The 288,358-nt window shown below is 40.4% G+C and overlaps 4 protein-coding genes across 6 annotated transcripts; 2 read left to right on the top strand and 2 right to left on the bottom strand.

The window, feature by feature from the left end:
• The first annotated feature begins 4,058 nt into the window (after window positions 1–4,058).
• CHKA (choline kinase alpha) lies at window positions 4,059–33,622 on the top strand. Its single transcript, XM_083350040.1, has 12 exons — window positions 4,059–4,560; window positions 10,051–10,162; window positions 19,689–19,742; window positions 22,742–22,855; window positions 23,243–23,376; window positions 24,115–24,219; window positions 25,956–26,014; window positions 27,238–27,325; window positions 29,350–29,458; window positions 30,476–30,582; window positions 31,910–31,991; window positions 32,488–33,622. Exons 1-12 carry the CDS (start codon window positions 4,205–4,207, stop codon window positions 32,545–32,547), a joined length of 1,380 nt encoding a protein of 459 aa, XP_083206166.1. The 5' UTR covers window positions 4,059–4,204; the 3' UTR covers window positions 32,548–33,622.
• A 29,964-nt stretch (window positions 33,623–63,586) lies between these two features.
• Window positions 63,587–91,901, bottom strand: LOC310647051 (ribonuclease inhibitor-like). The gene is made up of 10 exons (XM_083373991.1): window positions 91,690–91,901; window positions 76,774–76,873; window positions 76,056–76,226; window positions 71,474–71,641; window positions 69,822–69,992; window positions 68,594–68,764; window positions 67,443–67,613; window positions 66,450–66,620; window positions 64,704–64,874; window positions 63,587–64,149 (listed from the first exon to the last, which is right to left on the bottom strand). The coding sequence occupies exons 1-10, from the start codon at window positions 91,799–91,801 to the stop codon at window positions 64,062–64,064; spliced, it is 1,494 nt and encodes a 497-aa protein (XP_083230117.1). The 5' UTR covers window positions 91,802–91,901; the 3' UTR covers window positions 63,587–64,061.
• A 10,713-nt stretch (window positions 91,902–102,614) lies between these two features.
• On the top strand, window positions 102,615–201,203 carry LOC310632473 (uncharacterized protein). Its single transcript, XM_083349693.1, has 15 exons — window positions 102,615–102,773; window positions 162,398–162,615; window positions 163,789–163,862; window positions 165,019–165,104; window positions 166,165–166,204; window positions 175,851–175,931; window positions 178,509–178,616; window positions 186,056–186,165; window positions 186,957–187,005; window positions 188,890–189,010; window positions 189,701–189,795; window positions 192,682–192,747; window positions 193,263–193,362; window positions 195,415–195,567; window positions 198,076–201,203. Exons 3-15 carry the CDS (start codon window positions 163,797–163,799, stop codon window positions 199,674–199,676), a joined length of 2,676 nt encoding a protein of 891 aa, XP_083205819.1. The 5' UTR covers window positions 102,615–102,773; window positions 162,398–162,615; window positions 163,789–163,796; the 3' UTR covers window positions 199,677–201,203.
• Window positions 143,401–279,659, bottom strand: HRAS (HRas proto-oncogene, GTPase). 3 transcript variants are annotated; one of them, XM_083373960.1, is made up of 6 exons: window positions 279,222–279,659; window positions 242,903–243,064; window positions 227,234–227,412; window positions 218,414–218,573; window positions 216,965–217,089; window positions 143,401–143,473 (listed from the first exon to the last, which is right to left on the bottom strand). In XM_083373960.1, exons 2-5 carry the CDS (start codon window positions 243,011–243,013, stop codon window positions 216,970–216,972), a joined length of 570 nt encoding a protein of 189 aa, XP_083230086.1. In that variant the 5' UTR covers window positions 243,014–243,064; window positions 279,222–279,659; the 3' UTR covers window positions 143,401–143,473; window positions 216,965–216,969. The 3 variants fall into 3 exon arrangements, with proteins under 3 accessions (XP_083230086.1, XP_083230085.1, XP_083230084.1); XM_083373959.1 differs by lacking the exon at window positions 143,401–143,473 and adding an exon at window positions 179,979–180,101; XM_083373958.1 differs by lacking the exon at window positions 143,401–143,473 and adding an exon at window positions 209,118–211,677.
• Between the last annotated feature and the right edge of the window lie 8,699 nt (window positions 279,660–288,358).

The raw sequence follows: 288,358 nt of genomic DNA, 5'->3' as shown, positions 1-288,358 counted from the left end.
GGAAGATGCTGCTGATTTAAGAAATCCAGAAATCCAATACTTTAGTATTCCTAAAGTAGCAGCAACTGTTTTCCAGGCCCATGTGGAAGCCTGGAAAAAAAAGTCAGTCTGCAGAGATGTGTTGTCTGCAAAGACCAAAGCAGTTTGTTCAAATCATTTTTCAAAGTGTGTACAGCCTTAATGTGTTTATACGTCATAGGAGCAATCAGGAGCAATGAGAGCCAAGACACATTCAAGAAACAGCAGCTGCAGATGACTTTCTTTTGAGATTTTTGGAACATTTCAATTGCTGAATGTTTTTTTCTTCTCTTTCTTGGATGTTAGAAAGGATAAAAGAAAGTAAAAGTTAAGCAGAAAGACACAAGTGGTCATTTGACAGGTTACAGGAAGTTAAATGTTTAGTTACTTGAGCTTACCCAGTCAGAGAAATGACTATTTTTTTTCTCAGCTTCCAGCTTCCACTTTCTTCTCTAAAAAGGCTGCCTGCATCCTCTCCTGTAACCTTACAAGTAAGTGAGATGGAGACTTAGCTTTTTTCATCTCATCAGTGCCAGCCAGCTCAGCCTCTTCCATTCCTGAGTGGGGTCTATAAGTACATTAGGCAAAGCAAATTAAAAGAAAAGTGAGTTGAAGGGAAGAGAGATGGAGTGGGAACTCTTATTCTGCTAAAAGCATATTTAATATTACTTCAGCTGAAATCTCCATATTCTTCATTACTTTTAACAAGCATATGGTATGGTAATGCATATCTTGGAAATATTTTGCTCACCAGTAATAAAAAAGAATAGCTATCTTCTAATTTGTTTCATAGATCTACAAGGGGTCTATTTTGAATATGGATTTATTTGGAGCATTTTTAACTGGGACAGTATGACGCAAACAACAGTGGGATTTATGCACCCCTCAAAACAATCTTTATGATTGAGACACTGTCTCTTTCAAGATATACCAGTATTTTCTGGTCAGATAATTAATATGGGATTATTGTAGCAGGTCTTATTGTGTTTCAGTTCCATCACACAGTGGATGATGATAAGGATTTGCCAAATAATAGAATGGCTATTCCCAGTATCATATTTGTTCTATCTGAACACATTTATTCACCCGCTGTCTTCAATCTAATCTACTGGACTTTTATTGCAATTTCTGTTATCTTTAAGTATTTTTTTAATCACATAATCAATCCATGTCTTTTCCATTTTAGTATTATTCAACTGTTTTGCAATGGGTATCTTTAAAACTGGGGAACCAGTTTTGTGACTTTTTTTATTTGGATAACTGTAGGGAAGGAACTGTAAATAGGAAATGTGTGCTGCTGGTTAATGTTTTTTTATAACTAATTTGTAATGCTTGCGTATGTAACTAAGTAATTGTGGACATATGCATACATTTACTAGACTTTTTAAAGAGAATTAAAAGCACTTCAAACTTTCCCATAATTACAATACTATATTTTGTGGTTTCTTTCCCCATAATAAATAATAATTTACACATGATTTTTTTCTCACAACTGCTAGACTATGCATTGGTGCATTGTCATTCATCCCATTATAGAATATTGTATAACAGGGATGTCAAACTGGCGGCCCATGGGCTGGATGTGTCACACGCAAGCCATGCCCACCCCGGCTCCAAAAAAAATCGTGATATGTCACGTGATGTGATCGAGTTTGACACCCATGTTGTATAACCTGCTGTGAAAAAATGCCACTTAAAAGCATGGAATAACAAGATGTAAAAGAACAAACAAGGCACAAAAAACAAGAAATAGAAGCGGCATTGTGTTGCTTTTCTAATTATTCCAATTAATTTTAGGCCATTCCTAGATGAAATCAAGGGGGGGGGACTTCAGATGACATCACAATTTAGCTTGAACTGGAGTGCAGAAGTGACACCATTCAAGATACAAAGATTATTTTGGAAATTATGTCTTTGAAGATTGTTCCTTATGTAAAGGAAACTAGTATTGGGCAATGCTCCTTTCTTACTGTCTTGGAGAAATGAGACACAGTTATCATGTGATTATGAGGTCAATCATCCACATCTACAAATTGCCCAATATTGAAGGGAAAAAAAATAAAGTGGCATTTGTGGGATAGGTTTCCAATACTGAGTCTTTCCCAACTTAACTGATGCCTAAACATGCCCTAAAAACGTCTTCTCCCATATTCCCACTTGATGTTATTCATCTCACCCCTATCCATGAGCTAAACAGGCTTAAGTCGACTTTTGTTGTATCAATCTTTTCCTCCTTAATCTGACAAGGGCAACCTCAAGAAGCATAAAACCTGTCAGCTTTCATCATCCATCAACCTGGAGGAAAGTCAAGCTATTGCTAACGACTAGGTACACCGGCAACGCGAGTTGGATAGGAGACGATCAATTTCAAGCAGGAATTGTTTTCTGCCCACTTGAAGACGGGCTGTTGTTGTTAGTTGCGAAGTCGTGTCCGACCCATCGCGACCCTATGGACAATGTTCCTCCAGGCTTTCCTGTCCTCTGCCATCTTCTGGAGTCCATTTAAGCTCACGCCTACTGCTTCAGTGACTCCATCCAGCCACCTCATTCTCTGTCGTCCCCTTCTTCTCTTGCCCTCAATCTTTCCCAGCATTAGGCTCTTCTCCAGTGAGTCCTTCCTTCTCATTAGGTGGCCAAAGTATTTGAGTTTTAGCTTCAGGATCTGGCCTTCTAAACAGCAGTCAGGGTTGATCTCCTCTAGGACTGACCGGTTTGATCGCCTTGCAGTCCAAGGGACTCGCAGGAGTCTTCTCCAGCACCAGAGTTCACGAAGACGGGCTAGCAGCACTTAAATCCGACCGTTGTGAATGCCTCCCCTTTGCTCTACAGAAACAAGCCCCCCCCCCAAAAAAAAACGGAGCGCAAAGTAAACCTACAGTAAAGAACATATACACAACTGCAGAGATGTACTTCAGCTTTACGCTCCGGTGTGTTTTGTTTTTTGTTTTTTTTCCTGCGCTTTTCCCGCACTACCATGGGCTCAGTTCCTTTCCATTCGATGAGTTGTAACTTTCCGCTTTTTAAATCGCAAAGAGGGTGGCAACCGCCTTGCCTCTCCTCCCCCTTCCTTCTCTGGAGCAGAGCACGCCGCGTACCGTAGTACTTCAACCCGGGGTCCTTGGCCGGGTGATGCGGACTGCGCTTGGCTCCCGAGCAGAGGGACTTCCCGCCCATCGCCTCGAAAGGAAGGCGACGAGGGCCGCCCCGGGCCCCCGACATGCCCTGCCGCATGGCGCAGAGTCCAGTGCGGCAAATTCCCCTTTCTTTCCCGTCGCCAGGGGAGGAAGGGAACGAGGGCGACCTTGCCAGCCTCGTTCGGTTTCCACCGCACAGCGCCGGTTTCCAGCAGGGCGACTTCTTTCCCCCTTCCCCTCCCCTCGCACCATCTCCGGGTAGCTCTCGGCCCCCCATTTTGCGTCCCCCTTCCCCGCTATCTGAAGCAGCACTCCGCGTGCCCGCCAGGCAGAAAAGAGGTTAAAAGAATGGAGACGAGAAGAAAATGGAGGCAACCTTCCAAACGCGGTGGGGGCTGGGGGAAGGGATTCACAAGCGGTGGAGCGGGTGCGAGGAGCGATGGGGCTTGGGAGACACCGATGAAACACGGAGGAGCGGGAGAAGCCAGAGTTACTACGGGGGGGGAAATGAGGGGATGTGGGAAGGAAAGCAGACGGGCGAAGTACGAAGTCGCTCAGTCCCCCCGCCCGCCCGCCCGCTCGCTCGCTGTGGCGCAGGCGGAATAGCAAAAGTACCTCCATCACCTCCCCCGCCCTCCCCTCCCTCTACATTCTCTACGTTTGTGTCTTTGGGATACGCGTAAGCTTTTAGCCCCCTCGGATAACCAGAGCAACCAGGCAGGCAGCCAATGGCCTTTCCGCGCCGCTTCTTCCCTCCGGACCAATCAGGGAGCGCGGCGACCGCAACCTTGCGGTCGGATCGGGCCTGCAGCCAATCAAACGCAGACAAAGAGGCAGGGAGGGTGAGGTGAGGTGGGGCGGGGCGGGGCGGGGTGGGGGCTAGCTTTTAGATGAGGCGATCTCGTGCGGGGAGCGCCTATAAAGTAGCTGGAGGCCGTCTCTCTCTCGCGCGCGCTTGAGTCTTTCTGCGGGGGGCGATTCCCGGCTGGACGGTCGGAGCGTGCGCGAGTTCCGGTGTTTTTTTTTCCCCGCTCTTCGTCCGTGCGGTCGTCATGAAGACCAAGTTCTGTAACGGCGGCGAGGCCGACCCTTCCCCGCTGGGTTTCCTGCTGGGATGCGCCCCGGGCCCGGGCTTACCCGCCCTCACTCAGTCGTCCCCCTCGCCGGCGCCTTCTTCTAACACCGATGCCGAAGTGAAGGAACTGGGGCTCCGGGGCCACCAGCAGCAGCAGCAGCCGCAGCAGCCGCCGCCTCTCGTTCTGCCGCCCACCCTTCTTCCATCCCCGCCGGCGGAGGAGCAGCAGCCCGATGCCCGCACCCGGCGCAAGGCGTATCTGTGGTGCCGGGAGTTCTTGCGGGGGGCGTGGCGGGGGCTGCGGGAGGACCAGCTGCGCATCGCGCCCATCAGGTTAGCATCTCGCTAGTTATCCGGGCCGCTTAACCGCCGTTGGTGAGAAGCTCGGCTCTTTCGCCGGGGCGGTAGTCTCTGGGCATGGCATCTCTCTATGACCTTCCTCGCACGTCTGGAGTGCGTTACCTTAGACACGGCTTGTGGGGTCGGCTAGCCCAGAGAAAGAAAGAGAGAGAGAGAGAGATCTTTTAAACCAGGGGTCTTCAAACTTGGCCCTTTTATGACTTGTGGACTTCAACTCCCAGAATTCGTCAGCCAGCAAAGCTGGCTGAGGAATTCTGGGAGTTGAAGTCCACAAGTCATAAAAGGGCCAAGTTTGAAGACCCCTGGTTTTTAAACGTTAAAAACAACGGTGGTGGTGATGGATTTTTTTTCATTCAGCAAAACTGAGGGAAATGGGGGTGGTGGAGCTGTTTAGTTTGGTCTACCTCAGGGGTCGGCAACCTCGGCTCTTTTATGACTCGTGGACTTCAACTCCCAGAATTCCTGAGCCAGCTATGCTGGCTCAGGAATTCTGGGAGTTGAAGTCCACGAGTCATAAAAGAGCCGAGGTTGCCGACCCCTGGTCTACCTTGTATCTTTTGTGCAAATGGGGGAAATAACCAGAGGGCGTCAAAGCATTATTGCTTCTTCCACAAAAGGCATTCAAGATCTCCGAAGGCCATCAAGCCCCCCGTCCTTTCGTACTCTTCCCCAAATAGGAAGAATTTGGGGTGAGTTTTTGGCGGTTATTGGGCCAGAAAACATCATCCTGGAAATGGTTGAATTCAAAAGAGCCAGTTTGGGGGGAGCGGGGGGGGGGACGACGACAGGGAAGTCTGGGAATGACCGCTTTTGGAGATCCCTTCAGCGGGATGCACAATTTTGCACAAAAATTTAATCCTAAGTTTGTAAAGTATAGCTTCTTTGTCAAGCTTTGTTACATGATTTTCACATTGTCTCAAAGCAATTATGAGTCACTTGTGGATACTGTTACACCTAAAACAATCTTGGTTTAATGCTGAAGCCAAGTTAATTTATTTGCTTGTAAAAATGCCAGACCATACTGGTAGAATGGATAATTATGGACAAACCATCTTCAAGCAGTATTTTTTATTCTGAGTTGCAAGATAATTTAAATTAAGATATCACATTAATTCATAAAGTTTTCTTAAGAGTAGTTATTAGATTTAGCCCATGTCTGATCTCTAGATCAGGTGTCAAACTGCTGGCCCATAGGCCGGATGCATCATAGCATAGCGAAACCGTGCCCACCACATTGCCGGCAATGGCAAAAAAGTTGCGATACATCACAACACGTCACATGATTAACTAATACTGGAGAGAATTTGTGATACATGGAAGATAATCATAAGCTTTTTTTGAGCATATACATTTGCAATAACTTTGACACATTGCAATGCTTTTTTCTGTCTAGTAAATATACGATTACCTCAAATATTTAAAATGTATGACTTTTTGATCATCGGTATATTGCATGCTATGAAAAAATGATTTTTATTCTGAAACCCTGCATAGGCTGGTATGAGAAAAACTTTGACTTCAGATGCTTAACAATCTTTTATTAATTAGCCTTCAAGAGGTTTGGTTTTGTTCAGTGCTTACTTTTAACAATCACTATTAGCAACTGTCTCAAGTATGTGTAGCATAAAATGTTTTAGATATAAATTCATAGTTTATCTTTTAAAGTTTGGGTCATATGGGGTAATTTCTGGACAGTGAAGACTTAAATTGCTTCTGTCCTTTTTAAAATAAAACTGCTTAACATTATGAGTCATTTCTTCATTGCAAGTTCCTATAAAATGTTAGGTGCCTTTCTCTGACTCATAATCCCAGCAGTAACTGCTTTGCATGTAGTGCGAGGAAAGTAAAGATTAGGAAGCTGTTTAATTTGATGTATTGCTTATTAAAATTATGTGTGTTTTCAGAATTATGTGAAAAGTGTAGCTTTTTTAGTATAAGTTAGGTTTGTGTACAAGAGAGAAGTATTGAACTTTGGTCTAATTTCTTTTTTGTTTTAGTGGAAACTTTGTTAGAGCAGCCTTCCCCAACAGAAAAGAGTTGAGTGGAAATTTGGTGAAAAAAGTGTTTATTCTGATAACACATCTTTTTTTCTAATAAAAGCAGATAAGTTTTTTTCCTAGCATAGCTAGAAGAGTTTGTTTTTAGGCTCTCAAATCCAGCCCCTCATTATAGAAAAGCAAACTAACGCATATATGACAGATAGTTGCCCCGCTGGGTACTCTTGACAACTGCTTTGTTGCACTTAAATTTATGTAGTTCCTACTGGAATTTAAGAGGCCTGCTTCTTTAATGCACAGAGAATACATAACACTGCATTTTTGAAATGTTCGATGACAGAATATTTTTATGTAATTAGTATATTCGTTCTTGCAGTCGTGGATGTTGTCTAGGATAGGGAATTAAACCACAGTTTAGAGTTATGCAATGGAGTTCTGCTGTTAGCAGCCTTTATAATACTTGATCTTTGAAAAAGTACTATCTTTTAAAGAGTGAAGCAAAATATAGAAATATCAAATGAGTGGGTGAAGTGATCATTTTATACCTTTACATACTTGAGACTAGTGATAGCACTCAGTGACTAATTTTAATATTTAAATAATAGGATTGCATAAAGTCATCAGTGGTACAATCTGTATGCTGTCAAAGATACTGTAGTTGTTTCATTTGGCAGGTGGAGAAGTGGCTAGAACAAAACTGTCTAAGCCAGGGCTTTTCAACCTTTTCACCCATTGTACCACTTTTAGGATATGGCAATATCCTAAAGTACCACCAGTCACCTAGCAAGTACCACCAGTCACCTAGCAAGGTGTCAAAAACGTGATGACCAAAAAAAAAGGGTGGGGGAAGTGATGAAGTACAGGTAATCCTTGACTTACAACAGTTCGCTTAGTGAGTGTTTGAAGTTACAATGGCAGTGAGAAAAGTGTCCTCCAAGCCACAGCTGAGCAAGACACCTGCCTGCCCGCCAGGCGGTGCTCTTCTTCCTGTCCGAGGTTTTCATTGTTGTGAGGATTTCTGTTGAGGATTGGCAACAGGGGTGGGGTGGGGGGTGTTTGATTTTTATTTCCCTCATCTGCTGGGTGGTTGCAGAAGGTTTTGGTCACTTCACATGACCCTGGGACACTGTGACCGTCATAAATATGAATCAGTTGCCAAGCATCTGAATGTAAATCACAAGACCCTGGAGATGCTGCAACATTCCAGCTGATCTGTGCTTCTTCTGGGCTCAGCAGAAGCGCCGGGATCAGCGCCGAGCTCCAGCTGGAGCCTGGCACTGATCCTGGCGCTTCCACTGAGCCCTGACAGCCCTGCAGCTCCAGCCATCTCTCGCTCAGGCTTGTGCAGTGCTGCCATTCCCCTCTCCCGCTACCACTTTTCTAGGATGGTCGCGTACCACCTGCCAGGTGCCTATGTACCACAGGTGGTACCCGTACTACTGGTTGAAAAGCCCTGTTCTAAGCCATAGAAAACTGCAACTAAGAGCAACAATAGAGTATCCAATTCAATGTGAAACCAATTGTTTAATGTTCTATCCCAGCCTACTTGAGTCCAAGAAAGCGGCAAGAACCGCAAGAAAAAACCAACCCCTTTTATTCTCACAGACCTGAGTCAATGTCCAAGGGAAAGAAACAGAGTCTATAGAAACTCAGTCCTCAACACAAACAGTTACCTTCGGCAACCAGCACCTCCCACACCTTCCGTTTTATAATTCAGCCTAATGCCTTTTCCTTTGCCTTTGGAGCCGCCCCATTGCATTCCTCTGTCCTACTCGCTTCTCTTTCCTGCTCATTCATGCATCCATGATTTGTCCCAACTGTTCTTCATCACTGTCCAACTCAGGCTCCCAGCACAGCTGTGTCTCAGCCTGCACATGAGTAGAGGGGCCAGGCTCCCGATCTGACTGTAAGTCTTGGAGCTCCTCAGAGCCTTCCTCTGACTAATGTCACTCCAGGCCCCTCCTCCTCATCTGATTCCTCAGACTCAGCTGCTGGATCCACTGACTGGCAAGGAATCACAACAAATTTTCTTTACATATGTGCATTACAGTCAGGGCTTTTCCTATTTCACTCTTATTGGAGAAAGCCAACGGTTTTTGATATTCCAGCTAGCTGCTTTCCCTTTCTTCCTTAGAAAACCAAAAACAGAGCTGTAGGTCCTAGCTTCTGCAGTATCTGAAGTTGCAAAAGAAAAGCATTCTATTGTACAAAGAAACTCAAAGAAAGGCTGCTAACTTCTGCTTTTCAGGAAAAGAGAACAATCTTTGGAATGCTACCTGCAAAAGCTGTCTTCTGTCATGAAAGTCTTAAAAGAACAAAAAGTGCTACTTTGGAGCAAACAGATGTTATTGATAATAGTGCTACTAAGTTGGGTGTGGGATAATTGGGGGGAGGAGAAATCTATTTGATGGCTTTTTTTATGTGGCAAAGTTTGTTCTCAGGAACCAAGCAGGGCCAGAATCGAGTGGACAAAGCCAGATACCAGGCTGTGTTTCCTCCAAATGATCATAAAATCTATCAAGGTGAAATGAAAAAATGAATAGTGGAATTTTTCCTGTGTGTCATATGCTAAATTTGAATCATCACAACTTATAACTACAACAGGCAGGCTCCATTATGGTCGTAACTTGAGAACTACCTGTACTAAGAAAAATTGTGAACTTGTTCAGTTCTTTAATTGTAAAATCTATTTTTAATAGTCTATACAACAGAATGCATTATTATGCTAAAGCTATTATGCTGTTATTAATGTCTTTCTAACATGTAAGTTTAAATAATAACAGCACCACAGTAACTATATAAGTAAATGTATATGTTCATATAAAACTGTTTAAATTTACTTACTAAATGAGGCCAATTATTTTATTTAATATTCTGAAAAGATGCCACAAGCATAATCACAAAATGGTTGTTTGGGGTATGACTAAGTATAAGTATCCGTCATGGAGATAAACTTAGTAACAAAATGGGAATTCTCTGTTTTGTGTGTGTCTAGGTGTATGTGTGTGTGTCTGCACTGATCCATGTATATACAAAACAAAAAAAAACCAGGAAGAGACAAATTGAATACAAGCAAGAAATATGACTTGGAGTTCCAAATAGAGGCCACTAATTATTTCTGCTCCAAAAGGCCTTCATGCAGAAAGCTAAATAAATGATATTAAGGGTAAAGCAACATGTTCATGAATCTAGACCAGACATGTCAAACTCCCAACGTCATGTGATGTCGCGCAACGTATCAGAGCCTTTTTGCCATTGCCGGCAATGGGGTGGGCACGGCTTCCGGATGATAAGTCCGGCCCACGGGCCGGCAGTTCGACACCCCTGATCTAAACACAGCAAATTTGGATTTGAATGCAAAGTATGAATCTGTTCTTCACACTTGTGTTCAATTTCATACAGTCCAAATCTTACTTGCACACTGACACTCTCCTGTGATAAATAAAAAATTAATTTCTTTTTGTAGAGGAGGCCTCAGCAACATGCTGTTCCAGTGCTCATTGCCTGACACTATAGAGACTGTTGCAGATGAACCACGCACTGTTCTTCTTCGTTTATATGGGGCAATTCTGCAAATGGTAAGTATTGATAGAACAATGGGGGGAATGATCTCATATTGTATATGTGAATAATATACATTTCAGCTGTTCCACCTATGTTGGTTTATTTAATGCATAAAAATATATGGTTTTTAATGTAAATCTCAAGTGTGTTTGAAATACAAAATATCTATTAGGTTTTGTCAACAATGCACATAGAGCTCTTGTCTTAAACACTTCTTACTATTGGATCATCGTTATGCATGTTTGAATTGAGAAACAGCTTTGGTTATAACTTTGTTCATTCCCTGGCTCTGAACTGAATCATTAGCCTTGAGTAATAGTGACTTACACATCTTTTTCAAAAACGGCTCTCCCAGGAAACCCATACCAAGCCTTTATTGTTGCTTAAGCAACATTACATTTGATATAAGTTTCTCTTTTTCCATGTTTCTACTTTCAGGTGTTAATATTAATAATTCCTTTTAATATTATGTCCATATTATAGTGATATGGATTAGTCTAGAAATAATAAAAGGAAGCAGATTCTGTATAATGCACAGGAGATGGCCTCCCCATTCTGTTCATGGATATTTGCTTGTCAGCCACTCAGTATGCTTTCAGGCATTGGCCAAAAGATAATAAAATAAAAATACAACTATATTTCTCATGCTAAGAATTTAGTGTCAGCTAAAAGTAATTAAAATGTAAAAGTCTAACATACAATCAAACATGCAAATAGGTTCAATATATAAATATGTTAATGAACATATTAAAGAGATTAAATTTAGATTTAAACACTTAATATCGGATAATTTTAAAAAAATGCCTGGCACTGAAAAGGTAATAGGGTTATTGCTAGTCTCCCCCTCCACCCTCCCTGGAAATGCTGTTAGTCATTTCTGCATTACCTCAGGTGATTATGGCATCAGGAAAAGATTCTGAAGATTAAATACAACAGCAGGTGTTATACTAGGCACTTGGACTAGGCACTTTTAACTGGAGGTAGGAATGGACAGAAGCTAGTGCAATTATTTATGAACAACACATTTAGTAGCCAAACAGCTAGAAGTTGAATTGGCTGCAGTTTCCAGGTAGTTTTCATAGATGATCCTCTCTAGTGTAATTGGTTTTGGGTCAGGATTTGGGTGGCCTGATTCAAATCCACCCCCACTTATGAAAGTTCACGGGGAGATTTTGGGATAGTTGTTCTCTGTAACTCCCATGTCTCACAGTCTTGCTTTTGGAGAAGAATTGAAGAAGGGAGATCTATTTACATCACTTTGACCTTCTAGAGAAAATATAGGATATAAGTTTAACAAATTATATATAGTACATGCAGTACAGGTAGTCCTCGAATTATGACCACAATTGAGCCCAAAATTCCTGTTGTTAAATGAGACAGTTAAGTGAGTTTTGCCTCATTTTACAACCTTTTTTGCCATAGTTATTAAGCAAATGATTGCAGTTGTTAAGTGAATCATGCAGTCATTAAGCAAATTTGGCTTGCCCCATTGACTTTGCTTGTCAAAAGCTGGCTGGGAAAGTTACAAAAGTTTATCATATGACCCTGGGAGAGTGCAACTGTCATAAATATATGCCAGCTGCCAAACGACCAAATTTGGATCACATAACTGGGGATACGGCATTGGTCGTAAGTGTGAAAAACTGTCATAAGTCAGTTTTTCAATGCTGTTTTAACGTTGATGGTCGTTATACAAATAGTTGTTAAGTCAAAGGCTACCTATAATTGATCCCAGCAATTATAGAAATATGAATAGCAGTGACTTAATTTATCTATATGGAGTTTAGATTCCAGTTCTTTACAGCCCAAATAAGAATTCAGTTCATTAAGGCTCCTGCATAGAGCCAAGTGGAACTGGAGTACCCTGAGATTGCTAAGCTCTGCTTAATGTCCAACAAAATCAGAATGTAGAGTTGACACTTAGTTCTTAAGGCTCCATATTGAACCCATGAAATTCCATCTTATGTAGACTCTGCACCAATGAGTCCTGCTACATTTTTGTGTAAAGGTTGTGCTATATCACAGAATTTACACAAGAAAGATATCTGATTATTTATTTAACGTAAATCCCAATAAAGCCAGGGAATTTGTTCCCAAGTTGTGCTTTTAAATGAGATGCCTGGAATTGATCCAGTGGGAAAAAGAGATGCAGAAATGTCACAAATAACTATCTCCTGTCATTGAAGTATTTATTACTAGTTTTAATATTTCTGATATCATGAAATTAGGTTTAAAATTGGCCTGAAACAATTGTTAATTATTTATTTGTAGACATTGTTGCAATCCTAAATTTCCTTTGTTTAGCTAACAGGAAAATCTATGATTAACATTATTCATAATTGAGTATGATTGCTGTTTTAACTCTCTAAACATATGCTTATTCATAGTCTAGAATGGTCAGCAAGACAATAATAATGCCTAAAATACCTAAGCCTTTTGGATAGGTTTACAGATTAGATAATCTGATATTGATTGAAATAAAGGTTCTTATAATGTATCATCCCAAGACTCTAAATATGTATTCCATCACAACACTGTTCTGTAGTGACAGAAGATATAGAAATTATGTTTAAAACTTAATAAATTATTTTGATCTGGTTCTTAAAAGAGTACTCATGATAGTATTAATTTTTTTATAACTAGAATACTCCTGAATTCCAAATATATTGAAATTCAATACTAAATGCCACTTGAGTGTATGTGAGAGTAATCCTGAGAATAATTTATTATAACTTTGTTTTAAAACTTGGATTATGTACTGCAAGCTAAAATGTAACAAGCGTTGAAATTTTGCAAGGCAATAACCAAAGAAAAGAATTAGATCTTTGCTGTTGCTGATTTATTGCTGTGACCTAAAATACTGGTGCTAGAACTACAATTCAAAATAACTGTTAAGTATTTTACATTAACTTACAAATTAATTTATAGTGGTACTATTATTCAGTGTATAAGATTACATTTTTAAAAAAGTTGTCTGCAGAGTAAATAGAAATTAGTGCGTGGTTGTGATATGCTCATTTTCATTTGAAAATATAGTGGAGTTTTTAGAATTTTAATATGTACTAGCATGCATTTTGACAAATACTGCAATTCTAGTGCTCTGAATATTTAGTGTTACAGAATCATAAATTGGATTGGATTGTGGTTACGCTTCCCCTGAAAAAACTATTTTTATAATATATTTTCTGCCTTTTTATGAAGAAAATAATTCAGAACCTTTGGACTTTTCTTCAGTCCTAGTTTGGCTGCTCATTTGAGTATTAACATCCTAATTTTTTTTCACTTGGTATTTAAGCTTTTTGCAGATATCTAACTTCCTTTATTTCCATAGTGGCAGTGAAATGACTGTTTTTGTTGGTGCAGTTCACTAAGGTTTAAGTAAGCAGAGACAGTCCTAAGGTAAAACTTTCAGATTATATTGAGGGTCTCAGTATAAACATTTGTCTCTTTCTAAACTATTTTTAATGCATAAGCAAACTGATTTTCTTTCCAGTATCACACTTTGATCTCAAAACTCAATAAAGTATTAAGGAAAAATAAAATTGAAGCAGATGGTAGTCTTACAGTGAATATTCACAACTTTTTCATTTATACACTTACCGTAATTGTAATTTTTATGGATAAAGACTGCAGAGTTAAGAACGGCATGTTGTATTTAATTTAAATGGATATTTTTTTTAGTTAGAAGTAAAGTTTATATTGCAGCAGCATTCAAAAAAACAATTCCCATTTTCAGATTCTTATCTTTTCTCAGGACCAAACTTTTAACTCTTCAGCTCTTTTATTCCAAATTTCAAAAGTGCTAATTGGAGGATACCTTACCAGTCCTTCATATTCCAACTGAAATAACATTTGTTTGAAAATTTGCCCTGCTGTTTACTTCCCAACATAATAGTCCAGTTTGCTTATCATAAATACTGGAAGACACAAATGTCAGTGCATACAAACTGTTCAATTATATTGCTTTAATTTGGCTACAAGAAAATATAGAAAAGACTTGGGGTATTCCTCAGCCAACTTTTATTTTGTGCCACTGTGCTATATAATATCAGGCTAGGCAGTAAGTTGTAAAAATTGTGAGCTTGTCTGAGAGTAATAGAACAATATTATTTGTTAGTGTATACATCTGAAAGGCAGTTATTAAAGCAATTGAAATAAATACAATAACTGTTTACTACTGCAAAAATGTACAAATTGCAGTATTGTGTATTATTTACTTGTGGCAAAAATCCCATTTTAGCCAAATAAAGGGAAGACTGGGAGGGAAAATGGCTTATGCCTCATTTCTAGCAGCCAGATAGATATTAGAATTCTGTTGTTATTACCACCCTGTTTCACTTTTGAATAAAATAGAAAGCATTTAAGACTACTTAAATGTTCACTAAGCATATATAGATTGACTGCAATTGCTTGGTATTGCCTATCTACCTCTTATTTTTTATTTGTTTGTAACTCAGTAAATATGTGGAATTCTGTAAGTGTAATGCTCCTTTACTGTTGAGATTTTTGCTTTGAAAACCTGGTGCCAAGGAATAACTACAAATGCCCATTTATTGGCATATAGAATTCCTGATATGGGGACACATGTTGGGTGGCGATAAGGGTCGTCTGAGGGTAATGTACCATTTTAGTTGTATGTGCATGTGTTCTCTGCTGCAGGCTTGTCCATGCGATCGTGCCTAGAGCACTCTGGTTTCCAGGTGACAGACACGATTTACGGTATAGTATGAGATCTCTGAAGTTGGAGCATTCTCTGCTGGTTTCATTTCCTTTGGGCTCAGAGTATGAGGCTATGATGAAAAATATTACTTTCCATAGATATTTTTGTAATAACTTTACACTTAAATGGAAATTGTAAATGGATTCCACCATTCCATCTTTCTGCTCCCTTAAAAGAATGGTAACTTTATCAGAAGTAAAAAGGATTAGGGATGTTGTTGGATTTAAAAGGACCCATATTATTCATAAGTCCCAACATTACAAGTTCCCCATATGCGGTTTACATCAAGACCACAGAATAGGGTGTTAATTGTGAGGTATAAAAATTCACTTTAGATATTCAATGCAAGTCTATCCATATCCTGTGAAGTTTCTCTGGGTGCTCTACAACAAGTCTCCAACCTTGGTAACTTGAAGTCTTGCGAACTTCAACACCCAGAGTTTCTCAGCCGGCCATGCTCGCTAGGGAATTCTGGGTAGTTGAAATCCACAAGTCTTAAAGTTGCCAAGGTTGGAGACCCCTGCTTTACAAAATAAATATGCTGATCAATAAATAAATGGGTATTTTAATACCTTCCATCTGATTTCTTAATGAACACAAAATGTTATTTTTGATATAGGAGTGAGCAGTTTCTCTCTACATATGCTTGTGATTTGAGAGATTGGTGTGGGTTCTCTCAACAAAATGGCTGCCATGAAGGATATGATGCCATATAATACTTATTTACCAGTAAGTGATAGCTCCCAGACATCTCTCTACAAAGTTTTCTATCCCAGTTTTTTACAGAGACAAATGGTTGAATTTCTGAGGAAGTCACAAGATTACAGATGATCTTTATATTCATTTTCTAAAAAGAGTTTGATTTTATAGTAATTAAACATTACAATTAAAAAGATAAAAACTAATACAAACTAGAAAAAGAAAAAATAGAGTGCAGAAAATAAAAAATAAAGAACTAAGAATATACTTTAAAAAAGAAAAATGTATAAAGAAATGACTTTATCCTTCTCTTAAAATATAACAAATGATCTCTTCTTCCAGCATCTCCTCTCCTATCTATAAACAATTCCTTAAAGCTTCATCTCAGCAAGAATCTATTTAAGGATTACCAGAGGTGACAGTATACCAATTTGATCAAATAAATTTATATTCTTTCCTTTTATTTTTAACAATCTCGATCTTTAATACCTTTAAACAATATCCTAAAACTTGATTTGTTTCATTTTTTTTCTTTCTTTTCATAAAGTTCTTTAAAGTTTAATGTATCTCTTTTGTAAATCCAATATGGGAAATCTCCCAAATCCAGATCACTTTTTTGGTTTGGTGTTTGTGTATCTCCCTTTACATATTAAGATATCAGCGGCTTTCATTTGTATGTCCAATATAGTGTCTTTTTCCATATCATTCGTCTTTATCATTTTTAAATGCACTTTCAGATCAGTCTTAGTGAACTTGTTCCTATTCCATAACATCTTTCGTCTATAATGGCAAACACTCTTAAAATTAACCTCTGTGTCCATTGTTCCCAAACATTCTTCAGTATATCCAGTGTTAACGTATTTTGCTCCATTCTGTATTAGTAAATCAAATTTAAATGTTCTTCTTTAATTGTAAACTTTAGTACCTTCTGGTTTCCTTTAGTTTCCACCTGTCAAAATCCACTCCTGTCTTTTTTTTAAGAATTCAAAAGAATAGCATTTTCCTGTGGAAAGGATTCTTATAATTAATTTCAAAATCTTGACCCTTGGTTTGTAACTTTCCAAAATCAGAGTTCTAATCACCCTTTTGCTGTTTATTCCAAAAGTTTTTTAAGTCCTTAAATTTGTATTTAAAGTTTATTTTGCTAATGATTGAAGGAAAGTCACCTGATGCTATAAACGTTGTCAAACCAAAGGTTCCTAATACAAGCAATCATCAGTTTACAATCATTCATTTAGTGACAATGGAATTCAGAGTCACGATGGAATTGAAAGAAGTGACATATAACTGGTACTCACACTTAAAATCATCCCAGCATCCCCACAATCACATGACCAACATTCAGTTGCTTGGCAATTGGCATATTTACAAAGGTTGCCACATTCATATTCAATGCGGTCACCATTTGCATCCTTTCCCAGATGGCCTCTAACAAGCAAAGTCAATGGAGGAAGCTGGATTTGCTTAATGACATGTGATTCACTTAACTGCAGTGACTTGCTTAACTGTGGTGGCAAAAAAGTCATAAAATTGGGCACGATTCACTTAAATTTTGTTTCCTATTGTGGTTGTAAGTCAAGGAGTACCTGTAGCTATATGGTAGTTAGCAAACAATTTTCAAAAGTGATAAAAAAGTATGAGAAATATTCATTTTTGCAAGTTCACCTGCAAATTGGTTGACTTCATGAAAATCTTTAAGCAGCTCAGATTCCCAAGCAGAAAGCATGAATTCTTAAATATATGGTTACACTAAATAAGTAATTACAAATTTCTGGCCTTTGCACTAGTACATCAGACCATTGGAAGCATCTCTCTACAGTCCCTTTCAGTTTGTTTGTTTTTTTTCAGTTTGTTTGTTTTGTACAGTAATTTTTAAAAAAATTCTTGGAAGTTGAGAAAATAGGCTTGTTTTATGCACACAACATGTAAACTGCAATGTTGGTCTGAATATTTTTGTTTCAGGAATTTCTGAAGCAAATTTTCAAAAAATCAATTTTATATTAACGCAAGCTATCAGTGTAATATAGGCATATGAGTGCTGTAACGTAAAGTGATATAGGACTATTCAGCTTAATGATTTTTCACTGTTTTCAAATATACTAAGAAGTAATTTGAAACACCTTAATTCTAGATTAAATTTTTAGAAACAAATCCCATTGATTTTAGAATTCCTGTATTAAGCATTATTTGTAGCTCACAGATTACAAGACTACTGTACAATTCTCTTTCAGTGAAAACTTGGGTATTATATTCCTTCCCCATTTTTCTTTAAATCAAAAAATTAAATTATTTGAAAGTACCAGCCAGTTTCCATATTTGCATCATACAGGTATAGGTAATCTTTGATTTACAACCATTTGTTTAGAGACAAATGTTACAATGACACCGAAAAAGTGCCTTATGACCAGTCCTCATATTTATGACTGTCGCAGCTTCCCCATGGTCCCATGATTAAAATTCAGGTACTTAGCAACTGGAGTATATTTACAACAGTTGCAGCATCCCAGGGTTATGTGATCTTCATTTGCTACCTTCCCAGCTGATTTCTGACAACCAAAGTCAATAGGGGACCAGATTCGCATGATTCATATAATAATTACGTTGATTTGCTTAACAATCATGGCAAAATAGGTTGTAAAATCAAACACAATTCACTTAGCAATCACCTTGCCTAATAATAATAAATAAATAATAATAATAAATTCTGGTCACAATTGTCGAAGACTACCTGTAAGTTAAAATAAACACCTGTTAAAATTCTGGGAAAAGCCTCTCTAATCCAGTTTGCTTCTGATGGATTGTACTATCAAAAAGGAGCAATAAGCCAGAAATACTTCTGGTTAATATATAACTTTGATTGTTATTCAACAGGTTAGACAGTCAGTGATTGTCAGTTAGTGGCAGTGACATAATATTTGCATAACATTTCTATTTAATATGCAGCTCTTAAGATTGCCCTTGTGAATATTCACAAAAATCTCTGCTTTGATTAAATATAATTTTACAGATAAATGTATGAGTATCTGCTAATATAGTGTTTTAATGGAAATACTTCATTGTAGACAAAAGTTTTCATATTGAAGCAATTGGAACAATTTTGTAGCACAACCCTTGAATTAGTTATTCATTTGTTACTTGGTAGAAGTATGATTAAAAACTATGCTCAGTTCCATTATCACCTTTAAATAATTTTAGTGAAAGGCTTTCTGTAGCAGCCTTTAAATGTAGTTTGCTTTTAAACATATGTGTTATTAGAAGTACAACATTGGAAATTACATTAAAATGCCATATATGATGTATTCAATGGAACTGGGAAATGGAACAGGCCTATGTGTTTCATAGCTTTGAAAGCCTTAATGGATTACAAAGCTTTCTTTTCTGCTGGAATTTAAAACTAGCTACAATGAAAGCATGTGCCATTGAGCCAGACGTTAATACAAAAGCTGAAACCTTGGAATGTGTTTAGATCTAGATGTTAAGAAACACCCTGCTGCCCCACCAAGTCTGAAATTCCTTGATCTTTACTTTGATTTGCTTAAATTGCCTTGAAACATAACTGGTGATCGTCTTTAAAATGTATTAAAATATTGTTACTTTACAGCGTAAAAGACATCTGTCAACAAATGGTTACTGTGAGTGCCTTCTCTACCTATACAAATAGATAATGCTTCCGCTAAATTTTGTATCTAGTAGTAGCTCCTATAATAATTGGTTTGTACTGTGTTGCTCTATTTATATATGTGTAGTAAACCTGGTTGATGCTAAACCCTCATTTATATTCCAAAATCAAGATATTCTTGCGTACCCGAATATTTGGTAGACAAGGAGATGACTACATCACATATATAATGGTCATGTCTGTCTGTTACCTAAGGCAGACTTACACAGTGGAGTTAGTGGAGTTCAATGGCACATCCTTTTTGAATAATTTGAAGTGGTACCTCATGTAAATAGGAGAGGAGTTCCATCAAAATCTCTGATATTTTGTAAGATAATTGTTGAATATATATTCTAAATATAGCAGGCTTTCCTGGCTCTCCTCATTGTGGTGGCTACAGATTAACTTGATTCATATTAGTCTTCAGTGTCTCATTGGAAATGTTGGCTTTTCTCATTCATAGAGGTCCTGTAATAAAGGAGGATCTGGACAGGCTCAAAAGGAGAATGATTTACAAGTAAGTACTGTACTGTCTTTGCTGAATTTCCATATCTGATTAGTACAGTACATGCAGTGTAATTGCTATATGCCTGTCTTTTATCCCTGTCTCCACAACTGTTTGAATATGCCTTCTCTGTTGGAGGTGGGGACATCTTAAAAAAGTACTTTTCTAAAATAACTTCCTTTGGCGCAGGCTCTTTTGTGGTATGCTTTTCTTCAATTGTTTGTCACAAAATCTGCTTTCAATTGACCCCAATTTTTTTTCCCTTAAACCAAAAGGTGTTTGTCAGTTTGAGACATGAGGGAAGTGGTAATTCCCAAATCCCAATTCCTTGTCTTTACTACTAGCAACAGGAGCTAGGGCAGAAAAGATGTTTTGGAGAAAAGAAGAAACTGTTGGGAAAGATTCTGACATATGACAGGAGTAATATGTCCCAGAATTAAGATTGATAATATATTCATATCAGTTTGCCTCCAATCAGATGAAGCATATAATGCAGTGTATACAGAATATGTAAAGTCATATGTATTAGACTGGGATTTTAACTGCACACGTTAAATGACTTTTATTTGGAGAAAAGTGCAGGGGAAGAGAACTGTAACCTTGAAGCGTATTTCAAAAGTAACACCAGCCGGCTGTAGTCAATAAAAACCAGCTGTAGCAGTTATAGGGAAAACTACAGATGCTCATGTAAGCAAGTATATTGAGCCAAAATGCCTTCAGGCACTCTCAGGGCTTCCTTATCCAGCAGTATTAAGAAAACTTTGACTCATGAAGCATTTAGTAGCAAAAACAAGAGATGTGACAGTTCCAATCTAGTACTAAGCCCTTGTTTGCATCCTATCAAGTATGAAAATAGAAGAGATCATCACCACCTCATCAAGATAGTGTTTTCACCAAATTCACGAGAAGCCTTAATTATGTAGAAGTATACAACTCGTGTGCTAAAAGGAAATATTTAATTTATTTGTACAATATATACAATTGCCTATCTCACAACATGACTGTAAAAACGAAAGCATACTTTGCAAAATAAACATTCAAATAATGATCCAAAATAGTCTTCACAACATAACACATGACTGAGGATTTAAAACGTTCCACTTTCAATCAATAAAGACAATGGGACAGATACACCTACAGCATTGTTTTAACTCTCTGGCCCAAATGTCTGAAGGATTATACGGGTTTTGAATGTCTCATGTAAAGACAAGATGGCTGGAGGTAACTTTGATCAACAGAGGGACATTGTTCCATAGGGCAAGTGCTACAACAGCAAAAACACAACTTCCAAGTTTTTTGATAGAGGGGAACCTGTTAGTTCTTGGTGGGCAAGCTAATCCTCAGTTAACATTAATTGGAACTCGAATGTCGCCAAGTGACAGTCTAATACATATAAAAGTCAATGTCATATGACCACTTCACTTAGTGACAGCAATCCTGGCGGTCTGTATTGCTGTTGTTAACCAAACCCCACATGTCCTTTCGTGAGAAACCACCCAGCTTGGTTTCTCCCAATCCAAGTCTTGTTAAGTTAAGGGATTACCTTCTCTTGAACTTTCCCCACCAGCCTATCTCCTCAGAGTCCAGTGATGGCTTTCTGAAGACAGTGTGGATAACTGGCTCTTTTAAAGCAGATGACATACATACCCCAGCATTAACCACTGAAGCCTGCCATATCTCACTTTCCAGGAGGAGCAGCAAGGAGGGCCATAGATATAAAATACAGATGTCTGAACTCAAAAGTTCTGCGGATCCTGTCTGGTTAATCAGGACTAGCGGGACTTCCTAGATAGTTTTCCTTAAAATACATTGCATTTATCTTTAGTTGGCAGGTAAGCTTACATGTCAAAAGGTGAATCCTGTGACAATTCTACTGAAAATTTAAGACAAACTTTGTAACTATTCACTACATCAACAGCAGTTAACTGTATAAAACAATTGTTTTAGCATATATTAGCAAATCCATTTATTTCAATGAAAGGATCCATAGTTTTAAAGAATCAGAACATTTTCAGTACTGTTTTCATGTCTGTTTTATCTGATCTTGTTTCATTTGAAATACTGTTCTGTTTTCTTTCTTCAGTTTCACAAAATTAGTGGTAGTGGTTTTGGCTTCTGAGATTCTTTTCTAAATAATCAGCTTGTTTTCCTGCATTGTCCGATGTGCATGTGAATGGATTAGCTTGAATACCTGCTTGTGTTCACTGGTACCTCCATTCTGAGAAGTACAACTAAGCATCAGCCTAAAGCATTATCTGAAGAATATGTCTGAGCAGAATTGTAAACCTTCACGAAAGGTTTCATGTAGAAATACCTTGAATGCATTGTGTTTGGACCATATAAGTTACTATGTCTTTCTGGAGAGGAGCTAATTGGCATAGCCTATATTAAGGCTCCAGATAAACTTGTTTGGTTGAATAAATCCAGCAGTAGTGATAATTTCTAATAAACGTGAACTAAAATGGAAAGAATAACCTTGAAATCTCTGTTTGAATTAGGCCAATAACTTTAAAGTTAAATATTAACACAGTTCATCCAGCTAAAGGTGTGCTTTAATCTCTTTCAAATAAGCCTGTGAGTAAATCATTAGTAGTTAGCCTTAGTTTTTAAAATATGTGATTAATCATTGTTAAGATAAAAACAATTAACTAAAAAGGAGTGTATGTTACTGAAGTATTTAACTAATTACAATTAGATTTGAGAGCTAAAATATAAGTGAACATTTTCGCATGCCTCCTCAAATTAGCCAAACATAAAGGATATATTTAAGGCTTTGATTTTTAGCATTACTGGAAATACCAGCAAAAAAGATAGTATTATTGTATATGTATAATGAGCAATATTAAGTACGATTGTTTTAAGGTTTTTATTATTCAAGAGGTTGAGTGTATGTATTCCTAAGAATTCACATAAGGTAGCCCTTAAATTTTGAGGTTTTGATTTACATTAATTTACATTGATTATTTACATTGATTATATTTGTACAGCTTTAGTTTTCTTTCCTTTCGTAGGGTGCAGAAGCTGTTGTTCTGGAGAGTGTTATGTTTGCCATTCTTGCAGAGAGAGCTCTTGGACCAAAACTTTATGGAATCTTCCCACAAGGCCGTCTGGAGGAATTCATTCCTGTATGTACCAGATATAAGCTGTGTGGTGGTAGCTGAAACTGAATTTGTCAGTCTAGCACAAATAAAGATGAAAGTTATATATTTGCCAAGACATAGTGATAGGTTTGCTTTATTATTAGATTGGGCAGTATGTAGACAATGTAAACTGGATCTCGGGTTTTCTGTATTCATTTTTGACCACATTTCAGTTAGTGAAATACATGATGGGGTATTCTACCTCATAATAGCAGAACAGACAACATCACTGTTAGAGTAAATTACGGCACTGAAAAATAAAAATACGTTAGGTCCTCATTTGAGTTCCCTTATTTGTACATTTGTAATTCATCTGGTGGATTCTTTATTTCTCATCATTTATGTCCTTTTTGCTATATATATATATTTCAGAGCAGAAAGTTGGATACCGAGGAACTAAGTGTGCCAGATATATCAGCAGAAATAGCTGAAAAAATGGCTAAATTTCATGGAATGAAAATGCCATTTAATAAAGAACCTAAGTGGCTCTTTGGAACCATGGAGAAGTAAGCAATAGAAATGTTGTCTTTTTATTTTAATATGACAGTTCAGCATCTTAAAAGTAGAACTACTCAACCTACAGAGTAATTAAGCTAGATACAGGAAGGATATGCAGAATGGTTTGGCGTGGAACAGCTGGTTTCAGGTGGTCCAGTACCAGAATTGAAAATATGTCTAGATCCAGACAAAACAGCACTGTTTTGGTTCAGGTATGGATAAAAAAAAACAGTTGTTCTGTGAAGGAAGGTTTGTAGGGATTGTATGGGTAGAAAAAAGCCAAGGTCATTGGCAGTGGATGAGGGAGGGAGGGAGGGAGAAGGCAGGATTGCAAGATAAGGCATGGGTGCAAGCCTAGTGGTGAAGGAGAAGAAAGGCCAGGAGGATATGCCACACTGGGAAATGGTAGGCGCTGAGAGGATTGGGGAGAGCACGCAATCCAGTGGGATATATCATTGAGACCGGTCAAAAAAATGGGGAAGGAAAGTGGCCAGAGGTCAAAACTCTGAATAACAAAATTATTTCTACTGGTTGATCAGAGCAGGTTGATAGAACATGTGAGACACAGTGCGTTTGCTGTAGGTTGGAAATGAATAGCATTTTCCATTTTATGAGAAAGTTTTATCTAATATGAAATGTCTTAAAAATGTTTCTCTAGTTATATTTTTCTTTCAGAATATGATTGTGGGCAAAGGGTTGTACATGTTTCCCTAGAATACTAACTATACAATAAAATCTTCATACAGGTACTTGAACCAAGTCATGAGAATCAAGTTTACCAGAGAGTCACGTGTGAGAAAACTGAACAAGATTCTCAGCTACAACTTGCCTCAAGAAATGAAAAACTTAAGGTATTATTCTAATACTTAAGAGTTTACATTAGTTTCTTAATTTTGTTGTGTAATTGATTTTTAATTACTGTAATGTAAATGGTAAAGCTTTTGTGACTTTAATGTTGTCTCCATGTTTGGTAAATCTGTATCTAGTTGCCTAAGAATATAGTTGCGTTGTAGCTATTTGTACCAATGTTTTCTCATTGTCTAGACACTGCATCTCACAATGGAATGTTTTCTTTTCATTTGTTCTAGAGGCAGGGCTAGACGATTACAATAGTCTTCCCTGTGGGAAGAGATCATTCCAACATAGAATCTGGTCCTGCCTTGCTCTGAAGTATAAGTGTGCTTGTTGGTTCCTTAAGGGGCTTCTTCAGGCTCAGCTAAACACCTATTTTTCTTTTTTATTTTTATTTATTTATTTTTATTTATTTTTATTCCATTTATATCCCGCCCTTCTCCGAAGACTCAGGGCGGCTTACAAGCTTATGTTACTGTGCCTCAAGCAAATGTGATTGTGAGGAAATAGACTGTTGAATTCAGGAGTTGATTAAAAGGTGCTGGAGCAGGCATAGGTATCTCCTTAATTCAGATGTATATTTTCCTTTTGTCACGTGGCTATCTGTTAAAAGGGGCAGCTGGCTTAAGGTGATACTGATGAATGGAGCATGGACACCTGCTCCAAAGAACAGCAATCGCCAGCATCCTAACTTTCTCAAGAGTGCTTCCTTTGAGCTCTCTTTGGCTCATCACTCTAAAACTGGAGATAGGGCTATCTTCTCCCATGGAAAGCACAATCAGAATCTTCTAAGCCAGGGGTGTCAAACTGCCGGCCCGTGGGCTGGATGCATCATGCCGAAACCGCACCCACTTCATTGCTGGCAATGGAAAAAAAGTCACGATACATTGCGACATACCACATGACGTTGTGAGTTTGACACCCCTGTTCTAAGCCTGCCTCTGAAACAGGAAGAGGGAGATACCTTATATTGTAGAATGCCCTATCTGAGCTGTAGAGAAAGGACTTCCACTGCATATCCAGTGTGCTTCTTCAGTGATATTTCCCCTTAATATGGAGAGGCCAAGCAAGTGTCTATGGCAGTCTATTAAAATAAATTGAAAGTAAATTCTCTCCTCCTCATTGCACATTGACATGACATGAAATGTCAGCAAACGTCAATCAGCTGTGAATGTAAACTCTTACCAACCTCGTTCACTAAATGGTGCATCTATAAATAATATTTCAACATACCTCTTTTACTTGTTCTAATTAGAAGAAACCATTGTGCTAGTTGTGCATAATGTAGCTATTAGACCATAAAGCACGAGGGAGGGAGTTGGCTTGCAGGGAGCAGAGCTAGGATCATGTTCACAGCTAAATTATGGCAAGTGTCCTAAGATTTTCTCAGAATATTTGTTTAAATGTTGGTTTGAAGAAAGGGAGGAAATAATTGACCCTCCAAGACTTCCAAATGGCTCTCATTGCCTCACATGTACTGTGTCATCATGGGAAGAGGGAGATTAAAGCCAGCAGGTGTTTAAGAATGCAGTAGGTCAAGCTGTTGTTTCCTACTTTGAGGAAACACAAAGTAGGAAGGAAATACTTTCATTCAAAAACAGTTTTCTTGAATAGGTTTGTATAGGAGAAGACATATTTGGTAAAAATATATTCAAGAGATGAGATGTAAAAAGTAGTTTGTCTTCCTGTAATTATGTCCTTAATTTTAAACAATGGTTTGTATTTTTTCCCTTAGATCCTTGCTTGAAAGTACTCCATCTCCAGTTGTGTTTTGTCATAATGACTGCCAAGAAGGTACAACAACATTGTCTTTGCATTTTTTTACAGTTGTAGTTGTCTTAATAACTTAATAACAGTTTATAACAAAGCAAATGTTGATATCTAAACAATTGATTAAATTTATGTTTATGTTTATGTTTATTGGACTTATATGCCACCCTTCTCCCGTAGGACTCAGGGCGGTTCACAAGGAATTTAAAATAACAATACAAATTACAAAAGTTAAGAACAATTAAAATAATTACATTTAGTCCTTGAATAAAATAAAACCCCTATTAAACTCGAATTAAAACCCAATTAAAATTACAGTTAAAATTCTCAGTCCTAGCTGGAAAGCTCAAAGAGCCAGGTCTTCAGGTCCCAACGGAATGAACGGAATTTAGCTCATGTTCTATTTGGTGAACATGGAAGTAAATGCAAATAAATGTTCTTGCAGTATTGCACCACAGGATTAGGAGAAGATTAAACTCTGGTCTATTTGTAGCTAGTTCCAAAGACAGAATTACATTCTTAGAATGAAAAGTTTAAAAGTTAAGGAAGTATAGCAACAGGATTTGGTGTGTGAAAATAGCTTGGACTTCATTTTGATTATAGTCATTAAGATTGCAGCATTGCCTTACTCCAGCAATGCCCTAATATATGCCTTCTTTCTGCCATCATTTAAATAACACACATGCTATTTACTAATGGCACTCCTACTCTTGAGATGGACTCCAGAGTTGAGTGCCCCTGCCCAAAATATTTGCACAAGTCTTCTTTGCTTCAGAACAGATCTCTCAGATGCAACCTTCCATGAAAAGATACAAAACTATATCCTCACCCAAGCTGTAGCAGTTAAGGGTGGGTAGAGAAAATGGGGAAATTGTGGTGAGCACAAAATGGCAGTGAAGAATTAAGAATGGCTTTGGTGGTATCTCTTTTCTGCCATTTAGTGCTGTGTAGATTTTTATAGCCAGTGTAAAGGAACCCTGCCCAAAGTTGAAAGTGTAGGCTGGGAGGGTCCTAGTGGCCAAAAGCGGTTGCCTCCCCTGCCTTTATGTGTTTTCCACCATAGCCATGTACACATTCTATATACGTATATTTTGCTAATGGAACGTTTGTACTTCTAATGTTAAAAGAATCATAATTCAGCTGTTATGTAAGCTATGGACCCATTTCCAATGTAATGATCTGAAGTTTCCTCAGAAAGCTTGCACAAATCATTTTATACCTCTTGCTTCTCTTCTTCATATCCCCAGGAAATATCTTGCTTCTGGATGGCAGAGAAGATTCTGAAAAACAAAAGCTGATGCTTATTGACTTTGAATACAGCAGTTACAATTATAGGTAAATAAATGTTGGAGCTCTCCTTGAATAAATAAAAATACAAGCTTAACAAATGCCAGATTAGTTGCGTGAAATACTTTTTGCATACATAGTCCATTTGCAGTTAATTCATCAGGATTACCAGTGTTTGCCTAAAAAAAAGTTAGTAATAATACAGTATCTGAAAATAAGGTGTTTTGCAAAAAAAAAAAATGGAGTAATGAATTTATACTAAAACTAGCTTAATAAAATGTACATATAAAGTCCATCTGTTCAAAATGGTAGTAACAAATTTTTAAGATAAAGCTGCTTTATAAGATAATAATAGCATCTCTTTTTGTTGTTCTTTCTCAATAATTATTTAGCTTGCGTATTAGTGATGGTATTTCATGGTCAAATTGATACCCAAAGTAAGAGTTTGCAAATATATTTGCACTGTTTTAGAGAATAAGGTATATTCTCTGAGATTTATAGGACGTTAAATTAATTGATTATTATGTCAGTTTTGTTGTCTGAATAGTCTGATCATGTGGATTTTTGCTCTCAAATTAAGTTTTTTCCCCAATGACTAAATGACATATATATGTATGAATATGTATCTGAGTTGGGAATTAGAGTTCTAGGATAGTTCTGATCATGGAACAATCTGACTTCCTAGGGTGGCAGCTCCATTTTGCTGAGTCTTCAGTTACTTGATATTATAGCATCTAAGTATTGCTGGGTCCTTATGTCATTTAGTTGTTGGGGAAAAAAATTAAAATCAAGATAGGAATAATTTAATCTTCAGGCAGAAAGATTTATATAAGTGTTTTTTCTGGTTAAAAATGCAAGTCTTGGCAAGGACTAGTCTTAAAACATGTATACTTTTGAAAATTGAATAACGGAACATGATAAGCATCTGCCAGTCTGAATAGATATATTAGAATAGAAAGTTGATTTTATTTAATAGACTGAATTAGTTTTAACATCATTTATGAACTTTGTTAGCCTTTAATGACAAGATTTCAACCCCGCTGGCTGGTGAGGTCAATATGATAGTGGACTATACGGCCAATTGAGCTTAAGTTCCTCAGAGCTGCTAAATTTACCCCCAAGGAAGAATAACTTGGAATTTAAGGCAATCTCCCTAAAAGAAGAGCGGATGGTAAAAACAGGTGGGGAAATCAAGTACAGTCTATTCTCAGCTCAACTCAGTCCGAAGGATTCTCATCCCCACCCCAATAAATTTCTGTATATGTTCTAATATACCTGTGAGAAGCACATTCAGAAAAGGAGACCAAAAATACTAACTTTAATTGGATTAGCATCTTATTTTATAGACCATTCTAACCAGTATCTCATTTTTTTAAAAAAAAACTGATTATTTTTTTCATTTACTAATAATTTTCTCTTGCATGAACCACTGCCAGAAGCCAAAGACTCAAGTGCCCTCTCACAAATTTAATTTAATTTAATTTAATTTATTAATATTTCTATACCGCCCTTCTCCCGAAGGGCGGTATAGAAATTCCCCTCTCGCCTTCCAGCACAGGGGCAGTAGTAAATTAAAACATGCATGGAGATGGAGAGAGAAAGAAAGGAGTAGCTGGCAAGGGGGAACAAAGAGAGGAAGAAAATGTATATGGTAGACGAAGAAAGGAGCAATGCTAGTTAGGCAAGGAAGGAAAGGAAAAAAGAGAAGCCCTGTTAAAGAGCTATCAAAAGGGTTTAAAAGATCCAGGCTAGTGTTCGAAAGAATAGACAATGTTTGTAAGAGTTGCCATTCCCGCCTATTTCTAAAGCATCTTCCCAACTTTCTCAACCAATATAAGAGGATGCCCTCACCCCATCAAATAATTTCAGAGAGAAAGTTCACCTGGTCGCACTAGTTTACATTGTTTCGTGATGTCACGAAGCATGCTATCGTATCCCCACAGAATAGAATACTGACAGGGCAGAAGTTAAGTTTCGTCCAGCACATCTCTTTTTATAGTCCCCAAACGCCTAAGAATATAACTTTTGGAGCCGAATGTATTTCTTACATATTCATAATGTTTTCACTCTAGAGGGTTTGATATTGCTAATCACTTCTGTGAATGGATGTACGACTACGTGCATGAAAAATATCCATTCTTCAAAGCGAGCTTCATGAACTATCCCACAAAGAAGCAGCAGGTAAGCAATAAAAAGAACTGCCTTGAGTTATAAAGTCCTTTACTTTCAGATTGAACCTCATTTCTAAATTGTATGTTGCAACTTGAATTTCTTAATCACATACCAATGGAGAACTATTGTCCTCCACAAATTACTGAACTAAAATTCTCAGAATCCTTCACTATTGGTTATATTGGCTGTAGAATGATAGCTCAAGTATCATCTAGGAAGACTACAGATTCCCCAATTCTGTGGTAACAGTCTGTAATGGGTGACCTCTGTATTTCATCCTATGATCCTAGTAGTAAAGTTTTCTTAATGGAAATGCAGTTCCCTCCCTTCCATCCAGGACATAGCACATAAGCGTTGCTTGAGCAAGATTGTCTGGGGCACTACACATCCTCTTCACAACCTGTTTTCCTTGTTACCCTCTGGGAGGAGGCTTTTTGGTATCTAAAGCAGAACATCCAGATTCAGCCACAGCTTTGTTCCATACAGTATTAACCTTGTGAACTCTCAAGCTTCCTCCTTCTGTTGTGTATTCAAGATGGACAGTGATTAATATTTATATGTTACTTATATGTAAGATTGTAGGTCTATACATATGTCGTATATTAGTATGTTTTAAGTGTGTTACATATGTGTACACTGAGAAGAAGCAACTAAATTTCATTTTTAATGTGTGCCATTGTGCCCACAGGAAAAAATGACAATAAAGGTTATCTGTCTATCTAATAATGGAGTATACCTGGAATACATTTTCAAAATTCATTTAATTAGTGAGAAATACTAGTTGTTAAAGTTCATTAATATATTGGAGGTGGGCACAGTTTTCCCATCTCTAATAATTGTGTAGACAAATATTGAATGAACTGAAATACAAATATTAGTTCTAGTATGAATTTGAAAATGAATACAGTTGTTCTGTTTTTTTAAAAGTGCTTTGAATTACACTGAAGTTCTAATAAATTATGCTAACTTGGTATGCTGATATTAAGCGAGTCCATGGCTATTCTGACATCACTTTTGTGCCTTTAGCTCCATTTCATCACCAGTTATCTAACTGCATCTCAAAGTGGATTTGAAAATCTGAGCCATGAAGATAAATCCAAAATAGAAGAAGATATGTTGGTTGAAGTGAACAGGTAAACTCTTAATTCCAAATCATATGTAATCGTGTTCATAAATCTTGGCTCCCGTTTAATATGTAGAGTCTACTGTACATGCATTCCTAAACTAGATATTCCTCAGTGTTTAATGTCAATTTAAACTAGTACATTTTTTTACTTACATATAAGACAGCATGCAGACTATTTAGTTGTGATTATTTTTCTAAGCGGGTTAATTTCATTTGCTCTGAGAACATCTGGTTTGATCAGGAAGCATAGAAACATGACAGAGAAGGCATCCACAGGTAAAGACACACTTAATACTTACTAGCTGAGGATATGTGATCTGGTTCCTTGGATATCTCCTTGATGCTGATCAAGGTGCCTCCTCTATTTTTTAAAGGATTACTCTGATTGAAAACTAAATGGAAAGTTAATGAGCTTCAAAGCAAGATCCCATCCTCCAGTATTATTTTTATTTGCAAGAGTATCTTTGTTCTCTACCTAGGCTTGATAGGCTTTCTTGGAAAATAAAAAAATATAGCATGAAACATCAGTTTAATGTTTTCTTTGAAACTCTGCTTGATTACTTTGGGCCAGTCACCCTCTCTCAGCCCAGGGTGGTTTTTGTGGGGAAAATAGGAGGAAGAAGTTGTGTTTGATAAGTTTGCCACTTTATTTGTAAAATAATAAACATGGAAATAATCTTAATGTTTCTTTTGGGATTTGATTAACACGGGTATTTGGAAGGGTATAAAAGTAGGAAAACAGAATTTTTATCTGCTTTGTTATCTTATACTTGATGATTTTAATTTTTTACAATGTTTTTATGCTTTAAGCCACCCAGAGTTGTTTGACACAAGAGGGGCAGCAAATATATTTCTAAATAAATTTATAGATAGATAGACAGTCAGTCAGTCTCAGATGAATTATATGGGTGCTGGTTGCTGATAACACCCAATTTTCTAAATTCCATTATATAAATTTAGAGACCACATAAAATAGCCTTTCAAATTATTAAGAGTCCAGGATATCTGAGAGTTATCTTCTCTCTAAAGCTGTCCATGCCGTAAGGCCTGTTGGAGACAAAACTTTTTTTTTTGCTTTTCAGAACATGAACAGCCTGTTTCTGTTATGCATTTTAGGTCAGAGAGAATAACATGTAGCCCTCCAGGTATTTTTTTGGGGGGGGGGGGCTTCCACCATCCCACATCATGTATCATGCTGGGAGAGTTGATGAGTTCAGCTGGAGGACATGTATTGTTCTTAATCCCTTTCATTCTAGTCAAGAGAAGCAAGGGTGGTTCTGTGTTTGATCCCAAAACATACTCTGACCGTATTCAATTATGTTTTCCTTTGGCAGGTTTGCCCTTGCATCTCATTTCTTCTGGGGTCTGTGGTCCATTATACAGGCAAAAATATCATCTATTGAGTTTGGATACATGGTATGCCTTTTAAAAAGACTCACATTTTTAAGCATCTGTTCTTGTGCCCGTGTAAGAATTTTGCAGAACGTCTAAGCCTCTTCAGCATAACCAATGATGAGGAATACTAGGAATTAGTTTTATAACATCTGAAGAGTCCAGGCTCCCTACCTGTTTCAGACTGATCTGAATTGCTCTTAGCTTGTCCTCGTGACTTATTTTCAAAATCTAGTTTATACTTACGCTGAGCACATAAATTCAATTATAAATCCAGGTCGCAGCAAGGGTCAATAAAGAGGAATTAATATCTGAAAAAGTATTTCATTCCCATCCTAAGCGATGCTAAATGATTTCTTAGCATCACTTGGAATGCTCACACTTATTTGTAAAAGAGAACCAAGTGCCGTCATAAAAATAGCTCTACATGAAATTCTAGGATAATGCTTGTTTCCTGCAATTGGAACACATTGCAAGAGCTTCACTCTTTTCAACTGTAGTATTTTTTTTTCCTACTTAGGAATATGCACTCTCTAGATTTGATGCCTACTTTGAGCAGAAGAGGAAACTCAAAGTGTGAAGGCTGAAGACTGGACAATCAGTTACTGTACTGTATAAGGAAGGCAGCTGGGCAGAAATTCCACTGTGCTTAGGCTACTGTAGTTGTAATGAAGGTTTTGCAAATTCCAACTACTCGGATGCAATGCTGAAGACTGCACAAAATGGCTGTTTACTTTTTTACAGTTTCATAAGTCTCTGGAATGCAAATTGATAGCTGATGGATAATATAACAGTGCAATATCAAATGTTTTAAATCTAGAAGGTATTATGAGGGAAACCTTGAGTGTTAATGTGAACCATCTCTTCTTTCAAAAGCAAGAAGTGTTAACTGTGGGTATCTTATTTTTTTAACTAACATTGACAATGCATTATATAAGCTACCAGTTAAGGGGGAAGTTCCAATTCTCTCTCTTTTTTTTTTTTTTTTGTTAAATGATTACACCGAATTTTTGCTGAAACCTATTTGAGCAAAGATCATTGTTGTGTGACAGGTGTATGTCAAGCAGTTCAGAAAAAAAAAACACTAATCCATACTGGGCTAAAAGAACTCAAAAGAGCTTCTGCAACCCGCCTTCTCTTTTCATGCAGTAGCTTTCATTTTCTGTATATTGGAGAACAAGGCAATATAGATACGTCACAAACTGGAGCATGCAAATCTTGCTATTTCCTGTTAGCTTATTTCAGTTTCAATCCAGGATGTTCAGTAACAGTCATGCTGTATTGCATTGTTCTTCTCTAAGAAGTTCCCCAGGCTGACAGAAATGGGATGAGTGCCTTGAATTCCTCTAGCAGCTGCTTCTTGCTAAAAGGAGAAAAGTAGGAGCAAACAAAAAAACAGGGAGGAGCTGAGGAACACTTGAGCAGTGGTGGCAGGCTGGTGCCTTGTTGGGGGCACGCTGGGTCCTTGTTTAAAACCCTGCCACCTTTCCAACGGTTAAGTGGATGTTTCTTGTGCAAAGAGTACATTGAACTATGTATGTGAAATCTCCAATAAGTGTACGTTTTGTGAGGGCATCTAGAAAATGTATCTCCTAACTATTATTTGATGTGCTTTCTGCTTAACTTGTATTGGACAAATAAACTTTTTAAAGTCTTTTTGTTGTAATATTTGATTATTACTTCGTCAGTTTCCAAGTCTTGAGTTCTACTTTCCCTGTCCTGTAGCAATGTGCTTAATTTATATGAGCATCTTCAATGAGATAGAAAGAATGCCAGTATGCATGTGATGTTAACACACAAATGCCATGAACATATTTGCAGTTCCTTACAGATAACCACAGCTTGTCTGAGTGTCACCTTGTGCTAAGCAAGTTTGTTTAGTATGGATTGACATAATGTGGGTTGACAGCAGTGGTGGGATTCAGTGGGTTTGCACCAGTTCAGCAGAACCGGTGGCTGATTTTTTTGTTGCCCAGGCCCAGAATGGACTTCCTTAGGGAACACCTGCTGCCGGCGTCAACTTCCCTTTGCCCTGTGCGTTCCCACAGAGAGGGACTCCTCAGGGTGCCACCGGTCAGAGAATGTAGATTGGTGGCCCCCAGGGGGAGATCTTTCTCTGGGTGCCCCGGAGCTATGGAACCAGTTACCGGTTGAGCTCCGGACGGCGCCCGATCTTCGCTCCTTTCGCCGCGATCTGAAAACATACCTGTTCGAACAAGCCGGCCTGGCCTGAGGGGGGAATTGGTGGGGTTTTTTATTATCTTTTTATTGGGTTTTTATTAATGTACCAACTGTTTTTATGGGCATGTATTTAATTACTTTTTAATTTTTGTAACTTTGTGTTTTATTCTTGCCCTGTACACCGCCCTGAGTCCTTCGGGAGAACGGCAGTATAGAAATATTAATAAATTAAATTAAATTAAATTAAAACCGGTGGCTGATTTTTTTGTTGCCCAGGCCCAGAATGGACTTCCGGAAGTGGCATCCACACAGAGAACTGGTTGTTCACATATTTGAATCCCACCACTGCTTGATAGTGATATATAAATCCAACATTGTGGTTTATAAAATAGAATATATAGCTTAGTGACCTTGTTCAGGAAACCAGGATTAATTATTGTTTAGAACTTGAAGCAAACTTCTATAATTGCTATCTTTCTTCATCCATTTCTCTAGGAGTAATAACTTTTTTGGGGGGAGGTTTGCCTTTCAGTGCAATAAGGCTCTATAATTGGTCATAGATACAGGTATTTCTTAATAGTAAAAAAAGCAAAAGGGATCATCATTCAGTGAAATAAATTGTGGATGAAGGATTTAACTCAAAATTAAATCCAGAAATATGCTGCATTTTGAAAAGCTTGGATACTGCATATACGGAAGATGGTCAGTTGCTACCTTGTTACCTTCGACATGATTCCCAGCTTCTGCAGTTTTGCATAATTATGGCCAGTTTTCAAAAAATGGTCTTTTTCTGAATTAAATGTTCAAAGAATTGGACTTGACAGTACTATACAGCATGAACATTGCTGCAGTGGAATCTACCTGAGCCATTTCCTCTACCATCTGTACACACTCTTGTACTGAAAGTCAAAAGTGCCCTCCATAAATTTTTCCAGAGCCATCATCAAAATTGCAATGCCACAAAGGTGGAGGGAGGCAGGGAGGGCCTAGGGGTTCCACTCTTAAAAATGATCATCAAGTTCCCCTGGGGATAACCTCCCCTTTGCAGAAAGCTATGGGTTTAATGGAGGGCTTGGGAATCAAGAGTTTCAAGAAATAAACTCTTCAGCACAGAGTAAGGATTTGAGGACTGGGATATTTGTCTTTAAACTGTTTTAGGCTTACTCTCCATTGTTTGCTTTGTACTTCAAAAGGGCCAGAAGCTGAATTCTGACAATGCAATTTCAGGAGGCTCTGAAAAATCACACAAAAGCTGCTATTTTCTATTTATTCTTGAATTTTGCCATTCCTTTGTTGGTAGCCATTTTGTACATTTTGGACTGAATCACTTCAAACTACAAATACTGCCATTTTACTCCTTATAGTGAAAGCACTTTGGATATCTGATTGGCATATTAGAGAAAGAATAGTTGAAGTGGAAGAATCTGAATTACTGCCAGTTCAGTTTATTTTCCTATTCAATAATTCAGCTTTGACTAACGAGACCAATGTCCAAGAAATTACGGAGATGGTGCCAAACAGGCTGTTAATAACAGTAGTATGCATCAGTTTTAAATACAGAACAAACGCATGCTTTGAGATTTTAGAACGAGTTAAATTGGCTTATTTGGAGAAATTATGTCTGTAAAGCTCTTGAAACTTCTTTTGATATGAAAAAAGGCAAATCAATGAAATTATGGTGAGGAAGAGAAAATTATTCCACAGAAGCAATGTGAGGTTTTAAAAGTGAAAACCCTGTTATGACCTCCAAGCCCAGAGTCCAAAATTATTCAGCTGCACGCAATTTTCTTCAGCTTAATGCATATAATGTAATGTGTTGGGTGCAATTCCTTTTCTCTTTACGGGGCTAACCTAGCAAAGGTCTGCTCACGAAATTTCCAGTGGAAGAGAAGAGGTGAATCTTTCTTCCCACTTTCCTTTGCAGTTCCCCAGTCTCTCCCCACCCCTACTTCCTGGAGAGAGGTCAACATTTTCCAAACAGATTTTCTAAATCCTTAAAGGGAAAGAAGAGAAGCAAAGTAATCACCCCTTTCTTTAGTTTTGTCAGTGGAAAAAATCTGATGGATGAAAAGCATCTGATACCAACAAAAATATTTCTGGCTGGGAAGCTTGCATAGAATCAGATTCGATGACTTTTAAGGCACACACCTGCTGGTTTCAGACAGAGAACAAAACATAGAAGTCGGGAATGAAAAATCAGCAGGTCAGCAAGTCGAGAGCTTAAGAGTGCAAGACAAATGAGAGGGTGAGGGAAGAGAGAGAGCCGTAGAGAAAGTGCTGGAAAGGTGGTGTGAGAGAGACAGGGAAGCAAGTGGAAAATAAGAGGAAGAAAGCAGAAGAAATGAGCGAGCAATAGAAGGGAAGGACGTGATCAAAAGTGAACTGGAGAGCTTTTGTTCTCCCACAGTGGGGAAACACCATCCACCTCAAGGATAAGCCCCGGACATAGCTCTTTCAAAACTCGTCTCAGCTCCAGCACCATTCCATTTTAACCATTTGTCTGCTTTAGCTTTAATAAAGGCAGGTTTAAAGGATGGATGGCCTGCTGACTCCCCAGTCATTTTGCAGCTACTGCCGAACACCTACTAAGAGCAAACCATGTTCATCTTTTTCCTGACAACCAGAAGTAAACCAATTGTGTTTTATCGTGTGTTCCAATGGGTAGCGCGCTATGACCAGCCTTATTACCAAGTAATAATTAACTATTGGGACTGAACATGTCTTGCTGGCATCTTTTAGTGCTACCTCAAGTTTGGCGGAGCCAAGATGGTGGAGAGGCAGCAAAGGCTGTAAAGAGCTCCTCCAAAAGTAAAGGTTTTATTTTATTTTACTTTATTTTTATTTTAACTTTTTAACCTCTTTTAATATTGTATTTTAACCTACCTCTTTTAAACCTTTTAAATCAATTTTTAACCCATTTCAACCTTTTAAACCATAGTTTTAAACTTATTTTTAAACCTGTTTTAACAAACCTGAATGGGGAAAAGAAGGAAGAGACAGCAGTCTGCAGCAGAAAGTATATCCAAGCCTTTGAAGCAGCAGAAAATGGAGGATTATATTGCAAACAGACAGTCTGCTCCAGTAAGTAACTCATTCCCAGGCACCTTGTCAGATAAATTTAGTTTATGTGACTCATTGGAAGGGGACTTACAAACTGAACTGGAGAGCAGACAGCGTGTGGAGTTGTCCTCCTCCCTCTTGGAGAATGGCTCCCCTCCTTGGAATCTGGCAACAGCCTCTTTTACACAGGAGGGAGATGTAGCAAATCTGAAGGGGGAAAATGTGACAGACTTCCTCTCTAGACAATGTTTGCTTACAGCTCAAACTGTAAACTCAATATATAATCTCTTGTCAATTGTCATGGATAAGGTTGATTGTCTGAAAGAGTCTTTTGCAGAGTTTGTTAGGAGCCACCCAAATACTGTGGAAGGACTTGGGAGGATAACCATGGACAGACATGGGATGGCTAACTCAGAAGGTGAAAGTAGAGAAGGACCTTGTTCTCCTCCCAAAAATTTGAACACCTACAGAGAAAACACTCAATCAGGCAAAGGTCTAAGAGATGACCGATATAACTACAGTCTGCAAACTAACCAGGTTACTTTGCAAATTTATGACGAGAGTAAATAGAGGGCGTTGGAGCAATAGAAAAGCTACTAGGCTGTCCCTGAGCCAGCTGCTCCGCTGTGAATTCACTCTGATAGATCTACTACATGTAGAGTGGCTGCCAGCAAGAACACAATGTATGAGAATTCTCCTATCATTCAAGCAGCCCACAATTCCCTCCATGCTCTTCAGAATGAAGCCCTTTCTGAGCTTTTTCTCTATATTTCCAATAAGGGTCTTTTGCTCAGAAAAAGTGTGCCCACTCCTGAAACAGCGTCACCAAGAGGGAACTGTCGCTTTAAATCTAGGCTGCAACAGCCCTCACACTACTAAGCCTGAGGCTGCTGCAACTGAACTGACCCTGAGAAAGCAAAGAAGCAATATACGAACTGTGTTACCCACAGCTGCAGGAACTGCTGAGGATGTGCCAGAGGAAATGTTGATTGACCTATTCAGTGCATTGCCAGAACCTGAGCAAGTTAACATCATTCAAAGATTGGACGACCTAAAAGAGGCACTGACAACAACCCAATCTACAACAAAGCCTCTATTTAATTTGGCTCTAAATTAAATTTGCACTAAACACGCAACCTTGTGACAAGATATTTAATCAACAATCTGCCTTTACCTCAACAGTAAAAAAAGGTGTTGTCACACAGGCTGAGAGTGGAGTAACTGCACTGACTGACCCAGCCTCTGAGAAACAACTGAAAGACAAAGGGCTTCATCACACAGTGCCCCCTAAGCTGACAAACACTAAGGATATAATCCAGCTTCCATCCTCATCTGATTTAGAAGTTCCCACAACATCTCTCCACAAGATGATCCCTCAGCCATGCCCCTCCAAAAATGGACATAAATCTACATTTATAGACTTAAGCCAGAGTACCTGCTCTTTGGGAAAAAAATCATTCTTGGAGCAAGAGCAGAGGCACACTGGCAACCGAGATATAGAGGAGCAACAACAAGTTCTGCAACCCACGAGGAGAAATATCGAACCTCACAACAACTGTGTTTATATGGGAAGCTTAGATGATATTGACCCAGCTCCATTGTCAAGTTGACATCTGGCATTTCCACCATCTAGCCAATCAACCAAGTCAGACCACGTTGCTTCTGAGAACCCCATACAGTTGATGACCTGGAACATAGCTGGCTGGAAAAGGATGGTTGATAGTGGACTAATGTGCTTTCTTTCTAGATTTGACGTAATAGCCTTTCAAGAAACCTGGCTAACCGAAGTGGATGAACCAGTACAATTGCCAGGCTTTCAGGGATGGGCCTCCCCAGCCCTAAAAACAAAGAACAAAGGGAGACCCTCTGGTGGGCTATGCATTCTTATAAAGGAAGAGTTGCAATGGCAGGGAGAGAAATTATATAACGAAGATAAGTATCCGTACTTTCTAGCTGTCAAATTTGAATATGACCAGTTTGAGTTAATATTGGTAAATGTGTACATTCCTCCAAGCACATCCCAGCACTATAATTTTGAATATTGGATGGGCTTGGAAGTTATCTTAGAAGTCCATAGTGGTATTATTACTATTGATAACTGCTTTGTTTTGAACCATCTAATTGCCAAATATGCCTATAAGAGGAGACCCCTGTTTGCTGCTTTTATAGACCTTACAGCAGCATTTGATATGGTAAATAGAGACGTACTATGGAGTAAATTGACATCTCTTAAAATAGAACCCAGACTTCTGGCTTTGATTAACGCCCTTTACACAAGTACCTGTTTGAGGGTGCGGTATGGGGTTAATGGGGCCCTGACTAACAGGATTCACACAAATAAAGGGATAAGGCAAGGGTGTATCCTGGCCCCATTATTATTTAATTTATACATCAGTGATTTGCCAGGGTTAATGAAGGATACCATGGTACACATGCCGATGATCCTAAATACTTACTATAACAGCTTGCTTTATGCTGATGATATGATTTTATTATCATACTCACAAGTAGGCTATTAAGAAGATTCAGCTCTTATTGCCAGGATAACTCCCTAATTATTAGCAAATCCAAATCGAAAATAATGGTGTTTGGAAGAAACCATCAGAGACATAAGTGGCAATTAGACAGTGAACCAATTGAACAGGTTAATACCTTTGTATATTTGGGAGTAACTTTTTCCAAGACTGGATCTTGGGCCTGCCATCATCAACGAAGTACATTTAGAGCAAAAGCCCGTTTGAATTTATTGCTCAAACTAAAGAACCATAGTTACCCAGGGTCCCTAGCTCCACTACTCAAAGTTTATAAGGCTAAGGTTACGACAATGCTCTTGTATGGAGCAGAAATTTGGGGTCTTTATTCAACCACAGCTTTAGAATGAACACAGTCCCAGCATCTGAGATGCATTTTGGGTGTAGATCCAAGAACATCTGCTGCAGCAGTTAGAGCTGAATTGGGAATTCATACAATTCAGGCATTATCTAAAATTAGAGCTTATAACTACTGGTGCAAAGTTAATGAAATGGAGACTGATAGACTCCCCAAATTATGCCTACTAGAGCAAATAAAACTGCAATCACAAATCTCCTGGATCACCAAACTAACAAATTTTGTAAGAAGCTGTGGCCTTCCTGTTTCTTGCGTAACAGGAGAACAATCTAAAAAAAGAGTTGCCCAAAGAATTAAGGATATAGAAGCACAAACTGATATAGCTATCCTTAGTAAGGTGGGTAACTTGAAATGGCTGAGTAAATACAAATGTACTTTTCAAGTGGACAGTTATTTGAAGTTACAACTCCCAAAACATCTTAGGGAGATATTTACGAGAGCGAGATTCGAACAGCTTGATACAATGGTCAGATATGGGAGATTTCATGCTATACCGTACAATGAGCGTCTCTGCATTTGCGGAGCGGCAGAGGTAGAGGACCTGGCTCACATCCTATTTGACTGTTGTTTGTATAAGAGGGTGAGACACAGGTATCTTGGTCTATATACCAAACGAATGACCCATTGGGATCCCCATATCAAAATAACTTACCTTATGTCCGGCCAGAACTTGAAAATAACATCCAACGTAGCACAGTATTTGAACAAAATGATCCAGTTAAGATCTGCATATGTGGGACTGATTGGGGTAGATTGTAAGGGCGACTCCGAAATATAATGTTTCCATATTTTATCTATATTTTAAATTTGCATTTTATTACTATTTTAACTTAAATTGTATTTTAATTCCATTTTAAATTGTATTTTATCAAATTCCATTTCGGATTGCTTTTATCTAGTTTTGGTGACGGTTTGTTGCTGGAACTTTGTACTTTGATATGGCCCAAGGGCTAATCAATAAAGTTGTTGTTGTAGTGCTACCTCATTGCCTAGAGGAAATCACATTCAACCGACTGAATGTGCCCTAAATCTTCCTGAATCAGAAAGAAACCATTTTCAGGTTCAGCACTTACAGAAATTGTCTTCTACTACAAGTTGATGAAGATAAGATATGAAGATGATACCACTCTAATGGCAGAAAGTGAAGAGGAACTAAAGATCATAACCTCTATAATTTCAGTCTGTTTCCCACACTGAAACTGCCATTTTTTACAGGGGAAAATTCAATTATTTGGGCGCTATAGCCTTATATATTTTATCCAAGAGGAACCTAAAATAGCCATGGGGGAGATAATCTGATTATCAGAAAGTGTAAATGTAAGGGGGAAAAACTCCATTTAAATGCTTTGTAATTCAATTTCATGTCTATTTTAAAGATAAGATTAATGTGTCCTCACACCAGATTAATTATGACTGGGTCTGTGGTTCCTCCCTTCTGAGCATTTAAGGTATCTATACATGTTGTCTTTATAAACCTATTTAGTATACTCAGTGTGGTACAAGTTCCTTGTTCAAATCCATTCTTCACCAGGTAGTCCATTTTGTAGCTAAATGCTCCCAGAATCCCATTTTATAGGCATTGAATTCAACTTTTAGAGCTGAAATATCTGTTGATTAATGCATGAAGAAACATTGATGGTCTCCTGTTAATTTCAGCAAGAATAAATTCTTTGCTGAGCTTAGTGTTCGTAGGAGTCTATTATTTGACTGATGTTAACTTTTAACTGCAGTGGGAAGATAGTCGCTCAGTACAGTATTCAATCTGGCTTTGCAGGGAACATAAAATAACTTGAATTAGACAAACAAGCAATCTTTGTGTTTACAGAGTCCATTTTCTAAACTGCTGAATTAGGTTTTGGAGTAGCAAGCACAATGGCCTTTATCACTGACTGCTACCCAAATTCCTCTTTTGAAGGATATTTCAGGCCTTCACCTTTTCTGCCCCTTTCTTTTACCAGTTAAAGCTGTTGGTTATTAGAATTTGCATTTTTAAAATCCCTACCAACCTTCATTCTTGCTTCTTTCCCCATAATGTACATAGATTTGCATTTCACCTATCACAGGAAAGAAACCACACACTTCTCTTTTATGTCTGAGGTCTGTTATCTAAACTCAGTAGCCATGCTTCAGAGCAAAGAAATAGCCCTGGAAGATGCTGAAATTACCTATAAAGTAATAAAGATGAAAAATGAATGAATGAATGAACGAATGTATATATGTATGAATGAATGAATGAACAGACAAATCAATCATCATTTGGACTGGAGCCAGACATTGAATAGCGAAAAAGAAAAGAAAACAAGACTGTCCTATTGAATGATAGCATAAATGTAGCGATAACTATCAGGGTAAATGCACCATAGCATTTGTCATGTATGAATAGAACCACACGGGGATGGCAACTTCAATTTCTCCTTCACTTTAGGCTGGAAGAGGAGAAGGAAGAAAGGCACATCCGAATCAGCGTCTGGGTTACATTTCATTATAAATATAAAATGCATTTTAAAATAAAATATACAGTGAACTCCACTCTGAATAACTAACACTTAAAGCCTCTACAGACTGCGACACCCATTTTAAACCAGAAAATATGGCTGGTAGCCAGCCAAGCTATTTTTCCCACCAGCTCTAATGAACCTGATGTAACTGGATTTCTGTACATTTCATTTCTCTTCTAAAGCTGGAGGCCAGATATCCCCCTTCCCACTCTTCAGCTTGGAAATCTTGCCTATTTATGTATTCTGAAAGAATAAATGATAAAGCCAGAAAATTGAAGGGGGAGGGGGTTGCATGGGGAGCAGCTCTTGGCAGTTAAGCTAAAGTTCTTCACTGCCACAATGCCCATATTTTGTCAATAGGCTCAGTGACAGTGCAGCCTGGCTCGGGGGCTGTAGCACGTTACCAGCCGTATTCTTTAAAATGCCATCCAATTCCACTTGTATTGCTGTCACAGCAAAGTTTCAGGATGGAATGACACAAGGACCATGGGAATTAGTAGAAAGAGGAATGGATCAGAATGCAGGAGGTGTGATTAAACATAATATGTAAAGTAGGTACATATGCGTCCATTCACACACTTATACACAGCATGTAACTATTTCTTGTCTCTCCCTGCTACTTCCGATCAGAGATCTGAGCTGTAGCTTGCCCAGCAAATCAGACAAATCTTATTCTGGTATTTTTTCAGTCCCTTCCATTTTTTGGAGACAGCAAGCTGTGGCGCAATGCAGGCCAAAGGAGCAGGAAACCAGAATCTGTAATAAAAGCAGGCTGACAATTTTGACTGCACCCTCTCTGCACACGGATTGTTTCCCTTCTCCCTAATGCTGTCAATCAAATCTCAGCAATTCCTGCAAACCTATTGCAATAAAGGAGATGTTAACAATAGGAACTCACATATGTCCTGCACACTTTACACCAAGATTCGGGGTCAGCTATTTTTGTGAAATTTGCCCTCACTGAGCTAGTAAGGAGCTCAAAATGAAGACATGGAATCTTGACATGAAGCCTAATTTAGACAGTGAAGAAGCACCTCTTACTTGGCATTTAGAACTGCAGATTGACAGCTGCTCCCCAGACAATTTGCATCTGTCTCTCTTAAGCAAGATCTTCCTGAACAGAGCTACTTACATGTAGCCAAAGGGGGTCACACCACTCCTCCCTCTTTAGGGAAGAAGCTTTTGTTCTCTTGAAACTGTTTTGGGGAGGAAAGAGACAGCCAAGAAGATGGCTACTGTGGCTATGAAAGATTGTTTTTTTGGCTCTGATTAAAAGTCTATGAAAAGCTAGGAAGCAAAAATGTGATCTGAGTTTCAGGTATCAGGTTATGCTAGGAATTTTACCGTACGGAGGGCAATTCTCCAGGGATGGCTGCTATAGAAAAGAAGTGCAATCAAAATACTTTCAACTCAAGTCAGAATCTATAAACTTAAGAGCACTGAGTTCATGCTGGCTTTCAACAGAGTGATAAGCAGGACAGTGAGAACACCTATGCCTCCTCATGTTTAAAGTCTAGGTCCCATCCGCACCTTCACTTTGGTCACAAGGATGTGTAAGTCACAATGACTTGGGGCAGAACGGCAAAGCAAGGCAAGAGATCAGAAGCGGCAGGCTATGGAAAGCTTACGTTCCCACAGAAGCTGAAAAGAGTGGCCAAACACAAGCTATAAATACTGCACTGAGTAAATTTCATAAAGTTTGCCAGGCTCCTTGGAGAGATTGTTGTCAGGTTCTTCTACTCCATCATTCAAAACAGGCTACAAAACAACTCTGTTTCTGATATCAAAATCCCTATTCTGTTAGGAATAACTAAAAGTGAAAACACCTTGAAATTAACCTTGAAAGGAGACTTGACTGAGCAGAAGCAATAATGGAAAAGAGTCAGTGTGGATGTAAGTTCTGTAACTAGCTAATTTGACAGGACCGGTGTGCTGTACTATAGTGATGCAGGCATTGAGACACCTGAGTTTAGTACTGTCACTCTCTCTCAGCCTTAGGAAAAGGACATTGCCAAATTCCTTCCAAAAATCCAGTCTGTACAAACTATACCTGTCTGTATAGTCACTAGAAATCAGAATCGATTTTAAAAAGTGTAACAACAATCTGCTGCTGGAGTCAGTTTTGGTATAATATGTGACATTGAATATCTTCCTCATCATCCCTGGTAGAAAAGAAATTGTCAATGCTGCAAACATTGACATGTTTTTGCACTGACAATATAAGAGACAGCCTGTTGCTTTAATTGCTTCATTTGGGGGGGAGGAAATCTACCCAAATGTTGTGAGAAGATTGGAAAAGCCCGCATACAGAATGGGAAGTGAAACCTCATATGTAAAACTAATTGGATAATGTGATTTATGACATGTAGATAAGGGCAGGGATTGTGTGTGTGTTATGATGGGTTTGGGGGGAGGAGATTTAAGATTCTGGCATCCCTCCATGAGTGCCGATGTTTCGTTTCATTATTAAGCCTTTTCATATAAACAATGCTTGCATTTTGTTTGAACTGTCTCATTTATCGGAACCATGACAGAAATCATGACATGTGCTGAAGCTATAGAAAAGTCCACCCCTATGAACAGGAGTGGACTATTCAGTAAGGCCAGCTGATAAAGGATGATCAACCCATTCTCTGCTATAGAGGTCATTCAAAAGTACCTCATTCCTACCTCATGGGTTTGCAATCATATGATTATATTTTCACTCATGTCACTGAGTCACTGAGTCATTGACAGCTGACTGAAATACCAGATGAAGCGTCTGGGGAACAACTACATCTCAGGTATGTGTGAATCAGCTAGAAAAGATGTCTGCTGTGAAAACTTGCTTCATAGTTTTTTCTTTTCATGCTTTCAACAGAACCAAGAACTCAGAGAATGTGCATTACGTATACCCCTCTGGATATGACACGGGCCAGAAGAGATGTTTCTCTCACTGGATGTTCTTCCTCATTTAAGGGCATGAAACTAAACTATACCTTCTCTATATCTTCTTATGTTCGACAAGTTACCTGCAGTGTCTTTTCCACTGCTTCAAGACCTGGAATGTCCATAGGATACAGTTGAATAAAGGTGGTGCTTCAATCACACTGTCATGGCTGCCATCTTGACTTTCTTGGTCACACCCTTTGAACATCTCTGTCCAAGTTATACAAATCAGGGTTAGATTTTTTTCTGTTGCTGTCTTTAATGGGACTTCCAGCAGAACTGGAGGTCTGCAAGAATAACAACCCAAACAGGCAAATGTAATTGACTAGTAACACACAATCTCAGGCAAACATTAATAATAATAATAATCTAATACACTATACTGATATACTCTGAGGATCACTTATTCCCATGCAGGCTGCTTACACACCCTGTAAGCGGCAGCTTTTAAGCAACCTTAGTGGCCATTTCAAAATAAAGTTCAGCAACATCAGATCTGCTTGTACTTGGATAAATGGAAGACTATCAGCAGATCCTAGGGCTGCAGGCTAAAGAACAGGAAAGCATAAGGCAGCAAGGATGAATCACTTCTGTCATTTGTTTTCTAAGAAACCATCAGGAGCCAAGCTTGACTCAAGGATGTCATTATCTTGTCAATATTCTAAATATCCTACTATCCATTGTGTCGACTTATGCTGTAACAGAATTCCTTAACCTGCTTTTATACTTGCCTCAAAAACAACCTCACCATAAAATTTCAAACAATGTGGTGGGAGCAATTCAGGACACAGAGTACAATATTCTTTAACAAAGAGGCCATAGTTTCTCTGCACATCACCCCATTGGAGATACCACCTCCTGTCCTCCCCCCCATGCTCCCCATGTAGAAATGGTATTAACTGCTTTGATAGATCCAGATGTCTTCTCACAATGACTTAACTTACAGACACCAGGATGCTGGTGAGCGAAATCTGAAGAATTATAGAAGAGGCTATAAAAATTCCTTTCAAAAAGTATCCGGAAACATTCTTCCATAAAAAAAACACAGGAACTAATGGGAGATACTGATTTACCGAAAGAGGTGGGAAAAAACAATTCTGCTAATAGTAAATGGGATATTGTAATGGAACTATAGCTACTTGTATGTCCTTATATATTGCACATTGGACTGTATTAGTTTGACTTCTTTGCATACCTAGTGCAGGACATCCATTTTTGGCTGATAAGGTACTTGTAAGCTGTCTCATACATAATCTGTGTCTGCCTAAGCTGTCTCATACATAATCTGTATCTGCCTAGACCAGGGGTCCTCAACCTTGCCAACTTTAAGACTTGTGGCTGAGGAATTCTAGGAGTTGAAGTCCACAAGTCTTAAAGTTGCCAAGGTTGAGGATCCCTGGCCTATATCTTCCCTTTCCTTCCCACTTTCCCTCAAATCACCCCAGATTAAATCCTGTATCTGTCTAGCTGCTGCACTGCATCTGATGAAGTAACCTGTAGCTCACAAGAATGTATTATTTTTAATAGAACTTGTTAGTCTGAAAAGTGCTACTAGACTTCTTTAGCTATCATAGATGAACATGATTCTCCTTCTACTATGTCTACAAAGTCAGTTAAATCATTATTATTTACTTACGTGATCTCTGGAATAATGAACTGAAATGTCCTAGTAAATCAGTACAAGGATTTTTTTTAAAAAAATCACTTTCCTATTATGGGTTGATATAACAAATGCATTGCTTTAAATACATTGGACAAGTGGGAAAGTATTTAATGATTGGTTGTATAGGTTATCCTCGACGTACGACCACAACTGAGCCCAACTAATCACATGACCCTGGGAAAAAATGGTCATCAGTGCTGTTGTAACTTTGAATGGTCACTAAATGAACTGTTGTAAGTCAAGGATTACGTATAATTGGTTGTAATTCCCTTGATGCTGGTGATTCAACTTGGGTCTTGTTAACTAATTAATGGATTAATGTCATATTAACATTAATTTCTATGGTTTTGTTTTACAACATGTCTGTCAGTTCCTGAAATTTTTTCCTATGCACAGGGCTGCTGGTTTTCTACCTTGTTCTCAGCAAGCTTTAAAATTCTAACATTCTAGACTTCTGGTTTGCCATTGCGGATGCCACGGATGCTGGAAGATGAGCTCCGTATTCCATGTTCAGTTTCACTCTGCTGGGGGACCCTGGAAAGGGTCAAAAGTCACCTTGTAGGGGCAACAAGCAAGGAGAGGGCAGCAGCCCTTCCGCTCGATCCAGGGCAGCTCTCCAAACCAGTGGAGGAAAGACCGGTCATAGTAATATGGCCCGTCACTAGGCTGCAGACAACTGAAGTCAAACTCACCACCAAGCACTTAGAAAGCAACGCAGATGAAACTGGGTGAGATCCAATCTTCTCTTTACCCTAAGTACTTGCCTGAAGTATCTTTCCTCCTGTGAGGAGAGAGGGAAGGGAATTTCTATCCCACCCTCTAAGAATACCGGTGACTGACTAACCAGGGGAATTAAAGTACTAAAAGAACAACTTTAATCTAATTGGATTTATATGTTCCTGAAACTTGGGGACCAAAAATTTTCCTATTTTTTTTTATTGAAAAGTTTTTCAATACATTTTACCTTTAACAATCCCTCCCCCCACCCAACCCTTCCTAGCCCTCCCTAACCCTCCCCCCTCCCTTTCCCCCCCTCCCCAACTTCCCAGAGCTAAATACAAGGTATAAAGGTAAAAACAATCATTAAACAACCATATGTTAACAACAATAAACTATTAAGTCTATCGCACTCTAGCTCATATAAAATGACTACAAGCAATACTAACATCACCTCAAAACTTATACAAATGCTAAATGAAACTTTTAGTCCCATATTTGTTCTGGATGTAATCAATCCACTTTTTCCACTCCATAATATAACGTTGTTGCGAATGGTCTTTCAAATAAGCTGAAATCTTTGCCATTTCTGCCAAGTCAGAAACTTTTAGAGTCCATTCTTCTATAGTCGGCAGTTCCTCCTTCTTCCAATATTGCCCTACTAAAAGTCTTGCTGCCGTAATTAAGTTTAACATCAACTTAGTGTCCACAACAGTAGTATCCGTAATTATGCCCAATAAAAACAATTGCGGACAAAACTTTATCCTTTGCTTGAATATCTTCTGCATATTCCACCAGATTTTAATCCAAAAAGCTTTAACCTTTTTACAGGTCCACCATATATGAAAATACATTGCATCTTCGCCACCACATCTCCAACATTTAGGTTGATAGTTCGGATACATACTTGCAAGCTTTTTAGGATCTAAATGCCACCTATAAAACATTTTATAAAAGTTCTCTCTTAAATTTTGAGCTTGCGTAAATTTTACGTTCCTCACCCAGATCTTTTCCCAAGTGTCCATTGTAATAACTTCTTGAATATTCTGAGCCCACTTTATCATACAATCTTTAACAAGTTCTGTTTCTGAGTCAATTTCTATCAATGCAAGATATATCCGTTTGATATGTGCTGGACCCTGATTTCTAATTTGCTTTACCAAATTTTCATCAGTTATTGAAAAGCCAATTTTCTGGTCTTCTTTCCACCTGGCCCGTAATTGACCATATTGGAACCACGTTTGGACAATCTTCTCTTCTCATAAAAAATTGTACGGCTTCAAACACCATACGTTCCTCTCCAAACTTAAGATTTCCTTGTATGTAGTCACATCATGTTTGAACCCAACATTTATGTTTCCTATTGCGTGTTTCGGTATTGCCCATAAAGGTATCTTGTAGTTTAGCTTATATCTGTACTTTTTCCAAACTCTCAGCAATGCCTGTCTTAAAATGTGTACCTTAAACACATTATCTACCTTCTTATCATACAATAAATATGCATGCCAGCCAAATAACAAGTCGTGGCCTTCAAGATTTAATAATCTCCCTTGTGTTAAATTAATCCAGTCACTTACCGCTGACAACGCAGCAGCTTCATAATATAATTTAAAGTTGGGCATTTTAAGACCACCTCTTTCACGTGTGTCCTGCATAATCTTAAATTTAACTCGTGGCCTTTTCCCTGCCCATACAAATTTATTGATACCCTTTTGCCATTCCTCCAAATTTGAATCTTTTTTAAGAATAGGTATCATTTGAAATAAGAATAGAAATTTAGGCAAAACATTCATTTTCACTGCTGCAATTCTTCCCAATAAAGACAATTGTAATTTTTTCCAACTTTCCAATTCTTTTTGAATTTCCCCCCATAATTTTTCATAATTATTTTTATATAACTTTGCATTTGAGGGTGACAAGTACCCCCCCAAATATTTAACCCTTTTAACAATCTCAAATCCAGTTAACCCTTCTAAAAGGGCCTTTTGCGATACTGTCATATTTTTGGCCAATATTTTAGTTTTTTGTACATTAACCTTAAATCCAGAAACCTTCCCATATTGCATTATCTCCATCAGTTTCACAACAGAATTTTTTGGCTGGGTCACCATGACAACCAGATCGTCTGCAAACGCCCTCAGTCTATAATCCTGATCTCTAATTTGAATTCCCTTAATTTTTTCCGAATTCCGTATTTTAATCAATAATATCTCCAATGTTAAAATAAATAATAAAGGTGATAACGGACACCCTTGTCTTGTGCCCTTTTCAATATTACATACTTCAGTCAAACTATTATTTACTATTATACGGGCTGTTTGTTTCTGATATAGTTCCCTAATTGGTTGTAAGAATTTATCCCCAAAATTCATTTTATCTAATACTTTCATCAAAAATTGCCAATCCAATTGATCAAAGGCTTTTTCAGCGTCTAGAAAAATCAGCACCGCAGGGATCTGGTTGTTCCTTTCCAAAAATTCCAACAAGTCTACAATATGCCTCACATTATTTTTCATTTGTCTACCACTAATGAACCCAGTTTGGTCCCCATGAGTTATCTGTTGCAAAACCCTCATCAATCTGTTAGCTAAAACCTTAGCAAATATCTTGTAGTCCGTGTTCAAAAGTGATATTGGTCTGTAATTTCTTACTTGAGTAACATCCTGATCTTCCTTCGGAATCAGAGAAATAAAAGCAGTTCTCCAAGACGGAGGCACCCTTCCTCCCCTTTGAATTGTCTGAAACAATTCCCTTAATGGCTTTATCATCTCCAATTGTAGGTTTTTGTAATACACCGCAGTCAGTCCATCCGTGCCTGGCGCTTTATCCACCTTCAATTGTTTAATTGCTAAAAGAATTTCTTCTTCTGTTATCAATTGATTAATCTCTTCCTTTTGTTCTTGTGTAAGAACCGGGATGTTGGCATTCCTCAAATATACATCAATATCTGCTTCATTAATCTTATCTTTAGCATATAATTTAGAATAAAAGTCCACAAAAGCTTCCTTAATAAGATCCTGTTGATACACAACCTTACCCTTACGTTCTATTTTATCTATGTTAGAAGCCCTTTGCTTCTTCCTTAACCTGTAAGCTAACCATCTGCCTGGTTTATTGGCATTGCAAAAAGTATTATGCCTAGCAAACCGTAAGTTAGTTGCCACCTGATCCGCCATCAACTTGTCAAACTGTCCTCTTAACAAATTAATAACCTCTTTGATCTTCACCTCCGATGGATTCAAAATTAGGGCCTTTTCTTTTTCCCTAATTTCATTCTCTAATTCTTTCCTCCTAAATTCCAAGTTACGTCTATATTTGTTGTTCATATATATTAACACCCCTCTCATATAAGCTTTGCTAGCATCCCAAACCATGTCCATAGAAGTACCCTTGTTCATGTTAGTTTCAAAAAAGTCCTTCATCTGTTTTTTACATTCTTCCACGTTTCCCTGATTTCTAAACAAGTTCTCATTTAAGCGCCAAGAGCGCCTATCTCTATTATCCTTGTCAATCTCTAACCAGACTGGACTATGATCAGACATAGTTCTTGGACAAATCTTTATCTTCTTGGTCCTGAAAAAAAATCATTAGTCGTTAATATAAAATCAATCCTGGAAAAAGATTGATGTCTATCAGAAAAAAAAGTATAATCCTTTTCTTGTAAATGTCTTTCTCTCCAAATGTCTCGCAACTCCAAATCATCCTTCATCTCGAAAAAAGATTTAGGCAATCTAGCGTGGCTTGGAGTATGCCTAAAAGAACCACACTTGTCCAGCTGTACATCCAGGACACCGTTCCAATCCCCCATAAAAATAAAAGATTTATAATCCAACTGAGTAATCTTACTGTGTAATAAACTATAAAAATCAGCTTGTTGTTGATTAGGAGCATACAGTCCAACCAAAAGCGTTTTTTTGCCTTCTAACAACAAATCTATTATAACATATCTTCCTTGTTTATCTGCTTCTATTAACTCCGCTGTCATAGTATTTTTGACATAAATAACCACTCCATTCTTCTTATTCATTGCAGAAGCAATAAATTGTGTACCCAATCTAGAGTTCAATAGGTACTTTTGATCCATAACCCTAATATGTGTTTCTTGCAAGCAAATAACATCAGTCTTAAATTGTTTTAAGTATTGAAAAACTTTCTTTCTCTTCTGTGGTGAGTTTAAGCCATTGACATTCCAGGTTAGAAACTTAGTCGCCATCCTTAGCAATCCAAAGCTTCTGGAGCACGTCTGCCATGACTCCCTTAACTTCCTTAGGCCGCGCCCCTCCCACAGCTTCGCTATAGGTACGCTTTGAAGATTCCATAACATTCTGTTGATCCTGCTCTTGCTCTTGTCTCGCTCATCTCAAGGCAGCATGCATCATCCTCTGATCTCTGGCATCTTCCAATGAAGCTGTAATTTGATCCACTCCAGTAGCTTTCTCATCTGCCTGCATTATTCCTTCAACATCTTGAGGCTTTCCCTCGCCATTCTTCTTTGTAGATTCCAAAAGTGGTAAAGAGGTTGCTTTTAAAACATTGCTGTAAAAATCACGTGCCTGCATCACTGTGAGCAAACGGTGTCTCGTGCCTTCATGCATCACCACCATGCCCACTGGTATCTCCCATCTAAACTTGATATCACGTTTCTTAAGTTCCTGTGCCAGAAAAGCAAAATCTTTCCTTCTCCTTAAAATTCTTGGAGGAATCTCTTTTAAAACCAAAACTTCTTGCTCAGCGACCACAAGCTTAGTATCATAAGAAACTTGGATAACTTCATTCCTGATTGCTCTCTTTGTGAAGTAAACCACCACATCTCTAGGTAGCTTCCTTTGCCTTGCAATCCATGAATTCACACGAAAGATTTTGTCTATATTTCCCTCAATTTCAGCTGCTGACTTTCCCAGTACCCCTTCCAAAGCTTCAGAGACTATCTGCTTTAAATCTTCTTTAGGATTCTCTTTTAAGCCTCTGATTCTGATAGCAAACTCCATCTGGTGGTACTGGACCAGAGTCAAATCACCATCCATTTTGTCCACCACATTTTCAGTGTCTAACACTTTTGCTTCTAATCTGGAATTATTTTGGCTAAGATTTTCCATTTTTCCGTCCAAGCATTCAATACATAAAGCCATACCTTGAAGTGCAGGCAAGATGTCTGCCCTCATTGCTTTAAACTTCTCCTCCAGCTTTTCCATCTTTTCATCTATAATATCGGCTATTTGTTGTGAATGCTTTTCCAAAGCATCCTGTAGGTCTTTAACCGTCAGTGCCGGAGCAAGTGCAGGAGGCAGTAAGGCTTGCAGCGAGGACTGTTGCACCGGAGAAGCCCCCGCACTCCTGAGAACTTTGGAAGATTTAGCCACCATCTTCCCCCACTTTCACTTGCTACGCACTTTCACTTTCAAAGTCCATAAAATCCGTTGAACTAGAGAACAAAAATCCACTTTCACCTTGATCTCCTGTATCACTTCTGCCTGCATCTTCACACTCCAAAGTCCTTTCTGCTGGCAGGGGTGGTTGCTAACGCTTGGTTCTGCTCCCAAAGGCATGGAGCAGAAGCGCTGCGCAGCCCGGAGCAAACCCAGGCTTCGGGGGGGCTTGATCCTTCAGCCGCCCAAACTAAAAGCTCAGGCAGCCCCGGAGAGCTCAACCCCTACCTGGGGCCTCACCCCCTCCTCTTCTCCCAAGGAGGGGGCTTCCAAACCGCCAAAACAGCTGATCGGCGCTGTTTTCGGCGGTTCTACGAAGCTGCGGAGCGGACAGCCCAGAGATGGCTGTCTTCAGCGTCACATCGCCACCGGAAGTCAAAATTTTCCTATTTTTATTGGAGACTTTTTCTTTTATGTACAAAAAATAAATAAAATTGGGAAAAGGATTATAAAAATTTTGGACTTAAAAAATCTTAAATGGCATCGGTGATATCTTGTGGTGACATTTGGTATTACAACTTGTTATTTCCTAACAGAGACTTGGCTCAAAGCCCAGACCTTAGATAAGACTCTTCTGACCTTGGCACCACCTGTGAGAAACTCAGCTGTAAGAGAACAGCTGGGCGGCATAATTGGCCTACTTGAACTATGAATGTAAACCTCTACAGACTTTCAGAGTTATATGTGGGGAATTGCCTTCCTATATCTTTATTTGAGGAATATTGGTTACTATATGAGATGATGAAATACCTTAGACTATAAAATCTTGCTTGACAAATGATTTCTACTATAAAGATATTTATAAACATGTGAAAGAGATGGATGAAGACCAGGAAAAGATCCTTTCTGTGTTGAAAGCAATACATGAAACCATTCTTTCAGCTTGTGATAAAATAAGACCTAACATAAAAGATCAAGACTCTATCTTAGTTGCACAAACCCAAACTTTAACTACAACCAAAGAACTAACAATGCAGAAGAAAACAGAAGAAGTAGAACAATCAAATATTGAGACAGAGGACTCAACTTACCAACAAATACAGTTAATGGAAAATCCAGAAAAGGGAGTGACAACACTGAAAATGGAAAAGACTTTCTATATAAATCAGAAGAAATTTGAGAAAGAACAGATTGAATGGAAGATAAACATATCAGGGCAATCATTGGGAATTGGAATAATAGGGAGACAACTTAATGAATATAAATGGGCTAGTCCTACCAAAAAATGTCAATTAAATGGTCTCCATTATTTCAAATAACATATATAATAATAGAGGTAGATCTATTTGATCTAAAAGCATTGATATGGAAGCCTAGTTGGCAAAGAAAGAAAGCCAGAATAAGGCTGAAGAAAATTGGGGTTTTGATTTATTAGAGGGGAATTCATATTATTAATTAGAGGGTTAAAGGGAGAAGTTGAAATAAGGGGAAATTTGGTCATTAGATTTAAAATATTTGGAAATTAGTTGAAAATAAGGATTTTATCTGTTTAATATTTAAAAATTAGACTATATATATAAGGGAAATCTTAGTTACCTAAAGCCTGAAAATTATAAATATTAAAGGTTAAATTGTACTATTGATGGGAAACTAAAAATTGGGGAAAAATTAACAACAGGATATGGATTATGAAGATTGAATGTAAAAAATAATTAAGATACGTATAAGCTAACATTTATTGATAAATGTAATAATGATGTTTTTACTGAGTTGATATAATGAGAACTGTATTAGTTAAATACGAGACAGTAAATGTTAAGGGAAAAAAGAGAGGAAATATTTGATATTGTAACTTGAGATTTCTACTAAAGATTTTGTTATCGAACTAGCCACTACATTCCTTTTTAAATACTTAAATGTAAAATTGGAAAATTAATAAAATATTATTTTTAAAAAAGAATTCTAACATTCTTGTCATGTTTCCTTTTGTGCATTTTTCTTTAGTGATGTCGGTTGGCACAAAATACTATTGCTTTTGTTTCCTGTCTCGACACTCTGCATAACTCAGAAGGCTTACTGGTGGCTCTGCTTCCCAATCTGAAAATATGCCAGATATTTCTTCATGAGGATTTCACACAAGATTTAATTGAAATCTGATAAGGCTGAGAAACTGTTGGCTGCTACAAAGATTGTTGACAGTGAAAGGCAGACATGCTGTACATATATGCAGCCACACATCTTTCCCCAACCTTGGAAGTAAATAAGATAAATGCAAATGCACCACACTCCATCTATAAGCAAGTATGGTCTAGTGCAGGGGTCAGCAACCTGAAACAGTGAAAGAGCCACTCGGAACCGGTTCCCTCACAAAAGGAAAAACTGGGAGCCACAAAAAATGTGTGTGCATGTGCGTACATGCATGCATGCACAGAACAGGGTTTGACTGAAGAGTGGAGCTAAGGCGAGATATGCACCTACCCTGCATATTTGAATTGATTGGTTGAACTTTTTTAGTCCCACTTTTTTTTGGACTGCACATGGCAGAGGACTGGGAGCCGCATGCGGCTCCGGAGCCGCGGGTTGCAGACCTGTGGTGAATGGTTAAGGATGAATGGTTAGGGGAACTAAGTAAGTCTAGCCCAGCAAAGAAAAGATTAGGGGTTGCATAATAGCTGTCTTCTAGTACTTGAAGGCCAATCAGAGAGATGAGGGGGTTGATTTATTTTTCAAAACACGTGCTGGTGATGACCTATAAAGCCCTAAATGGCTTGGGTCCGGACTATCTAAGGGAACACCTGCTGCATCAACTTCCCATCGTCCTGTGCGCTCCCATAGGGAGGGCCTCCTTAGGGTGCCACCGGTCAGGGAATGCCGGCGGGTGATCCCCAGAGGGAGGGCATTCTCTGTGGGCGCGCCTGCCCTTTGGAATGATTTACCTGTGGAACTCCGGACTGCCCCCAACCTGCACTCGTTTCGCCGGGACCTGAAAACCTGGCTTTTCGATCTATCTGGCCTGGACTGAGGGGGTTTTTAGTTTTAAGTTTTAACATTGTTTTATTGTTGGGCTATTATTAATTTAATTCTTTTTAATTCTATTTGTATCTTAATTTATATTGTCTTTTAAATATTGCCCTGTAAACCGCCCTGAGTCCTTCGGGAATAGGGTGGTATAGAAACCTAAATAAATAAGAAGCAATGGTGGAGGAGCTAAGGAGAAATTTCCTGACATTGAGAGCAATTAACCAATGGAACAGCTTGCCTTCCAAAACTGTGGGTGCTCCCTCACTGGAGGTTTTCAAGAAAAGATTAGACACTTATTTATCCTGGATGATATAAGGATTCTTGTCTTGGACAGGGAATTGGATTAGGAGACCTATGGGGGTGCAGCCGTATGATTCTATGAAATGATAAGTTTCCCGCAGAGACCTGCATACCCCTGTTGACCTACAATGCAAGCTGGGTGACTTGGGAGAGCTGTCATGGAACAAAAATGATGGATTTCAAGCAAAGACTTGCCTTTTAAGGCCTTCTGCTGGACAAAAAAAAGAGGAGTGGTGCCTGGCCATGACGACCTTGGAACTTTCCATCCCCTGTTCAACTTAATGAGAGCATCATATTCTACATACAGAATGTGAAGAGATCATAATCAGTAATTCTTACTGACTGAAGTCCCAAATGCCAGTATCTTCATCCTTAATGGCTGAAATAACTGGGAGTGGATTATAGCTGACACTTTATAATGCATTCTATTTACTTTTGTCCCTGTTGGAACATGGTATTTTTAGAAATAAACAACTGGCTGTCGTCTGCAAATAAAACCAATTTATGTTCAGCTGAATTATGTCCTACCCCATAGTTCTTCCAAGGCAGGAACCTACCTTAATTCTCCATCAGATGGAGCTATGGTTCCATTGGCAGCTAAAAATCAGAACTGTGAGTGTCTATTGTAAAATTAGAGTCCCTGGACTTGTCCATGGCGTTCACTTGGCAACAATATAAAAGTGGCCTGACACTTTTTGAACAGATATTTTTTTTCTATTTGCCAGTTAGTTTAGACCTACACCCTTAATCTCTTGGTCATCACAAAGAAGAGGGAGTCCAGCTGTTCTCCAAAGCACCAGAGGGCAGGACAAGAAGCAATGGATGGAAACTAATCAAGGAGAGAAGCAACCTAGAACTGAGGAGAAATTTCCTGACAGAACAATTAATCAGTGGAACAACCTGCCTTCAGAAGTTGTGGGTACCACAATACTGGAAGATTTTAAGAAGAGATTGGACAATCATTTGTCTGAACTGGTATAGGGCTTCCTGCCTGAGCAGGGGGTTGGACCAGAACAGGGGTCAGCAACCTGAAAAATTGAAAGAGCCACTCGGAACCAGTTCCCTCACAAAAGGAAAAACTGGGAGCCGCAAAAAAATGTGTGCGCATGCACGTACATGCACACATGCACAGAACAGGGTTTGACTGAAGAGTGGAGCCAAGGCGAAATATGCACCTACCCTGCATATTTTTTTTATCCCATTTATATCCCGCCCTTCTCCGAAGACTCAGGTCGGCTTACAATCTAAGCACAAATCAAATGTGCTTAGCAATAGCCTTCATTCTATGCATATGCCTGCTTATTAGGGCTTTCGCCCCCCCCCTAAGTGGCATTATTACAAAGTCAGCTTATTGCCCCCAACAATCTGGGTCCTCATTTTACCTACCTCGGAAGGATGGAAGGCTGAGTCAACCTTGAGCCTGGTGGGATGCGAACCTGCAATAATTGCAGGCAGCTGGTGTTACTTAAGGAGTCATTAGCCCATTGCTCCACCAAGGCTCTATTTGAATAGATTGGTTGAAATTTTTTAGTCCCACTTTTTTTTTGGACTGCACATGGCAGAGGACTGGGAGCTGCAGGAGATGGCTGAAAGAGCCGCATGCAGCTCCGGAGCCGTGGGTTGCAGACCTGTGGACTAGAAGACCTCCAAAGTCCCTTCCAGTTCTATTCTATTCTATTCTATTCTATTCTATTCTATTCTATTCTATTCTATTCTATTCTATTCTATTCTATTCTATTCTATTCTATTCTATTCTATTCTATTCTATTCTATTCTATTCTATTCTTATCCAACTACTAACTGGGTCCAACCCTGATAGATTCTTTGATCTAGAATCAGTCAAGGTTGACTAGATCTACCACTAACACAATATTTCATCTTTCTTTTTAAAAGAAAACAAGAAGATGCAGTTGTCCATATAAACAATTGCATCCACAATATTATGTAAAGCTTGTTTTGGGGGACTCATACTGCTTTTTAAAAAAGGGTCTGCAAGTGGCCACTCAAAAAGCAGTTCAGAAAAATGAGAACTCAATTTGTGTTTTAAAGAAGTGTCGTTATTCTGTCTTATTGGTAAATCCTTGAAATATAATTCCTAAAGTAAGGGGCAAGTTGTTCTCCAAACTCTTTCTCTGAAATGTACCTTTCCAAAGCTTGCTGAGTTTTCCACATAGCAGGTCAAAATGTTGAGTGCCATCACTTCTCATTGCTTTGGTAATAGATTTGGCCTATCTCTGTCAAAGTCATATTTCTTACTCTCTACCTCCAGACCAAGAATCAACCACACAGGAAGACCAAGGCTTTTTTTATTGAGAGAGTATCTAATAACAGAATCTTGCATTGTGCTGTACCTTCTCTCATTCTTAAACCTATATGTATTAGAGAACTTCTGTCTAAGCTACTTATACATACTTTCTGCTTACTTTTGTCAGCACTTCAAGGAGACCAGACTAGGAAAACAAAATTATACAGGCCAACTTTATATTATAAAAATATTTCACCAAAATCTTGCAAATTTAACGTGCCCTCCTCCTTATTTTTGTGAGAACCAGGGAGGGTCTTGAGACCTCTTCAAGTTTCTTTTATTTGAGTGTTGTATTTGTTGCAGCTTTTCCTTCTGTTCCTCAGGATCATTTTTTGGCCCATGGCAGTTTTGGATTTAAGTCATGTTTTTTCTCCACATCATTTTGATAATGGTTCTGGCTTATTTTAGCCAGGGTCATCTTCCTTACGCTGTACAAGAGGGCAGACACAACTCATGCAGCTTTATCTTCTTTGTATAGTGACCCCTAGGCTGATACTTTTGAAGAAATATTGGATCTGCATCTCTTTGGCAGTCAAAGAATTAGTTGTGTGCTTGTCAGTTTTTCTTCTCCACTTCCTGCTTACAACTTCCTTCTTAGACAAATTCCCCTTTCCCCATTCCGTAAGAGTTCCTCTCTGCATGAGACCCCCTTACCTGTTCTTTTCAGAGGATCAGGTTATCACCCACAAATTCAGGTAGAATTTAGATAAGTGTATGAGAGGGTAACCAATGGTCTTTATCTTCTCTAATCTGTCACAGATTGAAAAAGAAGCCTTGGTCAAACATGGAGAGTTGTGGGGTGGGGGTAGCGCCTTAAAAGTGGTGCTGGGGACCATCCTGGTAACTCCTTTGGGGTAAATGCAATTCCCACCAATTAGCCATACTGATGAACATCCTGTTCATTCTCAGTATATTGACCCTCATAAAGCTCATCAATACCAGCCAAAAAACTAAGGTTTTTTTTTAGAGGACCTTGTTTATCTGATCAGCTCAGCTGAAGCATGCAATGCACAACCAGGGCAATTGAGAAGGAAGCAGCTTACTAACAGTTATAGCATGCTGAAAATTTGATCTAGAAAACAAACCCTAAACCTAATTTGAATTTTTTAACCCTCATTTTAAAAACAAGCAAACAACCTACCCCGTTGCACTCTGAGATAGCAGTGATAGCATTATCAAAATAGATGAGATATATTTAATAGGGGAAAAAATGAAACATCTCTGCTGTATTTCCTATCAGATTCAGCTACATAATCCCCAGCTAGACCATTTGAAATGTGCTGAAATTGCAATATATCTGAGGCTACTGGCTAGAAGAGAAGGTTGATTCAGCCATTGTTATCATTGTCCTTTCATTTAAGAGGAAGGAGCTCAGGTATCTTTATTCTGAATATGTTGCATTACCCCAGATTCTCATAGCTTGCCTACACAGATGTCAGAGGCATTGCCTAAAATACTTAAGCCTCATATGGTGAAGGATGTGTGAGTTGGTGAAATTAATGTCAAACACAGGGTTTTTACAAGTGCAGTAAAATATGTCCATTATTGTCAATTAAATCTCAAGGGACCGTATGCAAATAAAAGTGGAGAGCTGGTCTGTTAGAAATTGCTCATATACACACATTCCTCTTGGAAATCTTGACAAGTACCAAGCACCTCAACATGCAGTCAAGCTTTCATTGCTTACCCAGTCAGATTCACCCTTCCACATTTTAATTCTGTTAACTTTTTAGAACATTGCTGGAAAAATCAGCCTTTGGCATTTTTTGATTTAAAAAAAAGCAGCACAAAACTTGTAGCAAATTAAGGATTGGCATACTGCAGCAGAAAAACAAGCTCTGCCTCATAATAACAGACTAGGTTTCATTTATGGAAGTGGAAAAACGTACAATCTTTTACCGCCATTTCCTAGAGCAAAATGTAGGACAGGGCTTTTCAACCAGTGGTACGGGTACCACCTGTGGTACATTGGCATCTGGCAGGTGGTACGGGACCATCCTAGAAAAGTGGTAGCGGGGGAGGGGAATGAGCTGAACCCGTGGCAGCACCGCACAAGCCTGAGCAGGAGATGGCTGGAGCTGCAGAACTGTCAGGGCTCAGCAGAAGCGCCAGGATCAGCGCCAGGCTCCAGCTGGAGCTCAGTGCTGATCCCGGTGCTTCTGCTGAGCCCAGAAGAAGTGCAGATCAGCTGTAATGTTGCAGCATCTCCAGAATCTTGTGATTTACATTCAGATGCTTGGCAACTGATTCATATTTATGACGGTCAATGTCCCAGGGTCACGTGAAGTGACCAAAACCTGCTGCAACCACCCAGATGGGGGGGAATAAAAACCAAATACACCCCCCGCCCCCACTGCCAATCCTCAACAGAAATGCTCACAACAATGAAAACCTTGGACAGGAGGAAGAGCGCCACCGGGCGGGCAGGCAGGTGTCTTGCTCGATTGTGGCTTGGGGGGGCACCTTTTTCAGTGCCATTGTAACTTCAAACAGTCACTAAGCGAACTGTTGTAAGTCGAGGACTACCTGTACTTCATCACTTTTTTCCTTTTTGGGGGGGGGTCAAGTTTTTGACACCTTGCTAGGTGACTGGTGGTACTCGGATGTTGCCATATCCTAAAAGTGGTATAATGGGTGAAAAGCCCTGATGTAGGAGACCAGTTTTCACACCTTCCTCTACAGCTCAGAGTCAAGATTTCGAGCAATTAACTACCATGATCTTATTAAGAATTTTTTTCCTTGCTGTTCTTATGTAGCCCCTCAACCTTTGCTACTTGAAAAACACAGAATAGCTAATGTCCAACTACGGTAGTATACTCTGACACAGGCCTGTTCACCCCAACAAACCAGCACAATTAATCTCTACTTTTGGGATGGGAAAAGCTGACTGGAGCTGCTCCGGTACTGCCTGGAGATAAGCCAGTTACTGTCTCCCCAAAGAAGGAAATTGACTAAGAAACAGACTTCTTCAACCTGCTCCTCTCCAGAAAGATTGGACTACAACTTCCATCGTTCCTGGGAATGCCCAGGCATGGGTGAGATATGCAGAACGTTTAATGTAGAAAAATGACTGCAATTGAACATTTAATATATAAATTGAGCTGTTCCTTTGGGGGAGATGAGTCGTGAATGATGACACACATTTAGAAGTGTCACTGGGGCTCTGATGTAGCCCTACTTGCATTTTACTTTCTATGGGCTGATAGCAGAAGCTTCTTTCAACTTCCTCCTGGCAAGCTAAAGGGAAACCTTTATGGCAGGGTTGGGGAACCCTGGCTCTTTCGTGACTTGTGGACTTCAACTCCCAGAAATGAAATAGCCAAGGTTCCCCACCCCTGCTTTAGGGTAACAAGAGTAGCAAGAGTAACAAGGGTAGAGCTAAGGAAAAAAAGTACTTCATAAGGATGGTTTAGTTACAGGGAAAAAACATGCTGACATGGCAGCTTGTTTTCTTCTTGGTTTTAACTACTTTGGAAACTTCTGGAAACATCACACAAAAAATATTCTGCAGATGGAGAAATTTGATGGAAATGAAAAAAATTGTCCAAGGACTAAATTGAAAATATGCTTCGATCGCCCCCTTCCCATCTTTCTCGTTTAAAACAACTTAGTGATTAAGAATCCTTGGCACATCCACCTGTTGATTGTCCTAATGGAGTACTACAGTTCTAGCCTTTTCCTGGACACTGAAAATATTGTAATAGCTGGCTCTAAGAACTGCAAGCAGAGGACAGTAATTTTGAACCTTGATCAAGTTTGTATGGTATGAATACAGAGATATTTTCACACCTCTGGTGGGTTGTTTGAAGTGGACTTAGTAAGATCACTCATGGATGCCTGGATTTAATTATACCGGTGACTGTTTCCATACTGAATCTACAAGTGTCAGGACAATTTGGTAAAAATCAAGATTAGTAAAGATGACTGTCTTAAGTGAAGTAAAGCAGGCAGTTTGTTACACACCCCTAAAATAATATCCCAGATCACATATCTCAGGGTCGTAACAATCTGGATTTGTGTTTTGACAAGGTAGATGTAAGCCTGCAAAAGCTTCAGGATAAAACCTGCTTGTTCTGTTTCTAGTCTTTATCAGACAAACAGCTCAAGTTTGTTCCACCAAATGTTTCTGAATTATCTTTGAAGTCCATTCCCTACAATCTTCTGCAGGCCATCAAGCCTGGATGACAGCAGGTAAATACTGAAGTGGTAACCACTACTGAAGATAGGTAACCACAATACAGGGTTATTGCTTAAATTGTTTCAACAATAATTCAAAAGCTACTGAAACAAAAAATGTTATTAAATGGTACCAATAAGTATGAATAGTATATCAAACATAATAAATTTTAGGAAGGCATACTGAGGTTTAGTAAAGATGAGTTATCTAGTGGACCAGAATACCATATTCAACTAAGAACAGAAATGCATCCAGCACATTGCCCATCACTTAAACTCTCTATTTTCTCAGAAAGGATATTCAATGCAGGTAATTAACATGTTTCACCAGATAGGTGTGCATTATGGTTAATTAAAATTAGGCAGGGAAAAAAACAGCAAAGCATTAGCATTATACAGGCTTTTAAAAATTAGTGTAGTAACATAAACAGAATTTGTATTGAGCCATGAATATATAAAAGGAAATTAATGTAAATGTTTTGTGTCTCTTTGAACAAAAGACAAAATCCTAAATGTATCTTTGCAAACAAACTTTATTTTTTAATAAAGCTACATAGACTGAGATAAGATCGCTTATACTTTCAACAAAAAATTTGAAATAACTGCAATTAACACTTTGTTAGCTATAAGTGAGCAGTGTTTTCAATTAATATTATCTAAACAATTTTATTTCCTACCCTGAGAAAAATTAACACAATCTACATTATTGCTTTATGACAGTGGGCAAGAGATTTATTTTACTTTGTTCTACTCTTCTTTTCCCTTATTTTCCAAATGGTAAAAGCCCACCAACATGGTTTACAAATATATTTTAATTTGATGTAGACCTAAAAGCTTTCTTCAGAACTACCTCATTTCATCATATTCCTAACATGGAATTTTTTGGGTACATCACATCATGTCCATAATTCTGGAATTAAAAAAAATCATTGGGCTAGTAAAACAAAAATCAACAGGAGACAAGAAATGGTCCCAGCAAAGCTGCCCCATTCAAGTAACCACTTGAAAGTCAGCCTTCAGCCCGTCCAGAGCCTTCACCTCCTTGTTTGCTTTAGAAGTCCAAAAAGTGTCATACAAGCTGCAAAAAAAGAATTTAATTCAGATTACTAATACTATAGATTACAGATGAGAATTCAGTACTAGAACTACACTAGAAATATCAGACAAGCATAAAATCACTCAGAGTTGATAATACAATAAAGCACATAAAATCTCATTTCCACAGGTGAAGCTACTTCTCACAGAGGGAGATGTTCTGGCTACCCCAAAAGGCAGGCATTCAACTAAAGCTCTTTCTAACATTAAGATTCCATCAACCAGAACCATGTTTCTAAAGATATACATTTCAGGCAAATTGCTTTGAAGGAACATCAGGAGCATTTGATTAATCCTGAATGACTTTGAGCAAGACTACTCAAGAAAAACATGCCCAACTCAGTCAATCGATTAATTGCTCAACGAAGTGCTTCTGAAATATTTAAAATGGCAATTGATCATCCTGGAAACAATTACAGACCAAATGCAAATATAACAAAGATATTTGGAGGAGAGCAGTTTAAGAAGCTCTGTCAAAGCTACGGTATACATACCCCCTTTTTCATCAATCTTACATGCCAACCAAGAGATACTTACATTAGATATTTCAGGTTACAGTTTGGATTTTTCACCGCTTCACACAACTTTAATACACCTTCATCCCCTATATGGCTGTAGCTCACATCCAGTTCTCGGAGACAGGGTTTCTCAACTATAACTTTGGCAAGTGCATCACAGCAAACTGCTGTAAGACCTGACTGCCCCAGGCTAAGAAGAAATCAGAATAATACTGAATAACATTTGCAAGAGAACAGGATCAATGAAAAAATAAACCAAACCCTTCAATTTGTACAAATCCTTAGAAACTGCCCTAACTATATAGCTATAGCCTATAGCTATCTATAGCCTCTATTTGCAAAAAGTAGACCTGCTGTGCAATAGCCACTGTTCCAACCTTCAAAAATGTTTCACTGATTTCAGGGAACAGTAAGCTTTTAGCTTTTTAAGGATACTTCCAGAGGTTTTATGTAACTAGGAGGAAAAATGAAGATCTCAACAGACTTGTTCACAAAAATTCACTGCAATGTGATTGTTCAAAATAAGTATTTAGCCTCTTCCAATGAAAGCCAGTCTTGTTAAATAAAGCCAGTTACTCTGCTATCCTACATTCATTGAGCTTCAGAGAAGCTCCACTTAACATGGGTATCTATAGGACGGTGCTGACACAGAATCAAAACCCTGCTAGCAGATCCCATACAGGTAGTCCTTGACCTACGACCGCAATTGAGCCCAAAGTTTCTGTTGCTAAATGAGACATTTGTTAAGTGAATTTTGCCCTGTTTTACGATCTGTATTGCCACAGTTGTTAAGTGAATCTGGCTTCCCCATTGACTTTTGTCAGAAGATTGCAAAAAGTGATCACATGACACACACACACACCGGGATATTGCAACTGTCATAAATATGAGTCAGTTGCCAAGCGTCTGAATTTTGACCACCTAACCATGGAGATGCTGAAATGTTCGTAAGCGTGAAAAAAAATCCATAAGTCATTTTTTTCAGTGCTGGTATAACTTTGAACAGGCACTAAGAGTGAACTGTTGACTACCTGTAATGTATTAGTTATTCTTCAATAAACCACTGGGGGAGAGGGAGAGGAGGGCTGGAAAAGAGGTAACATACTTCAATATTGTGGCCATTACCCTTAAATAAAATTCAGTCAGCACAAAATCGATGAAACCATTTTATTTCTCCAAGGGTTTGTTGCATATATCGCTTTTGCTTTGGCAAACACATCTGTGATTGGCACACCTATCTTTAGAAACAATCTCTACCCTATATTTGCATAAAGAAGGTTAAATAAAAGCTTTTTTTTAATGGCATCCAGGTTGGCTGATAAGCCCTCTTTACACTAAAAGAATCCTAATACTTTAGTGTAAGCCAACTTCAGTGTAAGCTAATCCTAATACTTTAGTGTAAGCCAAGATGGCTCCTGGACTAATACACCCAAAGGCTATTCATGTCGCTGTTCTAGGTGAAGAAGGCCACCCTCAGAAGCTGGGTGGATGGAAAATATTCACTGCAAACTCCAGGCAAAGAAAAAAAGGTAGGACAGTGTTTTTCACACTTGGCAATTTTAAGATGTGTAGACTTCAGAATTCCCTACTCAGCCTGTTGTCTCGGAAATTTTGAGAGCTGAAGTCCATGCAACTTGAAATTGCCAAGTTTGAAAAACAGGGTTAGAAGAATCCCACATAAAGCTGTATACAGAAAGCACAACAACACAAACGCACTTCAGAAAAGAATAAATTAAGGATAAGAGATGTTTACACTGTCACTCACCAGAGGGATTCAAGGTTGCAGTTTGGACTCCTCACACCTTCACAGATTTCAATCACTCCTTCATCTCCAATGGAGTTGCCTCCCAGCTGCAGCTCTTTTAGGACACCGTTCACGCTCAAAGCAGAGCTAATACTCTTGCAGCAAGCTGAAGTCAAGCCACAATCTCTTAACCTGTAGCAGGCAAATAAGAGCGTCTTTTACAACATTGGGGCTTTGCAATGCAACAAGCCTTTCCTGGATTTTGTTTGCTTTCTCTTCTGTCAAATTATTATTAGCAGCTAGTTTTGTTCTGGCCTAACAACATGCTGAAGACTCAGCAACTCTAGCTGTATTTACCCGCGCGATTCTCTCACTGCTTCAGCAGAACCTTCTTTCATATCTATTTGGCCTCGGGCTTCAGTGGTAAAAATCGCAAGTTACAGAAAGGCATAAAAAGCAAAAACGGGCTCAGAAAATGAAGATTTATTTATTTTATTTATTTTAATTCCATTTATATCCCGCCCTTCTCCGAAGACTCAGGGCGGCTTACAAGCTTAGCAGTAGCCTTCATTCTATGTATATGCCTGCTTATTAGGGTTTTCACACACACCCCAAGCGGCATTATTACAAAGTCAGCTTATTGCCCCCAACAATCTGGGTCCTCATTTTACCTAACTCGGAAGGATGGAAGGCTGAGTCAACCTTGAGCCTGGTGGGACTCGAACCTGCACTAATTGCAGGCAGCTGGTGTTACTTAAGGAGGCATTAGCCCACTGCTCCACCAAGGCTCCTCCACCAGAGAGGAGTACTCCTCCACCAGAGAGGAGTAAAGAACTTCCAGCTCACAGCAAGGATCTATTTGTTGGGGATGAGTTACCTTACAGATTTCTTGGAATCAGAAGCTAGGCAGGAATATCATTTAAGCAATTCCTTGAAGCTACATTGCCCTTCTATTCTAGACATATCCTATTAAACAGCACTGCTGATTGCAGCAAGAAGAAAACGCGCACTAACCAGAGAGACTGGAGTTTTGTTTTTGGATCCTTCAGCCCTTGACATAAAAGCTCTACTCCTTCATCTTCCACAGGATTTCCGAGTAGGCTCATCTCCTTCAGTGTTTCTTTGGTGCCAATGATGTTGGCCAGTTCCTTACAACCAGCAGCAGAGATATTGCATTCCCACAACCTGAAATAATCACCAGATCATTGCCTTTAGCTTTTCACCAACAGTAAGATGGGAGACCCATGGATCCCTCTTCAAATCACGTATACCATTCGAAACATTCATTTACATCTTCATAAACCCATATTTAAACTACATCCCCTTCACTTGTAGTAAGTAGCAATACATAAAAAATATTGAAAAAAATGTATGACACAGAAAAGTCCCCCTTGGCTAATGAAAACAGATAAAGACCAAGTCTATTTCAAAACATACCTGAGCCTGGAAGACTGGTCTTACCCTCCCCCGTCCCTTGTCTTTAATGTAAATGGGAACCCCACTTGATGGAAGCCATTTAGTGGTAGCATCTCTGACATTACTCCAGAATCAGAGATTATCCATTTCTGATTATTACAGGATTGGCTATTACTAGGCTAGATGGCCATTTATAGAAAAACATGGATGAAAACTGGGCTTTGTGACTCATTTATTGTAAATGTTTTGTTTCTTTAGAAATATATTTTACAAACATAAGGAATTATTGTAGAAACTGCACACAGAGTTCCATCCCCCTCTGTAATGGGGAATACCAAACAGGGAATACCAAAAACGCCTACTTACACAACTTAAGATTGTATACACTTTAAATTTCATGAATTATGCTCACTTGCACAGGGAGAGAAAAAATATGCTGCCAAGACTTATGATAGTAAGCTATAATCTCTGAAAATGTATATTGTAATATATATTTAAAATATTAAAGAGTATATAGGTGTAGTTTTAAATATTAAAAAGGCAGTATACATTAACACCATCTTCCAACTTGAAATAAATAAGAGACATTACTAAGCAGATCGCCATTCTGGACTTGGCTGTAACAATCTAGTTATCCCCTGGTACCTTACAAACCATTATGAAAGCCTGATTGACTTATAGTATGTTACCAAAGGACATTTGATACAAGTTAAGATTCTAAAACTGCCAATGTTTAGGGAGCCACTTACCATAGTTTCTCTAATTTGCTATCTGGATTTTGGACACCTTGGCAGAGGATAGCTAGTCCTGCATCACCAATATTGTTCTCTCCTATGCATAATTCTCTCAAGGATGGGCTACTGCTAAGGTAAGTACTGAGGTCGTCACAACTAGCACGAGTGATGTCACAGGTCTCTAATCTGCAAATAAACAAAAAGCAATTTCAAAGCTGCACTGGATTTCACCAGAAAACTGACAATAGAATTTTGTTATTTCAGCAACTCTGCCTACAATAATCACAGTGTTAGAGATGGGCATCTTGCAGCTACAGAACACATGACTTTGAATTTATAAGGATATGCATATAAAGAAAATAAAGTTGTTCTGAGATTGGAAGAGAACAGCCACAATTGTGGTAATTCACACATTTTGATACGATGGGAAGTCTAAACAAGTCCCTGCTTTGTGCTTCATCATAGGGACACAAAGAAGGGTGATTAATCAGTTTAATGCTATCTACATACAATTTACAAAACTAACAGATTTTAAAACACATCACGCTTTAAAACACATACATACACATACACACACGTGGACACAGAGTAGACAAAGAAATTAAGTATTTTTCTGCAACCAGTCAGCAAAAGGCACAGTCCCGCAAAATTGCAAGAATGAAGTCATTTTAACACAACCTACAAATAACCTAACAACAGGGAAAATATATTTCAGACTATTATTGAGATTTCTTCATAATGTATATGCGCAATACATACAAGTTGTAGTTTATAATAAGATAAAGTGCAACAGCTTAGCAACAGGGATTATCTGTGACTATACAATCATGGTTTGCATTTGACAACTTGCTGTTGATTTGGCTAGTGGACTTTTCAAATCTTCAGTGTTTGGTGAATTACACATAACAATAATGACTAAAACTCCTTTTGTCTTGAGTTTGGATAAAACTCTGAAATATAATGTATTTATTTGTAAAATTTATTGACTGCCCTTCTTACTTGAGAGTAATTCTAATTGTTTTGTTATTGGCCGTACATCTTACCTTAAGGTAATAGTTTTATTTTGAACTCAGAACAACTGAAATAGCTAATCCAAGTTCAAACTGTTTTGAAGGTTCAGCCTGGTACAATCCATCTTGGGTGGATTTACCTTTTAAGGCAGACCCCCACCTCTTTAGAACATTCTCAAGTTGTGACATACCCCAAAAGAGAGAACTCCAAACGAAAATGAATTGTATCTTACTGTAGGGATTGCAAGTTAGAAGCGCCCTTCACCAAGGCTTGGCAGAGGTTTTTCACTGCATCATCTCCTAGCCTGTTATTACTCAGGTTGAGCATTTGCAGGGATGATTTGACACACAGTACAGAGCAGAGCGCGTCTATGTTTTCCTTTGTGAGGTCACAGAATTGTAATCTGTAAGAGATACGAGGGAGTTGACTTCCAAAAGATAATAGTAGACATATATTACAGGTTTGGGGAAGTGCAGAGGATGTACTGTATACATATTACAACCCATAGCAGAACTTTTCAACCCAATTTTGTTTAGCTTTCGTATTTCATTTATTTAACCCACCTCTAGGCTGCCTCCATCATAACACCAACTCTAAGCAGCCAATAAAATATAAATAAGATTAAAGCAAGAAAGCAAGTGCTGTCTATATCCAGTTTACAAGCAAGCAAATAACAATAGGAGTGCCAAAACCCAAGGCAGGAAAATTAATGAAACCAGCTACATACCATAAAACAGAGTTCAACAACTGGAGTCAAAAACCACCCTGCCAAGGATTTGCAGAAAACTCAGGTCACTGAGCCTTTCTGAAAACACAGCAGGATTGGGACCATGTGCATTTTGGGGGAATGTGATTCCAGAAAGCAGAAATGGCACAGAGTACACAGGTCTCTAATATCCCAACAAGATAGCCCTGCTTCGCTAATGGAAATCTGGAGCACGCCGATTCTGCCAGGTCTTATGGAATGGTCAGAAACAACCAGAGGATGTTACGCAGGTATCCAGGCCCCAAGCCATGAAGCCTGATAACCAGCACTCATAACCCATACGGAGTGGAGGGGCTATGGGATCAAACCACAGTTTGCTTGCACTGCTACACTATATTCTTCCTGTAGTTTCCAAGTGGTCTTCACAGACCCACTTAAAGGTTGCAATTGCCAAAATGAAACTAAGTCATAACAACTACAAGATGTGTTAAGGCCTCTCTTCAGGAAAGGGCACAACTGGCACACCAGATATTCTGTATGAAGACCACCCCAATCATAAACGTTTCTTGCTCATCAAGCAAGAATTAAAAGAGTCCAGAAGCTCCCCCTGCCATTATTACAAACAAATCTATATGCAGATCTACGATCCCATCAATAAATAAAATTGGGAAATCCCTGAGATTTCCAAGACAGAAAACTTACTGTAACAGGCCGAAACCAGGGCCACTAAAAAGTCAATGACTTGATACCTAAAACGAGTACAGAGAGTTACAAGGGAGAATCAATGAAAGATGCCAAGTCCTCCTTCCCTGAGACTCATGCAACCTCCAGCTTAGTCTGGGTGAAATATGATGACTTTGGATCCTTCACTTGATATAACTTCAATCTTAATACCTTAACTTCTGTACCTTAACCACTGACTATACCAGGGGTAGGCAACCTTGGCTCTTTTATGACTCGTGGACTTCAACTCCCAGAATTCCTGAGCCAGCCATGCTGGCCAAGGTTACCAAGGTTACCTACCCTTGGACTATACCATACTGTCTCCTAATTTTTGCCGGTTTATCCAATTCTGTGTAGGTGGTCCATACAAGATGGATGAAAAAGACGCTTTGTAACATGAGAAACCTCTAAATAAAACATGTTTGCTGTCTTATATGTACTGAAGGACAACTTACTGTAGTGATTCTAGTTGGCAGTTTGAATCCACAAGTCCTTGGCATAAAGCTTTTCCACCTGATGTGCCCAAACTGTTATCTCCCAGGTGTAGTTCTGTCAGAGATGATTTGCTAACTACAGAACGAAGCTTCTCACAGCAAGCTGTAGTTAAGTTGCAGTTTCGTAACCTGGAATAATAAAAACTGTGTAAATTACATTAATACTTGAGAGTAGAAGTGGATAGCAAGTATCATCTCACTGAATCCTGTGGTTATGCTGGCTGGAACATGACAAACAAATCTTATGCACCATCGCAAAAAGGGCAAACAGCTGTGTTGCATACAGGAACTGTAGTGTTAAATTTTTGGTATTTAGTAACAAAGCTGGAAACCCCTTTTTGCACCCCCGAGAGATTCCATTGCCAATAACTGTTGATTTTGCCAACCTGACATTCTTTAATTAGGTTGGACCTCTATTTTCAGAATTTGTACATTCTGGTTCAAAACTAAATAAGCCATAATCTAAAGCAGTTGGAAATCTCAGCCGGGGTGGGGCTTGCAGGGGGTTGGAGGAAAGGGAAGAAAGATCAGTATCTGTACAAAAAACTAAGTCAGCCACTGGAAAAAGGCAACTTCTTTTCTTTCAGGAGAAACATCCACGTTTCTGCAGTCCTTAGTCCCAAAAGCTGAAGACATTACCTCCAAGTCCCATTTTTTTCCAGTTAGCCTGTGCCTCTCCCCACAGCCCACATGGTGTGGCAAGGCTTCTGTGGCTCCTGAGGGGCCCCCAGCAGGCATGCAGGTGCCTCAGCTAAGCAGCCTACCTGACCCACTCAGCAGGGAGTAAAAGGATTCCTGGCGCCCATCTTTAGCACCCTGCAGCTGTCCTACGTGTGGCTGCGCACAGCCAACTTGAGGGCTTTTCTTGGAAGGGGCCAAATTGGCTGGTCCTCTTCCAAAGTGTGGTTGACCCTTGTCTATGAGTGGTCTCTCCCCAGCACCCTCCAGAAACCCGCCTCACTCCCAGCTCTGCAGTGCCCCCACCATTGCCTCCCATTTCACATTTGGATCAGGGTCCCACTCTGATGCCCTGTGCCATCCTTGTCATCCAAAGCTTTTCCCATTCCTCTCCCATTCTGGATCCAGCCTCAGGGAACAGGTGCAATATGCATGGGTAGTCCATCTTTCCTCCCTCACCCCCAAAGGAAGTCTCTGGCAGACTCGGGGAGGAAGCTGTAAAGCGGACAGGATGGGGGAGGGGGGGACTGGGACCAGCTTGGGAAAGTCAGAGAATGGGAAGGGCAAATCTGGTAGCAGGAAAGCCTCCCTACCAACAGATTCCCCAGGGAAGCAGCCCACCTGCCTCAGGCGTCCCACTTTCTCCACAGATCCGCTTGAGTGGGGGCCAGAGCCATTTTGAGGGGCGGGTCGAAGTGGCCACTGTAGTGTATATTATCAACAGTATTACAAGCTCTATGACCATAAAACCAATAACTGCCATGTAAAGGCAGAGCTTCAGATACATGTAACAAGCAGCAGTTTTTTTAAGTGGTATATTGGCATGCTGTTCCTTTCTGGACCAACTCTACCTATGTAGTTGCTAAGAGTCAACACTGACCAGGTGGCATAGAACCAATTGACACTATACTAGTTTTCATTTGTCAGCTGAATTAATGTATATAATCACTTCCAACAGTTACACATTTTACCTATTTGTGTCAAGGTGAATCTAAATAACAGCCCTCATTCTTTCCAATTAAATACCAATATAATGCTCTCCTTGCCATATGAAATCAATGCTCTTTAAGAGATGTGAGAATTGAAAATTCCATATTCTTCTTTTAGAAGAACACAATTCAACACAAAAGAACTTGAGTTCTATGATTTATTATATTTATTTATTCAATTTATTATGTGGGATTGTTGTGGAAACAAATGAAGTATTCCCAGGGAAAAGGAGTATAAAGTGATTGTCCTATCAACCCAATCTGAAAAATCATTTGAATGTAGTTGACTGTAAATCACCTATACTGGCTGTTTTCAGAAAGGTAGTCCTTACTTAACATCCACTCGTTCGGCGACCATTGCTGAATGGATTTGAAAGAGTCTTTGAAGTTTCAGCCTTTGTGGGTCCCCCGCAGTCATATGAACCAAATTCAGACCCACCTGCATTTATAGCTGCCTTTTGCCACCTGCCAGCTGCCCACACCATCCAGCCCTACCTGCTGCCACACCTGCGTCCTGCATCAGCCGGTGCCACTGGGAACTCTCTCACATTGTCCTAGGTCTCCATTTGTGTGCCTGCCAGGACTTTTGTCACTTGTTTTTGTCCACGTGTGTTGGCACAAAATAAGGTTCTGGCCAGGACATGAATGGAGATCCAGGCAGCCTTAGAGCAAAAGAAGGGAGTGCAAAGAAGGCTCTGGACACTACAGTAGTGGCACACAGTGTGGCAGGATGATGGAGGTAAGGGAAGCTGGTAGGCAGGTAGTCAAACAGGCAGAGATGGGGGGGAAGAGGCTATTGGGGGGTTGATGAGGAGGTAGAGTAGGCAGTCTCTTACCTTTCTGTCACTCAGGGCTGGGAGGAACCAAACTGGGAATGTCCTGGATGGTGGGGGAGGTCCTTGGCTAAGGGCCAGTGGGATTCAGTTAATGGCAGCAACACGGAGTGCCCGACTGCCGTCACTAAGTGATAGTGTCACATCACATTGCAGGTATCCTAGACCTACGACCACAATTTAGCCCCAAAATTATGTTAAGTGAGACACTTTTTAAGTGAGTTTTGCCTGTTTTGCCACAGTTGTTAAGTGAATCATTGCAGTTCAAGTTAGTAACACAGTTATTAAGGGAATCTGGCTTCTTCATTGACTTTGCTTGTCACAAGGTCGCCAAAGGGGATCACATGACCCCAAGACACAGCAACTGTAATAAATATGAATCAGTTGCCGGGCATCCAAATTTTGATTATGTGACTATGGGGACGCTGCAACAGTCGTAAGTGTGGAAAATTATCGTAGGTCACTTCTTTCAATGCTGTTCTAACTTTGAATGGTCACTAAATGAACTTAAGTCGAGGACTACTGTACACTTTATGACTGCATCACATAGCATCAGAAATTCCAGTCCCAATTGTTATTCTAACTGGGTGTCATAAATAGTTATGACAGGAGTAGATTATTAATCAGAAATTTCTAATGAATCTAAAGAATTGTAGGAGAAGCCACCTGAAAGTCATAAACTCAAACAAGTTAACTATATACAAATAAGAAAAGCAGAAGTTGCTGGCTAACTGAAACCCCAAGTAGAGGGAATATAGAAATAACTATAGGAGCCGAGCTTTGTTAACAGAAAATTAGATGGTGATTGATAAGACATGCACAAAGGGACTTCCTGGAACATGGCAGGGAATAGTGGTTTTAGGCAGCCCGGATTAGTTTATCAGGGGTGTTGAGTGCGATAGGGGAGGGGGGAATCTGCTTCGGGGGTAGGATATAAAAATGTGTCAAACAGCTTTTTAAGGTGTGGCTGGACTCCTACGTGTGTTTCAGCTCACCAAGACTTTACAAATGCTTTTTAAATAAAACTTGTTGCTGGAATTCCAATTTAGTTTGGTTTTTTGGGGAGCCATGTTCCAAACAGTTAGAACAATTAATCAGTGGAACAACCTGCCGCCAGAAGTTGTGAATGCTCTTACACAGGAAGTTTTTAAGAAGAGACTGGACAACCATTTGTCTGATGTGGTATAGGGTTTCCTGCCTGACCAGGGGGTTGGACTAGAAGACCTCCAGGATCCCTTTCAACTCTATTATTATTATATTATATTATTATTATTATTATTATTATTATTATTATTATTATTATTTATTAATTATTAATTAGTAGTAGTAGTCGTAGTAGTATTAAATACCATAGTTGGCCAATAATGGCCAAGGATAAATATTGAGAATGTATGCCTGGGAGAAATACTAGGCTACTTGTATAGACAAATTTGGAAGAGACTAACATGGAAGGCAATAACTCTTTTTAAGGTGTGGCTGGACTCCTACGTGTGTTTCAGCTCACCAAGACTTTACAAATGCTTTTTAAATAAAACTTGTTGCTGGAATTCCAATTTAGTTTGGTTTTTTGGGGAGCCATGTTCCAAACAGTTAGAACAATTAATCAGTGGAACAACCTGCCGCCAGAAGTTGTGAATGCTCTTACACAGGAAGTTTTTAAGAAGAGACTGGACAACCATTTGTCTGATGTGGTATAGGGTTTCCTGCCTGACCAGGGGGTTGGACTAGAAGACCTCCAGGATCCCTTTCAACTCTATTATTATTATATTATATTATTATTATTATTATTATTATTATTATTATTATTATTATTATTATTATTTATTAATTATTAATTAGTAGTAGTAGTCGTAGTAGTATTAAATACCATAGTTGGCCAATAATGGCCAAGGATAAATATTGAGAATGTATGCCTGGGAGAAATACTAGGCTACTTGTATAGACAAATTTGGAAGAGACTAACATGGAAGGCAATAACTCCATAAAGGTTTCCATTTGTGGAAAGTATAATCTAAAGCCACTATGAATTGTAGGAATATTTACCAGAGTTTTTGAAGTTTGCAATTGGGATTTAACAATCCTTTGCATAGAGCATCTACACCAGCATCTCCCAGTTCATTGTTGCTTAGATTCAGTTCAACTAGTTCTTGGTTGGTGGTAAGAAGAACAGAAAGATCTTCACAATGGCTAATTCCCAGACCGCAGTCATCCAGTCTAAAATTTAGAGGAAAAATGGATTTAGACATTAGCTCTAATTTAGTCAGATGACTTATTTACAGCACCCTCATAGAATAAGCTTATTAGTACACTTTTAAAATGCTTGAATAAAACCTAACAGATGCACTGTAGCATGCATTCCCCCCCCCCGGCGCGCACACCCCCCACAAAACAATATTAAGTGCTTTCAGTACAATTTCCCATTATAGTGAGCAAGATGGCTAAAGAGGATCTATGAGCAAATGCATCTGGAAAATACATAAACTGGAGAGAGAAAGTGATATATGCAGTGTTTTTCAATGCTGGGAGTTGAAGTCCACACCTTTAAAACTTCCAAGAATGAGAAACATGAGTATCTAGGAAAGCAAAACATTTAAAGGGGAAAGTGAGGGGGGGAAAAATACCATCCTTCATGTGAGTGACATTTCAGAAGAATTTTTGTGCTAATCCATTCTTAATTTTTCCCCAATTCAAATCACGAATGGAAATGCCTTCAAACAATGCCTTCAAAAAGCCCTCCAATTCACTAAATGTTGTAACTTACCTAACTGTTTTGTGCTGCTTCATGGATGCAACAAGTTCTTTCCATTTTGATGAATCAAATTCTTGGCACTGCAAGTCAAGGTCCATGTCTGAGGTTTTAACTATACAGATGAGAAAAAGACAATTTATCATCAGGCTAAAAAAAAACCCCTACTTGAATGCATGACTGGATGCAAACTAGTGCAGTTACATTTTTGGTATTTCGCAATTACAGCGCCATCCTAGCCACTTCCAAGACAAAATTTCTTCATAAACACCTACCTTTCTCAAGAACTAAATACCTCTGTCTGAAGTAATTTGGAACTTTAAAAAGACTCTTCTGAACAGGAACTGCTGCAATAATTTTGCTGCCCACGTAGACAAATTATGAAATGTTACAACCAGAGGCAGCATAGTTTACAAGAAAGAAGGAACTATAATCCAGGGGCAAAGCACATGCTTTGCTTACCAAAAGTCATGAGGTATAATTCCTGGCACTTTTAAGTAGAGCTCAAGAATATTATTGGGAAACTCCTGGAAAATTGTTGAGTAAGCTCTGAGAAAAGCGACTACCTTTTGGCTCATTTCTATGGTTTTCGGAGGGTTTGGGGATAATTAAAAGGCAATATTTCACCATAACCTTCAGCATTCCTAAAAAGACTACCCCCCCTTACTTTAGTGATTTCTTGTCTAGATGATCATTTTCCTTAGTAGATCCAAGAAATTTTCCCACCTCTATCTAGACTAACAGGACTTAATGAACTGATATTAAGCTTCTTATATTCCTATGCGGTATTTTGGCTCTAAACCAACAGTGCCCAGGCCTCTAATATTATTCACAATCTCTCCAAGAGTTACAATTGCAATCAAGTAAATTTCCATTTCTGTAGGAATACAGGTATGAGTTACTATATAGATCCTGTGAACTCTAGTCACTCAGTTCGTAATATTTTTCCTTAACACATTTGTTGTTGTTGTTGTTGTTGTTGTTGTTGTTGTTGTTATTATTATTATTATTATTATTATTATTATTATTATTATTAATTTTATTTGTATACCGCCCTTCTCCCGGAGGACTCAGGGCGGTGAACAGGGCAATACATATTAAAAAACAAGATACAAAAATTAAAAACGATTAAACAAATGCCCATGAATAAGTTAAAACACATTAAAAATAGATTAAAACAGATTAATACAACCCAACCCCATCCCATCAGGCCAGGCCAGCTTGTTCAAAAAGGTAGGTTTTGAGATCGTGCCGGAAGAAGCGGAGGTCAGGCGCCATCCGGAGCTCGACCGGAAGATGGTTCCATAAATCCGGCGCGCGGCGCGCCCACAGAGAACGCCCTCCCCCTGGGGGCCACCAGTCGACATTCTTTGACCGCACCCTGAGGAGGCCCTCTCTGTGGGAGCGTACTGGGCGGAGGGAAGTTGACGCCGGCCGCAGGTGCTCCCCAAGGTATTCCGGACCCATGCCATGTAGGGCTTTGTAGGTCATTACCAACACCTTGGTTTATTATAAATAAACCTTGGCATAAACTTAGTTTATGTAAAGGTAAAGGTACCCCCGCACATGCGTTGTAGTCGTTTCCAACTCTAGGGGCCGGTGCTCATCTCCATTTCAAAGCCGAAGAGCCAGCGCTTGTCTGAGGACGTCTCCGTGGTCATGTGGCCGGCATGACTAGACGCCAAAGACGCACGGAGCGCTGTTACCTTCCCACCGTAGTGGTCCCTATTTTTCTACTTGCATTTTTACGTGCTTTCGAACTGCTAGGTTGGCAGAAGCTGGGACGAGGAACAGGCGCTCACTCTGTTACGCGGCACTCAGGATTCAACCCGCCAAACTGCCAACCTTCTGATTGACAAGCTCAGCATTCTAACCCACTGAGCCACCGCGTCCCTAAAACTTATAGTTATTCCAAAGATTGGATAACCTTCCAGAAAATATGTTATTGATCAGTTCTAGTAAACTCATCCTAAATATCCATCTCAATTACCAATCCATTCTATAATCTTGCCACATAGGAGTGATGTTCTAATAATGAATTCACCATAATTATAACTGCTGAAGGGATGGGGAGCTTTATACCAGGTCTTTTCAACCAGTGGTACAGGTACCACCTGTGGTACATTGGCACCTGGCAGGTGGTATGCGACCATCCTAGAAAAGTGGTAGCGGGGGAGGGGAATGAGCTGAACCGATGGCAGCACTGCACAAGCCTGAGCGAGAGATGGCTGGAGCTGCAGGGCTGTCAGGGCTCAGCGAAAGCGCCAGGATCAGTGTTTCTTCGGGGCTCAGTGGAAGCGCCAGGATCAGCGCCAGCTCAGCACTGATCCTGGCGCTTCTGCTGAGCCCAGAAGCGCCAATCAGCTGGAATGTTGCAGTATCTCCAGGCTTGGTAACTGATTCATATTTATGACGGTCACAGTGTCCCAGGGTCAAGTGAAGTGACCAAAACCTGCTGCAACCACCCAGCAGATGGGGGGAATAAAAACCAAATCCCCACCCCACCCCCGCTGCCTATCCTCAACAGAAATGCTCACAATAATGAAAACCTCGGACAGGAGGAAGAGCGCCACCGGGTGGGCAGGCAGGTGTCTTGCTCGGCTGTGGCTTGGGGGGCATTTTTTTCAGTGGCACTGTAACTTCTAACAGTCACTAAGTGAACTGTTGTAAGTAGAGAACAACCTGTACTTCATCACTTTTTTCCTTCTTTTTTTTTGGTCATCAAGTTTTTGACCCCTTGCTAGGCGACTGGTGGTACTCGGATGTTGCCATATCCTAAAAGTGGTACAATGGGTGAAAAGGTCAAAAAGCCCTGCTTTAAACAGTCTGCAAATTAGTCTGGTCATTCTGAATACCGTACATAGAAAGACTGTCAATCCCACTCACTTTCGATTTCTAAGCTTCAAATTCTCAACACAACCCAAAGCTATTTTGGAATATTTTTCCAGCTGTCAAAATATGATACATGAAACCCGACAGCCTTCAGGCAGACAGATCTGTACAGAGGAAACTCTTATACTCTCTGTTCTGTGTGTGTTGGGGGCTTGGGAACAGGAGTTCTCCATAGTATTGTTTCAGTGGTACTCACTCCCGCTTTTCCTGGAAGATAAAGCTGTGCTTGGTGTCAATTCCTACGTACTTTTTATTCTTACTTTTGTTTTATTCCATTGAGTTGCACCTACTGACTGAGCATTTGTGCTCAGTGTCTTTATCTCTTCTGGACTACTAAGCAAATGGAACCCTCAGAGCTTTTGAATCAGCCTTGCAATCTCACCAGGAGCTATAGAAAAAAAAAAGCTCCCCAAGACTTCTATGAAAGGAATCTGCCAACCACTACCTTAAATCTTAGACAAGGTGGAAGGATAGTCTGCGTTTGATCCAATTTGCTTTGACCATACCATCACTGACACGTAATGTCCATGCCTGGCTGAAAATTGCTCCATATTGCCAGCTTAAAGCAAAGATGTGGGAGTCTTAGATAAAGGTAGTCTGTTATTGCTCTATATGTAATCACTGAGATTTAGCTATTTATCTATGGAATGACAACATACTCTTAAGAATGGACAATTCAACTGTGCAACTCAAATCCTCCCATTATTCTTTTCTTTTTTTCTTTTGTTCCAAATACTATATAGTAGTTTTGCCAATCACTTTCAGATATGCAAGCCGTTATCAAATCCTGAAGGAAGACAGCATGGTTCAGAAATCGCCTTTCATTATGGGTAAAGACTTATTTCATAATATCAAGTAATTCTTGGGAAAATGTATTCTATTTGGGACTCTCTCAGCAGGAAGCAGCCAGATGGATCTTGCTTAGACTTTGAAAATAAGCAGGGTTAGGCTTGGCTAGTTTTTTAAAATTATTTTTATAAATAACTCAAGGCAGTGAACATACCTGATTTCCCTTTCTCCTATTTTCCCCACAATAATAGCCTGGTGAGGTGAATTGGGCTGAGAGAGATTGATTTGCCCAAAGTCACCCAACTTGCTTTCATGCCTTAGGCCTGATTAAAAATCTCATCTCCCAGTTTCCACCTGGTGCCTTAACCACTATACCAAACTGGAAGTCCTCCAACTGGGTAATTTAAAAAAGATATTCCAAAAGAAAGCAATTTCAATCCACCTCCACATTGCTTCTAATAAAATTATGAGGCATAATATCCATTGTCCAAGAGGTTCAGTTCGGTGAAAAGGAAACTTTACTATCACCACTGTCTGTGGCTGCTCAATGGTTAGTCCAAATAAGCCTTTATGAATGCTGCTATGTCGATAATTAAGAGAATATAACTTCCAATTATGTGGGCCTCTGCTTTTCACTATAATACTCCTGCTGATAATATCAAACCATAACCTTTATCATCCCACAGCTTTTTCAACTCAATGTTTAGGTATGTTTAGATTGCCTGGAAATTGTTACCTTGTTATCTGTAATTCTGTGGCAGGTTCAAAAGGACTGAATTCTACTCTCTTTGCCTCATTATAGTTTCCTTTTGGTTCTTTTATTAAATTATCAGTACGAAGCTGACATCCAATAAAGCGCGGTGCCAGCCTTTAGCCTCATACTTTTATAAGAATGCTCCTAAACCTTCATAATTCTCACAGATGTTCTTAGAAAATAAAAATGAAGTTGCCACACAGTACTGTTTGGAAGCGCGTCTATCCAGAGGAAAAAATGACACAAAAATAAGCAAAAGTTGCAGTAGTACAGAATATCCCTGGGGTCTCAAGGCCCTGACAAGCCACAAACTTATCTGTCTGCTGTATTAATTAATTTAATAGATCATACACATCTTCACACTCTGAAGAGATAAATATCTGGTGTGGCCTCTGGCCCACAGAGATTGTCCAAGCGTGGTATAGGCAAAGCAAGCGTAACAAGTTACCAGCCATCAGTCAAAAGAAATTGTCAGTTGAGATAGCTATCGATCTGCTTTGTCATATATTGTATAGTGTATAATCAAAGAGCTCCTTAAAAACTGATCCAGTCATTTCTTGCATATTTAGCATGAAGAGTTTAAAGAATTGATAAGCCTATTGTTATAGCATATTAATGTTCCAGACATGGTTATTTATGACAATATAATCACACCTAAAGTTTAAAGTGAAAACTCTGGATCACAGCTTGTACGTTTCAAAAACTACCCTGCTTTTCCTTTCCTTTCCCTTTTCTTGCCAAAGGCATATGTACCACCAAAAAGCAAATTAGCCGTGTGGATATTCACACTTAAAAGTGCTGCATGGTTCAAAAATTTGGATAAATTGCTTCAGCCCAGATATTGGCATATTATTTCTCTCACTATTCATAAAGGGGCCCCGTTATTTTCTTTTCAGGTTCCTGATTGGGCCATACAATGTTGCTGCTTTAAAAGTCATATCAACAAGCTAATTCCTTCAAGCAGCACTAACATCAGTTTTCAGACTTGCACACAAACTGGAAAAACTTTTGATTGCTTTAATGAACACTATAGAGAACAATGCATTGTGCAAGGTAAGAAGTGCTTCTTCCAATTTATTTTGAAGTGCACACATTTCCCCAATCTAGATAGAAAGTGAGCAGCATTTATTTTGCAACTGGTCCTGACAATGGAGTGTCAAGCAGCATTTGAGAGGCTAAAGAGACTTTTTTCTGCTGAACCTGTCCTAAAACACCCAGATCCCGACAAACCTTTTGTAATACAGGCAGATGTGAGTGATGTAGCGGTAGGAGCTGTATTATTACAAGAAAATGATGGGGGGACGTTGCAACCATGCGCATACACATCCAGAAAACTCACAGAAACAGAACAATGTTGGCCAATATGGGAAAAAGAAGCATTCTTGTTGAGGTGGGCATTACTAACATGGCACCAATTTTTAGAAGGAAATAAAATACCTTTACAAGTCTGGACAGATCACAGAAATTTGGAAGCACTAAAAACGCCCAGGAAACTCACTCCTAAGCAAGCACGCTGGTCCCAACATTTCCACCGATTCAACTTTACGCTCAAACACTTACCGGGGAAAAATTTTTTCCTGGCAGACGCATTATCCTGCTTGCCCCAATATAACAGCACAAGGACTACTGTCTTTAAACCACTTGTGCCTGAACAACAACTGGCAGTTCCAGTCACCACCAGGGCACAAGAAAAAATGAAGCCGAAGGTGGATGGCCAAACTGGAATAGAATTCCGGAAAGCTTTGGAAAGCGATGAATGGTTCCAGAAAAATAGACATGTGTGCACAATTAAAGATGGACTGCCTTGGGTGGGGGAGAAGCTATATATACCTGCCACCCAGAGAATCAATTTCATGCAACTGTGCCATGATACAAAATCAGCAGGACATTTTGGGTTTGTAAAAACCTTACATTTAACTAAAAGGCAATTTTGGTGGCCATCCATGAAAAAAGACATAGAAAGCTATGTGGGCAGCTGTCAAACTTGCGCAATGGCTAAGAGGCTGCAAGGGAAACCACCAGGACTGCTACAACCGGTGGCGAACCCCTCAGCTCCATGGAAAGAAATAGCTATGGACTTTATTGTAGAACTACCAGAAAGTAATGGAAACACCGTAGTCTGGACTGTCACAGATCTGTTCTCTAAGCAAGTACACTTCATACCTTGCCAAAAAATCCCGACTGCAAAAGCATTAGCGAAACTTTTCATACAGCATATTTACAGATTGCACGGGGCACCACAACACATCATATCTGATAGAGGGGTGCAATTTACGTCAGCATTTGGGAAAGAATTTTTATCTCTTTTAGGAACCACCCAAGGACTGTCATCTAGTCATCATCCTCAGTCGGACGGATCGGCTGAATGATTGAACTCAGTACTTGAACAATATTTAAGATGCTTTTTTAATTTCCAGCAGTCGAATTGGACGGACTTACTGCCGCAGAAGTAGCATATAATAATGCAGTCCACTCTAGCACAGGTTACACTCCTTTTCAAGTAGCTACGGGTCAGAGCTTTAACTCAATACCAGAACTAACCCCAAAGGAACCGGTCATTCCCGAGCTGAAGGAATGGATTGCTCAATTACAAAACACCTGGCCAATAGTTCGGGAAGCATTACAAGCAGTTAGAAAAGCATACAAGACACAGGCAGACAAAAAAAGAACCGATCCCGCACCTTTCAGAGTAGGAGAGATGGTTTATTTATCCACAAAATACCTCAAATCACTCCAACCCTGTAAGAAACTAGGTCCAAAATATATTGGCCCTTTTCCAATTAAAAGGATCATAAACCCAGTGACAGTCGAATTAGAACTACCCAAAACCCTTAGACGGATACACCCAACCTTTCACTGCAGTCTAATAAAGAGAGAACAATCACCCCTACGAACAAGAACCCCACAACCACCACCACCAATCATGGTGGAGGGAGAACATTTTGAGGTGAAAGAAATCTTGGATTCCAGAAAACACCACGGAAAGATCCAATATTTAGTGGCATGGAAACACCTCCCTTCCTCGGAAAATGAGTGGGTTAATAAACACCACGTTAGAGCACCAAAGTTGCTCAAGAGATTTCATACAGAATATCCAAACAAACCAGGTTAACATTTATATATTTTTTTCTCTTTTCTTCTTCCCGCAGATGGACCTATCCTTCTTTTGAAAGGAGAGCAGATTGTCAGAATCCATTGATATCACATTCATAAATGTATGGTTAAAATATTGTGCCTACCAGGATTCTGCCATACTGGTAGAAAGCGGGGGGGGGGGGGGATTGTTTATTCAGTCTATCTGTAGCTGCTTTCAAAGAACCTTTGATCTGGGGGAACAAAGGGGGAAGGAAGTGATCTGTCTGTTGGGGCTGTAGGAAGAAGGCAATCAACAAAGGAGTCCTATCTTCCCAGGAAGGGCCTGACAACCAAATTGATGGGATCCTAACCAAATGGAGTTTTGAGGAGAGTGGGTTGAACCAGGAATGCTTATATAGATTTGAAATGTAACTCAAGACCAGATCCTGTCTCATATCTCCACAACCAATCTTATCCTTAGTATTTTTTTTCCTTTTGGACAACTCGGCTCCAAGAGTCCTTATTTCCTAAGATGTGAGTTGGGGTGGGTCCTGACAGCAACTTCAGTTAAATGTTCCTTTTAAGCTGGAGGGGAGCAAAAGGCAACAAGGAGGAAGGATTCTCCAGTGAATCCTTCCTTCTCATTAGGTGGCCAAAGTATTTGAGTTTTAGCTTCAGGATCTGGCCTTCTAAAGAACAGTCAGGGTTGATCTCCTCTAGGACTGACCGGTTTGATCGCCTTGCAGTCCAAGGGACTCGCAGGAGTCTTCTCCAGCACCATAGTTCAAAGGCTTCAATTCTTTGGCGCTCAGCCTTTCTTATGGTCCAGCTTTCACTGCCATACATTGCAACTGGGAAGACCATAGCCTTGACTATATACACTTTTGTTGACAGGGTGATGTCTCTGCTTTTTAGTGTGCTGTCTAGATTTGACATGGCTTTCCTCCCGAGGAGCAAGCATCTTTTAATTTCTTGGCTACAGTCCCCATCTGCAGTGATCTTGGAGCCCAGGAAAATAAAATCTGTCACTACCTACATTTCTTCCCCATCTATTTGCCAGGAATTGAGAGGGCCGGATGCCATGATCTTGGTTTTCTTAATGTTTAGTTTCAACCCAAGTTTTGCACTCTCCTTCTTCACTCGCGCAACAAGAGGCTCTTTAGTTCCTCTTCACTTTCTGCCATTAGAGTGGTATCATCTGCAAGTTATACATAGCAACATCTTATAAATATAACTAACCCCATATTATAAATTAAAGAACAGGAGGGAGATTAAATGAAACATCTTTACTTGTAGCCTTAAGAAGGGAACTGTTTAGCAGAGGACGCTTTTCCTCCAGCACCCCCTAAATCTAAAGATATCGTGGCTTCCAGTCACTGGATTCTGGCACACCACACGTGCTAGGTAGGGTTCGGGAAGGTAAAAGAGCCTTGTTGGAGCAGTGGGCTAATGCCTCCTTAAGTAACACCAGCTGCCTGCAATTAGTACAGGTTCGCATCACACCAGGCTCAAGGTTGACTCAGCCTTCCATCCTTCCGAGGTAGGTAAAATGAGGACCCAGATTGTTGGGGGCAATTAAGCTGACTTTGTAATAATGCCGCTTGTGTGTGTGTGTGTGAAAGCCCTAATAAGTAGGCATATACATAGAATGAAGGCTACTGCTAAGCTTGTAAGCCGCCCTGAGTCTTCGGAGAAGGGCGGGATATAAATGGAATTTAAAAAATAAAATAAAACTCATTTGGAAGTAAAGGCTGCTGTATTTGCCTTCACAGGTAGAGGAATGAAAGAGGTGTGTCTAATCTGGAATGGGGCCGGGCTCCTAAAACGACAAGAGAAACTTTACATATAGCAGGTAACTATAACGAGACACCACTTGAGGTCTTCTTCAACCGAAAGTATTTCAAGCTACTATTCAGGACGAAGCTCTGAGTCACCGTTAAACCATTCGCTTTCTTCCTCGGGGCTTCGTTGCGGGGATACATATAACCCGACTCACACGGCCGTCTTCTTGGAAGGGAGCAGAGTTACTTCATTGAAAATGCACTTTTTTTCCCCCAAGGGAACGGAAAGGGCGTGAGCCCCATTCACAGACAGCGAACACCATCACGGAACAGCTTGCAAAAATGGTGGCTTAAACATGACCGTGGCAGTAATTTGGGACCGGGAAGGAAAGCCAAAAAAAAAATGAAGGGATTTTCTTACTATGCTGCCCAACGAACGCAACGTTTGGGTCCGCGGTTGGCTTTCGACCCCTTTTTTTGCTTCTTCCCCACCACCACCCCACCCCGAATCCAAATTACCTACTTCGCGGGGATACGTAACCCGACTAACGCGGACGTCATCGCCATTACGCCACCCCACCCCAACCGCACCTCGTTAAAGCAGTAGGAACACGCAAAGCGGGCATCTTACCGGACAGTCGAAGGAGGAAAAAACAACTCGACGGGTCGCCCGCCTTGCAAATACCAGCTGCCCCCACCTTCTTAGGGTAAATATCTTCTTCGCTTCGGCCACGCCCTCTTCTCTCGCGGCCAATTGGAAGCGAGGGAAGCTGACTGTCGTCATTGCTCCGTCCCCCCACCCTGTCAATCAAGGCGTATCCCCTGGCGTTCAGGCTTGCTCACCATCCCCATGAAGCCCTAGCGCAGGGGTAGGCAACCTCGGCTCTTTTATGACTCATGGACTTCAACTCCCAGAATTCCTGAGTCAGCGTAGCTGACTCAGGAATTCTGGGAGTTGAAGTCCATGAGTCATAAAAGAGCCGAGGTTGCCTACCCCTGCCCTAGCGAATTTTCCACTGATTGCGAGGTCGACGAGTTCCTACGGGAGGTTGGCGACGCTGTTTTCGCCGCCGAGGCGGAGGATAAGGTTGTTTTCTTCGAGATTCACGCAAGCGTTGTATTTTTTTTCTCACCTCAAAGGGGAGCAAAAGCCGTTTTTGCAAAGTTTCGAAACTCCCCTTTCCCAGCGAGCCCCTCCCTGTTTTGTGGAAAGCCTGCGGGAATGGTAAAAGGCAGGCTACGATCAAGACATAAGTAAAGTTCAATTGTGAAAATAGGCATTGTGCAAAAAAACATACAAAAGAAAATAAAAATTATATATTTCAGTTTGGAGGAGATGGATAAATTATATTCAGAACAAATATGGGACTAAAAAGTTCCATTTAGCTTATGAGTAGATTTTAGTGGGATATTGTTATTGGTACTTTGTTTGTAGTTATGTTAAAGGGGAGTTAAAGCACATTATGAATTTGGTTAATTGTATATTATGCATAATTTTTATTTAGAATATGATTATTGTAACTATAATCCTGTATTTAGCTCGGGGAAGTGGGGGGGGGGAAGTGGGTGGGTTTGGGGTGGGAGGGATTTGGGGATATATTGTAAAATTTTGTTTTTTGTAAAACTCTTTAATTAAAAAAAACAAAAGAAAATAAAAATCAATAAAGGGTTTATCAGAAATTCTAATGTCAAAAGCCAAGTATCTTCGCAATCTAATAAATCTGAACATGGCTTCTCCTTCATCAGTAAGACATGGATAAATTACTAGTTCCAAATAAACTCCGAGAGCAATTGTATCATTTTAAATGAGCCATCACAGGTTAAGGTTAAATCTGGCAGTTTTCAAGTAGATGGAATTTGATAAGGAAGACAGGGATGAATAACCACTGACGTTACCAGAAGATGGCAATTTAGTCTTATATTACATAAGACTAAATTGCCATCTTCTGGTAACGTCAGTGGTTATTCATCCCTGTCTTCCTTATCAAATTCCATCTACTTGAAAACTGCCAGATTTAACCTTTTGCACCAGTTTTTTTTTCCAAGCACTGCAAATACTTGCTTCTCCTCAGGGTAGTGTTTTCCAGATGTGCAGGACACAAAATGGATTGTCCAAATGACAATCCCATAGGGCTAGACAGCACATGGCAATGGAGGGCTGTGCAAGTAGTCCTCAACTTACAACCAGAACTTGTGTGCCAGAATTTCTGGTGCTAAGCAAGGTGGTTGTTAAGTGAGCCATGCCTGATTTTTCTTCCTTTTTGGCTATGGTTGTGTGGGAAGTCAGCCCTCCCACCACCACAGAGAAGAAAATATTAAAAAGGGCAGAAAAATATATTTCCTCAAAGGATCTTGAAGAGGCAGGAAAGCATGCCCGGTTTTTCTTGATAGCCCCAGATCTACCTCCTCCAAGCAGAAACCAGCTCTGTACAAATGCAGATGTAAATCCAGGAAGGTTGCAGGCCCCCAGATGGGAGATAAGAAGACAAAGACACCTCAAATCTACCTACCCCAGCCCCAGGGAAGCAGGACATGACCTTTGGACATAATAGGATTAACCCATCACCATCAGAATACTAGAAAGGCACACTCAGACTCAGTTGAAAACTTCATGACACAGGAAATAGCCACAAACAGGAACAGGAAGCAGCTCCAAACAAAAGGCTCCAGAGGGTATAAAAACCCACTCCCTCCATGTGCTCAGTCATTTTTTTCCCCTGCCATCTTCCTGTCTGGTTCTCCTCTCCAATAAACTACAACCTTCTTCCCAAAGCAGTTACCATGTTTATTCCCAGCTTGGATGGAATCACGATGAAGACTTGCAGTGGTTGAGTCTTAAATCCCCCATTGACTGCTTGTCAAAAGCTGCTTGAGAAAGTCACAAATGGAGATCACAGGATCCTGGGATGCTACAATTGTCATAAATATATGCTGGCTGCCAAATGCCCAAGTTTTAAACATGTGGCCATGGGGATGCTCTGGCAGTTGGTTGTTAAGTAAGTCTGTAAGTCAAGGACTACCTGTATTCAGTTTCTAAAATGTGTTTTTTTTTTAGAAATACCCAGTTGTTGAACAGGTTTGTGTCCAACAATTGATCCTATCTTCTGCTCTTTGTTTTTTTCCTACAGCCTGCATGTTGTGTTCCTCTACTTCCAGTAACCTGAGCACATTTAAGAATCATCATTAAGCTGTAGTGTATGCATTGAAAATGACTATGAAATTCTACACCTTCCTCTTCTGGTAACCATTTTTGTGTTTTTACCTTCACAGTGGTTGGGACTGCACGCGGCAGAAGTTATAAATTCAAACAAGCGAAACCAAAACTCAAGGGGAACTCATCAAATTTGCAGATCACATCAAACTGGCAGGAGTACCAACACTCTAGAAGACAAACTCAGGTTCCAAAAGGATCCTGACCAACTTGAACAATGGGCCGTATCCAACAAAATGAGTTTCAATGTGGAGAAAAGCAAAGACTTACATTTAGGCAGGAAAAACCAAAGGCACAAATATAGACTGTATGAGACCTGGCTTAAAAACAGCAACTGTGAGAGGGATCTTGGAGTCCTGGCGGATGATCACATGACTATGAGCCAGCAGTGTGCAGCAGCAACCAAAAATGCTAATACAGTCCTGGGTTGTATAAACAGAGGCATAGAATCTAGATCACACGAAGTACTATTACCGCCTTATAAATCCTTAGTAAGACCACACTTGGAATACTGCAGCCAATTTTTCTCACCATACCACAAAAATGACGTTGAGAGTATGGAAAAAATTCAGAAGAGAGCAACTAAGATGATCAGGGGCCTGGAGACTAAAACATACGAAGAACGGCTACGGGACTTGGGTTTGGCTAGCCTAAAGAAAACAAATAGGGGAGACATGATAGCAGTGTTCCAGTATCTGAGGGACTGCCACAAGGAAGAAGGGGCCAGGTTGTTCACCAAAGCACCAGATGGAAGGATGAGAAATAATGATTGGAAACTGATCAAAGAGAGAAACTTCCTGACAGTGAAGACTATCAACCAGTGGAACAGCTTACCCCCAGAAACTGTGGGCGCTCCATACTGGAGATTTTTAAGAAGAGACTAGACATTCACCTATTTGAAATGGTATAGGTTCTCCTGCTTGAGCAGGGGGCTGGACTAGAAGACCTCCAAGGTTCTATTCTATTCTATTCTATTCTATTCTATTCTATTCTATTCTATTCTATTCTATTCTATTCTATTCTATTCTATTCTATTCTATTCTATTCTCTACTGAGGAAATGGTGCTCCTATAAAGTCTTGGGAAACCTAAACAAGCTGGCCTAGAAGATAACAAGTAGAAGCTACTTGAAGGTAGACAAGAAGGAATTCAAATTTTGCACTCCCGTAGTGGTAAGAACTATAGTAGGAAGAAAGGTTACCGTGGAGAATGATGCTGTAAGGCAGGGGTGTCAAACTTGCAACATCATGTAATGTGTTGCAACTTTTTCTCCATTGCCAGCAATGGGGTGGGTGCGGTTTCGGCATGATGCATCCAACCCGTGGAACTTACAGCCTATTTGCATCAGCACAAAGCCTGCTCCTCTATTCCTATTTGAAATGTTCCACAGAAATAGGAGGGTGTGATTAAAATGCTAATAAACTTACTTTAAATGTATAGTAATGATACCAAGAAGAGCTTCTTCTTAACTATTGCATGGATAGTTATAATATTGCAGTACTCAAAAAATAAAACCCTTCAGAGTTCAATGGATTTTCTCCCAGGTGAATAATAAAATACTGCAACTGAAATGAATGTAACGAGTATTTCACATCATGAAACAAAAAGGGACAATCCATATTTAGGACATTTTGCAAGTCATTGTGAATAAAACTCAACCTCTGTCGGTCATGCTAGAAGTTCAGTCTACTATAATGGGAAAGCACCATGCTGTGGAAATTTGAGGAAGACCTAGGACAGGGGTAGGCAACCTCGGCTCTTTTATGACTCGTGGACTTCAACTCCCAGAATTCCTGAGCCAGCATGGCTCAACTTGGAAACTCTCCCCTTTCCCCTCAAGCATGGCTGGCTCAGGAATTCTGGGAGTTTGAAGTCCACGAGTCATAAAAGAGCCAAGGTTGCCTAGGCTAGGCAGACCTTTGACCTGATTTAGTACATTATTTCCAAGAAACAAAGAAGATTGGGAATGAATGGTATTCAATATTTTTTTTTCCTCAGCTTTGGGACAACTGATTTCGCAAACCACCCTGGATATTTCGTTGAAGGACAGCGTGCAAATCCGAAGAAGGGAGAGTTCTGTTTCGGTTGGCTTTTGCTCTAAAGCGGCATGTAGTAAGCCGCAAATCAGAGCATCTGCTCGCTCAGCAACTCATCAGTCGCCTCCGAGATCAACCAAGCCCCGACCCTGCGATGGCCGCTGGAATGTGGGCGCCCGCCCTTGTCTTCTGGCTCCAGACCAGGGGTCTTCAAACTCGGCCCTTTTATGACTCATGGACTTCAACTCCCAGAATTCCTCAGCCAGGCATGCTGGCTGAGGAATTCTGGGAGTTGAAGTCCATGAGTCATAAAAGGGCCGAGTTTGAAGACTCCTGCTCCAGACTCACCACGCCTTTTCTTGTTCTCCTGGCAGAGAGAAAGTCTCCCACTTACATCCGTCGGGAAAACCCCAGGCACCAAGGCCGCGCCCGGTAGCGAGAGGAAACGCCCGGGCTCCACGCGGCAGAACTAAGCACCTCCGCAACTTCCCCCAAAGAGCGATCATTATCCTTCCAGCAGCCTCGACTTCCTTTTTCTTTCTTTTTCTTCCAATACCCCTTTTCTTTGCAAAAGGCCGGCTCGGTTTACTGCGGCGCGAGGCGCTTTCTCCGCAGTCGATCGGCGGACCGCATTTGCCCAAGCCGGGAGCCCGATTTGCCAGGCCTTACTCGTTGCGCGTGGATTTCTTGGAAAAGGAAGCTGGCAATGAACGTCAGGCGACAACTTCCTACTGTCTGGTTTCCGTGCAACCGGCGGTGTTAAAAGACTCGAAATGCTCTACGGCAGGGATCTTCAAACTTGGCCCTTTTGTGACTTGTGGACTTCAACTCCCAGAATTCCTCAGCCAGCCATGCTGGCTGAGGAATTCTGGGAGTTGAAGTCCACAAGTCACAAAAGGGCCAAGTTTGAAGACCCCTGCCTCTACGGGGCTGCCAAATGGAAAGGAAAAACCTCACTAAACTCGGAACGCGCCGGGCCCCGCTAATTTAAGCTCTATTTATTGAAAGGGGGGAGGGGGGGTGTCTGACGAAATTTGGAGATGGGTTCTTTTTTGTTATTATTATTAATTGCAGAATTTAGTCGAGACGCAAATGCGGGATTGGCGATTGCATCGGAAAAGGGGGAGCTACGGCATTTCAGGAGGGGAGAGATTAAAGTTTTATATACGGTAGAACATGCCTCGGATTCCTTTCGCTGATGTTCACCGTGCATCAAATGAGCCGCGGTTCGTCGCCCTCTGATAGGGTGGTAATACTTCTTCCCTGACGGAAGTTAGAAAGGTGACGGCGCTAAAGCTGCACAATTCATTGAATCTGATACGGAACGCGACAGACCTTTAATTTTTTTTCTTTCAGTTTTTCTCCCACCGCCTCCGCGAATGCCACTCAAACGCCCCTAAGCAGGCCTGAACATATGTTTAAAAAGAGGTCGGGGTGGGGCGTCTGCCACGGAGGCAGCTAAGCGATCCCATTCTACCCACTGTCCGTTTCGTAACAGGTCTGATTGGCTTTAAAGCAACCATACAAGATGTGATCGGCTTTTACGGCTATGCTGAAAATTATCGAGAGACCTTGGCTTGTTTGCATCTGGAGTTTGGCTTGTCAGGCCCAAATGAGACTGCCTAGTAGTCTAACCATATTTGTTCTTTCTTTGTTTTTGTCAAAAGACCACGTTCACAATTGCAGGAAGCCAGGAAAATCTTGTGGTGCTGGCTTGTCAAAGTTACCCTTGCATGTCACAAGAGTAGTTGATAGTATGACAAATATTGTTAAACGGTTAAATCAATTGAAGTATGAAGTATTTCTGTAACAGCGCACCTGATTTGTCTGTGTTCATACAGACCAAACTGCTTGATTGAACAGTGAATATAACGAGTGCATTCCCCAATTAAAAATTGCATAATATGTTTCACTGCAAAGAATACTTACCTATAAAACAGATAGTTAGCTTAGCTATATTTATATTGCTATAATATTTGCAATTATCATATTGTTCTATTCTGTTTAAGAGCACTAAAGACAATAAAGAGTAACCAAAACATTTTGCCTTTAAGTTTTTATATACTGTATGTTTATCACTAATAAATTGTTTAAGTGACATATGTACTCTTGAGATTTACATTAAACTTCGTATACAGAGGAAAGAGTTCTGAATGTATTGTGGCAAAGCCTTCTTGCCTTGATTTTATAACATACTGCAAGAAACCTCACTAAAATATAGATAAAGGAGGAAATATAAATGATTAAAAAAAGGAAACAAAAATCACTATATAGGTTTTGTATAAATATAAAACAAAATAATTGCTTTGTAGAAAGGAGAGTTTGAACATTTAACAAGGGGAGACTAGGGCTACAAAGGCAACAGTGTTAAAGTAGCTTTATTTAAGAGTTAAGAGCTCCATCTTTTCCGTCTTAGAGGTGAGAGCTCTAGGCGGTATCTCTCTCCCCGGCTGTATATCTCAGGCTGCTCCCCGGTTCTGACCGTTGTGAGAGAACGGGGATTGTCCCGGGGTTACCCTGCTCTAGTGGCAGAAGAGCTGGGTTTGCAGTCTGGATACTCCCCTTCCATTTTTAAGATCCTCCCTTTTTATTTATTCGATCTGGGTCTGTTTTTGCTGTATTACCCAATTTTACCATGGCTTTGAGGTACTCCAGCACGGTTTTACTCGCTCTCAGAGGTGCCCCCCCATCCTGGGAGCGACCCGCCTTACCTTTTAATTTACCTCTTGATGACAGGTCCGACTGTTGGGACCCTGAGAGATGGCCGGGCAGAAACAGGGGCCTAACAAGAGGCTCCTGATTACTTTTTTAGCTAAATTCTTTGTAGGGTTAGGGAGGGGGGAGGGTTGTGGTTGGTTGGAGAGGGGGGGCACTCTGCCAACTGCTGTTCAGACCAGGCCTAGTAGAGATCGCGTTGAGAGGGAGCCGGGGTCGGTCATCTCTGGAGCTCTGGAGCGGGTCGTGGGAATGCCAATTCCCACGACGATAGGGAATGGCTGCAGGTGTAAGATCAGAGGGCCGTATCGACCTCCGGGAGGGCCTCTCCGCTATCTGCAAGCGGTGAGGCGCTCCGACCCTCTGCCTTCGACCCAAGGCTCTGGGAGCGGGGATGCGCAGCCACCTGAGCTCCGACTGGTGTACCTAAATGCCAGGTCCGTTGCTAATAAGGCTCCCCTCGTCCGGGATTTAGTCGAGGGTGAGCAAGCGGACCTGGCTTGCATTACGGAAACCTGGTTGGGCCCAGAGGGTGGTATCCCCCTGGTGGATCTCTGCCCACCAGGTTTCCGGGTGCTACACCGGCCTCGGACTCAGGGTAGGGGTGGGGGAGTGGCTGTAGTTATGAGGGAGACCTTATGTCCGCAGGAGGCCACCGTTCCTCAGATAGTCGGGTGTGAATCTCTCTTATTGAGGTTTGGTCCTAGGGCGCAGTTGGGCTTGCTGCTCGCGTACCTTTCGCCTAGTCGCGTAGCAGCAGCCCTGCCTGAGCTTCTCGATATCCTCTCAGGGCTGGTGATTGAGTTTCCTAAACTAATGGTTTTGGGAGACTTCAATCTACCATCCCTGGGAGGAGTATCTGAGTTAGCTCGGGAGTTCATGGCTTCCATGACGGCCATGGACCTGACGCAGGTAATTCATGGACCAACCCATGAGGGAGGCCACACCCTTGACTTGGTTTTCTTATCTGGTCGGTGGTTAGATGATCTTGGTGGGGGCTCCCCAATTGTTATGCCCCTGTCATGGACCGATCATCATCTCCTGCGGCTGGTCTTCCGTTTTGCCACTCCCCACCGTGGGGTTGTTGAGCCAACTAGATGGTTCCGCCCCAGGCGCTTAATGGACCCTGAGAGGTTTCAGGCAGCGCTGGGGGCCCCACCTGCCTCCCCAGCTCACAGCTCGGCGGATGCCTTAGTGGAAGCCTGGGAAAGGACGGCCACGGAGGCACTTGACCGAGTTGTACCCTTGCGGCCCCTGACCCGGCGCAGATCCCAATGGGCTCCATGGTTTTCCGCGGAGCTCCGGGAGATGAAGCGTCGGAGACGGGGCCTAGAGAGCGTCTGGAGGTCCACCCGATCTGAATCCGACCGATTGCGACTAAGAACCCATATTAGGTCTTATCTCGCTGCGATGAGGGTAGCGAGATCTAACTATTTCGCTGCCCTCATCGCGTCCACAGATAATCGCCCGGCCGCCCTGTTTAGGGTGACCCGCTCCCTCCTCAACCAGGAGGTTAGTGGGGATCCCTTGCAGGGGCGTGCCGAGGAATTTAGTCAACATCTGTCGGACAAAATCGCTCAGATTCGGACCGGTTTGGACTCCGACTGGACAGTATCGGACGATCAGGACACGAGTGATCTTGTCGATGTCATCTGGGAGGAGTTCGATCCTGTGACTCCGGAGGAAGTGGACAGGATCATGGGGAGGCTGAGCTCCACCACATGTTTATTGGACCCGTGCCCTTCCTGGCTGGTTTATGCAGCCCGGGAGGGGACACGAGGCTGGTTCCAGGCGGTTATAGCTGCTTCTTTGAGTGAGGGCAGTTTTCCCGCCGCCTTGAAGGAGGCGGTGGTGAGACCTCTCCTCAAGAAGCCTACCTTGGATCCGGCTGTTTTGAATAACTTTCGTCCGGTCTCCAACCTTCGCTTCCTTGCGAAGGTTGTTGAGAGTGTGGTGGCGCACCAGCTCCCTCTGGTCCTGGATGAAGCGGATTATCTAGACCCGTACCAATCGGGCTTCAGGCCTGGGTACAGCACGGAGACGGCATTGGTCGCGCTGGTGAATGATCTCTGGAGGGCTCGGGACAGAGGATACTCCTCTGTTCTAGTCCTATTAGACCTCTCAGTGGCATTCGATACCATCGACCATGGTATCTTGCTGCGGCGTCTCAGGGGATTGGGAGTGGGAGGCACGGTTCTTCAGTGGTTCTCCTCCTATCTCCTGGGACGTTCGCAGTCGGTGTTGACGGGGGGGCAGAGGTCGACCGCGAGGCCTCTCGCTTGTGGAGTCCCTCAGGGGTAGGTCCTCTCGCCCCTTCTGTTCAACATCTACATGAAACCGCTGGGTGAGATCATTCGTGGTTTTGGAGTTGGGTATCATCAGTATGCTGATGATACCCAACTTTTCATTTCAACCCCAAACCACCCCAGTGATGCCCTCGACGTGATGTCCCGGTGCCTGGAGGCGGTCCGGGTCTGGATGGGGAGGAACAGGCTTCGTCTCAACCCCGACAAGACGGAGTGGCTGTGCGTACCGGCATCCCGGGATATTCAGGATATCCCACCCCTCATTATGGGGGGTGAGTCATTACCTCCTGTAGATAGGGCTCGCAACTTGGGAGTCCTCCTAGATTCACAGCTCTCTTTAGAAGACCATATTGTAGCTGTAACTAGGGGGGCGTTCGCCCAGGTTCGCCTGGTGCGCCAGTTGCGGCCCTATCTAGACCGGGATGCCTTGTGCACGGTCACTCATGCGCTCGTGACCTCTCGTCTTGATTACTGCAACGCTCTCTACATGGGGCTACCCTTGAAGACCACTCGGAGGCTCCAGCTGGCACAGAATGCAGCCGCGAGAGTTGTGTCGGGGGTCTCCCGGTACTCCCGTGTTACACCTTTGCTCTGCGAGCTGCATTGGTTGCCAGTTGTCTTCCGGGTGAGGTTCAAGGTGTTGGTAATGACCTACAAAGCCCTCCATGGCATGGGTCCAGAATACCCTGGGGAGCACCTGCAGCCGGCGTCAACTTCCCTCCGCCCAGTACGCTCCCACAGAGAGGGCCTCCTCAGGGTGCCGCCGGTCAAAGAATGCCGACTGGTGGCCCCCAGGGGGAGAGCGTTCTCTGTGGGTGCACCGGACTTATGGAACCATCTTCCGGTAGAGCTCCGGATGGCGCCCGACCTCCGCTCCTTCCGGCGCGACCTTAAAACCCATCTCTTTAAGGAAGCGGGCCTGGCCTGATGGGACAGGGTGGGTTTGTTATTATGACTTTAATTTTAAATTTGTACTATGGGCATTGTTTAATCATGTTTTAATAATTTTAACTTTTGAATTTGTCTTTTACGTATTGCCCTGTTAACCGCCCTGAGTCTCTTGAGAGAAGGGCGGTATATAAATTAAATAAATAAATAAATAAATTTATTAAATCTGATATACTGTTAATTCTGAAATAAACTTCCTCCTATTATCTCTTTAAATAACTATTCTCTTTCTCATTCCAGGATTATTACATGTTCATACTAACATATCTGTGTCTATCTGTGCATGCTGGCTAGGGAGTTTGGTGAGTCGAAAGCCACATATCTTAAAGTTGCCAACATTCAGAAACACTGCAATAGTTATCAAAGACTACATGGAAATGTTTTGTAATTGGAAGAAAAATGGAAGTTAAACACACAGTTTATTTCATGCCTGTTCTATTAACTGCCCCATATAATTACTGCAAAGTATTAGAACATAGTTCTGTAGTTGCAACTTGCTGAGTATAGTTTGAAACTTGCCAGTGGCATGTTTGACTTTATAATTCAGCTAAGGCCATGCTTTATTCACAGTGAAAGAGAAACACATATTCTTGTCAATAAATAATCCATGTCTGATTCCTAGAATAGCAATGATAATCTCAGTTCAAATGAGTGGCACTTCATTCTAGCATATCCAAAGATTACCCTGTATTATGGTTAGTACATTGCAAAATGCTACTGCAGAACCAGGGATCATGTTTTGAATAGTTGTGGATGCATTAAAACACTTTTGAGGGTGGTCTCTTGAGTTGTGGCTGTACTTTGGACTCAAAAACTGCTGAGAAAAGCTTGTCAGAATGTTTCTTATCTTCTACATAATATTTACATAAGATAAACACTGAAAACGAACATAATGTCATAAATTGGAATTCTTTGTTCTAGGGCTCTTCAATCTTTTAAAAAATAGATAAAATAAAAAGTTGCATTGTACTAAAATGTAAGCAAGTTAGAGGTTTCAGGCATTTAAGGTGCAGATTTTTAAAACTCACTCGAAATAAAACTTAGTGTGGCTAGTTCTTGCCAAAGTACTAAAATATGGTTTGTTTTAAAAAATTTGATATTCAGTAAAGATATTGGATAACTGGAGGTTAATTCAATAAGTTGGAGGGTTGCATTAATAATTAATTTTAGGGCTCCCAGGCAACCTTTCTTGCTGGGATTAGGTAATGGCATAAGTGTATTGTGTAGGAATCATAACCTAATGATGTCTGTCTGTCTGTCTGTCTGTCTGTCTGTCTGTCTATCTATCTATCTATCTATCTATCTATCTATCTATCTATCTATCTATCTATCTGTAGGTCTTGGCGTATTCGGGTCTTTTCCCGTGTAAGATCTTACACGGGAAAAGACCCGAATACGCCAAGACCTACATACCTGTACCTGTGAAAAATTCCCATGTAGGATTGAGGGTGTCTTGGCGACGTTTCGACGAGGTCCCACTCGTCATCTTCAGGCTGGTGTCTTCAGTTTCGTGCTTGTGCGAGCGAAAACACACACACACACACACACACACACACACACACACACACATATACATACCGTATATATATATATATATATATATATATATATATATATATATATATGTAAGCATTTGGTCAAGGAATTTCTGCAATTATACCAAATGTGAATCTTAAATGTACACGCTCTACATTTACCTCCAGTGTTACAAGCCTGATGGATAATGGCAATGCTGAAAAGCAAAGAAAGTGAATTATATCTATGACTCTGTGAGGTTTGGCTCTGGTCTACAGTTTGTAGGAAGATAATTTAAGATTAGATTCCACAGGGCTAAGCTGTGTCAAGGAAACTGCTGTGCTAAACACTTTCAAATCACACATTTTTGTGAGCTAGCTAAAATGAAAAACAGAGCAGAGAAGTAGGCAGATATTTTATTAGGGGTAGGGCTCAGGATGTTATTATACTGAGGTTTGTTAAACTTGCTGGAATAGTAGGAAAACAATGTGTAGAAGGAAGTTCAGGACTATTGAACTGGTTAGAAGTTTATTACTGTGACAGGACTAGTATATGTCACTAGGAAACTCATCATTCTAACAATGTTGGAGAAAGATCCATCATTTTGACAAGTCTTCTTACTGTCTGATTTGTCTTCTCTGTTCACTCCCCATTCTCACTCCACAGCAATACTTATAACCAAAGTATGAGTGTGAACATGTTCCGGAATTCTCAGTATATAAAAGAACATACATTGATAGTGTATAATAAAACAGGCAAGAAAATGTACTCCTTTTGCCTTGATTTCCATACTATTTGTTGCAGGAAGAAATAGAAAATGACTTTTTTTGTTGTTTGGTTTTGCACTTTTTTTATAGTGCATTAGGGTATTATCCATATAAAAAATGCAGTTCTGTAACTATTTGTTCTTTTTTTAATTTGATACCATTTTTCTCCAGGCATTTTGAGCTCTTCACTTACCTTTAGATAGCAATTCTGAGACTGTATTTTTATTCTTTCTATGTAAGGTAGGATAAAGGATTTTCTGTGCTTTAAAAAAGTAATATACACAACTGAAAACTATAAATATTAACCCAATCAAAAGTAGAGTGAAATGTTAGAGCCAAGTTACAGAAGTCAAGCAAAATATGCAAAGAGAGAGAGAGTGAGAGAGCTTGGTTTTCACAAATCACTTAAATGATGGCAAACATTTTAGAGACCGAGTGCTCAAACTGCAACCCAAAACTCATTTATCGCCAGGTGCCAGGTGGCCGTGGCCCACTGGGTGGGCAAGGCTGTGGTGGTCATGGCAGATTGGGTGGGTGTGGCCAAGGTGGGCGTGGTCACCTCAATGTTGCTCGTGGAGAGGGATGCCTGTGGGTGGTGGGCAGGGATGGAGGAGATCCAGGCAGTCTCTGGCAGGTGGGGCGGTAGGCAGGAGGCTCGTCCTTCAGGGTGAGGCGAGGCAAGGTGGGGGTGCCATTGCCATGGGGAAAGGCAAGGGCCGGGGTGGCTGCTGCCTGACACCATCGGCCCCCTCATACAGAGGCCAGCGAGCGCATGGGGGCCAACGGTGTCCATCAGCAGCCATACCCTGCCGGCCCCTCGACTGGCACACTCTGGGGCTCCTCAGCCTGCCGCCAGCAGTTCAATGAAGCTGCCTCTGAGCTGGATGGCTGGTGGACAGCTGAGGAGGCAATGCAGTTGGTTGTGCCCAGGAAAAGGAGAGCATGTGAAGCAGGGGGAACGGGGGGGGGGGAGGGAAATCAGCTGTGCCAGGATGCATCCGCCCACATGGGACCTTGGCGAGTTAGCAGGCGGCTGCTTGAAGAAGGATGGTTGCCATCTCTGGGGCATGGTGAGTGTGCCCACAGAGAGGGCTCTTGAGTGCTGCCTCTGGCATGCGTGCCATAGGTTCGCCACCACTGGCCTATTATTTACATGAGAGGTGGGAAGACTTTTTGGTGATGCAAAAGACTTAGGACTAAAAACAATTCTGCCCTTGGGAATATCTTTTGGATATTCCCCCCACCGCCACATCTTAATTTTAACATTAGAATGTGGGGGGAGAAGAGTTATGTTGCCACTCCCACAGATACATTGGAAATCAGAAATCCTTACAATCCTTCCTCTGATAATATTATAAATTCTCCCTACCTTCCGCCTCTCCCCTGCCTATATTATTGCATGCTTAGGGGCTACATATCCATGAAGTATAACTTCAGATTGAATGTGCCAGGAAAAACTGTGATTACGGCCTCTTTGCATGGATAAACTTATTTGCTTCGCTCCTACAAAACATTCCCTGGCATTCCCCCACCCACCCACAGTGTCCTTGGAGATCCAGCATTTGCTTGAACAATGCAGCAGAGTGACATCTTTGTGTTTCATTACGAGAGAGATTTGTCTGCCTGTTTGCTTTGTGCCGCCTCCTTGATTTCCACAAGGTCTGACTGCTGCACGTCCTACAAACCAAGGTGGTGAAGGAGTTTTGCTGTGTACTTGTGCACCCACCCATCTTTCCTAAAACAATTTTATGCTACCCACTAGGGGACAGCCTATGCACATCTGAGCAACAAGGGGCTTGAGATATAACATAACCAACCTCTGTTAAACGAGAAATAATTATTTTACAAAGTAAAAAGCAACGTTGGACTTCGGACTATTGGGAGTTGGACAATACTATTTTTTATTCTTGAATGCAACACATGTTTCTCCATCCCACCAGGCTCAAGGTTGACTCAGCCTTCCATCCTTCCGAGGTAGGTAAAATGAGGACCCAGATTGTTGGGGGCAATAAGCTGACTTTGTAATAATGCCGCTTGGGGTGTGTGTGAAAGCCCTAATAAGCAGGCATATACATAGAATGAAGGCTACTGCTAAGCTTGTAAGCCGCCCTGAGTCTTCGGAGAAGGGCAGGATATAAATGGAATTAAAATAAATAAAAAAATAAATAAATAATTCATCTTATTATCTAGACACAATAATAATAGTTTATAGGATGATTATATTCTTGCTGTTAAAAACAGTCAATTTAGGGTTCGTTATAATTTCAGTAGAACTGATTAGCTAAAATGTTAAAGAGGAAAATATTTTTGTCTTCTTATGCAATATTTTTCATTTTCACGTTACATGTTCTGTGTCAGTCTGAATGCAATACTTGCTTAGTGGTTTATTAAACACAACATTTTTCTATTGAAATGTCGAGGATCCCATCTGGTGAAACAATAATTAATGCACATGAAAGGAGTTCAGTAATAAGTTACAAGAACTTGCGTTTTATTGTGAAGGATTAAGACAAATCAGAATACTAGTTCTCTAAACCCACAGGTATTATGAGGATTATCACAGATTTTTCATGAACATTTCTTTCCAGCAAATGAATATGACTTGTGAGATTTAGGATCGTTTAAAATATTGGATCGAATAACAACTAATATCGATAAAAAGGGGAGGAAAAAAAGCTTTGGAGAATGCGGGCATCGATCCCGCTACCTCTCGCATGCTAAGCGAGCGCTCTACCATTTGAGCTAATTCCCCTTCCTTACTTTCGCCCTTTTTTCCTTAAGCCCTTTATAGCCATGCAAAAGAACTGATCCAATCTATTAGTAATATTTACTCGATCTGTTCCCGAGTTCAGCAAATTGTCCCAAATTTCGTTTCCTCACTATAAAACCAGCAGGCAAAGGAGGGAAGAAGGACCGGGAACGCAGACTCGCCAGAAAGCGGGATGGGGGAAACTACACTTCCCATGACCCTTCATAGCGCATGCGTCGCGCGGTCTTGCCGAGCGCGCCTCCGGGAGGAGAAAGTCGAAGCGCCGCGGACGACGGCGGCGGCGGCGGCGGCGGCGGGTTTGCTCCTGATTCGGGCTCGCTTTGCATTGGGCGAGGCGGCGACGGTTGGCGCCGTTGCTCCTCTCCTTCTGGCTCCTGGCGGCGGAGGATGAAGAGCGGGGAAGAGGAGGAGGAAGACAGGGCAGCCGGAGCAGCGCGGACCCCTCGCTCGGTTTGAGGTGAGCTCGAGGAAGGAGGGAGAGCCGGCGCCGGTGGTGGGTCGGTGCGGCGACGGGAAGAGACCGGAGGTGGCCTCCGTCCCCGTCGGAGAGGCTCGGGGAGAAGCGTTGGTGCCGCTCCGGAGGGGCTCGGGAAGAAGCTGCCGGCGGAGGGGGAGACGGCAGCTCCGCAGCTGCGGTCCCCGCCGGGATGGAGGTGCTTGGCCGCGCGCGCGCACACACACAGACACACACACACACACACACACACACACACAGGCACGCGGAGAGAGCGAGAGAAGCCCGGACGGGGTGACCCGTTTCTTGGGTGGCGCGTGTGAAAAGGGAGCAGGGAATGGGGACCGGCAGGCGGGCGGGCGGGCTGCTCTGGGCCGCTCGGAAGAGTTGGAAGGCTCCGTGTTACGGTGAAGGGCGTGTGGCTTCGAGCCTTTATCTAGGCGGAATTGGGGACCGTGTCTAGGAGAGGGGCTGGAAGGTCTCTCTCTCTCTCTGTCTGTCTGCATGTGTGTGTGTGTGTGTTTTTGTGTGTGTGTGTGTGTGTGTGTGTGTGTGTGTGTTCAGCTGTAGGAGGATGGAATTCGTTTGCTGTGGGTAGCAGCTTGGTCGGGGAAGGGGGGTGTGCTGTGCCATTGTGTGTGCACGGGGAGCAGCGGGCTTTGGAAGCCTTTGGAGGATTCTGGGCAGGTCCCGTTTGGTTTTGGGCTGGGAAGACGGGGAAGTGGAGAAAGGAAATAAGTAGGAATGGTAGGTAACCCGGTGGAGATGAATATTCAAGCCTAGCCTGGGGACACCGGATGTATGAGACAGAGAGACACGCAGAGAGAAACAGAGAGAGAGAGAGAGAGAGAGAGAGAGAGAGGGAGGGAGGGAGAGAGGGAGAGAGAGAGAGAGAATGAAAGAATGAATGCTGTGGAGTGTTGCATTTCTGATATCTTCATGAAGCTCAACTTGAGGAACTTTTATGAGCACAATAGTTAAGCTTGTGCTGTGGATATCTTTAGAAAAGAGAACTCTTCCTGGAGGTGTGGGAACCACTAGAACAACAAGCATCATAACCTGCTGGTGTTAATCCTTGAAAGAAAACACGATTCTGAGAGTAACAGGATTTTTTTGAATATAAGAGGAAGAGAAGAAAGGGAATGATGTATGTTCTTTCTAGCACCCCTGGAAATTAGCATCAACATCCATGATTTGGACAAAGCCACTTGACAAACATGTGAGGACTGCTGTTTGTCATCTTTTTACAGAGACCAGGAATAGCACTAAGCAGGGCTTTTTTTGTCACAGAACGCCTAGAACAGAGTAGCCTAGAACGGAGTTCCGGCACCTTTTTTGGATGGAACCTTGTAGGGTAGGCAAGGCGGGTTGTAGGACATGTGTGAGTTCCGGCACCTTTTTCTTTTACAAAAAAAGTACTGGCACTAAGTAATCTAAACCTCCTGTTATGAAATGGGCTTGGTCCAGGTGTTTGTCTCTGTGCCAGAAAAAACCCTTGTCAGTATGAACACATACATTCACACAGTGGAAACTTTAAAACAGCTCATTGTCTGTTCTCATGCTTAGTGGGGTTTTTTAGTTCTTCCTCTGACTAATAGTAGGGTTTGAGTTTGGTTGAATTACAAGTGATTACTTGAACTTCCTATGTAACTGAACTTGCATGATGCAATTACTTTTATTTTGTAGTAGGAGCAGTAGTATAGAAAAGATAAGCAAAAACTATTGGGCTATCGTTTATTTTTTCACAAAGAGAGCAATTTACACTGTTCTAAAACAATTTCAGTTTTATAGAGAGGATGGGCTAAATTAATATACTCAAAACTAAAAACTTTCACATGTTAGCAAACGTCTGTATATTGAGACTAAGTCACATTCTTTTTATTGCATCTTTGGTCTGATTCATGTGTTACCAAATCATGGGAATCTAATAAGCAATATAGTTGTGATGGAATTATGAATTTCGATCTAAGAGTTGTGTGAATGAAATACTGAAATACATTAAATAGTATTTAGGGAATGTTGGGCATCTTTTCAGTGCTTCTTGGTTTTCTCATCTATTAGTATCGGATGTTTGAGGTACATTGGGTTAGAAACCAGATAAGGACCATTGGAATTGTACTTTATTGTTATAGGGTAAAGCAGTGTATTGTAATCTTGAAAGTCTGACCATGTTTCTTTCCTCCTCCTCCTTAACCAAAGAAAGTGAAGTCAAGTCAAGATCTTTTTTCATGTCCTTCTCTCTTTCAGGGCTAAGTCAGTGTAGCCATCCTTGCATTCCTTGTTCAAGTTATCTCCTCTACAATTAAGAAATGTTGACGAAGGTTAAATTCTGTTGAAGGTGTAGGATAAATATTATTAGCTACATTTTACCAAATTGATATATTTTTGAGGTGATCTTTAGATCAAGAGCTGTATGCATAATTTTATACACTATAGGTGTGCATAGTGTAATGTAATGATCAATATGTTGACTAGGACTCAGGAGCTCTGGCTCCCTTAGTCCTAGCAACACTTTGAACGACTTTGGGCCAGTTATTATAGGCTAATTATTATAACCCCAACTTTGTAGAAATATCTTGAATACTTTTTGTGTACAGTCTATTTCATATTGAAATTATTATTTATATGATAGTCAGGATATTTTACACATATAAACTAATCATGGAATTGTTAAACCAGCTATTCATATTTTGTAGAAAGATGTAGTGTGTGGCAGTTGAAATTGCAGTGATTCTTAACACTACTAAGTTTGAATTTTTATAAGCAAGAAAACAGACATGATGTAAGAGAAAAGCAACTAAGATGATCAAAGGCCTGGAGACTAAATCATATGAAGAACGGTTGCAGGATTTGGGTTTGGCTAGTGAGTCTAAAGAAAAGAAGAAACAGGGGTGACATGATAGAAGTATTCCAGTATATGAGGGGCTGCCACAAAGAAGAGGGGGTCAAATTATTCTCCAAAGCACCAGAGGGCAAGACAAGAAACAATGGTTGGAAACTGATCAAAGAGAGAAGCAACCTGGAATTAAGGAGAAACTTCCTAACACTGAGGACAATTAACCAGTGGAACAGCTTGCCTTCAGAAATCATGGGTGCTCAATCACTGGAGGTATTTAAGAAGAGACTGTACAGTCACTTGTTTGAGATGGTATAGGTTCTCCTGCTTGAGTAGGGGGCTGGACTAGAAGACCTTCAAGGTCCCATCCAGCTTCTGTTCCTATTCCCATTCCATTCTATTCATTTATTCTATTCTAAACATTCCAATTAGACCACTGGATTTTTCTCTTTTTAGTCAAGCTACTAAATTTTACATACTGTATATGCAAAGAAGAGTATAGTCTTGATTTTCCTTTGAAGCTTCAATATCAAGTAGTTGTGATGGGACATCATTTTTATACTAAGTTACTTTTGTGAGTAAATGAGGGCACACAAAGTAAAAATTGTTAGTTTATTCAGAATAAAAGATTGCAATACTAGGAAGCAAAGCATATGAAATAGAAGCAGTGAAATTCCTTTCCGAATCAGACTCGCTAGTGAAAAGTAGCCATCTCTCAATATCAGAAGTTATTTTATTAGCAGGTATTGTGTTACTGAATTTATATTATTGGTGAAAGTTTTTTATTATTATTATAACCGCTCCTCACCTTTGTTTTTTATTTCTGGCTTTAACTGTTTTGCCTGAGGAAGAATTTTTAGAAACCCAGAAGTTTGCTACTATCGTATTATAAAATGCTGGTTGGCCTAAAAGTGGTATTGTTTCTGTGGATTTTAAATAACCTTTGGGTAAACTTTTTTTATTGTTTTTGAAAAATAGGAGATATCACTTACGAATTCTTTTATGCTGACTTTAGTACAGTAATGTGTCGAATGAAATTAATAGTGATGTTGAAATTATAACCTCTTTGCAGTTTTACATGCATGAAACATGATTTTGTTGCCCTTCCCAAATGCATCAGATTTGTTTCTTTATATTTCAGGATTTAAACCAACTCTTAAGATCTTCCAAAGATATTATGTAAGTTTCTTTCTCTGTAATTAGACCAAATGAATCTTGTTTCTATTCCATTACTAGAATACATTCTCTTTATTCTGTAAATATAAACATTTTCTCACATTTCCAGAAAGCAAAAACATATATTATTATTGTAGTTTTACTGTTGCATATATCTATTAATTTTAGGAAAACTGATAAAATATGTTTTCCAATGACTAGTGGCCAGCGCAATGGTAAAATCACTTCAAATCTAAAATGATTAAATCTAATTAGATTTAAAAATAATTATATATGATTCTATCTGCAAGGCATTGCAGGTGTAGGCAGACTCTGGATAGAGAATTCTATTACATTTTTTACTAACGTCTGCAATGAAACAAGTGCCAAAAAATAGTTCAGTATGATAGGAGGAGAAGAACAACAGAGAAGTTAGTCTTGGAATTTGTGATCAGTAACTACATCAAGCTCAAAAGTCCTTTCTCATAAAAATTCAGTCTGGTATTCCCTTGAATGCTCTTCCTCAGCAAACTATTTTTAGTAAAGATAAAATTTTATTTTCTACTGTTGGTATAGCTTTCTGATTCGCCATTGTTTATCATCCTTCTGTCCATCCTATCGTGTAGTTACTAAATTGGATGGGGAGATAATTTTTCATGGGAACTGTGAACTCCTAAAAGTCTGCTCATGGGCATATTTGTTTTGTTTTCTTTATTCCTAATTTATTTAACAACTTGCGTTAGAAGAATAAGAAACAAGTGAATGAATATAATGGGAAGATTGGCAATGTTCTATCAGATACCAATATGAAGTCCTAAATTAAACACCCAAAAGTGCCTACTAGTTCTGTTTGAGCAACACGAAAATACTTCCAGAGTGAAGTTCGGCTCAGATTCAAATGGAGATTATTATTATTGCCTTTTTATGTTCTGATGTTAAACAAATTGCTTAAACCCCTTTTCAGCAAGTAGAATCTGTATAAGTTCAACTTTTAGTATAGGTATTAGCTGTAAAAAGAAGCTGGCATTACATCTATTACTAAAAGCGATTTAAGAATTAATAGTTGTCAATTTAGCAGTGTGAAAATTGAGTATTTCTAAATTCCAAGGTATAGGAAGTATATAACTATTGGCTAATGTTTATTTTGTGTTAAGGAAGATAGCTTAAATAGAGTGTAGGTTATCTTTTCCATTAAGCTATGATTTGTTTTAACTATGTTTTGAAAAAACACATAGTGGCCTATTGCATTAATAATGGTAAACTATGCTTACTTTTCACAATAGTTGGATTCATACATCACTTTGAATTAAAATATGATGTAATACAATAGAAGATCTCATTGAATTGATATTTTCTTTAAACCACGTGCCTTTGATTTATTGTGCTGGTAAGGAGATCAGATGCTTTACATTATTTTACTGTCTGAAATATATAAGTTGTAATCCCATGCAATACATTTCATTACAACGGGAAGGTGGCAATGATGTGCTTAAGTTTTGGTTGAATTAATAATTATATTTTTTTCTTTGAATTCATCCATAAGAAACAAGAAACAGAGTCACATACAGTTATAAACGCTTCATTGCAACAGTATTACTGTTTCAGTAGTAATTAGTAATTATTTGTCACAATTGATGATTTTTTAGGAAGAAAGGATGACTAAGATATAAATCATTGGCTCACTGCTAGAAATAAGAGCAGAAAGGAAGGCTTTTACTCTTGAATGATACACTGAAAATCTTTCTTCTAGGCCTTTAGAACCATTAATATTACACCTTGATTCAAAGCAAATACCTGAATATGTGTGTTTGTGTCTGTATGAAATCACAGTACCACCCTCTGTTGAACAGTTATCCCCTTTAGCACATACAGGCTTCCCTTGTCTTAGAGTTTTCTTGGCTTCATACCAGGAAAAATGTCTATGAGGCATGTAGGATCCATTCAAGAGGCCCAGATGAAATTTTTCTCTACATGATATTTGTATATGGAATATTAAAGCATGTAATCTTCTTTAAGAGTTCTGTACAGTAAATTCAGGCCAATTTTATTGGGTCCTTTTCTGATATTTCTATGATTATTTATTTATTACTGAATCTGCCCTTATATAACTTTCTGTATTTTTAATTTTTTTGCTCCTTTTAGTGCTTTTTTAATATATATTTTTCCCATGGAAAATTCCTGACTCCCAAACCACCTCATCTACCCTTTTGTTTTTGTAATTAATATTGTGAAGCTATTCTTTAGAACGTTGCAGAGAAACAGAACAATTAGGATTTTTGAGATAGATTTATGTCAGTCATTGAACTAATGATCCACTTAGCTCTGTGTTTTGGCCACTGAAACACTTTCAGATGGTCTAAGAGATGGCAGAGTTGAATAATTAGCTGATGAGTTGAAGTTGCTAAATGTTGCTAGTTCTAGGTAAAACATAACCTTGTTAAGATGATAACATAAAAATTTTATTCCATAAATTTGGATTTATAGGATTTCAGGTTTAATATAAATGTGTAAAACCCAGTTCTTCAGTTGTACCAGGTAAATATTGTATGCAGTCTATTCAGAGGTTTGCTGGTAAAGTGAAGAAATGCAGATATTAATAATTCCATTACAAGTGATTTACGCTCAAATATAGAAATTCTAGTGAATTTAATTGAGATTGCCAGGAGATTAAAGTTTATCTACATTGACTGTCTTATGGGTCTGTGACTATTTGCATTTGTCTCACTGATCTACAGTTATACATATTCAAAACAAACTCATTTTCTTATATTATTATCAGAATCTAATTTGATACATGTTTGAATGAAACTCTAAAACTAGTTAGCAGGACAATATGTAGATGACTTAATATTCTCTTTCTTTAGAGGATAACTATTGTCTCTGATCAGTTAAGAATACCCTCTTAATATACTTAGTCACTAAGAGAGACTAATATGATTTTCTTCTTACAGTGGATTTTAAAGTAATAGCCTGTATTTCTTCAGGAAGCTTGAATATTTAATGTGCTTGTGGTAGCCATGAGTGGGTTTGATGTTCAGTTTTATGTGATTTTATGTTGGGTGGGCACAGTAGATGCAGCAGTATTTTTAATTTCCTATTGTTTTCAGACCTGTAATTAAATTGATTTTTTTCGCTTTCTTGGAAATTTGTAGAAATAAAAACAGTACTAATAGACATTTTCAAGATATTATTATAAAACAGGATTTGGATGCTATCCCCAAGCTCTTATTTATTGCAGACTATGAAGTGATTGGAGACTAAAAATTGTCGTTTTGACTGTATAAATCCTTAGATCAAATTTCAAAGGTCATGAATTATGGATTGCCAAACTATGATGGTATGTATAGAATGGAAAAAGTGATGAACATATAGTATACTCTTCATTCAGTCCTACATGCCTGGCTTAGAGTAGTGTCAATTCATTTGAGATACTGATATGATCCCTTTAGATTAGTATTTAAAGTGTGACCACTTAAAAATTATTGATTCATGCAAAGATTCATTAGATACAGTAAATTTCATGTTTTCTGTTTCATATTATAGCAGTACTAGAAAGTAGAAAATATGATAATTGAAAGTATTGTGGATGTTTTTAACTTCTCTTGTTAAACATATTAAATGTAGTTAATTCCCTGTATTCTTGTTTAAAAATACATTGCATCCTATCTGAGATATTTTCCCCCCAAAGAACTCTTTCTGCTGAATCTTTAAAATGAAAATGACAGTGTAAAACAATTAAACCAATAAATCCTACAATATTAGCAAGGGCACTTAGGCACTCTTAATTTTCCTAGAATTGTGGATGGAGGCCAAGTCTTCCAGATTAAGTTTTAGAGATTAATTTTGGAGAACTCTGCATGAAGCTGGATAGAAAATGTTACTGGCTTACTTTTAATAATTTGCAATTGCTTTGTTTCCCTCTCACCTCCATTCAAAAACACATAGAGGAGGTATATAAGCTGTATGTGCTTTTGAATGGGGATGATGATAGATTGATGTTAGATTATTTTTATGACATATTCCACTAAAATTAGAGAAGTGCTGTGTATTTGGCAGCAGAAATTATTAACATAAATTGATAAATTTATGAATTTTCTAAGTGATTCATCTGCTGAAACTGGAAGAAGTTGTCCAAAGAATCAAAATTGCTTCTTTTGTTATAGATTGCAAATATTTGGGCCCACATAATCAAAAAAGGCAAATATCTGAGGTGATTAATATTATGTTAAAGTAATGCTTTGATCATTTTTACAGGAAACATTGATAAAGTATATTAAATCGCGGTGATGCATTATTTAGAATGCAGTATTGCAGGCTAACTCTGTCCACTGCCAGGAGTTCAATCCTGACTGGCTCAAGGTTGATTCAGCCTTTCATCATTTTGAGGTCAGTAAAATGAAGATCCAGATTGTTGACGGCAATATACTGACTCTATGAATCACTTAGAGCAGGGGTCCCCAACCCTCGGTCCTGGACCAGTACTGGGCCGCAGCATGCCAACAACTGGTCCACACAAACAAGCAAAGCCCCATCCATGAGATGCAGGCAGCACACAAAACCACGCACCTTCTGGTCTGTGGAAAAACCTCCCTCCATGGAACCAGTCTCTGGTGCCCAAAAGGTTGGGGACCTCTGACTTAGAGAGTGCTATAAAGCACTGTGAAGCGGTATATAAGTCTAAGTACTATTGCTATCATTCATTGATTGATTGATTTCAGTTGTATGGGTGCCCATCCCATCTAAGCCAATTTTTCCAAGTGTAAGTAATTAATTCCTATTCTCTTTACACCAGGGGTGTCAAACTGCCGGCCCGCGGGCTGGATACATCATGCCGAAATTGCGCCCACCCCATTGCCAGCAATGGCAAAAAAGTTGTCATATGTCGTGATACGTCAAATAACATTGCGAATTTGACACCCCTGCTTTATACTGACAAGTGAAACCTGTTCTGACAGTTAACAACACTGAATATAAAAAGACCAAATGTCTCCAATTCTCAGTATATGTGTAATTTATGATCATACTCTCTAATATAATGTATGTTTATTTGAAAGGACATAACTTAAGATTTTAATACATTAGAGCAGGGGTCGGCAACCCAAAAAAGGAAAAGAGCCACTGGGAACCGGTTCCATCACACACACAAAAAAGTGGGAGCCGCATGTGTGTGTCCATGCACGCGCATGCGCAAAAAAGTCTTGCGCATGCGCAAAACGGTTTTTTTTTTCTTGCGCATGCGCAGACGCCCGTGGTTGCCACCTTCCTGTGTGTGTGATGGAACCGGTTCCCAGTGGCAGCAGCGCCGCCGCCTTCGGCAGCCTGTAAACGTGCCGCCGCAGCTCTCCCAAAGAGAGGAGGGCGGCGGCCTGCAAACGGGCCGCAGCGGCTTTCCTCCTCTTTGGGGGAGCTGCCGCGGCACGTTTGCAGGCTGCCGAAGGCGGCAGCTCTGCAGGCGGGCCGTGGCAGCTGTTGCGGCCTATGGGCGCGACATTCGGCAGGGCCCCTCTTCGCAGCACGGCACGAGGCCCTCACCCCCCACAGACGCGCCCTCCTCGCCACGGGAGCCACCCCCGCCATCCTCACACACCACTAGCGCAGGCCCACCTCGTCTTAGGGGCCTGCCCTCCACATGCCGGCTGCATCCTCCGATCGCCCGACGCCACCAGGGAGACTGCCCGGTGTTGAGCTCGACACGCCCAACACCCGGTGAGGCCGCGGAGGGACTCACCGGGCCCCGTGACCAGCTGCCGGCGTCTGTATGCAGCCCCCACGTTACTGCGGCCTTCCAGCGAGCCGGGCAGCGGCCCCTGCTAGATCCATCGTGTGGAGGCCGATACTCGAACAAAACCCGTCAAAGCAGCAGCCCGGGCCTGCTCGAGGAAGGGAGCATCAGACCTGAAGGCGCGTCAAGTGGCTGGAAGCGAGCGTTAACTCTGCGCCCTGCCACTTGAGCAAAAGACGCCGGCATCCTGTGGGGGGTGAGGGTGGGGAAGATAAGCTACGCCAAAAAGAAAAGAAAAGGAAAAAAAACAACGACGAATACCCACGACTAAGCAACATTCGTCTATCGGAGCTCTCCTTTCTTCGCTTCTTTCCCAATCACTGCACCTCAGCTCTAAAGCAATAGATACTGAGACTCAACCTCTCCTGAAAGGCCCTTTTATTTATTTTACAGGGGCTTTCCCAGGCTTGCTCCCCTTTCCATCGCAGACCGCGACTTGAGTCACTCTCCTCTCCCGTAGGAAACTCACTCTGCATATGCACCGAAAAATTAACGTGCAAGTTTCCGGAATAGACCCCCGGCATGCCGTGAGCCCCGTAAGACTCAGCTCAAGGCGCGCACCTCCTTCTCCTTCCCCGCCTACCATTCATTCGCCACTCAGGGCGTGTGTCGGTTTGAGAAAGGCGTGCGCACATACACGGAGCCTCGCGGGCCGGCCTGAGCAAGCTCAGTGGTGCGCACGTTAGTCGCCGGGTGGTTGAAAGGAGAAGTCTTAGCGTTATCCCGCTAAGCCTAAAATCCTCAAATGTTATCTTTTTCGGGCTTTCCAACATACCGAGGGGTACTTATATCAAGCACTCTGCTTCGTAGAGATTGCCCCAGGTTTTTTTTTTAAAAAATACTTAAGTCAAGGTCATGTCAAGCCGCACAGGTTTCTGTCTTAAGTCAGACGGTGGTGGGGAAGAAGGAAAAATCGCCACAAAAGGCACGATTTTAGATCGCCGCAGAATTTTGACGACGAAATAAATGACTTTCCAAAGAAGCCTGGCAGGAGGACATGAAATATTAGGGCAACGTCTACCTTTGCTATGGATAACTTCAGGGACGAAACAAGCGGGGCCGCTGCCCGTTCGCGCGGAGGTACGGAGACCTGCCGACGTTTGGGGAAGTTTGGGGAGGTGCGCGCGCACCTCCCCAAACCTCCCCAAACGGCAGGTTTGGGGAGGTGCGTGCGCACCTCTCTGAATGGGTAGCGGCCCCGCTTGTTGCGAAAGCTGCCGCGGCCCGTCTGCAAAGCTGCCGCTTTCGGCAGCTTTGCAGACGGGCCGCGGCAGCTTTCGCAACAAGCGGGGCCGCTGCCCGTTCCCACGGAGGTATGGAGACCTGCCGAGGTTTGGGGAGGTGCGCGCGCACCTCCCCAAACGTCGGCAGGTCTCCGGACGGCGGCGGCTTGGGAGAGGTGCGCGCGCACTCTCCAAACCGCCGCCATCCCGTTTGCACAGCTGCCGTGAACGCGGCAGGTCTCCGGACGAGACGGCGGTGGCTTGGAGAGGTGCGCGTGCACCTCCGCCCTTCGGAAAGGTGCGCACGCACCTCTCGGAATGGGCGGTGCCACTCGGTGCCGTTCGAAGAGGTGCACGCGCACCGGGCGGCTGGGAGCCGCAGGAGGCGGCTCAAAGAGCCGCATGCGGCTCCGGAGCCGCGGGTTGCCGACCCGTGCATTAGAGCTTCAAGTAATCTAAAAACTGATGTATGTAAAGGTAGTCTTTAGAGCAAAAGAGACATACTGAACTGAATACTTAAAGGAAAATTAATATTTTAGAAACTTTGCTGGGCCCTTGATAAAATAAATGATATTCTTTTGTATTTGCTAAAACATATTTTCAGAAAAGTAATGCATTATTTCAGTGACTTATTTAGAGTAACTCTGGCTCTCATTTTTCAACTGCTGGTTAGAAATGTAGATTCTAATTTCTCTTGGGGGTTTTTTCCCTTTGTTTTTTGGGTCAATGAATGGCAACTCTTGCTAGCTGGAAATTTGCTCTCATGAGCTGTCTGATGTCAGCATAATTACTTCCTTGTTAAAGTCCAATTATTTCAGTAAGTATGGGCTTTCTGCCCTACTGTATTAGCCACTTGAAAAGACTGGCATGCTGAAGCACACATTGTAAGATCAGATTTTATCTTTAGGGTCAGGCTAAATTAACTTCACAGTGTGGTGATATCCAAACATGCAGATAAGGAAGTTATCCTTTTTGTTGTATAATATCAACAGACTACAGAATGTCCAAATAGGACTAGATGATTTTATTTGGGGGATGGGGCAATTTCATTGTAAGCATTCTTTGTCAAAATTGTCTGTTGATATACTTTTATGTCTACAACATGTAAATATTAGCATACCAGTTTATAAACTTAAATCATACTTCCCTCTTTGCACATCTTTTTTTCCACAGCTCAAAAACTGCAGGCCATATAATCTCCCCTCACAGAAGAACTTTAATACTGTATTGCTTTGTTTGGCTACTTGTTCTGTCTCTTTTCAGTTTTAACATCTCTATTTTTAAGCTGATGACTTATGCACACTATTCTGATGAAAATGTATAACATATTGTATAAAGTCATTCTGAAACCACAGTTTTATTTTTACGTCATTTCCTAAGCTTCCCACACACAAAATTTGCCTTCTGTATAAAAGGTCTCTATAATTTCATAGTTATCCTTTAGTTTTTTTCCTATGCTCCAAGATCCTTATCCTAGTTGGAAAATATTTTGACAAACCGTATTGGCAAATATGTTTGTCTCAGTCTGCATTGCTTCACATTTGCTTACACTGGGCTACATGGTTTAGAAGACTTATTTTGGACTTTTTCACAATCTCTTTTAAAAACAACTTTAAATAAATGTGTATTGCCAACAACCTTCACCATTTTCTTATTTACCCATAATTCAGACCATTTATAAAATTAAAAATTGCTTAAGTTCAATAGTGATTTTGTAAGGCTTCACTGACTTGTACCAGCTTCAAGAATTACTTTAAAAATGCTTTAGATCTCACGAATACACAGTATTACACTGATATTCTTAAAGCAACTACAGGTTGTCCTTGACTTACAATAGTTTATTTAGTGACTGTTGGAAGTTATGTCACTAAAAAAGGGACTTATGACCGTTTTTCACACTTACGACCATTGCTGCATCTCCACGTTTATGTGATCAAAATTCCAATGCTTAACTCATATTTATGACAGTTGTAGTATTCTGGGGTCATGTGATCATCTTTTGTGTCCTTCTGACAAGCAAACCCAATGGGGAAACCAGATTCCACTTAACACCTGAGTTACTAACTTAACAACTGCAGTGATTCATTTAACTGTAGCAAGAAAGGTTGTAGAATGGCACAAAGCTCACTTAACAACAGAAATTTTGGGCTCAATCGTGGTTGTAAGTCAAGGACTATCTGTAGTATCTTATTCAGACTTCTATTACAGTCAGAAAAAATGTTGCCACTGCAGTAAGAATCACATTAACTTTCAAGAGTGGAATCTTAATGTAGTAGCAGCTTTTTTCAAGCTCATGTGGAACCCTGAAAAAAAGAAGTGTGCTTTAATGTAGAACAAAGAGATACTGGGGTTTCACAAGTGCTTTTTCTTAAGAAATTTAAGTTTCCTTTGCATAGATCATAAATATTCATTTCTTAGATAAGTTAGCCTCATAAGTGCTATTCAGGAGATAAATACCTTTATCTAATAAATGGATTGTATGAAATAGATATTCCATTCATGTAGTTAAAACTTGACTTTTGAACACTCATTTTATTTTATTTTTTAAAATCCTACCTTTACTATTGGCTTAACTTAAGATGGTGAACATAGCTAATACTCTTTCCTTCTCCGATCTTCCCTACATTAAAAGATCTGTGAGGTGTTTGGGCTGAGGGAGACTGGCCCAAAGTCATCCAGCTGGTTTCATGTCTAAGATGGGACTAGAGCTGGCGTGTTTTATGGGTTCCGATGTTAAGAATACAGTTATATATACTGTACTACTATGACACGTGTGAATGTCCATTGGAACACAGGCAGTGCTTTGCTGGATTAAACCCTTGTCACATCTATCTGAACAATCTGTTCTCACAGTGGCCAACTGACTGTACAAGGAAGTCCCTTTGTAGCCTACCAGCAATGGCCTTCTGAGGCAGTTATTGCCATTAATTTGATTCCCATAATTCCCATGTATGAGTCTAATCCTTTTTTGAACCACAAACTGATAGAAACGTAAGCCTGCTTTTCACTGAATGTTGTAAGAAGAAGCCACCCTGAAACAAATATATTTTAATGAGTTCCTCATTCCGAATCAAACTATTTTTATTCTGTCAAGTTGATCAGGACCTTGGAGGAAATGCATGATGTCATCTGTGCTGAACACATATTAATGCCACTTTATTTCTGGACTCGATACAAAGTGTTGTGCATTACCTTCAAAGCCCAGATCACCTTTGTGAAATCCCTTGTGATTCTCTTCCCCCCTCCACTTATTAAGTTTATCCAAGGTGATGTGCTACCTATTACCATGAGATTGCACCACGCCCAATTGAGGCTGAGCCTTCTGTGTAGATACCCAAGTTACATTTCTTAATGAATTAAGGAATCAAATATTTTGGTTGGCTTTTTAAAAGCTTTAACAAATATCTGTTTGCAGTAGGGTTTTAATTATTGAAGTTTTTACCATTCTTGGTTTGTAACTTGTTTTTGTGCTTTTTTTTGTAAACTACCAGGAAACAGTTGTCATTAGTATTAAAAATAACTTTTTGTGTGTTCAGATCCCTGCTTAATAGAGTTTGCTGCTTCTAGAATCCATGATGAATAGATGTCCAGTGTCTATTTGGATACCTTCAGCCAGATAGCTTATTAGATCCTCTGCTGAAAAGTTTATGCTGCTACCATAATTAAATGCTATTGAATTCATTGGAATTCAGTTCTGAGTAAACATCTAGAAGATTTCACTGTTAATATTAAGTATAACAATGTACAAATCCAGAGCACTACAAAACAGGATATCTAGTCTAATTAGGTTATTCTGAAATCTGATCATATCTGAATAGATCATATGTGATTGATCTATTATATACAGAATGTGAGATCTGTGCTTTATTAGTGCAAAACTCACATAGGTATACATATCAAAATATGGATGTACTCCTATTTTTGAATATATTACTCTCCAGTAGGGGACACACACACACACACACACACACACACCACACACACACCTTCTATAATTTGAATATATAATAGATAGTGTATATATAGAAATTTGCTGTTGAATTTTGTATGCATACATTTTTGCAGGTGTTCATATGTTTAAAGATGCCCTTTTTTATTTAGTAAGCAGTTTTTCCAATCCTCCAATAATTGTGTGTCATCATTTGAAACACTGAAGTCTGTCAAGAAATGTTCCCTAATATGCATTTTGCTTGATTTTTTGCTTTCTATCTACGAACATCTGTGGTTTTGAGTTTCTGAACAGGATGTTGCAACTGAACTGATGCAGCATCAGGTGAAGCTTGAAACTGCCCACAAACAGAACAAGCTTTTATAGACAAAGCATGCCAATCAGTGGTGGGATTCAGCCGGTTTGCACCACTTCAGCAGAACCGGTAGCTATTTTTTTGTTGCCCAGGCCCAGAATGGACTTCTGGAAGCGGCATCCACACAGAGAATCAGTTGTTCACATATTTGAATCCCACCACTGATGCCAATTGAGTACAGCTTAATGTCAGGGGACTAAACAGGTATCAAAGTTGCTGTATCGGCTGGTAGTAGGAAATTAGCAAGCGACTAAAATTTCCTTCCTTGTTGATTACTGAAAATCCAAAAATTATCCTAGGTTCTCTGAAGCTGAAAGCAAAATCATCAGGAAAGCCATGACTTTGGAGCGCTGCTCATACCGGCATAAATGTTGTTAGTCTTTTGAAGACCCCACTCGAGTCTTTGTAGAATCTTAGGGACCCAAAGCACAAAGTTTGAAAAATCCTAACATAGATAATTCCTGATAGAGTTCTTATTGGTGTAACTCTCTAAGTATCAATCAAAAAAAAAATCCTTCCGGGAATCTGTGAACAATGTAAAGATTGGCACAACTTCTGCTTCCCAGCAACTTTTAATTAAATGTTGTATGCTTGCTATAAAATTGTATTTATTTTTCTATAATATATACAGCTTGTATAGGTGGAAGAATAAACTCAGATCTTTCAAGATGTATTTACCAAAAGGTCAATACCACTAATTTTATTGTACATCAGAAGTTCTAAGAAGATCTCAGCAACAATAAGCCCAATGTCGAGTGCCAAAATTATGAGAGCAGGTATGAAAGAGGAGAGAGATAAAACGTTAAATGTGGGAATCATAGAGCTCTCATACAGGGAACTGTGTTCTTCCATTGTATTGTTTTCTAAACCTAATGGTGAGATGTTTTACTGTTATTAAATAAATAAATAAATAAAATAGCAAAATTTTGACAGCTACCCTACGCCTCGTAGCTGAGAGAGATGAATTGTTAGATCAGATAAGTGGAGCCAAATATACATTGACATTAGATCTCCCAAAAAGGTATTGGCGTAATGTCTTAGACAAGGAATCAAAGCCTTTGGAACACCGTACAACTGGTAAATATTAGGATTCTGTGTCAAGAATGGAGAGGTAAAATTAGATTGAAAGAAAATATTTGATCCAGGTCCTGATGGCCATTCTCATGCCACCCCATTTCCCTGCTGCAAGCTCTCCAGAGGAGAGAAGTTTTATTTTTTATTTTATTTTAATTCCATTTATATCCCGCCCTTCTCCGAAGACTCAGGGCAGCTTACAAGCTTAGCAGTAGCCTTCATTCTATGTATATGCCTGCTTATTAGGGCTTTCATACACCCCCCAAGCGGCATTATTACAAAGTCAGCTTAATTGCCCCCAACAATCTGGGTCCTCATTTTACCTACCTCGGAAGGATGGAAGGCTGAGTCAACCTTGAGCCTGGTGGGATGCGAACCTGCACTAATTGCAGGCAGCTGGTGTTACTTAAGGAGGCATTAGCCCACTGCTCCACCAAGTTGGTGCGGAACATTCTTTTGGGTGGTCATGTGGGTGACTTGACTTTTTTTTTAACCTAATCAATTACAGACTCTGCTGGCTAGCCCTTCTGAGTTGCCAATCAGGTGGAGTGGACTCCTCCCCACCTTGGTGGCCCTCTGCCCTCCTGGAATGCTTGGGCCCTCTTTTGAGTGTCCTAGCAGCCCCACACGCTTTAGCGTGGGGTGCAGCTATCCGTCTAAATAGGTGTGTGTGATGGTGCTGCCAAGTGAATGTATGCAGTATGTCATAAACTAATCCTTTCCTGCCTTCCTTCCTTCCTTCTCTTAATTTCTAGGTTAGAGTTGCAGACAAGTTTGCTCATATTGGCAAAAGTTCACAAGTTTGAAAGTTTGTAAATTGAGTAATGTCTGAAACATCAAAATAGGTAACATCAAAAAGAATTAAAAGGCAGTCCCAATCCCTCAGGGCTATAGGGATAATAAAATGTAGAATGTAGAGATTCAGATTCATAAATTAAATAAGACAGTAGTAGTTTTGTAAAAATTATAGTAAATAGAAAAAGTCTAGCTTAAGATAGGCAGTAAGAAAATGAAAAATATAAGAACAGAGTTAGTATTAAGGTTGACAGTAAGAAGTAGGGTAATTGGAAACACTTTTGCATAGCAAAAAAACCTTTAGTGGACCAAAATAACAAGTCTTTATACAGGTAACAAATCTTCAAAGTTTTGATGGATTCCCCAAAAGCTACCTATGACCCAATTTCAAACTTACGATAGCTGCAAACACACAACCTGCAGTCGCATGGTCACATTTGGGGTATTTGCAACTGACTCACCTTTATGGCCATTTGCAGTGTCCTGCAATCCTGTGATTGTGATTTTTGATGGTTTTTGATGGTTTCCTGCATTTACTTTTGGTTTTCAACAGAAAACGCCCATTGGATAAAATGGAAAAGTATTCCTTAGGAATGGCTTCAGCTTGAAAAAAGTTGCAATGTGCCGCCGCTCCCCCTACAAGTTTGTCATTAGATCTGTTCAGATATGACAACTATCACATAATGTCTAACTTGTCATTCTTGTGAAAAGCCGCTAAGAGGCTAATATGAAGGCAGCTTTATAAAAAGTGGGTTTTCTGGATCAATATTAGGATTAGGACTTGGTCAAGCTTGCACTAGTGGATTACTTCTGTTCAGGGCTTCGATGGCCGTAGCAGCCCTTTCCTAGTTCTTCTGGACCTTTGGGTTGCATTCAGTAAGATTGATCAAAATATATTAATTGCAATGACTGGAGATGGAGGCATTGTGTTATAGTGGTTCCTTTGTTTTATTAGTAGATGATTTCATTCAGTGATTAGGAGGTAGAGAGGGTGGCTCAGTGATCACTTATTACGTGTGGACGCATAGATTTCAGTCCTCCCTCATGTTATTTAACATCTGTATGAAATGGTTGGGATCGTGCATCAGTTGAAGATGAGGCGCTATAAATATACTGATCATATCTAGCTTGACATTACCATTCTGGTAAAGTTAGGTATGACCAACATATTTTTGCAGCATCTGAAGGCCATTAGAGTCTGGATGGGACAAAACAAGCAGAAACTGACCCCAAGAAGAAGGAAGTCATTATTTGTTATCAAGGAACTCAGCTCCAGTATTATCTCCTGAGGGGAAGGCAGTAGCCCTCACAGAACAGGTTCATTATAGAAGACTGGACTCAAAGTTCCTGAACTTAAAGTTTCTGCTGAAAAGAGAAATAGAAGCTATAGCGGGAGAGGAGAGGTATATTATTGCTCAATCCTGGCCATTGCCCCCAGTTGTACCTTTTTCTGGAATGAAAGGACCTCATTATAATAACACAAACTCTTACTGCCACATTCTTGGACTATTGCAATGTGTTCTACATGGTGCTGTCTTTGAAGACACTAAGAAGCTTCAGTTGTTCCAGAATGCTGTGGCCTGTTTGGTGGTAAGTATTAATCAATAGCAGCTGATCATACCTCTGGTCTGCTGGCTACCAGTAGGTTTCTAAATACATGATAGAAAATAAATGATAGAATTTAGCATGTAGTTTGGTCCTTGATAACTCTGTTACCTTACGTAGGGTTTACATTTGGTTACAAGACGCCGACTATGCTACTGAGCCCTTTTCCTCCACGTTTAAATTCCTTTCTCACAACCAGATGTAAAACAAACTATTATTTGAATTTATTGAATTTATTATTTATGGGAATAGGGTCATAAAACTCAACTTCAGAGACCTTGTCTTGAATTCTTGATTCTGCCTCTGCAGGAAATTCAATGAGTAGGAGAAATATTTCTGTGAAAAATATCTTTGTGTAGAACATTTACCAATTTCAAGCTGGTACACCACTGAGCTAGAGCAGAACTGTTTATTTTTAAAGGCACTAAATACTGCTGGTTTTCTTGCTGAGTTGATTGAGGGCGCCTGTTTCCTCTCTCCTCCATTATAGGTCAGTACTTGATGAGAACAGGCAGTTCAAATGCCTCTGAAGTTCTATTGCTGCTCAAACCTTTTAGCAGTTGATAGTTGCCTCTTGGAAAATGTGCACGCTAATTACCCTTACCACACTGGTAGCAGCAGGTAACTTACCGGTCTGGCTAGATCAGCGTTTCCCAACCTTAGGAACTTGAAGATGCGTGGACTTCAACTCCCAGAATTCCCCAGCCAGCATAGCTGGCTGGGGAATTCTGGGAGTTGAAGTCCACGCATCTTCAAGTTCCTAAGGTTGGGAAACGCTGGGCTAGATGTTAAGAAAGTTAAACAGGGTTAGCTCTGATTAGTTCTTGGTTGGGAGACTTTGGAAGTCTTTGGGCCAGACTAGATTGAGAAGTAGAAAAAAATCCCACAGCCAGAATGTAAAGCTGTTGTTGTTGCCAAAAACCTGTACATAGATGTGTTCTTGTACTTGCCAGGATTTAAGCACCATCTGAGGAAGTCTTTATTGTATTTATATTGCTCTGTTTTTTTAAAAGTTGAACAATTTCATTATGCAGAGGTAAGAGTAGCTAATTTTATTTGAAATAAGGGAAATAGAGGTTTTTAAAGAAGTAGAAATAGTTCTTCTTAATGAGTATTTCCCCCCCCTTTGCTTTGAGAATAAAATGCCTTTTTAATTTTTCCTTTGTCCGTGCTTTACCGTATTTATTGCATGGTTTCATTAGCTTACTTCAAAAGATCAGCCCACTTTCTTTCAAATTGTCTCTTCTTTTTAGTGTCAAAGTTATACAGTATTCTTTTTTTTTATTCATTCATTTGTTAAATCATTTCTTTATTCTTTTTACATTCCAAGTCTTCCATATAATACGGATACCTCCAGATGAGCCATAGATATTTATCTCTACTGTCATCAGGGCTTTCCATGCAACACTAAAATCATTTTTGTATGAGAAATGCAATAGACTTTTGAGAACCTGGGAAAGAGGATTATGGCTTGCAAAATATTATAAATCAAATTTTATATTTCTACTATATCAAGGAAATGAACACCAACTTCCCTAGCCTACAAGAGAATCAAACAATCTCTGCTTTAACTTATTAGAAATGAGTGGTTGGGATACATATATTCAGCTTTCAAGACTGTCATCTAAGCCCCCTTTTTTCATTTCAATAAATCTTCAATAAGTTCTCTCTTTTTTAAAGCTTTCATATATTATATATTAAACCTGTTCCTTATATTGATCTTATTTTTGACCAACTGCTTCAGATCAAATCTGATTAGCCTATTTATTCTCTTTTAATTTTGTGAATTAAATCCACAAATCATAGTGTTTCATGGTCAACGTCGACAGGGTGATTTTGGATCATCGTTATCTCTCTCTTGGTGTAGTTGGGGTGAGACCTTTGCTCACACTTATATTCTAGGAATGAATTTGCAGTATTATTTTATTGCATAATTTGGAGTTTGCTATTTGCTAAGCGATTTTAAGTTTGGTTACCATATTGCTAAGAGAGAATATTGTTGAGACCATCATCTCAGCCAAAAAATGAGGATCCGCCTCCACTCCTGGCAAGCAGACATGAAATCATTTCCCTGTTTTCAGTCACATTTGGTACTAAGCAGAGATGGCATTGAAGTGTGGTGCCAGCCAAGCTACTTTGTTTGGGAAATGAAGGAAGAGCAGCAGTAAAACCATTAGCATCATCAGAATGAATAAACATGGCAAAAAGAGTATTAGCATATAATCTCCCTGTTCTGCTAACTTATTGCTAGTATGCATGAGAATTTCATTCAGTTTGTTTTTCTAGATATTTTTGGGCTTTATTTTTCAAAAATAAAGTGGAAGTGCTGCTTTTGCTGCTGCTGTGCTGCCCACACTTTCCAATCTGAAAAACCTCACAGTAGGAGTTTTCTCATGTTTTTCTCTTGGAATTTACCCTGTTGCAGCAACTAAAAGATTGCAAATCTGCCTTCGTAAATAAGGGTGTCACTTTTTTATTCTGCTGCTTATAGCCCAATTCCTATTCCCCCTTTCCAGTTGCAAGGACTAACATGACAAATTATCATTGGAATGAGTTGCTGGCTCATTTAGATCATACTCTTGGACCAACTGCAGTTTTTGAACAGTCAGCTAAGGGAGTGGTTGCATCAGGATAGGGAATCTGAATGTTTCCACAGCATACGGAATTCTGCCAAGGGGGAAACTTTCCAAGGAAGAACTCAGTTGGTCTTCTCTCCTAGATTTGGGGAAAACATTTCTATTTCATGGAATAGATGTCTAGAAGAAGTGTGGAATCTTTATAGGCAACTGCAGTGATGCAGTTCATGTAAATAAATAGATTTCTTGAAACATGTAAGTAGATCTTTTGGGAAAAGAATATGTATTCTTTTTCCTCTATATTGCATCCATTTGTGATTGTCATTGTATTGTATATGATAACCCATAAATATTTAGGTTAGTTTTTGAAATGTACAACCTTAGGGAAATAGAATAGAATTTATCTCTGCGTGCCTCACATACTCCAGTTCATCCCAAATTCTCTACTAAGCTGTTCAGCTGACTTAACAACATGTCCATGTACACCTGTTGGCTTTGGCCTGAGTGGGTTACAGACAGTGAGTTAGGCTTAACAAGAATTAGTAATACCTGCAACAAGGCACAGAATGTAAGTGATCGTTTCATCTGCCAGGTTTCTTCCAATGTAATGAAGCCACATTTCTGAGGTCATACATCCCCCTATTTGTTTAATAATAGTTAGCAGTTATTTGTCAGACTACTTGCAGGGGTGTTTGTCATTAATCAACCTACTGGCTCAGTGTAACAGGTACTCTCCCACATTAAGTATGCCATATGCAAATTGTTCAACTTGTGAAAGAATTCTAAGAGTTACATGCATGGTCTGAGACAAGGTCTGCTAATCCAGTTCCAAGCCAGATTTTTTTTCCTTCATTGCAGCCAGGAAAATGAGGTCTTTAATCTGAGGCATGCTCTCCATAGTTATTGGCATGACAGCTGGAATGTTTAAGTATTTGACTTCATTTTTTGTGCTGAGCAGGCCAAAACTCACTACAGAGAAGCTTTAAATAGAAGAAGTGAAAGTATTTCTGCTGTGTATGTAACCAAAAGGAATAATAAACTATTAATATATTTGGGTTTGGGGAAAGGGAATTTGTTATACAGTAATGTCCTTTTGAAAAAATATGTATTCTAGCACAGATTCTGTTTCAAAACCATTCCAGCCAGGATTTCAGCTTTCGTGCTGAATTCTTTGGTTGCTCTATGGAATAATTTGTTGTAGAAGCAAGCATGAAAGCAAGCATATTAATTCTTCTGGATCCCTGTGCGGGTTTAATACCATAGTTCAATGATAGATGTTTCTAGATCAGGGCTTTTCAACCAGTGGTACGGGTACCACCTGTGGTACATTAGCATCTAGCAGGTGGTTCGTGACCATCCTAGAAAAGTGGTACAGAGGGAGGGAAATGAGCTGAACTGGTGGCAGCGCCGCACAAACCTGAGTGAGAGATGGCTGGACCTGCAGGGCTGTCAGGGCTCAGCGGAAGCGCCAAGATCAGTGCCAGGCTCCAGCTGGAGCTCGGCGCTGATCCCAGCGCACCTGAGCCCAGAAGAAGCGTCAATCAGCTGGAATGTTGCAGCATCTCCATGGTCATGTGATTTACATTCAAATGCTTGGCAACTGATTCATATTTATGACGGTCACAGTGTCCCAGGGTTATGTGAAGTCCCTCTCTCAAAATATGCCCTTTTAGCCGTATATATTCATAGCTAAATGATATCATGAGATAGCACTATGTTCCTATCCAGTGCTTTTTTTGTAAAAGAAAAAGCTGCCGGAACTCACACATGTCATACAACCCGTCTTGCCTACCCTATAAGGTTCCATCCCAAAAAAGTGCCGGAACTCCGTTCTGAGCGTTCTATGAGAAAAAAAGCCCTGTTCTTATCAGTGATAGCTTGCATATCATTCTTGCAAAAGATCCTGAGAATAGCAGAAGAAAAAATATATTTTTAGGATGCCAGTAAATTGTTTTTACAAATTGTTTTACAAAAGCTTTAGTTCATATTTATGAGACCAGGTAGCAGGAAATTGCTATACACTCTCATACAGTTTGCTGTTGGAAATAAATTGTGAAATCTTCAAATAGAGTTGTTCCATATTTTCAGGAACTGCAGTTTAGTATAAATAGAAAGAAAAGAGGTGTGTGTAAATTAAATTCAAAATGTTTTGAACTCCAAATAGCTAGAAGTATTCCAAGCCTGAAATGGCACATTCTGAGCTCAAAATTATTTAATAAATAATTTGTACACAACTGGTAGAAGCCCAATCTTTATATACATGTTAGTATGTTCTTCCAATGTTTTTCAGTATATACTGTAAATGTTGTATTGTCCTAACTCCTGTCACCCAACTCATAATGATTGTGGCAGCTTTTCTAGGCACATTCTAACTAGCTGTCATAAGAATTGTGGTCTATTACTTCTGGCAGATATTAGCTTGGAGAAGGCTACCATATAGAACAAGAAAAAGGATTATTTGTCTAATTCTGATTCAACACCCTGATTGTATAACACGCAGATCATATTTTTCTATTGATTTTTCAATACTGAAACCATCACAGAGTGATGGTAAGTACCAGTAAGTGATGTATCTAAATCTAACCATTTATATTTACAATGTTTTTCATGGGGCTTTGATACAAACTCTTTTTTACAGCTTTTCACCTATGGAGCATTAGAATGAGTGCCTGATTTTCAAGTTGTGAGTATATGTATTATCTCTATGAAATGTCATCTGTCTAGTTTTATAAAACCAGTGGAAAAGACAGCTGGGCATGCACATACAAATAAATGCATACACATGAGAATGAAAGACTTTCTAAGCACTATAAAAAATATATCAGCCCCTACAGTTGTTTACTCAAAAGTGAAGTGGCTGTGTGGTTGACCTTATGATAGATCCCTGGGATTAATGTCTGAAATTGATCCTCATTGTTCATTCATACTGTATGTAGTGTTCCAGTTGTCTTCAATCATTGTGCAGCTATAAAAATAATTGAAAGCAACAACTTGAAGGATTTAGATGGATATAATGAATTGACTAAGTCTAGTCCATTTGTTGAAAATAGTTCATTTGATCTTGATTGCTGGGTAAATCTGACTAAAATAGGTGAGGAAAGACTACATTGTTCATTCACTTCCATTTCTAAGTACAGCTTTGGGGGAACAGAATATAGCTCAGTTCTGAAAAGATTGAGTGGCTGTGACTTTTTGCTTCAACATTTTTACCATTTTCTTGGTAAAAAATGGTATGGGATTTCATTTCCGCCTTTAAGACTAGTGCCCAACTTGAAGATCCTCCTGGATTCGCAACTGCTTTTTGATAAGCAAGTAGTAGCAGTGGCCAGGACCTTTGCAGAGATTCATCTTGTGCACCACTTGCACTCTTTCCTTAGCTGAGAAGTCTTTCACATGGTCACTCACACCCTGGTCACCCCACAACTGGACTACTGCAGTGTGCTCAACACGGGGCTGCCCTTGAAGACCAACAGAAGCTACGGCTGGTTCGAAATGCAGCAGCATGAGAAGTAATGGGCATTCATTACACTCATGTGTCATTGCTGCTATGTAAGCTACATTGGCCGCTAGTTGGCCTCTGGGTGCAATTCAAGGTGCTGGACGTTATCTGTAAAGCGCTTCATGGCATAGGGCAGGGTTATCTGAGGAATCATCTGTCTCCAGTTGTTTTTGCCTACTTGGTACATTTAGGCAGAATGGATCCACTCCAGGTCCACTCAATTAAATGTCATCTTGTCACTGATAAAAGCATGCCTTTTGTCACTGACCTACCTTCCAAAACAGCATCCTTCAGAAACAGGTATGGCACCCATTCCCTGGGGTTCCAGAAGGCCCTTAAGACCTGGTGGCTATGTTGCACTAATATGTTTGTGGGTCCTCTATCATGTTTGTTTGATGATATGGCTACTTTTTTGGTCTGGGCTGCCTTGGTGGAGCAGTGGGCTAATGCCTCCTTAAGCAACACCAGCTGCCTGCAATTAGTGCAGGTTCGCATCCCACCAGGCTCAAGGTTGACTCAGCCTTCCATCCTTCCAAGGTAGGTAAAATGAGGACCCAGATTGTTGGGGGCAATAAGCTGACTTTGTAATAATGCCGCTTGGGGGAGGGGGGCAAAAGCCCTAATAAGCAGGCATATACATAGAATGAAGGCTATTGCTAAGCACATTGATTTGTGCTTTAGATTGTAAGCCACCCTGAGTCTTCGGAGAAGGGCAAGATATAAATGGGATTAAAAATAATAAATAAATAAATAAATAAATGTTTTGTTTCACAATTTTAACTCTTTTAATTGTACATCTGCTGCTGTAAGCTATTCAATCTTTGGAGTGGGCAGTTGTAATAAATTTAATAAAATAATAGTAAATACTTATGACTGTACAATTTAGGATGCACAACTGTATGTTTCTGCAGAGAACTGGAGATTACTTTCTGAGCCCATGTGATTGGAAAAACAGAGAGCAAGAAAGAGAACAAATGTATGGAACCATGCTAGGTAGCAAAATTTGGAATAAGTAATAGCTTATCCCAATATACATTTTATTTTCTAAAAATTATCTAAAATTGTTTGGAGGTTGGAAAACTCGAACTTATATCCTAATATAAGGAAGACATTGGTAAAAATTTTAAACTTTAATTTCTATTTTTATATAAACTCAGTTTTGTATTTCTTTCCTTAAACTTGTTATATACGTATGCTTATATTTATGAATTATGACAAATACATTTATATTTTATTTTAAAAACAGGTTACTGCAAAAAGTAGTATCTCTACTTTGTTACTTCCTCTTGTCTCTGTTGATAATGCATGTTTCTAAAAAGATTATTTTTAACTATCCTGCATTCAATACAAAAACAATCCAACATGTATTTTTGGCTCATAAATTGGATTGTAGTTACCTGGATAACTTCTTATGATATCTGGATAATGGCATATGAGCATGATTGTACTCCTCAGTACTATGGTAAAGAATAAAAAAAACCTTACTGAATTAAGTAAAATGGAACTTTCCTCCATTGTCTCACCTAATCATAGTTAATTTGGGGTTTATTAGCCTTGGTAGGCTGCATTGTGTCTTCTTTTTTTAAAGCAGAACTGATTAATTTTGTATAATTTGTAATTGATTCACTGTTGCTAGAGTTTTGTTTACATAATAAATTGCTCTGAAAGCAGAAAAACACCATTACTTTCATTTTTAACATTTTCTCTAGTTCAGTGATAGATATTAATTAAGTGCAATGAATGCCAACCATGAAGTCAGTGTGTTTATTGGTGCTATAAGTTTTATGTGGTAAAATTGCCTTACTATATATCATGCTCTGTCCATGCCTCTTAGAGCAGACATGTCAAACACAAGGCCCGGGGGCCGGATCCGGCCCGCAAAGTGGTTTCATGTGGCCCGCGAAGCCATCCTGGAAACAGTGAGGGAACGGCCCCCACTGCCTTGGCCCTGGCCCAGAGACCCTCCTTCCACCAGAGACCCTCAGATCTGTCCCACTCCTGCCCAGGCCCCCATAGGCACCCTTGATGCCAACGATGTAGAGCTGGCCATGCTCACCCAGTAGGCCATAGGCACTCTAGCCACGCCCACCCAGTAGGCCACGCCCACCCTGGCCATACCCACCCAGCCCCCTGAGGGCAACCGCAATGCTTATGCGGCCCTCAATAAAATTGAGTTTGACACCCCTGTCTTAGAGAGTTGCTCATGGCTGGCTGAACAAAAATGCTTTAGAACCTAATTGATAGGAATTACGAAATTGTATATGGTTCCTAGGCTAAAGGTCCAGTTTCCCTGATTTTTTTACAGGAAATATACGAAGTGGTATAATAAATATTTGTGATTAATGGTCAAAGTGTTTACTGAAGATACAACTTTCTAGATTTGCTATGATGATTGCAATATGACTTGTATAAAATGAATAGCCCTTTGATCCAATGAATTCTAGAGGGGAAAAATAAAGATGCAATCTATTTGTGAAGGGCTGGTATTAAGTCAAACAGAAATGGTTATCTTTTTTGGCATCCCCGAGGATGTGGGAAAACATCCTTCTGCTAACAGAACAGTCTGCTAGCCATTAAGAACAAAGGGATCCAGTCCTTGACTCATGGAAGACATGTGTTATGCAGATACTATTTGGGGGAGAGAGAAAAAAGAAACATTATTATTAAGAGCTATAAAGTAAATAGTTTGATTATTGACTAATATGCCACAACCTTGGTTGACTTCTTAGATGTGCATTCAGTTAAGTACGAGAGAGAGATGTGGAAATATTTTAGGTTTCTTACCGTCACTGGACATTGGTTTAATGGTTTAATTGTTATAAACTGCCATCAGTTCAGTAAAACTGGTAGCACACAAATCCAGTAAACAAATTCTGTTTTGATATAAGATCATTAATAAGAAGTTACTACTTCTGAGCCAGGTACCACCTATTGTACACTTGTACATTTGGCTTTTCTTGCCTAAACGTAAAATCTTACTTTTCTCTACATCCCAACCTCTGGATTACAACCTGGTACTGGGCCGCGGCTAGTGGTGGGATTCATATATGTGAACAACCGGTTCTCTGTGTAGATGCCACTTCCGGAAGTCCATTCTGGGCCTGGGCAACAAAAAAATAGCTATCAGTTCTGCTGAAGTAGTGCGAACTAGCTGAATCCCACCACTGGGTGCGGCCCATTTGGAACTGGGCTGTGCAAACAGCAGGCGAGCAAACCCATGCACACATCTTCACTTTTGTGAGTGACGTGCATGAGTGCACGAAGCTCCATTTATATGAGTGGGGTGTGTTTGCACCTGCTACTTGTACAAATGCCTGCCTCGTACATGGAACCATCCCCTCCCCCCCTCTTGCCCGTTCTCCAAGTTGGAAAGTTTGGAGACCGCTGTTCTACATAGAATTTCATTTTGTCCACATATTTGATGACACCAAGCTGGCAGGAAGAGCCAATATTCCAAAAGACAGGTTCAATATATAGAAGGATCTTGACAGACTTGAACACTGGGCCCTATCTAACAAAATGAAATTTAGTGTAGAGAAAAGTAACATTTTACATTTAGGCAAGAAAAACCAAATGCACAAGTGTAGAATAGGCGGTACCTGGCTCAACAGGAATAACTGTGAGAAGGATCTTGAAGTCCTAATGGACAGTAACTTAAATATGAGCCAGCGGTGTGCTGCAGCTGCCAAAAAAGCCAACCCAATCTTAAGTTGCATTAACAGAGGATACAATCAAACACATGTGAAATGTCTGTGGAGATTCTCAGTCATCCAGGTCATAGTTGTCTGAAAGGTGCTTTTTCAAAAGGCAACTGGACTGTTTTTCCTTGAGGAAGAAGAACAAAAAGCATTTCATTTCTCATCCAAGAAACTTCATCAGTTGTGGTGGTGGTGGTGGGAGATGGAAGGATAGTTTCTGACCGGATGATTGGGATGGGAAGGATTGTATTTCTTTGCAGTCATTGATTTTTAGCACTCTCCCTGAAAGCTCTTGAGGTCTCTTGTGGGTTTATCTTTGCCCTCAGGATCACCTGAATCAGAGTGCAATTTGGATTGCTGCAAGGGCTTTGTTGTAGACAGGAGATAGGTGGTGTCTTATTCCTTTCCCTCTGTTGAGAGAGGGCTGCTCAGTGTTAACACAAATAGCCTCTTTTACCCCTCTTTCAAACCAACCATCCTCTCTACCCAAAATGTGGACTTTGCTGCCTTCAAAAGAATGAGCTTTGTCTGTTATTCTGCTATTCTGTAAGTAAGTCTTTATTGGGAGGGTTTACTAACAACACATACGCATTTGCTTCCATGACATCTCCAACAGCATTTCATCTTTTTGCATTTTACAATTATATGGAAGATAGTAATTTAAAAAATCTATATCACATGATCTCTGTTATAGTAACTACAAATGAAGACCCAGTACAGCTGTTTATTAAGAATAAATAAATGAGAGCCATACCTTAAACCAGTAAAATCACTTTGTTATTTTCAAAAATGTCATTAAACCAGGATGCCTTTTAGTAAATTTCTCCCCTTAGGTGGCTCCGGAGCCTCATGCGGCTCTTTCAGCCATCTCCTGCGGCTCCCAGTCCTCTGCCATGTGCAGTCCAAAAAAAAAAAGTGGGACTAAAAAAGTTCAACCAATCAATTCAAATATGCAGGGTAGGTGCATATCTCGCCTTGGCTCCACTCTTTAAACCCTGTTCTGCGCATGCGCACATGTACGCGCATGTGCACACATTTTTTGCGGCTCCCAGTTTTTCCTTTTGTGAGGGAACCGGTTCCGAGTGGCTCTTCCACTGTTTCAGGTTGCTGACCCCTGCCTTAGGTGATTGTATGTTCTACTTGATTCATTATTTGTTTGATGTAATCTAGGGTTAGAAAAAAAAATCTGGCCTGTGAATACTATCTAGAAACCTTGTTCTCTCTCTCTCTACCCAATCAAATCACATTTTGTTTGTGTGTCTGCATGTGTTTGGTCTCAATCACCTCTCCCAAAGAAATAACAGCCATTGGTAGGGGAATGTTCTCCGCTTTCTTATCGCTTATCAGTTTGATGGATCCTTGTTAATTATTCAAAACCAGTATCTTTTTAGAATTTTTGTAACTGATATAATTCTAAGTCAACACTATAAGTAAAGCATTTTTTACTTAAAGTGTTATATTCTAGAATACATTTTACAAAATCTTCCAATAATGGGAATACTAAGATTCAAAACAGATTGTATAATCTGATTTATTTAAAGTGATAACACCTGGAAATGAAGCTTGCTACACAAATATACTTAAACTAGAGACCTACATATTTAGTTAAACAGAAATATGGAATATTTATTTATTTATTTTAATTCCATTTATATCCCGCCCTTCTCCGAAGACTCAGGGCGGCTTACAAGCTTAGCAGTAGCCTTCATTCTATGTATGAGCACTTTATAAGTATGCACTTACAGATTATTAGATTTGCAATATTCTTTCATATTAACTAAATTTATGTTAACAAATTAAGGAGGCTGATGCAAGAGGAGAATATATCAAACATACAGTAGTGATATAAAAATTATATCTTTAGCACTTGTGTGGAGATCATTTTATCTACTATATTCATTAGGATAAATAAATAACGTGTTTAAAGAAGCAAATAAAATCTCTTAGTGTTCAGGGTATTTTATGGTTTCTAATTTGTCATTTTAGTTGCTTTTAAAAAAATAATTGGGTTTACTTTATTATCCATTAAGATTTACTAAAAAAAAAAACCTCATAATTTTCAGTAGTCCCAAAATGGAATCTTATAATAATATTTGGGGTTTTCACAGACTACTGTTTTGTTTCCACACATAACTCTATCAGGCTAACGGACTTAAGAATCAAGCTGATAGACACCCTAAAATAAGGTTTTTCTTTCCTTATTTGCATTATAAAAATTCCCTTGACACTGTATTGATGTTTTTACAAATCTACCTCTATATTTTAATCTGTCTGTCTGTCTGTCTGTCTGTCTGTCTATCTATCTATCTATCTATCTATCTATCTATCTATCTATCTATCTATCTATCTATCTATCTATCTATCTATTTGATTTCTATAGCTGCCCATATTAGCAAACAGCTCACAATTCAAAATATATATTACAGTTAAAATAAAAAAAATAGAAATGAAAACAATAATTAGATTAAATCATTTTTAATTAATTGATTTTTAAAGGATACTTTCTCCAACGAATGATTTCTGATTCTTATTCACATAACAGGCTCATGCCTATTTAGCAAAAGAGTGTCCTTTTTGAAAGAAAATATTGGGATAAGGGGAAAAAATCCTTTGGGTTTCTTGATAAATCAAGGCCAAGGATCAAGGTAAATATGGCAAATATAATTATTACCTAGAGCAGCGGTAGGCAACCTCGGCTCTTTTATGACTCATGGACTTCAACTCCCAGAATTCCTGAGTCAGCTATACTGACTCAGGAATTCTGGGAGTTGAAGTCCATGAGTCATAAAAGAGCCGAGGTTGCCTACCCCTGACCTAGAGAGAAAGTTAGTGTGAAAATGCTCTTCAGTTTATTTATTTAGTATTATGCAGACTTATATTCATTTAGACAACAACTTGTAGGAACTTGTAGCTTGGCTATTTCAAACAGAAATGTGTCTTCCTATCATAGAACTACTGTTGTTTTAGTTGTCCTGATTCTTTTTGTGCTTGCTGTAATAGCTGAAATAGTTTGAACTGGCTGTTCTTGAATCAGCCGAATCTGATTTGCCAGCATTACAGCTGGATACTATCATCTTTTGCAGTCAAGCAGGCGGGGGTGGGATTCTCTTGCCTTTGGATTACAAGCTCAACATTTTAGACATAATTAAAACAGAGTAATAGGAAAAATACTTGTATGTGTGTTTTCCATATTATTGGCATATAACAAATGAGAAAAGGGGGGAACTGCAACACTAGTGCCTTACGTATGTGCCAAAACTGTAATATTCTTTATGAAGAAAATTTGTTTGATCTCCCAATTATGGTATGAAGCCACCACATGTAGTTCTATCCTGCAGCACACAAACTGCTTGTATTGCTCTTCTGTCAGCTCTCATTTTTCACACAGCTCAGAGACTATGAATAAATAGACCCCACTAACAGGATGTCCTGGTTTGAAAAGTTTCAGATGGAAGAGCTGTCTGCCCCAGAGCACAAGATGCTTTGCATATTGAGCTTCTGAGTAAGACCAAACAATTCATGCTGCCGTGTGGAATGGTTTGCATTGGTTTCATTTACTGTAATTTCATATATTTAGTCTAAACTTTAAGATATCTTCTGTCTAAACGTTAGCATATTTTAAATTTTCTTTTGTATTATCTGGGATCTAGGACCATTTGCAGGTTAAGGCCATGGGTTTCCATTCTTCTTGTACTTGTTGGTTTTAGCCACAGAGCTCAATTTCATGGAAACATATCAAAAGATATTGGTTCTGCTAGTCACACTAAACTGCGTTTGTAGGGCAGTATGGTAAGTAAGGGTATAATTCCCTGACCAAAGTGTTGAAGTCCCAAAGATGCTTTTCAAAATGCAATCGGACTTTCTTGGCTTTTTCCTTAAAAACGTTTATTGCTTCTCATCCAAGAAGCTTCTTCAGTTCTGACTGAATGGTGGGGAATGGAAGGATTTATATTCTTTGCAGTCATTTGGTTGTTAGCAGTCTGAAGGTCAATTAACAATAAATCATACCCTTCATCCTCCCAGTGATGTTGACAGGCTCCACCTACCAAGTAAAATAAGTGGGCGTGGAGTGTTGCAAATTCAACAGATGGTTGAAGAAGAATAGAATAGAATAACAATGTTGGAAAGGACCTTGGAGGTCTTCCAGTCCAACCCCCTGCTCAGGCAGGAAACCCTATACCATTTCAGACAAATGGCTGTCCAGTCTGTTCTTAAAAACTTCCAGTGTTGGATCATTCACAGATTCTGGAGGCAGGTTGTTCCACTGGTTAATTGTTCTAACTGTCAGGAAGTTTCTCCTTAGTTCTAGGTTGCTTCTCTCCTTGATTAGTTTCCATCCGTTGCTTCTTGTCCTCCCCTTGGGTGCTTTGGAGAATAGCCTGACTCCCTCTTCTTTGTGGCAGCCCCTGAGATATTGGAACACAGCTATCATGTCACCTCTAGTCCTTCTTTTCATTACTAGACATACCCAGTTCCAGAAACCGTTCTTTATATGTTTTAGCCTCCAGTTCCCTAATCATCTCTGTTGCTCTTCTTTGTACTCTTTCTAGAGTATCAACACCTTTTTTACTTTGTGGTGACCAAAACTGGATGCAGTATTCCAAGTGTGGCCTTATCAAGGCATTATAAAATAGTATTAACACTTCATGTGAGAAAAAAGGACATTGGAAAAATATCTGAAGGACATTGAAGAAGATGCACTGAAATTAGTATACCAGTGGTTCTCAGCCTTTTCTTTACCATGGACCCCCTTTAAATACCTTTTGTAGACATGGACCATGGCCATGGACCCCCAAGAGTGAACTCAAGATTTAAATCATAACATTTCTTCAAGTCTTCTCAGACCCCCTGTGACAACATCACAGCCCCCCAGGGGTCTGCGGACCAGAGGTTAAGAACCACTGCAGTATACTATGAAGGCTTACTGAACACTGGAGAAACCAAACTGATCTACAAGAAAGACCAAATGAAGAATAAGGAAAGGCAAAGTATTTGCATGGCAAATACACACGCACATACAAAGAAAACTATCAAACAAAGCAGATACAAGAAGACCTAGTACTGTAATGTTTAAGGGTAGGTAATTGAAGAAAGAGACAGAGGAGCTAATTCTGGCTGTATAAGACCAAACCTTAAGAACAATTGCATACAAAGCCAGAATGGAGAAGACAGCAACATAAAGCAAATGCTGCATAGACAATAGACTATCTAGTTAGCTGCTGGAAGAAGATAGCAAAGGCTGTCTAGAAACAGTGACATGACAAGGTAGCAATAATGGCCTATAAGCAAGAACTGGTGAGACCATAATATGATATGATATGATAATATATAGACATAAGTAATAGAAAATGAAGATGCTGAAGTGCTTTAGAATTTAAACAGGGAAGCATCTGACACATAACATCCCAGACTTAACAGTTGCTGATTAGAAAGACAAAAAAGTCAGGATCATGAATGTGGTAGTACCTGGAGAGAGCAGAATAGAAGAAAAAGAATTGGAAGAAAAATAACAAAATACAAAGACATGCAAATAGAAGTAGAACAACTGTGGCAAAAGAAAGCCAAGATAGTATCAATAGTAATTACCCTCTTTAGGTGCAATCCGAAAACATCTGGAGTACCACTTCAACCTCATTGGCATTGATAAAATCACCATCATGCAAAAAGCTATTTTATTTGGAACAGCTTGGATGATACTTTAACACAATGAAACAACAACATTTGCTTATTCTAGGGCCTTGGGTAGAGCTTGATAGATGGATAAAAATGTCAAGTCCAGCCTAAACATTTGGCTATCTGTATGTGTTTGACCAACCTTAATACTTTGATTCCAGAGGGAGGGACAACCAGTAAGGTGAATTCAAGTTTGATTTAATATTTGTAGATACATCCATTTGTTTGGATTTGGAGGGAAATGTTATACCTTTAAACAGTGTAAAATATGCAGCTGAATTGCATATACTCAGATATTAAACAAAGGTAATTAGGGCTCTAAACTTAATAAATGTAATTTTGACATACTAGAGCTGTGCTTCTTAGAGATAATCATCTGAAAAAAATCATTAGGATTCTGATTATTATAGTGAAAATGAAAGATGAACTTTTCCGTTTCTTTATGATATATTTATCAGGTTTATGAAATTATTTATTTCTACAAATGGAATATGTTCCAGGACATATTCCATCATACATCGAATCTTGCTACATGTTTAAATATATTTATTAGATCACTTTTACAAGTAAGTCGAGATGGCAGGCATACTAATTCCTCCTATTTTCTCTACAATAAAAACCCTGTGAAATGGGTTGGGCTGAGAGAGAGTAACTAGCGTAAGTCATCCAGTCATCTTTCATGTCTAAGGCAGGCCTAGAACTCACAGTCTCCTGGTTTCTATAAATATATAATGAAAATCTCAGTTTTTAATTAAATGTGAAACTTCTGATACCAAAAGTGGCTATATTAGGCAAACCTGTAATACCATTGGCTCCTGCAGCTTTCTGCAAAGTGTCAACCCAATATTTGGGTCTCTTGGTGGTTTTGTTGGCAAAGGCTATGACTGTTTTACTTGTGTTCGATATAGCTTCCACATTTAAGTGACAGCTCTATTTGATCTTATATCTGCTTTTTCATGCAAATAGATAGCTATAATTGCCAAATATGCTTGTTATATTTTGTTCTGGCTTCTTCCACAATGTGTATTGTGTGCGGAAAGAACTGCTTATGAAATACCATTTAGATTTATTTTTAAATAGTATTTATTGTCATACCCAAAGAGAGTTTGTGAAGAAAGAGAGTCACTGTGGGATAAATGAATTATTCTAATATTCCTTCCTGATTTTTTTACTTTTCACCCTATACATATATTGAAATGCGAGGAGTGAAGTGTTCCATTAAACAGAGGAACCTAAGACTGTACATGAGGCAACATCAAACAAACAAAGGATTTAATATGAAAATTGGTTTACTGTAATTGCATAGAGGCTGACTTTCTTATATGCGCCATGTTAATAGTCGAGACTGGTGAGCATGCATGGGTATCTGATTTATCACAAACACATGTCTTACCTGCAATATGTGAAATATTTTGGGAATCTGCCAAGAGAAGGAGGAACAAAACATCAGCACTGAGGTTATTTGCAGTCTGATAAGATGTGCTTCTTAACGGGGTCTTAACTTGCCATTCTTGATTTTGAGTCGAGGTAGGTTCTCTCAGGCCTTTTTGGACATCCCCTCATATTAATCTTAGTCAGCATGACCAGTGGTAGTGAAATATGAGAGTTATTGTGGAGTGATTTTTGTTACATTACTGAGTTTGGGATATGCATAGTTTCTGTGTTAGAATACTTGCCCTATTTAATCAGCTGCTAGCTATACTGATAGGCAAATTACCAAATTAGTATCTAATTTCAGAACTTTGCTTATATCTGCTTTGAAAATGGAAAGATTGAGAAGATAATAGATAATTCAGTCATTTTATAGACAGAATTATACTTTTTTGATAAATAGAACTCTTAATATGTTTAATTTGGGTAATCATCATAAAGCTCTCTTGCCATAGTAGTTGTCTGGGTTTCTGAATCACTAAATTATCTGCTTGTACAGGCTGTAATTAGCTTTTTATGGTATTGACTATTAGGCCAAGTGATGACATCGTGGAAAATCCAGCCAGTATAACACAGGGCTAAGTTCCCACAGGAAACTAGAGAGGTCCTTGGTTAACAGTAAGCATGGCTGTAAATAGTAAGGCCAGAAACAGAGCTTCTCTGTCTGTGTTTCTCTACAGCGGTGGGGTTGTGTACGTTCTTTCCCGTCCTGCTACTGTTTTTTTCAGTTATGGAAGACTATAAAGACAGGGAGATGGCCTCTAAAATATTATCCATCTCAAAGGAAAGTTACCTTTTACAAATAAGGTTGTTTATGCCGTTGTTTGCCTGATTCATACTTGACACTAAATCATAATACTCCGTACTTGGGCTTTTGTGCTCATGCCTCTCCGTTTTCTTGTGTTGGAGAAACCATGATGGATAGTTTAGAACAGGGATGTCCAACCTTGCCAACTTTAAGATTTGTGGTCTTCAATTCCCAGAATTTCCCAGCCAGCAGTTGCCAAGATGGGACACCCCAGGTTTAGAACTTTCTGTTTCCATTTCTAACTAATCACCCATTTGCCTTAATTTGTGATCCCAATGGTTTATTGGGACAAGTCAGGATGATTAACCTTTGGCTAAGTTTATCTTATTTCTAAAATGGAGTTTAGGTTTATATGTATCAATACTGTAATTGAAAACTGAAGGAAATGCCTACAGGCCATTATTTTTTTATTTTTTTTAAAAAAAATTCCATTTGTATCCCGCCCTTCTCCGAAGACTCAGGGCGGCTTACAAGCTTAGCAGTAGCCTTCATTCTATGTATATGCCTGCTTGTTAGGGCTTTCACACACACCCCAAGCGGCATTATTACAAAGTCAGCTTATTGCCCCCAACAATCTGGGTCCTCATTTTACCTACCTCGGAAGGATGGAAGGCTGAGTCAACCTTGAGCCTGGTGGGATGCGAACCTGCACTAATTGCAGGCAGCTGGTGTTACTTAAGGAGGCATTAGCCCACTGCTCCACCATTAGCTTTGTCCGAGTGCATAAATTTGGCATCTGTAAATTGGCTGCAACACTAAGGCTTAGGGTTTATGCAGATAGTCAGTAGTCTCTTAGAGCAACAAGATGTTTTGCTAAAATTATTTTGCAGTGCTGTTTACACTATTTTAAAGAAGCAGATTGTGGAGACATGTGCACAATGTAGACCTATGCTTCTTCATTTTAGCCCATCCAAAATAAGGTTCTTCAGATTACTTTTTCTCTTTGTTTTTGATTTAAGACAGCCTAATATCTAGTTTCCAGCTCTGAAACTGTTGATTATACCATGCCTCTTTTCTTACCCTGCCTCCATGAATCAGATAATACAACATATATGTCAAAAATTGTCTTAAATTAACTTGCCTGCTAGTATTCAGCAGCTTCTGAGTCTTTACCCATGTATTGAAGGCAAAGTTGAAGATTCAAAACTGTTGGAAACAATTAATATTGTACAACTGTCATCTGTAACTGAGTCATCTTTATTTTGTGTTTGCTGATACCATTGGCCTTGCAGGGTCTTTATGATCACTTCAGAGAGATCTCTTGGACTTTGTGAACTGCTTCCTGAAAAAAATCAGCTAAGGGTCATTACGTATCTGCTAAGGTAGCATATCTATGTATTGTTAGGAGTTAATTAAAATATATAAGTAAATAATATTAGAGGAAGAATGGTCAACCCCAAATTCAGTTGATCCTCTGATTTTATTTCCTCAATACATTTAAATTGCAAGTAGAAAAGGTAATGGAAATGCTATATAGTAACAATATAAGTATACAAGTAGTCCTCAACGTATGACCACAACTGAGCCCAAAATTTCAGTTGCTAAGTAAGACAGTTGTTATGTATACATGCCAGTTGCTCAGTGGCTGAATTTTGATCATGTGACATGGGGATGCTTGGTTGCGAGTGTGAAAACTGGCATAAGTCACTTTTTTCAGTGCCATTGTAATTTTGAATGGTCACTAAATGAATTGTTGTAAGTCAAGGACTACCTGTTTAGATTTTATATATATATATAGACATCCTCGGACAAGCGCTGGCTCTTCGGCTTTGGAATGGACATGAGCACCGGCCCCTAGAGTCGGAAACGACTAGCACGCATGTGCGGGGGAACCTTTACCTTTTTATTTATTTACACACACACACAGAGAGAGAGAGAGAGAGAGAGAGAGAGAGAGAGAGAGAGAGAGAGAGAGAAACTCAAGACAGTAAACGGTTCTGTATTCATCCTACCAAGTCAGGTTTGATATTTACACTTAAAATATTTATAGCCATAATTATAGTTAATTCATGCTGTCTTTTGTTTGTGCTTTTAATAAAGAAATAATAGATAAAGAAATTTCCACAGTTATCATTGGGAACATTTGACATAAAGGTGATAGTGATTTGACTGTGAAGAACTGGTTGCAAAAATTCAAATTAAACTACATCAGTTGTATTTGGTAAAAAATAGAACAAATTTATCCTCTGAAATTCCAGTAATGAATTCATAATTCATCAGTTATCTTTATTCAGTGCCTATTACTGCCTCTGTGTTGATTGTCAGTAACTCTTCCACCATCCCATAATTATAGAAAGACATTGCCTCTGGATATCAACATAGTCTGTTGTCCAAAGCAACATTCTTTGAAAGCCTTCAACATCAGGCTACTAGATAAATGCTGAGAGTCTCAATAATGCATTATTATTCTGTTGTCAAAGTTTTAGGTTTTTTATACAGCACATTTATTTTGTAGTTTGGAATTGTACTGTATTTAGATAATATGCTGTTGGACCTCCAAATGATGTCCATGCGTGCAAAAATGCATGGCTATATTTCCCTTGCCATCATCCAGACTCAGTGCCCCCAGCGACCTGAAATAATTTCAGTTCTTTTGTTTAAAACAGTTTTATACTCATTTATGTGATTTCTTTCCTATTTTTCTGCCCAGAGGGCACTGAATATTTATAAAGGTACTTCTAATCAATGTTGGAAATGTGGAAAATATGAAGGGTTATTTTACCATGCATGGTGGTCTTGCGTAAAAGCAAAATATTGGATACAAATACACATAATGATTCAAAGAATTTTAAAGATTAATATTCAGATGAAACCAGAACTTTTTTTACTGGGACTTATGGATAAGCAATTAGAAAAGACTTGTGGATTTGTATATGGCAACTGCAACAAATTATAAGCACAAAGATGGAAAAATACTGAAATACCCACAAAAGAGGATTGTGAAGATAATGGAATTTGCGGAAATGGCAAAATTGACATGTATGGTCAGGAATAAGACAACAAGTACTCTTAAGACTGGAAACTTCTTATGGACTTTTTGCAGAAAATGGAAAAAAAATTAACTAGTGATTCTGGATTTTCTGTTAAAAAAAGGGTTGAATATGGGAATTATGATGTAACTTAAATGATAGAGAACAGAAAATAAGTTTGTTTGTAATTGCTGTAAAGATCATAAGTTGTCTTTATATTTCTTTTCTTTTTCTGTTGTACTAGTCACACTTTTGTTTCTTTTTCTTTTCTTTAATCTTGTATCATTTTGGCTTTATTTTATTTTTTTTAATCCCATTTATATCCCGCCCTTCTCCGAAGACTCAGGGCGGCTTATAAAAGTTATTTTAAAAAGAAAAGAAAAATTGGAAGTTTTGGGAAAACAAAGCACTCTTCATAGAATGTGCACTTATGTTCTCCTGTGTTGAAGGCAACTGCGTTGACTCACCATTCTTGCACTTGGTTATGAGCTGTGGTTCCATGAAATGTTTACAACAGAACCAGCCATGATCCAAATATCCTATTCTGATGTTAAGGATAAGCCTCCACCAGCAGGAAAATGTTCTCAGCAGGATTTGGGTATTCTGGTGTATCCTAAAACTGATTTTTCATGATATATCTCTGGAAGTTGACAAACATTTTTTCCTGCACAAAACATTGGAGACTGCTGATAATTTACATATGTTCTACGTCCGCTTATGTTTCAGTTTACAGCAGAGATACCATATTAGGGGCTTTGATAGGTAAGATGTTGGAGCTGTGTCCAGCTTTAGCCAAGATTATTCTTCATTGTGAGCCTTTGGCTGTGACTTGCTTCATAGAAAAAAAATTGGAGGAAGGAGAAAAAGTTGGGTATAAATCTAACATACTAATCAAAATTGTGCCCCAATTCTAGGTCTATGTAAGTGAAGAAAAAATGTTATCTAGAAAGAAGCAAGCCTCTCCCTCTGGTTGGAAATCTTCCCAAATTATTTCTAACTTTTAGAGACCAAAAGAAAACCTCCAGTGTACCCATTTTTATAATTCTTTGTTTACATTGGTACAGTAATCAGCTGAGGGCTAAACTTACTCGATCAGCTTTTACTCTAAAAATACCATAAAAGGCTGCATGTCCTTAGATGCTAAGCCTGGGATTTTTTCCATCCACATTACTGCAGCATGATTCACTTGGCTGCAAGAATGGCTTCTCTGCTCCAGTGGTTGTTCCATTCACCATTATTACAAGAATTTTTATGCTGGTTAATATGAATGATGAGCTGAAAGAGAAATAGAGGTTTTTATAGTATCTTTTATAGTATCAGTTTACATTCCAATTCCAAAGAAAGGCAGTGCCAAAGAATGTTCAAACTATCGCACCATTGCACTCATTTCTCATGCTAGTAAAGTCATGCTTAAAATCCTACAAGCTAGACTTCAGCAGTATGTGGATCGAGAACTACCAGAAGTACAGGCAGGATTTCGAAGAGGCAGAGGAACTAGAGATCAAATTGCCAACATACGCTGGATCATGGAGAAAGCTAGGGAATTCCAGAAAAACATCTACTTCTGCTTCATTGACTATGCTAAAGCCTTTGATTGTGTGGATCATAACAAACTGTGGCAAGTTCTTAAAGAGATGGGAGTACCAGACCATCTTATTTGTCTCTTGAGAAACCTATATGCGGGTCAAGAAGCAACAGTGAGAACTGGACATGGAACCACTGATTGGTTCAAAATTGGGAAAGGAGTCCGGCAAGGCTGTATACTGTCGCCCTGCCTATTTAACTTATATGCAGAGCACATCATGAGAAAGGCAGGGCTAGATGAATCAAAAGTTGGAATTAAGATTGCCGGAAGAAACATCAACAACCTAAGATATGCAGATGATACCACTCTAATGGCAGAAAGTGAAGAAGAACTAAAGAGCCTCTTGTTGCGGGTGAAGAAGGAGAGTGCAAAACTTGGGTTGAAACTTAACATTAAGAAAACCAAGATCATGGCATCTGGCCCTCTCAATTCCTGGCAAATAGATGGGGAAGAAATGGAGGTAGTGACAGATTTTATTTTCCTGGGCTCCAAGATCACTGCAGATGGGGACTGTAGCCAAGAAATTAAAAGACGCTTGCTCCTGGGGAGGAAAGCCATGGCAAATCTAGACAGCACACTAAAAAGCAGAGACATCACCCTGTCAACAAAAGTGCGTATAGTCAAGGCTATGGTCTTCCCAGTTGCAATGTATGGCAGTGAAAGTTGGACCATAAGAAAGGCTGAGCGCCAAAGAATTGAGGCCTTTGAACTATGGTGCTGGAGAAGACTCCTGCGAGTCCCTTGGACTGCAAAGCGATCAAACCGGTCAGTCCTAGAGGAGATCAATCCCGACTGCTCTTTAGAAGGCCAGATCCTGAAGCTAAAACTCAAATACTTTGGCCACCTAATGAGAAGGAAAGACTCACTGGAGAAAAGCCTAATGCTGGGAAAGATCGAGGGCAATAGAAGAAGGGGACGACAGAGAATGAGGTGGCTGGATGGAGTCACTGAAGCAGTAGGCGTGAGCTTAAATGGACTCCAGAAGATGGTAGAGGACAGGAAGACCTGGAGGAACATTGTCCATAGGGTCGCGATGGGTCGGACACGACTTCGCAGCTAACAACAACAAAAACTACTTCCATTAAATCTGGTTTAAAATTACTTTCCACATATGTCCCATCTTGAATTAAAAATCTACACTCCTGGCAACAATTTGTAAGCAAGATGGAAATAATTTAGTATCAATTACTTAAAATAATAAAAAAGTTTTCCCCTTAGAATTTTTTTGATGCTATGTTCAGAATTTTATTTTTATGTTGCTTCAGAAAACATTATTTTACTGAGCAAAGCAATATCTCAAAAAGAAAATGCAAATATTTTCTATTTAGGTATTATTTCCAAAACCTTTAAACATCTTCATCCCTTGGTTGAATAGTAGCTACAGAAAAGTGCTTATTTGCCAGACCTCTTCTCATTCTGACATACTAACATGTAGTGTAGTTAACATGTAATACCAAAGTTGGTGGCTCTGAAGCTCTGGTTTCAATCCCCCTTCCTCATCAGTGGGGGATTGAAAAAGACACCAGTATCTCTGATCAGTTACATTTAAATTGGCCTTCAGTTTTCTCATTGGTTGAAGTGCTACACCTTCCAGATTCTTTTTTTAAAAATGGAGGAGGAATTGCTATGTTCCAGAAGGATATAAATCAGATGATGGAAAATCACATATCTCCATTCTACCAGAGACATTTTGATCTGAAATTTATGTCATCCTTGTGTATCTCTGTGATGCGCAGTGGCGTAGCGTGGGGGTGCAGGGGGGGCTGGCCGCACCGGGCGCAACATCTGGGGGGCGCGCTCTGATCCGAGCCGCCGGGTCGCCGCCCACTGTGGAGGGGGTGTGTGCAAATTACTTGCCTTGCCCCGGGTGCTGACAACCCACGCTACGCCCCTGGTGATGCGGTGAGGTTTCTGACAACTAGGCAAGCAAAAATGCATAATTTCACAAGTGAATTGGTGGCGCCTTCTTCAGAAGAAACAAGTGACAATAATGATGTAGTATTTTCCGTAGAGCTGATGGGCGAATAGGTTCCCATTGAAGAGAGCTTCTGCCTTCTGAGATTTCTCTGTTCTTTCTAGTAACTTCCTTAATGCTACTTTTGGTATTTCCCGGGCATTATCTTGCATAATGGCCTGCCTAGATTTTTTGTAAGTTTTACTTTTTGCTTCTTAAGTATAGACGTATGGAGATAAAGAACTAAGATAGTAGTGGGGCACTAGCTGCCTGCTCATTTTCACAGTTCCCCATAAAGTAGCTTGAGAGAGAGCTGGTTAGCTCAGCAAGGTACCGGCTGGCTTACATGAGAAAGTTAAGGAAGGCAAACCTGGTTAGAAGTCCCCAGGTCGGGGAATACCTAATTTGTGGGCAGCATATTTAGATTCTAAACTAATATTGTAAATAGTGGATCAGATTAACTCTCTGTTCAAAATTAGCATAATGAATGAAGAAGCGATTACAGAGTCCATTCATGCAGTCACCACATGCATCTTTCTCTCAACGCTTGTTTCTGATCTATATCTTTATACTTTTAAGTGCAAGTATCTCTTTTTACTATTTTGTGGTTGCTTTACAGGAAATACTTGTGCTTCAAACCAAAAACCTAGCAAAACTTAATTCTTTCTATTATAAAGTGCCTATATATTTTTGTAGTACTGTTTCCATTATAGAAATTAAAAAAATATTCTGGAATAATAAAGTTGCTTTAAAAGCTTGAGCTGATGCTTTTGCCTTTAAGTCACTTTCTGATTTCCAGTGACTGCCTGGACTAGTCCCTGCAGTTTTTTGGGTAAGATTTTTTGCAAGTAGTTTGACATTGCTTCCTTCCTAAGGCTGAGAAGGTCACCCAGCTGAGTTTGTATCTGTGGGACTAGAACACATGGCTTCTTGGTTTCTAGTCTGATGCCTTAACTCAGTGGCGTAGCATGGGTTGTCAGCACCCGGGGTGGGGCAAGGCAACCGGAAGCGGAAATAGAGGGGCGGGCGGGCGGTGACGTCACGGCACTGCTGAAAAGATGCGCCCCGCAGCGGCGTAGACTTTCCAAGAAGAGTCGCGCGCATGCGGGATGCTTCTGGGTCCCTCTCGAGGGCGGCTGGGCGGGGCTCCGACCTGCAAGAGCCGCTGCATTCAAGCTCGCACGTGAGCCCCGCTAAATAAAGCCACGCATGCGCACGAAGCTAGGCCGGCCGGCCAGCAGGTCCGTCTTCGCTCGGCCAAACCTGCCAGGGCGCCTGCGGGGCGCTTGCGGTTGGCCTGAGCCTGGGCGGAGAGTTGGCCGCTTCTATTTATTTTATTCAGTTTATGTGGCCGCCCATCTCACCTGCCGGACTCATTTCGCTTTGCAAGTAAGAGCAGCTCGAGAGCGGAGCCAAGCCAACTCTGTGCAGCCCTTGGGGCTCCCTGAGCACTGCGTTCAGCAACGAACCCACGTTTCGGACTCTTTCCCACCCCCTTTGTGGAGCTTTGCATCTAGAACTCCTTCTCGGTCCCTGACGAGCCTTTTTCACTGATTTCTCGCCACAGGTAGTCCGCGCAGAGTCCCGCGGCGCTCTCCAAGCAGGAAGCGCAGGCGTGAGACCGCGTGCACTTGTTCACTTCGGGTTTTGGGTTTGGACCAGATATTTTCCATCGCCGGCTATCACAGAGCCGAACCGGGCGACTTTTAAGGAAGGCTCTTATTCTGGAGCAGTCCGGTGCGTTGAGAAAGAAGGGACTCCAGTTTCTTCCTTCGCGGAACTGGAATCCAAAGTCACCCTGCTGCCACCATCCCGCACGCCCGTCCGTCCGTCCACTACCCTTTCTGGCTCGCTCTCCCGGAGCGGATGAAGGAGACACGGGAGGGGGCGGGGGCCGGGAGAGGGGGAGGGCCTCTGCAGCAGGGGGCCTCTCCTGGTTGGGCCCGCGTGCTCCGCCTGTCACTGGGCGGCGTGTATGTCGGCGGCCTGGCCCCGCCCTGCCTCTTCGCAGCCCGCGGCGCGGACAGAAATGACACAGAGCCTCGGTGGCTACCGAGCAGCTCAGTGCGAGCGCGCCCCCCCAGATGTTGCGCCCAGTGCGGCCGGCCCCCCCTGCACCCCCCACGCTACGCCACTGCCTTAACTGCTACACCAAACTGACACATGGAGCCTTTAAAACTTACTGCACTGCTTGTGCTAAAGACCTTTGCACCTTAAGCATCTTACAGCCTGCACCACTGTGCAACTTATGGCAGAAAAAAACAGTAGGTCAGTTTCCTGGGGTTTGCAATATTGTGACTGAAAATAGCTTGAAGAAGTACTGCTGCTTTTGGATTCTGCAGGGTCAGAAATGGAGGAGTTTGAAAGTTGCTAACTTACAATTTTGCCATTCAGTAGGAAAGAAAAGTTGCAAACTTTGTTTGCACGATCAAGCTTTTTTTCCATGAGCCCGAATAATTTTTAGAGCTTAATATGAACTTCACAGTGTGCATTTTTAACTCAGACATTTCTAAAAATACTTTGTTTCTAATAAGTGAGTCCTGTTCTTATATTTGTAGTTCAGAGGAAATAATTATATGTGAAATGGGAAAAGTATACTGTGACATACAGCATGGCAGTCAAAGGGTGGGAGTTGATAGTTGATAGGACATAGGACAAGTGAAGGGAAGCTACGGCAGCCCAAATCTCTGTAGTGATAGGAAATTTAGAGATGGGTTCACAAATAGCATTTTGATTACCATGCGTTCTGCACTTGTGGTTCATATATTTGGACTACAGTACATGCACGGAGGCCTAATTTTTAAAAACCTGTTTTCTGTTCTGAATTAACAAAGTTCTTAACTTTTTCATATTTCATGAGAGGAACATATTACAACAGATAAATATCTCAAATTAGCAAATATTCTTGCAATATCTTAAAAGAAATGTTTTTGGAGAAAAGTCCCACTGCATCAGATGCTTGGAGGACCATATAGGTCTTCAAGTATATAGAGGATTATGAGCACCAAAATTAGATGGAAAAGAGGTTCAGGAGGTAGTGAATGAGAGAATCTAAGGTTGATAGTGGTAAGAAGGTCAGATGGCGAAACCTGGTTTCAGAGCCCTGCTCCAGTGTGAGCTTCATTGGGTGACCTTAAGCCAGACATAAGCTTAACGTACTTCCATAGGATTGATGCGGAAATTGAATTAATTGATGGTAAATAGCAATAGAGCAGACATGTCAAACACAAGACCCGGGGGCCAGATCCGGCCCGCGAAGTGGTTTCATGTGGCCCGCGAAGCCATCCTGGAAACAGTGAGGGAACGGCCCCCACTGCCTTGGCCCTGGCCCAGAGACCCTCCTTCTGCCAGAGACCCTCAGATCTGTCCCACTCCTGCCCAGGCCCCCATAGGCACCCCTGATGTGAACGATGTAGAGCTGGCCACGCCCACCCAGCAGGCCATACGCACTCTAGCCACGCCCACCCAGTAGGCCACGCCCACCCTGGCCACACCCACCCGGCCCCCTGAGGGCAACCGCAATGCTGATGCGGCCCTCAATGAAATTGAGTTTGACACCCCTGCAATAGAGCAATTGTCTGCTAAGGTGCTGTCCCACTACTCTGTTTCTTCCTGATATTAAGAATTGAAATTCCTTATGGCTCCATGGGACTACAAAATGGAAGCTGCAGATGGAAGAGAAATAAACAGAGAAAGAGAAGGAGTGAAGGCAGTTCTGTGGATTCCTGTAGCATCAAATACCATCTCCTAGGAAAAGGAAAACACCCTGTAATTACAGGCTCCTCATTTAGTCCCAATTAGCCAAATAGAACATCTGGGGCAGCAACTGTACCAGAGTATATTACTGATTTCACTTTTATGCTACAGATGTAAAGATTATTTTTTTTTAAAAAAAAGATCGTATTCTGATAGTACTTTCACAGAGGCTTTTTGTACCCTTTCAAAACAAGCTCCAAATTTCAGTGTTTTCATCACATCATAAATGTTTCAGAGCAATCTTTCTTTTTTCCTTCACCGGTTTTTTTTCCTTTTGCAACCCTATAAACTGTAGTTTTCTTGCAGGTGGATGTGTGTGTTGTTTTTCCATTGGAGAGAAGTCTTGCTTCACTCCATCTGGCTGTAGGGTCTTCAAAACAGCTCTGCAGCTGGAATGGATTTTTTCATGGTAATGGTTCACATTTTGTTATTGTTATCTTTGCTTTTTTAACAAAGCAATATGAGTAAAAACAGGGAAACATAGTTCACTTTATTTTACTTTGGTGAAAGTGAGGTTGAGTGGATTTTGTTGTTCTGGTACGCATCATGATCCTGATTAGAGTAGTGTTTTTGCACTATTGGCCAGTCAGTGGTTACACCGACTAGCCCAAGGCTTTTCAACCAGTGGTACGGGTGCCACCTGTGGTACATTGGCACCTGGCAGGTGGTACGCGACCATCCTAGAAAAGTGGTAGCGGGAGAGGGGAATGACAGCACCACACAAGCCTGAGTGAGGGATGACTGGAGCTGCAGGGCTGTCAGGGCTCAGTGGAAGTGCCAGGATCAGTGCCAGGCTCCAGCTGGAGCTCAGCGCTGATCCTGGCGCTTCCGCTGAGCACAGAAGAAGCGCCGATCGGCTGGAATGTTGCAGCATCTGCAGGGTCTTGTGGTTTACATTCAGATGCTTGGCAACTGATTCATATTTATGACGGTCACAGTGTCCCAGGGTCATGTGAAGTGACCAAAACCTTCTGCAACCACCCAGCAGACGGGGGGAATAAAAACCAAACCCCCACCCCACCCCCGCTGCCAATCCTCAACAGAAATACTCACAACAATGAAAACCTCCGATAGGAGGAAGAGCGCCACCGGGCAGGCAGGTATCTTGCTCGGCTGTGGCTTGGGGGGCACTTTTTTCAGTGCCATTATAACTTCAAACAGTCACTAAGCCAACTGTTGTAAGTCAAGGACTATCTGTACTTCATCACATTTTTCCTTTTTTTTTTTTTTTGGTCATCAAATTTCTGACACCTTGCTTAGGCGACTGGTGGTACCCGGATGTTGCCATATCCTAAAAGTGATACAATGGGTGAAAAGATTGAAAAGCCCTGAACTGGCCAACAGTACAAAAACACTTCTGTTAAAAAGTGGTTACACTGACTAGCTGATAATGCTCCTTGTATGTTCGGTTGGACTGATTGGCTGATGGTGTTTGTTGAATGCTCTTAGCATCTTAATGTCTACAGAAGTTATTAAGATAAAAACAATTGTGATGGAGAAGCTTTTGTAGTGTGTTGAAACCTCTCTTAGATTTAATTCTACATTTACTTTAAAAACGCATTTATGGAAATGAATTAATGATTGTTCCCTATATGAATATCTAAGCTATATTGTGGATCTTGCATTGGGAGTTGGAAATCTAAGCTGATGAACCATTTGGTCAGTTTCTCCTTAAGAAGAAATGCAAAAAAAAAGTTTTCTCAAAAACTTCAAGGAAGCTGAGCTCACAGACCCTAGGACCCTCTCCACTTCCTCAGATCCAACAGGATCAAACCTTTCCCAAATAATAAGGCAAATTCTACAGAATTGTATTAAAGCTAGGGACCAGCTTGGAATGAGTCTGAGCAGTTTTGTCCATCAGATACTCTGCAAATTCCCAGGAGGATTATGTCACCCTAAACAAGGCCCACAGGATATTTGTCCGTGGACACAGTAAGTTAGCTGGCTCCCAGAGTGGAGGAAGATGGTTCTAGATCTGTCTTGAGGTATATAGCAGTTGGCAAAGTCAGCAAGCCTTATTACTGTTATTAATTTAGAAACAGAAGTTCTTTAAAGTTGGCAGCAGTTAGAATTATCCAACTTAGAAATACTAATTAATGTCATTGAGTTACAGATATAAGCTAGGTGATTGTTTTGGAAATATTTCAATAAATTCTAAATATTTCAGTAAATTCTAAATATTTCAATAAATTCTAAAGTAGTTCCGGAGGAAAGCAAAAGAGAAAAGCAATTTACTTTACTTTCCCTAGTCCTCTGAAGTAGAGAGTTAGCTCTCTTCAACTGAAAAATGTATCTTGATGATTAATTTAAGAGTAACATCTTGGGTGCAGCTGGGATGGGCATTCAGATAGTTCTAGTACATTACAAACAATTGCCTTCTAGTTTGAAAGGGGCTAATTTTATTTGATTAGTAAAACAGAACATGGTGGGAGTGACATCTAGCTTAAACTGATCAGGAAAGTTTCTTGGTTTCCAGACTGTAAGTTGCATATTTTCCCCATGTTTCATAATTGGAATTTCTTTTTAAGAAGATTGTATTTTTTTGTGTACTTAATTGTAAAGGAAAAGGTGGGAGGATGGTTGATTAAATCCAACTTCCAGTCCCAATATTTTGGCCAAACTGTTATTCCCCCGGCTTTATATAATAACGGTCAAGAAGCTGGATCCTTCTGACCCTTTTAATCTGAGCTGTTTTCTCCAAGTATGTACTACATTGAGCCCCTGAGAAAATTGAATATGTCATAAATGTTCAGAAGCATACTGTAAAACAATAAGTTTTACTTGATTTTATAACCTTACTGCATCAGTTTTGACATTGCATATATATCAATATAGTGCTTTCCATCCATATTTCTGGTAAGATTATTTAAGATGAGTGAAAAAAGTAAGCACTATGGATTTCTTGGAATAGTGTGAAATAGCCCAAGTTGGTTATACAGTCTTACTTTACTTATACTCTAGGTTTCAGGTTTTTTACAGATGTTTTATTCTGCAACTCAGTTCCTGATTGCATGGGTTCAGAAATGGGGATTGCCTTATATTTGTAGTCTGTATACAATTTGAATTCAAGAGTATTGATTGGCGAATGGAGGAATACAGATGCTTCCTGGGAAGTATCAATTAATTGATCATTGGGAATGGTGCTGTCTCTATTTTGATTGATCTGTCTCATCTGCTGGCTATGTGTGACCCGGATCGGTTGCCTGTCTGAGTGGTATATTGTACCTACCTCTATTGTTCTATTCTTCCATATCACACTCTGTCCTAATCAAAATGAGGTGAAGACATTAATAAAACCTAATTTGTATTCTGATAATAATATGAAGAGAAAGAGAGGTAGTAATCCACTGTTTCAACACAGAACTACTTTAAAATAACATTTTATTCAGCTTACCTTCGTCCCTGGCCAATTAGGCATGAGCTGAATAAAATAGCATCTTACTCTGTTAGCGACTTTTCCTGTGATCCTTGATATAGGATCAACCTTGTTAACTCTCAGGAGTCTTTTTTCTGCTATGCATTCAAAATGGTCTGTGATTCTCTCTCTCTCTCTCTCTCTCTCTCTCTCTCTCTCTCTCTCTCTCTCTCTCTCTCTCTCTCTCTCTGTGTGTGTGTGTGTGTGTGTGTGTGTGTGTGTGTGTATACGTATATACATTTTGAGAGTGGGCATCAGCATTTCATTTTTTTTAATGTGTGCCAGTGTGTTCACAGAAAAAAGTGACAATAAAGATTATTTTATTTAAGGCATTTTTTCTTATCAAACGAAGTGAAAATGTTGAAACCTGTGAAGTTTTTTAGGGCTACTATGCTTTCATACTTTCTTTTAAGCAAATAAGGAGAATATCATCAGTTGAACTGCACTGTAGTTTGAATTGCATTGATTGTGTGGTAAGATTTCCCCCTACCCTCAGGAAATTGGATTTAATTACCAGAGTAATCTATCACTTTAGATCCAGTGATACAGTTTTCTTCTCACTCTTAGGTATCAGGATTCAAATGGAACATTGGTCTTGGAACTAATGATCTGCTACAAAGCTATTTTTTAGACTATTTATCCACCTTTATTATTTTTTATAAATAACTCAAGATGGCAAAATACCTAATACTACTTCTTCCTTCCATTTTCTCCAACAACAATACAATGAGGTGTGTGTTAGGCTAAGAAAGAAAATGTTTGGCTCAAGGTCACCCACCATGCCCTAAGGCAGGACTAGAGCTCACAGTCTCCTGGTTTCTAGGCCAGCACCTTAATATACTACACTAGGAATGGAAGGCTTCAATATTCAGTCCAGGTAAATTGTGCTGATAGTTTCTGAACTGCTGGAATAATATGGCAATTTTTTTAAAAAAAATATTAGCACAACTGTATGAAATATTTATATTCAGTATTTTTTGGCAACATAAAATTTTGAACGAGAACAACATGCTCATTTCACTTATTTATTAGATTTAATACAGCTACCCTCTCCAGCTGACGCTGGGTGGCTTACAGAATATAAAAATAAATTAAAACAATTACAAAATAAGATATATCAGACTAAATAACTATTAAAATAAGCGCAGTAGCACACACACCTCCTACTCCAGCACAATCATGGCTATCCAGAGTCAGTTTGGTATAGTGGATAAGGGAGTAGGCTAGAAAGCGGGAGACTATGAGTTCCACCTTAGGTATAAAGTCAGGTGGATGGCTTGGGCCAGTCGGTGCTTGGAAGCAGGCAATGGCAAGCCACTTCCACAAAACCTTGACAAGAAAATGTCAGGGACTCGTGCAGTTGCCAAGAATCAACACTGACTTGAAGGCACACAAAGAAGGCACACTGGTTTCCGACAGGAATCCAGTGACCCAGATTTCTTTTTATATTTCACTTTTCTTCTAGGGCAACTGGGGCTAACTTGAGGCCCAAGGACAGTTGCAGCCCATGAATCTCTTCTGTGGTCTCCAAAGCCACATCTGACCATAATAGCTAGAAGAGGCAATCCTAGCTATTTGGAGAAAAGAAAAGCTCAGAAACTTATATAATTTTTAAAACAATCCAAAACAGTTTAGAAAACAAATACGTTCAGCACACCACCATATTTTCTCCAAGAAACTATTGGGCCTTAACTCACAGAGATGTGGACTTTCAGATATCAAAAGATTAGAAAGTTGTTTAGAATGCTCAAACTCTAGACATCATCTATGGCAGGGCTCCCCATCCTCCGGTCCGTGGACCAGTACCGGGTCGCGGTATGCCAGCGACCGGTCCACACAAACAAGGAAAGGCCCATCTGTGGGATGCAGGCAGCACACAAAACCACGCCCCCTCCGGTCCGCGGAAAAAACTCTCTCCACAGAACTGGTCCTGGTGCCCAAAAGGTTGGGGACCTCTGATCTATGAAAGCCACCCCACTTCAACAGTTCTGTGTTGGAAGAAAGTGAAGGGGCTAAAGACATCCAGTGAGCAGTACAATCTCAGGGACTTGACTCTTGGTTTCTTGGTTCAAATTAAACACCTTAATCCCGCTATAGTACATTGGATAGCGTCCACAGGGATTTGTCTCAGAGTTTGAATGGAAGCTGGCTATGTTCTTTATTTAATCTTGGAAGCTAAACCAGTTATGCTTTTATATTATATACTGTACGTGATTGGGCTTGTAGAAAAGAAGGTTGTATTTTGGTTCAGGCAAATATATGCTTAGTCCAACTGAGGAGGAATTTTCTCCTTGTAGTCATAACATGCTACTACATATTGTAGGAAGCAATGGTAAACTACTAATGAAAAAGCTTGCCAAGAAAACTGCAGGACTTGTCCAGGCAGCCCCTGAAAATTGGACATGATTGAATGGAAGAAAAAATTAATTAATACATATAACAGCAGTTTAGAAATGACACAATGTTAAGTAAGGAACAAAATATCTTACACTTCGGGCATTCAGGCCATTTAAGTAGAACCAAATAACATCAACAATAAATTGTATTACTGCACATTAGCAAAGGGCAATCAAAATGTATTAATATTAATTGGGGAAATCTCATACTGGCTTTATATTTAATTGAGTTAAAATTTTAAGAGAGAAGTATAAAAATTGTGGGTTTCAAAAATTTCTTTAATTTTCTACTTTTTACAGTATGGCTTGTGTAGATTAGTACAAATTTTGAGTTGTTTTTATCTAAGTCAAGAAAAGAAAAAAAATGACTTGCGCTTCCATTATCTGGCAGATGAATTCCAAGTTAAAACAAAACAAATGTTGTTTATCTTAATTATGCCCTGTAAAATCTAAAAATAGCAATGTCGCAGTACTCCTGTAGAAGTTTTGGAAAATTAAGTCAACACTGAGAAGTGTAGCAGTTTTTTAAGGTAACCTATCTCTCTAGTAGCTTTTCAACTTCTCATATCTCTATTTTAAACTGCGTACATTTTTTGTGAAGCTACTGAACAAGGAGCAAATGGAATACTGTATGCACTCTTCATATCCTTGGACAGCTCACTACTAAAATATCCTCCAGTTTATCTGTCAACTTATTTGGCTGATAACAGCATTTCCAAAAGTATTTTGGAACCTTTTACTCATGGAAGAGGTAGTCACCAATAAGAGACTATATTTTTTTGAACCAGCATACTTCCTCGAGTAAATCATTTTCCATCTTATCCATGTTAAGTTTCATTTTTTTCTTTGACAAACTGTTTCTTAGAGGTCAGTCATGCAGAAGTTGTAGAGAAATCCAATCTTGAATTCCTCTGAAAGAGAGGTGTACGTGAATGTCCCACAATATAATTCCTAACAATCAAATAGAAGTCTTTCAAGTAGAGTAGCACCTTCTGGTAGCACCCAGGATGTCGGAGCAGAGCTGTCAATGTAGCTCCCTCAAGCACGTCAACACTATCCAGTAGTTGTTAAAATCAGCCAGATCCAATGATAGTATAAAATAAGCCTCTGACAGGGGTTCAACTTATAAGTAATGGAACAAACAGATGTAGGAATATATCCTCAGAAGATATATCTCAGAACTGACTCATGTGAATATTATTAAATGGCCCAATGCGTAACCTAATCAATTTAATTGAATAATTTAATAAATTCAAAGCAGCTCGAATCTCTTCTCTATCACAATAGCCTGGAAAAAGAAAGAGCATCCATGCTGTTGTTGCTCCCTAAACGAACAACTGAAAGAATAAACTTGGTGTTCTTTTTGTGGTAGCAATTCCAAAGAGGTCATCTCTGCTGCCTGTTTTAGGACTGAACTAAATCCCCACCTAACCCTTCCAAAGTCCTTTAAATTCAAAATAGATTATTTTCTTATGTGCTGTAGGTCTCATATGCAATGCTAATTAATACTAATGGTAAAACTGCAAAAAAAAAAAGATGAGTGCTCTCATAGCTTCTGGGGGCAGTGTGTATGTTTGTGTGTGTATGTTAAAGCTTAAGCTAAATATTCTATTGATCCTAAGGTCTCCAACTCAGATTATAAGAATGCGTAGAGAAGAGCTACTTGTCTTCAGTGCAGTCTAGGCTGATGATAGTAGTTTAAGCTGTTGCAACTGTTAATGCTATTTGTGAATAGCATTAACAGAAGTTGTGGAGATTTTTAAGAAGACATCAGACAGCCATTTGTCTGAAATGCTGTTGGGTTTCCTGCCTGAGCCAGGGGTTGGACTAGAACAGGGGTCCCAAACCCCTTGTCCATAGACCAGTACCGGTCCGTGGCATGTCAGCAACTGCTCTGCACAAACTAGCAAAGCCCCATCCATGAGATGCAGGCAACACATAAAACCACGCACCCTCCAGTCTGTGGAAAAACCTCTCTCCATGGAACCGGTCCCTGGTGCCCAAAAGGTTGGGGACCTCTGGACTAGAACACCTTCAAGGTTCCCTCCCAATTTTGTTATTGTTAAATTTAGATGCCACTTTATTATTTGACAAGAGAATACTGTAGGCATTTCATCATTCCAACAATAAAGTGCAATTGCTTCTTTCTTTAAGCTGTAGAATGGTTTTATTCTTTTACAAGCAGTAGCTGGGGGAATGCTGTTTCAGGATTTTCAAGCCTAATAAATGCTTGGGACGAACAATTTGGTACAGATGGGGAATATACTATTCAAAGTATGTTAAGGTAAATAGTTAATAGCTTTTCACCTGAACTTTCCATTTTAAGAGTTGAACATTGGCTTTCTTTCAATGCCAGGCTCATGATTAGAAAATTTCTCTGAGCAATCTCCAGCAGCTGGAGAAAAGAATTGCTTTTTTTTTCTTCCTGAAAATGTATGTTCCCCATTTGGATTTTCTGAACATATCCTACTGATATTAGTAGCAAACAGGTAACGCTAAAGTAGGATCTCTGTGCAACTCTGATAAGATTCAGATAGGCAAACTTTCAGGAAATCTATAAGGGAGCAAAACCGTTTTATAGACCTATAATGTAAATCAGATTTGTCCAGTCAGTTGTCCTCTAAATGCTTCTATCATTCCTAGTTAGGCTACATAGGTCCGATGGAACATCTAGTCTAGTACACATGGAAGGTGCTAAGTTGGAAAGAGATTATATAAATTGTAATCAGAATATTGTGAGTTTTTAAAACTTAATCTAGCCAGTGTGTGTACCCATAAAAGCTCCTTTGTGCTGCCTTTGAGTCCTGGTTACTTCACAGGTGTGACCATGTAGTTTTCTCAGCAACAGCATTAAACTTATTTGCTGCCACATTATTATGAGCTATTTCTTCAACTCCCCCATTCATTCTGTAGCCTTGGGATTTTCTGTTGGTCTCCCATCCAAGAACTAATTAGATCAAATTCCTATTACATTTTTTTCACAACCAGTTAAGCACTGCTGTTCTGTTCCAGCCTACGACCGGCCCTGTTTGAATGTCAGGGACAACCCCTTTTTATAGTCAACAGGCTGGAAAAAACCCAACCAAATTTATTGGCAAAGAAATCAAAAGTTCAAACAAGAATTAAATGAAAAGTTCAAACAAAAGTTAAACCAAAAATTCAAACAAGAGTTAAACCAAAAGTTCAGACAAGAGTTAAACAGGAATTAACAGACCAGGACTCTAGCAGAAGATCTTCAAACGGTTGCCTTCAGCAACCAGCACCTCCCACACCTTCCCCTTTTATCAGCAGTCCCAAGGCGTGGCTTCTCATTGCCTTCTCCCGAGTTGCCTCATTGCCTTCCTCTGTTCTGCTCTGCTAGATTGCCTCCTGCTCCTAGCATCCCTGAACAGAGCCAGCTGTGGATCGTCTTCTTTCACTACCTCGTGCTCACACAGCTGAGTCTGATGAGGAACAAGACAGGAGGGGCCAGGTTGAGAGTCCTGCAATGCATCAGAACCTCCCTCTGACACCAAAGGCTCTCCAAACCCCTCCTCCTCTTCAGAATCATCAGACCCAGCTGCCGGAACCACAGGCTGACGCTGAATCACAACAACTGCACTGCCAACTAAAAGATCATTGGTGGGTGAGTTGGTGCAAGTAAAAATGAAAAACATATATGACTGGAATTTAGAACTGCTTATCCAAGTGTCCTTCTTTTAGCTGATCTCAGTTTTACTACTGAAATACAAGCTAGAGAGAAAATTGTCTGGCAAGGGGTATAGATGTGGTCAACATTTTTGTCCTGTGCTCTTCTTTTTTCTGAATTACATTTCTATTTCCTGATATGTCTGACTATCATAGCGTGCAATTCCATCGTACACTATCCTCTGGTTTCTTTATTTGTGGTTCTAATTGGTCAAAAAGAATTGGTGCTTAATACTGATTTGTCATTCCATATTGTGGAAAGATTACCTTCTGAATTCTAACTTATTATTTTTTATTTTTTTATTGAAAAGTTTTAACATACAGTTTATCTTTAACAGTCCCCCTCCCCCTCCCTTCTCCCTCCCCCCCTACCTCTCCCCCCTCCCCCCCTCCCCCCCGACTTCCCAGAGCTAAATACAAGGTATATATAAAAAAAACAATCATAAACAACCATATACTAACAACCATAAACTCTAAAATCCATTACTCTCTAGCTTATATAGGATAGGACAAACCTTAGTAATATTAAATATATATAGAGAAACTAAAATAGAAAAAGAAAAAAAGAAAGAAGACTTATTCAAATGCTACATAAAACTTCTTAACCCTATACTTGTTCTGGATAAACTCAATCCATTTTCTCCATTCCATAATATAACGTTCTTGCGAGTGATCTTTCAAATAAGCCGAAATCTTCGCCATCTCTGCCAGGTCGGAGACCTTTAAAGTCCACTCTTCTATGGTCGGCAGTTCCTCTTTCTTCCAATACTGACCTATCAAAAGTCTTGCTGCCGTAATTAAATTTAACATCAACTTAGTGTCTACAACCGTAGCATCCGTGATTATTCCCAACAAGAAGAGTTGCGGACAAAACTTTATCCTTTGCTTAAAAATCTTCTGCATATTCCACCAAATTTTTATCCAAAAAACCTTGATCTTTTTACAAGTCCACCATACATGAAAATATGTTGCATCTTCATCACCACATCTCCAGCATTTTGGCTGATAGTTCGGATACATACTTGCAAGCTTTTTAGGATCTAAATGCCATCTATAAAACATTTTATAAAAGTTCTCTCTTAAGTTTTGAGCTTGTGTAAATTTTACGTTCCTCACCCAAATCTTTTCCCACGTGTCCATTGTGATAACTTCCTGGATGTTTTGGGCCCATTTTATCATACAATCCTTAACAAGTTCTTTTTTCTGAATCAATCTATCAACGCAAGATATATCCGTTTAATATGTGCTGGTCCCTGATTTCTAATTTGCTTTATCAGATTTTCATCAGTCATTGTAAAACCATTTTTCTGATCTTCTTTCCACCTGGCCCGTAGCTGAGTATATTGAAACCAATTTTGAACAATCCTCTCGTCTCGCAAGAGACTATATGGCTTCAAACACCAATCATTTCTTTCCAAGCTTAGGATCTCCTTGTACGTAGTCACATCATGTTTGAAACCAGCATGTATATTTTCTATTGCGTGTTTTGGAATTGCCCACAATGGTATCTTACAATCTAACTTATGTCTATACTTCTTCCAAACTCTCAGCAATGCCTGTCTTAAAATATGCACTCTAAACACATTATCTACCTTCTTATCATACAACAAATATGCATGCCAGCCAAACAGCAAGTCGTGGCCCTCAAGATTTAATAATCTCTCTTGTGTCAAATTAATCCAATCACTTATACCTGCTAACGCAGCAGCTTCATAATATAATTTAAGATTAGGCATTTTAAGACCACCTCTTTCACGAGTATCCTGCATAATCTTAAGTTTAACTCGTGGCCTTTTCCCTGCCCAAACAAATTTGTTGATACCTCTCTGCCATTCCTCCAAATTAGAATCTTTCTTAAGAACCGGTATCATTTGAAATAAAAATAAAAATTTAGGCAGGACATTCATTTTTACTGCTGCAATTCGCCCCAACAAAGACAATTGCAGTTTTTCCCAACTCTCCATTTCTTTTTGGATTTTTCCCCATAATTTTTCATAGTTATTTTTATATAATTTTGTATTAGAGGGCGACAAAAACACCCCCAAATATTTAACCCTTTTGACAATCTCAAATCCAGTTAACCCTTCTAAAAGGGCCTTTTGCGATGCTGTCATGTTTTTAGCCAAAATTTTAGTTTTCTGTACATTAACTTTAAATCCAGAAACCTTCCCATATTGCATTATTATCTCCATCAGGTCCACAACAGAGCTCTCCGGCTGGGTCACTGTAACAACCAGATCGTCTGCGAACGCTCTCAATCTATAATCCTGATCTCTGATCTGTATACCCTTAATTCTTTCCGAATTTCGTATTTTTACCAATAATATCTCCAACGTTAACACAAATAACAAGGGCGATAACGGACACCCTTGCCTTGTGCCCTTCTCAATATTACATACTTCTGTCAAACTATTGTTAACTATTATTCGGGCTGTTTGTTTTTGATATAATGCCCTGATTGGTTGCAAAAATTTATCCCCAAAATTCATTTTGTCTAAAACTTTCATCACTAACTTATTATTTTCAATGTTGCAGAAAATCAGCAAAATAAATATATTTAATTTAATTTATAATAAATTAATTTGAGTCCTATCAGGATGGCGTGCTGAGTAACAGGGTGATTTTTCTCCTCTGCTGACAAATACCTGACATTGCCACCAAAGCTGCCTCTTTGGCAGCATGCTCCCCAAACTCAAACAGGAGCTACTAGGGATTTTTACCTTTAAGTGTTAAGATAGTGTTTCCCACAATAAAAATGGGTTGGGGGGGGGAGGGAAGATTCCATCAGAAATTAAAAAACAGTGACCAGGGCTTGTAAAAATTAATAAAATGTGGAATTTCTGTGTTAAAAATCTGCTGAAAATGTAAATAAAATTAGATCACTTTCGCTACCCAGGAAATCACCATCAACTTCCATACAAAGAAAGTGAAAGTGCTTCACAACAACAAAATAAAGCAGTGAAAAGATAAAAAAAAATTATATTAGAATTCAGCAAAGGGTTTAAATAGATCGACATTTGACCAGTCAATTACCTTTTAAAAATGAGAATCAAGATAAAAGAAAAAGTGTAATTAAAACTTTGAGAACATATAGTTAAAACTGAGGCATGCCTAAGAATAGCAAGCAGCCAAAAGGAAAAGATGGAGACCCAATTCTCCAGCCACTCCTACCAGGAATTGCATCCATCAAGGTCCTCTTCCCATACAGGTCCACAATCATCTGAGAGTCATCTTGGGTCATTCTTAATTGCTCCTGCTCGAATCTGGGGAGCCCTACACCAAAGAGCTAGCTTTGGCAGCAAAATCAGCTGTAAGAAAAAAAAATGCCTTGCCGCTCAGCATATCATTTTTGGAGGACTCCCCAGAAGTATTTCTTTCAACTGACCAATGTCTTACCCTGTTGTAGAGAAATCAAATGAAGATAAGATTTCAAGACTCTGCGATGCATAATAAAGAGTGGGAATGACCAAGCTAAAGACTGCTTGGAACCATCATCGGCAAACCGAAGAGCAGTTTTGAAGACACATGTTGCGCATTTGGAATGTTTCCTGTTGGGTAGCATCAAGAGGGAGAGGCCATCCATAGCCTCAACAGGTGCAGTGTAAGACATACCAGCCATCTCAGGTAGGAGCTATCATCCTTTGGTGTGCAAAGTTCATTTATTTTACTTTCTGTAGGATTTTGATGCAAAAGTATGTTTGGACAGGACAAAATAAATGTGACTGACAAGCAGGGGATAATTCTCAAGCTAGACTGTGATCGTCCTGGCCTGTGGTAAGGTTAAGCCTTCAAACCGAATTTGAATAACTATGTCCACTTAGAGGTTTTTTTTTGACAGCAATATGGAAATTGTTTGCTAATACTTTCTTGCAGAATGATTTTTCCAGTTTTCCAGTTTAGCTTATTGCCTTGGTATTCTCTGGAGGTCTCCTATTCATGTACTGATGAAGGAGTATTCTGCTTATCTTCAGAGCCCAACAAAGAGCAAAATTGTGGGAAATTTTCTATTTTCTGTGGAAACCCCCTTCCTCTATGATTGTTTGCACATGAAGTCAAGATGGCTTGTATTTATTCTCATGACCTTTTGAGTTTCTTGAAACAGTTTAGAAACAAATTCTGTATCATTTAAATTCCATTTAAAATGCATCAGTAACATGCAATATAAAAGTGGAAATAGGAATAATTTGCTAGAAGCCTACCAAATTAGAAAGATTTTATGTAACCTAAGAAAGCTGGCACTTAGAAGAGCTTCTTTAAGCCTACGGTAGATCTCCACAGGAAGGATTTGCTCCAGGTTTTTCTGAAAAGCCTTGAAACGGATACCTGTTAGGTATTTTGTACTGAGGCTATTTTTAACTTTCTGCTACACTTTTTACTTGAAAGCAAGTCCCACTGAGCATAGGTAGAGGCTTAGGTTAACAAAATTCTAACATCCAATGAGAATTGTGTCCCAGAACCGATCTGGAATAATACACTGTGTAGCAGAATTAGCATATTCTTATACTTTTTAATATTTGAAATAAGATAAAAATGGCTTCAATTGAACTGGTATTTATGTCTGATGTTAACTGTACATTTCTACAAAGATGAACATTCATAAACACTGATTTAGGCTATGGTTTTTATATGATTGTAAACAGTAAAATGTTTGTCTTATTTTATTAGCCCAGGTTTAAGTTGTAAGTGCTTTTTTATTATTTTTACCAAAAACAAACAAACCCCCACCTCCCAAAGAAACCCAGTCCTTTGCTATATATATATTGTCTACATTTTGGTCAATATTTGTTTTTCTTGCAGCTTTTGACATGAAGAAAGATATAGATGCTTTAATAGCAGAAGAAAGGGCAGAAATCATTGCTAAGTATGAGAAGGTATAGGATTCATTTTGTCCATTAATTTGCTAATTCTAACAAAGAATTTCAATAAGCTTGACCATATGCCCCAAACAGGTCTTCTGTATTTAGCTGCCCATCCAGCTATTCATAAGAATGTAATTCACAATGCAATGACAATATGGACCATTCCTTGAAACTGCTTTTATGACAGCCGTTTCTGTTCATTGAGGAATGCAATGTGGAAGTCTGTTGAAAAAGCCAGTTTGCAAAAATGACTTGATTGGGGGCTGTCTGTGTATGGAAGCATGAAAGTGTAACTTTAAAAGATTTAAATTTAAAAGATCACTCCCAGCTTTATAGTGAAAGGTACTGGTGAAGGATGGCATGTGCAAATCTGCAGGCATGTGATTAGAAAGCATTTTATGTAATGTACTTGCCCATGATACAGTAATGCCACTGCAGAAATAAGTGATGCCATATATCATCTAATTATTTACAAGACTGTCTGTCTGTCTGTTTAACTTTCCTACCTACCTACCTCAACAATTTTACATGTTAAAATCCATCAGAACTGGTATTATTTATATATGTGTGTGTCTGTGTCTGTGTCTGTCTGTGTGTGTCTGTGTGTGTGTAGTCCTTTCCCTATAACAGTTCTCTTAGTGTCCATTCAAATTTACAATAGCATTGAAAAAAATGACCTATGAACATTTTTAACACTTACAACTATTGCAGAATCCCCAAGGTCATATGATCAAACTTCAGAAGCTTGGCAACTGAATCATATTTATGATGGTTGCAGTATCCTGGAGTCATGTGATCATTTCTGACAAGCAAAGTCAATAGGGAAGCCATATTCATTTAACAAGTGTGTCACTATCTTAATAACTGCAGTCACTCACTTAACAGCTGTGGCAAGAAAGGTTGTAAAATGGGGTAAAACTCATTTAACAAATATTTCACTTAGCAGCAGAAATTTTGGGCTCAATTGTAGTAGTAAGCTGAGGACTATCTGAATATACATAAACGCGCACGCACACACACACACACACACACACACACACACACACTCATATTCCTAATATTCATATTACCGTATATAGCTTTTTAAAATAATACCAGTACGACAAAACTTTATATTGTTAGGCTCTTTTACGGGGAACTTCATTGTGCCACCTTCCTTTTTTTACAGGGAAGGCAAGATGGAACTCAGATTGATCCATGGGAAGATGCTGACTTTGCTCTTTACAAAGTTACAGACAGATTTGGGTTTTTGCAGTAAGTTTTTTTTTGTGAATCCCTTAATACTTTGCTGAAACAATCTTTGAACTTTTGTGTACATTGACATGATTGTGTTGTGTTGTGGCTATTCCATGCATTAGATCGTTCTTCACTTATCATTGCCATGAATGTACTTACTACTACCTGAGCAAGTCAATTGTAATGTATATAAGAGTTTCAGCCATCATATTCTAAAATGGTTCTGACAAAGCTGGATCTTTCAGAATTAAGCATGCAGACGTATTAAACACTGCTGGCATAATCGAGAGTTCCTGAAACCATGAAAATCCTTTAAGGGTATTTAGAAATGTTCCAGATTTCTCTGGCGCTCCTTTTGAAGAGATGTGGATTTTTTGCATTTGGAAATATCCCAATCTTTCCATTGGGTGATCCCTGTTGTAGAAATTATACTAGTATAGAGTATAATCCAGTTAAGGTCTCTTGCTGGCAGAACTGCTTCTCTCAGCAAAACAGTATGCATGTCTATCTCTTTCCCCTTGCACTCCACCCTGATTGAGCCACTAGAGCACATAATTTGAGGGCTTTGGAGAAGGAAGTAAAAGTTTGCTGGCTGAACAGACTGCAGTATTTTTATCCATTGAAGACAGGAGCTCCTAAAAGAGTTGTTGTTTTAACCCTCCTTTTTTATATCTAATATCCCCCCCCCCCAAACAGCAACACTCTGGGTTGGGTTGGGCTGAGAAAAAGAGTGATTGGCCCAAAGTAACTCAGGTGGCTTTCATGTCTATTCTCTGACTAGAACTCAGCGACTCCTAGTTTTCTAGGCTGCCAGCTTAACCACTACATCAGACTAGCTCTCCAATGTTTTATATTATTATTATTATTATATCTTATATAATGCTTCTTTCATGTGTTACTGATTTAGGTATTCGTTCTGAATTTTAATTAAAGGCCCAACTTAACAAAAAATACAAGCTAACATATCAGCAAATCTTTGACCATCTTTTTTGGGCATAACAGACCTCTTACTTGTACTTCCTTAAGCATTCTTATATCACACATTAGTTCAATCTGACTTTTTCTTTTACTATTTCAGTGAGCATGAGCTACCAATTCATAGTGCTCTGGAGGAAAAGGTAAATTCTGCAAGCTTTATATTCTGTAAAATAATTGATGGAAATGGCTGCTTGGTTTTTAATAAGAATATTGAAAGAGTGTAATTATTAATGAAACAATCTGATTAAAGATTCTTACATAAATTGAAAAAATATATCATTTATCTGTATCATAAATACAGGATTTCGGAAGGTATAACTAAATGATGCCCCTTCATGGATTACTGCCTTTTCGTGGCGAAGGGGCTTGCATAATTCAATGAAGCTATGAACTATGCCATGCAGGGCCACCCAAGACGGACAGGTCATAGCAAAGAGTTTTGACAAAACATGATCCACTGGAGAAGGAAATGGCAACCCACTCCAGTATCTTTGCCATGAAAACCCTATGGACAGTACCAAAAGGCAAAATGATATGACGCTGGAAGATGAGCCCCTCAGATCAAAAGGCGTCCAATATGCTAGTGGGGAAGAGCAGAGGGCTAGTACTAATAGCACCAGAAAGAATGAAGCGACTGGGCCAAAGCCGAAAGGACGCTCAGCTGTGGACGTATCTGATGGTGAAAGGAAAGTCCGATGCTGTAAAGATTTTTTCTCCATAGGAACCTGGAATGTAAGATCCATGAATCAAGGCAAGCTAAATGTGATCAAGCAAGAGATGACAAGAACATCGACATCTTAGGAATCAGAAAACTAAAATGGACAGGAATGGGTGAATTTAATTCAGATGACTATCAGGTGTACTATTGCAGGCAAGAATCCCTCAGAAGAAATGGAGTAGCCTTGGCGGAGCCAACTGTCAGAGCGGGCGGCTGTGTGAACGGAGCTCTCTCCTCGCACAACCTCTCACCCAGTGTTCGCGGGGGCTTTTCGGAGCTTCAGGAGGTCCTGTAGGGACATCCGAAGTTGCAGGCAGCCCGGAGAACCTTCATGAGCGGCAGTTCGTGTTGAAGATCCGGAGAAAGTCTGATGCGAGCGAACCGGGGAGAAGGAGGCCAGTAATGGCCGACATGAAGATCTGACAGAGGGACAGAGCTAGCACGTAAGCAGCGGGACAACGGTAGAGCGGAGCTGACGGAGAGTGTATCCGAATATTAAATAGGAAGCGCTTGTGAAAGAGGTACTGGTTCGAAGTGGGAGCCTCACGGAGAGGGAATAAGCGGCGATAGAAGTCTTGAGGGAGGCGTTTGGCAAAAACAGCAAGGGAAAGAAAGCCGAAGACTATATGACTGTATTCTAGCTGGAGAAAAGCTACAACAAGTCAAAGTCTGAGCTTTGGAGCCTTAGAGACTGAACTCTGGATTGTCGGGCGTGGAAAGCGATCAGCTTGGTCTAGTCTGGTCTATCCTGGTAAATTTTGAATTTGTGAACTTTTGAAACTTTTGAAATTCTACTCTACTTGTCACGGGCGGCCATTTGATATAGCAATTTAGTAACTGGAGGTTTGTTTAGTGGGACACCTACTGGTCTTTGACAGCAGAGGAAGACGGAAAAGGTGCCAATTTCTGCGCCGGAAACGGGGGGGGGGGAAAAGAAGAAGAACGTGACTTTGATTATATTCATACTATAGAATTTTATTATATAAATTGCTTAGTTGGTAATAAGTATTTGGTGGTAACTGTTTTATATATCTTTTGTCATAGAGTTAAAAGGTTTATATAAGACTCAGGGTATTATACATTGATAAAACGCTGTTAAAATTGGGGAAACATGACAAGTATCTCGGGAGCAACTAAGCCTAGCGCTGGCAAAAAGGCAGCAGCACAGGGACAGGGGATGTCCTCAAGTCCCTCCAATCAGAAATCTATAGAGGATATGCTGCAAAGGGAAAGATCTAACTCGAATTCCTTTAAAGATTTACATGCCCTTTTGCAAAACCTACACGAGGCAATGGCCAAAAACCACGAGGAGATGAAGAGAGAAATAGGCCAAATAAGAAACGACACTGGTGAATTAAAGGGGAAAATCCAAGCGATAGATGATAAATTTGAAGGGATTCAACAGCAATTAGTCAAAAATGAACAAAGACTTCAAGATATGGAAGCTAGAATGGAAAAAGAGGAAAAGAGAGTAGATGATTTAAATGAAACACTCCTTCAGGCTAATAAGGAATTAGAAACAACAGTCATTTTTCTGGAAGCAGAAAAGGCTGCTCATTATCTACGCTTCCAGAACGTTCAAGAAAAAAGAGGGGAAGATCTGTTGGTCATGATGGCAGAACTGATGGCAAAGGCACTCGGTGTAGGGAAGGAGGAAATGCTGGCGGAAATTGATGAAACATACAGGGTCCAAACTAATTATGCGAGAAGGTACAACCTCCCAAAAGAAGTACATGTAAGGTTAGTTAAAAAATCAATTCGGGATGAGCTTCTGCATAGATCTAGAGAGGAACCATTAGAATTTCGGGGCCAACCAATCACCATCCTTAAACAGATACCTAAAAGGATGAGGGATCTGAGACGCGGCTATCAATTCTTAACATCCAAACTAATAAGAGAAAATGTAAACTTTAGATGGCTAATTCCAGAGGGTATTCTTGTTACGTGGCAGGATAGAAGGCATAGACTGGACACGATAGAGAAGGCAGAAGATTTTTACAAACGCCACTTCCATAGCCAAGAGGAAGTAGATTTAGAAGATCAAGATGGAAGGGAGGTAAGAGAAAGAGATACAATACGTGTGGCAATGGATGGGAAGATCTTAGCTACAGAGGATAGAAGGAACAAATCCGGTGAGTTAACAGAGAAACATGGAACTAGAGACAAGGAAGAGAGAGAGCCCCGAATCACGAGATCCACAAAAACCAGAAATAAGTAAGATGAAGGGAGGTGAGTGTAGTATTATGTCTGTGAATATTAATGGATTGAATTCGCCAGTGAAAAGGCGGAAATTTTTTAATAGGCTTATTCACCAACAATTGGATATCGTGGCAATACAAGAAGTCCATATAAAGGAACAACAAAAATATTTGTTAGTACAACCAAGAATAGGGAACCTATTCGTTTCCTTAGACCGACACAAGAAAAAGAGAGGAGTGGCACTATATGTAAACCCAAAATTGACTGCAAAACTAATTTATAACGATAAAGAGGGTAGAATACTGATAGTCGAGGTTATAATAAATCACAGGAAGGTCATGATGGTAGAGATATATGCCCCAAACCATAACCAAGAACAATTTTTCAAAACACTTCACAATAAGATATGTAGCATTGATTATGAGGAGATTTGTTTAATAGGAGATTTTAATGCTATCCTAGATATAAATTTGGATTATATGGGAAAGACGCTTAGGAAAAAGAAGAGAAGAACTCTACCGAGATCTTTTCTTAACTTGGCTGAGGAACTAAATATCCAAGATGTCTGGAGGGAAAGAAATCGTAAGGCTAGACAATATACATATTACTCCAACCGACATAACTCATGGTCTAGAATAGACATGGTGTGGATGACGAAAGAAATTAGTTCAGAAATAGATGAGGTACATATAGCGACAGGTACTTGGGCAGATCACAATCCTATTAAACTTATCTGGAAAGGTTCCAAAAAAATATCCAGATGGACGCTTCAAAGAGCAATTTTAAAAGAAGACGAATTCAAATCTAAGATGGAGAGAGAACTAAGTTTTTTCTTTAAGGAAAATAAAGCTATAGACACCTCAGTACAAAACAATTGGGATACAGCTAAGGCTGTGATGAGAGGGGTAGCGAGGGCATATATGGTATATAAAAATAAGGGGAAAAGACAACAACGGGAAAGATTAGAAGAGGAATATAAGAGCTTAGAAGTTACACTCCAACAAGATCCGCAAAAAGAGAATATCAAGCAATCTATGGATCTGATTAAACACAAACTTAACATTCTAGACAAAGAGAAATTGGCACAACAATTGAGAAACACGAAACAAAATTTTTTTGAAAATGCAAATAAACCGGGCCGGTGGCTCGCATACAAATTGGGAAAACAAAAGGGGAAAAACTGGATTCACGAACTACGAGATGAGGAAGGGAGAATATTCCACCAGGAGGAAAAAAAAAAAATTATAGCCCAGGAATTTTATGAACGTTTATATAAAGAAGATAGCCAGGCAAGTGTGGAGAAAATGGAGGAATATTTTCAAAGAGCCAAACTACCTAAGGTCACAGAAGATACCAGAAATATGTTAAACGAGGAAATTCGACTATCTGAGGTGATAAAAGCTATTAATGCACAAAAGAATAATAAAGCATCGGGACCCGACGGTCTTCCATCAGAGATTTATAAAGAATTACAAAATATCCTAGCTCAACCCCTAGTGGAGGTATTTAACGCAGTATTAGAAGGCGCAAGGACGCCTAAATCTTGGCTAGAGGCAAACATAACCCTTATTCCGAAAGATAACACAGACCATACATTAATCCAAAATTACAGACCCATATCACTTCTTAACTCGGACTACAAGATATTTACATCAATTATAGCGGAACGATTGAAACGATTTCTGAATGATTTCATACACGCAGATCAAAATGGTTTTCTCGCTAAGAGACACACTAAGCACAACATTAGAATAATATTAGATACATTGGAGTACTATGAATTACATAGCGAACAACAGATGGCATTACTTTTCTTAGACGCCCAAAAGGCATTTGACAATGTTAAATGGTCTTTTTTGTGCCAACAGCTTAGCTTTATGAATATGGGAGAAAAATTTATAAATATAATTAGGGCAATTTATGACAATCAGGAAGCAAAAATAATTATTAATGGGGAAGCATCTAGCAAGTTTCAAATTCAAAAGGGAACACGGCAAGGCTGCCCCTTATCACCGTTGCTGTTTATATTGACTCTTGAAGTATTAACGAGAACTATAAGAAATGACCCAAAGATAAAAGGATTAACCATTAAAAAGGAAACCTTTAAATTGCAAGCTTTCGCGGACGATCTAGTTTTTATTATGGAGGATCCATGTCAGACGGGACCAAAGCTATTGGAAGAATTATCTAAATATGGTGAGGTTGCCGGACTGCGAATAAATAGAAATAAGACCAAGATGATTGTTAAAAATATGACCAATAAACAAAAAGGTAATCTGGCCGAAATCACGGATATAGAAATAGTCAAGAAAATAAAATATCTAGGGATTAACATTACGGCTAGATGCACTTCACTCAAAAAGGATAATTATGATAATGTAGTGAACCAAATAAAAGGTGACCTGGAAAGATGGGGAAACCTAAAACTCTCATTATTGGGAAGAATTGCTGTCATTAAGATGAATATTCTGCCTAAAATCCTGTTTCTGTTTCAGAATATCCCAATTCAACTCGACTCTAAATTTTTTTGAAATTTGGATAAATTATCACTAAATTTTATTTGGCAGGGGAAAAAACCAAGAATTAAATTGAAATATTTACAAGACACGAAGGAAAATGGGGGTTTTGGATTGCCAGACTGGGAATTATATTACCACGCCGCGGCCCTGAGCTGGATTAGAGAATGGGTAATCTTGAGAAATAGAAGACTATTAACTTTAGAGGGTCATGATTTGCAATATGGCTGGCATGCTTTCCTATGGACGGAGAAACAAGGTCTTTTCTCGCATTTTCAAAGACACCGGATCAGGCAAGCGCTACTCAATACTTGGAAAAAAATTAGATCTCACAATTACACCAAAATACCGGTCTGGCTATCCACCCTTGAAGCGATAGTTTACCCAAATCTGTTTGATTTGGGTAACATAATCTCATACAAGGATATTCTGAATGAGGAGGGGGAATTGAAACTTAGGAATGAACTAGAATTACAAGGTATAAAACTCGATTGGTGGGCCTACTTACAAATCCAATCGAGATTTAGGAAGGATAAAAATGAATGGGGGATATATACCTCTGAAACAGCATTGGACAAAATATTATTGGGACCGGACTCTAAACAAATAAGGAATTTTTATAAATTACTTTTGGGATATAAGCTGTTTGAAGAGCAAGTGAAAGACCCCATGTTGACCTGGGCTAACAATTTAGGACATAACATCGACCTAGATACTTGGCAAACAATTTGGGATAGGAATAAAAGGATAACACTGGCCTCATCGTATAAAGAAAATTTATTTAAAATGTTTTACCGATGGCATCTTCCCCCAGCCCGCTTAGCAAAAATGTACACAACAGCATCTCCCAAATGTTGGAAGTGTTCTGAAGAGATAGGCACATACTTCCACACGTGGTGGTCTTGCAGTAAAACACAAAAATTTTGGAGAATGATTTGGATTTGGCTGAAAGAAATTTTGAAACAAGATCTGGAGTTTAGTCCAGAACTTTTCTTGTTGGGAATCAGGAAAGAGAAATATCCTAAAGATGTGCTATACTTAACGATCCATATTATCACAGCAGCTAGAATATCATTTGCGCAAAAATGGAAAAAGAATGAGATCCCAGGACAAAAAGAGGTTATTAGGAAAATTTGGGATTGCGCTGAAATGGACAAATTAACTTTGGAATTAAAGAATAAAGATCAATCAGACTATTATAGAATTTGGAACAAATTGTATCTTTGGATGGATAAAAAGAAAGGTCTCTATTAGGTTTTACAGACTAGCTCACTGTTTTAAATATTGTGGTATTTCACCGATTTGTAATCTAAGTGTATTTAAGTGTATTTTTGATGTACATATATACAGGTATATATATATATTTAAACATTGTAGACAAAAAGGTTTGTCAGCTCGCTGGTACTGTGTCCAATGTTTTTAAATAATAAATGAAAAAAAAAAAAAGAAATGGAGTAGCCTTCATAGTCAATAAAAGAGTAGGAAAAGCAATACTGGGATACAATCCCCAAAATGACAGAATGATCTCAGTTTGAATCCAAGGCAAACCATTCATTATCACAGTAGTCCAGGTCTATGCCCCAACCACCAGTGCTGAGGAGGATGAAATTGACTGGTTCTATGAAGCCCTACAGGATCTTACAGAACTAACACCAAAAAATGATGTCCTTTTCATCATGGGGGATTGGAATGCTAAAATAGGAAGCCAAAAGATAAGCAGAATAACAGGCAAGTTTGGCCTTGGAGTACAAAATGAAGCAGGGCACAGGATGATAGAATTTTGTCAAGAGAATATGATGGTCAGAGCAAACACTCTTTTCCAACAACCCAAGAGACAGCTCTACACATGGACATCACCAGACGGTCAACACAGAAATCAGATTGACTATGTGCTCTGCAGCCAAAGATGGAGAAGCTCTATACAGTCAGTAAAAACAAGACCAGGAGCTGACTATGGCTCAGACCATGAGCTTCTCGTTGCAAAGTTTAGGCTTAAACTGAAGAAAATAGGGAAAAGCACTAGGCCACTCAGGTATGAATTAAATCATATCCCTGTTGAATATACAGTAGAGGTGACAAATAGATTTAAGGAATTAGATCTGATAGACAGAGTGCCTGAAGAACTATGGACAGAGGTTCACAACATTGTAAAAGAGGTAGCAACTAAAACCATACCAAAGAAAAAGAAATGCAAGAAAGCAAAATGGCTGTGTTAGGAAGTTTTGCAAATAGCTGAGGAAAGGAGGGAAGCGAAAGGCAAGGGAGAAAAAGAAAGATATGCCCAATTGAATGCAGAATTCCAGAGAATAGTTAGAAGATATAAGAATGCCTTCTTAAATGAACAGTGCAAAGAAATAGAAGAAAACAATATAATAGGGAGATCTTTTCAAGAAAATTGGAGAGATGAAGGGAACGTTTAATGCAAAAATGGGCATGATAAAGGACCAAAATGGCAGGGACCTAACAGAGGCAGAAGAGATTAAGAAGAGGTGGCAAAATTACACAGAGGAACTATACAAGAATGAGCTTAACGTCCCTGATAATCACAATGAGGTGGTCACTGACCTCGAGCCAGACATCCTAGAATGTGAAGCGAAGTGGGCCTTAATAAAACTGAGCAACAACAAAGCTAGTGGAGGCGACAGTATTCCAGCTGAGCTATTCAAAATCTTAAACGACGCAGTAAAAGTGCTACACTCAATTTGCCAGCAAATTTGGAAAACTCAACAGTGGCCACAGGATTGGAAAAGATCAGTTTACATTCCAATTCCAAAGAAAGGCAGTGCCAAAGAATGTTCATACTATCGCACCATTGCACTCATTTCTCATGCTAGTAAAGTTATGCTTAAAATCCTACAATCTAGATTCCAGCAGTATGTGGATCGAGAACTACCAGAAGTACAGGCAGGATTTCAAAGAGGCAGAGGAACTAGAGATCAAATTGCCAACATACGCTGGATCATGGAGAAAGTAGGGAGTTCCAGAAAAACATCTACTTCTGCTTCATTGACTATGCTAAAGCCTTTGATTGTGTGGATCATAACAAACTGTGGCAAGTTCTTAAAGAGATGGGAGTACCAGACCACCTTATTTGTCTCTTGAGAAACCTATATGCGGGTCAAGAAGCAACAGTGAGAACTGGACACAGAACCACTGATTGGTTCAAAATTGGGAAAAGAGTCCGACAAGGCTGTATACTGTCGTCCTGCCTATTTAATTTATATGCAGAGCACATCATGAGAAAGGCAGGGCTAGATGAATCTAAAGCTGGAATTAAGATTGCCAGGAGAAATATCAACAACCTAAGATATGCAGATGATACCACTCTAATGGCAGAAAGTGAAGAACTAAAGAGCCTCTTGTTGCGGGTGAAGAAGGAGAGTGCAAAAGTTGGCTTGAAACTTAACATTAAGAAAACCAAGATCATGGCATCCGGCCCTCTCAATTCCTGGCAAATAGATGGGGAAGAAATGGAGGTAGTGACAGATTTTATTTTCCTGGGCTCCAAGATCACTGCAGATGGGGACTACAGCCAAGAAATTAAAAGACGCTGTTCTGTACCAGCCTGCTACTGGCCCTGCAGAAAAGGCAGGGACAACCCCTTTACAAACGGCAAGAGGCTGGAATTAAGCCTGCCAAATTTATTAACATAAAACAGAGCAAACAAGACACCAACCATGAAACAGGAGCTATGAAACAGGAACTAATCAAGCGGTTGCCTTCAGCAAACCAGCCCTCCCACGCATTCCCCTTTTATACAGTTCAGGGCGTGGCTTCTCTCTGCCTCCTTCCGAGGTGCCCCATTGCCTTCCTCTGTTTACTCCTGATTGACTGCCTCCTGCGTCGGGTGTCCTTAAACAGAGCCAGCTGTGGGTCATCTTCATCCACGCTGTCGGGCTCACACAGCTGGGTCTCCGTCGTGACCAGGTGGGAGGGGCCTGGCTGAGGGCTCTCATCAGCAAGATCTTCAACCCCCTCAGCAAGCTCTTCAACACCCCCCTCCTCCTCTGAGTCGTCCGACCCAACTGCCGAACCCACAGGCTGACCCTGAATCACAACAGACGCTTGCTCCTGGGGTGGAAAGCAATGGCAAATCTAGACAGCACACTAAAAAGCAGAGACATCACCCTGTCAACAAAAGTGTGTATAGTCAATGAATAATATAAAGTAAATTGTTACTTTTTTTAGAGCAGAGAATAAATGAAACGGAATAATTCCTTAATGTCCAGTATAAAACTACTGTTTATTTATCTTGTAAAAACCATATCACTCCATAGTCTATTGACCTGGATATTATATTTTCATCTTTCTTTCCTTCCTAAATTCTCCTTCATTTTTAAAACTCTTTTATAGCAAAAAGTTCAGGAGATAGAAAGAGTGGACAAATGGCTGAAGATGTTAAGAAAGTGGGGAAAATACAGAAACAGTGAAAAGGTAAAACAGTGACACATTTTAATAATATTACATTTTTTTGCTTGTCCCTTTATTTCAAGGAATATTGAGCGTTCTTGTTGAACAACATCTAGCACTACTAATGAAAAGGATGGTGCAGCACTTTCATTTACTCTCTGTGGACAGATCTTGAAGAAATACATGGGAAAACAAAATTAAAACTAGAGTTACTTGTACCAAAATCTTATGAATGAAATAAGCAGGTGCACAACAGAAATCTCAGCTAATAGAAATCCATATTGAAGAATCAGAACAGGACATTTTAGTTAAAATCTGAACTGTATTTAAGATCTTTCTTTCAAGAAATGTAGGACACAGAAATGAATTAGATTAAAATAAAAATAAGCCAACCCTATTGTAATGATGGGGAAAGAATAAATGCAATTTCACATATTACACATTGAGAATTATCTCCAAGTTGTAGATATTTTGTTCTGTTTTGCCTGAATCATCTGAACATTCAAATCTAATGGTACAGGTGGAGAGGTGGGAAAGACAATCATTACAAGAGAAACAATTGTTCTACTATTGAGTGAAACTAAATATCAGAGAGGTTACTTTTTCTATAATAGAGAAGTGCCAGCTTTTTTTGGCTAGGGGGAACATTAGGAAAAGTTCATTTATGCTTCAGTTACTGTATTTGAGTAGCAGTATAGTACAAAATCTAGCCTGGGATGCTTAAGTTTTTTCTTCTTTTTCTTTTTGTGATCACAATTTCTTATATTCCCAGGCATGCAGTGGACATCTAATTAAGAGAGCACACATAAAAAGAGAGATGTATGCATTATATAGTACTCTCTCTCCCTCCCCCCACACTCTCTCTGTGTGTATGTGTGTGTATTCTACCATTTCAATTAATTTTATGATGTAATTATATTTAAAATATTTGTTGTAAATGTCCATCCAAGAAAACATCCTAGTGTGCAGAAAGAAGTGATTGAATTAATTTTTTCTGAACTTGTTCCAGTTTATTAAACTCCTTGGAAAGCTGACAATTTGATCAATGAGTTTATGAGCTTATTCACTGCTCTTTGGCTATATTTTGCCTGTTCTATTCCTTGCTCAGGCCAACCTCATTCTTCTGCCTTCAGCATTCAATATATCAAAGTCAGATAACCACATCTGTAGAAAATTTGATTCCTCATTGTTTGTAGATGGACAAACAAGATAAGGAATTTTAACTTTCAATTCTACATTATTTTCATTGTCCCTCCTCCCTATAGCACTGAAATGTTAGTGAATAACTCAAAAGCTAATCCAGCTTTTCCAGTTTAGAATAATATTTTATATATTATTTTGTAATTTTGCTAATGGGAATTGGACTCTCCTCTGTTTTACAGCATTTTCTTCAAGTGCCAGAGACATTGCAGACAAGGTGCAGACAAAGTCTGCAGATGAGCTTTAGACATTTTAATGCCTGAATCAGAAAATAAAATGATCTTATTGTATTACTGTAACTGTAAAACAAGAAAAATATAAAATACTGACCAGTATATTTTGAAAAAGAAAAAAAATAGAACAGTGAAAACAAACAGTGGTAATATATGATATATATAATATATGATCTGATATGTGTGTGTGTGTATGTATACACACACACTTTTGAGAGCGAGCATCAGAATTTCACTTTTTTTAATGTGTGCCAGTGTGTTCACAGAAAAAAGTGACAATAAAGTTATCCTACTTTAAATGTAAGAAAACAACCAAAAATATTTTATTAATGACTCGGTAGTTAAAACAATTGACCCTTGCCCATAGAAAATATGCATCCAGCTGTTCAATAGTTAATGCATGGCAACCTATAAGTGTCCTTTTTGTATAACTGTGCACAGGTGAATCAGTCCATTTCCAGGCTATGCATGTTTGCATTTGCTCCCTCACAAAATAAATTTTAAAAATTATCAGATTTAAAACCTTATAAATCTTCAAATAGGGAGATGTGGATCAACTTGGTTTATATTTCAGTTCATAAAGAGAAAATTCTTTAATTATCCCAAGAACAAACGGCTGCCTAGGACAGATGAATGATGAAACAACCTTGAATTTTATATGCTAATTCTAAGAAGTGAAGTTAGGATCTTAGCCATTGGTTTAAATGACAAATTTCTCTTTGAAAGTGAATGAGATAAATATTTATGTTCAGTCTTGGGATTGGGGGAGTCAGTGATGCATCAGCAGGTGCTTTCATATTGTATCAACACCAACTAAAACATGCTTACTAAAACATTTTTGCCAATGACTCATCAAGATGTACTTTTGTGACAAATTATACACAAATGTCATTCATTAAATGTAAATAAGCATACATATTGCCTGAAACTCCCATCTTTTGGACAGGATTTCTACCCAAACTTTGAGTCATCTGATAACCTACTCAGAATATTTTAAGTGAAAATGTCTATTAATCTGTGCTTTAAATGTTAAGACAGAGTTTTTCTTTTCTATGCATAATATGTTAATCATGCTGGCTTGCATCTGCCAAAGGAAATTCAGAAGAAAATAGTTTTTGGTTAGCTCTTGATAATTGGACCATGATCACACTTTTTTTTGTATTTATAGATGTTTCGCAGAGTTTATAAAGGGATCCCCCTCCAAGTACGAGGTCAAGTCTGGTCACTGTTACTGGATATTGAAAAGATTAAGATGGAGAATGAAGGGAAGTATGAGGTAAAATATCTTATAATCCATGATAGCGGTATAAAGTACACCAAATAAATAACCAGCCTCATGCACATACGATAAATATGAATATAAACACAAGTCTCTAACCCAGTATTGTTTTTCCCTGCACCCCAATATTAGGGGGAAAGTGTTTTTAGCCATAAATGTCCCCGCAAAGTATTTGTGATTATGTTGCTGCCTCATGGAAAAAATTATTAATGCCCTTTAACTTTTGAGCATTGTGTTCCACATTCCCAGTCCTGTTCACAGTGCATGCAGTGGCTCATGTGGTTAGGACACTGGGTTGGAGGTTAGCAAGCCCATGTTCAAGACCTGAATGCAAGTGCTGCTGTGTAGCAGGTGAACTCCCATTATTTGCTCCAGTTCCTCACAGGGACATAGAAGGAGCCCTGCCAGGTGTCCACTGGGCAACAGTGATGTCACCAGCTAATCCTTTCAACCTGGAAGCACCTTAAAGAAACGGTGTCTCTGATGTGAACGGGACGGAGATTCCTGTTCACCTAAAAGCAGCATGTTTCTTGAAGAGGAGCTCAGTCACCTCTGGGCAGCCATGAACAAATCCAGGGCTTACTAAAACTAGATAAAGAAGAGACTTTGCCCCAAAGGCTTTCTGTGGAATCAATGGTGGCCTTAGAAGTGAGTTCACAATTAGCAAAAAAATAAAATTATGATCTTGTGAAAAAGCTGTTAGATTTCCCAAATGCCCAGCCTCGGGCATTTGAATTGGTGGAATCCAGAATTTCAAGTTTCTAGTATGGAAATGTTGTAAAGAATGGAAGTAGCTCTTTGTGCTCAATAGGCAAAACTATCCAAGTTAAGTGCTCAGAGATGAATTCCTGGGCTAGGATGATGTCGGATGTCCTTCCACCCCAGAAGTTAAGATTTAGCATGTTTTACTTCTACAAAGAAAGAAGCAGCTGGGGACTTTTATGCATTCATTTCAGTAATCCATATGCTGCTGATGCTGGAGATTATATCTCTGAAAACTACTGCAGTCTAAAAGGATTTTAGATCAAAGGATGGGGAGGAAAGGGAAATGTTGCAGCTACATTCTAGTTGATAAATGAATTCTTCTATTAAGCTCTTAACCCAAATACCTTCCCATCCCCCACATACAGATAAGTTTGGGTAAGTAATTTAACATGTTGAAAAGTTTTGCAATGCAGAACAATATCATGCTGGAACAGAGTGCCACAGCCATAGTTCAGATAGTCCAAGGACAAATCAGCCAGGTTCTTGCTGGGTCAAGTGGGGCCAGGCAGCAAATCCTCTGGGTGAGAAGTTCTCCAGCAGTGTGATAAGTGTGTCTGGGCAGTATGATGCATGTCCTTCACAGTGTTGTTGGTTGTCAGCAATACTTGGTAGATTCCCATTAAGTGAGGTGTCAGGTAATCCTTTCTCTGGTATTCACAGATGAGGACTTAGTAGGCTTCAGAGATGAATTGGAAGGCTGGAATGTCAATTTCACTTCTGTTGAAGTAGATTGAAGTCACTTAATGAGTACTTAGACTAGTGAGGTCTCCCTTAACATTTAGTTGATTAGGCGATTTGCGTCCTACATTGACCAGCTTAACACAATTTCAAAGGGACAGAAGCCATGCTTCCTGCTCGGAATGGTTCTGATTCCCATTAGAGCATGTGGGAAAACCTTTGGCCATTAAAGCTTATTGACAGCAGTAACCAAGACTATTTGTAAAGCACTAGGTAATAAATTGTAAGTCTACACCCCTTTTCAGCCAGAGAATTACATTTGTGACTGCATGAGCCCGCATGACACAATCTAATGAGAAATTGAAGCACTGTCTAAGGATGAACTCAATGAACTATTTGCTACAGTGGTGAAATTTTGATGACCAGTAGATAACCTCAGCATTAAAAAAAATCCTCCTTTGTCTGGACGCTTAGAGACATATTCCTCTTAACTCTGCTTGTCAATGTTTATAAGCATTTACATTGAGGGGGAAAAACCCTGTCCATTTCAATTTCACATGTCAGACAGTAGAAACATTTTTGCTACATGTAGCTTTTAGAAGCATTAGATCAATGTCTGCCCTTTCAGGATTTCTCTGCAGAGACAGACCTTTGATTGCCCATCATCCATCAATGAACACGTGTCTCCCCAAAGAAGCTTTGCTCCACTTCCTAATCAGTTGGTATTGCTACTCTAGGTTTCTGCTTGGAATATCAAATACTTTGACGAGCAGTCCTTTTGCAAATCCTGTGGAACTGTTAAAACCCAGCCATGGTAGAAATGCCCACACCACCAAAAGGTTTTGTTATGAAAGCAGGCAGATCAAGGTTGCAAGAGGATTGTTCAGCTTTCCCGTCTGTTGGAATATATTTGAGCATGGCTGCTTTCTTTGTTAATTAAAAGTAACAAGAGCCCTTCCTTCAAAAGTCACCATTTGCAGGTCTGTACTTGAAAAAAGTAAAGCATTTCTTTACGAAAACAAAGTCAGCTCAAAAAATAAATTAAAATAGACCTGTCATCAATATTACTTAAACATGTCTATGGGTATCTGGAATAGAATCTAAAGTTTTAAGAGCTTGTGTTTTTCACAAGCCTTCAGGAGCCACTTACAAATCTGCTTGAGTAGGTACACCAGCACAGATAACAGGATTCACAATGGAATTGATTTTAAAAGCTACGCTTAATGAGATTGCATTATTTATTGATTGGTGTCTTTAATAAATACACATGACCAGTTTTCAAGGTTGCCATCTTTCCAAAATGCCTTTCAATTATAAAGTATACAGTTCCACCTCAATACAAACAGTTAACTTTAAACAACAAAGGAATAGAATATGAGCAAAGGCAGTATATATAATAAATGTTTTCATCTAAAAGCCAAGTAAATTAATTCATTTAAAAAATCTCAGTAATTTTGGCATGGCCTAGAGCAGGGGTGTCAAACTGCCGACCCGCGGGCCGGATGCGTCGTGCGGAAGCCACGCCCACCCTATTGCCAGCAATGACAAAACCGTCCCAATATGTTGCACGACGTCATGCGACATCGCGAGCTTGACATGTCTGTTCTAGAGTTTAAGGGTTAAACATTTACACCTTTAAAAGTCTTTAAGATTTAACTTTAAAAGTCAAAAACAGTTATTTGAATTGGGTTCAGAAACACAACTGATTCATTTTTAACACAAGTGATGTTGTAATAGGATTTGGCTGGCTAAAAAAGTGGCTGCTGAAGATTCTTAATCAAAGACAGCCTCCTGTAAGTGTCATATTAGTCCAGCTTGGACACATTTCCCTGAATTGGGTCAGAGCTGCTATGCCAATTGAAGTGGTACAAAGACATGATCCTTCAGTGGAGTGGCAATTTCATCATATTATGCAACCGTACATTATTTTTAATATTTATTTTGCTATTAAAAACAAAGGTAATTCTCATGCCCTTAATATTCATGCTAACCAAGTTTTGAAGGATGACACACCAACATTGATAGGGCTCGCAACTTGGGCGTCCTCCTTGACTCCCGGCTCAATTTTGAAGACCATATAGGAGCCGTGTCCAGGGGGGCTTTTGCCCAGGTTCGCCTGGTGCGCCAGTTGCGACCCTACCTGGACTGAGATGCCCTACGCACAGTCACTCATGTGCTCGTAACCTCCCGTTTAGACTACTGCAACGCTCTCTACATGGGGCTGCCCTTGAGGACCACTCGGAGGCTTCAGCTGGTGCAGAATGCGGTCGCGCGAGTTGTGATGGGGTTTCCCGATACTCCCATGTAACACCTCTACTCCGCGAGCTGCATTGGCTTCCGGTTGCCCTCCGGGTGAGATTCAAGGTGCTGTTGATGACCTATAAAGCCCTAAATGACTTGGGTCCGGGATATCTGAGGGAACACCTGCTGCCAGCATCAAGTTCCCTTCGTCCTGTGCGCTCCCACAGGGAGGGTCTTCTCAGGGTGCCGGCGGTAAAAGATTGCCGGCGGGTAACACCCAGGGGAAGGGCCTTCTCAGTGGGTGTGCCTTCCCTCTGGAACCAGCTGCCCGTGGAGCTTAGGACTGCTCCCGACCTCTGTTCATTCCGCCAGGACCTGAAGACCTGGCTCTTCGAGCTCTCTGGCCCAGGCTGAGAATTTTAATTTTAATTTTAATTGGTGTTTTTTTTACTTTTTTCCAGGGACTGTTGTAATTATTTTAATTGTTTTTAACTTTTGTATTTCTTGTTTTAAATTACCCTGTAAACTGTCCTGAGTCCTTTGGGAAAGGGCGGTATATAAATCCAATTAAATTAAATTAAATTAAATTGTAAAATTAAATAAATGACTTGATTCATTGTAAAACCTATTCAGCATGGTGTGACAAGTTAAAGGAAGTGGGATAGGTAAAACCAAATAGTGACATAGATTAAGAACCTGTTTCTCCCTATTTATCTTGGCTATTGCAACCTCCTTACAGGATGTTACTATTTGGCCATGTCTCATAACAAGTGATCAGAATAAATAGAATTTACAAGCTGTTGAACTAAGCTTCAGAGGAATCTGCAATAACTAAAGGACTTTTAGAATAATAAACTGTAGATGAACACAAATCCTGAGAATCAGCTATTCATAATCCTTCCTATCTTTTTTGCCACTTGATATTTATACAGAATAAAGTTGGAGTTAGAGAAATCTGTTTATGGGAGCATAGGCGTTCTGTGAAATCAGTGAGCATTTCTGCATTTTATTACCCATTTCTTTTCACTTGGCAACCCTACCTGTAAGGAAGGCAGTACTCAGGTGGTCCTCTGCTTAACAACCACAATCAAGCCCAAAATTTCCATTGCTAAGTGAGGCAGTTGTTAAGTGAGTTGCACTCCATTTTACCGCCCTTGCCACAGTTGTTAAGTGAATCTTTGCAGCTGTTAAGTGAATTGCACAGTTGTTAAGCAAATCTGGCTTCCCCAATGGACTTTACTTGTCAGAAGCTGGCTGGGGAGGTTACAAATGGTGATCCCAATGAACCTAGAGGCAGTGCAGCCGTCATAAATATCCAGTTGCCAAGCGCCCAAATTTTGATCATGTGACCATGGGTTGTTGTAATGGTCGTATGTGTGAAAACTGGTCATAAATCGTATTTTTTCCGGTGCTGTTGTAACTTCGAAAGGTCACTAAATGAATAGTTGTAAGCCAAGGACTGCCTGTACAGTTTTTCTAACCAGAGTATCTGCTTGGTATTTCCAGCAGTGAAATTTCTTTTTTAAATCTTTTTTAAATGGCCACAGATCTCTGGCCTTATTACTTTGTATATGTATATATTAATCATTTGTGTGTTTTGCATGTGTATAAATGTTTTTAAATCATGCCTGCCACCTAGGGCAAGAGAACTCTCAATCCAATTATCTATCTATAAATCAAAATTGGGTTAACCAACTTACAAACAAAAAAGGTCATGCCAGTAAATTTTTTGCTGGATTGTAAAATTGACTTCATTGCATCTAAAACTTATTTTATCTACAGGGAGTGCAGAATTATTAGGCAAGTTGTATTTTTGAGGATTAATTTTATTATTGAACAACAACCATGTTCTCAATGAACCCAAAAAACTCATTAATATCAAAGCTGAATATTTTTGGAAGTAGTTTTTAGTTTGTTTTTAGTTATAGCTATTTTAGGGGGATATCTGTGTGTGCAGGTGACTATTACTGTGCATAATTATTAGGCAACTTAACAAAAAACAAATATATACCCATTTCAATTATTTATTTTTACCAGTGAAACCAATATAACATCTCAACATTCACAAATATACATTTCTGACATTCAAAAACATAACAAAAACAAATCAGTGACCAATATAGCCACCTTTCTTTGCAAGGACACTCAAAAGCCTGCCATCCATGGATTCTGTCAGTGTTTTGATCTGTTCACCATCAACATTGCGTGCAGCAGCAACCACAGCCTCCCAGACACTGTTCAGAGAGGTGTACTGTTTTCCCTCCTTGTAAATCTCACATTTGATGATGGACCACAGGTTCTCAATGGGGTTCAGATCAGGTGAACAAGGAGGCCATGTCATTAGATTTCCTTCTTTTATACCCTTTCTTGCCAGCCACGCTGTGGAGTACTTGGACGCGTGTGATGGAGCATTGTCCTGCATGAAAATCATGTTTTTCTTGAAGGATGCAGACTTCTTCCTGTACCACTGCTTGAAGAAGGTGTCTTCCAGAAACTGGCAGTAGGACTGGGAGTTGAGCTTGACTCCATCCTCAACCCGAAAAGGCCCCACAAGCTCATCTTTGATGATACCAGCCCAAACCGGTACTCCACCTCCACCTTGCTGGCGTCTGAGTCGGACTGGAGCTCTCTGCCCTTTACCAATCCAGCCACGGGCCCATCCATCTGGCCCATCAAGACTCACTCTCATTTCATCAGTCCATAAAACCTTAGAAAATTCAGTCTTGAGATATTTCTTGGCCCAGTCTTGACGTTTCAGCTTGTGTGTCTTGTTCAGTGGTGGTCGTCTTTCAGCCTTTCTTACCTTGGCCATGTCTCTGAGTATTGCACACCTTGTGCTTTTGGGCACTCCAGTGATGTTGCAGCTCTGAAATATGGCCAAACTGGTGGCAAGTGGCATCTTGGCAGCTGCACGCTTGACTTTTCTCAGTTCATGGGCAGTTATTTTGCGCCTTTGTTTCTCCACACGCTTCTTGCGACCCTGTTGACTATTTTGAATGAAACGCTTGATTGTTCGATGATCACGCTTCAGAAGCTTTGCAATTTTAAGAGTGCTGCATCCCTCTGCAAGATATCTCACTATTTTTGACTTTTCTGGGCCTGTCAAGTCCTTCTTTTGACCCATTTTGCCAAAGGAAAGGAAGTTGCCTAATAATTATGCACACCTGATACAGGGTGTTGATGTCATTAGACCACACCCCTTCTCATTACAGAGATGCACATCACCTAATATGCTTAATTGGTAGTAGGCTTTCGAGCCTATACAGCTTGGAGTAAGACAACATGCATAAAGAGGATGATGTGGTCAAAATACTCATTTGCCTAATAATTCTGCACTCCCTGTATAGCTTTTGACAATTGAACAGTAAAGAACTTCCTTCCTTCCTTCCTTCCTTTTATATAGCCACACACTTGGCATACAATGCAAGTTGACATACATAACCACTAACAATCATTAGAAAAATAACCCAATGACTAATAATCATAATGTCGAAAACCACAGGAAGACATGAAGTGTTGGATTTAAAAAAAGAGAGAAGTTTTTGTCTTTTTGGGACCACACAATCTGACTGTGGGAGGCTGAGTCTTGTAGCATCAGATTGTTGTGGTTTTGGAGAATGAAGATCTTCCATGCAGGCAAATACATAGATTTTGGAAAGTTGGTCCAGAAGCAATCTAGCCCAAGGTCCAGAAAAGTTTTTCCACTTTTGATTTTAAAGTTCTAATACTATAATTCATCCTCATTTGCCCAGAAAATGAAAGAACAAGCCAGAAGCTTCTCATCAGAAATCAAACAAATAGATCTGGATGTCAATCGCACTTTTAGAAACCACATCATGTTTCGGGACCGTTATGGAGTAAAGTAAGTGTCTTATATGTAGATCTCATTTGTTTATCTCTCATTTAATAATTATTTTATCTGTGATTGTTTCTGTTTGCTTTTCCTATCAGCTACGAATACTTGTTGAATTATATGAGGGAAGAACACGGAGCAGAATTTCCCAGTTAAATTCCATCAGTTGTGTAGGACTAAAGCTCCTTTCATCCCCAACCAGTGGGGCTGTTTTTTTAGTTCATTACACTGGAAGTAAACTATATATGGGAAGGCTGAATTAAAATATAATGACCAGATATCAACAGAGCTGATAGTGTTATTGTGTAGTAGTGGTAATGAAAAAATTAAGTGCAAGATTACAAGTTTAGGAAAAGAGCTTAGGCAAACAAATGTAGAAAATAAAATGTTGGTTTAGCTCAGTTAACCTTTTGTGGCTGGTGAAACTTCTATCTGTGAAACAGAGAATTGTCTCGGTCAGTTTGGCATATTAATTTCCTAATTTCATCAGAGGATGGAAGGCAGAAACTGGCAGATCACATCATCCTCTTTATGGTGTCTGGAGTTAACTTACGATAACGCAGAAGTCCTTCTCTTTGTTGATAGACTCTTAAGAGCACTGGGAGCTATGTCTGATGAATGTGACTATCAGTTGAGCAGGAAACTGCTCCTGATTTTACTTATTTGCTCTATAATTGCAAGATATTTCTGAAACACTTTTAGCAGAGGACATCTTGGCTGGTTTATAAAGGTACCGAAAAGCTAATGTTGAGACACCATCTTATTATACTTGGTTGTTTGTTTGTTTGTTTTTAATATAGACAACAAGCTTTGTTCCATGTCCTGTCAGCCTACTCTGTTTACAACACGGTAAGAAATTGAATATTAAAAGAATCTAACATGTTTTTTTTATTTGACAATACAGATTTTGACAATATTGATTAGATTAAGATGGCAAAGCAGACTTTCAGAATGGCATTAAGCACATTAAATATATATATATATAAAAGAATCTATCTAAACTCAATATACATTTTTATAAAGGATTTTTAAAAATGTTATATTGCCATCCTTGTTCCAATGGCTGTGTAGATATAATCCATGGTGCCTGGGCTAAAAAAATAAGAAAAAGAATCATTTTCAGTTTAGGGTCCTTCCTGAAGAAAAGATCTCTACAAAATGCAATCATTTGTACAACCTCCGTTTGTTTATTTTTGCAAAGAGTTGTGACTTGAGTCAGATGAGGATGTTGGTTAAATTCTTTGAGTGGTCTTTCTTAACTTTGTTCAGTGGTAACCTCATGGTGCAGGACACCAATTTGTTATAGTCCCTTAACTTATTTCCATCAAAAATTACAATGTCCTTAAATTATATCCAGGAATTAATTAAATTAAATTAATGGAATTAATTAATTCTATTAATTCAGGTGAGCCAAGAATCAGGAAATGCATTTTTTAATGTTTTTACTTAGATGGTGTTTCTTCCTTTACAAGAATTTAAAGTGGGGTGTTGTTGTTGTTTTTTAGCTTTTTCCTTATTTTGTGTTGCCGTGCAATGTCATGTTACATAATTTCAGTTCATGAAAATGTGAGAAGTGACAACAGTTCTTTTTATGTCCTAGGGCTAATTTTATATCACAGACTCCCCTAGGATCTAAAAATAGCATTGTTTTCCTCACGTAGCTGTCGAAATGTTTACAAAATATTTCAGATTGAATTTCTACATCAAGAATGAGTACTTTCACACTTAGCCTCCCAGATCCCCTGAATCCCAACTGGCTCTACTCCCTTGCTGAAAAGTGATACATCCAGATGCTTTCCTGCAACCTTTTCCCGACATTTTGAAGAAGTGTCTCCCCAAAGTTATCCTACTTTTCATCCAATGAAACAGGGAGGAGGCGCCTACATCTGAGGGTTACAAAAGCTCTCCAGGCCTTTGAACATGTTTGTCTTCCCAAAAGGAGTATTTTAAAGCAGGGCCTCCTAGGATTCACCCCTTTGTTATCTTGCCGGCAGTGACGGTGAGGGAAGACATGAGCCAGCTACTCTTTAACCCTCCTAAGCAAGGGCTGAAATGGTTCTTTCCATATAACCTCAGTAGATTCAGATTTTAGGAAAGACAACATCCTTCTGACACTATGCAGGCCCCCCCCCATGGGACTGGAGGAACAGTGTTTCCTTTGACCACTCTTTTACCGTATATATTTGGTTCTAACTACGCTTTTAAAAAGGGCTTTGGATTGAAAATAATGTGATAATGTTATTTGGAATTCTTTGAGCCTCCCAGAGAATTTGAGGGACCTCTTAAAGTAGCACTCATTGTTATTAAAGAGAAAGGCAAAGAGGAGCTGCTTGAACATTGACAAGCTGCTGGACAGGAAACGCTTCTCGGTTGAAGAGCTCTAACTCAAAAGTGGAAGTGGAGAAATTTCTGCGTTACCCATTGCACTGAATGGTTTAAATGGAATCTTCCTAGCAACTTTGGTACTGATGCGCACACACACACATCTTACAAGAATGTGTAAGTGCGTCAACACACCATCGATTGAGATAAACCAAGACTGCAGAGGCCACACCCGTTGTCCATGAGTGAACTTTGCCATCAAAGTGAACTCTTCCGTTGAGTCAACAAATCGTGCTTTTATCTGGAAAAAAAATGAGGGTTATGCTGTGAACTTAGGGAAAAGTTTCATTTTATGCTTGTATGTGCAATACCCTCTACCCTGTAAATTGCTCATCTTGTGTAATCATCCAGGAAGTGAGTTACTGCCAGGGCATGAGTCAGATTGCAGCTATCTTGTTGATGTATTTGAATGAAGAGGATGCCTTTTGGGCCTTGGCACAATTGCTTACCAACCAGCGGCATGCAATGCATGGTAAGGTTTTAGTGGCAAACACCTTCATTTATTCACTTGTTTCCTTATTGTGTGATGTTTCTGTATTTGGGTTCAGTCTGGCTGAAAGTCTAGATTCTTCCTTTTCATGTGCTTCTCGTAGTCTTCTTCTTCTTCTTCATGTCTGCATTTATTACTGCTGAATTTAAGCATAGTGTACCAGTAAGCTCTTCTTGGCGTCAGTTAACCTTTGAACTTTTATGCTGTTTTACAACTTCATAACTGTAGTTGTAGTTCTAGTTGGAGGCTGTGTTTAAAATATGAACCGCCAGAATGGGGATAGGGATTCTGATGGACACGAAACACATTTTGCTCTACACATCCGACAAACTTTGAGAGTGGTTCCTAAGTTTGCCCGATGGAGTGAAAAGTTATTTATTATGCATTAGGTAAGATCCTTAACAGGTTTCCATACAATCAAGTTAGGTAAAGTTGCTTTGGCTGTCTATATACAGAGGACATCTATATACACAGATCTGTGTACACATAAATTCCTGATCTTGTCCAAATGCAAAACTCTGGAATGAATAGGTAGGAAATACAAAAATGCATTTTCACAAACACATTAATGCTCCTTGGAAGTCTTAGGAAATTCAAGTTCTTATTATGCAATGACATAAGATGCTCTGCTGTATTTGTTGTTAGTACTTTTGTTTCTTTTTTTTTGCAAAGGCTTTTTCATTCCTGGATTTCCAAAGTTGCAAAGATTCCAAGCTCACCATGAAGCAATCCTAAACAAGCTTTTCCCAAAGTTGAAGAAACACCTGGTAATGATTTTCTTTTGTCAAGGAACAGCAGCAATATCAGGATGTGTTGGTTTCTGCTCAAGACATTTTTTGAAACATGTTTTGTTTGTTTACCATGTATTACTTCTTCTTTTTTAGAGTGTTCATTGCACCAAATACCAGAAAAGGTGTCATCTCTAAATATATTATTAGAAATATATCTGTAGCAGCAGAAATAAATCTGTAGCATGAAACTCATACGCACTTCTCCCAGGAGCCTCTTGCTCACTTTCCTATCTTGGTATACTACTCAATAGTTACACTTGCCATCAACTGTGTGCTCATTAATCCTGTGCATGAGACAGACAGGGATCTCCTAGCCCAGGGATAGGTCAACCTTGGCCCTTTTATGACTCATCCACAAGTCATAAAAGAGCCAAGGTTGCCTACCCCTGTCCTAGCCCCTTTGCCTTGTGGCAAATAGAGGTAGTCCTCAAGTTACGAGTGTAATGGAGCCTGCCCATTCCATTTGTAACTCGAAAACTTGTGGGAGTGAATCTCGTACCTCGACCAAGATCACTCCCTGCTCATTAGGATGCACGCAGCTCGTTAAGTGCACATGAGATATCTCAGGGTGAGGAAGGCCATAGGGGGCCTACTGATGGAACAGGTCTCCAAGGTCTCCCCGAATCACTAAGATACCTCATGCTTCGCCCTCCCTTCCTGCCACGCCAGACTCACCTTGAAAACATCTGCCTCCTCTCTGCTGCGGTTGTTGCTGCCACCTGGATCTGAGGCTGAGGGACACTTCCATGTGCCTCCAGAGGCTGAATCCAGGTGCCAGAGACCTTTTCCAGGCTGCTGCTGCCCAGATCTGAGGCCGAGGATGCTTCCACGGCCCTCCAGAGCCCCAATTTGGGTGTCGGAAGCCTTTTTCAGGCCTCTGCCGCCTGAATCTGGCCTCTGGAGGCACGCAAAAGCATCCCCCGGCCTCAGACCCAGGTGGCAGCAGCCTGGAAAAAGCCTCAGGCACTCTGATCCAGCCTCCGGAAGCATCCCCCAGCTTCGGTTCCATTCTCTGTTGCAGAGAACAACGGCCTAAAGTACCATGAGATCACATGAGATCAGTAGTGTGAGATCTCACTCCACCGATCTCGCATGATCTTGCATTACTTTAGGCCTCCCTTCTCTGCGAATACACCGAAGGCCTGGAACAGCCAAGAAAGCAAAGGATCTCGATCTTCGCAGGGTGAGTTTTGAAGGCCTGGTGCCTAGGGAGACCCGGGCTAGGGTGGGGAGGGAGGGAATAACCAGGGTGAATAATAATAATAATAATAATAATAATAATAATAATAATAATAATAATAATAATAATAATAATAATAATAATAATATAATTTTATTTGTATACCGCCCTTCTCCCGAAGGACTCAGGGCGGTGAACAGGGCAATACATGTTAAAAAACAAGAATACAAAAATTAAAAGAGATTAAACAAGTTGCCCAGAAACTATAACAATAAGTTAAAATACATTAAACAGCAATAAAACCCAAACCCATCACCCATCAGGCCAGGCCGGCTTGTTCGAACAAGTAGGTCTTTAGATCGCGCCGGAAGGAGCGAAGGTCGGGTGCCATCCGGAGCTCAACCAGAAGATGGTTCCATAAATCCGGCACGCCCACAGAGAACACCCTCCCCCTGGGGGCCACCAGTCGACATTCTTTGAACGGTGGCACCCTGAGGAGGCCCTCTCTGTGGGAGTGCACTGGGCAGAGGGAAGTTGATGCCGGCCGCAGGTGCTCCCTAAGGTATTCCGGACCCATACCATGTAGGGCTTTGTAGGTCATTACCAGCACCTTGAATCTCACCCGGAAGACAACTGGGAGCCAATGCAGCTCGCGGAGCAGGGGTGTAACATGGGAGTATCGGGAAACTCCCAACACAACTCTCGCAGCTGCATTCTGCACCAGTTGGAGCCTCCGAGTGGTCCTCAAGGGCAGCCCCATGTAGAGAGCGTTGCAGTAGTCTAAACGAGAGGTCACGAGCGCATGAGTGACCATGCGCAAGGCATCCCGGTCTAGATAGGGCCGCAACTGGCGCACTAGGCGAACCTGGGCGAAGGCCCCCCTAGTCACAGTTACTATATAGTCTTCTAAAGAAAGCTGTGAATCTAGGAGGACTCCCAAATTGCGAGCCCCATCTACGGGGGGTAATATGTTGCAATGCCACAGCGGTCGCTCATAAGGGTGAACGACTGCCGTGGTGCAGCAACATTCGTAATTTCGGGACTTGCTCGTAAGCACTAGGGGGCGGTTATTGTGTAACTTCGAACATTCACTAAAGGAACACTCGTAACTGAGGGATTACCTGTAGTATGAAGAAACATAGGGAAAATACATTCTGTGGCATCACCTCCTAGTCCTTGTAGCTGAGTTGTATTTCCAGGGATAGCAGTTTCTCTCTCCCCCCCCTCCCCCCAAATCTCTTTCAGAAGGTAGACCAAAATGAGAAGTCAGTTTTTTTAAAAATAATTTTAAAAAATCAATGTCCTTTAAATAGTACGTGCAAAACACTCAGTGACAAAGGATAAAATATACACACTGCTACAGTTACAAAGACATCTTGAAGGAACCCTAAAGTAACAAAAGAATGAATGATAATACGCCCACAACAATAATATTGAAGAAAAGAAGGAAAAGGAACTATAGTAGCTATCTACTGCGAAAATAGATATGGAAGAGAATTAGAATGAGTAACCAGTGAGTAACTTGCATGATAGTTAGTTTAATTTAGGAAAGAAAATCATAGTTATCTATGAGGAGATGATCTTGAGAGCCTGAAAGCATGTGATCTCTAATTTGCTTGTCTTACGAGATTTTCTTTTTAATTTGGTCTGTCTCTGTCTCTTCTTCCCTCCTTCCTTCTTAGGATAAGGAGCAGATGTTGACAGGAATTTATACAACTAAGTGGTTCTTACAGTGCTTCATTGACCGGGTATGGTATTGGGGGAGCAAGCATTTCAGATGCTTCCTCCAATGTCATTTACATTGTGTCTTTCTGCTTGTAATTATTTTCATTTGATGTAGAATTATAATCTCATGTTCTAAATGTTTTTATGTTATTACTGAGATGGAAGAAACTACATGCATTACTGAGGTTAAAATTAAGGGGAAAAGGAACTAAGGGAAAAATCCATGTAATGTTAATGTAAAATTAATTCAGTCTGTTAATTTATTATTAAATCTAGTCTAATTTCTGACTGATAAACAGTTCCATGTTATATGGGATTTCTGATTGGTCTGATTTGATTTTTAAGATTATAACCTCCAGATGGAAACTATTTATATTCACCTTCCCTTGTTGAATTGTTATAAAAATATGTCACAACATGAACTTGAATCTTAGTCTTGAGTTTAGCTTGAAAACATTTTGATGAGACCTGCTGCTCTACAATGGGGTTTGCATATTGCCAATATGTCACATCTTTTCTTTTTTAACATTATACACAGACTCCATTTACACTAACCCTGAGGCTGTGGGATATTTACATCCTGGAAGGCGAGCGGGTTTTAACAGCTATGGCATATACCATTCTCAAATTGCATAAAAGTAAGAAGTTGGTTTGATTATTCAATGTTTTTTAAAAAAACATTTATAGAAGGAGAAGCATTTTTTTAAAGACAAGGCTCTGCAGATATGCTCAGAAAGTTGTGCTTTCATTGTTCCAAATACAGCATGGCAATTTGCCTGCATGACAACTATTCATCTACTCATGCGGGTCCTTGCTGTTACACTGAAATTTCAGCAAAACTAGAATTGTTCTGGGGGTAGTGTATTTCTGCTTCTCTCAGGATTTCTTAACTTAAGTTTTTTAAAAAGATAACTTTTGAATTGTACTGAATATTGTGGCTTTACCTGTAAGAAATGGTTGTGCTGTGTTCCTATGAGCAGTGCCTATGAGCGTCCCTACAAATTCATCTCTTGTACAGTGGCAGAAGCTGCCATGCCTCTGCCTTCATGTTGGAAGTCTCTGAATTTTCATACTGAAATTTGGAATCCAGTTTAGTCTAGACTAGTGTTCCTCAACCGTGGCTACTTGAAGATGTAGGGACTTTGACTCCCGGAATTCCTCAGTCAGCTGTGCTATGCTGGCTGGGGAATTCTGGGAGTTCAAGTCCACTCATCTTCAAGGAGCCACAGTTGAAAAACACTAGACTAGACAATCAATAAAGATTACCAGATGGTCTCCACAAACGAGTGCAGTACACAAAACACAAACTTCAAAAAAAAGTCTGCCTTAAGATTCATGCTCTTATTATTCCCATAGGTCAGTGTCAAGTTTGTATGGAAAACCAAATCTTCCTGAGAGGAGTTATGAAATAGAGGTTCAGCTTAAGGTGGCCTCTTTTTGGTTTATCAGGTGGGGATTTGGGGGCCTGGAGAGGCTAGAAAAGGGACAAGTATGGTGGATAGGCCTTTCTGACAAATTCCAGAGGAAGAAGCCATCTTAATCTGATATTACAAAACACAAACAGTGAGTCTCATGGCATCTTAAACATTTGCTGTTTAAGTTTAGAATGGCAGCATTCTGTATCTAAGGGACAGGCAAAACTCTGTTGGCATTGCAAGTATGCTCACCTCTCCCTCTCAATATCTTTTATTGCAGCTCGAAAACCTCTTGAGACAGACATAATTTATGCTGGTATCTTGCAAAATGAAAAAAAATACATGTGTGGTAATACCCTCTCAAGAAAACATAGAACTCCCAAACCAGAAATACAAATCCTGTCTACTTGTGCAACCCACCTATTCGCTATAGCCTCAGCTACCTTTTTTTTAAAACAAAAACAAAAAAAACACAAATGTGTGATTCCTGCCCCTAGAAAGTTGCATATAACAGACCAGAAACCAGCCTATGGTCTTGTAAAAATAGATTAGAAAATTCCAGAAGTGAGAAATAGGCCATTAGCCCAAGGATGCTTGGACCTTGTGAAATATAATGTGATCATGGTTTATATGTAAACCATATATATATATATATATATATATATATATATATATATATATATATATATATATATATATATATATATATATATATATATATATATATATATATATATATAATCCCAGATTTCTATTTTGTAAAACATCACAGATCACTGCATATAGAATATTCCTGAGAGATGAAATCTAAATCAAGATAAGTTTAACTCACATTTTCAAATGCAAAATAGTGTTCTTTAAATCATGAAAACATGCTTGGCCAAATTGCCTTGCAAGTATAGTAGTTGAACTTCAGCTGCAGATTGCATCAAGTTGCAGAATGTAGCTTTACTCCCCCTAGTGGTAGAACAACAGAATCATCCTGTATATAACTGCAAATGCTGGGAATGGCTTAATTCATGTAAAAGGATTTAATTGATATAAACTCCACAATCTTGAAGTTACATTTCTGTAAATTCTTGCTAGGATGGATGTGGAGACATCAGTTTGATCACAAATGCAGAAAATGAGTGTATAAACAGATAAACATAAATTTACCATGCTTTATTTAAATAACATCTTTCATCCGCTGCTCTGGATATGTCAATTCAGTACAAATTGTATCAGGATAATGGCAGCATCTTTATTCAGCTGATGTTTCTGTTTCCTGCCTAGAACGCTTGTTGAAAATGACCCTTGAAGATCTGCGGGAATTTCTGCAAGAAAAAATTGCTGCTTCTCTGCAGTTTGAAGATGATGCTGTAATTGAGCATTTACAAGCATCCATGGCAGAACTGCGCAAAATGAAATTGGATCTTCCACCTCCAGGTAATCAAAGTTGAACAATTATGCAATATTTTTTTAAAAAAGGATTGTTATGAATAGAAAGTTTAATTCCTGTTAAGATAAATAGAGAGCAGCTCAATCTGCTTGAATGCCATGTCTGAGCAGCTTTCACAAAATTAATTTAGCTGAGTGAGGAACTATGATCAGAAGTACAGCATTCTTTCCTATTTTTAATTAGAATTTTTCAGTATAATAAAAGGGAACAAAATTAAAAGAGTAAGGAAAAATAAGTATATAGAAAAGAATATGAAAAAATGAAAAAAAACCCAGAATTATAACTTCTACCCTTTTTTCTATTGAAGTATTGCCATCTTATTCTTTCCTCTTTTTCTTTCACTGTTTTTAATTCCTAAATACATAAATCATTAATTCAGTCTTTTCTTCCTTCAACAAAAAGTCCAATTAAGGACTGAAACGTCTGTATTGTTTTTTCCTTGACTAAACTGGTCAGCTTTGTCATTCCACAAATTCCATCAATTTTCACAATCCTATCTTCTGCAGATATTCCATTATTTTTCCATCTTTGTATCAACAATAATCTTGTCACATATACAATATGTTTCCCATATTTCTTTTCTAGTTCTTTGTCCTTAAAACCCAATGAAAATAATTCTAGTTTCATCATAATATTAATCCACAATATAATAATAATAATAATAATAATAATAATAATAATAATAATAATAATAATAATAATAATAATATAAAGTTGGAAGGGACCTTGGAGGTCATCTAGTCCAACCCCCTGCTCAGGCAGGAAACCTTATACCATTTCAGACAAATGGCTGTCCAGTCTCTTCTTAAAAACTTCCAATTTTGGCGCATTCACAGCTTCTGGAGGCTTGTTCCACTGGTTAATTGTTCTAACTGTCAGGAAGTTTCTCCTTAGTTCTAGGTTGCTTCTCTCTTTGGTTAGTTTCCATCCGTTGCTTCTTGTCCTGCCTTCAGGCCCTTTGGAGAATAGCTTGAGTCCCTCTTCTTTGTGGCAGCCCCTGAGATATTGGAACACTGCTATCATGTCACCCCTCGTCCTTCCTTCATTAAACTAGATATACCCAATTCCAGCAGCCGTTCCTTATAAGTTTTGGCAGCTGCAGCACCCTGCTGGCTCATATTTAAGTGATTGTCCACTAGGACTACGAGATCCCTCTCACAGTTACTACTATTGAGCAAGGTACCCCTTATACTATACCTGTACATTTGGGTTTTTTTGCCTAAATGTAGAACCTTACTTTTTTATCTTTTGCATCATTGTATGAATTTGCACTCAAAAAGTCTTTGCTAAATACAGCATCTTTTCAAAAGCTACATTTTCACAATTACCTGTTGGAGGAAAAAAGGAGAGCTGAATTTCTTACAGGTGGGATCATACTCGGGGGTAAAAGATCTGTGTTTCATTTTGAAGATGCCTGGATCAGAGTAGATGGAGACTTTAGTCTAAATTCTTGTGCTTCTTCTGCCAGCTAGGATGTAGATTATACTAAGCTATGTGGCCGTAACAATGAGTAGTTTCTTTTCCATTACAATTAAAACTGTCCAGGCCTAACACCATAAAACAGCAGTAATCAATAAAGAGAACATTAAAAGTGCTGAAGACAATTGCAGTGGAAGTCTACCAATCAGAAATGGATAGGAGTGTGGAACACTGAAGGGACATTAGCACGTATGTTTTCTTGGAAAAGTTTCCTTGTTGAAATGACCAATTGATTGACTGACCATCACACACTGTCTTGTAATTTATATATGCAGCTGCAGCTAGTCCATGTGCAGGAAGAAACTATTCCAATTCCTCTCTTGAATTGACATTTTTATTTCCTTCTTAATTTTCGTACCCTCGTTCAATTTTTTTTATATCCAGTGATAAATACTTGTTCATATGGTTCTCCATAATCATGTCAGATAAATTTTTCTGTAATAGCATCTTCTTCTTTCTTCTGGGAACAGGGTATTCATAACAAAACATAGTTGACAGTATTCATTCAAAGTCTTATTGTCATTCCAAAACAATATCTCTGAATGACATTATAAGTTGCTTACATTGTTATTTCTCAAAAATTTAAAATATTTTGTCTTTCCCACAAAAATGCATTTATTTTTTAAAATTAATTTCAGAGTCTTAATGTTCAAAATCAACTACTACAAATGAGATTTAAAAAAATCTAAAAAACTTGAATTCTCTCCAAAGAGGGTTGAAGGAGCCAATCTACTTGTCCGCTTCTTGTTCTTAGTCACAGTCATCAGCTCTGCCATTTCTTCTCCAGAGGTCCTATATATGATATCTTTTTAAGTGTTCCAACAAAATGTGAGACAATTCTCATATTCCTCTTCCTAATCCCAGTGGTTGTTGTCCCTAGAAAGTTGCTGTCGATGCCTAATTTGCTTTTCATTACCTAAACAAAATACAATCCATGTAACTATCTTTCATGTTTGTCCTTGGATTTAGACTAATAGTCTAATGCATGTCTGTACCTTTGTACCTTTTTGTTCTAGCAAAATCCGAAGAATTCCCCAAAACACCTCTGGGGATGGAACTTTCTATAAATATACTCTCAGTGAAATCCAGCATTGCCAACAATGGTCAGAAAACAGCCGTCAGTGACTTCAAGAATGATAAAGACGTCATAATACAATCTTCTCCAGGTAAAAATCCTCATTGCCTAAATGAAGGAATTGATCATTCATATACGGCAATACATGAAAGAGCTTCTCCAGAGCACAATGGAACAGCCTTGCAGAACAAACTGGCTGATACGCATAACAATCCTTTCCAAAAACTTCGACCAGATGAAAATTTTGAGGCTGAGGAGTACCAGACAGAAGAAAGTGCTGATAAGATATCTTCCGTGGAGAATCCTGTAATGCTAGATAACATTCAGGCAGTGGGGGGAAATCAACACGTGGCTTCAGACAGTGGGAAGGATAATTCATTAAAAAGCAGTGACACTGATAATTGCAGCTTACAGGAAAACAAACACATTCCTTTATCTGATAGGGACCATATTATTCCCCCTGTGCTACAAGCTCAGACAACAAACAATTCTGCCTGGGAGTCCCACTTGCACGGTCAACCCTTGGAAGCAGACCTTTCTATCAGCCCCGATAGTACAACTTCATTAACAAGATCGGAGTCACTGCATCACTTAGACTCAGCACCCTCTGTGCACAGTGCAGCTGCTCTTGAGCATGAGAGCACAACTTGCTGCTCTGAGGATTTAGTATCTGAAGATGCTGCTTTGCTTAGCGATGATTTACAGCATCCCCCATGTACAGAGGCATCTCCTACAGCAGACGACGGCCCCTTTGTACCACACGACTTGCCAGCAGTAGTGCCGTGCGGAGTTAGAACATTTGCTGCTCTCTCTCCTCCTTTCCAGGATGGCCAGCGTCGGCCTTCTAATGTATCTGAGTACGATAACCTGTCTGAAGATGAAGATGAGGAAGAAAAACAGGCTCCCGCTTCTAAGAAATTGGCAGATTCCATACCGCAGACTGAACTCTGCACGCCAGTATTAAAGTCTTCTATACCCAAGTCTGCCTCACTTGGGGAGATAGACAGTCTCCAAAGGCAAACCCAAGAAGTGACAGATTTGGTAGACCTGCCAAAAAATGATGGCCAGCTCACCTCATTCCCCATGCTGCCACATTCCAAGCGATTGTCTGGGGGTCGCAGCGTGCCAGTCCTTTCGGAGCCTGACTGTGATGCCTTCTTGCTACCTGGAGGCCTCCAAGCCCGGCCTATTTCATCTCCTGTGTTGCAGGATCAGCACAGCCCCTTCAGAATTATAAAAACTATCACCCCTCTTCATTTGGCTTACGCCACGGAGCAAGACTGCTTGAGCAAAAAGCAAGTGGCTCTCCCTTTGCCAGAGACCAGCCACTGTCATACAGTGGATGGTGAAGAATACAATCTTGTCACTGGGGAAGCTGAGGTAGCTGTTGACTGTGTTCAGAAGTTGATAAATGTTCCAGGTGGTTCACCTGCATTTCAAAAACCAAAAGTACCGCCCAAGCTTTTCAAAGCACATTCAGAGAACAAGTTCTCTTCAAACTGTTCCCCCATGGGGCAAATGTCTAAATCGGTCACATTCTAGAATTACTGAGAAAGAGGAAATTTGGGTCACATGTTTCCCATAAGAGTTTGGAAAGGAAGGCAGAGCCTAAAGCAAAATTAGGAAGGTGATCACTTCGTTCATCAAAATGTATGCAGGAATTCAGAATGAAGTTCACAGGCCAAGCCAGGCTGGCAGCCAAAGGCTGCAGAGAGCCTCTTGCAAGATTTGGGTTGTTCTCCAAAGTATTTGAATTGTATGTCTCATCTTTTTCCTGACTAGGTAAATGTTTTAACAACTCTAACTTTCTAAAAACATCAGTGTTTCCAAACCCTTATGGCTGAGAAATGAAAAACATAATTCAGAAAAACAGTGAGTCCAAAAGGAATTGGACTTTAGAAAGAGGAAACCAGTCAGTTCCAAATTTGGGCCAGTAATATTTTTTCTTCAGTAGCAATAGTAATGTTTTTGTTTCAATTTAGCACTGTAGCTAATATACAATTATATATGAGGCTGTGCATACTATGTGCCAGGGAAGTTAATTTTCATAGCATCTATGCATATCAAGCACACATCATATGTGTGTCCTTTCACTGAAATCAGACAATTTGACATATGCCTTTTTAAAACTTTGGTTCCTCTCATCCCACCATCCCTCCTTGTTTACAACGATGAGATTTATTAGAGATCTCAACAGTACTTTCTTCAGTTGAACTCTTCAATATGTTACAGACCCATGGATAGCTTCAAAGAGAAATCAAGATAGTGAAGTAGGTAGTTTGCAATATGCTATCACATGTTCCTCAACTTTTGCTCAACCCTCAACTTGTTTATGAGCATAGATCATCTAAGGATCTATAACAGGAAGTATTAGTTTGGAATGCAAGAAGTGTTCTAATTGCACTACAATGCAGCTTTCACATCCTAAGAAAGTTGGGACATCTTACTTGCCCTCGTGCCATTGCCATCCCATTGGAAATACTCTTTTACCTTAGATGAGTATTGTGTTGATTAATAAACAGTTCTTGCACTGGTTTTAGGAGAAAAATAGAGAAAATATTGGTAGCTAAGACAATTCCTCAAAGTAGAGTCTTTGATCAAGTTTATATCTTCTCTAGCTGCTACACAATTGTAAAAATAATCCATCTCGGTTTCTCCAGGATGCAGTTCCCAAGGGTAAAGATTCAGCGCTTTTATTTGATTTATAATCCATCTGAGATATTCCTCAGAGCATGCAAAACTCATGGCTGCATTAGTAGCAGTTAAATTTAACAGAAGCAGAAGATGGGATCCTCTTTGATTGATGAGAAATATTTTGTAGTCTGGGTTTTCAGTTTTTCTGCAATTATGATTCCTATTGTTTTTAATAAGGTGTGATAACACATTCAGACTATTGTAATTCTGCAGTGCATGCTTTTTTTACATCAATTACATTTTGCAGCATCAGATGCACATTAAATACCTCCATGCCTTAAGCCTGTGACACACATTTCCCACTGCAAGAATAACTAATGGACAAGTCAAGGAATTCTGTCAGGCAAGGTGTAGTGTTACTTTGAAGATGCCAAGAAAGGGATTCTAATGCATATTGTAAAATGGGGTGGCAATTCCGTGCCCATCCATATTCTGGGCTCCAATTTGCATGTCCTTAGGTTGAAGACGGTGGGAAATGTACTTCAAGAACATGTGAAGCAGCGGTCTTCAAACTTGGCCCTTTTATGACTTCTGGACTTCAACTCCCAGAATTCCTCACACTGGCTGAAGAATTCAGGGAGTTGAAGTCCACAAATCATAAAAGGGCCAGGTTTGAAGATCCCTGATGTAAAGAGTTCAGTGTTATCTATTATTGTAAACTTGTAGTTGGAAAGGGGAAGGAGCAGATGTTGCTCCATCTGAGCTTCGACAGTTGAATATTTTTAATTTATGCCTATATTTTATCTTGTGTTCTGCTCTATACCTACTCAGGCAGCACCAGACTAGAAAATGTTCTTTGCTGGAGTTATTTTTTTCTTTTTGGCTTTTTGGTTGCTGCTTTTTTTTTAAGCTTAGCTGATGTCCAAGTTAAGGAAATGTTGGTTTAGATTTTCCAATGTGTTCAAATGTTAAACTCGTAACGAATTTCTGGAACAAGATGGGGTTTAGATTTGTTGAAAGGGCAAGTGGCATTCCTCTAGGTCGAAGACATACAGGTGTTTTTTTTTTCAGGCAGCAAAGCCTATTTGCTTGGGCGTTTTCCCTTCTTTGTGTGTGTGTGTGTGTGTGTGTGTGTGTGTTGCAGAAAGGCAGCCGGTGCACCTCAGTGCTTCATAACTGGTAATCGAAATTCGCTCCTTCACCCTTTGCTTGCCAGCTACCTTGTGATCTCTCACTCTTGTCCATAAGCAAATTTTATACCAGCGAAGCATTTTGGATCTTTTCACTTGCTCCAAAATGGAACCTGATTACCTTTTTCAGCCCCAGACTGCTGGAGACTCACTTTTAAGGGCTTTCTTATGGCCCTTCAGTGGCTGTGGTCTTCTGATTTTCTTCCAGAGACATAGGAGAAGGACGTTGGTGCTACTCCCCAGTGTATTTGAGCAAGACTTGCAGAATTGTGAGGCCAGGTGCAGAGCTTGAGTTTTCAGTAGAGAGGCACCTGGTAGGAAATTGTGTTTAAAAAACAAAACTGCCCATCACCATTGATATCACAGGCCTTATTCAACAGAGTTGCAATGTTAACACACTCCCCATTCTGCAAAACTGCCTTAGTGCTGATTCATTTTCCCAATTACAAAAAGGAGTAGTTAATGGTCAGAAAAATAAGCTCTTCTCCAAATGCTACTTCATAGAAAATATTGATGTCCTTCAGAACAAAAACAAAAGCTACCCCATATTGCTGTCTGAATGTCTGTCTCTCTTTTTATGGGGGGGGAAAGGGACCAAAAACTTGAAACTCTACAACAAAGCACCCTACTAAAATGTTGAACTGTAGCTGAAAGAGATCCAGAAGCTCCTATTCTTTGAAAGAATGGACTATGACAGGAAGACAAATAATTTACTTACGTACCTTGAAAAGCTATAGCATTTTTTGATTGAGTAGTCTATCTTTGAAGCGAATCCAGATGCCAAAACAACTTACCCACAAAATTTAATTTTATCGGCATGCCTTTTAGGTGGAGTCCAAGAAAGAAACATCCTTATTCTCAAGGCATAATGTATTCTCTTTAATATTGGGGAAGACAATACTTTGAATCTAGAGAACAACACACATACACACAAACCTATTGGGTTAATCTTATGTAATGGTATTAATCTTGTGTAAAGTTACAGAAGAAAATTTGTTTCCTAAATGAAAGTAGTTACTGCCTAAAGGATGAGACAGGTTACTCATCTATGTGCATATTATTTAAAATTGTACCCATCTTATTTATGTTAGCAATTCAAATATAGCTTTACGTGTAGGCATGTATCACACACTGCATACTGTATTATGAAAAGATATTCATATGATTACAGTTGAGCAGATGTTTAAAACCTGAATAAACTATAGTTTTAGATGTGCTTTAAGATGTAGCATTTTCTAGTAGTGCAGCCACCAAAGTAAAATCGGAAGCTAGCGTTTAAGGCTTCCCAGTTTAACTTCCGGGCCAAAAAGATTTCCTTTCTATGAATGAAATGAAAATCTAAGTTATTTTGGAAATCAAGAGTAATGCCTAGTTATTCTCCTAATCCTTTGAATGCCCAATCCATCTATTCATCTTTCACCTCCTACTCTTCCTCCTACTCTTTTCTCCATTTGTTCCAAAGATAATGTGAAAGCAGCCTTTGCAAAAGGAAAGAAGCATTAAATGGACCTAATGCTATTTCCATGCCACTCTAAAGCAACAAGTATGTCCTACGAGAACAATATTGGAACTGTGTCCAAAGCTGGGGTGATGTTCCAGTTTGCAAGTGATATGAAGGGAGCAGTCAAACTTTGCAGTTGTCCAACCATCTTTTAACTTGTGGGTTATAGGATAAAGCAAATCTTAAAATAGTTTCACCACAACACAAGTCAAATATCCCAGGGAAATGTTCAGTAATCCTCAAGCGTGCTCTTGTGCTAGGGAATTCAGCTGGAGTGCCTACGAATGAGGATTACATGTACTGTGATTAGGATGTTAAGAAGAACCAACCCATGCACTCCAGTGAGATCATGAGGTTTAATCATACAAGCCCTATTTTGGGAGATTTGATTGCTAGAGGCTAGTTGGGATAGAAAAGGTATTCTGCCAGCATTAAGAGGCATCATCACTTTGAGGAGGTGTAGCAAGCTGTTAGTGCAAAGCAGCTGAGCTCCTGCACGGAAGCAAACATTTGATCAGCCCTTGAACCAAGCGTGTCTAAATGTTCCTCAGTAGGAGAAACAGTATTCCTTCAGAAACTCAGGAAAACAACTTCCGCCCCTGATTCCCTAAAGCAGTGTGTGTGATTTAATATGTATTTCATTTTGAAGTCTAATGTTATCTCGGTGGAGCAGCTCCAATTCTTGGATCAGAATAGTGCAGGCCCGAGGCAGGGATTCAGCTCTGGATTCTGGACACTTTCCCACTGCTGAGATTTGGAATGCCCCAGTAGATAGCCCCATTTGTGCACTTTGATAGCTCTGCTGCCACTGTCACCCTAAAATGTCCCATGTTAACAACTACTCTTGACACCAGAGAGAGTTCCCTTGGTAATTCTGTGTGATGTAGTCTTGCCGTCATTTTCTTTTGTGTCTGCTTGGGAGAAGGTAAAAGCAGAATAATTCATTTTTTTTAAAAAACAAGTCCAAAAGAATTGTACAGGATATTGAAAAGTGGGTGTTTTACATGGTTGTAATTGTCAGACTTTAGAACAAATTGCTGCATGTGGATTCTTTACTTGCTCTGTGGGAATTTTTAGCAAATTGCCAGTCCTCTGATACGCTCAGTTTTGGGGCAAAGTTTTGGGGCAAATGCCATCATTGGAGGGATGGCGGTCCAAGTGTGATCCATTCCTGCTCATCTTGTGGATTTAGATTAACAAGAGTTTGGGTTGTGACAATATTTAGCCATGTGACAATCCACTATAACCGCACTGCAGACAAGCTGAGGCTGCAAGGAAAGATTGCAATGGAAATTGTTGGATCGTTGTTTGCAGCTATATTTGTATTCAAACATTTTCTTGGAAATCATAAAATGAAACACGCTTGTCAGCACAATGTTCATGTTTTCAGGCTTATTCTGTAGAAAGATAATAGTTTGTGACACTTTCTGCAAAGGCCAGAGTTGTATCATTCACGTGACAATAGCAAAATTCCTAGTCTCATTTAATGGCAGCAAGGTCTTTGCTTTCTCCCTCACCAGATGGGGAACCGTGAATGATAATGCTGATTTCAACTGGAAACTCGGGTTTCACTACTGAGTTTAGCCTGAGCTCAGTTGGCCACAGCAGCAGGAAAGCCACCTTACAAATATATGGCATAAATGAAGAATTCCACCGTTAAATTCACAGCTGTGTGAGAAAGAATTGAAACCTGATCAGGATACTTTGTGGAATTTTTTTTAGATAATTGTTGGTGGACAATAATGGTTGTTCATTTCCATAGACAAGTTCCCCAGCTTGAAAATAAACATTTGAGACCCCTGTAACAATACATCTGCTGTGTAAAAGTTAATCTGAAATCCCTTCCATGCAATACGTTTTACAATTGTGTGCAAAGATTTAGGTACCTGGGATCATTAGCGAATCCAATCTCTAAATGTTGCAATGGTAAACCTACCTTTCTGACAACTTGAAGGCCTATTACCCGTATGATTCAAGATCAAGGCACCAGTGGGTCTGGCAGGTGCACAAGTTTGATCCCCGTTCAACTCCTTTGCCAGAAATAACATGTTTCCCAGCATTTCCTGTAGACAGCTAAAAGCCCTTCTCGTCTTAATTTTTTTCTTCACTCTTATAGCTCAGAAATATGTTTAGGTTTCCCTCCGTTGACTGCATGCTTGAAATCTGCCCACAGGTTTTCAATAAAATTCAAGTCTGGGGGGCTGTTGAAAGCCATTGTAATATTTTTTCCTCTGTTTCCTGCCAGTATTTTATGGTCTGCTGGAATTGTGTGTTTCAAACTGTCGTTTGTGGGAACACTCAGCTTCTTTTCAGCTTTTGCATACAACTGCGTACTCAACGGCTTAATGCCGTTTCTTTTCTTGTCAGCAACTTTTTATGGGCACCAACAAAAATGGCAGAGTATGGTCTGTGGACAAGTACCTAGAGTGGCTATAAAGTCTATACCGGGGGTCTTCAAACTTGGCCCTTTTATGACTTGTGGACTTCAAGTCCCAGAATTCCTCAGCCAGCGTGGGGAATTCTGGGAGTTGAAGTTCACAAGTCATAAAAGGGCCAAGTTTGAAGACCCCTGGTCTACACACTCCTGTTAAAACGCCAGGTTTGGTGAATGTAAAAATATCAGACCAAGATAAATTACTTCAGAGGTTTTTTCCACCTTTAATATAACATGTAAGCTGTACAATTCAATTGGAACTGAAATCTTTTAGAAGGAAATTTTTTTTAAAAAAAGGGGTTGCATAAGTGTGTGCACCTCCTCCTTATAAGTAGGGATGTCCCTGTGTTCAGAATTAACCAATCGCATTCACACTGAAATTAAATAGTACTCAGTACACACCTGCCATCAATTAAAATTACTCTGATCAAGTCCATCAAAGGGATCTCATTGTTGGAATATGGAAGATGGAAAAGATGGTTACAAAGAAAAAAATAGCTATGTTTTGCAAAAACCTACGTCAACTATGACAAAAGCATGTGTGAGAAAATGTATTCTATACTCTCTTGACAGCAAGCTTGAACCTTCTAGCCAGAATTCCAAAAAGTGTGTTTGGTGGAAAAAAACAGCACATCACCAAAATTACACCATCCCCACAGTGAAGCATAGTGGTGGCAGTATTGTGCCTTGAGGCTGCTTTTCTTCAACTGGAAATGGGGCTTTAGTCAAGGTAGAGGGAATTGTGAACAATTCCAAGTATCAAGTTGGGGCCAAAACCTTCAGGCCTCTGCTGAAATGCTAAAGATGAATTTCACGCTTCAAAACAACAAATGACCCAAAGCATGCCTCCAAATCAAACGAATGGCTTCACCAGATTTTTGGAATGGCTCAGTCAAAGCCTGGACCTGGATCTGATAGATTTGGAGCACTTTGGCAAGGAAGAATGGGCAAGGATTCCCAAGGCAAGATGTGCCAAGCTGATAGGCTCTTACCCCAAAAGACTTCTGGATGCTGTTAATAAAATCAAAAGGTGTTTCAATGAAGTTATTGGTTTAAGGCTGTGCATCTTTAGGCAACCAAATTAATTTTTTTATTATTTTTCGCTTTAAAATATTTCAATTTTTTCAATTGAATTGTATATGATGTTGTATTAAAAATGGGGGAAAACATCTCGAGTGATTTATCTTGGTCTGATTTTTTTTTTACATCTCAAAACATGGCATTTTAATAAGGATGTGTAGACGTTTTATATCCACTATATTATGCAAATCCACTGTGATCTGCTGTGTAAAATCACACTTATATTGATACAATTAACTTACAGAAGATAAGGGCACGTTTAGCAAAACATATTTTAAAAAACCCGTTTCCTGAAACTACAGAGAACAGAAGTTAAAATGTGTAAATAGGAAAGTACTGTGAGCCTACATAGGGGAGAAAAGCCTTGATAAAACCAATTTCCCAGATACTATTTGCTGCTTCATTCAACTGTAAATATAATTTCAAAATTCACATACTTTGGAAAGATAGATTCATGGTTTTTTTTTTCTTTTGAGTCATTTTATATATTTTCTGCATTTATTTGCCAAACTTTGGTAGTCAAAATGTGGTATCCCTATTTTTTAACATCAATCCGCTCTTTCAGTTTTTGTAAGTTAAAATATTGCAAATAAGCCTGGATAGTGTATAATACAGGTAAATGTATTTAACTCCAGGTGTGCTTTTACGATACCCACGTGCTGCTTTTCCCCCCAAAATACATTTTTTTGTGTGTGTGCAAATGTTCTGTGCTGGTGATAGACTTAGGTTTTTGAGACTGCAATCCTATGTACAATACAACTGATTTACCTTTACAGAAACACAAGGAAACAAGAGATTCCCAAATTTGGATGGTTGTTATGTAACAATGCAATTTGTTTACAAAAGCTATCATTGTGGGGTTGTTGTTGTTTTTTTAAAAAAAAGCCCAGCACCAGTGTTTTCATGAACTAACTAGAGATTGAAAAATGAGGTGGGTGGTGTTGGTGCAGATTGCCAACACATTAAATCATTAAAAAAAACACTAAAAAGGACATAAAATCTGAAGTTTGGTTATCCTAGATACAAAGAATTGTAGTATAAAACATACATTACCATAGTAGCCTATTAGAGCTATTTTTTGTCCCAAGGAATAGGTACCACGGCCCTGCAGGTGCTGCACTGTAAAATCGGCTATATTAGTTAATGAGAACTCAATAGTGGTTTTAACTGCTTTGCCCTTTGTACCATTTAAAAAATGTTTTATCGTATTAAATAATAACCAAAGTTCTTCAGTTACAAGGGCATAGCAGTGGCGGAAATAAATGAACTAACAGCATTCCAATATCTCAAGATAGAATTTCCCTGCCTGCTGAAATTTAATAGCATAAGACCTTTGAGGCTGTTAAATCTATGCCTTAATTAAACATTAAAAAAATACTGTGGTCTTAAAATACACAGGGGAAGCTCCAAAGCCTACTTTAGTTTTGAACTAAGCTTTTTTTTTCGTGTTACTTACTATCTGCCCAAATGTACAGCCAATAAACCAGGAATGAGCCATAGCGCAGGCACCAATAATGATAGTTCTGAGAAAAGATATGTGCTGAAAAATCCCTTTTGAGGTTGCATTGTAGCAGATAATTAGGCATTGTTAACAGGCAATTGTTTTAAGAGCCACAACATATTGGACTTAATAAACCTAATTAATAATCTGGTTTATTAATTAGATTTCAATGCCTTAATTCAGACATTCCTTTTTTCATGTAAACAGATGCTTAAATTTTGTTAGCCATTACAAGCAACAATGGAACCCAAGCTCCAAGAGTAGAATTTGTGAAGTGACTGCCTTTCTACTTTAGCCAAATTCTCTGGCTAGCTAGCTCATAACCCATGAAAAGATGGGCTATTTTAACAGAGGGGAAAAATCCTAGTGCTTTATAGTTTGTCCTTAGGACATTCCTGGGCATCTACTTTATGATAGAAGTGCAGTTATCATCAATTTGTTAAAATTCACCTTACCCTGCTAAGGTTCTATAACAAATTAGAAAGCATCTCAGATCTACAGCTGAGTTAAATTGTACTTCGAACTGTACGGGTAGAAATCAGTGGATCAAGCTCCTATTTCAACTTGCAAACCCTTTGTGGGGAAAAAAACCCCCTTGAGATAAGTTTTTTTGTATAAGTTGCCTATAGAGCTGATGCTGTGGTACCATTTTCAGTGTTTCATTTTGATAGCACCATTATAATAAATACAGAGGCCTCTCCCAATATCTGGTCAACATCTACAATAAGCCGTCCTGCTATTATGAATGCCTGGATCTAGGATGTTGAGAAAAACCTGATCAAATAGTAAATTCATCCAGAAATGAAATGGGTATTTTAAACCAGGGCTTTTCAACTTTTTCACCCATTGTACCACTTTTAGGATATGGCAACATCCGAATATCACCAGTCGCCTAGCAAGGTGTCAGAAACTTGACCAAAAAAAGAAAAAAGTGGGGTGGGGGGGTGTTTGTTTTTTATCCCCCCCCCCGTTGGGTGGTTGCAGCAGGTGTTGGTCACTTCACATGACCCTGGGACACTGTGACTGTCAAAAATATGAATCAGTTGTCAAGCATCTGAATTTGAATCACAAGACCCTGGAGATGCTGCAACATTCGAGCTGATCAGCGCTTCTTCTGGGCTCAGCAGAAGCACCAGGATCAGCGCTGAGTTCCAGCTGGAGCCTGGCGCTTCCGCTGAGCCCTAACAGCCCTGCAACTCCAGCCATCTCTCGTTCAGACTTGTGCAGTGCTGGCACCGGTTCAGCTCATTCCCCTCCCCTGCTACCATTTTTCTAGGATGGTCGCGTACCACCTGCCAGGTGCCAATGTACCACAGGTGGTACCCGTACCACTGGTTGAAAAGCCCCGTTTTAAACAATTAACAAAAACGAACCAATTTTTACTTTTTAAGACATATGTTCCAGTGGCAAAAATGCGCGGACAATGAAGCTGTTTCTTGGGGTTTAAATATTGATAACTATTTTCATCCTGAGGTATTATGCAGGGATGACACGTAGTACAGTGAGTTTGAAGAAAAAGAGCATAAACCCAAAAAGGTACAGTTTGCACACCAACACTTTTGAGAACAAAATCGCTTTTAATGACATTTAAGGCTAGGTTTGGGTTCTCTGTAATACTCCCAACAGTTTTTTTTTAAAAAAATCATGCTTGTTATCTAATTATTAGGCTGGTTTTCTTTAATTCAGCCAGTGATGAGGATCTAGTTGTGGTATTTTACCAGAAGAGCTTAGCAAGTACAGTCACAGAAATACAGAGGAACTGTTCCCTGACAGCAGGATTTGGAGCTGTGCATGCAGTTACGTAGGCACAGCGGCTGCAAGGGAGAACGGAGGAGGAGCAGGAACACGCAAACAGGCTCCCATGTTTCCAAGACCAGCTCCACCTCCAAGTTAGTACACAAATGTTGCAAGAAGCACACCAGGGAAGACAGCCTTGACATAGGCAACAAGCATAAAAATCTTGGGGAGGCTGGGGGGGGGGGAAAGACCATGCCAACAACAAACAGGAAAGCCTACATACAAGTCACCCTTTCTTGCCCACTGGATAATTCCTCCCAGTCAGCCTGTAAGACACAAAGGTTGTGGAAAATAAAATACAAAAAGCTTCCCGTGCCCCCTAAAGATATACGGAGGAGGGACTGTCTCCCTTTGATGCAGCACGGAACGAGCAAAGGTTGGGCTCAATTCAGAGTTGGAAAATCCAGGATCCTTCAATCTCCATCAACAGGTTCAGGTACAGACAATTCATATATTTACACGTTCTCCCAACACCATAAAAAGGAAGGAGAAAAAAAGGCAAATCTAAAAACTGGCACCCCTCTTTCCCTCCACCCCTTCTCAAGGACTCTTGAAGAGAATGTCCACCAGACTGACCATCTTCTCTCTGCAAGGACAACGACGGGGTTGTTCTGGCACAGGGGAGACAATATTAGCTAAAAGTAAGAGAGGCATAATTACCTTCCCTGTTTACACAGAGATAAATCAGTGGGTGGAGACAAGTGGAACAATGTTCCATGGACAGTTACAGGGATCATTTTTATGCCTTTCCTACCCACTTCCTGAAACAGAGCGTTTTTTTTTTCTTTCCCCTCCCCCCTCCCCCCAAATGGAATGACGGACATGTGAATCTTCTTGGCTGTGCCTTCCAAAGAGACTCGGTCTTCTGCTGACAACAGCTAGCCTTCTTTCAGATGGAGCCCTCCCAGCTGGGAATTACAGAGTTTGCTCCCTGTCTTACATGCCTCGGAGCACCAAAGTGGGAAAGCAGTCCGCCTGCAGATGCACCCGGTCTTTGCTCTTGGTGAGCTGAACTCAAGCTGATTGAAGAAACAAAAGATGGGTCTTTCCCTGCACGAGCCTCCTTTCAAACACTCAATCCCTTGGAACAATGACAGAGATGGCAAAACCAGTGTCAAGACCACCAAATAATAACTTAACTGCAATTCCTTATGTGGCTTTGTACACACTGCCAGGAAGGGGGGGAGGCAAAAAAGGGGGGTGGGGTGGGGGAATTTAAACAATAAAACAGTTCCTTGCAGGCCTTGGTGAATTTTTAAAACTGTCCATGTGGAGCCCTTGGGGGGGGGCCTGCAGACATCACCCCCATCTCTCCTTTCCCCGAATCCATTTGATTCTATTTTTCACATTGCCTCCATCTCCATGCTACACACAGTAGAAAGCCTTCCAAGTCACAGTCTGGTCCGCTGCAAACAGAAAAGGCGAAGAGTAAAACAAACCGAAAAGCCTTTTACAAAAAGTTGACTTATTTATGCAATTTAACAACAAAATCAAGAAATACAAAAATTTCAACAGATCGATATAGTACATGAAATAATAAAACTATTAGATAGTACAGAAAAAAGTGATCGGAGGGATCAATTTAAAATGCCAAGTCTAGTGTGTGTTAGTGTCCTGAAATCAGGGCTTTTTTTCTCATAGAACGCTCAGAACGGAGTTCCGGCACCTTTTTTGGATGGAACCTTGTAGCGTAGGCAAGGCGGGTTGTATGATGTGTGGGAGTTCTGGCACCTTTTTCTTTTACAAAAAAAGCACTGCCTGAAATTATTTCAAGATTAATCCCAGTCACACATTCATGAAGTGGGAAATCATGCTATGCATGCACGTATATTGGTTATATTGATGTCAGAATTTTGTTAACAATGAGTGGGGGATAAAGCTATACACCAGTGTGTGTTTGCTTCACGGTTCTGAATCCAACTGCTTGCTGCTCTTGTTCGAGAACTGACCTCAATAGTGTGATTGTGGATAACAGACCCGCCCCCCAGTCATTTTTGCACTTAACATGGTATGCAGAAGCAGCAGCTCAGCAGCAAGTGGCTAATGCTTAGAATAGAAGCATTATGCTTTCCTACAGTAGCATTTCACAGAGCAATACATTTATGGTGTTGTAAAAGAGTCAGTGGCAACTTATAGTGCCAAGTACATTTTGCATCTGCTGAACTTACATAGTAATTACTGAAAGTCCTACATGTGGTTTTCTACATAAACCAAATTTAGACTGCGTTCAAGCTTTCTTCAGGCTGTCAGTCTACCTCTCCACTCACCTACTGGTGAAGGGTAAACTGTCTCCAATGTGACTACAACTGCCTCTGAGGTTTCCAAGCTGTTACACCAATTAAGTCATTAATTGTGATAGCTTAACCATATGCAAACAATGGACCTCACTAAAATACTACTTCTTGATCACTGCTGAGCCACCAAAAAAAAAAGCAAACTGTCCTTTGCTGATATAGTTGAAATTTACTTACCAATGTAGTTCATTGTTTAAGTAAAAAGCGACTGTAGTACTATTTACTAACCTCAAGATGATGCTGTGATTACATGAGTGTTTTGATTTGCAAAACATGCTGATCACAGACAGCGTGGGAACTATAATCCTCCATATTCTTGAGTTCACCAGGAAATGAATTCATTGGATTTGTAGGATATGCTCATTTGCTTATAGTACAATATAGTAAATGCAACCCAATCTTTATTATCTTTGTCTGTTTTAGATATAAGAACCCTTTCAGGTGGGCAAACCTCGATAGCCCTGTTTATTTATTATGCAGAGCACAAGGCCCTCCCAACTTCTATTTACATGCTAGCCCTGCTCTGTGCAATGGCACACAGACGCACTTACTTTCGTCCACCATAAATTTGAAAGTAAGAATAGCTGGTGATTTGATACAATAAGACAGAACAGGATCATCCACCAAACTGGCTGAATGGTTAAGACACCAGGCTAGAAACCAGGAAACCCTGAGTTCTAGCCTTATCTTAAGGCATGAAAGCTGGCTGGCTGTCTTTGAGTCACCCATCTCAGCCCAATCTACCTCACAGGATTGTTGTTGTGGGGAAAACAGGAAGAAGGAGCATTACATATGCCACCTTGAGTTGTTTATAAAAACAATAAAGGCGGGATATAAATAAAATAAATATATTTGAATTCTGATTTGGGTTCAGTAGTGCAAAGACTGGTATGCACATGCCTAGCTTATCTTTTATACTAGTAGTTATTATTTCGTGTAAGGTCAGATTCCCGTGACAGAAGTAAACACAATATAATCCTTTCCACTGTTGCAATGGCATACTTTTGGGAGCTATGAAATGGGAGAGGAGCTCAAGCACAGCATACAGTTGAGTCAGTCCCAAAGAAATGTAAAATATGCATACCTACAGCTGAATACTTCCTCAAGGCAAACTAACATAATAAGGCAATCAATCCTCCTAGGCCTGAGCCACATGTGCTACTGCCACACTCAAAGCATACTCTTCTCAAAGCACATGTGGGCATAGGGCACTCAAATGTGCCCTGTGCCCAACTCTTCACAAGCTGATGTGAACAGAAATGGCTCAAACACTAATGCAAAGACCATTACAATGATAATGCCTCCTTCAAGTGATTTCACCATGAAGAACATGACAGCCAGTTTGGTATAGAGCAGGGGTGTCAAACTGCCGGCCTGCGGGCTGGATGCGTCATGCCGAAACCGTGCCCACCCCAGCTCTGGCAATGGGGAAGAAGTCGCGATACATCAGGACACATCACATGGCGTTGCGTTGCAAGTTTGACACCCCTGGTATAGAGGCACCAGGAGACTGTGAATTCTAGTCCCACCTTAGGCATAAAAAGCCAGCTGGGTGACTTTGGGCCAGACACTGTCTCTCATCCCAACTCACCTCACAGGGATGTTGTGGGGAAAAATAGGAGGAGGAAGGGGCATTAGCCTCCTTGAGTTATTTATAAAAATAATAAAGGCGAGTTTGTAAATGTGTTATATAAATAAAATAAAATACATATACAAATATAGAACAATGAGAAAATAAGACCAGATATAAAGGCGGTGTGAACAGAGAGGAAAATGAAAAAGTCCACAACCTCCTCCTTTATGTTTATTATGTGCCATGCTTTTTCCTTATCTCCACCTTGGCATAAATCTCCAAGCCTAATAGAGAGAATGGGTCTTCTTGGAAAGACCCTGTTTGACAAAAAATCAGATCCCACTTACATTGTAACAAGTTAAGGAAAAACCAACTCCCATCTCCTCCTTAAGGGAGCACTAACCACACCTAGATAAATATTGCCAAGTTATAAATATTGTCTTCGGTGAAAAGAAGATTTCAGGCAGACCAGGCCTCTGCCTTAAGGACATAGTGTGGGTAGAGCAAAGGATGTAAGAATGAAGACACACTTGGCCGACACTGGATTTTCTCCTCCCCTCAGCCTTTGGCAGTAGCCTCTCTCTTAAGCCAAGCATTTTAAAAAGCATTTGGGATTAATCTGCAGTTTCAGCAGTGAGAGCACAGGAAGTTACTCCCACCCACCCCATCTCACATCTCAGGCTACAGGAAATATTCTGAGACATCTGGATTATTTGCACATCTGGACACACACACACGTTAACAATAGCAGCTGTGCTAGGTACAGTTAAAAACTAGGCCTGCTGGGAGAGCTCAACTGATGAAACTTTATATCCATTGACTTCTCAAATGTAATTTTTTTTGGAAGGAAGTGTTCTTTTTTATAAAGGAATACATAAAATGGTGTAACCATAGAAGGAGGAAATTGCTCTGATTCCTGCTTATCTGCTATCCTCTCTCCATTGAGGTTCTAGGCTACACAGAATAATATGTATTTACGAACTCCTTTAAAAACTATGAGTCTTAATAGTCATGTTTAGAAATTTAGGAGGGTGTATCTATAGCTCTATGTATGCCAGTGTTGTCCGAAGACATTTCCATGGTCATGTGGCCAGCATGGCTACACGCCAAAGTCATATGGAATGCTGCTACCTTCACATCTAAGTGGTACCTGTTAAATCTACTCATTTTTGCATGTTTTCGAACTGCTAGGTGGGCAGGAGCTGGGGCAAGTAACAAGTTAGCTCACCCCGTTGAATGGCACTTGAGTCCTGGACTGCCAGATGACACTCTTTAACTGCTGAGCCATCACAATTAAATATATATGAGTGTGTGTTTGTATTGTGTGTATATTGACACTTGACTCCTGAATAATGGCAATGAAGAACTTTTCTTAAAATTCTAATTTTATAAACTATGTACAATGTATTTCCAAATGCATTTTCTTCTCTTAGTGTTCTACTAAATACCAAATACACTTGGGGGTGGGGGAATCATTCCAATATGTTTTCTATTTGTATTTCAACCGCAGGATTCAGTACAGTACAGGTCTCAAGAGCATGAATTTTAAATATCTGAATTATGAGTGCTGTCAGGCATTAATTCCTCCCTATAAAATCTCTCAAATAGATGTTGATCACCAACACGCTATTATTATTAAATCCAGGAAAAACTTTGGCTCTTCAAAGTGGTAGATGTCTTTCATGCAGCATACAAACAGAAACACACTGAATTGTCTAAGATGGCCATTCCAAACGTGGAACTACAACAACCACCATTCCCTTTCAGAATCATCAATGATAGAATGATGGGAACTGTAGGCTGAGACCTGGCTATAGAAGGTATATATACATATATATACCTGCTGTCCTCCCCATGCCTTAGTCCTGTCTTCCTCTGTGGACAGGTGTCACATATATGGTACCTCATTGTATCAAATCCAAGACTGCACCGACACACAACCACCCTGCAATGTTGAACACAGGGAAGAAGAGCAACAACCATTTAAGACCCCTGGCATGAGAACATGGGCAATGACCAGAGCTATGGCTACAACACATGGAACTATCAGCAATTCACTTTTAACAACAGATACCCAGAGACAACTACATCCCCCAAAAACGGATGCGCAACTCAAAGAAATACGGCAGACCTCAACAGATCGGTGACGCGCTCCATGAGCAGAGTGCAGACACCAACAGTATAAACGCGATCTCCCCACCCCAGCGTCTCCATCCTGACGACGTTGGCAGTTAGCTAACGAAAGCTTGATTTTTTAGCAATAAAAACTGTTTTAGTTTTTTAATTCCATCCCAGTGTTCGTTTGTTTGTTTTTATATGTGTGTGTGTGTGTGTATGAATGACACCTGTCCACAGAGACAGGACTAAGGCATGGGGAGGACAGCAGTGCAAACCTTTCCTCAGAAATGCAACAGTTATCAGTCAGAGACGTGAAAAGCAAGAGGAGATAAAACAAGAAAAAAACTCATATAAAATGGGGTATCCAAGTTAGAAGAGAAGCAAATACAGATGCGGGCGCTTTGATTCAAATCAGTCTCGTGGATAAAGAAAAAAATGGTCAATGTCTCCTCATTCTTGATAGTGTTCTAATTCAAAGCATTTTCCTTCCAGAACTGTAGTAAAAATAGACTTCCTTTTGAGGAAGTGGCCAGTTTTGCAGCCAGTATCTGACAAGGCACATTCTGTCTTCTTGAAGGGGATCGGACCCATAACACTGGAAGGCAGGGACGGGGGCCATGCATGGGTTCAAAGGAAACAGTTTTTCGGTACACAATCTGAGTGGCCTTTTTCGCTAACAAAACTGCTCTTTTTCTCCCGGTGACTTACCTTGGTCATGATATTACACATTTGCAGTTCATGCAGCCTGGACCACTTTCATCTGGGGGATTCAATTTATGTAGTTTGTGCTGCCGGATCTCTCGCACTAAAGTATAGAAGGCATCTTCAACTCCCTGCAATAAGTTAATGAAGTGTTTTGAAAACATCATGTATTTGCGTGTATAAGCAAAGGGAAAGGACATTTCCGAGAGTAGTTAAACATGTGTTTTCCACCGCTGGTCAGTACTAGCTAATCTAGGGTTTGATTCAAAGAGATAAAAGCTGCCCTCCTTCTCCCCAAACTACAAACACGAAACCATCTAATTGTGAGCTGGTAGACGTTGTAGAAATAACTGGCAGAATTGGTAGACATGGCAATGGTGTGACTGTTTACCAAGTGCCCCTATTTTGAATCCAAACCACAGACCCAGAGAGCTGACTGCCTAAATTGGCAGCAAATATGTGTACAAGTTTGGACAAATGGCAAAGTATGGAATGCCCCCGACCACTGTTGGCTGAACATTTGCCTTTGTTACTGCTAGTGGCAACTGCTAAACCAGGCTACCTGCCAGTCATGTCCCAGCATCATCTTAATGGAACAAAGCCACTCTAAATCCAAACTTGCTGTAATTTTCACTTCTGTTCCCCAGTGCCTAGGAACCATTAGCAGAAACTACACAACCTGCTCAATAACTACCAGCTGGGGCCCTAGTAACCCAACAGTAAATGCCTATTATTGGCTCAATGGCGCTAAGGGCCAGCTCCAGCCCAGCTAAGTCAGACAACTACGACAGGATTATACAAACAAAGAAAGTAAACTGAACAGCCATCTGTTTACACAATTCTGAAAAGTATGTAATTTCCTTGGAGGGGCATGAGTTGGACATTTTTCTATCAGAAGAGTCAGCAAAGGTGGAATTTAAACTAAGTTTCTTTGATATACAATTCAAATCCAGGGCCAACAATTCAACACACCAGCTCTTAAGCTGGTTGCAGAAGCGATGCAAAGGAGCCAAAAAACTCCCTCTGACTAACAAGGGCAAAAAGAGCCTTGGTGGAGCAGTGGGCTAATGCCTCCTTAAGTAACACCAGCTGCCTGCAATTAGTGCAGGTTCGAGTCCCACCAGGCTCAAGGTTGACTCAGCCTTCCATCCTTCCGAGGTAGGTAAAATGAGGACCCAGATTGTTGGGGGCAATAAGCTGACTTTGTAATAATGCCGCTTGGGGGGGGAGTCGAAAGCCCTAATAAGCAGGCATATACATAGAATGAAGGCTATTGCCAAGCACATTTAATTTGTGCTTAGATTGTAAGCCGCCCTGAGTCTTCGGAGAAGGGCGGGATATAAATGGGATTAAAATAAAAAATAAATAAATAAAAAATGAAAAGCTCAACAGATTCTCCAGAAGATAGCTTGGCTTTTCACCATAGAAAACACACACACACACACACACCTATACCTGTCTAGTTTTGGCTGATGTCTCTATGTATGGAATCCCATAGCTCCGAGCCAGCTCCTGGGCTTGCCGCGTTTCCACAGTCCGGGCAGGAAGGTCACATTTATTCCCCACCAACACCATGGGCACATCATCGGAGTCCTTCACTCTCTTGATCTGCTCTCTGAAACACAGAAAACAAAAATGGGACACATTAACAAAAGCCAACATTTCTATACAAGGGCCATGATTTTTAAGAGCTTAACAGCATAAGAATATGATAAACCTAACTCACAGAGTTTGAGTTGAGGCTTTCCCTCTTACCAAAGTCCTCTCAAAGCATTATCATCCTCTCATTGCCTGGTGTGCAACCAGTGATGTGTTTGTCAATACCGCTTTTAGGGCAAAATACACCCCATTCCTCCTCTGGACATTGTTGGCCTCAGAATTTGGGATTAGTCTCAATCCCTGCTTCATTCCTCCAGTAAAGCTAAATTCTCCAGTTCAAGCAAACCAGATGGGGAATTACTGAGGTCAGAGTAGTCACATTTAAGATTAGTTCATTATTAAAAGACTGATTTTTCTTGTCTTGGAAGAAGCTGGCAACCTAAAGAAAACACAGCTGATACAATTTAATCAAGCAAAGTATTCATTTATGCAGATATGGTGGTGTTGGGGCAAATCCTGTGATAGGAAGATAATAAATGGAAAGTGAAGGCATCAAGGCCACTAGCATCCTCTTCCCAGCTCATGCTCATCATGAGCATAAGGCCACAGCAGATCATTGAGATGACACAAAAATGGAACAGAGAAATAAACTTTCAGGACAAATAAAAACGGGAGAGAGTATCCTAAAGTTCTCATTTGCATCCCCAGGATTTTTGTGTTAAATTTGCAGGGGACTTTAAAAATTCTTTGCAAATTAAAACATCTCAGGGATGTAATTTTGTTAATTTGCTACAGAAAAATAATAGCACAGATTCCTATGGTATCTTAAGCACTGCTACATTTCACAATTACACAAGGTAGAATATATTTCAGAGTATGCAAATTCATGAACAGATTAAACCTATGAAATCATATACTCTGATGTATTTGTTACCCTACAAAAATCTATTTTCTATGAAGCACTGAAAGCCACAAAGCCTTATACAGAAGCCCTCATACTAAGTAGACTTGCCATCACACTATGAAGAATCACGTATATGTGCATGCATGTGGCAGAGAGGGCAGAACAAAGGCACCTGCTTGACAATCTAGCAAAAAGTCCTAAATTATCATTAACCTCAGAAAGGAACAGCCATGTGGGGCAGACAGGTTCCCTGATTTTCGACTCTTTATTTTAATAATGTCAAAGGTTTTAAAAAGAAAGAAAAACTAATACAAACTAACAACGCAAGGAAGGAAAAAGAAAAAAGTGAAAAGAAAGAAAAAAGATACAAAATGGTTTCTGATCTTTACTGCAGTTAAGTACAATTATAAATTTACCTCTTTCTATAAAGCAGACATGTCAAACACAAGGCCCGGGGGCCGGATGCGGCCCGCGAAGTGGTTTCATGCGGCCCGTGAAGCCATCCTGGAAACAGTGAGGGAACGGCCCCCACTGCCTTGGCCCTGGCCCAGAGACCCTCCTTCTGCCAGAGACCCTCACATCTGTCCCACTCCTGCCCAGGCCCCCATAGGCACCCTCGATGCAAACGTTGTAGAGCTGGCCACGCCCACCCAGTAGGCCATGCGCACTCTACCCACGCCCACCCAGTAGGCCACGCCCACCCTGGCCATACCCACCCGGCCCCTTGAGGGCAACCGCAATGCTGATGCGGCCCTCAATGAAATTGAGTTTGACACCCCTGCTCTAAAGTTACATGTCTCTTTTCTGTCTAATCACCAAATCCATAAATCATAAGGTCATTTTTTAATGTTTTCCACAAAGCGCGCACAAGGGATTTCCAGTCAGCAATAAACGGTTATTGTCATTTCTTTAATAAAGAAATCAATTTGGCCATCTTAGCAAGTTCCATCACTTTCACCAGCCATTTCTCTACTGTAGGTAATACTGAATCTTTGCATCTTTGTGCATATAACCATCTTGCTGCAGGAATCATATACAAAAAAAAATTCCATGACTTTTTTCCCAACTGTCCATCAGTCCCAAAAGACCGACCTTTGGTCTTAATTGTATATTAAACTTTGAAATCCCCCGAATCTGTCTATATGTTTGAATCCAAAATTTTCTGGTTTTTCACCACATCCACTAAGTATGATAAAATGCCCCTTCTCATTGTTCATGTGCATTTGAAGTGCTCCAATTTTTTTTATTCATAATTAACATTTCCCACAACTGATAATGACCAAACTCTATCCATCACAAGTAGCAGTGCAGATCACAAAATAGCTGAAACAAGAGTTGATGTAATCAGCTGGTGGTTACTGATAATTTCCTAGTAGTAGCTAATCTCTTTTGTGGAAATTGATATATTCTTAACACTGTGATTTCCCTGACACAGGAACTTCAGCAATTCCAACTTCTGACAATACGACAGCCAAGAGCTGCAGTTCTCATAATTCAACCTTGACGGTTCTAGCAGAATTTGCTGATCCAGAAGCTCTAAATGTGGAAGATTCTTTTTCCTCTTGCTTTCACATAATTCAAAAAGTATTCTTAAGACGTATCCTGACATTTCTTCTGTTTTCATTCTCCTCCTAGCAGTTTTTACATTCATTTCCTCTTATAACGGTTTCCCACACTTCTGTCCTTCCTTTCTTATTCCTCTTCTCTTGCTATGATTATTAACCACTCCTAATTGGCCACTTCTGTTCATTTTGCATCATAGGAGTGCGAGCTCCTTTCTTTCTCCCCTGAATCGTGTTTATCTTTAGTCATCTTTTTTTTCAATTCTGCACATATTGCTCCCAGGCTGCTTTTATTGGGTGGGTTAGGGTGTCCAGCTGTCTACCCTCATGGCGCAAAGAAGCCCCGAGTCGTGGCCCTTTTCCTCCTGCACTATAAGCTGGGCAGATACTCCGTGTATCTCTATTGTTACCCGTTTTTTTCTTCCTTGTCTCTTCTCTCTCATTACACTCCTAATCATTTATTTATTTATTTATTTTAATCCCATTTATATCCCGCCCTTCTCCGAAGACTCAGGGCGGCTTACAATTTAAGCGCAAACCAATGTGCTTAGCAATAGCCTTCATTCTATGTATATGCCTGCTTATTAGGGCTTTCGCCCCCCCCCCCAGCGGCATTATTACAAAGTCAGCTTATTGCCCCAAACAATCTGGGTCCTCATTTTACCTACCTCGGAAGGATGGAAGGCTGAGTCAACCTTGAGCCTGGTGGGATGCGAACCTGTACTAATTTCAGGCAGCTGGTGTTACTTAAGGAGGCATTAGCCCACTGCTCCACCAAGGCTCCTTCTTTATAGAGATCCCCTTCTTACAACAACATTTGAATAAAGCAGCGAGCAGGCCTCCCTGAGCGAGGAATAGAGAGAGCACAAATCCTTTGTCAGCACTCAAGTTACAGCTTCAGCCAGCCTGGAATCCAGATCGCAAAGCAACCTGGTGGCCCTACAGGTGGCAAAGGGATTTCCTTGTTCCCCAAGGAACCAGCCCGGCTACTTTTACTCAAACAGGACACCACTGGGCTCCTTGCTTCGCAATAGGTTGTCGACACTGAGAACACTGACCCAGGAGATGGACTCAGGCTTATCAGAGCCAATTAATTTCCGTTCAGCTTGCTGATTTTCTAGCTAGGCGATTTGAGCAGTTTTTCAAAGAAAGCCACAACTACAGGTAATTCTCCCGTTGCCACCATTCATTCAGTGATTGAATCGAGTTATGGTGGCTCTGAACAAAGGGTACTTAGGCCCAGTCTCTGAAGCGATGACTGCTGTAGTGGCCCTCTGGTCACACGATCAAAATTTGGGCGCTTGGCAGCCCGCCTACCACAGGGGCGCTTCAACTCCCCCATCTGCCAGTTTCCTCCCCGTCTCTTCCTCTTTCGGCTGCCCTGCACAGCAGCAATCCTCAGCGGCAGCAGCAGCACTGGGGCCGAAGTAGAGGCTCCAGGCCTTCAGCCGTCCCAGCCAGTTGCCGCCACCCCAAGGGTGCTACTTCAGCCCCGGTGCTGTCACAGCACCAAGCCCCGGCCAGCCTGTACTCCACCGGCCCTGCCGCCATGCACTCACTGGCCCTGCGCTCACAAAAACGGGCTGCGCAACTTGGATAACAGCACAAGCAGCCTCAAGTCCAGGTCAGGCGCATTTCAATAGCAGCAGGAGGATGGCAGCAAAAGTCAGCAGAGTGCAGGGTGGGAAGGTCAGCAGAGGTGGTGGAGAAGAGGGCAGCCCAAAGGGCAGAGATGGTGGAGGGGAAATAGATGGGAGAGGGAGTTAAAGAGGAACCAGTCCCTTACATCAGGGCTGTTCAACCTTTTCACCCATTGTACCACTTTTAGGATAAGGCAGTGTCCAAGTACCACCAGTCGCCCAGCAAGGTGTCAAAAACTTGACCAAAAAAAAGAAAAAGAAACAAAATGATAAACTACAGGTAGTCCTCGACTTACAACAATTTGCTTAGTGACTGTTCAAAGTTACGACGGCACAGAAAAAAAGTGACTTATGACCATTTTTCATATTTATGGCCGTTGCAGCATCCCCAGGGTCATGTGATTTACATTCGGATGCTTGGCAACCGATTCATATTTATGATGGTCACATTGTTCCAGGGTCATGTGATCGCCTTTTGCAACCTTCTGACAAGCAAAGTTAGTGGGGAAACCGGATTCATTTAACCACCATGTTACTAATTTAATCTCTCTCTTTCCCTCTCTTTCTCTCCCTCTCTCTCTATTTCTCTCTCTCTCCCTCCCTTTCTCTCTCATTCTCTCTCCCTCTTTATCTCTCTCTCCCTCCTTCTCCCTCTCTCCCTCTTTTTCTCTCTCTCCCTTTCTTTCTCCCTCTCTCTCTCTCCCTCTCTATTTCTCTCTCCCTCTCTCTTTCTCTCCCTCTGTCTATTTCTCTCCCTCTCTCCCATTCTTCCTTCCTTCCTTCCTTCCTTCCTTCCTTCCTTCCTTCCTTCCTTCCTTCCTTCCTTCCTTCCTTCCTTCCTAATCCATTTTTACCAAGAAACCTGATGCCCACTTAACTCTTTATGAAGCACCCAAGGAAAGTTAGGGAAGATCTATCAACAATACTCTGAGGTTGCCAGCTCATTTAATAAGCTTTATTCCAGCAACAGAAACACCTCGCATTCGCTCACAGTTGATCCATGCACGCCAACAATGCTGCTGTGGACCACGGGGCAGGAAGGCACCCTTCACACGGGATGGATGGAAGACACGCCAAAGCGGACTTCGCCCCGCTGCCTTCTGCAGATGCAGCCAGAGTCACGGGTGGGGGGAGATCCAGGGCTGAGGCACACTTGGGGAAGCGCACGGCAAATTTGCAAATCACAACCAGCTGCTCTTGGGGGACGGAGGCACAAAGCCGGCCAAACAGGGCTCGGATTGGTTGACCGTCCCGGACCACAGCTGTGCTTCCACCTTTCCCAAGGCGGCCCCCCACAGACAGAGCACAGTGCAAGGAAGACGTGCTAAAGCTTGTCCCGGAGCCTCCTGCTGCCAGAAGCCTGCGGCGGAGGCATAACGGGGCTTGCAAAAAGCGGGGCTGGTGGCAGCAGCTGCTCACGGCGCCGTGAGAAAGTAGGGCAAAAGTAAGAAGGCGGAGCCTCCCGCTGCTGGAAGCCTGCTTGCAAAAAGTGGGGTGGGGGGCACCAGCTGCTCACGGCGCCAGCCAAAAGCAAGCAGGGCAAGGCCGCTATCAAGCCCCGGGCATGACAATCAACCGGGTGGGGAGGGGGGGAATCCGTGCAGCAACCCGGCTACCTGGCCTGCCAGCTGCTCGTTGCTCCTCAGATCAGCTGGTAGGCTGAGACTCCGGATTTGAGCTGCCGACAGAGTGCAGTGCAGGGAAGACGCCCCAATGCTTGTCCTGGAGCCTCCCGCTGCCGGAAGCCTGCGGCGGTGGCATAACGGGGCTTGTAAAAAGCAGGGCGGGCGACAGCGTCTGCTCACGGCACTGGCCAAAAGCAAGCAGGCGGAGCCTCCCACTGCTGGAAGCCTGCTTGCAAAAAGTGGGGCGGGCGGCGGCAGCTTCTCACGGCACTGGCCAAGAGCAAGCGGGCAAGGCTTCTATGAAGGCCCGGGCTCAAAAATCAACTGGGTGTGTGTGTGTGTGGGGGGAGATTCCGTGCAGCAAACCAGCTGATCGGCAGAGCAATGAGCGGCTGGCTTTGGTGTGTCTTCCCTGCGCTGCGCTCTGTCAGCAACTCAAATCCAGAGTCTCAGCCTCCCAGCTGATCGGCGGAGCAACAAGCGGCTGGCAGGCCAGGTAGCTGCACGGATTCCTCCCCCTCCAACTTGGTTGATTGTCGAGCCCGGGGCTTGACAGCCGCTCCTGCTCGAAAGGCAGGGTTTGGCGGAGGACAAGGCGCTCGTGCGGGGCTCTCCCAGGGGTGGCAGGCCGAACGGGGACTGGCCTCGCCCTCTCCACGCTACAGCGGCACCCGCGGAGGCGGCCAAGGGCAAGCAGGGCAAGGCCACTGCTGCTCGAAAGGCAGGGTTCGGCGGCCGGCGAGGCGCTCGCACGAGGCTCTCCCGAGGCTGGCGGGCAATGAGGGAGGAACAGGCCGATTGCCTTACAGGTACCTGGGACTCCGACGCGCCTTCCCGGCCATGTGTGCCCTGAAGAAGCGCCGATCAGAAGTCAATCCGGTTGCTGCACAAGTCCCTGGGGAGAGCGGGGTCTCGCTCTGCGCCTGCGCGTGCCCTCTGTAGCGTGCCCTTTCCAGTAGCAAGTGAGTTGGGAAGGAGCGGAGCACGGGGGGGAGGCAGGGGGAGGGGGGAGGAAGGCGACGCCACATACCACCAGCCAGGTGCTCGCGTACCACCAATGGTACGTGTACCACTGGTTGAAAAGCCATGCCTTACATTACCAAGGCTGGGGGTGGGGTAGGGGGACTAAGCTGGGAGTGGGATCGGGGTCAATAGCAATGGGGGTTGCCAGGATTGCCATCGCTGGGCAATGCAGTCACATGATATCATGCTTTACAACCTCATCACTTAGTGACAGAAATTCTAGTCCCAATTACCATCGTCCTTTGAGGAACACTTGTAGCACACTTGTGTGTAGATTTTTCTTTTCTCCTTTTAGCAGTGAGCCACAGAAAAACATATACAATTTGTTTTATTTAAGACTACTAAAATCCTATCATCAGGGTAAAGTAATGTGCATTCATTTTTAACTACTTGAAGAAATGTATTTTGTATGCAGAATTGTGTAGGACACTTATCCCAATTGCACGTTAATTGCTCATAGGTGAAAATTGACTAATCTAGTTAAGCAAATCTACATATCAATGAATAAATTAAAACATGTAATTTTTCTTGTATAGCATGCCCTGGTTTAAACACTAAAAAGCAAAAAGAGCTTTTTTTATGCATTGGAAAAGAGATGTAACAGACTCTTCCTTCTTTCAAACTTTTAATGTAAATCTTGATTCCAGATTCAGTGAACTATAACATCCAGAATGGCCATTCTGACTAGGTATGATGGGGCAAGAATTCTCTAGAGACCAGTACAGGGGAAAAACAGATACAGAAAAAGAAAAGCAGAGTGCCTCTGTAGGCCTGGAATAGTGGAACAACTATTTATTCTTTTACATTATTTTAGAAACACAGTGAAACTTAAATTCTGCCTACATCTTACCAAGTCTTTTTTTTTTTTAGGTCCATAACCCTTTGATAAACTTGCAGAGTTCCCTCTGCGTTTTAATGATGTCTCCAAAGAACGGTATTCTTTTTTCATACCCACAAATGCAACGGCCTTTAGATAACAGTCAAACGTGATTCAGTACAAGATCTTTAAGAATCAAGAAAGAAGTAGGACTCTGAACTAAAACAGCATGCACGGGATGCAGGCTTTCGCATATGCTGAATTACACACAGAGAAGGAAGCTTGTGGGTGTTTTGGTTTAGCCAGTCCTGAAACACAATCTATAGGAAAAATCAGGCACAGGAGAGAAGCGGGGAGGGGTCGCCTGTATTGACAGTGAAGACGGGTGGGGCCAAAGGATGTCGGTGCCCCTGGTACTCAGACACTCAATTGATGGGTCTTCTAAAAACAGCATGAGCAGGCGCACACATTGCTAGAGCTTCCCTAGGAAAAATATTAGCAAAGCCTCAATCAACCTATGAGAATGAGGTGGCTGGATGGAGTCACTGAAGCAGTAGGCGTGAGCTTAAATGGACTCCAGAAGATGGTAGAGGACAGGAAGGCCTGGAGGAACGTTGTCCATAGGGTCGCGATGGGTCGGACACGACTTTGCAGCTAACAACAACAAATCAACCTATTCCTCTCTCTCTCTCTCCCTCTCTCCCTCTCTCTCTCTCCCCCTCTCCCTCTCTCTCCCCCTCTCCCTCTCTCTCTCTTTGCCCTTCACATGCGATCGATACAAGTTTCCTTCCCTTAACACGTACAGCACAGCACCCTTAATTAAGGACAAAGGGAACAAACGAGAGAGGATGTCTCCTGCTACCGTAGTCACAGCGGAACACTTGAATTTGTCCTGATTGACCAGCAATTTGCTTGGATAACATTTCAGTAGAAATGTTGCTGGAAACTTTCTGCTTTGATCAGACCAAGGGGAGAGGCTTGTGTTTTTTTTTAGGATGGGCTGAAAAAAAAAGTGTTAGCCACATGTCCCCTTATTCCAAATCTCTGGTTCTAAAACAGGATGCACCCTGTCCTTTACAGGACAGGTGAAGATTATTCTACTCACCTATACTGATGAATGTCTTCAAAGGACTTGGTGTTGTTAATAGCGAAGACACAGAGGAAGCCTTCTCCTGTCCGCATGTACTGGTCTCGCATGGCACTGTATTCCTCTTGGCCAGCTGTGTCCAAGATGTCCAGTAAGCAGGTCTCCCCATCGATGACTACTTGCTTCCTGTACGAATCCTGCGGTCGAGAGAGAAGTCAGACTGATTAGGAGCGGCATCAGCACATTATCTGCATATGGTTGCTATCCCTGGCTGCTCCTCTTTTCCGCTTCTCACAAACTTAGCTATTCACCATTCAATTCCTTTTTGCAGGGTTTTTTTTTGCACCATTGCCATCTTCGCGGTTCCGAGGTTGCTGCTCTCTCCCCTCTTTTCTTTCAGAAGCTCCCGTTTCTTGACCAAGTCTCAACTACCTTCTCTCCAGGCCACTCACTCCCCCTTTTGTTTTCATCCCATGGGTCTTTCCTGTGTCTCCCAATCTACACCTGCTTCGTATAGCAGCTATCTGCCTTTAACAGCTCCTCTGGAGAATTCTGGCTTGGCCCAGCCCAGGGGTAGGCAACCTCGGCTCTTTTATGACTCGTGGACTTCAACTCCCAGAATTCCTGAGCCAGCTATGCTGGCTCAGGAATTCTGGGAGTTGAAGTCCACGAGTCATAAAAGAGCCGAGGTTGCCTACCCCTGGCCCAGCCCTCTGGGAGGTCAGTATCGAAACAAACTGGTTGCTTAGAATCCACAGTTCATACCCTGGGACGTATTACTCCGGGTTGGCCAGAGTCAGCAATCGGAACCACACTGAGAACCATAGGCAAGGGTACACAAATTTTGGGTGGCCAAGGAACCACTTTTATTGTGCCCCCTTCCAGTTATGATTGCTTGAGGGCAACAACATTTTCAAACTTTTTCTTTCCTGTTTTGAGGGAAATGGAGAAGCATAAATGTATTCTACGCATACGTTTTTTCTCTAGGTGCACTTCAGAGAAAGGATGAGTATTCATACCTCTAGTGTCAAAGCAGCAGCTCGCATTTTAGAAGCACCAATGTTCTCCCGACAGACAAGGTATTTCTTTGACACCATGCTGTTCAGACTTTGCAAACTTATTTTCTTTACTTTATTTAGCATGTACTTATCCTTTTAAAAGTAGCTGTGCCAAAGGAGGATCACAGTCATCTCCTTTGACCAATGCACATATGAGCCGGAGAGTAAATATGAACGTGGGCAAAAGCACTGGGTGGAGTTCATGAGCAATGTAACCATGACTTCCCCACCCAGCCATAATATTGTCCATCAAAATAAAATGGTAACTATTTGGGGTGGGGGAGAATCAGCACAGACCTGTTCTCATATTCAATTCTTCTGGACTGGAAGTATTCTAATTCAAAAGGCTTTTCTCCATTCCTAAATATACATCCATGTTACTTGCTTTACCTACCATTTAAAACTTTTAAAAGTATCTTTAATATTTAATAACGTTGGTCTTTTTATTTTCTAATAATTTATTTAAAAATTAACTATAGTTTATTCAGATGCTCTTAGAAAATAAAGTTATGACATTATCTTTCTGAAAAAGAAGTTGTAACTAAAAGGCTAAATACTGGAAGTCCAGAATTATTGAGAAAAATGTTACCTGCTACTGTAAAATGTTAAAACTTTTAACTACACAACATCTCACTTGTTTAAAAATTAAAAATACTTAATTATTACATTTCTCAATAGGGGGATTCCTTCCATCCCTTATTTTATTTTTTTACTATGCATTTTCTAGCAAGCAAGCAAGCAAGCAAAACATGCAATCATAGTGTCGCTCTCTCTGGCATATGCTTTTTCCTCTGGGCCTTTATTATGTTGCTCTTCACCCACTTTGAATCAACGGAAAACTATCAATACGAAGCATTCCCCACTGCTGCTCCTTTCTATCTCCAAGCTTAGTTACCTGATGTCCCTCCAATGTAATGAATGTGTGATAAGATTTTGCCCACCTTGAGGAACCCTTTAGATCAGGGGTCTTCAAACTTGGCCCTTTTATGACTCGTGAACTTCAACTTCCAGAATTCCTCAGCCAGTGTGCCTGGCTGAGGAACTCTGGGAGTTGAAGTCCACGAGTCATAAAAGGGCCAAGTTTGAAGACCCCTGCTTTAGATTGTGCTGGAATAAAGGAAAAAAATACTCTTCAAGACTGGCGCAATGAAGGAAAACCTAAGTCTATCTTATTTATGAGAAGAGGACTATGTCATGACACTCTTGTTGTCTGCCAGCATATTCTACTTCATGCCCATTGCCTATTTGTAGCTCAGCCTTCCCTAACCTTGAACTCCCCCCTCCACCCGCTTGGGAATGATGCAATGTGTAATCCAATTTTCTATTTTGTTTCTTTGTGTGAATTTTCATTGGGTTTCAACCTGCAACGATGCTATCCTGCAGGATTTGCTACTTACTTGTTTGAAAAGTGGATCTTAAATATCTTAACAGTTTAATACAACTTAAACAAGTAACTTTAGTACTTTAGTAAAGAATACATCCCTGGCCTGCTTTAGACATGCATTGAAAACCTGTTTTTCCAAGGGGCCCTTGGCTGAGGTGTTTTGTGAACTGGAGGGATGGCTGAAACTGGGCTTTATGTGCTCCCCAAATGCATGATATCATTGCCGTACTTTTTGCACTTTGACTGCACTGTGTTTTCAGTGTGAGTTGCCTTAGTCTTTCTGATCTGGCAGCTATGTAGGACAAGCATACAACCAAATGAGTGGCTGTGGCAGCAGGGATAAAATGGAAGGAGACCCCCCATTCGACCATCTTGACCTCCCAGAAAAAGACAGGTAAACAAGAGCCATCTGAATGAAGTGTTCAGATGCTATCCCAAATGATGGTTTAAAAGAATAAAATAAAACCCTAGTGACCTCTCTTTGCACGCTCCCCCTCAAAAGTCATCCCAAGGAGGATTCTCACTGTAACTTAACCACAACCTAGTATTATTGATGAAGAGCAATTAACCTTACTTCAGATGACAAGTCAAATGAAGGTTAATGTAAAACAGAAGGAAAAATTTCAAAACTCTTGGAATTTGATGAGGAACGCAATGTAGGCAAACCCGAGAGTCACTCTGTCTTGATCTTGTCAAACTGAGTTATAGTATATTATAGTTATATTATAAAAAGTTGCCGTTGATCTTATGTTAAGAAACAAACTGACCAAGGGCCAGGGACAATAAATGACTTCTAAGAAAACTTTAAGACCTGATGTCCAAGTTCCTTTTAGAAAAAGAAAGCAGGAAACTTTCGCAATCCACATGGCTTAAATCCAAAGACTAAAAATACTTCAGATTCCAAGTACCGTATATACTTGAGTATAAGCCGACTCGAATATAAGCCGAGACCCCCTATTTTTACCCCCCAAAAATGGAAAAAGGTAGTGACTCGAGTATAAGCCGAGGCTGGGAAATGCAGCAGCTCACCTTATGCTCCTCTCCAGAGATCTTCCCTCAGCAGCGGCCGGCAAAGTAGCTCGCACGCGAAACAAGCCTGGCAGAGGAGCCGGAGCGGCAAGCAGAGGCGCCCGGCCCAGATCCTGCAAGGCCCGGCCGAGACGCACCCCCAGCAGCGGAGCTGCTCCGGCTCCTCTGCCGGGCTTGTTTTGCATGTGAGCTACTTTGCCTGACGCTGAGAAGACCCGCTTGGGCACTCGGGTTGGTGTCAGTCTCCACAGGCCCTTCTCGTTTCCAGGAACGTCAAGCGCGCTTGGCTCCCCACCCCACGGCAGGGCAGGGCAGGGCAGAGACTTGCTCGCCCTTCTGACGGCCTGAAGAGAAACGAAGGGCTTGCAAACTCCCCGCGAGAAGCTGGGCGAAGTGCGCGGCTGGGCGAGTGTGTGCCTGCGCGCGTATTTACGAAAGAAACGCTCCGAGAGTTCTTCTTTCTCTGCCCTCTTGGGGGGAACTCTAGCGACTGCTGTAGCCGCGCTTCTCTTCTCGGCTCCGAAAATAGGGATTTCTACTCTCTCTCTCTCTCTCCCCTCCCCACCCCGCATTCTCCTGCCTCTTCGATTGCGACAATAAAAGGGCGAAGGGTGCGCTGGTTTCTTCCTCCTTCCTCCCCCCCTCCCCTCCCCTCCCCGATTGTCAGGTGTGGCTTTGACTTTAGTTTTTGCCTACGGTGCTAGGGAGTTGCCAGTGGTGGGATCGTTTTCGGAGTTGCGTGCTTGGCCCAGAGGTGCAAACAAAATGTTTGGAAAAAGGGGGGTGAGGTGGGGTGGGGTGGGGTGGAGGAAGCAGTTTGTGAAGCAGCCGAAATGGGGGTATATAGAGGATGGGAGGTTCCCACCGAGAGAGCCAGCAGAGTTGTTGTCGAAGCGCGTCACACGCCTTTCCAACCACCAGAGAAGGGAGGAATAAGAAAGAAACACACACACACACCAGGAAATCGAGAGTGCAGCCTTAAGTTAAAGGTGGCGGACGGGCCCATTTCCCGTTGCGAAACCAGCTGAGCCCAAGTCCACCCTTTCTTTTTTTTCCACGGCACGCTCGGTGCCTTTCCCACGATCGTGTCTCCTTCAGATCTTACGCAAGCTTCCTCGATTTCCTGGTGTGTGTGTGTGTATGTGTGTGTGTGTGTTTCTTTCTTATTCTTCCCTTCTCTGGTGGTTGGAAAGGCATGTGACGCGCTTCGACAACAACTCTGCTGGCTCTCTCGGTGGGAACCTCCCATCCTCTATATACCCCCATTTCGGCTGCTTCGCAAACTGCTTCCTCCACCCCACCCCACCTCACCCCTCCCCGCAAAAGATGCCGGGGTCGACAGCATTTTTTCTACCCGGAACAAGCAAACACGCAGGCAACCCTGCACTATTCAGCTCAGTGAAGTCACGCTTGGTTAAAAAACAGATTTAATAATAATAAGAAGAAGAAGTTGGGCTGATCAAATGTTTCAATAATGACTGAAGGAGAGCTGCTTGTACCTTGGTCTTTGTGCTGGTGTCTTGACATGCCAGTGTTTTTATTTATTCCATTTATTCCATTTGATCAGCCCAAAGTACAAAAAAAACAACAACCCAAAAACAAGGTCTAGTTTCACGGCGATGAGCGACCGGAGTGCCAATCAATTAGTTAACAGACTTCATCAGTTCCAAAATCAAGATCACACTGGCAAGCTTTGTCAGTTGTCACTCGCGGCAGTACAAATACACTAGTACGGAAAGCTGCCGTTCACTTTCGGGGGGAGGAAAAAAAAACACAACAACACCGCACGCTTTAAAAGATTGGAGTTTTGCAGCCTTTTTTCTCGGGCCCGTCCACCACCTTTAACTTAAGGCTGCGCTCTCGATTTCCTGGTGTGTGTGTGTGTGTGTGTGTGTGTTTCTTTCTTATTCCTCCCTTCTCTGGTGGTTGGAAAGGCATGTGACGCGCTTCGACAACAACTCTGCTGGCTCTCTCGGTGGGAACCTCCCATCCTCTATATACCCCCATTTCGGCTGCTTCGCAAACTGCTTCCTCCACCCCACCCCACCCCACCTCACCCCCCTTTTTCCAAACATTTTGTTTGCACCTCTGGGCCAAGCACGCAACTCCGAAAACGATCCCACCACTGGCAACTCCCTAGCACCGTAGGCAAAAACTAAAGTCAAAGCCACACCTGACAATCGGGGAGGGGAGGGGAGGGGGGGAGGAAGGAGGAAGAAACCAGCGCACCCTTCGCCCTTTTATTGTCGCAATCGAAGAGGCAGGAGAATGCGGGGTGGGGAGGGGAGAGAGAGAGAGAGAGAGAGAGAGAGAGAGAGAGAGAGTAGAAATCCCTATTTTCGGAGCCGAGAAGAGAAGCGCGGCTACAGCAGTCGCTAGAGTTCCCCCCAAGGGGGCGGAGAAAGAAGAACTCTCGGAGCGTTTCTTTCGTAAATACGCGCGCAGGCACACACTCGCCCAGCCGCGCACTTCACCCAGCTTCTTGCGGGGAGTTTGCAAGCCCTTCGTTTCTCTTCAGGGCCGTCAGAAGGGCGAGCAAGTCTCTGCCCTGCCCTGCCCTGCCGTGGGGATGGGGAGCCAAGCGCGCTTGACGTTCCTGGAAACGAGAAGGGCCTGTGGAGACTGACACCAACCCGAGTGCCCAAGCGGGTCTTCTCAGCGTCAGGCAAAGTAGCTCACATGCAAAACAAGCCCGGCACAGGAGCCGGAGCAGCTCCGCTGCTGGGGGCGCGTCTCAGCCGGGCCTTGCAGGATCTGGGCCGGGCGCCTCTGCTCGCCGCTCCGGCTCCTCTGCCGGGCTTGTTTCGCATGTGATTCCGGGCCAGGTGCTGCTGAGGGCGAGCAGAGGCGCCCGGGCAACCCCAGCAGCGTCAGGCAAAGTAGCTCGGCCGTGCGCAAGTCCTCGGTAAGTTCTTTTTTTTTTTGTTCACTGGAGTATAAGCCGAAGTGGATTTTTTCAGCCCAAAAAGTGGGCTGAAAAATTCGGCTTATACTCAAGTATATACGGTATACTTTTCTTAGCCTATGCAAAACTGGGATCTTCTAGGCAGATGGGAACTACAATAACCAGAGTTCCCACAGAGTTCTGGGATTTGTAGTACCTCTTGGTAAAGAAATTCCAAAGGAGAATCCGGGACACAAAACAACTGAGCTGCTGCTTGGTTGGATACTGATTTCAAGATGACTATCACCTTTTCCTTTTATGGGGGAAAGGCATTTTATGTCTCCATCAATCATGTATTAGCATGATTGGCTTGACAGAGGAATGATAAAAATGGTTGCTTTGTATCCATCTTCATTTACATTTACTTCTCTGTGGTTTGCTGTAGAAGGAATATGAAATGGCCAAGCAAATTTGGTTCCATTTTCCTCAAAAAATAAATAGCAAATTCTCAGTCTCATATATTTCCAAAAGCATTAAAAATTGTATCGCAAAAGTAGATCAGAAAAAACAATATTATTTGTGTAAGTATATCAAAGTAGTTTATTAGATAAGCATGATGAACAATGATGTAAGGAGGCCAAGAACTTTTTCTAAGATGAGTCTAGACAGAGAAAATATTGAATATTGGAGAGAAAAAAACAAATTTTATCTAAGGGGAACTCTGTGAAGCAATCTGGTGGAAAGAGCAGTTGCATTAGAACTAGTATTTATTTATGTATGAGATTTAGAGGCTCCAAAGTGACTCTGAGTAGCTTACATCAAATAAGAACAATCAAAAACAATGGGGAAGGGAGGGGAGGAAGGAAAATTGGAATTTGATACCTGGAAACATCCCCATCCTGACAAAAAGAGGATAAGTATATCTCCTCCTACAGGAATGGAGTGGGGGATGAGTCCCCTGAATTTTTCAATCAAAATATACTAAGTCAAGGTAAGAATTTCCATTAACAATGGAAGGAGGAGACTGGACAGCCATTTGCCTGAAATGGTATAGGGTTTCCTGCCTGAGCAGGGGGTTGGACTAGATGACCTCCAAGGTCCCTTCCAACTACTTCTTCTTCTTCTTCTTCTTCTTCTTATTATTATTATTATTATTATTATTATTATTATTATTATTATTATTATTATTATTATTATTACTATTACTATTATTATTGAATGCATCTGTGAAGCCGCTTCCCAGCTTCTACAGATATACTCACAGTTGGTTCATTGTTAGTTAAAGGTAGTTAGTATGTGAACATTTTAACAATAGATCAAATATAGATGTCACACAGGATTTTTCAATTAAAGCAGCATCTATACAGCATGTAGTTTTCAATCATTTAGCAGGGGCCACTATTAGCCTTTAAAAGACTCAAATGGATATTTTCAAAGTTTTCATATGATACAAAGGGATTAAAAAACAGATCACCAGAAAACAGTCCACTTATTTTCTTCTGTTATTGAATAAAATCTTGGGTCTCTGGCCACGCATCTGAAACACTGACTTATCCAGTGCAAGATGCAGTACAATAATTTCCAGATATGCCTCATTAGCAGATCATCAATCTATAGGAGACAGCCTCATTTCTCAGTTATTTTCAGGTAGTTCTCTCAATTTACAACGGTTCATTTAGTGACCATTCAAAGTTACAACGGCACTGAAAAAAGTGACTTATGATCGCTTTTCACACTTATGACCGTTGCAGCATCCCCAGGGTCATGTAAACAAAATTCAAATGCTTGGCAACTGACTCATATCGATGACAGTTGCAGTGTCCTGGGATCATGTGATCCCCTTTTGTGACCTTCTGAAAAGCAAAGTCAATGGGGAAGCCAGATTCATTTACCAACAGTGTTACTAACATCTGCAATGATTCTCTTAACAACTGTGGGAAGCAAGGTCATAAAACTCACTTTAAAAAATGTCTCACTTAGCCACAGAAATGTTGGGCTCAATTGTGATCATAAGTCAAGGACTTCCTGTAATACGTTCTTATGTATATCAGCGTGTCAATTTGAAAAAAAGGGAAATCTTATTACTAAATTCTAAGGCCTGGAAAAAAAATTATTTTTCTACAAAACTGTCCGAAGTTTTTTTTCCATTTCCTGTGTTCAAAACAGTTTGTAATCATTAAACCGTATCCATTTCAACTATTCCTATAATAACGGCACACCTTCGCATTAAGTTTCTAGTCATAAACAATGTTTTTGTTTTCTGTTGTGGCACTTTTTGGATCAAAAAAAACATTGGTTGAGAATACTCGTTTTAAAACCAAAAGAAAACAAAAAAAATATATCTGATTCCAGATGAAAGCAAGGTAATTACTGACATCCAATGTGAGGAAGAGCAATTTTACACAGAAGGGGAATGTTGCTGTTTCATTGTTGTTGTTTATTTATTTATTTTTATTTAATAATATTTATATACCGCCCTTCTCCCGAAGGACTCAGGGCAGTGAACAGGGCAAGAATAAAAATACAAAGTTACAAAAATTAAAAAAGGATTAAATATATGCCCACTAAAAACAGTCAATACAATATTAAAACCCCAATAAAACAACAGTAAAAAACCCCACCAATCCCCCATCAGGCCAGGCCGGCTTGTTCGAATAAGAATGTTTTTAGATCGTGGCAAAAGGAGCAAAGATCGGGCGCCATCCGGAGCTCAACCGGTAACTGATTCCATAGCTCCGGGAATCAGAGTTGCTGTTAGTTGCGAAGTCGTCTCCGACCCATCGCGACCCTATGGACAATGTTCCTCCAGGCCTTCCTGTCCTCTACCATCTTCTGGAGTCCATTTAAGCTCACGCCTACTGCTTCAGTGACTCCATCATTCTCTGTCGTCCCCTTCTTCTCTTGCCCTCAATCTTTCCCAGCATTAGGCTCTTCTCCAGTGAGTCTTTCCTTCTCATTAGGTGTTTCATTAGCTTGATACAAATTCAAGATCTCAAAATATTCTACACTGTATTTGAAGTAGCAGATGTGCTCCTTTAAAATTACATAATTCCACATGTCCTAGGTCAGGGGTCCCCAACCGCCAGTTCATGGACCACTATCAGGCCACGGCATGCCAGCAACTGGTCCGCACAAACAAGCAAAGCCCCATCTGCAAGATGCAGGCAGCACAACAAAACCATGCACCCTCTGGTCCACAGAACCGGTCCCTGGTGCCCAAAGGTTTGGGGACCTAGGTGAACAATTAAGACAGATTTTCCTAACCCAGTGCCTTCTAGCTGTCTTGGACTCCAGCACCTACAATTCCCAAAAACAATGCAGGGTGCAAATTGGTGTATTAAAATCCAACACATCTCAAGAGCACCAAGCTTTGGGGAAAAAACTACACTGAATCTTTTAGAAATGCTCAAAAGCTGCAAGCCGAAATGATATTATTTTCTAACTCTACTATGGGCTTGGAAAATAAAGAGATTGGATTAAAAGCAAAAAATACCTACCAGGCAAGTTGATCTGTACTAGCCTACATTATTACCTCCATTTAGTTGCAATAGAAAAAAAATCTTTTTTTGACCTCATCTGCCAAAAAACAGGAGCCACACACATCTGGAAAACTGCCCTACAGTACTGGTCCTTGAGGGTGGTGGCTTCAGCTTGGCAATTGTGAACAAGAGGGGAAGACAGCCAGATTCAACTGAGTCAACCACCAAACAAAAGCCATTCAGGCCCCCTCCCCAATTTTCTCATTTAATTTTACTGATCAGATTTTATTACACTACTCCCAACTGACCTTCCTGAGAACAATACAGGCTACTGTTTTGCATTTTAAAATGACAAAACCAGAGACTTAAGCTACAGAGGCCGCAGGATGTGCAAGTGTGTGAGGAGAAGGAGAGAGAGGGGAGGAGATTGAGAAGAGGGAGGGAGAGGGGAGAGGGGAGAGGGGAGAGGGGAGAGGGAGAGAGAGAGAGAGAGAGAGAGAGAGAGAGAGAGAGAGAGAGAGAGAGAGAGAGAGAGAGAGAGAGAGAGAGAGAGAGAGAGATCTTCTCCAGACAGCTTATCCCTTTCACCAGCTTATCTGCCTCCACCGAGGACAGAAAAATGCAGCAGTGGGATGTTGCAAATGTAACCTTTCTACCTCTTTCTTTGTAGGCAAATTTGAAAGAGACACCAGAGACTGTTGAAAGATGCCCCAAAGTAAAAAAGCAGGCATGAAACACAACCTTGCAACTACTGGCAAGAGCCATACCCATGCACAATGACACTTTCCTCTAAACACCTATTTTTAAAGTGATATCAAGATATCAAAAAGTTGAAGGCTTCCATAAATAATAAAACAGTTGTCTTGTTCTTTAAAGCCTAATCAGAGGTTTCACAACAATAAGGGCCAGTTCATAAAGATGAGATGATCAAAGCTCTCTTGGGATGAATTCACACAGCCTGACATCATCCCATCAGGATGCAGGTTCCAACACAATATGTGTGCTATTTCCCCTCAAAAATCTCCCTTTTCCGTATTTCTATAATAGATCTGGTTTAGCAATCAAAAAGTATTACAAGGGCACAACACAATTGGTTTTCCTCGGGGCACTTTTTGAGGTGAAAGAGTGAGCTACTTTTACAAACCAGAAGAATCATGTTGGGGGTTTGTCTGTAAGCATGTGAAACTAACTACAAGAGAATAAGAAGGATTCCCCCTCCGATAAGGAGGAGTTGTGAAATTGTCAGGCTTCCTTAGAGAAGCTGGAAGGGGGTAAGAAACATTTTGTATACTCCACCCAAGAAACTAGTGGGTAGAAATAGATGTAAAAAAAACAGAATTCCAATGAAGTGCACAGGGATAAAGGAATGATAGTTTTAACCTGTGCTGTTGACCAAAAATTGGTTGAAAAGCTCCCTCAAAAGTCTCAGCTGTGCCTCAAATAAAAGACTAACTACAATGCTAAAGGTTGCCAAATTTAAAAAAAAGGAATAATCTTTCTAGTATTACTTCTCCTGCTGCAGTTACATATTATCCACCTCTTGTTCACATTCTAAATATAGCAGATCTTGCGCAGAATTATTTGTCACATGCAGCTGCATTTTGAAAAGCTACCACCATCACAACCCTGCCTCACACACAGACAAGCTCTGCTGCAGATCTGGATGCCTGGGCCATACCATCCCAGTCTATAAAAGGGGGTCCGACTATCCCTTGAAGAATTCAGTGGATAAAAAGAAAACATCTAAGGCAACCCTCACCAATGATGTCCACAGAGCTCTCGGGCCTGGAGACAAATCTCTCAGACGAGACCCCAAACTGTGGGAGACCTGAGGCACCAAGGCTGTCTCCCAGGCTGCAGCCACCGAGGGTAGGCTGGTGAAAGAGCGAGGAAGACTTACATGCAGTATCTTCCCCACTTCGGCAGCTGACTTGAACCCACATAGGTCTCCCCACCGCTACCCCTTCAAACATTGCAATTGAGAAGATGAAGGAGAGAAACTCAGCAGCCCCAGAGCTGATTCGACAAAGGCAGCAGAGGAGGACCTGGCCAGCAACCGTTCCTTTTGTCTCTTGTGCCCTCAGTCACTCTCTGCTTCTCTACACCATACTTTTAATGCAAAAAAGGAAATGGAGGCATGTGGTGAGGTACTGACAAGGGGGAGCCCAAGCTCCACTTTCTGCCTGCCCCAAGGTGATTGTCTCCTTTGCACTTTGTTTGCCATTGTCTCATTAAGACCAGGGGTGGGCAATTAATTTTCCCAAGGGCCACATGGGACTGTTGTGGAAGCCTGAAAGAAGAGGGCCGCGATGGTGCATAGGCATGCACGCACATGTGTAAACTGAAAAAAAGAACAACAGTCAGTTCAAAATAACAGCAAGGCAGTTGTATTGTGTGCATGGAACACACTTATATCTATTTGATTTCTAATTCCTGGCTGACCTCACGCAAGCCAGACAAGGACAGTTAAAAGGCCAGGTGTGGCCTGGTGAGGGAAGTCAAGTGCCCAGATCTGCATTAGACCCTAAAATCTCCACTGGGGGAAAAAAAAATCCAAAGCACAAGTGACTCCCCCTCCCACCTTTCTGCTTTCTTGCATCACAGCAGTTGACAATGAACATATAAACTCTGCTCACATGGCACCTGACAAGCTCAAGAGAAGCTACAAGAATTTGGATTTCTAGTTTACGTCAGAGGTCAGCCATAGCCAGCTCACATCTTATCGGGAAGTGAGCCATTCCTGACAAGAGGTGACCACCACGGTGGGAAGGTAACGGCGTTCTGTGCGCCCTTGGCGTCTAGTCATGCCAGCCACATGACCACGGAGACGTCCTCGGACAAGCGCTGGCTCTTCGGCTTTGAAATGGAGATGAGCACCGGCCCCTAGAGTTGGAAACGACTAGCACTTGTGTGCGGGGGAACCTTTACCTTTACTTTACTTACATCAGTTTAGGAGGACAGTGCTAATCTCTCGTTTACAAACTGTTCAAACAACTCTCATATGGTAGTTACGCACTACTTATTAAATGACAAGGATTAAGAAATCTCTAGAAATGTAGCCAAATTTACTACTATAGAAAGTAAAAGATTTGCTTCCTTAGGTATACCTACTTCAGGCATGAATAGGTTTTTATTGTATGGGTATGTGTTTTTCTGTTTTAGCTTCTATGTTTGGCTTGTGACAATATTTTTAAAGGCCTAAACTATGCCCTGCAAAGAGTCTGGGACCGATGGTATTCTGAGAAAACCCTAGGGTTACCATGGTAACCCTGGAATCCTGAACCAGACAAAATTAGTATAGATGCCAGTATAATTGTTCTGAGATTCTCTAAGAATAGAGAACAGAGAATCTATTTCTAGTCCACCAACCTAGTCCACCATCAAGGCCCCTACTCTATTTTGTAGGGTAGGATGCCTGGTGAGACAAATCCATAGGTTTTCGATAGCTGGCTGCAAGCCCTCCTTGCTCCTGCACATATACAAACACCGGATAGCACAGGAGTCAGTAGACAAGTTATCTCATAAACTTAAGTCAATGTGGAAAGAAGTTCAGGAAAAGCATGTCAAAATATTGAACATTTGTTGTTAGCTGCGAAGTTGTGTCTGACCCATCGCAACCCCATGGACAATGTTCCTCCAGGCCTTCCTGTCCTCTACCATCTTCTGGAGTCCATTTAAGCTCACGCCTACTGCTTCAGTGACTCCATCTAGCCACCTCATTCTCTGTTGTCCCTTTCTTCTCTTGCCCTCAATCTTTCCTAGCATTAGGCTCTTCTCCAGTGAGTCCTTCCTTCTCATTAGGTGGCCAAAGTGAGTTTGAACTTCAGGATCTGGCCTTCCAAAGAGCAGTCAGAGTTGATCTCCACTAGGACTGACCGGTTTGATCGCCTTGCAGTCCAAGGGACTCGCAGGAGTCTTCTCCAGCACCACAGTTCAAAGGCCTCAATTCTTTGGCGCTCAGCCTCTTATGGTCCAACTTTCACTGCCATACATTGCAACTGGGAAGACCATAGCCTTGACTATACGCACTTTTGTTGGCAGGGTGATGTCTGCTTTTTAATGTGCTGTCTAGATTTGCCATGGCTTTCCTCCCTAGGAGCAAGCGTCTTTTAATTTCTTGGCTGCAGTCCCCATCTGTAGTGATCTTGGAGCCCAGGAAAATATAATCTGTCACTACCTCCATTTCTTCCCCATCTATTTGCCAGGAATTGAGAGGGCCGGATGCCATGATCTTGGTTTTCTTAATGTTAGCATTGATCATACTCCATCTTAATTACCTCACTATAAATAAGGCTGGGAAATTCATGTGATAGTTTCCAAGACTTTGTATTTATCCCATACCTTACTAAAATCTCATACTTCCCTTTTCCTTGGTCTTGCCCAATTTGGGGGTGGGTGGAGGTTTATATAATTTTTTAGTACTGTCTTATTCCAACATTTACTAATCACAAAGTGAGAAGGGAAGTCAGCATTTGTTGATGGCAGGGGCACAGTGAGAAGTCTGAAACATCTAGATCCTGGAGTTCTTAGATAATGTACTTATTCCCTTTCAGTATCCTTCTCCTACTTTCACCTTAAGAAAAAGCAATAATATAGCTGTGCCAGAATATCCACACAATAGATTACTATGCTAACCCATTTTCTTCCTTCTAGAATACTGCAAGTTCTCTCATGCTGATGGCACACCACTGCTGTCACTGCAAAAGGAGGGTAAAATTATATGTTATTCTTTTGCAAAGCAGCCCCATTATTCATTCTGATGGATAAAAGAGCTGATCAAGAAAGGCTTAAGTCACTAACAACATGCAACTCCAGTTTTCCTTAAATATTTACCAACTGCATACATGGATTTCATTCAAGGAAAAGGGGTGCATTGTATAGCTTGTTTTCTCAATTAAGACCCATTAAACAGGCTGCAGTTAGAAAGCCCATATATGATTTGCCTCTATCAGACTGAAAATATCAAGCTAGCTGGCAACAAGTTCCTTTTTTTGGTTTGGACCCTAGTAAAAATCAACCAGAAGATGCACTCTTCCTGGTGAAAATAAATGTGGCTTATTGGAAAACTACAGTTCTATTTTTAAACTATTTACCTTTCCAAAAGAGAAGCCAGATGCATGCATTAGGATATATCGGTAGGCTGCTCAGCTTTCCTGATCTATCACGGATCAGTCCTATGATACGGGTATAGCACGATCCCTAATTTATAAACTTTTTCTCTGTGTATGTGTGAGAGAGACATAGAAAGAGGGAGAGAGGGAGGGAGGGAGAGAGCGCATATGATGGGGGAATTTAAACATTTCCTCAACAGGAGAACATTCCTCTGCAAAGTCATGTAATGGAATTTCAAGATGATCCAATTCATACTTAACAGACCATGTAGATTAATACAATGTAAGACATACATTAACAGTATATAACAAAGCTAGCTTGGATTTCCAAAGTCCACAGGGCCATCTTAACCATTAACAAAAACATCTCAAGGATGATAAATGACGCTTGCAGCAAAATGATAGAATGCCAAAGCTGGTGCCTTTCAGAGGAACTGGACTGCAATTTCCCATTACCCACAACCAGCATGACCTTGAAATGGCAACTGTAATCCAAAGCATGCGAAGAGGATCGGGTTGTAGAAAGTTGTCTAGTTTAATGTGTCTATTAGGTTTTTATTTTTCTTTCGATTACCTATTATCACGTTTAGGAAAGAGAAGCAGTCTGCTTCTCATTCTTCATTTACATTTCTGGTGGAAAGAATGATTAAATTCAGATTATAAGCATGGATGGAATACACACAAACATTAAGGCTAAGATGGAAGAAGACAACCTTTGTGAAGAAAAGAGCAGGTTCCTCACCTCTATGGTAGGGTCATATTCATCAACAAAATGATTCTGGATCAGCTGAATAGTCAGCGCACTTTTCCCAACGCCTCCTGCTCCAACCACCACCAGTTTGTACTCTGTCATCTTCTGGGCTACCCCAGCTCAGGGTCTGCTCACGACACAGGTGCCTGGAAACTATATTTAAAAAAAAAAGCATATGAAGATCGTAACAATCAGGCAAAGTGTTTCTCCCCATATCCCAAATGATTGTCATTCATGCTACAGTATCTTGCGAAAAACAGTGACAAAAACAACCAGGAAAAACTACAGCAAAGAAATCAAAGTCAGAGCCGTAGCTGCAGGTAAGTACATCCTTAGATTCTTTTCATTATATAGACAGGGTAACCACAACATCCAGAAGCTGTGAAGGGGAACAGAGCCCTCTGTCAAGCAGTGTGTAAAATAAAGACAAGGCAGGCAAAATGCGCACGATGTGGGGAAAGGAGCTATTCATTATTCAGAACCAGTTAATCAGTACTTAAAATCTATTGCTGGCCTGGTGCAGTGAACACAGTGCCAGGTTGAGCTATGAAGTTCTCCTCCTGCAGCTATGCCTTACTTAAAACGTATGTGGCTGATGCAACTAAGATAAAGGATACTTGGAAATATGAAACTGCTGCAAGTGAAATAAAATGCCGGCTCCTCTTTTCATGCTGGATATTTCCCATTTCTCTCTGCTCATAAAGAATATTTTCCAAATCTGGAAACAAACTACTGGATACATTTCCTAGACATTCTAAATGTTAAAAAAAAAGGCTTTTAAAGGGTAAAAAATTTGTAGACTATTAACAAATTGCTCCAAATGCTGTTTCTTCTCCTTTCATATATGTGGATAGCATGAGAAGCTATCATAGATACAGCCTGCAGCAATTTCCACAGAGGAACTGCAAAAGCATTGCTACAATCATAGAGATCTATGATGCATCCTGATGTCACCAAAATTGTCCCCTCCCTCTCCTCCCCCCACCAGACATATATTTACTTTGTGCTGTATGCTGTATGAAGGAACCTGGCATAAAGGTAGAGCTAGAAAAGAATAGTAGTTTGCAATTTAAAGCATAATAAAGAGTAGCTACAGAAACTACATCCAGGGTTATTATTGTCAAACATTCTGAAAAAAGCCTGAAAATATCATTTTTTTATTTATTTATTTGAATTCCATTTATATCCCGCCCTTCTCCGAAGACTCAGGGCGGCTTACAAGCTTAGCAGTAGCCTTCATTCTATGTACATGCCTGCTTATTAGGGCTTTCACACACACCCCAAGCGGCATTATTACCAAGTCAGCTTAATTGCCCCCAACAATCTGGGTCCTCATTTTACCTACCTCGGAAGGATGGAAGGCTGAGTCAACCTTGAGCCTGGTGGGATGCGAACCTGCACTGATTGCAGGCAGCTGGTGTTACTTAAGGAGGCATTAGCCCACTGCTCCACCAAGGCTCATCAGCCAAGTATTTTGTTTTCCCTTTATTTTCTTGATATACACTACACCCAGTAGGATCTCAGAATACTATACACATTTAAGAACGGTTGCATATGTCAATGGAGAGCTTACAACTTGGTCAAATTACAGATCCAAAGAGTTGCAGAACCAGTATGCGTGCGTGCTTCTTAAAATAGTCTTGTTCCCACACAGCCATATTTTTCACCTAAATTGCAGCTCCAGCTGTAAAGGTGAGCTATCCATTTATGCTTCAACCTGTCCTCCTCAATACTGGCTCTGAGAATTGCAGATCTTTCTTCAAGAATAGAAGACTGACTCTTAAAATGTCCTGGATATAAATCATAATGTGTAAGGCTTTATTTAAAAATAATGTATATTTATTGTTCTGTTTATCTGTTCCTTTCACCTTTCTTGGCTGGCATAATCCTCAGTTTCCAAATCATAGTTAGAATGGGAATCTTACATTTCCCAACTGACGTTTTTCTTGACTGAAGAAATCATGCCAGAACAAGTTAATGTAATCTGCCCAGAGAAGTCTTTGAATTGGGAGGATTAGCAATTGAAATTTTAATAATAATAATAATAGTAATAACAACACCACCAATACATTTTCCTCAAAAATAAATAAAGTGTTTTAGATCAGGGCTTTTTAATCTTATCACCCATTGAACCACTTTTAAGATATGGCAATATCCGAGTACCATCAGTCGCCTAGCAAGGTGTCAAAAACTTGACCAAAAAAAAAAAAAAAGGAAAAAAGTAATGAAGTACAGATAGTCCTCGACTTATAACAGTTGGCTTAGTGACTGTTCAAAATTACAATGGCACTGAAAAAAGTGTCCCCCAAGCCACAGCCGAGCAAGACACCTGCCTGCCCGGTGGTGCTCTTCCTCCTGTCGGAGGTTTTCATTCTTGTGAGCATTTCTGTTGAGGATTGGTTTCTGGAGTGGGGTGGGTGTGGGTGTTTGGTTTTTAATTTCCCCCCCCCCACTGGGTGGTTGCAGCAGGTTTTGGTCACTTCACATGACCCTGGGACACTGTGACCGTCATAAATATGAATCAGTTGCCAAGCATCTGAATGTAAATCACAAGACCCTGGAGATGCTGCAACATTCCAGCTGATCGGCGCTTCTTCTGGGCTCAGCAGAAGCACCAGGATCAGTGCCGAGCTCCAGCTGGAGCCTGGCACTGATCCTGGCGCTTCCACTGAGCCCTGACAGCCCCAAAGAAACGCTGATGCTGGCACTTCCACTGAGTCCTGACAGCCCTGCAGCTCCAGCCATCTCTTGCTCAGGCTTGTATGGTGCTGCCATTCCCCTCCCCCACTACTTTTCTAGGATGGTCACATACCACCTGCCAGGTGCCAATGTACCACAGGTGGTGTCCGGACCACTAGTTGAAAAGCCTTGTTTTAGATGACATAAATGAATGTAAGGAAGAAAATCTGCTATGAATTAACAATGACAACACTGACGATGATGATATCCATTCAGTCATGTCCAACTCTTGGTGATTCTATCTTCTGATCTGCACAGCATCTTTGAGTTGTTCTATGCTCTGGCTGGTGTCAGCTTTGATAAGGGGTCTTCAAACTAGGCCCTTTTATGCCTGGCTCAGGAATTCTGGGAGTTGAAGTCTGTGAGTCATAAAAGAGCAGAGTTTGAAGACCCCTGGCTTTGATAGTGTCTAGCTGCCATGTTCTTTGATTTCCTTTTACCGCTAACTCTTCCAAATATAATTGCTTTCTCCAGGGAATTCCTCTGCAGGACATGGCCAAATAAGTGAGACAACATTATAATAATAATACTTGGTAAAACTCAATTATTAATCAATACTTTGCTTTTTGTTTAATAAATCTATTTATTAGCTTTTTAATTTATTAATACTTAGCAATACTCTTCCATTTTGAGTAAGTACAGGTCAACGTCAGAGACAACTACCACTGTATTTTATTTATATAGGACTCATTCTTCTACACTACCATAGTTACCTGCGTTTTGTTAACACTGCAAAAAAAAATGGGGACAGAGCTAAAAGACTGCCTGTGTCCCATTTGTACAGAGTATACGGTAGAAAACTAGTCTGCTTTTCTATGAGACCAAGATTCCCTTGGATAACAAAGGAAATAAATTAAGGAGAGGGACATAGTTCATTCTGAAAAGAGGACTACTGTTCCCCAGTTACTCCCATCACATCCATAGCTTATTACAAAAGGAACAGAAATGAATAAAAATGACCAGATTGAGAAGCAAGTAATACATCTGTTAAAATTCAACCCTATAATCAACTTACAATGCTCAAAATGAATTAGGAAAGGACCAATCCAAACCAGTCATGTATCTGTTCTTATCTGTTCTTCCAAATTACGAATTAACACTCCAAACATGGCAGAGGCACCTAAGCAATCATTTTAACAAATTTAATTTCTTAAATATGCTACTTTGAAAAGTTGTTTTTCTACGACAGATCCACCACAGGTCCTTATTTATTCCCTAAAGATCTACTAAATATTTATGCCTGAAACAGATCTCATTCCTATCTAAATGTTCTTGCATACAGAAGGAATGCTGAGCAGGGGAGAAGTTAGCTTTTCACCACTTTCTGGAACCAGAAATATGAAAAAGATTTGCTCTGATCCGAGATCCCCAAATCCTTGCTACCACCAAGTGGGATTCTATAATTTTCTCCTGTGATTTTCTTCTTGGAGGAGCTAAATCTGTCTTCCACTACCTGGAAAAGACTGAAGAGAGAAGAATCCCAGAGAAGATGTTAGATTTCCTATAACTAAGGCAATTCTCACTGCAGCTGGCTCTTAGCAGTTTACGTCAACAAAGTAAAGTGAACTCGTAAAGAGGTAAACAGAAAGAGCTATTTTCCTATCATTAGTCATGTTTCACACACATATCAACAAACTGGTTCTTTGGATCACAGAGTAACTAGATTCCATGGTACAATTAGAATTTCATTCACGTACAAAGTATTTTCCACCCACGTGGGCCACAGTGAGGTCCCTTTGGAACACAAGGTGATCCACGAAAGAAGACAGACTACTGCAAATGAGAAACAAAAAGTACTTTATTATGGAATAAACTAGGTCTGTCAAATGACACAACCTTTTGCTTTGGGTTTTATAAATACCAGCATGTAATCTTGGATACACACCTATGTCATAATACAGCCAAAATTAAACAGCTTTTAGTAGTGCTGAATGATAAAAATCCCTGTAGAGCCCCCTCCCCTTTTGGCCAGGTCGCATAGCAGCCCCGGCCACCTCTGATCTGCAGGCAAGCCTCAAAATAAAGGTACAAACAAGCCACTTAAACTTTCTCTGTCCACATTGACACTTGAGCTGCAATTGATTAAATGCGCCTCTTCAGTACCAGCAAACATAAAACAGAATGCCTTCCAGATAAGGGAAATGTCTGCACCCTAACGTTAGACCCCTCACAAAAATCCAAAAATCCATGCAAAGATCTGCATAAGATCAACACACCCCACAGGGCAAGAAAAGATTTTTTTCTCCCCGGTTTTCACATACCTCCAGGCAGGGATACCTTTATTTATGCATCTAACATGTTTCACATCGAAGTCTATAACTTCACGTTTAAAGTCCATTGTTGCTATAAGTATTACCACTCTCATCTATTAATTTGGTAGCCTACCTTCAATTGCTATTCTCTATGTTAAGCCAAGTGAACAAATCTTCCTTTTCAAGCAGTTGCCTAGCGTGTTTATTAGTCACCCAGCTTGAATTCTAACCCAGAACCTTTTCTTCTAACAATTGGCAACCACTAAGGGACTCAGAGACTAACTTGGCCAATGCGAAACTTCATCCAGCTGGCACCAGACCATTTGTCTGGAGGGTGCTGCCCTGAGCAATGCCTGCAATGGCACATAGTAAAGGGAGTTTTTGATTTGGGGCCAAGCAGCTTGAACTGGATGACCCAGTGGGTGACTACCTCGCAAATTTGTATTTATATGCCCAGTGAATGAGTGTGTGTTGCTGCCCAGCATCTACATCCCACGTCATCCTCAGCCACACCCCAACTCCTATGAGCTCATGTTGAGCCATGATTGGGAGACCTTGGAAAACAAGGTAAATTGACAGGCTGTGAAAGGCTAAGTGGGCTTCTGTCTGGGCAATTGCTGGTCTAGTCCCCTGCCAAGTTGAAATAGAAAAGGGAGTGCCCATACTATGTTTAGGGAGTCCTCCCTGAGTGTGAGGTGCTTGAAAATTGACTGGTGGGTAGGAGTGCCTGTACTCTTCCAAAGAGAGTCCTCCCAGGTGCATGGTACCTGAAAACTGACCATCGGGTAAAAAATGTGTGTCAGCCCTTCTTCATCCTGTCTTACTTTCAGGCACCATGTCCTACATTTGCACTCATGCAAAGGATTGAATGAAACCATTACACACTGAGCATCAAGCAATGCTAACTTGCCCACTGCAAACAGAGAGAACTCATCAATAGAATAATTGCAGTATTTCATCAGTTTAGAGACAGTTCCATAGGCATCTTAATGCAAATAAGAGTTTCTCTGGATCTGAGAATTAAGTTGACATCAAGTTTTGGTCACACAATTACACACAGTTTTTTATTTTTTATTTTAAAAAGGCAATGAAGTGGCATTTGTTTCTTTGTGAAAGCAAATAGCTTCAAAAGAGACTATAAGAAGGCTGAAGAGTCTTCAGACGGATTTAATTCACAAGAATGGAGAAGAATTCATATGCCCTGAAAATTCTCTTTGTGTTCTTGTGCCTCCCAAGATAGATTGAATTCCTGGAGCCAATCTGGTTTCACAATAACTTAATCCCCTAAAATGAGATAATAACAACGGAGAAAGGGAACCAATGGCTTTGTTCAACATGAAAGCCATTGGTATCACTTGAGCATGGCCACTGCTTGACTCCGACTTCTCAGCAGTTGGTCAACCACTTCGTAGCAGGGCCTCCCAAGGAGAGTGGCAGCTTGTCACCGCCCCAGAGTAGCTAAATAACCTCCCAAACAGTTCAACCCCTCCTACCAATTAACCTGAAGATACAACACAAACATTAGGAGAAGGGGGGGTCAGCTGCATTTCTAATAAGCAGCCCAGGAAGCATGTGACCAAGTCAGTTAAAAAGGAGACATTTCCACTCCACAGACTGTCAACAGGTTAATTTCTATAGCTGGGCTCAGCAGCATCAGAATGACAAAAGTGGCATTGGTACATCATGCCACAAGCCCTCTTCTTTAGGGGACACGTGTAAGCCTGGTGTAGAAATGGGCTTCCATCATAATGCTCCTGACAGCAAGTCTTACCACCACATCACCCGTCCCCTGCAAACGCCACTGTTAGGTTTAACAGTTGGCTGTTAACCTGTTAACATTTCCTTTTCAAACAACAATTGGTATAAACTGCTTGGTAACACACAATAAGTGAATAATTCCAATAATATCTATTCTCATTCCATTTTGAAGTATAACTATCAATTATAAGAAACATGTTTTCTGAAAGTAGACAATTATGCTGCAATTAATTAAATCCTTAATTAGGGTGCAGGAAAAGGAGCCCATAAGGAATTAATTCATGTTGGTATAACGGTAAAGGCATCAGGATGGAGAACAGGAGACTGTGAGTCCAAGCCATGAAAGATCACTTTGGGCCAGCCACTCTCTCTCAGCACCACCTGCCTCAAGAGGGTTGTTAGAATTGAATTCCCCTCTGGCAGTTTAGAAGATAAGAAAGAACAGCCACTACCACACACTTCTCCCAGAAGAGCGAAGCTGAAGCCACCAGCCTGAGGATGACGGATGGGATTTCGTCGAAACGTCACCCTGATACCTCCAATTCTACGTGGGGAAAAACCCGAATGACCAAAGATCTACATAGAAACACCCGCGAAAACCTCAGAAAACAAAGATAGATAGATAGATAGATAGATAGATAGATAGATAGATAGATAGATAGATAGATAGATAGATGATAGATAGATAGATAGATAGATAGAAAGAAAGAAAATTTCCTATAAAATAGAATTTTCTAAATCAGTTTTCTTAACTGAATGCATTTCAAATACATTTGGATTACAATCTCTAGCAAGAATGACTAATATCTGTGCCTTCTGAGATAATCTAAAACATTTGGAAGAAACCAGGTTGAAAAAGTTCACCTTTGTTTTGGCAGGAAGATTTTTTAAAAAGCCAAAGTCTCATAAACTTTGGGATGTCCCTTAGCCACAATTATTCTTTTCTTCCCTCTGGCTTGGCTAAAAACTCTAGAATTAAATACAATGGAGTAAAAAGTCTATAAAGGACAAGAATACTTCCCTTCAAAGATGTTACCTCTCTTCTTGCGGTATATTGACAAAGACTCAGGTTAATTAACCAGGCAATCCATTAAGCAGAATCTGATATGTTGGACTTAGAGGGTGAACTTAGATTTTCACATTCCATAAATAGACAGGCACAATTATTCAGCCTCCCAGCTCCTGGGCTGAATTTGTTTACATGCTGATCCATTCTTCTCATAGCCAGCAGAACATCTGTACCTCAATTTGGCTCCAGAAAGACTACTGTATAAAGCCAGCCAGCACACTCAGAATGGAAATCAATCAAGGGACTTCACTCGGCTCAATTCTGTGAGTCAGCACCATACAAATATGCACACACACATACACGCACACTCTAACTGGAGTCAGAAAAATAGTTCCTGTCTATTTCCAAATGCTCTAGGAAGACATAGTGTAATTTTAGTTCAATTACCCTTGAAAAGAAATAATTCATTATACTATGGCTATTGTGGACTACAATGGAATAAAATTCATGAGGCTTTATGCAATATGAAATATGTCACACTTTTAAGATTCCATGAAATCCTTTGTTGGTTCTGCTGCAATGTATTTATACGGCTATACTACTTTTATTGAAAAACAAAATAAATAATTATGGAACATAGAAACATTAAGCAGCAAAACGTTCAAAGAGGCAATTTAGATTATGTTCAATTGCTGTTCTGTTCAGTATTCAGGTGTCCAAGTTAAGCAAGTAAGAGAGATATTCCTACTATGTGGAAATTACACATAACATAACATAACATAACAAAACATAACATAACATATGTATGTATGTATAAGTAAAGTAAAGGTAAAGGTTCCCCCGCACATGCGTGCTAGTCGTTTCCGACTCTAGGGGCCGGTGCTCATCTCCGTTTCAAAGCCGAAGAGCCAGCGCTTGTCCGAGGACGTCTCCGTGGTCATGTGGCCGGCATGACTGGACGTCAAAGGCGCACGGAACGCTGTTACCTTCCCACCGTAGTGGTCCCTATTTTTCTACTTGCATTTTTACATGCTTTCGAACTGCTAGGTTGGCAGAAGCTGGGACGAGTAGCAGGCGCTCACTCTGCTACGCGGCACTCGGGATTCGACCCGCCAAACTGCCGACCTTCTGATCGACAAGCTCAGCGTCTTAACCCACTGAGCCTCAGATTAAATACTGCATCTAACAATATGTAAGGAAAGTGTTCAAACGAGACATGTGTACTAGTGCATTAGCTATTATACATTTTGAATGCAGATATGAACTTCCCACGTGGACTCTGCTCAAATACTACGTTCTTCCTTGAAAGTCCAACATTAGTCATATTCTGTTCTTCATCTCCAGCAGAGCTTGCTAAAAGACAGGATTTTTTTTAATTTAGAGTCCCAGGTTCTAGAACATTCGTGTAAAGTATAACTTTATATATCAAGTCATTTCCCTTATCAGGTGAAGACACAAGTATGCCCAGGGATTTAGATGTTCTACTCTATTATATTTTAATTTAAAATTTAAGGCTGAGCATGTTCTGTTCCCTTTGTATTATACCTTTTGCTTTTTGACTTATCTGCTTGTTGCAGTTTTAAAATCTACTTTGTAAGTGACTGAGACTGTCTTCCCAAATAAGTAGAATGGAATGCTAACTATGAACAACTTAAAAATATTAACCCCAAAAGTAAAATAGGTCTTATTTGAGTCCTAAGCAGACACACCACAACCATCTTTGGTTGAGGTGCTTTCAACCAGCACTGAATTGCTAGAATGGATTTATAATCAGACTCTTTAACTCACTGTCCTCTATCACCGACTATGATATTTTCTACTATATATATATTTTAACCTTGAAAGATGCACTTGAACACAAATTCATTTGTTATTCAGACTGTTGTAATCCCTTTCTGCATGAATGCTATTTTCATAATGCACAAGATTACGACATCCCTCAGAAGATAGATAGCACCCAAATATATGCTGGTAAACCAGAATTTGGAAGAGAGGCCTAATTCGACAACAGATCACAAATTTCCATGTTGCCTCCTAGCGTTACCTCATGGTAAGATGGGCATCCAAATCAGTCTATTACTTTGTAGCCATTTTTTTTTCTTAGAAAACCAGCAGTTTTAAAAACAGTTTTTAAAAAAACTCAGCAGGTGAAGCATTGGGGTACCCACTGGACTACAATGGGCCCAATTAACACAACAGAACTCCAGTGCTATGGGCTATCTAAGGAAATCAAAAGAATATACTGGAAAAAGACAATGGCAAGCCACTTCTGTTTGGTAACGAAGAACAAAGATGCCTTTAACTTTTTTTTTAGTCCACATTCATTTTTATGTTCAATTCCAACATCCAGAACTTTTGAAAGAAAGAATTAAGAAAGCATGTTGATGGTGAAGAGGCCCTGGGTGTGAGCCCTGAGTAAAGGGAGAAAGAACTTGAATGAAAAAGAACCCCAGGGGAATAAAGGAACAAAGGAAATTACATTGATAGGAGAAAATATAGGATCCAGAAAAGAGAGACCATTTAGGAAAGGTCTTAACTATTTTCCACATTCCCCAATGGCCTCTGTTTCTTTCTGGTCATTCTCTCTTTGTACAGAATCTTCAGAAGCAGTTTTGGGTGTACTGGATGGATGCAACTCCTTAACTGTTATTGTCTGTGATATGGCTAAGGTCTATTTTGACAGATTTCGTAAATCTGCATTTTTCACCCCTAGACGTCTCCAATTGCTAGGAAACAGAGCATGGCAAAAGATATTTGAAGGTAGTGTTTCCAGGGACAGAGTTCCTCGAATTTATTAATCCAACTATATTTTACCCAAAAACCTTTCCTCCCAACACATTTTCTCTAAAAAATGAGGGATGAAGTAATACGAAAACGGTTGAGGAACTGTCTACACGCTACCTGGATTCTAAAATTCAGTCTACTAGGCAGGGTGATCAAATGATGAAAACTCACGTAGAAACAGTCATGTGCACAATGTTCCATACACAATCTATGCAGTATATAGGAGTTTCAGTGGTCCATGCTCAAATTTAAACATGAGTATTTCAGATATTTTTCTTGGTAAACAGAATGAAACATGGCAATTGTATTCAGGATACATACAAAAAAATAATTACACTGGGGAGAAATGATCCAGGGGGGAGGGACCACAAAAGTTTGTGTGTGTGTAAGGGGGGGGGAAATCAAGTTTTCTTAGTGATGGTTGCTGAGGGAATGGAAGTTGCTGGCAAGGAGGAGAATCAGAGGACTGAGATCACTGGGTCACAGAAACTGAGAGCCAGTTTCCTGAGATCACTGGAGTAAGAAACAGAGGGCCAGGGCAACATGTATAATGGTGGTGAATAGAATTAGGGGAATGAAAAAATCTGGGAAGACTGAAGAGTTGGCAATGTCACAATGGGATGTCAGCAGCGGCTGAAGGGAGGAGGAGGCAGATGGAACAGAAAGTGTTGAGATCCAAAAGAGGTGGGAATCTAGGCCATGTGGAGGTAAGTGATGGAGTGATATATACCAGTCTTACTTTACGTATCACTGTGGGAGCTCTTCAGATTTTAACAACAACTAAAATGTTCAAAGTTGGCCTTTTGTTGAACTGCAGTCGATCCAAAATGGTTTTGTAGAACTTCAAGAGCATGATTATTCATTGTAGGATTGAAACAAAATATATTTACCATTTTATGAATATCCCTATTTAGGAACATCAAGAAATTCTGCAGAGGCAAGTAAGTAATATGAAACTAGATAGCCCAAAGACCAGACTGACTGTAGATCAGTTTTAAATATTCCGAAAGAAGATTTAAGAGGGTGGCTTTGAGAATCTTCTATAAGCAACAACTCTCCCCACCAAAAGATACACCCACATTTTCAAGTTACATGGGATAGCTACAGGAAAGCATTATCAAAAGGTGCTTGGATAATTTTAAAATTACTGTAATTATATGTTTACACTAACTGTATAACGTTTTGCAGAATTTTTTTTAGCAACCAGGACATAAACTTTATTGAGTAGATGTATCTATTTTGCCACTGTGGTTTTATAAATGAAGCAAGAGATTCTCCATTAAATGTTATTAAATAGATAAAAAAGAATGGCTAAATGAAATGTGTTCCCACAATAGGCACAAATAGATTTTGTAAGACTGCATTTAATCTATGCAAATACAATAACTGGTTATTGAGACATCAAGAGTGATGCTGCATGAATATTTGTCTTATATATTATCGGTTGGTCTAGTGTTTTGTAGCATTAAACTCTGCTATGGAACATGCCTGTGGGTAAAAGACAAATCTCCAGAGAACAGTACCATGGAAGTGATGGGATAAGGCATACAATGCCAGAGAGAAATCAGCAATTCTTGCAGGGTGAAACACTACTGTACCCAAATCACTTGTATTCACAATGAAGTTTTTTTGTAGGTCTGGAATCAAGCTTATAGTTTTACAATGACTATCTTTAAATACAATGTGGGTGCATATAACTTGTAGGAACATGCATAATAAGCAGGTTTTAAATGGAATAAAATAACTCAGAATTAATTGTAGCTCTTGAGTCATAATGGAAAACCATATAGAGAAAAGAGAGACAGCACACTTATTAAAATGAACACCACCCCTGTTAAGTATTCGGTTCTTGAAGGCATTAAGCTAGAGGAAGTGTTCAAACAGCAACAAGTTTTTTCTAAGTCAGAACAGAAGCAAGGAATAGCTGCTGCGCAGCTATTTATACGGTTGGCCTCTAGGTGGCGACCAATAGGTTTAAAGTAGCAGTTTCCCCCCCCCAAACCTAATTAACAAGCTGGAGACAGCAAAAGAGGACTTAAACCGGACACAGATAAAAAATTACAGACCAATATCATTACTAAATGTGGACTATAAAATCTTTACTTCAATAATAGCAGAGACTGAAAAATTTTCTAAAATTTTCTGAATGTATACATCCAGATCAAAATGGATTTCTACCAAAGAGACAAATAAAAAAACCTTAAGAGTTATAATGGACATATTGGAATATTATGAAATGCATCCAGGGAAACAATTGGCATTAGTATTTCTAGATGTTCAAAAGGCATTTGATAATGTTTCCTGGCAATTTATGACTCAACAACTAAAAATAATGGACTTTGGAGAATAATTCCAAAACAAGTATCTCATGTGGAGAATAATGAACAATTCAACCATATTCAGTGCCAAAATGTGAGGTTGGCAGGCCTCCTTCAGTAATATTTCATGCAGGTAAGCAGCAAGAAGCCTTCCCAAAGTAATTGGGTTGGCAAATAGTTTTAATAGTTTAATTATTCATTTATAAACAGATACAAAAGCAATTTGCTGAAGCGGACTCCAAAAATCATTAACTACATCCTTTTGCTTGCATCTGGAATCCACAATTCAACAAGAAAGTCCAGTATCACAGAAAATTCAACGTTGTGCTGACTGCTTCCCTCTGTTCAATCTTGGCTAATCCATGAGAAATACATAGATCCGTGAGTTAATTCTGAACTAGGAATTTAAATATTGCAGCACTGCACTGCAATGGTTTGAAAGCATTGCAGATCTACGCCTACACAGCAATTGTTAACCCTGAGGGAGGTAGACTTTAAAATGAGTTCAGACAATCCTTAAAACCTGCCTAGGTTACATGATTACCTAAAGAACAAATTAAAGCTGATGCTGCCCACAGTCCACAAAGAAGTTTAAGATTACCTTAGATGAAAGGATCCATGTGTGGCATGCGCTCACCTATACTTGCATTCCAAGCAGGAAAGAGGACAAAGAGAGCCTCCAGGCAAGATTATATGCATACTATACTGAGAAATAAGAGTTTCCTTGTTTGATTACTTCTTCACCACTCAAAAACAACAGAACTGAAACTTATATCATTATACTCTCTGCTTACTATATTGTCACTGCATGATTTGGAATAGAATAGAGCATTTATTCATGGATTGAAAGCCAATGTTTACCTTTTCACTCATTCCAGCTGCGCATTTGCTGAGCTGTCCTATGTCAAGATTAGAAATCTTGAAGCTTATAAACTTGATATTATTTTTTTTTTTACCAATTTGGCATTCTGGTTTAGAAAAACAGATTTCAGAAAAGCTCTGGATTGTTGGAATTTCAACTATATTTCCTAAAGTAGATATAACAGAGGTAATTGAAGTAAAAAGACTGAGAAAATTGTATTTGCACTGGATTAAGCACGTACACATAGGCATTAGATAAATTGATAATTAGATAATATTTAATGGTGTAAATGTGACGCTATAGTAAACCACAGTAACAACTAAAACAAAAAACAAATTACAGCCAAGTAGAAAAATTATTTTAAGTTACCAATCCCCACATTTTTGTCAAATGTTTTGCTATTTTTGATATAACAATCACAGATACTTCCTGAGTTCATCACCCACCCCAGCTACTCCATAGTTTGTACATGCCTCATGTATTTAAATATTTTCCTCTATCAGATTTCTGCATTTTTAGAAATTGTGGGAAAAATCACTAAAATGTCAAGATTTTAAGTGCCCACTTTGATATCAAAGTTATTTGGCAACAAAGATTTAGGATTTAAATATAGCATGCTTTAATTCTGCTTATAGAAACTAAAGCGAGAATAGGATTCAGTGAAATTTAGCTCAGCATATTGAGTGAATTCAGCCATAATAGTTTATAAAATATGGCTTAGCAAGTTGTAAAAATGCCTACAATTATATACGGTAGTTATTCATGAAACAAATTTTAAGGAAATAAATGTAACATGTAGCATGAATCCAGCCACAAGATTTTATTGGGAAAAGGAGATATATATTAACACTTTTGATGTAAGATCTGAATATACTTTTTATTTGGTATAAACTCTGGCCAGAAGGACTTGGTTTATGTCATTTTTATTTCTATTCACTATTTGGTTCTATATAAATGAATATTTAAATAATAAATACAATCTGGCTTTAATCAGAAAAGAAAAATCCCAGAGCCTAACATTTTGCATTTTTACTGTAAAAAATTACAAATGATGTAAAGGTTCTCATCTGTACTAGCTAATATTTTGGGTTTTTTTAAGTAGGCATTGCTGACTGGACATTTACTGTTTTAAAAAATATTTAATGAAGTATCAATATACAAATTACATAACCAAACAAGCATCCTGAATAAACTAGGCATCAATTCCAAGTGTTCAGTATGAATCAATGTTCTAAGCGTTTCAATCCCAGAAATGTTCGGTCTAAGATGCAAAAAATCTTAACTACAACATGGTACCCTTTTAATAATATAAAGCATTCATAATTTATACACATTGGGAACTCTTTTATATTTAAAATTTCACTTAACACAACTGCTCACAATCTAAGTAATGACTTACATCTATATTAGCAAACAGAATCTAATGTCTCCCCAAAATTTTTTAAACTTCCTTAATATTGTAAAACCATTTTTTAAGTAAATAAACAAGGTAATGAAAGCACACAGAGCAAAATTCCTAGAATGTTTTCCACTCTCTTAATAGCAGCTCCACCTGGGTCATCTAACCAGGAGAGAAGAGAGACTAAAAAAACAGCATTTGGCAGTAACAGCCTTTGGGGTACGATTGAATTGGGGGATTTTTTTTTTCTCCACATTACACCCCTTTGCTGGATTTGGTCCATTTTTGAACTTCCTTTTTCTTCTGACCACCTCCGTCCCCACATCAAGATTGGTCCATTCTGTTCTGGAATTGGAGCTATCTTGCTGTCATAAGTCCTGAGCTCTTTCACGTAATTTCTCTCCAGTGGCTTGGGAAGAAAAAAGTAGGGTTTTGAATAAGTCCAGGGAACTGCTTTCCTTCACACAGGCTAATGCTAAACTAAAGGTCACACTGATGGAATGTATTCCTCCATAATTGTACTCCTGGAATTTTCCCATTTCAACCTTGCATGCTTCTGAACTAAAAATGTAAATGTAACACAGAAAACAATATTCTGTATTATGGAAGTTCATCCCTTTATGAAACCACACTATGTTTCAATTAAAACTCACTTAAGATGAGAACAGACTAGATTGTGGTGTGCTTGGCAGAAAACAGTAATATTATGCCAATTTAAAAGGCAGGTTTCTAAATAAGTTGCAATAGGCATTTGTAGTAAAACTTACTCCAGCATTTAGGGAATTAATAGTCATCTAGTGTATAACATTTCATGGGAGATCATTATCTGAAGAATGAAACCACAGAACAACCTAATCCAGTGATGGCGAACCTTTTAGAAACTGAGTGCCCAAACTGCAACCCAAAACCCACTTATATATCGTCGGGTGCCGGGTGGGTGTGGCCCATTGGGTGGGCATGGCTGGGATGGTAACGGGGGATTGGGTAGGATTAAAAAGTTCAATCAATTCCAACTTTGCAAGATCTTTTTTTTTCCACAAGAAGTTGAAATTGATTGATTGATTGATTGAAACTTTTTTTTTGCACACAGCGGCAGAGGCCCAAAGCAAAAAGGTTTTATAAAACCCAGCTGAAGGCCTAGGACAGGGGCAATGGCACGTGTGCCCACAGAGAGGGCTCTGCGTGCCACCTGTGGCACGTGTACCATAGGTTCGCCACCACAGACCTAATCTATGCCAATTGCTATACCGATTTTCTTGTCTCCAATTCATCATTTCCTACTCAAGTCCTAAGCCCTCGTTAACAACGTGAGAATATGTTTGTATTATTTTTCCATATGGCCCACGAAATTAAAAAACAGATTAATTTTTGTATTTCAGATGCACAAAACACCTAGCATTAGGAAGTCACTTAGCGTACCCTACCCAAATTCTAGTTACAATATTAAGAATATTCAGGGATTATGATACTATACATTTTGGATCAGGGCAGGGAAGGATTTTCTTACATAATGTTTAACATGTCTCTTATCCCATTGCTTTCACACCAAGACAGTTCCTGCTAAGGCAATATGTCACGCTGAGGAAAATGGTTCTCCTTCACAAGGCAGTCTCTTTGCTCCACAAAATATGTAACCTGATCCTAACTGGAACCAGATTTAACCTGACCAAGCCACTGCTAGGGTGGGATATCTGCCTTCAATATGAAGTTGGTGTTGACTTTTAGCGACTAAAAGTCAACACCAACTTAATGGCACATAATCACCCTGGATTGATAAATCCCAAATACGATGAAACCAATGTTCCCCTTAGTGGTCAATATAACAGAAGTATGAGCAGAGCTACAATCAAGGTAACCTATGTTATCTCTATGTGTTTTATACCATTTTATAGAGTGAAAAAGTAAAAATAAATTAGCCTGTATTATGGTCAAGAAAAGTGAGGGAAGAATAGAATGAACTTTTACTAAGGGAGAAAGGGAATGTAGTAAGAATGAAACACTGAATGAAACTGCTAATGGCTATCAATGTACTAATTTATTAGGTATCAGCACAATAAACTATATAACTCATGATTTGCAAACATGGATAAACCACAGTAGTCAGGTTGAAACAATGAACTCAAACAGTTAACAAACAAAAATATTATTGCTAAGCACAATGTGTGAATCCAGTTTACCAGTGCACTCAATTCTGTAATTTTTAAACAGGATTGAGCAAAAATATGGTTGAAAAGTAGCTTTTTTGCACATTGTTAGCAAACTCATAAGACAGCTTTTTTTCCCCATTCCATGACCCACCACCTTAAACAGCAAGATTTTTTAAGAAGTTTTCAAACATCTGAAAAGAATTGAAACACTACAGAGGCAAACATACTGGTATGTAGAAGTACAGTACGCAGATAAGAGATGCTAATTGTCAGCTTCTATATCTAGGCAGTGGCGTAGCGTGGGGGGTGCAGGGGGGGCCGGCCGCACCGGGCGCAACATCTGGGGGGGCGCGCTCGGCGACGAATTCCTAATTTGCATTTAGAGGTACAGATTGGCACACGCAACTTTCCTTTTCAATCTGGATCCTAGTTTTTGGTCTTGGGGCTTTGCATGAAGGGTGACGGTCCTTTGCTGTTCCCGCTTGGAGCACTTTAGCATTGCTCGGCGGCGCCCCAGTCGCCCCCTCCCCGCAGCGCTTCAGCGGAGGAGTTAAGCGCAGAGTTTTTGCGCCTAGAGAGGAGAAAGGGGGGCTGGGAATCCAGCTTCCTGCCCCTCCATCTCCCCTTCCTGGTCTCTCGACGCCTCTTACGCCAGGGCTGCGGAGGTTCCCCTGGTGGGGGAGGGGCGCCAGGTGGGCAAGGAGGCTCCGAGAGGGGGAGGGCAATCAGGAGGGGGGAATCCCCGGGGGGGGAAGGGGAGGAGGGATTCCTGTGGTGGGGGAGGGGTGCCAGGTGGGCAAGGATGCCACGAGAGGGGGAGGGAATAGGAGGGGCGGGAAGGGGAGGAGGGATTCCTGGGAGAGCCAGGTGGGTTTCCCCCAGTTGCGCCCCCTCCTCTTCCGAGTCTCCGCCTTTCCTCACGAGTTTTTCTGCTCCGTGGGAAGCGCTGCGCCTTCGCTTCTCCTCCTCCTGGGTTGCGGCTTCCACGAATGGCTCTCCAATCCCCTTCAGATCCTTCCCCCAAGACCCCCTCCTGCCCCGTAGCCCCACCTCTTGGCACAGCCCGGCTCCCCGCCTGGGAGATCCTGGTGTTTCCTGGAAGGTTGGGCACCCCCGTTCCCATGTTCGGAGGAAATAAAATAATTTTAGGTCAAGTGACAGGTCTGGGAGCTCTAATTGCCTCCACTTCTCTGAGATCGTTCTCAAAACAACTCAAATGCAACTGATTGATGTTGAAAGGACAGTGGGAGATCCAGGGAAGAAAGGAGGAATTTGTTTTATGACTTTTACAAGCAAAATGTTAGAACTGGATTTCCCACTTCTGTACCCACATGGCTTTTCAGTACCGTATTCTCTTGGAGGAAAAAATAAACCCAGGAGTTTCTCTTGTTGACTATCAGAGTGGGGCAGTTGACAGATACAGAAATGAGCAGGCACTGTGTAACTTACTGTAAATAAGAAGCTGTTTGAGGCTTTATAGAAGTAAAATAGAATATAGATTATTAACAAAGTGCTTTGACATTTTAACTTTGCTGTTGGTTCACCTGTTAACTACTTTGCCTCTCTATCTACCAAGTAGATTAAGGTCAAATTGGTTGTAAATAGAAGTAGAACTTCATAAATTTTGGGCCTACTTCGTAAGGGAAGGAAAGTAATATTGCTCCAATATATTTATGAATATTCAAGTGGAGGGGAATAATATATGTAAATCTGGTTTTGTCTTATTGATGCACATATTTTCCTTCTATTTGAATGTTCTGTATATCCTCCGCTGCGCCGCCCGCCTCCTGGCACGGCCTCGGGTCCCGGCGCTTCTGCCGCACGTGAGGGAGGGGATGCCAGGCCTTCCCCCTTTTCCAGGGGGAGGCGTGGGTGGGGGGTGCGGCGGACGCCCAGGATGCGGGGCTCCCTGCGGCAGACTCGAGTGCTAAAATCCACGGGTTAGGGGGCGCAAATTACTTGCCTTGCCCCGGGTGCTGACAACCCATGCTACGCCACTGTATCTAGGTAATAAGTGGACATCTATGATTGCAGACTTACAATCAAGAAGAGAAACAAAAAATAGTCTGACACATAATGAAAACCATCCTAAAATACTGAAAACTAAACTAAGGTAGAGATGTAACATTTTTAGAAATTTTGAACAAGTCAGAAAAAAGTCTGCTTATTTAACAGTTATTTTGGGGAAACCAGGATGAAAACAAATTTAAGTGAAAGGTTTTTGATCCCTTGTATTTTGCATTGTGGTTATTCTAATGTCTGTGTGTATTAAAACAAACAATACTGATTCAAACGTATTGTGTGTAGAAAAAAAACATGAATGAAAGTAAGAATAGTTGAGTAAATATTAAAGGTATTATCTTAAAACAACTCAGATCTGTTGTAATTTATATTATTCAGATTTATTAATCAATCAACTAATCTATTCCTAAATTAGAATACAATTGTAGCTTGTAGTTACTTCAGTACCCTATCACTTCTTTCCATCTTCAACTCTATAATTAAAATAAGGAAAAGACTCTTATGAATTTTTAAAATACTAAATATTAAAGCCTTTTTCCAGATGCTGCACTACGTTGCCCTGAAGGGATCCTGTTTCAATCCTGCCTAGTTTCTTTAGTCTTTCTAGCTTTAAATAACAGCAACCAGATGTGCAAAAAGCAGCAGCACAAGCTTTTTAAAGAATGAAAATAAACTGTTATCACTTGCCAATCTCTACAGAACAGTCAGCTGTTAGAAATAGTTTCAGAAACCTTCGAAGAACCAATAGTGCTTAGCTTACAATATGGACCCCATCATTTAGACCAGGGGTCTTCAAACTCGGCCCTTTTATGACTCATGGACTTCAACTCCCAGAATTCCTCAGCCAGCATGCCTGGCTGAGAAATTCTGGGAGTTGAAGTCCATGAGTCATAAAAGGGCCGAGTTTGAAGACCCATGATTTAGACTTTGGTTACCATCACAAGAAGACTTTGCACTAGTATGAGATTGACTCCAGACTCATCCAATCTCATGCCATCAGCCTGTTTGAGGGTTGAGATGTTGTTTTGAGGGCTCTGCCGTGATTTATATATCAGTTATGGAGGACAGTCATTTATTCAACCATGGGAAAAGATGCAGCTGCTTTAAAGAGTGACATTTGAACTCTGAAGCTTGTTTTCCAAATGACTTCTGAAGTGCTCATCAATTGCCTCATTTATTCATTTGAGTAGAATTTAATTCATTAGATACTATAATTCAAGTAAGATATTGCAACCTCCGATCATAGCTGAATATATGTGTGAAAAGTTTAAAAAAAGATAATAAGTAAAAAAGAGAGAGAACCAGTACCTAAACTTAGTCTGTGTTCATTTGGATAACATGAGGGAGGTAACAAAATCCTGGAGCTATTTTGACTGAAACTACCCCACTCTAACACCAATAATGATTGATTTAAGGGTTGCATGGTATGCAAATCCCTCACCTTAACTAAGCCTGCTGAGCAAACATGAAGAAAGAGGGACTTTCCTTCTGCATAGTGTGAAAGGTTTCTCTAGTACAAAGTCAACACCAGGGCTTTCTGTATAACATATGTAGTCACTGCCACATAAACAATTTACTGCAGAGACAATACTAACTGCTCATTCTCATGATTTAGTATATTCTAAGAGAGCCAACAACTTAAAAATGCTTTTCCACAGACATTTGGACAACTGCTCTTATTGTTATTAGAAGCACTCTTATAGCTAGAGTAGGAAGTCAACAAACACCTGAGGAAGGCAAAGGACAAAATATGTAATTATTTCAAGAAAACTACATGGAGTGAGGTCACTATTTTACTTTTTTATTTATGGCTGCTTGAGATTTCTCCTGTCTCAACCTTTACATATAGATTTATATAGTACCTGTGCCCCATCTGTCTCTTCTTAATACTTGGTTCCATATTTTACCAGAGATACATTAAAAGTAAATGCAAAGCTTTGCTTTTCTGCTAGCCGGTATATATAAATATTGCCTCACTCTTGAAGTTATTTCTACATTAGATATTCTTGCTTCCATAATTTTCTTACATGGTTAGCTATGTTGCCTTTGAGTTTTCCCCTTCTCAATTTATTACTAGACTCCAAGAAGCCGCAGAGAAACCTACGATGGCCATAAAAGTTCTGGATCTGGTAGTTGGGCGATTATCAGAAGCCACCATGAATTTAGGCAGAAAAGAAGTGGGACACAGACAATCCTGGGAACAAACAGAAGGATGGTTGTGTGCAGATTGTCCTGCACTAGGAAATGTGATTTGGCATGTGTGGCTGGATGACAAGATGTCTTAGTTGAAAAAGCTACCTTGGTAAGTCATGTTTTTAGGGATAACACAAGACAGTCAGATGGAAATGGCTGGCTGGATAAACATTAATTCTCAGAAATCCCAGCCATTTACTTCTAGCTGCTATTGCATTTAGCAGTTTTTAGAAACATTATTCTTCTTTCCTGAAGGAAAGCTACTGCTTTCAGATGTAACTTGATGCTGCCAGAAAAAGCTATCTTTGGAATCTCTCCTCCCTGAGTACTCAGACGAATGATATCATAGACACGTTCACACAGAAGAGAATTTGATACCCAGGAATCTAAAACAAGATGGAACTTTTCTGTATCCATAATGTCTCTTTCCTGTCACAATCAATTATTCTACTCCCTTTTTTCCTTCCTCACAATTTTCTGACTGACTTGAGTGAACAAACAAACACTGCTTTCTTGCAAGCCTAGATAATCTCTCTAAGTTAGCTCGGTTCTTGGTGAAGTCATAGACACTTATATGTAGCTTATTGGATATAATAAGTGACGATGCTGGGTTTTTTTCCAAAATGGTCAGAATTTTTTCCTTTTTCTTTTTAGTCTAGCCCGGACTTCCTGAATAGTATCCCACTTGAGCACTAACCAGGTTCACCACTGTTTAGTTTTTTCAGATCAACCAAGGTTGAGGAGATGCTACCACCAAACTGAGCTTCTTGAAAATATGAATAGTCACAGAACAAAACGTAGTACGGCTACCCATATGTATGGCACACTACTATGTTTGAATGTGCTTATTTTCAGGTAATTTTACACAGCACTGCAATCATAGTGTGAAATAAAAATCTGTTACAATTCTAAAACCAACCACCTTTCAAACTATGGTTATATGACAGAATGGAAACAGGAAACATCAACTTTGTATAGTGATTCATGAAGTATGGCATTATGATAAACTAGAGATGATTAAATGTCAGAAACATATTTTATTTCACTGCATTCATTTTTATAGGGAGCCAGAATGGTGTAGTGGTTAAGGCTATAAAACAGGAAACTGAATTCTAGTCCCACCTTAGGCATGAAAGCTGCCCATGACTTTGGGCCAATCATTCTCTCTAAGACCTAGGAAAACAGGCAATAAATAACAAACCATTTCTGAAATCTTGCCATGAAAACTACAGGGATTAGTCCAGGCAGTTGCTAGTAGTCAGCATTGATTCAAAAACACATATATAATATTCTTTTGCTTTGCTTCTAAACAGTAAATCACAATGAATAATTTCCATTATTTTCAGTGCAAACATTAAAATTATGTATGCTTTCACCATTTACTTATTTGTCATAACCATCATTCAATTATATCATTTACTCATTTATAGCATAACCCACATTAAATCAATTTCCCAAAGTTCTTTCTTTCCTAGTGTTTTATGAAATTATCTTTTAAAATCTCATCACTTTTTCTGCTTTTTAAAAACAGAAAATTATGGGTAGTCCATAACAGAGCCTGGAATTTCCATCGTAAATCATGGTGGTCATAACACAAAATACTGACATGACCAGACCTGATTTTATTACCTTTTTTTTGTGGCAGTCATTAAGCAAATGCCACACGCATTAAGCAAATCAATTTATTCCTATGGTATGAGCACTTTTTTTGCCGGAAACCAACTGAAAAGGCCAGAAACCCACAAAAACACATTGTAAATTGTGGTCACTTCACCATAAAATGCTACGACTGGCCACAAAGATGAGCAGGCTTCCAAGCACTCAAAATGCAGTCATGTGAGATGTGGAGTAGGCAGCCGTTGCGATCTGAAACTGGGTCGAAAGTAGCTACTGAAAGGTCCACTATAACTTCATACAGTCGCTACACAACTGTTACTTGCACACAATATTTCTTGATTCCATTTAGTTATAAATATTGCTTATTTTATGTTTATGTTACAGATATAAGCCATCGTTTCCATTCTGCCTCCCAGCTGCACAATACATTAGTCTCGGCCATCATGCTGTTCCCCTGATGGTTTGGAAGTATAACAGCCCTCCTACTCAGCATGGCTAATGGTGAGGAATTCTGTATTCAGCCTCAACATACATAAACTGGTAGATTCTATTGGGAAGTTCTTGATATCAATAAGAATCTTTTATCATATGTGCTCAGTTAGTATGATACTATATTATGAAGATATTGCTCTGTAATTCTAACACAAGAGTAGCAAACTGGTATTCTCCAGAAATTCAGGACTCACAAATCCTTTGAGATGAATTAGGTTTACAGTACTTAAAATTTTCCTTCAACTTATGAGGTACATTAAAACACATTATAAAAATCTTGTGCTACATTTTGAACTGGATATAGTTTAGTAGCTATTCAGTAGTTTATAGCTGAAGATGTACCTGCACCTTCAACCTTTTTTATTTTCTAACCCTAAAAGTTCTTTGAAGCATACCTGTGATTATCTTCAATCCGGTTAACTTCAAACAACTGAAGCACAATGCAAAAAGAAAAAGAAAAAGTCAGTCAGTCATGGTCCTGCATTAAATTTTGCTGGCCTTGAAATGAATGATACACTTCATCCAGTCCACTAAGAGGGAACAAGATAAATGGCTAAGATTCCATCACTCACATTGTTAGTTTACTGCCTGGCTGGAATTTCTCTCATCATATGCATAAAAAAGGGGGAAAAATCTGAGCAATTCCTATGAGAACCACACTACAAAGTCACCAAGTCACCTTTCCTCTTTTAAAAACTGTGAAGTTGAGGATCAGAAGGCAAGTAAGAGAACTATAAGTGAAATAACACAAGCTCTGCAAAACTGCAATAAACAGTATTAGCTTCTTTGATCCAGTCCCGCTGCAGAACCAGAAATATAGAAATAACTCAACTCTCATTCAGAGTCAATGTTATGGGGACACACAGACCTGGGATATTCCCGAACTGTTGGAAAATTTTCATGTGCAGGTATCCTGAATTCCCGAACATGTCTAAAACACTGTTCTCAAATATTCTAAAAATCTCATTTTAGCATGTTTTGTTTCTATTGTAATATCTGTTCACGCTGAGAAAGCAAATGAAATGTCCATTCTAGCATTTATGAAAATAATTCTGTAAGCTTCTATATTGCCCAGTTCTTATTATTCTGTTTAGATTAGTGAATATTTAGGGTTTTTTTTTAAAAAGGTTTTCTGGAATTATACCTTCAGTTAATGTAGATTATTGATTTTCTTGAGTAGTCATCCATTTCCCATGTATTATATTTGCTTGTAAATATTTGCATATGATTCTCAGTGTTTTGCAGTATCATTATAAAAATCTTATATTCCTCGGCAAAGATTTAATATACTGGGAGATACTTAATCCTTTCAAAATGAAGGTTTATGTAAAACTACCCTATAGAGAATTCCTTGCCTATTGTCTTTTTTAATATGAATATCTGCTCCCAAACAGTTTTCTTTCAGATGTGTTGATAACTCCCATAACCCCCAGTTAGTAAGGTGGAAGTTGTAGTCAAACCTAACTAGGAGGAGTAAGATTGTGGAAGGTTGCTATGTATTGTTGGGGTTCTAAATATTGCTCACACAATAAGTTCTATGCATAAGTTTTAATCTCTCTCTCTCTCTCTCTCTCTCTCTCTCTCTCTCTCTCTCTCTCTCTCTCTCTCTCTCTCTCTCTCTCTCTCTTTGTATAAATACTACATCCTGCCCCATCCTCTTTGTAAACAAGACAAGCTGCATACAGCCTGCTGGAATCTTTACTTTTGCCATGTGCTTTTTCAATCTCCAATATTTGGTTTTGCTTTATTTGATTCTGCTTTATTTTTAAGACTGGAAAAACATTTCAGTCAGGATAATTTTGATTATAGATTATTGGTTCTCGCATGCGTGATTCCAAGTTGCAGTAACAGGAAAGAAAAAAAAATCCACTGCCCAGATCACTACAGAACTATGCCAAGAACCACCGCAATTTCAAGTAGCTCCTACCATTTACACAAGAGCAGCACTAGGCTGCAACCAGCACCACGTTTGTTTTGACGATGCTACTGGGTTTCTGTATGTCCTATAGAGTACAGCTTGGATGCTGTATTCAAATGGTGCGGAATGGGTAATTTCCTACCAGCTCCAACTTTTTCCTTACTCTATCTCCTATGATTCCCCTCCTGTCTTTGGGGAATTTCCCTCCTCAATTGTTCCTTTATCATTCATTTACGAAACAGTCAGTGTGATGAGGGCAGCTGAAGGATAAAGAGCTGGGCCAAGCACATTTTTTTTTTGCATAGTCCAGCTGGCAGGTGAGAGGTGGACTCCAACCTTCCCATAAAACTGTACATGTCAGTTACTGATAGACTTTTATTTTTTTTATAGAACTAAAAACTAGAACTCACTTTGCTTCAGAACTGCTCATACAAATTGTGTTATCCAGCCTCTAGCAATGATCTTTTTTTCTGGACACTTAGTTAGGGTGTGAGATTCAGTTACTGGGCTGATTTACATATAAGCCACAATAGCTGTAGTTTTAGCTTAACATGTTATACAAATTTATTTAAGCAGATTGTAAAGTCAAAAAGATATCCAAGAAGGCGGCCCTGAACCACCTCTGCATTCTGCAAAAAAAAATATTAGTTGGATATGTTTACAAAGTCATCAACAATTGAACTTGATTTGATAATTTTGTATTTTTATCTTGACTGCAGAAGAGTTCCACACTAGTGACTTATGCCATGTATTCATTGGATTAATACTTGACCCATTATCAACATTATATTATACTAACTAGAATAACACACTGACATGTACAATCCAGGAGTTATTGAACTTATGAGAAACTGTAGCCACAATGCTATCAAATTTAATATTACATATTATGTAGCAGTCATATTTTACTTCAAAAGAGGATATTACTATAAAATAAGGAATCTGCTAGAAAAAAAGGAAATGGAAAGGAAAAATCAAAAGAACCAAGTATGAGGGTGAAGGTTTGTTCTCCAAGCTTGTGGGTTGGTTTCTGAACGGTAATAAAGATGTTACCTAGCCTGGTAACAAAACGTTCGGAAACCAACCCACAACCTCGGAGAACGAACCCTCATCCTACATTCGCGCTACAGATATTCACCACTATTGCAGAACCAAGTATCTTGAGAATACTCAAAATTACAATGACAAAAGCTCAGGTAGAATTTGAATTACAGATAATAAAAGTATTACAAAAACACAAAAACTCTGGCTATGAAACAGCTAGAGAGATTTATTAGAGAAAAGAATATGTTCTTTTAGAAAATGAAGAAAATTGTCTAAGTTATTATCGTTTTCCTTGTCCTTTTGTTTAAAGAAAAAAGCAAAGTTATACAAGGAAAATCCAAAAATTAACAAGATAAATAAATTTTGAAAACAAAATCTGAAATAATGCTAAGAGCAATTATTGTGAGAGAAAAAAGCAAAAGTAACCGAAAGAGCTTTATATTTATAGAAGAGAAGAGAAGAGAAGAGAAGAGAAGAGAAGAGAAGATGGAAGGGATCTTGGAGGTCTTCTAGTCCAGCCCCCTGCTCTAGCATGAGAACCTATACCATCTCAGACAAGTGACTTGTCTAGCCTCTTCTTAAAAACCTCCAGTGATGGAGCGCCCACGATTTCTGGGGGCAAGCTATTCCACCAATTAATTGTCCTCACTGTTAGGAAATACCTCCTTAATTCCAGCTTGATTCTCTCTTTGATCAGTTAGTTCTCAACTTACAACCACATCGGGACTAGAACCTCAATTGCTTTGCAAGGTGATCAGTGAGTCACACCCAGCTTTTTTTTCGCTGTGGTTGTTAAGCGTATCACCATACTTGTTAAGTTAATCACACAATCATTAAACAAATCCAGTTTTCCCCATTGATTTTGCTTCTTGGAAGCCCACTAGGGAGATCGGAAATGGCAACCATAGGATCCTGGGACACTACAATCATTGTAAATACTTGGCTGAATGCCAAGTACCTGAATTTTGAATCAGGTGACCACAGGGACACTACAACGGTCACAAGTGTGAGAATTGGTTGTCACTTTTCTCAGCATGGTCATAACTTTGAATGGTCACTAAATAAATAGTGGTAAGTTGATGACTACTTGCAATTGTCTTAAAATGGCACAACCAATTCAGTACAAACAAGCTTGTCCAATGTGGTAAAATAAAATTTATTTATAAGTTTGATTGCTGATTGATCAGGTTCCAAGGACAATAGTGGATGAATCTGATGAAACCATCAAATCCATGTGCTGCTATTCTGAAAATGGCATACATGTAGTCCTCAACTTATGACCAGAATTGAGCCCAAAATTTCTGTTGCTAAGTGAGATATTTGTGAGTTTTGCCCCGTTTTACAACCTTTCTTGTTACTGTTTTTAAGTGAATCTGTCTTCCCCATTGATTCCTTGTCAGAAGGTGACCATATGACCCGAGGACTCTGCAACCATCATAAATAAAAGTCAGTTGCCAAGCATACTGTTACTCGTAACAGTAAAAAATGGTTATAAGCAGGGCTTTTTTTCTCATTTTTTCTCAGAACGGCGTTCCGGCACCTTTTTTTGCAAAAAAAAAAAAAAAGCTCCCTCTATTGGCTTTATGAGTAGGCAATCTTGGCTCTTTTTTATGACTCGTGGACTTCAACTCCCAGAAATCCTGAGCCAGCCATGCTGAGGGGAAAGAGAGAGGTTTCCAAGCTGAGCCATGCTGGCTCAGGAATTCTGGGAGTTGAAGTCCTTGAGTCATAAAAGAGCCAAGGTTGCCTACTCTGCACTAGAGGAGGACATTAAAATTATTTACAAGGTTACTTCTTTAGGAACTAAACTTTTAGAATCTAAAACAGCTAATTCAAAAAAGCCAACAGGAAAGAACTTCACATTTTTCATCTGCTTCTGTCTTTTGGAAGGTAAAATTAGATAACAAAATAATCTATTTCCTATGTTAACATCTCTGCAATGAAATCAATAAAGGTAATAGGAAGGAAGTGAAACATTTTTCTCAAAGTAATATGTCTAATTTAGCTGATTCTAGAAAAAAATAGTATCTTTTGTACACTCTTGAAAACTATTTGAATCTATAACCATCTATTACAACTAAACCACTTTAAATTAAACAATTCTTAAGAATGAAATATTCTTAATTTGGACTTTACTTTTACTGTTTGTACTGTTGTGTGTTTTGAAAAATAGATTATTTAGAATCCAGTTATGTTGCACTTCAGTCTTTAATAATTAACATAGTATATACATAACAATATATGATGTTTTCCATGATGAGCTTAACATCAATAACAACATTTATTAAAAAGGCTAAAATAATTTCTGGTGGTATTATTTGTACATTAAATTTTTGTTTAATCACAATCTTTCACTGTTCACATTCGGGACAAGCAGAATCCTAGCAAAAGACATATGTGCATAAGTGTAGTCAGTAGCATATGCCTTTTTAAAAATATCAAACATGCAAAGAAACAAAAATAAGTCCAAAATATCTGTATTACATCCAGAAGTGCTAACTTTGCAACCAATATTTTTCATCCATAACTATGGCACCCTAAGGATACCTGCATACATGCAAATGCTTCTCTGGGATCAGTAATGCAGCAGGGATTGCTTTTTCCTTCCAGTAACATTGCTGTGAAATACCAAACACAGCCTTGAGAATTCCAATGTTTGTTACAAATTTTTCTGGATGTGGTTGGAAAGAGGCTGTTTGGCGCCAGAGACCACTGCCACGAGGAACACAGCTCTGGGTCGGGGTTCGAAGCAGCTCCGGGTAGGGGCTCAGCACAGGCCGCGGCGTGGCAACTGCAGGGAGGGGAATCCCCATGGCGGCTGTGGGGAGGGGAATCCCCATGGCATGTGGCTCCGAGCCGCAGGTGCAAAGGACGGGCGGCGACGCCATAGCAAGACACTGGCATCGCTCCCAATGACAGCACCTCTGAGTTCCGGCACCTTTTTTTTTAAAGAAAAAAAGCACTGGTTATAAGTCACTTTTTTCAGTGCCGTTGTAACTTCAAATGGTCACTAAATGAACGGCTGTAAGTCGAGGACTAACTGTATTACATTTTTATGATAACTAGGAAAGCAATATAATGATGTCTTTTTGTAATATATATAGCAAAACTATGCAATGAATACTACAGAAAGGTGTGATCAATGCACTTTTTAAAGTATATGGGTGCTAGAAAATGGCAACCAAAACCAACAGATTAAAGCAAAAGCCTAAATAAAGGCAAAGAAAAGAACATGGCAAGAAAGTTTAATGTCATGCTTCTCTTCTTCACTCAGAATAAAAATACACTTCATTTTTTCCAGTGAAGCTGAAAGGAGAGAAATTCACAATAGACAGAAGAACAATGTCTTCGCATACAGAAAGCAACATTTTGAAATTCATTACAAACTGTGTAGTACCACCAATATTGGAAACTGCATGGCTTCCATACCTATGACAGGAGATTCAGCCTACCGATGGTGTGATTCAGCTGGTTTGCACCACTTCAGCAGAACCGGTAGCTACTTTTTTGTTGCCTGGGCCCAGAATGGACTTCCAGAAGCGGTATCCACACAGAAAACCGGTTGTTCACATATTTGAATCCCACCACTGGCCACATAGGTCCTCTTACAACCACACCTGCTTTAGAACTCTTCATAAAAAATTATCTGGCAACTGTAGGAATAGAACACTAAACTAGGTAAACCTTTCATCTGATCCATAATAGCTTAATTTATTTTTTTTCTGCAGAGTAATAATTGTGTGTAAAATATTGTCATCAATATTTTAACCAATTAAAAGTTGGTTGAAAAGTTCTACATGATTTGTCATCCCCTATGTTATCCATGGAATGATCTCTCTGATGTCCATGCGCTTTCCTTTTCCTTTCATGGCTTCTCACTTCCATAAAAACTCCAGCTAATTAAAAACGTGTCTGGTATGGTTAAAAGATTGGATAACTTTAAAAAATTCAAGGCTATTAGACCTCGAAGGTTTTGATTTGAGATTTGACTGGCATGCCTATCTGTGGTACGACAAAGTAAAAGTTAACGCTGGTTTTAAGTTTCATCCTCTTAGGCCAGACATGTCAAACACAAGGCCTGGGGGCCAGATGCGGCCAGCGAAGTGGTTTCATACGGCCCGCGAAGCCATCCTGGAAACAGTGAGGGAACGGGCCCCACTGCCTTGGCCCTGGCCCAGAGACCCTCCTTCTGCCAGAGACCCTCAGATCTGTCCCACTCCTGCCCAGGCCCCCATAGGCACCCTTGATGAGAACGATGTAGAGCTGGCCATGCCCACCCAGCAGGCCATACGCACTCTAGTCACGCCCACCCAGTAGGCCACACCCACCCAGGCCATACCCACCCGGCCCCCTGAGGGCAACCGCAATGCTGATGCGACCCTCAATGAAATTGAGTTTGACACCCCTGTCCTAGGCAATCGATTGCATATGCATGGTGGAAGTATCAAAGATTAGCTGATAAAGTGCCACTTTGGTTATCACCTCAGGAAGCGCTACATAGAACAGAGATGATTTCGGAATGTAAATGGATCACCTCAGGAAGCGCTACATAGAACAGAGATGATTTCGGAATGTAAATGGATGACATATCAAGACTTGAAAAAGAAGGATTTCAGATAAAGACAAGAGAACAACTAATGAGTGAAGGATTTGTGTTATTATAGCATTTTTGAAAGATTTAAATTTGATTAAAAAAGTTTTGTATACACAGGAACTAAATCTGTATTGGACGTTAATTTATGTTCTATAGATGACCACTTGATTTCTGAAGTATATAAAATGTTACTTATGATGAACCTAGAAGATGAATAGGTTAAAGACTGTATGGTAAAATGGGCAAATATTTTTGGTATAATATAATGCTAGATAAATAGGAGAATGTCTGGATGAATGGACTAAAATTCACATTAAACTATAGTTTGAAAAAAACTTTTACAAAATGATGTATTGTTGGTATTTGACCTCAGATACACTAGTGAAAATGTATAAAGGGATTTCTAATAAATGCTGGCAATGTAATCAAAATCCAGGTTCGTTTTATCATATGTGGTGGTCTTGCAAATATGTGATAACATACCAAATAAACAACAATGCAAAAATATTTAAGATATAAATATTAATGAAACCTGAAGCTTTTCTTTTAGGCATGATGGACAAGCCAATTGAAAAACAATTTGGGGTGCTATTCCTTCACATGGTGATGGCTGGGAAGATTGTACTTGCCAAACACTGGAAAGAAAAAGCAATGCCGACTATTGAAGAATGGATTTTGAAATTGGCTGAACTAGCAGAAATGGCAAAATTAACTGCTTTGATTAGAGATAATGGACTACTAGACAGCTCTATAAGAGACTGGAAACCGTTTGTGGACTTTCTATGTGCTAAATATAATAACATCGGTTAACAGAGGGATTTGAAGATTAGTGCAATGTTTAGCTCAACCTGTTTACTTTTTCTTCTTTCTTCGTGTGTGTGTGTGTGTGTGTGTGTGTGTGTGAAAGATGAGGAGAATTTATTTTTCTTTTTTTTCAGCACCCAATGAGGGTGGGTCCTACTTGTTAAATGTGAAATTTAATTGACTACTTTTTCTTCTTTTGTACACTACTCTTTTCTTTATTGTTTTAGAATTGAATGTATGATTTTGTTTTGTTTCATTTTGTTTTGTATTTTATTCTCTATGATAAAACTAACAACAAAACAACAACAATTATAATGTTTTGGTTGAGTTATCAGGCTGAACTGTAACCCACGGTGGCCGGGTTTTATTATTCAGCTTAAGTTAAATAGTCAATTTAGGGCTTAGGAGCATGCACTTTTTATATTTTGAAAAACTCAATAAATATGTAGCCACACATTTATTCTTTTATCCATAAATATTCATTTCCTAGCATTTATTTTGAAGAAATTTTCATTATTCAAACTTTGCATTTAGTTATTAAATTTTTATAGCTGCCCATCTGAGACAATGATTCTGGGTGGCTTACAATTCAAAAAAATATATTACAATTAAAACACTAATTTTTTGAAACAATAAAAACATCAAATAAATACAAGTATTTTAGTGCCTATGGCAGTGATGGTGAACCTTTTAGAGACCGAGTGCCCAAACTCCAACCCAAAACCTACTTATGTATTGTCAGGTGCCAGGTGGGCGTGGCCTATTGAGTGGGTGTGGCCCATTGGGTGGGCATGGCTGCAGTAGTAACTGCAGACTGGGTGGGACTAAAAGTTCAACCAATCAACTCCAACTTTGCAAGATCTTTTTTTCCCCGCGAGAAGTTGAAATTGATTGATTGATCCTTTTTTTTTCTTGCACATGGCAGCGGAGGCCTAAAGCGAAAAGGTTTTATAAAACCCATCTGAAGGCCTAGGACTGGGGCGACGGCGTGTGTGCCCACAGAGAGGGCTCTGCGTGCCACCTGTGGCACCTGTGCCATAGGTTCGCCACCACAGGCCTATGGAATTTAATAAGCTCATATGCCCCCATCTGAGGCCTAATCATTCACACTAACTTCCAATAAAACAGTTCTTGATACATAATATTAAGACGGAACTCCCTATAATGTCCATCATATAAAATTATGAAAAGTAAATGTTAACACCACCTCACTTTTTTAAAAACAATCCTTTCATTGCTTTTCTGTGAAAATGAACAGGCTTTCTCTCTTAAGTTCAAATATCAATATATGCTTTTGGAGGAAGAAGAGCAGCACAAAAATAAAATTAGTAACAATAGCCTTAGCTATATTTTATTACAGTAACGAAAAATGTTCACTATTGAGGAAATTCAAGTTAGGATTCAGTTCAACTACAGCCATGGATATACCTTCTTTCATCATCAAGAAATTCAATTACCAATTGGGGTTAAAGGATAAGATTTAAAAGTGCAAAACTGTGTTTTTTATACAGAAGCAAGACTCTTCCAACCAAGTTCCTACATCCTTCATGATGCCGAGGGGTTTGACCACATGAAATTGTAGCAAAATAATGACCAATTCTACTCAATTATCAAAGAACACCTTATTTTCAACTGGTTTTCAACATGCTTTTTTCATTCTCTGATCATTATTTCTAAGTGATATCAACAGAAAGATGGTGTTCACAAATTAGTTAAGTGGATTTGCCATTCACAAACTCATTTCTTGCACTTAATGGATGCACATAGGGACTCAGTATAGGAGAGCTGTGGGAATATTAACATACATATGCACATTTAGGGATATGAGACCCAGTCTGGTCTAGCGGTTAAGGCATTAAGCTAGAACCCAGGAGACCGAGTTCTAGTCCCGCTTTAGGCATGAAATCTGCCTGGGTGACTCTGGACCAGTCACTCACTCTTAGCCCATGATGTCAGATGCAGATAACAAGCCAATCACTCAATCCCTGTAGCAACCAAAGAATCAATAGTAGGTTGATCTGAAAAAAGGGAACCCTGCATTTGTGTGGGGGGGTGGGGGTGGAACTAGGAAGAAAAAGAGAAAAAAATGCATACTTGGGGTGTAGCTTCATTTTTCCTGAGCCTTTATCCAACACTGCTGCTAAAGGATAGCTCATTTAACATTCCCAGAGGAAACCCTTTCCAGAATTTCATCTGACTGATGGTCTACTACACAGCTAAGTGTGCAGGGTGAACATCATGACATAAGTGGAGCTATACCTGTTTCCAAGGGTGGGGCTTTCAGGTGGGCTCTGATTTAGGAGACAGAGCCAATGAAAGCCAGTGCATGCCTTGGTCAGAGGATTGATCCTGCTGCCTAGAATGACTTGTCTTTAAGCAACAGCATGTGAGCCTCTCCCACCTGCTTCCCAAGGAAATAAACACATTCCCCCCAGTTTAGCTCAAGGACAGATGAAAACATGCTTAAAACACTCAAGAATTACCAATCTGTTTTAAAATACAGCAAACACACACACCCATACACCCATACAACAAGCCAGCTTACACGATAGGGGGAAGACAACATTCACATCCATGAAGCACAAAATTATTGAAGCCCCTGGGCAAATTAAGCAGCTGGAGATTTCTCTCCCATTTACCAAGAGGAAGCATTCCCAGGACCTATTTTCAAGTGACAGTTTGTAAACCTGGGAGTGGCATCAACTAGCAAGGAAGGAAGCCATGTTAACCCCTCCTCAATCAGTACCTAATCATAACAAAAGACTACTATAGGCTGCGAAGTAACAGAAGATCAGAGGAAAGGATTAAGAATCCCAAAGGGGCAGAAAGGACCATTCCACATTAAACACTGCAGCTCATGGCCTTTTCCTTTCAAAGTCTTCCAAAACTATATAATGCAGATTATTCATGTGTGTACATGTCCAAACAAGGATCTTAATCTGCCCGCTGCCTCAGCAGCTGTGAACAAAACTTACTTCACTATTCTCTCTCAGACCACTCCCTAAACTGCGTGACAGGAAAAAAGAAAAGTGCAATCAAAACCCACAACTACCTACAGTTTGGGCAAAAGACCCAAAGAGAACACCACTGGAAGAGGAAAAAACCGATGGATAAAGAAAATATCACAATTTAGAATTGGTTGCTTGTAGAAGATGCAACCACTGGCACTCCTATTATTCAGGCGCCGCCACCCCCAGCCCCCATCCCCGGCGCTGACAGGAAGTGTTTACAGAAAGCACAGTCACAATATAGCTGGGAACAGAGACAGGCAAGCAGGTGGTGGTCACCCTTCCCGTTCCCGAGCCCCCCAAAACCCATCCGATTCTCCCGGGCAAGCAACAATTCCCAGCTCTAGAAAAACGCTGAGCCGGTGAACTTCCTCGCGCCAAGATGTGCCGGTCCACAGTCTAATATTAGCGCCTGCGAGGCGGCGGCTGTTGCTACTAGACCAGGAAAGCGCCGGGAGGGGGGGGGGGGTAAACCGGAGAGCGTGTTGTCACACACCATCCTTGGACACGCCTCGCCCCTTTTGCACAGCGTTGCACGCAGGGCTTTTCTTAAGCCGTAGAGCCATCCCTGCGTCGAATTTGCACTTTGGCATTTGGATTTCACAAGCGGACGGTTAACGAGGAGGAGCCCGGAGCTCCAGAATGAAACACACGCCCGGCAGAATCCAAGCCACCCTTCAGCCTCCCTGCGATCTCCCTAACTAACGTCCCTCGACTGACAATCAGACACACCCCATAATAGCCGCCTTCTCGCACACGAGGCTGTTCCCCTGACAAGACGCGATCGCGGGGTCTTCCCTGCTTGTATACCGACGACCGCCTCCCACGTTGCTTTTGGCCGAGGGAAGCCACCACCTCCCAAACCGATAGCCTTCCCATTCTCTACTTACGGTAGCAATGAGGAGGGTGGTGGTGGTGGTGGTGATGATGCCGATAACCTACGGAGAGGGAGGCTGGCCTTTACACCCCACTTCAGAGATTCGGGTTACAACTGCTGCGGCGGCGGCTTCAGCCAAGATCCAGGGAACGAGACGTTCTACAACCCGCCTTCCCTCCCCCATTTTGACTCCTAAAAGCCAAAATGCAACTAACAGCTCCGCACAGGGCTTCCCTGGGGCGCGCCGTGCGAACCACTGCAGGACCTCCGGCTATTACACTCCGCACCTTCCATATTCCCCAACGGCAACGAGCTGAACCGGAGAACCACCCACAGCTCCGCAGGCGCTTCGTTGCCGCCTTTCCGAGTGCTGCGAAGGGATTACTTACACAGGTGAGCCGAACCCAGCTTCGGAGAACCTGCCTCTAGCCCAAAAAACTGCATTAAGAATCGGAGGAGGAAGCTCTACTTACTAGTTTACAGCCTGCGAGGTTTTCCTTGCAAACCAGAAAAGCCAAGCCGCCTTTTCCTAGAGATTTTTATTTATTTCTTTCTTTTTAAAAAAAAAAAGAAGAAGAAGAAGGAAGCGGGCGAGGAAACGCAAAGTTTGCACGGTGACTGGAAAGAGAGGAGAGACTCCGCGTCCCCCTCCGCCGCAGACGGGCTGCTCTTAAGTCAATGCTCCGTTGGTCCGACGCAACGGCGAACTTTCCACCTCGCCGGCGGAGGAGCCCCGTGTTTCCAGCGCCCTCCCCGCATTGGGCACCCAGCACTGAGGCACCCGCTCCGCCCGGGTAGCGCCGTGACGGCGGCTTGGACAATGTGTGCGCGGCAAAGCCAGCCCCGAGCAGCGGGCGGCACACGCCCAAACGCCGCTCGCCGCCCACTCGTCACTCGCAACCTCCCGGAGCAGCTGATAGGCGCTCCCGCTTAACCTTCGGGCGCCGGGCGGCGGCTCCCCCCACTCCTCCGACCTCGTGGTCGGCTGCGAGACACGTCAATCAATCCCAGAGCAACCTTCTCCCTCGGCCCCGCCCGCTGCTGTGTTGCTGCTGCTGCTCCGGCCTGGGCTTTCGGAGGGCGGCCGAGGGGTTGGAGGAGGAGGGAGGAAATGGGTGTAGCGAGCTGGAAGGAGGGAGTCGCCCCTCGCAAGGCTTATTTTTAGAGTCTGCTGCTTCCTCCAGGCAAATAAAGCGTCCTCCTCCTTCTCCTCCTCCTCTGCCGGGATGAGGAGATGCGCGCCCTCCCTTCCTCCTGAGGTAAATATTCCATCCAGGTTTAGTTCTCTTCTGAGCCAGGCCTCACTCAGCTGCACTCCCCCCATTTCCTTCCTCTTTTTTAGGACCCCCTTTTTGTGCGTAGCTTGGCTGTGCCGCTGGGTCCGCTCTTCGGTTGCTGCTGCTCCTACCGTTGGGGCCTTTTCTCTCCGTTATTCTTTGCCTGCCTGGGCAGAGAATTGCTAGCTGTGAAGTCAGTAGGATGTGGGAATCCGCGCTCGCCCGGTTGGAAAAGGCAGAAGGGAGGAGGAATAGGAAAGCGCACAAAGGAATGGCACCTTTCCCCAACCTGGCGCTCTCCAGAACTGAAGTACAAATCCCATTATCCCCTCGTACTGTTGTGTGAGCCGCATTATCCTGGGCAGGCACTAGAGTTCCGCTAGCCAGGGTAGAAGATTGTAAATTTGCAACCTTCTCACTCACGGGTCTGCTAATTAGACTAGTAAGGAAACATTGCAAACAATGGTTCTTCAAAGTTAAACGTTCTCCAAAGTGAGGCACATTTAGAAGATTTTTGGCTTTGAAGATTGACTTGGAATTGAGTGGCCAGTGTGGTCAAATATATACCTATAGAATTCGGGTTATTAGTGTAAAAAAATATTTTGGAAGATTTTTTTGTTACTCTGATTTAAGCTATTATTTAAAAACAGTACTAGGCATACCCTGAAAAACAAAATGTAAATTATCTTTTTTGCAGACTTTATCCAGACTACAGAATAAGTGAGGAAACACGGACTTCCTGCTGTGAAACCAAATACTGTACGAACATTGCAAAGAATAAAATAAGATCAAAATAAAATAGCTTTAAAAATGCTCCTTTAAATTCAACATTTTTCTCTAGTTTTTTTCATATAAAAAATGAGTGCTTAGCATTGTGATATGCCCAAATTTCTGCAAATAAATGTACATTTACTACATTTTATATCACTGTACTCTACATAGACGTGTACAAAAAAAGTAATAAAAATATCAAAATTAAAGCAAATATAGCAATACATTAACACCATTAATCCCTTCAGCATTGTTGTGTGATGTAGCAGGGATCCCAATTATTGATCTTAACCACTCTGAACAGCTTTATTTTGATGGCTTTCCTGCAATTCAGAAGCAATGTTGCCATCCAGTTTTCTGACAGGAGCCTATTCCATAAGATACTATTACAGAAAACCCTACATTACTTGCTCTTGCCTAAATGTCTCCTGTGGAAGGAACCTTTAGTATTCTTACCAGGTTGTCCAAACTGGGTGGGTAGGCTCCATTGGAAGCAGATGGTCCTGTGGGTTCTTAGGAGCCAAGCAATATACAGCTTTAGGTCAAAACCACCACTTTGAACGGTATCTGGGATCCCATTGGTTTGCAAAGCTGAACTCCCAAGAGTGATACGTAATTGGTGTTTAAGTAATGGCATTCCATCTACAAGCAAGCTGCTGCTTCTGGAGCCAATGCATCTTTTGAGTACCCTTCAAAAGCAGTTCATGTAGAGCAGGGGTGTCAAACTGCCGGCCTGTGGGCCAGATGTGTCATGTGGAAGCCACGCTCACCCCATTGCCGGCAATGGCAAAACTGTCCTGATACATTGTGCAGTGTCACGAGTTTGACATATCTGATGTAGAGTGTATTGAAGTAATCTAATTGGGAGATGACAAATCTCAGTCAAGATTTCCAGGACTCCTGGAAAGTCCACATCAAGCAATTCTGGGCCAGGCTCCCCTAACAACAGCTCCAACTGACTTATCTAGCCATGAGTCTAGAAGGCTCCCCAAGTCACAGATTGGCTTCTTTGTGGAGAGTGCTACTCCATCCAAAGTCACCATTGGCTTAAACTCAGATCCAGTTGGCTAGGAATAGTGAACGAACAACAGTTAAGTCTTGTGAGATTCAACCTTAGTTTCTTTCTCTCCATAAAGATATTTACAGTCTCCAGGCACTGGGTTAGAATTTCCAGTGCATGTCTGGACTGGGATAGAGATGCAGCTCTGGGTTTCTGATTATTTATTTATTTATTTATTTATTTATTTATTTGTTTGTTTTTATAAACCGCCCTTCTCCCGAGGGACTCGGGGCAGTGTACAGAATAAGGTAGGTATACAGAATGAACAATAGTGAAAAAAAACAATAGTAAAAAACAAACTGGGACCCCAATTAGAGTTATCAGGCCAGGCCGGACTGCTGGAACAGGTAAGTTTTTAAGTCGCGCCAGAAGGTGCGGAGGTCGGGGGCCATCCGGATTTCGGTTGGTAAGCTGTTCCAGAGGGCTGGCGCACCCACTGAGAATGCCCTCCCCCTGGGGGCCACCAGCCGACATTCCTTGAGCGGTGGCACCCTGAGGAGGCCCTCTCTGTGGGAGCGCACAGGACGGTGGGGTGCTGACATTGGCAGAAGGTGCTCCCGTAGGTAATCCGGACCCATGCCATGTAGGGCTTTGTATGTCATTGTTAGCACCTTGAACTTCACACGGAAGGCAACTGGAAGCCAGTGCAGCGCACGGAGGAGAGGTGTGATATGGGAGTATCGGGAGGCTCCCAAGAGTGTCCGTGCCGCTGCACTTTGCACCAGTTGAAGCTTCCGAGTGGATCTCAAGGGCAGCCCCATGTAGAGAGCGTTACAGTAGTCTAGGCGAGAGGTCACAAGAGCATGGGTGACTGTACATAAGGCGTCCAGGTCCAGATAAGGCCGTAATTGGCGAACTAGTCGAACCCGGGAGAAGGCCCCCTTGGTCACAGCTCCTATGTGATCTTCCAGGGAGAGCTGCGAGTCAAGGAGGACACCCAGGTTGCGGGCCCTATCAACAGGAGGTAGTAACTTGTCCCCGATGTTAAGGGATGGGATGTTCTGAGTATCCTGGCTTGCCGGTACATACAGCCATTCAGTCTTGTCCGGGTTCAGTTGAAGCCTGTTCCTCCCCATCCATTCCCGGACCGCTTTCAGGCAGCGGGACATCACGTCGAGGGCATCACTGATGTTGTTTGGAGTTGAGATGAAAAGCTGGGTGTCATCAGCATACTGATGGTACCCTACTCCAAAGCTGCGAATGATCTCGCCCAGCGGTTTCATGTAGATGTTGAACAGGAGAGGCGAGAGGACCGACCCCTGAGGGACTCCGCAAGCGAGAGGCCTTGGGGTCGACCTCTGTCCCCCTGCCAGCACCGACTGCGAGCGACCCTGGAGAAAGGAGGAGAACCAACGCAGAACCGTGCCTCCCACTCCCAGTCCCCTGAGGCGTCGCAGCAAGATACCATGGTCGATGGTATCGAAAGCCGCCGAGAGGTCTAATAAGACTAGGACAGAGGAATGGCCCCTGTCCCAGGCTCTCCAGAGATCATTCATCAGAGCGACCAATGCCGTCTCCGTGCTGTAGCCCGGCCTGAAGCCCGATTGGTACGGGTCTAGATAAACCGCTTCATCCAGGATCTGAGGGAATTGGTGCGCCACCACGCTCTCAACAACCTTCGCAAGGAAGCGAAGATTGGAGACTGGACGAAAGTTGTTCAATGAGGATGGGTCCAAGGTGGGCTTCTTGAGGAGAGGTCTCACCACCGCCTCCTTCAAGGCGGTGGGGAAGTGACCCTCACTCAGAGAAGCGGAGATGACCGCCAGGAACCAGCCTCGTGTCCCCTCTCGAGCTGCATATGCCAGCCAGGAAGGGCACGGGTCCAGTAAGCATGTGGAGGAGCTCAACCTCCTCATAATCCTGTCCACTTCCTTAGGAGTCACAGGATCAAATTCCTCCCAGATGACGTCGACAAGACTGTCCATGCCTTGTTCTTCCAGCTCAGCCCAGTTGGAGTCCAGGCCGGTTCGAATCCGAGCAATTTTATCCAGCAGATATTGACCGAATTCCTCGGCTCGACCCTGCAAGGGTTCCTCCCTCACCTCTTGGTTCAGTAGGGAGCGAGTCACCCTGAACAAGGCAGCCGGGCGATTATCTGCGGACGCGATGAGGGTGGAAAAGTAGTTGGATTTTGCCACCCTTATCGCAGCGAGATAAGACCTGGTGAGGATTCTTAATCGCAATCGGTCGGATTCGGATCGACTGGATCTCCAATGGCTCTCTAGGCCCCGTCTCCGACGCTTCATCTCCCGGAGCTCCGCGGTGAACCATGGGGCTCGCTGGGATCTGCGCCGGGTCAGAGGCCGCAAGGGTACAACTCGGTCCAGAGCCTCCGTGGCTGCCTTTTCCCAGGCTTCCACTAAGGCATCCGCCGAGCTGTGAGCAGGGAGTGCATGTGCGTCCCCAAGCGCTGCCTGGAACCTATCAGGGTCCATTAGGCGCCTAGGGCAGTACCATCTGGTTGGCACCGCGCACCCACGGTGGGGGGTGGCAAAGGGGAAGTCTAGCCGCAGGAGGTGATGATCGGTCCATGACAGGGGTGTAACAGTCGTGGCGCCCCCACCGATATCATCGCGCCACCGTCCAGACAAGAACACCAAGTCTGGGGTGTGGCCTCTCTCATGAGTCGGTCCAGAAATTATTTGCGACAGGTCCATGGCCGCCATGGAAGCCATGAACTCCCGAGCCAGATCGGACGATCCTCCCAGGGACGGTAGGTTAAAGTCGCCCAAGACCATGAGTTTTGGGAATTCAACCACCAACCCTGAGAGGACATCGAGTAGCTCGGGCAGGGCTGCCGCTGCACGATTAGGTGGTAGGTATGCCAGCAGCAGGCCCAACTGCGCCCCCGGGCCGTATCTCAGTAGGAGAGACTCACACCCGACCATCTGAGGGACGGTGGTCTCTCGCGGGCTAAGGGATTCCCTGATGATAACTGCCACTCCCCCGCCCCTCCCATGGGTCCGAGGCTGGTGCAGCACCTGGAAACCTGGCGGGCAGAGGTCAACCAGAGGGACACCACCATTATACCATCACTAATAGATGACTTCTCCCATTAGCTTGTGTATTCATTAAGCAACAGAAAAGAACCTCATGCCATCCCACGTTGAAGCAATCAATGAGTTAATTTTTCCTCCTCCTCCTTCATACTTAGGGACTGAATTTGCCCATTCAGGAAGCAAAAACCACTGCAAACAGTGCCCTGACTCCCAATCCTTAGGAACCAAGGCCAAATTTCAACCAAATCTTTACTGGGTGGGGTCTTAAACCATAATATAGTTTGTTTGATTTGGGCACTACAGCTTAGTCTGTTCTGCACACCTAGCCATTTACAGCTTACTCAATGTTATGGTTTAAAATAGCACGTAAGCAAAGCCATTCAGAGTTTAGTGGCAAGAGATGCTACATTATATTTGGTGAGCAATATTCAAAGGATGTTCTTTCACGTACACCATGCTGTTGCTCTCTAGTCTAACCGTGTCCCTACTGCATTTGTTGAGCAATCAGACTGTCATATAGGAACTCACCAGTGCAGTCTGAGAATGAAGTAAGCACATTCTAACAGCTATAGCATTGTATTAACTGAGCTGGTTATAGGAAGGAAAATGATCAGGACAGAAACAAAATACAAGCTTCCCCAAAGCTGGCCTTTGGCTGATTTGCAGGCAATGCAGCAGCCCTGAGAAGGAGGAATAGATTAAAGAAAATATTCCAGCTGATCTCATATTGCTAGGGCCTAAGCAGCATGCATATTTCAGAGCAGCAATCTCAGGCCAATCACTCTTAATGTTCCATAAGTGCACATGTAGAAATCTAAGTTTTTTTCTTTAAAAAGTCAGATCTGTGAACAATAGCTACTGCTTTTATCATCCTGCTGTAAACCATGCCTAAGTCAGTGTGTGTTTCCGTAAGATGCCAAACCACAAGCAAACAAATCATGATGAATTAATACTGTTTGGACCATAGTACCCATTAAAGGAATTTGTAGTTGAAGGAGCACTTGGTTATAGGCTAACAGCAAAGATCTTCGCATGAAGAAATTGCGAAGGAGCAGATCCTCCAATCAATGTATATGATAGCAAGCTAGTAGCTGAAGGAGCTTGCTATCACATATTGGAGGATCTGTTCCTCTATTTCTTCGTGCGAAGATCTTTGCTGGTAGCCTACAACCAAGTGCTCCTTCAGCCCCAAATTCTGCTTCTTTAATAAATTTCTCCAGTCTCTTCTGTGGTCAAATCTGCAACACTGAGAATGATTTCACCATCCTCCCTATCAATTGGCCTGAATATGTGCTATTAACAAGGAACAAAGATTTGGAGGAAAATCCATACTTCCCTCTAGCTCTTCTTGGAGATAGTTTGTCAGTAAAACTTTTCTGGCAATACTTTACAAGTTGTTTTAAGTAGTTTAATAATGAGCTATTTCTGGGATCAAACTTGATCATTTTGGGATGTGTGTTTTAGTGAAAAGTAAAGTGCTTCCTTTTATCACCTAAGAATATGACACAAGCACTTTGCTATAGCAACCCTGCCCATGAAATAGAATAATGTTGATCATAAGATACTGGTTGCTATGGTGAGTAAAGCTGAGATTGGTGGCTTTGCATCATTTAGAAAACAGGTTCTTGTCAATAAGAGCCTTTACCAGGATATACCTGAGATAAGAGTCAACTAAAAGTCCCACAAATAATAAAAATAAAGTTATTTATTATACAAAAGTAATCAGATACAGACAAGTGGTTCATAACCTGTCTCCTATAAAGAACTGAAACTGAACTGGGAATTTTATATTCTTCCCTCAACTGATAAAACATTGCACCTATAAAATATGCATTAGGCTTGATAAATCTATTTTGTCTTTTAGTGACCAAGAAAGAAAGAGGAATCACATTGTATATCTGCTGGGATGCATTTGGTTCTGTATGTACCATTTCTGATATTCAGGTTTAGCTTCTTTTGAAGTTTTTTGTTGCCTACTTTATCCTGCTGTAAAATCCTCACACACGTCATACAACCCGCCTTGCCTACCCTACAAGGTTCCATCCAAAAAAGGTGCCAGAACTCCGTTCTGGGCGTTCTTTGGTTTTATCCAAAGAAGTGTGTTTAGGGTGTATATTTATTTACAGCATTTATTGTAAGGCATCAAATACATTTTGGTAGAAAATTCAAATGAAAGAAACTTATTTGCATGTACTGATAGGGGGCACAATCTACTGCAGCTTTCCCAATTTGGCATTTTCCTGGGGCATTGCTAAAATAATTGTTTTTAGTTTGGAAAAATAGTGCTATTCTTAGATTCAAGAGATTTGTTTTTGAAAAAACAATTTTATCTGCTAATCAAAAGTGGCTCAATATATTTATATCATAAGACTTTATATTTTGTAATGTGAGAAAATCATTTAAAAATTTCCCCCTAAGGTACATTTCAAAATCTATGACATGTTTAGTTTTCCCCCATTTTTGTTTCATTTGTTTTAGTCTTGTTATATTTAGTACTTATACTGTATTTTTTGCAGTTTTTATGTATTTTCCTTTTTGCATTTTGTATTTTTCTGTAAAACTTAAGGTAGATAGCAAAATTGCATTTTTAACAGAGGGTGGCAAATCAACATATGCCAAGTTTAGAAAAGCTGATCCATTAAAACTTTCCTACCCCTTTCCATAAAGATGATACTGGAAGCCTTTTCCATCAGGATGCTCTGTTTGTCAATTCTTTTTCTTTCCTTCCTAAGGATGGACAAAACTTGCGAATGGTAGCCCTCTCATTTTGCTTTCTGATAAAATCTCTGAAAAATACTGAATTATTTTTGTTTACATAATTTAGTAGACACCTAAAATGGGTATAGGAAGTACTGATTGGTCAATGATTGTAAATTTAAAAATGCTATTTAAAATACTGCTAGATCTCAAGAATCCTGATCAAGAATTGGGAGTGTTTCTAAATGTGATGTTTCTGATTTTCTTTATACTATAAGAAATAAGACTCCACCGTCAATCTTCGAGGTTTAAATGGATGTCCTACATATACTAGTAGCAAGCTAATTCTATGAGTAGATACTTAGGTAGCCAAAACAGCAGCATGTACACACAAAAGGTAACAAGTACAGATTTTGCTATGACCAACCCAGGTTTGGCAAAAAGTGAAAATAAATCCAAAAATTCAATAGCTACAGAACATGAAGCATTGAAAGTGGGAGGCTATCTTATTATCTTACTATTTTCAAGTAATCAAGTAGGTATTTAATATCTTACAAAACTGATCTAGCACTCCAGCTGCTGAGCATATTTTTTTTGTCCTTTGTTGTATCTCAGAAGGGAATATGTTCCTCATCATATAACTGCACCACCTGCAGATCTACAAGCTTTGGCATCTCCCTTTTGTACTACCCAATGACAATAGTTCTGAGCATAAATGACTCCTTTGGGAAACCGCGCCAAGTTACAGCTGTGTCTTTGATAGCTGCAAGAAAGAGTATGAGTGAGAAAAGAAAGAAAAATTCAAC

The sequence above is a fragment of the Vipera ursinii genome, assembly GCF_947247035.1.
Source record: "Vipera ursinii genome assembly, chromosome: 1".
Lineage (NCBI taxonomy): Eukaryota > Metazoa > Chordata > Lepidosauria > Squamata > Viperidae > Vipera > Vipera ursinii.
Note: the sequence above shows the minus strand (reverse complement) of the source record. Positions and strands in the feature narration are given on the sequence as shown.

Coding starts and splice junctions, on each gene's coding strand:
- LOC310647051 (XM_083373991.1), bottom strand. CDS start 91,801: ATGATCGCTCTTTGGGGGAAGTTGCGGAGGTGCTTAGTTCTGCCGCGT. Junction 66,621..67,442: donor ACAAAACTCCAGTCTCTCTG/GTTAGTGCGCGT, acceptor TGCCTGCTACAG/GTTAAGAGATTGTGGCTTGA. Junction 64,150..64,703: donor TGTAACCTGAAATATCTAAT/GTAAGTATCTCT, acceptor CTTTTTTTGCAG/CTTGTATGACACTTTTTGGA.
- HRAS (XM_083373960.1), bottom strand. CDS start 243,013: ATGACAGAGTACAAACTGGTGGTGGTTGGAGCAGGAGGCGTTGGGAAA. Junction 227,413..242,902: donor AATATGACCCTACCATAGAG/GTGAGGAACCTG, acceptor TCTCGACCGCAG/GATTCGTACAGGAAGCAAGT. Junction 218,574..227,233: donor GAAGACATTCATCAGTATAG/GTGAGTAGAATA, acceptor TCTGTGTTTCAG/AGAGCAGATCAAGAGAGTGA.
- CHKA (XM_083350040.1), top strand. CDS start 4,205: ATGAAGACCAAGTTCTGTAACGGCGGCGAGGCCGACCCTTCCCCGCTG. Junction 19,743..22,741: donor AAAAGGAGAATGATTTACAA/GTAAGTACTGTA, acceptor TTCCTTTCGTAG/GGTGCAGAAGCTGTTGTTCT. Junction 26,015..27,237: donor TCATAATGACTGCCAAGAAG/GTACAACAACAT, acceptor TCATATCCCCAG/GAAATATCTTGCTTCTGGAT.
- LOC310632473 (XM_083349693.1), top strand. CDS start 163,797: ATGAAGAAAGATATAGATGCTTTAATAGCAGAAGAAAGGGCAGAAATC. Junction 175,932..178,508: donor AATACAGAAACAGTGAAAAG/GTAAAACAGTGA, acceptor TTGTATTTATAG/ATGTTTCGCAGAGTTTATAA. Junction 186,166..186,956: donor CGGGACCGTTATGGAGTAAA/GTAAGTGTCTTA, acceptor TTTTTAATATAG/ACAACAAGCTTTGTTCCATG.